Genomic DNA, 288,358 nt, shown 5'->3' on the forward strand with positions numbered 1-288,358 from the left:
TTGGGATTATCTGAATTGTGTTGTCTTTTTGGTCTGGGAGAGACACTGTGGCACTATCCATTATGTATCTATCTCATTGCTTTAGTTCCACCTGATTGGTGCCTCTCTCAAATGTTGGAGGGTGATGAGCTGCCCCCTAGCCCTCCCCCCAATTCTGGCGGCTATGGATATACTTATACCCTGAGTAATTTTTTTTTTTTTTTAAATGTATACAAACTTCATCAACCTCACCCCTCCCCCAAAACAGTTGCATCACAGCCAAGTCATTTCCCATCCATTTTTAAATCCCCAGTGTGGATGGCTGTCTGCGCAGGGGGTGAAATGACATGTGACATGCTTCAGGAGTGACATTGTATTTAGGGATCCTGCATATGAATAAATAATAATAATAAGATAAGAACTATTAGGTACATGCTAGAGATGTGAGCTGACCACCGTGTTTGCTTTTGATTTTGGATCTGGATTCATCTTCATATTTTGGTTTTGCAAAACCACCCAAGTGTTTTGGTTTTAGTTTTGGATAAAAATCAATTAAAAATCAATAAAAACAGATAAAATGTCCAAATCCAAACCTCTACTTCGGTTTTTAAATCCGAGTTCCGAACCGGCAACCAACTCGGTTTGAACTAGGGGCTCGATTCAGACCCGCTCACTAGATGCGTGTGCAAATTCGGAAAGGCAGGCGATCGCATGGCAAGGCATTAGCACACCCACTATGTCTTAGCATGCAATCGCATTGTGTATGCAGACGCCCACCAGCCTGTCTTAAGACGCCTACTTGCGCACATCATCTCCAGGAAGTGTATGCAACCATCGGTAACATCGAGTACCATCGGATGTGATCTCAGCACTTGTAGTTGACCATACCCTGCCGCAAGCACTGCGAGCTGCCTCGTAATTATGCACGCCTGAAACAGCGTTAAGTTGCTCAGGCACGCCTGCGTTCATACTCCACTCCCCCGTTTTTAGCAGCCAGCCCCTGTCACCACCCACAAGTGGCTTCTCCTGTCACTCAATCAGCCGGGCTGTCTATGCGCAGCGAGCGAACGCTTCCTGATCGCTCACACTGGTTCGCGCACGTGCACTGTGATGCATACGCATGCGCAGATTGCAAAAATTGTCTGGCTGCGTGCAAACGCAGCCTAGCGAGCGGGTCTGAATCGGGCCCTAGGTCACAAAAGTGAATCAGAACCTTGGAACCCCTAAATTCGGGTGTGTTCGGATTTCAGAAATCTGGACCGGCACATCTCTAGTACATACTGTACTAATAAACTGTGTGTTTAAAATACTAAATCATCCAGGTTGATTCCTTACTTATCAATAATACTGTCTCTTGTCTAATTACAGTGTATGTCAAATATCTAAATTCCACTTAAGGTAAACTTTTATTTCTTAGGCTACTTTATCCACTTACAATACATTGGGCCTGATTCAGAGATGTACGCTCACTTGAGGATAAATGCCCGTGTGCATTCCCCGTCTGGGGCCTGCTCCTTTCTCCCAGGCGGCTGGCGGCCGACTGACATGGCTAGTGTGTGCCCAAAGTCTACTGTGCATGCACAGATCGCCGGGGAAATGGCGCGGCCGCCATTATCCCGGCGAGTTCCTCACTACGCATGCGCAAAATACTGGAAATATGCCCGCAGCAGCCATTTTCCGGCATTTTGAGCAGCGCTGAGACACCCGACGTGGGACTTTGGAGAGGTAAGTTTTAGATAATATGGGTGCACTCATTATAGATACGCCCCTGCCCCTATGTGAGGCTATCATCACCACTATTCTGCAGCTCAATCTAAACGATTGTTTTTCTTGGTTAATATTCAGGCAGGACCAGACTGCCCATCTGGCACTTCTGACAAATGCCAGAAGAGCCGATGGCCAGATGGGCTGGGCCGGTTGCAAACCCTGGCCAAGCAACTCCACTTCCCGGTGCTCTGCTCGGTCGGGACACTGAAAGACGGGGCGTGCAGCAAGACTACTCCCCTGTGACTCATGACATGCCCAAGTGAGTCGCAGCCACACCCCCTTTGAGCTAGGCCACTCCCCTTTTGCAGGTGCGCGCATTATGGGGATTGCCAGAGCTGCTAAACAGCCCCAGTCCATCCCTGTATTCAGGTGATAAAACTGGAGAGAGAATATAAACCAAAGCTAGAGAGATCAATGGAGGGCCAAAAGAAAGTGTCCAATTCCTGATATTGTGGGAGCATGACCAAGCAAAGGCACATGCACATTATTCCCTATTTCTTAATTAGTTAGACTGTTTACATTGGTCCCTATTCCCTATTCATTTTACCTCTGCAGATTGATTTCTAAGAGTAAATGTAATAGAGTGCAGTTTCCAACAACAATAAAGTCTCTGGAACCTGCCTAGAATTTTCAGGGAGCTTCCTTTGAAAACCGCCAAATGTAATAGTTTGCAAGTTAGCTGCTAACTCAGCAGTTGTTCAGCAATGTGTGGCGGCTTAAAAGCTACACTTGCCTGCCTTTCAGTCTATTTTGCTGGAAACAAGCAGGTTTATTTATTTTATTTCTTTTTTTAAGTGTGGGCCCCCCTCTCTAAGCTAAACCAGCCCTAGCGCATGTGCCTAAGCAGTTCTCGGCAAATCGCCTGATTTTTCAAATACCAGCACTAGGCTTGACCAGCCAGGACTGGTACCATAACCATAGAGGGGAAACCCACGGTGTGGTGTTCCCCCCACCATCATTTCACTAGCCAAGCCAGTTGGCACCAGGGCAGCAGGGCTGGTTCTCCCAGTGGAGTGGGGCCCACTAAAAAAAAAGTGGGGGACCACCTCCTGAGTGTAACCAGCCTTAGTGCCAATAGCTATATAGCTCTTCTCCGCACTCCTGGTGGCAGTCAGCACGGATGTAATGATACTGTAAATGTGATAAATAATATTGTTTTTTACAGGTGGACTACAGTCTCCAGCAGGCAAGCCCAGCCATGATGAAACTTATTGAATCACAAATGCCAAAATGACCAGACATCAGTGGTCCACTGGCACTTATAGTCCACCTGTAAAATAAAATATTTAAACAAAAGACAGTACACACACACACCAACTATTGTAATATTTAAAGACACCCTGACACAACTCTCGTTTACCCATTCATTACTCATAAAATGAAGTGGGTCATGTCCTCTGCAGTCCCTGTAGCATCCAGAATCTTGGCATAACATTTTTTTTTCCCATGCTCTGACAAATCATTATAGTGTTTCTGATCTATTATTGAATTACTGAAAGTTTATACATTGTAGGAGATCCATGTCTGAAAATGCCTACAGTATGTTCTATACTAGCAGATTAGGAGTTATCTTTCTGGGTGTCCTGGACCATACATGCCTACTCTCCCGGAAGTCACGGGAGGCTCACAATTTTTTGATTAATCCCCCGCACCCCCAGTAGAGTAGACATTTCTCTCGCATACCTGCCCACTTCCTAGTGAAGTGGGCAGAATGAGGAGAATTTCCGCTGTGATCACGGGTCCCCGTATATTCAAATCTGCACAAATCGCGCCAATTTACAGCGAGGGGGCGAGGCTTAATAATGCGGGCTATCATGTCCCGCCCCCGTTGCCACCCAGCTGCTTCTCCTTCCCGGACTTCTCCAGGGGAGGAGAAAAAAATAGTCAGCAAGTATGACTGCGACGGAGACTGCGACGGAGCTGCCGTCGCAGTACGGGTCTTGCACATGCGCACTCCGGAGGCGCATGCAGTCGGAGACCATCGACCCGCTTGCGAGCACTGTGCACTGGCGAGCAGGTCTGAATCAGGCCCACAGTTTTGGTCAAAATATTCAGCTGCACTAAAAACACAATGCCAGCACATTCACAGACAGGCTACTTTCTGTTTCACTGGCTTCACTAAGATGCATACCAGTAAATGTGTTGGGTAAACTCGGAAATGTTATAGCAAAATGGCTTACTCCACTAAGACTCTGCTCAGAATTTGTTATTTCCAATAATTGTAACAGTAACATTGTACAAGCAGTATGACTGGGAGAATTATCGTGACCATCGGGCTTGTGAGGAGACCCTGTGGTAGGGTCTCAGCTCTAGCAAGCACGAGTGGACTTCCTGCTCTAATATAGCAGGAAGTCCACTACTGACATCACGAGTGAAGTCAGTAGGGCCACCCACAAACACCAGGCGTTCCTAAGGGAATGCCTGCGTGTGTGCAGCCACCCCCCTCCCCGTCTACAAAACGGGACGAGCTGTCAATCAACATCGACAGCCGCCCCGTCTTGTAGCGAGACTGCGACGGAGCTGCCGTCGCAGTACGGGTCTTGCACATGCGCACTCCGGAGGCGCATGCAGTCGGAGACCATCGACCCGCTTGCGAGCACTGTGCACTGGCGAGCAGGTCTGAATCAGGCCCACAGTTTTGGTCAAAATATTCAGCTGCACTAAAAACACAATGCCAGCACATTCACAGACAGGCTACTTTCTGTTTCACTGGCTTCACTAAGATGCATACCAGTAAATGTGTTGGGTAAACTCGGAAATGTTATAGCAAAATGGCTTACTCCACTAAGACTCTGCTCAGAATTTGTTATTTCCAATAATTGTAACAGTAACATTGTACAAGCAGTATGACTGGGAGAATTTGAACACATGACCAAGCCCTATAGGTGAAACGCGCGTCCCGACTTTCATGGCTTTGTAGTGGTGATAGATGGACAGATAACAGCGGGTGCGCACGCCGTGTTCCACTCCCTCCTAACTGGTCTACTAAGGGTAATTTGTATCCTCCCAGTGTGGGATCTCATAGATACTCTTAGATTATGTGTCAGCCTTAGGCTGAATGGTGCAATACTAGGCACCTTGACCTGGAATGAGTAATGATTAGGAGACCAGGATAACCTTATTGAGTTTTTTTAATGTACATAGTACTGCACTATATGGATTATCTCTTACATCTTTCTTAGCACTATTTAGTGCCAACATTAAGGGTATCTATATATTACAGTGCATGATACCATCTCCACTAACCTTTCTTAGCACTATTTAGTGCCAACATTAAGGGTATCTATATATCACAGTGCATGATACTGATATTACTATGGCTATACAAATATATATGTGTTGTCTATAATGAGCTGATGTTTTTGTGTAGCTGATATAGTATCTCCACTAACCTTGTATCTATAAGATTACTTATTGTAGATATATGTCTGTATAAAGGCAATATGTACTAAAACTCATTTATATACTCCAGGAGGTATACCCTGCATGAGAACCCCTTGTTCTCAATCTATTATGAACTAAGATTTTCGCCAATTTGTTTGTTTACACATGTTTCTGTGTTTTATGCAAGTTATATTCTGTATAATATTCATTATTAATCGTTCTCTTGAATGTGGCAATGAATCTTGTATGAAGTCCGAATGTATATATGAATAGATTTGTGCCACATCCTCTCTATATGTGGTTTTTGTATATGTCATTGTCTTATGTTTGTTTGTTTGTTTGTTTGTTAGGAGTCCAACTATTAATAGAACCTACCCCCTGGCGTACCTTTGAGGAACTTTTATTTTAAGGTTATCAATAAAAGTTACATTTTAATATAAATCTATACTATTGAGTTAGAAGAGTGCCCCAGAAAAAGAGCCTTCTTCTCCTCTTTCTTTTTGTTTGAATTTGAACACATATCAGGTGTTGCACACATAGTAAACTTAGTTATTCCGATTTTATTTAAAAATTACAGATGAGTACATGGTGGCTGTGACTGGTAAAATTTCTGGGCATTTTTGGCATTCAGAAACTACATGTAGAATATTGCAGTAACTACAAGAAATGTAAAATTTGCTATGCCACCACCTGAAGCAAGAGGTAGTAATTATGTGGAATTCCACACTTTACATGCTTCAGTGACTGAAGGAAAAGCAACACGTTATTCAAATGTACACATCAAGCCATAAGATAAGAAGAAAGGGGGCTTTTTACCTTAGTTCAGCACACTGGAGATTACTCTGTTTTATGCAAGCTACAGAATCCAATTGAATTTGGAATCTAAGAAGTGAGTTCAGACACTGCTAGCCAGTAAGGTCATACCCTTAATTAAACTACTGGAAAAGCAGCTAGAGAAACCGAAGGAGGAGATGAAACAAAGTGATTTCACTAAGTATGTGCGATAAGTACATCAAGCTTTTTTTTCACTTTGCAAGGACCAAAGGGTTTGCAACAACTTGCAATTGAATCAGTGCATTTTGGCAATCATGCTAGATCCTAGGTTTAAATCCTATATAACTTTTTTCTTTCCAACTGACACAGATCTTAGGAGATGGAAAGAGCTACTTGCGAGCAAGTAGTCAGCTCAGGTGGCACATGACATGGCAACATCTCTTACTTCAGTTTCTCCTGCAAATGCTGCTGGCAGGAAGAAAACTGACCTTTCCCAAGAGACCCACTGTTTGTGATGATAATGAGTCAATTCAGTGCACAAAAAATTCAGCGTCATAAAACATTATGACATTTGGTCTGGCTTAAAAGAATTGCCTACATATATTGACTACTCTCTGTGTCTCTATCTCTCTGGGTGACTCTCTCTGTCTCTCTCATTGTATTTATTTGCGCTTATTGTATACAGATCATAGCGTGTAACTGACTGTACTTTTACTTGAATAATACTTTGTGCTTCGGAACCACATGTTCTGAGTCTGGAGTCTCTATTTATTGTATGACTGCGTACGCAAATTAACGTCATCATTAGAGGTTTATAGGAAGGATTTTAGAAGGTACAGGCAGGGGTATATAGAGGTTCTTTTTAATATCAACATACAACAAACAGAGAGTTCTTCTGTAATGGTAGATTCCAGGGTGGATGACCTAATATTGTGTGATGATGATATTAACAACAGTGAGGAGGGTGATGATGATGATGGTGACACCTCCAAATGTGACGATGATTAACAGCACTGTTAGCCACCTTAAGTCCATTGGTGGCTTGGTTTAAACAAACTTGTAAGATTTTTCTGTGGGGCCCAAACAAACTAAACACTTCAGTAACAAAAGTGGCAGACCCTGAAGTGCCTGGGTTGCTAAACTGTGCACATCCGTTTTAATATATAACATAAGGGTGGGAGGCCCAAGGAGAATTCTATCGTGCACCACTTTTCATTATGGGCTTTTCAAGATTGTTTGTGTTTGACAAGCAGGGCATAATACTGTACTTTACTGGGGAATTGATGATGTTCTGTATTTTGTATGGCCATCCATCACCAGCTCATCCTCCTTTTATTGTGTGTTTGTGTGTGTATTTGTATAATTGTATATTACTGTGTTATACTGGGGCGTTGATGTTTTTCTGTATCTTGTAAGGCTGTCCATCACCAGGTTCTCTTCCAGGCATATAGGCCCCATTTCCAGCAGCTTCTCCAATCTAGTTTGTGCCTAAATTAACTTCTATCAACTTTGACTAATACGTGACTCTGCCTTGAATAAATATCTTGTATTGTTCTGACTCCTTAGGCCTATGATTTGCTGCATTGCGCAGTTTGTGGTTAAATTAATGTCTATAAGCTTTGACTAGGCTGTGACATTGGCTTGATTGAATCGCCTGTTTTGTCCTGACTCCTGTAATTTGCAGCTTGAATCAGTTCGTGATTAAATTAACCTCCATCAACTTCAACTAGGCTGAGCCTCTGCCTTGAATGTATCTCTTGTATTGTCCTGAAGCCTGTGATTTGCTTTTTGGAGACGTGTGTTCATAATATATTATGTTTTCTACTAGGTTTTATAGTTTATTAAACTACCGACCTGTCTGCCACTGATGAGCAACTAGGTTTCATAAATGCGTTATATCCTTTTAAGCTGCCATGTGTTTGTGCTGCTACTCTGTCCCTTATTTCAGCCTGTCAGCTTGTTGAAGCCTTTGGCCTATATTGGTGAAAATAATATTGAGAGCTGTGAGTGTTGAAATAGGGAGTGCACTACCTACATGAATAGGTATGTGTGCTGACCCACGTGTTTTGGTTTTGGATCTGTATCCCCTCCAAGGTTTTGTATCTGGATGTGGTTTTGCAAACCCACCCTCAAGTGTTTTTGGATTTCGATTTAAAAAAAAAATAGATAAAAAGTTTTAAAAACAGCTAAGATCATCTAATTTATGCAATCCAAAACCCGAAATTCAGATTTAAAATCCGAAATTCTGAACTGCAAAAAGTTTAGAACAGCGACCTGGATTTACCTGGATCTCTTTAGGAGATCAGAACCGCGACTCGGATTCACGAAATTCGGGTGGATTCGGATTTCTGAAGAACCTAACTGCACATTTCTATACTTGAATAATCCTTGTTTGAAGCATTCGACTTTGCCAAGATGGCATCTTGTCACTGTGCATGAGAACCACAATGGGATATGTACATGTTCCATTCAGCTCCATAGACCCTACCACATTATCCTGTATAAGGAAAGAAGAGGCTGATGACATGAAGAACATTCCTTAACAAAACGCCATTGGGAACTTGAAAGTGTTGAAACTTTCCCTGATATTACGCATGTGATAAACAGAATTAGTCAGTTTGCTACCAACCCTGAGAGGCACATTGGTAAATGGTCAAGAGACACCTAAGATATCTAAAAGCGACATCTATAGAGTTTACCAGGTCTGGAAACTACACACTAGAATAATTTTGTGATGGTGACTGGAGAGCAGATGAGGATGATTGCCATTCTTATACTGGATATTGTTTCTGCTGGCAGGCACAGTGATAAGCTTGTCGCGTAGCAAACAACCTACCGTGGCTTTGTCTACCACTGAGGCAGAGTACATTGGCATTTACAGAATCAGCCAAGGGAGCTCTTCATCTCAAAGAGACTTTGGGGTATATTTACTAAATTGTGAGTTTTTAGAAGTGGAGTTGTTGCCCATAGCAACCAATCAGTTTCTCAGTTTCTACTTATCATTTATCTAGCAGCTTCTAGAAAATAATAGCTAGAATCTGATTGGTTGCTACTTCAACTCCACTTCTAAAAACTCTTACTTTAGTAAATATACTCCTTTGAGTGAACCATCATAAATTAGGAAGACACCATCAACATTGAATGTGACAATAAAGGTACAGTTGATCTATTGTACAGCACTGAGTATTATAGAAGATTCAAGCACATTGAGATCAGGAATCACTTTATTCGTGGGCTGGTGGAAAAAGGACAGTGAGAAGAATCCTGCTGACATGATTACCAAGGGGATTATGTCACAGTCACATGTTTCTAGAGAAATGTGGACTAGGACTTACTTGACATGTTCATGTGTTCTTGCTTGCCTATCCCTAAATTTTTTTACAGGTTACTGCAACAAATGTATGAGAAATGTTTATGTAACATGGAGAAGCTTGCAGCGAGGGGGGGTGTTGAAATAGGGAGTACGCTACCTCCATGAAAACGCTTTATTTGAAGCATTCTACCTTACCAAGATGACACCGTTAGGTCTTCTGAGCATGTGCAGCACCATCTTGTCAATGTTTATGTAACCCACAGTAATGCCCCTTGCACATTATGCCCCTCCCTCTCCAGCAGCCTCTTACCCTCCCCATCTAGCAGCCTCTTACCATTCCCCTCTCCCCCTCCATGAGCCTCTTACCATGCCTGCATCAGCAGGTGTTTATTTGGAGCTGTACTGGAAGGCAACTGTCTGCAGCCCTAGAGAAACACAGCACCATTCTAATGTGGCGCCAGTCACGAGCCAATCAGCTGCTGATTGGCTGCCGGTCCATGAGTTCCAATTGGTTCATGACCACTGACACCTTAGAATGACTGCAGCGCTGTATCACCCTCTCCATGGCTGCTGTGGGTGGCTCCAAATCAACAACTGCAGCAACCCAGGCCCCCGTCTCCTTGAACCCCCCCTCCCTCAAGTCCGGTGCCACGTGCCCCCTAGTCCCCCCAGTTGGGACCCTAGTGTGACCAATGGCGGCATCTAAAGATGCGCCAATCGGTATTCCAGCGTCTACATGCGCTGACAGTGGGCATCTCAGTCATCGCACGTTCAGACACACAGCTGTACAGGAATGGGCTCTATAGCGCCATATGCAAAAAATTGCTGACAGGCTACCTCTATAAGATGCAGACATGAACGCGGCCGAGGACGACTCAGAACCAGCCCTAAAATCTTTCAACCTGCAGTATGGCATTGTAGGTAGGAGCTGTGCATTAGACAGGCAGATGAATATAATGAGGTCAAAACAGTACTGAAGGGTTATTACAGTAATAAAATACAGTAAGAAGATATCTATAGGAAAATATGACTAATAGCTGAATCCAAAAAACAGACTGTTTCAGGTTGTCTCAGGAGATCAGTATTTATGCACAGATTTACATTGCTTATTGAGGCTTTCTGAGTCTGAATCCTAACAAGCACGATCAGAGTTTTGTAAGGATTTAGGGCTAAGGATAGGGTTTATAGCTGGATTAGTGATTGGGGTAATGTTAGGTCCAAGGTTAAAGGTTGGAGAAAATACAGATTAATGACTTTTGTTAATGCTGAAGCTACTGTATGTAAGGCCTAAGTTTTAGATTATTCAGTAGAGGTTTGTATACTTTTATACTTGTTTCATTTGTCCCAGAAGCCACTTTATAGTTAACAAAAAATAAGTTGTTTGAAGCAGACTGTCACCTGGCCAGAACAAATGGACTTATCACTTCCTAACACACTAGGGTGCAAAGAGAGAAGAACAATATTTAAGGGACAATGAAATTGCAGCTGCAAGGTATATATATGGGATTCAATGAGGAGGGTGAGAGAGAATAGATAAGAAATCTGGAAGGAATTATGACAATAATGTGAATGGAATTTTATAAACAGCAAACGGTTACACAATATAATTTCATGTGATGTTATGCTTAAAAAGGAGGATAATCCTCTAAAATAAAATGGACTTTTATCCTATGAACGTAATTATGTATTTCCATTTAAGGTCTATATGAGTAAATACATTACTGTACATCAGTTACTGGGGCCTCATATATTTTAAAAGCAAAACTCCATGCAAACTTTTCTTTTTGCAACAAACCACCTTCCCCGCAAATAGCTGAACATTGTACGTTCCATCTATTCCCAAGAAAAGAAACTGACCCCGTGATTTTTCAGCACTTACAGTCTAGAAGTTTAATATAATCTGACCAGCAGAGATTCTCAATGTCCTCTCCAGTCAGCGGCATTAACAAACTGCACATGTAGAGGATTCACAACATTAGGGGAGTTAATCTGTTCATTCTTTTTTAATAAGGCTTTATTAATAAAATGCAGTAGGTCTCTGCTGATAGCTATGGACAGCTTGGCTACAACTTCATATGACCCCTGTATTCGGGTAACAGTGGGGTTACTGTGAGTGCAATCTGAATGTAAGGGAGGGGTTACATTAAATAGTGTCACTTACCAGTCTCTGAGTCATTTTTATTAAAGTGTTTTTGTGGGAAATCCCCCGAAAAAAGCATCCCCAGGATATATGCAGGGGGTTCCACAGCAGATATTAGAAATATCTAATGCAGTCCCCCATTTTCAATTGCAAAAGCAGCCCCCATAGGTTTCTATAGGAATACTAAATTGTTGCAATCTGGAGCTTGGCCTTGGCAGCCAACACCATCTTTAGTGTTAGCTCATATGGGCAACTGCATCACCAGCCTGTACTGACACATACGCAGTCAGATGGCTACTGTGACTGGATGACCTTGCCTCGCCAAGCCATTTCATATTGCTTTTGATCCCATTGGATCTTGGTGTATAAGGGGATTCCCTCTTACCTTCAATAACTGCCTGCTACTACTGCCTGTTACTGACTCTGCCCACTGCGTCATGGATGGGTAACTTGCTGCCACCACCAGGCTCCTCCAATCGCCACCTGGAACTGCCTACGTATGCATATACAAGCTGTGGCAACACCTCCTGATTGGTGCCTATTAGTTCCCACTAGTCCCTCAACACAGACCAGGCCCTGCACGGTAGCTGACAGAGGGCTTGAGCTTGGAGCCACTGAGCTCAATTCCAGAACAGCTGGAGAACAGAATAGTGTTTGGCACAGTTATGCTGTCGCAGGATACAGATGCAGTTGTCTTAAAAGCAAGATGTTTATTGCTCAAAAAGACTGTTCCCCTTGGGTGTATCACAGTATACAGATGTTCAGTAGCAGTACAATTCTTCTTGATGTCACAGATGATACACATTTTCAGAGCATGCAGGCTCATCTTTTATCTTACTGCAATACATAATACCACAGGGGGTAAGTCCGCCCAGTGGTTTTTACCCAATCAAGTTAAGTGCATCTGCCTGGCATGCACAAGGCATGCTCACTTTTAACATTGTCCCTAATAGACAGTAGGGAGTGGTTACTCCTCTGTGCCTGAGCCCACCTGCAGTGATTGTCACCGCCCAGGTGCCAGCATGTCTGGGATGGGGAAAAAGTTCCCTCCAAAATGTACTTCCAGGGATCTGCTAAGGGGACTTAGCTGCCTTCTGTACCTGAATCTGGGCTCCAGGACAAGGCAGACAAGATCCCCAGCCAGCAGTCTCCTTGACACCGAGGGGAAGTTCTTTGGAGCTTCCTGAAACTAATTAGCTGGCTGCATTGGTCAGCTCCCAATACACTTCCTCATACAACTTTCAGGCATGAGGCTGCATGAGAGGACAGTCCTTTAACCTGAAAGGGGGTTGGAGAATCCAGCAGCCCATAGAGAGCTCTGGATCCCCTGGACTTCAGGGAAAAAAGGTAAGTACATTTTACTTTAAATACATACATTTAAACCTTACATTGTACACATATATATTTGCTGTGCCTGGTGCGCTGCAGCATAAGGCTTTTAAATACCAAGGCACTGCAGCTCATCTGCAGTGCTATACAGAAAAATATGGTAAAACACATTTCATTATACATACACATTTGCAATACTAGTCCCAGAGCCCAGTTCTGGGACTTTAACCAGCTTACTGCTGGTGGTATAGAGAACTATTCTCCCAGACCCCAGCGCACACAGTGCCCATCACTCAGCGGGCTCCCCAGACCCCAGTGCACACAGTGCCCAGCACTCAGCACTGTGCTCCCCTAAACCTGCAGTCTGGGACTGCTGGAACTCTCAACCGGTGCAGCGCACGAGAGCTTACCAGCCTAAATCGCTGCAGCTGCCGGACCCGGGTGCAATGCTCAGCTGCAGTCCTCTCTCAGCACTGGGAGGTACCAGGAGCTGGTTTTCCTGATCCCCCAGTGCTACGGGCTACTACTGCATAGATTCAGCCTCTGGACATGGTCCAAGCTGCGGCTCACCTGGCCCCTCTTGCCACTCTGGGACCAGGTCCCCAGCAGTCAGCGCACATTCCACTCGGAGCAGCGCATTGACTCTACTACTTCGCTGCACTGGGAGCCCGATTTCTCGGTTTACCAGCGGTGGCCACTCAGCCCTGCAGACCAGGACACGTGTACAGGATACCTGTTCCGGCTGCAGCAACTACTTTCCGCCCTGTGTACTGGGACACCAGGAGCTGAGCTCCCAGACCCCAGTGGTGGGCGCACAGCCTTGCAGCCCTGGGACTTCGTCCTGGCTGCAGCGGATGTTTGTACATTATCCCACGGGGGTTAAAAGCAGCATCGCCGTGGCCAGGTGGGTCCGGGACAGCGAAACATCAACACATTAAACATTAAAAATGCATAATTCTACACTACCAAACCCTACCACCAGCATTACATTAAAAATTGGCGCTTAGCGCTGATAAGGGCATTCAAAGATGGTGCCACAACACAAGGATTAACCCCTTCAGTGCCACGGTGTACATTTTTCCCACGTGGGTCGGGGTCTCCGGCCACAGCTACATATGTGCATCGGCCAAACCCGGAAGCAAGGTGATAGTAGTACTCAGGGCCGGTTCTAGACATTGTGGAGCTCAGGGCGAAAGGTCACAGTTGCGCCCCCCCCCCCCCCAAAAAAAAAAGAAAAAAACAACTTTTTGTAGATGACGTTCCTCTGCGCGTGCTGAAAGCACACTCGCTTCCCGAAAGGGGCGTGTCCTTGCGGAACACCCCCAATTCATCACACTGTGGGTCTTCCCCCAAGCTCTCCCCTCGTGGCGAATAATTGCCATGTGCAGTAATGCGCCTTACACAGTAATGCCCTTTATAAACACATTATGCCACATGCAGTAATGCCCTGTATAACACATTATGCCACACGCAGTAATGGCCTTTATAACACATTATGCCACACGCAGTAATGCCCTGTATAACACATTATGCCACATGCAGTAATGGTCTTTATAGCACATTATGCCACATGCAATAATGCCCTGTATAACACATTATGCCACATGCAGTAATGCCCTGTATAACACATTATGCCACATGCAGTAATGGTTTTTATAACAGATTATGCCACATGCACTAATGGCTTTTATAACACATTACGCCACATGCAGTAATGGCTTTTATAACACATTATGCCACATGCAGTAATGCCCTGTATAACACATTATGCCACATGCAGTAATGCCCTGTATAACACATTATGCCATACGTAGTAATGCCCTGTATATTACATTGTGCCACACACAGTAATTCCCTGTATAATACAGTATCCCCAATTCAAATTACGCCACACATTAGTCCCTTATTCATGTTATGAGACACAGTGGTGCCCCTTTTACACAATGCCCAAATTAGTGCCCCTTATACGCAAGGCCCACAGTACTGAGTAGTAGTGCCCACAGTAGTAGTGCCCCCTATAGTAGTGCCCACATTAATAGTGCCCCAGTAATAATGCTCCCTATATTAGTGCCCACAGTTAGGAATGCCCCTTATAGTAGTGCCCAAAATTGTAATGCCCCCATTAGTGCCCCGTATAGTAGTGCCCCCAGTAGTAATGCCCCCTTATAGACATGTACCCAGTAGTAATGCACCCTTATAGACATGCCCCCAGTAGTAATGCCCCCTTATAAACATGCCCCCAGTAAGAATGACCCCTTATAGACATGCTCCCAGTAGTAATGCCCCCATGCCTCCCTTCTGAAAAATAAAAAATACAAACACAATACTTACCTTAGGCCCCGCTCCTGCGTCTGCTGCCGTCCGGTCCGACCACGGCTCCAGCACGGATCTATGGGAGAGACGTCATGACATCCCTCCCATAGTGCTCTATGCGGGAGTCAGAGCTCTGGAGTGAGCTTTGGCTGCCGCTGCAGGAAGGAAGCCAGGTGCCCGCTGATTACCAATATCAGCAGGCACCCGGCCACGCGGGGGGATCCAGCGCTGGGTTTTTTTTAAATTGTGGGATTATTTTTTTTTTACCTTCTGGGGACTCAGTGGCGCCCTCTAGGGGCCGGCGCCCTGGGCGACGGCCCTGTTAGCCCACCCCTAGAACCACCACTGGTAGTACTGTAGCTATAACTTTACTTCCTACTCTTCACCTGGACAGGTTGTTATCGGAGCCTGTGTCCCTGCAAGAGAAATTTCGTAAATCTGAGCCAAAATATTCATTTTTTATTTTGAATGCAGTTGTTAACACATCAGAAATGCATTAAAAATGCAGGATGTGAAAAATATGTCCTCTGTCTGTCTAGTTTTCATTATTTTCCATATCACGGATTATTTTGCTGCTCATATATTTCCTTGTTTTCCTAGATCCTGGACTCGCTTGGTATCTACATGCTCTGATCTTGGCCTATTTACGAGAATGCTATATTGCTGCCTGTCCATTACCAGAGACTATCCACATCCTCACACAGATATTTACAAACTGACCTGACAATTTTTACATTATTACAAATCAGCTTTAGGTCCTATTACATAAATTATCAAAACAATCACATTTTTAAAATTGCTCATATTAAGAATAAACAGGTGTATCACATACAGACTTGATGTTCCACTATTACTGATCATATTATATATTTACAGACATCTACATATGATCATAATAAATCTAGAGATGTACGCCGGACCATTTTTGCTGGTTTTGGTTCTAATTCATTGGACAGTTTTGGTTTTGCAAAACCCCTGTGACTGTTTTTGATTTTGTATTTTTTCCAAAAATTGGCAAATAAAGCTAAAATCACATAATTTGAACCTTGTTTTGTTCCTAGAGTATTATTAACCTCAAAAACATTAATGTCCACTCATTGCTAGCCAATTTTGACCATCTCACAATATTGTTTTCATCCAGGTTAGGCCAAAGGATTGCAACGAGTTAGCTGTCTGACTAAGCTAAGCAACAGCAGTGGGTGGCACAAACATGTGGCAATTCAACTTCAAACGGCTTATATAGGCACGTGAAGAAAGAGCACTAGGGTAAAGCGCAGCAAGCCGTACAAACAATATAACTTAACTATATATTTTATTTTTATTTTTTGAGGTAGCAGCTCAATTCAAACTGCATGGAGTCACAGGGCTTATATCTGCACGTGAACGTCTTTAAATGGACACAGCACAGCTAATTTACAGCAGCGTACAGCACAGCACAGAGCAGCATCCCCTTCCCCCTATACACATTGACTAAGAGCAGCACAGCCACTTGTTATGAGTCTGGACACAGCACAGCCTATACAGCAGAGTACAGCGCAGCATACAGCAGCCTGCCCCTTAGACACATTGACTAAGAGCAGCACAGCCTCTTGTGAGTGTTGACACAGCATAGCCTATACAGCAGAGTACAGTGCAGCATACAGCAGCATGCCTGACAGGGAAATGGCGCCGATTCCTGGCCATGGTGCCTTATATAGAATCCAAAACCCGCGAGAATCTGATGCCATGAGGATGACGTTTTGCCTCGAAGTGGAATCTGAGTCAGGTGGAAAGACCCGAGCAGCAAATATGTGTTTAGATTCCCCCACCTGAAACATTCTGCCATTATTATATTTGTTTTCAAATACAAACACACTGACCTTGCAAATAAGGTGTCCGATACACTTACATCAATAATTATTATTATTACATTTTATTTATAGGGCGCCACAAGTGGTCTGCAGCGCCGTACATACAGTACAGTCCAGAGTGCACAGAAAATGACATTACAATACAGTAACCAAAATATAAACAGAGCACAAGTAATAATTAGCAACACAATTCTCCATACACAATACAGCTGGGAAAGTGAAGGCTGTCATTGAAGTGTTTGAGAAGAGGGCTGTGAGACAGTAGGGAGGAGGACCTTTCTCCTAGGAGCTTACAATCTAGGGGAGAGGGGAGACAGACAGATGACATGAGGCATGAGTGTGTAGATGAGACCTGAGTGCAGGAAGTAGGCAAGGTAGAAATGGCTGAGGCAGGAGGGGCAGCGACTTGGTGACACAGTTATGTGGTGGAAGGGTATGTTGATGAACAGGTGGGTTTTTAGTGCATGCTTGAAGCTCAGCAAGGTCGGGAATAGCGTGATCGAGTGAGGGAGCTAATTCCAGTGAAGGGGGGCTGCACGGGCAAAATCTTGAATACGAGCATGAGATGAAGTAAAGAGGGTGAAGGAGAGGTAACAGTCATTGGCAGACCAGAGTGGGTGGGAGGGAGTATGTATGGAGATGAGGTTGGAGATGTAGGGAGCAGTAGAGTTAGAGAGGGCCTTGTATGTGAAGGTGAGGAGTTAGAAGAGGTTTCTGTATGGGAATGGGAACCAGTGCAGGTTTTGGCAGAGGGGAGCAGCAGAAGTGGAACGGCGGGAGAGGAAGATAAGTCTAGCTGCAGCATTGAGAACAGATTGGAAGGGAGCAAGATGGCAACGTTGGAGGCCAGTGAGGAGAAGGTTGCAATAGTCGAGCTGAGAAATGATTAGTGAATGAATAAACAGTTTGGTAGCATTCTGGGAGAGGAAAGGCCTAATGCGAGTGATGTTGCATAGCTGGAACTGACAGGAGTGAGCCAGAGATTTAATGTGGGGGTCAAAGGAAAGGGTAGAGTCAAGGGTGACACCCAAGCAGCGAAGTTGGGGGACAGGGGAGATGATGGTGTTGTCAACAGTTATAGCGAGAATGGTTGGAGTGGAGTTCGGTTTTGTCCATGTTGAGCTTCAGAGAGCGCTCGGACATCCAGGAAAAGATGGCAGAGAGGGAGATGGATACCTGAGAGAGGACAGAAGGGGAGAGTTCAAGAGAGGAGAGGTATAGTTGCGTGTCATCGGCATAGAGGTGGTAGTGGAAGCTGAAGGAGCTGATGAGTTCTCCTAGTGTAGAGATGTACAAGGAGAAGAGCAGGGGGCTCAGGACAGAACCCTGTAGGACACCGATGGGAAGGGTGAAATGGGTGGAGGTGGAGCCAGAGGCAGACACAGAAAAGGAGCGGTTGGTGAGGTAAGAGGTGAATCAGGCATGGACGGTGTTAGAGATGCCAAAGGTCTAAAGGGTGCAGAGGAGGAGAGGATGATCCACGGTGTCGAGATCCACGATGTCAAATGCTGCAGAGAGGTCCAGGAGGATAAGCAGAGAAAAGTGTCCCCTGGATTTGCCTGCAAGCAGGTCATTGGTAACTTTGGCCAGTTTCAGTGGAGTGATGTGGGCAAAAGCCAGTTTGGCCACGGCATTAACATAAAAACAGAGCTTTGGCAGCACCACGTCAGCCCGAATATCTCTTTGTCATGAACCTATAAAGACATGACTGCCCATTATGCTCATAATACATTAAACAGAAGTGCATGTGAGTTGAAAAGGTGCCAGATACGGTAACTTTAAGACTAATTAAAATCTTCTTAAGTTCTTCTGTAAAAATTGTTCAACTAATTGTTACCACTTAGTGGAAACAATACAGTGCCAGCCAGCTGAGCTACTTGGGAGGTAGAGGGGATTATTTAAAAGAAGGCAGAATATGCTGGCAGCACCTGCACATAGGGGTCTGGGAACTCGGTGATAGTCCCAGCATGGATTCCCCTGTGTACATTAGCTGACCCAATAGTTGTGCAATGTCTGCAATTTTAAAGATCTACTAAGTAATAGTAATAAAATCTGTAGACCCTGCCTTCCCAGGTGAAGTGACATCATCATCACACATCACCCCTGGTCAAAGTGCTTCAGTTATCTCATGCTATTGTATTGTACTACTCAATCTTCTATTTTAGGAATTGGCTCCCTACAGTAACCTATAAAAGACTTTAGTTCAGGAAGGATGTTGTTATACTAAGAACAGATAATGATAACAGAGTAAATAAGATATGATATCTGAAATTGCACACAAGAGCTGCCAACACAAATGAATCTCTAAGTGTTCACCCAACACTGACAACAATGGGTAAAATAGGAAATATGAGAAAATTCATATAGGCGTTCAATAACTAAAAACATACATTCCTTAGAATAGGACCAGACACATCCTCAGTCTTTGATCATCAGCCTTCTGATGATATACCTCCACTAATCATTAAAATATCACTGATGTATGAACCATTTCTTATGGATATATTCCCAGAATCTCTCTAAACACCTTCAACTCTCTTCCTTAAGCAGTATCTCTCCCAACATGCAACTTTCAAAATAGAAGAGAGCGGTATATAGTATAATACGTTTAAATAAACAGATATCTAGTATAAAATCATAAATGATACAGTTAAAATAGACTCCTACAAAACAGATATGAGTCCAGAGCCTCAAATAAAGTGGTGAAATAGATGTTCAACCTGGGCACTCAGCCCAGTCCAGTAGCGCACGCAGGGGGTGTTTCTGAGTACCCAGAAACCCCCCTGATAGATGAGACAAGCGAGCACCACATTGTTAAGCCCCACCTCCCTCGCGGCAAAATGCCGTGATTCGCGGGTCAATCGGGAGGAGGCGGAGCCAATAAGATGAAATTCCATTAGAATCGCTTCATTTGGCCCCGCCCCCTCCCAATCGACCCACAAATCGCAGCATTTTGCCGCTAGGGGCCTAATGACAGTGCCAGGTCCCGCCCCCATCTCTGCAACCCGCAGCAGCTGCCAGGTAAGTGTATGTGTAATGTGTGTGTGTGTAATTTGTGTGACATATGTGTGTGCATATCTATATGCATGTGTATATATAATATATATATGTTTGTGTGTATACTGTGTATATATATATATATATATATATGTGTGTGTGTATATATGTACAGTATATAGAAACCCCCCTTAAAAACCCTGCGTTTGCCCCTGCAATCCTGATTATCAGCCTTTCTCTCACATATGGTAGCTAATGAAACAGCTCCTCCGCCAACATGTTTCAACCAAAAATGGTCTTTTTCAAGGTGAGGAGGAGTCTGAACATACACCGGTATTTAAACCTGGTTCAACCAATCATTGCATAGCGGATCTCTGATGCCAAGACATCTATGCTAGTATTAGATGTGCGTCCAATATCCACCAATAATGCAGTGGGTATTAGACAGTTAATTGAGGTTCTGTGTCCCCGCTACCAAATCCCATCAAGATTCCACTTCACTAGAAAATCAATTCCCAACCTGTACAGAGACATTTTTATACACTGGGCACCCTTGGATGGACACAGCAGACCCTGGATGGAAACACAACACCTGCCCTTGATGGACACAGCAGCCTCTGCCCTGGATGGACACATCAACTCCTGGATGGACACAGAAGCCCCTGGATGGACACAGCAGCCACTGCCCCTTAATGGACACAACAACCCCTGGATTGACACAGCAGCCCCTGCCCTGGACAGATACAGCAGCCCAAAAATCAAATAAAATACACCCAGGTTCCGGAGATGGGGATCAATCAATGGTCAATCCTAATTATTTATAAAGTGAAATAATACATTATTGTTCTAAATGACCCTAGCTATCAATCAAAGAAATCAGAGTAAAGTCAGGGATGTGAAGAACCTCAATACATTAAGTTCTGCTACTTCCCATCTTGCCAATGGTATCTGATGGGTAAATAGTAGGAATCTCCATGACTCCCTGAAAAGTCTAGCAATCTCCCTGATTGCACCTTACCCCCATTATATAGCTGTTATATACTTGAAAAAAAAAAAAGAAATCAGAGAAGTATACAATCAAAAGGGATCATCAGTGATTCTATTTCCCTTCCCGCATTGGTTATAAGGCACAATGGGGTAGATGTACGAAGCCCAGAAGTGGTATCAGCGCACGTTATGTGCGCTGATACCGCTTCTCCCCGATGTATGATCGGGGGTCTGGGCAGTAAGATAGCAGCGCTGATAGCCTGGGCTATGTACGAACGGTCAGATCGTCTGACCGTTCGGCCGGCTGTAGCTGTCGTTATCGACAGCTACAGCCTGGCGCTAGCCTATCCCCACAGCAGGGACAGCGCTGTCCCTGCTGCAGCGGCTACCTGCTCCAGGGCTCCACGTGGGGATCTCGTGATACTTGCGAGATCCCGCGCATGCTCAGTGGAGCCGGCCCGGGAAGAGACACAGCGCATCAGCACTAGGCTGATGCGCTGCTGTCTCTAGCGGGTAGCACCGGAGGGGGGAGTTAACGCTCCCCCTCTCCGGCCGATGAGATGTTTATACATCTCATCGGTAGTGCTTCCTGCTTCGCCTCGGTAAAGAGGCGTAGCGGGAAGAGTTATAGCGGCACATTAAGTGCCGCTATAATACATCTACCCCAATGATCCCTAAGGCTACATGCAAATTCATATTAGGTTTCTCTAATATGGAATCACTTGTAAAACACAATACGTGAGCAAGCCCTGAAAGTATCAGTGTTATTTCATCATCAAATAGATACTAACTGATTTGGAGCTCGTTTACATATGGATGTAAATCAATTTTTTTATTAATTTTATGGCACGCCACTCAGTACACGGCCACTTTATTGCAGCGCTTAGAGGAGTTGCTTTCACAATCTCCCTGAAATGCTTTTTTTAAAGTGTATGATCTAGATATCTATCTCTCTACCTAGAGGCAGCTGGAGTAACCCACAGACAGAACATTGCGGCTCAACTGCAGAAGTCACATCTCAGTCACTACATTCCGGCACCTATGAACCTACTCTTACGATTTTTTTTTTAAGTATTAAAGAAATTAAATCAGTACTTACAAAAACCTAGCATTTGGAAGCAGACGTAATAATGTGGAGAATGCCAAAGTTGTTTCATCACAAAGAGTTTTAGTCTAGATGGATGTAAGGTAGCAATATAATTATGTTTATTATTATACTCGTCTATAATTTATTTTCTGGATCTGCCACTACTTGCATTTGTACTTTCTCATTTATTTCTTTATATTTAAATGCTCTGAGTGTTACAGATGACATCTGAAATAAACCAATGCCTTAATTGGTAAAACAGGAACAGCTATTGCTAGTGGAACAGAATGCCAAAGAGAATGTGGAAACTGTCTAAATGATAAAATTGTAAATTGTAGCAGGGTTTTGGTGCCAAGTTTAAAGTAACTGAAGTAAGAATGAACACAAAGGTTTGTTTAATTTAATAAACATTTTATATTATTCAGCTAGAAAATAAAAAATATATATATATTTGTGGTGGTGAGGTCATTTTAGGACTAGGGGCCTGATTCAGATCCACACGCAGATGCCTATGTTTACGCAGAATGGGCGGCTGTTAGCCATTGCACATGTGTGAAACTCACACTGAGCACGCACAGTTATTGAATTGGGATTACGCTCACACAGTGGATTCACTTGCAAACTGAGTGACAGGTAGTGGGGGAGGTACCGGGGGAGGTTAGAAAAACGCAGGCATGTCTGACTGTTTAAACAATGTTTTCTGGGCGTTCATAAATTAGCCATTGCGTTCTTGTTCGCAGCAGGAGAGCCCTCTGTGTGTCTGGAGACCCGCTATGTCTGCAACAGTTTAGACTTACAGAGAAGGATAATGGCTGCTTGATCTCCTTAAGATGTTTCCGTTTTTTGTGCATGAGAACCGTATGTGAGATGCTTTGAGTGGGTGTCTCGAAGCACCGGACAGCGAGTGACTCATTAGCAAATCTTCGCAATTGCAATACATGAGAGTTTGCAGCTGCAATGGCATTTGCATATTGATCTGGAACAAAATAGTATATAAAACGTTTTCACTAATCACAGACAGTAAATTGGTAATGTAAATATTTTCATTTGTAAAAAAAATAATACCAGAGCATCAATAAAATAACATCAGGCATAAAATGGAATAAACCAAAAAATAAAGCATAAAATCAATCGATTCACTTTTATGATGCAAAGTGCTGATTTGCCAATAGGTCACCTGACGTGTTTCGCTGCTCCTACTGGCAGCTTTCTACAGTACCTTGTCAGCAGCACTTTGCATCATAAAGACTTTTTCAACCGGACCTACCTCGTTATCTGGAATCACCAATACCAATATACCATGTACAAAGAGGAACCATTCACTGTGCGTTGATATTCATTGTCATTACAGGACCCCAACACCATTTTCACAGAACTGGACACCCACGGGATGAAGGAGGAGGGGATTAGACATCCGTGGGGAGGAGGGGGGCTGGTTCGTAAACCCGTGGTGGCTGTTTGGGTTGTGGCCAGATGGAACACTGGAGGACGTGGGGGGAGGAGGTGAGACACAGCGGGGGAGGAAGGGGTGGAGAGAGACATGCAGCAGTGAGGAAATCCTTATGGATACCATAGTTACATTGGGAAAAGTATCACTTGTCTGAAGAGAAGCTTTTTGGAAGCTTTTGTTAGACAGGGATGATGAATGCCTCCAAAACATTTTTTAAACTTGCAGCGAGTTTAATTCATAATTATCACTAGTGATAAAATTAAGTCATGATGAATAGGCCCCTTTATCTGCTGAATTTATCAATTTCTAAGGCCTCACAAATGTATGCTACTATCCAACTATTTGTTTTATAGCTATTTTAAAAATACTTATTGTCTTTTAATAAATGTTTATCTTATATCTCATCTGCTTTAGCAATTGATTAATGTTTATAGGCCTTGAGGCCACTGATGTGCTGTTTACCTTTGCTTTTATTATTGTTTACCTATCGTGGAATCTAACTGACTCTCTCCCTTATGCAGTTGCTTTGGAAGAAACACCCATAGTAGTGACTGATTGGTTTTATATCTTGATATAATTAATTACCCATCCTACTCACAAACTTTAGCTTGCTTTATGGAACATCTTTTATTCTATCAGTATTACCTCAGTGCTTCTGTGTCAGACATCCATAATCTATGATACAGCAACTACTGTAAATTACTGGCAAACAAAATTACTCTAATATATCAACTAAATAAATTAAGGCTAAAATATAAAACTAGAATTTACTGTATACAGAGGCTGTGGAGGAACAATCAACAACACAATGATAATGAACTACATATAAATACATTATAAGCCACTTTAAAGGCATAACAATATAAATTCAACTTTTGACTGCTTACATTAGGATTTTTTATTTGTAACTTTCAAAAACTCATCAAGCACAAAATAGGCATCAGTAAATTGATGATAGTAACTGGTTTCTTATAATTTTTTGGGTCCAATTCACATATACGAGTCAGCTAAATGACCCAGATATCAAATATCGATATAATGTATTTTCTATAAATTAATCATGCTATATAAATAACTGTTAATAAATACATTAAAACATAGTTAATATAATTTATTATTAACAGTTTCTTTTATAGTGCAGAATATTCTGTTGAACTTCAGAATTGGAAACAACAGTAATAGAACACACATGGGTAATAACAGACAAACATAGAGGTAAGAGGGCCTTGCTTGCACTCTTACAATCTATTGGGAAATAATCAGAGTTATGGTAGACTTACCTAGATAACTCCTTTCTTCGAGGTCCATAGAGTCCACAGAGATACCATGGGTATATTATGGTTGCAGAGACCAGGCACCAAACAGTTAAAGCTTCAGCTCCCAGGATTCATCGGGACCTCCTCCATATATACCTCGCCCCTAGCCATAGGACTTCAGTTTAGTTAAGCCTCAAGGCAGGAGAAGGAAAGAGGAGAAGGAAGAGCAATCGTACACCAGAAACACTCTTACACAAGATGAGGGAATCTGTGACTGAAAGAAAAAATGTACCAATGCAGCCAGGTGCGTCAGGGTGGGTGCCCTGTGGACCCTATGGAGCTTGAAGAAAAGGAGTTATCTAGGTAAGTCAACCATAACTCTGATTTTCTTCTTCGGGGTCCATAGGGATCCACAGGAATACCATGGGGATGTCCTAAAGCAGTTCCCCTAGGGTGGGGGATGCTCCTGAGCAGAAAGGAGAACTAGTCGCCCAAAGGAAGAATCCTGAGAGGCAAAAGTATGAAAGGAATAGAACCTAAGAAAAGTGTGGACATAAGACCACGTAACTGCCGCCACCACGACTAAATGCCCACGATGGCCCTACAGACCAAGTAGAATGTGCTGTCACCGTGCTTGGACCAGGGAGATCAGCCTGAGAATACACCTGAGAGATAGTCATGCGTAGCCATCTCGCCAAAGTCTGCGTATTAGCTGGCCATCCTCGTATGTGAAAAAAATATAATACAAAAAGAGTATCTGATTTTCTAACAGAGTTTGTATGCTCCACAAAGATGCAGAGAGCATGAACTACTGTACATCCAGGGAGGCTTCACCTACAGAAAGATCTGGAGCCTGAAAAGCTGGAACAACAATTTCTTCATCCACATGAAAACGGGACAGTACCTTAGGAAGGAAACCCTCCCTGGTATGAAGAACAGCTTTATCCTGGTGAAAAATCAAAAATGGGGAGCGACAAGAAAGTGCTGCCAAATCAAAGATTCTGTATGTTTGTGAACCAATGACCAATGTCTGGGCCAAGCCGGAGCCACCAGTATTACTGTTCCGCCTTCCTGCTTGAATTTCCTGAGAACTCTTGGGATGATTCATATAGGAAATGGACCTCAGACTGCACACCTAGAACATATATATACATTATTGGAGGTGCTACCTGTGGAGACAATTGATATATGCACAAAAAGATTGTATATAAATAAATAAATTTTTGCAATGATTAGAGGTTTTTGGCATAATCTTGGCCAAGGTTATGGGCCTACCCACCACATCCGAGTAACCTCTATTGGGTAGGTCCTTAACATACTAGGGTTCAAATCCAGAGCACAGGACACCTCCAAACTGGCCCAGCTTTTTGTGCACAACTCTTGGGAGGAGGGAGATCGGAGAAAAGAGATACGCCAGCTTGAAGTCCCATCTTACTGCCAGTGCATTCCACGAAGGCTGCTGATGGGTCTCTGGACCTGAACCCGTACCTGGGGACCTTGTGGTTGTGACGTGACGCCATGAGATCTATCTCTGCTAGATTCCATTTGTTTACCAGGAGCTGAAGCACTCCCGGATGGAGAGACCACTCTCTGACGTGTATGTCCTGGCGACTTAGGAAGTCTGCTTCCCAATTGAATACTCCCGGTATGAATATTGCCGAGATGGCCGGAAGATGATGTTCTGCCCAAATCAGAACCCTTGTCACTTTTTTCATGGCTGCATAACTTCTTGTCCCTCCCTGATGATTGAGGTAGGCCACTGTTGCCGCATTGACGGACTGAATCTGGACCGGCTTGCCCTGGAGCAGGTCCTGTGCAATGACAAGTGCTTTGTTTCCTGTGTGCAGTTCCAGAATGTTTATTGGCAGACGGCTTTCCTGATTTGTCCATCTTCCCTGAAAGGTGTGATGACCTGTCACTGCTACCCATCCACGAAGACTGGCGTCTGTTGTGAGAAGCAGCCAATTTGGAATCCAGAATGGGTGCCCTTTGTTCAGATGATCCTTTCTCAGCCATGAACCTCTGGAGTAAGAAGGATCCTCTGGGACCATATTAGATGATACTGTCCGTTCCACTTGGAGAGAATCAATCTTTGCAGAGGCCTGGGGGTAAATTTACTAAGGTGAGAGTTTTTAGAAGTGGAGATGTTGCCTATAGCAACCAATCAGATTCTACTTAACATTTAACTAGCACCTTCTAGAAGATAATAGCTAGAATCTGATTGGTTGCTACGGAAAACGTCTCCACTTCTAAAAACTCTCACCTTAGTAAATTTACCCCGTGGAATAGAACTGAGCATACCCCACCATGTTGAAGGTGGATACCATTGAACCCAGTATCTGCATTGATAACAGTATGGATACCCTTCGCTTGTATAGTAGCTTGCTTATTCGCAACAATAGGGCCACAATCTTGTCCTCTGGCAAAAACACCGTCTGTGCCCGAGAATCCAGAAATGCTCCCAGATGTTGTGTTGGAGAAAGTGATGATTTCTTCCAATTGATGATTCAGCCGTGCTTTTGTAAGCAGGCTATGGTCAGTTGAAGATGGTTTTGTAAACAACCGGAGTCTGTGCCAATATCAGAAGGTTATCCAGATATGGCAGAATTCTGATTCCCCGATGCCTGAGATAGGCCGTCATGACTGTCATTATTTTGGTAAATAACCAGGGAGCCATAGATAGGCCAAAAGGTAGAGCCTGAAATTGGTAATGTTGCTGAAGGACAGCAAATCGGAAAAATTGTTGGTAGGATGGTATAATATAAACATGCAGATATGCATCCTGAATGTCCAGGCAAACCATGTAATCCCCCAGTTCTATTGCCAAAATAATTTATCGGAGAATTTCCATATGAAACTTGGGTACATGGATAAACCTGTAGAGGGTTTTTAGATTTAGTATAAGACGATAACCCCATGCAGTTTCTGAACCAGAAATAGATTGGAATAATAACCCCTTCCCTGTTGCGATACAGGTGCCGGGATTATTACCGCCGCCTGCAGCGGGAGTGAATGGCCTCCTGAAAGACCAAAGCCTTGACCGCATCTGTGCAAAAAACTTCTGGGGAGGATGCCTCCTGAAAGTGAGGGCATTCCACTGAGAGACCGCTTCTCGGACCCAGGCATCTGTTGTTGTTTGACGCCAACAATCTGCAAACTGTCGGCCTCCCACCCTGGGATTCCTCAGGAGGAGGCCCGCCCCTTAAGGCAGAGGTTTTGTCGCCTTGATATTTTGCGAAAACTAGACATCTTTGAGAAAGGCTATTCCCTTGCTCGCCCCTAAGAATGGAAGGACCGAAAAGAAACCTTTATAGTCGCCGTAGATAGCCGACCTGCTGACTTTGAAGCCACCAGAGTAGCTATTATTTTATCTAACTCTGCTCCAAAAAGTACTTTTCCACAGAAAGGTAAAACTTCCAGCGCCTTCTTTGATCCTGTATCAGCTTCCCAGGATCTTAAACAAAGGGGCCTGCTTGCCACTATTGAAGCTGCTGATGCGTTAGAAGCTAAAATTCCAGCATCTACAGCAGCTCCTCCCAAATAGGAAGCCGGCTCTCGTATATGGGAGATATACATCATCTGTTCTCTGGTAGCATTTTGTAGAGAATCTTCCAATGCTCCCATCCATTCTTCAAGAGCTTTGGCTACCCAGGCTCCAGCAATAGCTGGACGAGTAACAGCTCTAGATGATGAAAATATTGTTTTAAGACATGCTTCAATCTTTTCTTCCGTGGAATCCTTCAGGGAAGATGCTGACGGAATAGGCAATGTAGCATTTCTGATTAAATGCGTCACATGACCATCCACAGGAGGTACCTCCCGCTTAGTACATACAGAAGCCGGGAAAGGATACAACAATGTTATTCTCTTATTCACATAAAAATGTTTGTCAGGGTTACCTCATGCCTCATCCATAAGCTCAGTGAGCTGTTCAGATACAGTAAACTCTTTTTTGACCACCTTCCGGTGGTAATTAACACTGGAGCCTACTTACTATGAGCTGGTTCATCATCCTGAATATCTAGGATTGATTTAACCGCCTTCACCAAAGAAGCAACATCCACTGTGGATGGATGGTCCTCCTCCCCCGAGCTAGACCCTGGATAGGAACCTTGTGCATCATCTGATTCCTCTGATGATGCATCTGAATCCATATGTTGGGCAGACTGATTAGTAACTACCAGTCTGCTATAAACATTAGATGGTGCCATACTCTGACTAGAATGAGCATAAACATCCTTCCAGGAAGGATGCATAGGAGGTGCAAACATAGCATGCTGTGGACACCCCATCCAAGGAGGCATAGTGGGAGCAGCCATACGAACCACAAACTGCTTCATTACCTGGGACAAAGAGGCTACCCAATAAGGCTCTTGTCCAGGGACAGGTAAACTGGACTGGTTAGGTGGCTGTTCATGACAACACACATACCATCCTTAATGTCCTGAGGGGACAAATAGTCCATACATGATTTACATGAAACCAGCACAGAGGGCTCCCCCTCCTGTATCCCTTTATCTTTTGACATGTTCAAAAAAGGCAATAATTGCAATATTATGTGACAGCCTTCAGAAAATCTTTATGAATGTGAAGTACTCAGAGAAAAACCTCCACCCTAAGAGGATGGAGAGAAAAAGCAGTGATAGTTATAAGTGGCAGACAGAAATAAAAGAAAGTGCCTATACAGCAGCTAGCAAACAGTCACATACAATGCATATGTAATAATATTACAATCTACTCTAAATCAACTACACAAAGCAATGGTAGGATATAGAGCACTATATACCTTAACGAAGGGCGAGGTATGCAGGGAGACTGACCCAAACCCTCCTGAGTGCTACAGGGAGCACTGAGCGTGGACCGTGTAGCACCTCCTCCTCAGTGCTACAGGGAGCACTGAGCGTGGACCGTGAGCGTCTCTTACACACATGGAGGGTAGGCGGAGCAACCCAGACACGTGAAACACTTCATAGGGACTGCGTCTGGGTAGGAGCTGCTGGGGGAGCGCCTACCTCCCCTAAGATGCATTAACCAGCTGGGTACGCTGGCCTCATGGCAGCAGAAGCGTCTGCTGCCGATCCCCGGCCTCGGACGAAAAGGCCCCGGTGGTGTAGTGAGGACGCGGATGATCCTGGGCCCTGACTGCAGTGGCTTCTGGTGCGTCTCTGACACCAGAAGCGAGAAATACCGCGCACGATTCCCCGTAAGCAAGGAATCTCCTTACCTGACATCTCCGTGCGTACGGGTCTCAGCATTGCTGCTAGCAAGCTCAGCCATGACTTGCCGAAATCATCAGCCCAGTTACTGGTGGTGTGGCCTGACGGAGGTAGATGGGAGTCACAGTACATGCATCTTACAGTAATTCAGACGCTTAGCACTGCCTGAGCAGTCCCGTTACAAAGGTGCATCTTGATCCTGCCGCACCAAATGAACAACTGAAGTCCTATGGCTAGGGGAGTGGTATATATGGAGGAGGACCCGAGGCATCCTGGGAGCTGAAGCTTTAACTGTTTGGTGCCTGGTCTCTCCAACCATACTATCCCCATGGTATCCCTGTGGATCCCTATGGACCCCGAAGAAGGAAGGCATTGATACCCAAGGATAGGTGCTACCTATAGCATAATGTTACAGACAAATTGCAAAGGTTCTTAATGTGCTGTATGATATAGTCACACAGGAATATTGGCCAAGGTTCAGGAGGAAGTGAAAGTGAAGAAAGAGAAAACATGTGAGGTTATGTGTGGACTGTAAGTGGGGATGTAATTAGTTAGGGAAGCTTATGATTCATAAGTTATAAAGCTTATGTGGGCGGTTCTGGAGTTAAACACGTAGGGTCCTAAATCTGGGTTGCACACAGCTTTCTCTGTGACTTTTTGCTTACTGTGCATGCATCCCATGCTGCATACTGTATCTGTACGAATGTATGCACATATCATTGCTTTGTGGATGATAAATAGGCATTTCTGGGTGGCACCAATGCACACAAGAGAACTCTTTGTGGGTGTAGCCTGGTATATCGTAGGTGTGTAGTCATAGTTACTCACTATTCTGAGTTGTGTGTATGCATTCTGGACACCAAACTCAGATGGGTCTCCTGCACCTAGCATGGGGTAGGTGTAAGTACAGATGATAATGATGATGGATGTTGTCATACACTGACAAAAGTGGGGTGGTGCGTATAGATGGGTATGTTTTAGAATGTGCATATAGTTCATTAATATTCCGTCTGCAATCCATTTACGTTCAGTAGGTGGACACATTTGCACTTGTCTGTGACTCAGAATCAGATCCTTAATGACCAGCCCATCTTTAACCCTCCAGACTGTTATATATTATTTTTTTATTATTATTTTTGAGCTGTATCGCATTCGCTAGGAAGAACTTTTTCAGTTCTTGTCTCTGTCAAAACAAACATGATACACTGTATATTATTTGAAGACTGCTTTCTTTTGACAACATACTGCAAAACATATAGGAGCAGTTTCAAAGTTGGGAGCAAAGACAAAAGAGCAAGTAATGTTGCACCTGGTCAAAACCATGTTGCACTGCAGATGGGGCAGATATACCATTTGCAGAGAGATATAGGACCAGAATCAATTAGCCCTGTTAAGTTAACAAGGGTGAAAATTTAATTAATGCTAGGGGTTATTCAATTTGAGTCCCTTTTTCACTTGAGCAGCTTGTTAAGGCCCGTTATAGCAACGTGTTTAAGGGAGTTAACATGTGTTAAGTTAACGAGCATTTACACATAGAATCCGTGATAAGTTCACGTATCTATGCGTTAAGTTCCTCGTTTCATCTGGTAACTGGCTAGTTACTTAGGATTTCTTTTCGGGTCTAATCAGGCCTCACAAAAATTCCCAGTTAAGTGCAGCCTGCTGGCTGCCTTCAGGGGGTAATTGAATAGACCCGGGGATCAATTAGGACGTGATAAATTACTGCGGCTAATTGCGTTCCCCCATTAATTTGAGAGGGTTGTGTCCAAACTCAAATCTAAACCGCAGTGTAAAAAGCTATCCGACATTTGTTAACTACATCTAAAAGCAGACGATATTTCCCCTGCGAAAAAAATAAATAAATTGCACCACTTGCTTTGCAACATCATTTGTCCAGGTGCAAAGTCACTGTACTTGATTACAATTATTTTTATTTCTTTGCTCCCAAATCAGAATAGTCTAATTTTTTTTCATTTTCTAGACAAAGGAAAAAGGTTTGCGCTCCTTGCAAAGTTAATCCAGGGACTCCTCCTTATTCTCCTTGTTTTATGTGACTTCCAAAGCTGGTTCTGAAAAATAGTAATACATACAGTACAAAGAAGGGAATGTTGGGCTGCCATTGAGTTATTTAAATTAAATTATCAGGTAAGAATATTGTTTATTTATTTATCAGACACCATGACAGCCCTAATTTATATGATGCACCCAAACAATTAAATATGTGGGGCATATGTAAATCAAGTTAAGTAACATCCAATTCTTGTACAATAAAATATTTATTGATCAACTGCCTAAAGACTTTTTTTTTCCAAATTGAGTATTCCTGAATTACTGACATCAAGAAGGTATGAATCAAAGGCCATGGTGCTGTGTTTTTAGAGATCTTCCTCTTATACATGTGCTTTGTGAGCCCAGGATGCTGTCATTGCTCTCCTAGAACATCTCTAAGGCTCATTTTATAAGCCTTAGAGGTGACTTCCCAGATCAACCCAGCAAGCTTATTTTTGGGAAAGAACATGACCTTGAGTGGACCTTTAAGAAGTACAGACAGATTATCTGTTTGCCTGACATATGTAGTTCTGGGGATATAGATTAAAAATTGCTCTAACTACATCAAGAGTATGCAATTTGTCATTCACTTTATTCTGTGGTTTTGAACACAAAGCTCCAGGAATAATTTCCTGATTGACATGAAACGTGGAAAACACTTTAGGTAAAATAAATCTGGATTACTTCTCAACCTTTTTATCTGCATAAATGTTTCTAATTTCTTCTTTGTACCACAAACCTTGCTGTTATTCTACTCTCTTGGTAGATGTAATTGCAATCAAGTATATTACTTTGAGTGTAAGCCATCTCTAAGATGCTTTATGTAGTGATTTAACCAGTTCTTCTGTTAGCACCTCTAACGTTAGATTGATGCTAAAAAGGCTTTATCTATGGACAAATTCTTTTAGCGCCTTGAAATAATCTCTGCATCTGCAAATAATCCAGCATCCAAAAATACACTTAATGCCAACATTATTACTTGCAATGTAATAAGGGCAAGTATTTTTTGTAGACCCTTTTGAAGATAGTCTAATACTTGAAGAACATTGGTATTAGTTGCTTTTATCAGTTTTGACTAAAGTAACTTTCTTATACAATCTTAATTACCTTGAATAAAATACCTTCAAGGTTCAATCCCCATGCAATTAGAGAGTTTCTCTAGATTTGGCTGATGTAGAAGATCCAGCGATGAAGTAGAGGCCACTGCTATTCTAGAAGTATTCGTTTTGCTACTGGGAAGCATGATCTGTGAGGTCAAAATGGAACATTGGCTGTACCTGTGCTGCTTTCTTTTGTGTCTTTTTTTAAGTTCCTCTAATCAGGCAAAAACACATATCCAAATTTGTATATACACAGAGAATTGTCACATCATCTATTCCTTCTGCTTGCAAATAGAACATTTTGCAGCTTGTTGAGGAATTTCTGAACTATTTCTCCTGAATGGATTTGGTAATGACTAAAGCTGGCCACAGACATAGCGATGTGCTCACAACCCAACATCGTGCACGATTTCCCTTGAAAACTCTCCTCGGCAACTCTGCACACGATTTGGAGTTTGTGGTGTCCAATCTTCAAACGATCTATCGTGCAGCCAGACATTTCTCCAGTGCATTTGTATCCCAGATTGGCAGATCTGCCCTACAGCATGGCAGATATGAAGATGCAATGTACGACCAGCGGGGACGCGCATCGCATCGTGAGTGGGGACTCACGATTTGGCCATATTGTACATGATCTGTCGTTCCAATGTGTCGGAATCGGCCAAATCGGGTAAAATATCGCCATGTGTGTGGCCAGCATGTTAATCTTTCGACATGTTTTTGTCCCTCTACATGTGAAGTATTTCTAATTGTTCTCTACCTGCAACAGTATACTATAGTTAAGATTTCTGTCATTATTCTTCTGCTTTTGGGGATTCCCTGTTTGTTTACACTTTCCTGTTGTCTCAAAATTGTTCAGGTGTTTCTGTTCCATCTGGGGTGCAAATTGCGCGCCAAACAGCTCTTGCTTTAATAATGTTCTCATGTAATCTGCTTTCACTGGGAGGCTACATAGCTTTTTTTACCTAGTTGTTTAGATGAGCTCCCCAACTGTTGGAGCTTGAGTCCTATATTAAGACTATCCATTCTGGATCTGAGAAGGTACTCCTTCTAGTTGCAAAATCGGGTCTTACACCAACTGAGAGACCTTTCACTATTCTGTGTTAACTTTATTCAGTGATTCAATTTTTGGGGATTATGATTCTACTATTTAAGCATTTCAATTTATAGATCTCTCATAGATCAGCTTGCCCATGGTAGGGTACCAAATGTATAGGAAAAACTCTCTAAGAGCCTTAGAGCTCTATTTATCAACATTATTTTTACTAAAATAATGTGAAAAAGGGTGTTTTCACACCCTTTTCACATTATTTTAGTATCACCTATAGTTATTACAGGGTAATTGGAGTAGAATTCGTAAAATTCTACTCCAACCCCTAAGTATCACTTATTTTTAGTAAAGCAGACCGCATTTCCCATAACTGTAATGGGAAATGTGATCCGACCAGAGTTACTAAAAATAAATGTGAAAAAAATATTGGGGAAAGCCCTGTGATAGCGTTATCCAGGGTTTCTCCAGGTTACCAGCCTCCTGGCCTACTCTAACGGGATGAGCAGAGCCTGGAGTCGGTCCCTGTAATCAGCTGTGTGGTCGAAACAGACCGCAAGCTGATTACTGTAAAAAAAAAAAAAAAATTGTAAAAAAAAATAATTACTTACCTGACTCCAGGGACCGGTGATCGGGCCTCCGGTGATGACTCCCCTCCGGTCAGCTGGTCTCCCATAGTGCCCTGCTGCCCGGTCATCAGGTGATCGGGCCCCAGTGCAGTATGGGAGATCACATGACCGGAGGAATGGAGAACATTACCGGAGGCCCGGAGCATGCAGGTAAGTGTAATTAAGGGAGGGGTGGTCACGGGGGGTCCTCGATCGCAGGGGGCGGGGCTTAGCGCCGAGGGGGTAGCAGCGGCGGTCGGCACAAGCGTGGGCACTTAATCACGGTATTTTTTGCGAAAATACCGTGATAAGGCTCCGGAGGGGATTCGCAGGGACAGAGCTTTTTCGCAAGCTCTGTCCCTGCAAGGGATTTGTAGTAAATCCCTGTGATATTGCCTGAATTCGCAATGCGAATTCAGTCGGTAATATCACACTACAATCTGCATTACAAATGCGGATTGTAGTAAATAGAGCCCTTAGACATACTGTACCTTTACTGATGATTTCTGCCAAGATTGTATCTGATGAGACAGCTTCTGAATCTTTAGAATCCTTTCTTGTAACGATGAGGCATTGTCTCTGGCCATGTCTATGCGGATTCCCTGCAACTACAGTTGGTGTGAAGGTATCAGGTGACTATTGTTGTGATTGATAATACAACTGTTGTTCTGTAGGAAAAGCAACTACCTCTTGAATATTCGTCAACACAATTTAAACATTTTGCTCAGTCATCTCTGTTGTGAAGGTATATCAGAACTACACATGGATGCAAAGCATTTGTGTGCCCCAATTGGTCTGAGTGGGAGTCGGTGCAGATTAAAGTAGGATAGTGGGTAGATGAAAAAAAATTGGCAATTTTTTCTATAGATTTATATATTCACATACTTTTGTATAAGTGAGGGTGTAAATATTTTCTATGGAAAAGATCTCATATTTTCATTAAGACACACAGCAAGCCCTGCAATTCAATGCATATATCTATTTATTTATGTAGGGTAGTATAGTTTGCAGCACTTTACACATGGTAATAAACACAGAAATAAAACAATAAGGTTAATAATCAGAAATTGAGGTTAATATACAAAGCAGGTCTTATAAGTATTTTAGAATAAATTATTTCATGTTTTCACCAAGTTCGTTTGGAATATAGCGAACCATGCACCCCAAGATGAATTTATTTTGTCAGGAATATTATTGCAGCTGTAAACTGAATGGGTAAAATCTAAGAATTAGGACCTCTTAAAGCAATAATCCCCTGTCTACACCTAAAACGCATTATAATCCACTACTGATCAAACCAATTATTTAAATGATTGTGACATGCACAACTGGAATTAGAAAAATAAAGACATTTAAAATAAGAAACACAATCAGTACTGTTATTGTTAACAATATATTAATTTATTGCTGGTGAAACCTCCTTTCTACATATCTGAACAGCCAATGGAAAGACTCCAAAGATATACTGGTAGGTTAATTGGCTTCCAACAAAAATGAACCCTAGTGTGTGTGTGAGCATGTGGTAGGGAATATAGATTGTAAGCTCCACTGGGGCAGGGACTGATGTGAATGGCCAAATAGTCTCTCTGTAAAGCGCTGCGGAATATGTGTGTGCTATATAAATAACCGGTAATAATAATATCAGTGCAAGAATCATAGACTTATGTATACCAAGCAATAGCTTAGATGAAGTGATTTATGAGGCATTCACCCTTTATGCTATGCATGTACAATTAATCATAGGACACCAATATATTGCATTACACCTTTGTTTGCTTTGTCGGCATCTTTCAAGCCAATGTAATATATTGTAAAATGATTTGAATGCAATGGCAATTAGGAGATTCAGACACTAGGAAATGATAAAATACATGACTTGCTTTCTCATACATGCATAGGCTTGCCATATCATAACTTTAATTCGGGACACATGTGAATTACAGAGGTTCTGTGGATAATTAAAATCAGGTGAAATGGTGACTTGAAGTCAGCCAGCCACAGTAGTACCTGTATCATTCATATGAATTAAACAGATAAGCCTATACATGCACACACACTGGTGTTCCAAGTGGAAACTACTCAATCTTAATTTTTATTTAAACAGTCGTTTTTATTTCCGCTCTTCTGAACAAAGGATACTAGCAAATACTAGCAAATGTTCAATTTAACAAGTCCTTAATGAGTAGGAATATTTTACACCTGTATCTTAAATAATCTTGGTGGGTGGCGTATCTATGATGGGTGCAGGGTGTGAATTGCAGATAGGCCACTGGAAGTAAGGGGGTTCACACTGCACCCATTGCACACATTCATAATACTTACCCCTCCGTTGGGGCCACAGACAGCACCAGGAACATGACACAAACGCAAGAGACATGTTTCTGGAGATCTGCACATGAGCACTATAGGAATCACATGCACAGCAACTACAGAGGGTGTGCTGGCAGGAGGGGCTGCATGGAGACTGCACTTGGGCCCTCCCTTCTCTTGATCCAATCCTGGTGGGTGAATACAGGCAGGTTGGAACCATATTAACCATAATTGTGCTATTCACTTATGTTGAAACAGACATCTATTTTTGCATCCTACAAAGACTGGAGATATATATTGCATCATGAACCTTTTAGTTAGAAACGTCTAAAGAAGTACAAAATAAATTGAGGATGTCTTCATGCCAAAAGACAAATACATAGGGTGTGGTGTGAGTCAGAGCTGCTATAAGACAAGAATCTTGGCTCTGCTAGACACTGCTACAATGTCTTTGCCAGAGAGGATAGAATTACCATGGAGGTGGATTTCCATTAAACTTCAAATAATGTATTATCCGTAAATATGATATTGTTTCAAAGTCCTTCATAAAACCCAGAAATCTATGTAGAGTAAAAATGCCTAAACATAACATTTAACTGCAGGAAAATGTATCCTGATCCAAAACCTTTCCTGCCAGGGGAGCACCTTCCCCATTTCTCAGACACCATAACCTTAAAGCAATCTTAGGGAACAATTTCAACACAAACACACAAATTATACAGATTAATATCTGCAAAAACAATGTACAGAGTACCAAGTACACAACAAAGCACTAGTACCAATGAACAGCAAGTATAACATAACTAAACTATGGGGCCTATGCACTAAGCCTTGGAGACAGATAAAAAGGACTGAGATAAAGTACCAACCAATCAGCTCCTGTCAATTTTCAAACATAGCCTGTAAAGTGATTGGTTGGTATTGTATCTCCATCCAATTTATCTCTCTCCAGGCTTAGTATATAGGGGGTCATTCAGACCCGCTCGTGAGCGGCAATACGCTCGCAAGCAGGTCGATGTCCCCCACTGCGCATGATGGAGGGAGCTCCGTCGTGCGCATGCGCGAGACCCGGAGAGCGATGGGGCTCTCCATCGCTCCGGGTCTCGCACCAAAGGGGGCGTGCTGTCGATGTTGATTGACAGCACGCCCCCTTTGGTGGGAGTGCCGGGGGCGTGCCTGCCAGACGGAGGCGTTCCCATGGGAACGCCTACCGTCTTAAGCCGGCCCCACTGACATCGCTAGTGATGTCAGTGGGAGTGATTTTGGCTCTGATAGAGCCAAAATCACTCCAGGGCTTGCGGCAGCGAGACCCTAACGCAGGGTCTCCGTCGCAAGCCCGATGGTCGCGATGGTCTTGACCATCGCAACCATCATCATGGACGATCGCATAAGCTGTGGGTGGTAACCCATAGCTATGCGAGCGTCCATGAGGACGCTCCTAAAACAGGTAGGAGGGCCCTGATTCAGAGCGAGCGCTCTGGTCAGAGCGTTCAGCTCTGAATCAGGCCCATAGCCCCTATTTTTGTTACATATCTACTGATGAACATTAAAAAGGCTATAAAAATCCATGCATAACCAACCTTTCATTTATCCTCACAAATTCAGACCTCAAAAAACGAACACAACTTAGAAACAATGGAAGAGCCTAGGGTCCAGTAGTATAGATTTGGATCGTGGGTAGAGTGGAGAATAATATTAGCATATTGGATGTAGTTGGATAGTTCTAGTGAAAACTTATTTTAAGATGCCCTGTCCCCCAAAATGTATTTCTTGCAGACCTTGGCAAAATTGGGTGGGGTGTGGCTAGGAGTGTATAGACTAATCCAAAAAAATGCAATTAAGAGATTATAGCTTGCTCATACGGCCCCTCCCCATTTAATGTTGGCTAACAAACACATGAGTTAGAGACAACTGGCTGTTACAGTATACTCAGTAGGGTCTCTGGCTAAAGAGGGAAGGGGTACAGTGCAGCTTTAGGTTAGGATTACTATAATATCCCCTTAATGATAATCAGGAACACATACAAATTGCACAGGTTCTGTGGCTGGCTGACTTCAAGTGAGCATTTTACCTTTTACTCCACAGAATCAGTGTAATCCTTGTGTTTCTGAATAAAATGATATTATAGAAACCCTACTTTAGGTAAAATGCAAAAAATGTTTGGTATCTTTAGGACAATAGAATGTCACAGGATAAAATAAGGAGTATATTTTATAGACTGAATGAATTTAGGGAGACCGTCACTAAAATGTATTTCCTCTCAACTGCACCATCTATAGGAAAATATTTAATTTTATGGAACTTGTGGAAAAGTAGATCACATCGAGGTTTGCAAATCTAGGGTCCTAGCTGGAAATGCGCATTGATGGAGAGAGAAAAAACACCACTGTGAGGTCCTGCATATTACTCCCTTTATAGGCACTGGCTCTGTTTCATTTTATTATTTTCAAAAAAATTCTGCTGGCTCCAGCCTCATTTACATTATGTGTTAAGTTAGAAAGTTGGGCAAACTTGGGGAACACCTTTTTGTTATTGCATGTATCACTATTCAAGGTGGTGCAAAGCCACCTTGAATCTCATTTTATAACATTCATTTTAGTGCCTGGTTGTAGAAGAAACTACAACTGTAGAAGAAACTGCTGGCACATCCAGGAGGAAATAGCACGGAGACAGGAGATACGAGTAAGGAGAGAGAGGGAATGGTCAGAGGAGGAGAGGTAGATCTGAGTGTCATCAGCATAGAGATGATATTGGAGGCCAAAAGAGCTGATGAGCTCACCTAAAGAGGTTGTATAAAGGGAGAATACAAGAGGTCCCAGAACAGAACATTCTGGAAAAAACCTACTGATAGTGAAAGTAGGGCAGACGTGGAATCATGAGAGGAGACAGAGAAAGAATGGTCATAAAGGTAGGAGGACAGCCAGGAGAGAACACAATCACTCAGACTGAGGGAATGAATGTTTTCCAGGAGGAGAGTGTGGTCCTGTGTCAAAAGCAGCAGAGAGTTCAAGGAGAATGAGCAGAGAGTAGTGACCATTGGATTTGTCAGCAAGAAGGTTATTACTGACTTTGGTAATTGCAGTTTCAGTGGAGTGGATGAAAGCCAGACTAAAATGGGTCAAGCAGGGAGTTGGAAGAAAGGTGGTGAGTCGATTGTAGACAATCCGCTCAAGGAGTTTGGAGGCAAATGGGATGAGATTGGGTGGTAGTTAGAAAGAGTGTAAGGATGGGGGAGACAAGGGCATGCTTAAATGCAGATGGGACAGTGCCTGATGAGAGGGAAAGATTGAAGAGACGGGCAAGATGGAACAGGCAATGAGAAAGAGGGAGTGAAGGAGGCGAGAGGGGATAGGATCAAGGAAGGGGACCTGGATACTGAGGAGAAGGGTCAGAGTAGGTAAAATGGATGGGGAAGATGGGAACGCCTCCGTCTGGCAGCCACGCCCCCCGGCACGCCCACCAAAGGGGGCGTGCTGTCACTCACCATCGGCAGCACGCCCCCTTTGGTGCGAGACCCTGAGCGACGTATTCGTCGCTCGTCGGGTCCCGCGCATGCGCACGACAGAGCTCCCTCCGTCATGCGCATGCGCACAACATCGACCCGCTTGCGAGCGTCCTTTGCTCGCGAGCGGGTCTGAATGACCCCCTTAATTCCCCATCCTGGCTTCTAGAGACTCAGGGGCATCCTCGTTTGAAAGACGGGAGTCCCCTTTGTAATTATTGTCTGGTGTTGAGAGAATACACTACATAAATTAAGGCCCTCATTCAGAGCCGTACGCTCTGAGCAGAGCGCACGCTCTGAATGAGGGCCGGGCTCCATTTTCATGGAGCGTCCTCCTGGACGCTCGTATAGCTGTGGGTCACCACCCACAGGCTATACGAGCGTGCATTGTGATGGCCGCGATGGTCGAGACCATCGCGACCATCGAATTTGCGAGCCGGAGCCTGCGGTTGAGGTTTTCAACCGCAAGCTCCGGAGTGATTTTGGCTCTATCAGAGCCAAAATCACTCCCACTGACATCACTAGTGATGTCAGTGGGCCGGCTTCTGACGGGAGGCGTTCCCGTGGGAACGCCCCCATCAGGGAGGCACACCCCCGGCACGCCCACCAAAGGGGGCATGCTGTCAATCAACATTGACAGCACGCCCCCTTTGATCGGACACAACGAGCGAAGGACTTTCCTTCGCTCGTCGCGTCTGGCGCATGCGCACGACGGAGCTCCCTCCGTCGTGCGCATGCTCAGTCCATAACATCGACCCACTTGCGAGCGGACAGCCGCTCGCGAGTGGGTCTGAATCAGGCCCTAAGTCCAGAGATGGGATCGAATCTCCCCATCCTAGCTTCAATAAACTCAGGGACACCTTCATTTGAAAGATGAACTTGATGTTGCCCATTAGTGGTTACTGGGCCTGATTCAGAGATGTACGCTAATGCAAACGAAATTCATAGTCTCTCAGATCACAATTGCTAACATATGCTGATGGCTTCCAAATCACAGCCAAGCATACGGACGCCCACTACTGCCTTCTCATATCCGTACGATGACGTGAAACAGTGTAAACATCGGTAACATTGATGCACAGCTGGCAGTCACGCAAGGCATGTCTGACCAGCCGCAAACACTGTAACTCTCCTGACACGCATAGAGCTCTCATGCTGCGCAGGGGAACGCAATAAATAATTTTTGAACACCCACAAAATGGCGTTTAAATGGTCAAACACCCCTGCGTTTTTCTAACCATCCCGCTCGTTATGTTACCACCCTCAAACGCTGACTAACTGTCACTCACAGTTAGCGACGTTCGCGCCTGCGCATTAGCAAACACTTGCTCCATCTGCATAAAAATCCATCTCTGAATCAGGCCCAATAAACACAGCAATACTGTTTGCATGAAATTCTGTCTATTACGGAACCCAGTGTTTATAGCTCTACAGCTTTTGTTTAAGTATTCAGTTTTTATGGATGTTTTGTTGGATTTTAAAACCAGTGAACAAAGCCTGTCATACATTTCCTGCAGATCACAAAAATATATACATACATATACTCACAACACACTGCAATGTATAAAAGCCTGCAGACATGATCAAGAGGTTGTTACTGTTCAAGCAAACACCCACCAGAACAGGAAAGAAATGTGAGTTAAGGACCTGGTTCTGAGATTTAAGCTAATGCAATTACAACTGCATACGCTCACAGGGCCTGATTCAGCAAGGAACGCACGGATGCAGACGCACCACCCGTCCGCTGTGAGATTATTCTAATCAATGCATACGCACGGAGACCGCAGCACAAGATGCAGACGCCCAGCCCCATACTATGTCACCTATCTCCATTTTCTCACAGCCTGGTCAGCACTCAAGATAGCATAAATATCGGTAACATGGAGAACCATCGGATCCATTAGTATAATAGTGGTTGACCTGACCTGCCGCAGGATTTTGTCCACTTCCTGTGTACAGCTTACGGTATGGCTGCATATGCTGCAGCACTGCCTTAATTAGGTACAACCCTATAACGGCGTTATAACGCCTGCGTTCGCCTGACCACACCCCGTCACCACCCACAAACGGCACTACCTGTCAATTAATATCGGAGGTGTCTGCGTGCACACTGCATGTTGTCTGCGTACCCTAACCCGATCGAACTGACTAGTTTGTGCATGCACACATCGGCCGAGTGCGTGCGTTCTCTCCTGTGCATTCCTTGCTAAAATCAGGCCCACTGATCACTATTGCTAAAATATGCTAATGATTTCCAAAGCACAACCGAGTATAGGGACGCCCACTGCTGCCTTCTTATATCCGCCCTACAAAGTGCAATAGCATAAACATCGGTAACATTGATGTACATCAGGCAGCCATGCTGCATAAGGTCATGTCTGACCAGCTGTAAACAATGCATGTCTCATGACACGCAGAGAGCTCTCAACCTGTACAGGAGATCATAATGTCTAATTTATGCACGCCCATGAAACGGCCAGACATGCCTGCGTTTGCCTAGCAACGCCCCTCTACCTCTCTTGTCCTTCCTGTCACTCACTTTGCAAATGGACCCTCTGTGCCGGTGTAATCGCAAAACAATCGCTGCCTATACGCAATAGCAAATGATCGCTCAATCTGCATAAAAATCTGCATTGCATCCATCTCTGAATCAGGCCCACTGTCTGTTGATCACCAGACAATAATACCCTGCCCTGCATACATTGTAGGACAGTCAAAGGATGGGAATGACACAAAAAGTACCTGATCTCCCCATTTTGGCACACACCTACTCAGGGACACCCTCATTTCATTGTAAAGGAATGCTTATAAACAATATATGATTAAAATGTAACCTTTAATGTATATAAATTCAGTTTAAAAACATGAACTAAAAATGGCTTCATAAATGGACACAAAGGTCCTTGAATAAGGAACAGGCACCTCTCACATGTGAATAAATAGACAGACATCAAAATAATGTGAGGGTGGTGTACATGGCGTAATCTAATAAACTCTTATATGATAAGAGAATGGCACAAGGCTGTGATGGTGTATATGGTAAACAGTCTAGGAAAATTCTAAAGAATATCTAAAGTATACTGTATACCCTCTTACATAGTCATAAGTAAACGTCATTTTACACCTCTAACTAAATAACAAACATTGGGACTGATTCAGCAAAGATTGCAATTACAACCGTGTATGTAGATTGTCCGATTGTTGCATATTGCGCACCGCACTGTGATTGCACTGACAGGAATCCATAGCAGAGTGAGTGACAGGCCGTGAGCATTGGGGGGTGGTGATGGGGAGTGGTTGTAGAAACGCAGGCGTGCCAGTCCGTTTGAACGCCACTGCATGGGTGTACATAAATTAGCCACTGTGATGGTATATGTAGCTTGTGTACTCAGGGCCTGATTCAGAGCCGGACACTCTGACCAGAGTGCTCGCTCTGAATCAGGGCCCTCCTACCCAAAATTGGAGCGGCCTCCTGACCGCTCGCATAGCTGTGGGTACTCGCATAGCCAAAAGTACTCCCACTGACATCACTAGTGATGCCAGTGGGGCCGTACCCAGACGGTAGGCGTTCCCATGGGAACGCCTCCGTCTGGGCAGCAACGCCCCCGGCACTCCCACCAAAGGGGGCGTGCTGTCACTCACCATCGACAGCACGCCCCCTTTGGTGCGAGACCCATAGCGACGGCTGGCCGTCACTATGCGGGTCTCGTGCATGCGCACGACGGAGCTCCCTCCGTCGTGCGCATGCGAACTAGGGCACCATCGACGCTCAGTGCATGCGACGAGACTTGCAAATTCTGAGACAGGTCAGAGCTGCTGTAATTGTGCGTGACGGGCCGATGTTTTCCGATTGTACCGATGTATACGCAGGACTGTGAGGTATTACAGATGTATTACAGATGTGAGAAAGCAGTAGCGAGTGTCTCTATGCTGGCTGAGCAGTGGCAGACATTAGCATATTTTCGCAGCTTCATTGCGTGCAAATACGCAGCTGCAATCATAATTGTGATCCGTGCTGAATCAGGACCATTATCAGGAGTAAAGTTCCTTTGAATAGGATTTGTGACTAGCAATTCACCTCTCCACTTGAGTGTTAAGTCACAATATGTAATTCACTTCTCCTGTTATATGTTGTCACAATAGTTACATATCACATACAGCATATTTAAAATGTACATTAATGTCTTCTATGCATGTTGTGAACAACCTTTAAACATCATTTACACAATACATCTCATATAACAAACCATGGTACATAGACAGCGCATATAAAATATAAGCAGGTGTGTTGTGATTGCAGGGCCCGATTCAGACCCGGACGCTATTTTGCGGATGGTGGTTCCAAAAAAGGGGCCGACTATTTAAATTGAGCGCTCACTCATTGCGGTTTGTCTGAGCGAGTGAACGAAAAATGCGCTCGCTATTTTGTAATGATGCCCCTTTGCTGTTCGCATCACATGTCATCTCCGGTATTTATTTGATTAATCGGGTACATCGAAAGGCATCTGAACTGCTCGCAGTACTTGTGGTAGGTTTATCCTACCGCTATCACTGCGAGCAGTTCAGGCTAAAAGACAACCAAGTGACATGGTCGATGACGCTCCTTTACTAATTATGCACTCCCATTAAACGTCCATTTGACCGTTTGGCACGCCAGCGTTCGGATCTCCACTCCCCTGTTTTCAAGCACCTTCCCCTGTTACCACCCACAAACGGTACATTCTGTCAATCAAATTAGCAGGCCCTCGCTGTTTTGCGAGCGCTCGATTTCCGACCACAATGACTGGTTTGCGCATGCGCATTACGACCCATACGCATGCGCAGTTGAAAACCAACAATGTATAGAAATCTAGATACAATGCTTTAGTATAACCTTTATGTTGGTGGCACTCCCCAATGTCAGTAAATGTGAAGGGGCTTGTCTTGCTAGAGGGCAAAAGAAAAGAACAAACATCTTTGTGGTTGCATACTTATAAATAATAGACTATTAAAATGTAACTTTGAATTGAAATACAGTAAAAAAATTGCGGGCCTGATTCAGAGCCGCTCGTAAGCGGCCGCTCGTTCGCATAGCTCGTTATCGGACAAGCAGGAACGCGCATTGTTCATCGTTGCAGGCTCACGTCACATTTTCTTTCAGATATGAACGATTTTTAAAATCGTTATCGTTCAGATCTGACAGAAAATCTGACCGTGTGTATGCACCATTAATCTTCTTAACTGATTAAACAATAAGGGCGGGATGTACTACGCAACGCATCCGCGATGTGGTACATCCAGCCCCTTATCAGCTACATAACGCAGTTAATTACCACGGTATGTATTAGATATGCAATTTACCCATCAAAGGACAGCTCTCCCGATAAGAGCTGTCCTTTGTGATGCACCCGGATAAAGGGATTTCCGTGTTTAACACCCAGACGTCCCTCTGGCGACCTACTGTGCATGCGCAGGACGCACGCCGCAGGGGGAGATGGGAAGGATCTGATTAGATCCCTCTCAGGGGAGGCGTCCCGATAAAAAGCCCATAGGCTTCTACTGGGTAATGCCATCTAAAGATGGCGTCACCCACTGGGATGAAGTACATCTGAGAAATGCGGTAAAGCACCCGAAAACTACATTTGTCACTTAGTACAACCCGTCCCAACTGAGACAAGAGTCTTGTGCAGGAATCTCTACTCCCCCTTTGCTTACACCTTTAGTTCCAAATCATGTCCAGACTATCCCCCCCCCCCCCCGCCATTATCATGTCAATAAACTCGGGGGTGCCCTCTTTAGATGCAGGAGGTTGTCTAGTGCCGTGTTGGGCGGGATGCATCAAGCAACACATTTTGGGTGCGATACATCCTGCCACTGATCATATGCACAGCATCATTTAGTAACGCCATTCACATGTACACTTAAGCAAAGGACAGTTCTTCCAATAAGAGCTGTTCTTTGTGGTGTGGGGACTTCCGGGTTTAGAGCCCTTCTGTGCATACGCGGCCGTTGGCCAGTGCAAGCGGAGCAACAGGGGATTCTGAAAGGGATGGATCCCTCTCGGGGAAGTCTGCGATAAGCAGCCCATAGGCTTCTATTAGGTAAAGTCAACTATAGGTGACGTTGCCTAACAGGTCCAAGCTTTGGAAAGTGAAGCTTGGTGCATACGGTGATTGCAAACTTCCAAAAATGACATTTTCAGAGGGTGACCACATTTTTCAATACAGTGCATCCCGCCTGTTATGTGTTTCTCTAAAATTGCATTAAAAAAAAACATTCATATTTTGCTGGGCAGATTTTATTATGAAAACTTATGTGTACAAGTTTTGCTGTTTTGGAAAGGTGGATTAATGATGATGCAAGAACCAAAAAGAATTTCTGGTTTGTGGTTAGAAATGTTTTTAAATAAATACACACATTTGCTTTTAATTCACTTTTTAGAAATTTCAATAAAATATATATTTTTGACCATTTTTTTTGCTGTGTGAGGAGTTATAAACAAACTAATGATATTGTTTGAGAATTGAAGTCTGGATAAAACCTGTAGCTACCTACACTCGGTCACTGAGCATGCGTAGTGCTAAAAATGACAAAATCCGTCTGCATGACGGACTTGTGTGTAACTTTGCATCAGCCCCATAATCTGAAGCAGCGATTTTCAACCGCTGTGCTGCGGCGAGCGGTTCCCAGGTGTGATGCGATGATCCGATCCCAAGTGTGCTGCTGCAATCATTATTACTGCGATATCGGACTTGAACAGCGCTTGGATTTACCAGGCGCCCAGACACTACGCGACCCACAACCTATGACTCATAGGTCACGCATGTCACGTCGCCTTACCACCCGCCCAGTGCTGCTCCTCGTCTGCCTTCCCACCCACCCAGGCCAGCGCTGCTCCTGCTCCAATACTCCGTAACATAGAAAGACGGGCACTCTGACACTCACTCTGCATAAAATACTGCCGCTGAAGGAGGGAGAGGAAAACAGAGCTCCTTCAAAGTAGGGGCCAGTGCAATTTATTTATTTTATTACTGTGGGGGACAATGTGCATGTAATTGCTATGGGGGCCAAAGTGTTTGTTTTATTACTGTGGGGGCCAAAGTGTTTGTTTTATTACTATGGGGAACAACGTGTGTAATGTCTGTACTGTGGGGGCCAATGTGTGTGTACTTACTGTACTGTGGGGGCCAATGTGTGTGATTACACTGTACTGTGGAGGCCAATGTGTGTGATTACTGTACTGTGGGGGCCAACGTGAGTGTAATTACTGTGGGGGCCAATTTTGTTATTACAATGGGAGCCAATGTGTGTAATTACTGTGGGGGCCAATTTTGTTATTACAATGGGAGCCAATGTGTGTAATTACTGTGGGGGCCAATTTTGTTATTACAATGGGGGCCAATGTGAGTGTAATTACTATGGGGGACAATTACAATAGGGGACAATTCTCTATTACTGCAGGGGTAATTTTTTGCTGTAGGGGCAGCAATGTGTGTTTGTTTTTCTGTGGGGGCCAAAGTCTGTGCTTTTTTTCTGAGGGGCCAATATGTGGATATTTTTTTCCCGTCGGGGCCAATGTGTGTCTTTTTTTCCCCAGGGAGGACTGATGGTGTGCCCCAGCAATTTTATAATCTTGTTCGGTGTGCCGCGAGTTAAAAAAGGTTGAAATTCACTGACCTGAGGGAACAAAAAAGCCTAACTGGCCTAGAGCCTAATCATTGCCTAATATTTTTGCAGATTATAGGATGGCCATTGAAACCATGGTTGACATCCATTGATGTTGCAGCACTGATTGAAATGCTTTTGGCATTTGATGCCACCTTCGCATGCTTCTTTCCTATGGCTAGTGACTTCACTTCTGCTGTTTATACCGGGAAGGATAAACTCAGTATCCATAGAAGCTACAGAAGCACATGAGCAACACTAGCATACCATCAATGACTAAACCATCAAATGTTTAGTTTAAGAGGCGATAGTTGCTTTACTTCCAATGGCCATCCCTAATGTTGATGTAAAAAAGGCACAGCTAAAGGCCCCCATACATCAGAGATTGCAAATTGCATGATTGCTGCAATCGATTGTGTATAAAAATCTTTCCCTTTTTCAATCGATTGTGGCAATTCTGCAATCGATTGAAAAAAGGGAAAGATTTTTATACACAATCGATTGCAAATTGCACGATTGCTGCAATCAATCTCTGATGTATGGGGGCCTTAAGACAAAGGGAACTAATGAGGCTCCAAGATGCAGCCGGGACATTTGTGAGGGTGCATTAGCATATGTACTAATGAAATAGGCGATGCTATCAGTTTGCATTTAGATGATAAAGCATTAAAATTTTACTGTGAACTGGGGACTTACAGATAGGTTAATATATTAAACTCAAAGCAGAAAAAATTAGCAATTACCATTAAAAAAGTGGACTGGTTAAGTGGTAGGATTATTCCTTGCTAGATTAGAAAACCAATAAAACACAACCCATATGTTGGTCACTTGTTAATCTAATCTTAATTCACCCTAAAAAGACATGTAATTTTTGGGGTGAAAATTTAAAAAGTGTTTGAAAATGGGTATTAAGTATTAGGATCGGGTATTTTGGGGTGCTGTATGAATGGGACAGGTGTTTTTAGAATTGCAGGGGGCTGCAGCTGCTGTTTTTTTTCCTAAAGTTTTTTAAAATGCACTTTATTAACGCCAAAATATACTAGTACCCATTTAAATATACCCCCAAATTTAGCTACAGAAATTATTTTTCTCCAAAGAAATAGCTTTATATAATTTGTTCACACTAATGTGCATATAACAGCCATTTGACTCAATTTAGGAACCCAAACATTTTATTACAGCTATTAATGCACTTCTATATTGATCACTAGGGTCACTCAAGCTTTTTTGTGGTACAGACTGATTTCCCCCAAAAAAGAAGTCCTTTTTGCTAGTTTCACCATTCACACGTCCGCGTTTTCGCCTGTTTTGCAATGGGATAGAGCGAAAAGCGAGAGCACGCAATGTGAAAGTACACGATCACTTCGCCTCAAGACAGGCGAATGAGGCGATAACATTGTGCCGCTAATTGAATCCGCCCCTACGCATCCTATCAAACCAAGTTGTACGCATGCAAAATTCTGCATATATTTTAATATAAAGCATTGTTGTAAACTATTGCGCCTTCCATTTTCTGGAAATGTATTACTATAAATACTTCTCTTTCTTACCATCCTATTACTAAGGTGATTACAAAGGCATATGATGACCAGACACAACGTTTGCAGCATAGGCCATAGTATACATACTGTATATACTGATTGAGATATATATCTATATATATATCTATATATATCTAGATATATATATATAGATATATATACACACACACACACACACGTAGTGAGGCTGCAGCTGTCCTGTGTGAGCAGTAGGACAGATGTGCCGCCTCTCAGGTACCCAGGCTGAGCGGGTTAAGCCGCTATGGAGCCAATCTGGGCAGAGTGATGGGTGTTGCTGTAACGCATGCGCCTCCCGTCCCAACGACACAACCGGCTGTACGGAGTCGGGAGCCCGGCTGCTGCTGCTGCTGTGTGGTGACTGGTGAGCGCCGTCACCGCAGCCTTCTCTGCCTCCTCCCCCTCCCCGGCATCACTCCGGAACACGCACTCTCTTCACTGAGAGGGGACCCGGCGGCTAAGCAGGTAAGCAGGCCGGCGGCACAGGGTGGGGTGCTGGGCGGCAGCGAGGAGGTGAGTGGTGTCTGTCTGTGGCAGCCACACATCCAGTCTATCGGGTCTACCCAGGTAGCAGACATGTGTTGTGTAGGAGCCGGTAGTAGGTAGCACACACATGGCATCAGCATCTGCCGGCGGGTTGGGGGCGGTGGTCACCCCGGGGGGAGGGGGTATTGCAGCATTTGTGTACATGGGGGCGGTAATCCTATCATCATCAGTCTCTCCACATAACTTCCATAGCATGCAGCGGGGAGGAGGAAGTTACATGCGGTATGTGTGATATATGGCAAATCCCTGACACACATGGGACATCCATGAGCAGCAGCTTGTCTGCTAGTGGCTGGATGTCCATCTATAGCGCCAGCAACAGACAGCACTGCTTGCTGCTGGGTCACCCATGGATCATCTATTATAGGAGGGAGATAATGCACATCCCAAGGTCACTGGTGCCTGCTAGTGATGCGATAGGAGGCTGTAGGTAGCAATGCTGGTGATGCCAGTCACGTGTAGTAACAGGATGTAATGGTGCATGCTCTGCTGCTGGCTGGGATGTACATACAGAGCTGCTGCTCACACTCAGCTTATACTTGTCCCTTCATGGAAATAAGAGGCGTCTTTCCCCGCCTCCTCTCCTCCCATATCCTCTGCACAATAGTCACATTCATCATTCCTTAGCACTGGAGGAGAGCTGGGTGTGTGCATACATTTCATTAGGTGTATTTTATATTATGAGGAGGAGGAACATCTGTGACAAAACCTAGCAGTCTCTTCTGAGCTGTGCTAATGCAGACACCTTCACTGAGCACAAAGTAGGCTGGATGCTTTTCTCCCACTTTTATCTCATACACATATTTTCTTTTGCAGATTTTATATTGTGTCACCAACATCCTCATCATCACTAAGCTACAAATAAGCAGTTTATGAAAGACAAGAGCAAGTTAGCCTCAGCCCAGTCTGAGCAAAGAAAATCCTCAACCTCTCCTCATCACTCCCAGATGTCTCGTTCTTCTCCTCCTCCTCCTCCATCAGTTACAGATGCAGAAGATCTGCAACTTGATGTTGGGCAGGAGGACAGGCCTCTGGGTCCCACTCCAAGCCAAAGCCGCTTTCAGGTGGATCCGGTCACTGAAGTAGCCCGGGAAGCAGCTGCAGGTGGACAAGAAGCTCCTGCTGATGGCATAACTCATAGGGGTAGGGGTGGTTCCGGTGGAGAGGAAGCTAAAGGGCGATTTAGAGTAAATTTTGTGGACCCAGCAGACCCTGATGGAAGCTCACCTGAGATGCCAAGTGGTGAGGGAGGAGGTGGAGTGAGCTTTCAGAATGGTGACACAGTGCTAAGTGAAGGTAGTCTACATTCTGGTGGAACTGGCCATCACTACCACTATGACACTCATACCAATACTTATTATCTACGGACCTTTGGGCACAACACCATTGACGCTGTGCCCAGGATTGATCATTATCGGCACACAGCTGCAGACCTTGGTGAGAAGTTGCTACGACCCAGCTTGGCAGAACTGCATGATGAAATTGACAAGGTAAACATTTTCTGTCTTGTTCTATTAGTGAGTAATGCTACATCAGTATAATCAGTGCAGTTGGTATGTTTTATTGGTAAAGTTGCATTTTTTTATGCAATGTAACATAACGATTTGATTTTTAATGGAAAACTAAATTCCTAAACTCGTTATTCATGTAGGGTGCAAATATCCTGTTATACCACAAATTGCATCCGCTTCTAGTGATATTTGGATGTTACACCTAAAGGTTGGGTTGTCTTTATTGCCATATATAACATGCTCAGGAACCCATGTTTGATAGTGTTACTGTTTATATTGAAAAATAAACCTAAAACATTAATATTATTACCATTTATGATGATAAACTATGTTCAGCTATACATATCCTTTTGAAATCCTTAAAGATTGTTATCCCTTCAGTAGGTTCATTATACATATGCAAAAGTCATGTGTCACCATTTATATCCTTGGAGTCATGACTACTTAGCTTCTGGGATTTGTCTCTTGCTAACTGCTAATGAATTCCCACTTGGCCATGCTGTTCTTAGGAAAACACGTGACTGATCCTTTCTTTGGTGTTTATATAATTACTTTTACACTTCTTATGTACCTACTGAGTTGGCTTTAATTTCTGTGTTGTCCAAGCCAGCAGATGAACAACAGTTGTTAGGACCTTAATATTAAAGGTGCATACACACACGATTTTTTGAATGATTATCGTTAAACGATATCGTTTAACGATAATCGTTTGCAAAAATCGTTCACTTCCTGAGTCAAACGATGAACGATTATCGTTCATGCGCGTTCACGTTTGTAGTTTGTCGCTTGTAGTTTAGTCAGACTTGTCAACTCAACGATTTTCATTAAGGGAATATGCAAAAATCGTTTGTAGTTCATAAAAATCGTTCATGACATTTAGTAAATGAACAACTTTAGTAAACGATTTTAGTTAATTTTTTCAAGGGAAAAAATCGTTTACTAAAATCGTTCATTAAAAAAATCGTTGTGTGTGTGTATGCAGCTTAAGAGGTTATCTGTAGTGGTAGAATGTTGGCTAACAAAAAAAAAACAACAAATATTTGTATATTACCCACTACACCACAGTTCCAGTAAGCTAACATCTGTTCTTGGTGTAGTAATTAAGCCAGCTTTGTAGTGCAGAGTGGCTGCAGCAGCTTGGGTTATTTACACACATACTGTAGGTGGCATTGTATAATTATCTCCAGCCCAGCACAACCATCAGCCTCTGTACAAGCGAGGATTATTAGGCCTATTACTACTTCCCAGATAAAATTATATCAGGCCACTAAAACCTGCATGAGTGTCATTACTGAATAAAGCTGGAGCTTATTAATACAGGTGGAGTCTCCCATATCCAAATATTCCAAAATATACGGAATATTCCGAAATACAGAATTATTTTGGCATGACTGAGATAATGAAATGTTTGATTTTTGATGGGTTAATGTACACAAACTTTGCTTGAGCCACAAAATTATTGAAAATACTGTATAAAATGACCTGCAGGCTGTGTATATAAGGTGTATATAACACATAAATGTTTTCTGTGTGTATATTGGGGTCCCATTCCCAAGATATTTCATTATGATATGCAAATATTGCAAAATACGGAATATTCCGTTATCTAAAATACCTCTGGTCCCAAGCATTTTGGATATGGGAGACTCAACCTGTATTAACATATGTATTTCATGAAATATCTGTAATATGTTTTTTCTAGGACATTATTTATAGGAATGTATTGTGACCATTTATATTTAATTTCCGGTTAATGCATATCCTCAGGGTACACATCCATTGCTTTTCCCACTTTTAAACTTCAAATAACTATTAAAGGTAATTTTGGAAATGTTTTTACCACTTAATAGTTTAATGTTTTATCAAAAATAAATGTAGTTCAATGTGAATAAAACTCTGTAATACAATAAATGCACCATTTTGTTAGTATAATAGCGTCCCATTAATTTACTGTAGATGGAGAAATGTGGGCACTGTTGTAGGCCAATCAAAATTCAGCACTGTCTGTCTTGAAGTTTCATTTACAACTTGACTCTCAACTTTTCACATTACTATATTTTTCTAACTTTCCCAGTCTCCCAAACTGGTTATCTCATATGATGTCACTAGTGCCAATATATTGTGGTTTGTCTCCAAACACTGCAGGCTGGTTAGCCCCTACACTTTCCTAGCTGTATTTTAAATGTAAATTATCTCATTTTCTCCATTCATCCCTTATGTTGTGTTAAAATTAGCATTTATACATCTGAATGGAAGCTTCCATATTGGTTACGTCATCCAAGCACAAGTCAGTTCACCACAATTCTAGCGATTTTCCCTTAAGATTTTTTTGGACTGTGAGTATAACTTGAGTCTTCCTGGTTTCCTAAATAAACAGATTAATACATTGTTATTTTTTCGTGAACAGTCACTGTCACCATTTTGCTCTACTTAGAATTTGTGTGTTGTGTTTATCAGTATTTTTATCTTCCAAATGATAGTGTGCAATGCTACTGAATGTATAGCTCTGTATTATGTCTTATTTATGAAGAGACAGGTTTTTTCTATTTGCCTTGGGAAACTATATCCTCTGAAGGAATCTTATCATTGCAAACTTTTGTATACTAATACACCAGTTGTCCTTGAACTACCCAACATGCCTCCGGATTCTCAGATTCAGTGGGATTCATTGGTTGTCTTATGTGGGTCGAATTTGGGTCTCTAGTAACTGATCCTAAAACGGTAATGGAATGTACACAATCTCAATTTAGTTCTATGTAAGATCCAATGCAAGTACAGTAGATTCAGTGGTGAGCTGTGTTTATCAGCAGAATGTCATCGAGACCTTTTAATTAAGTAAATCATTCATTCTGTATCAGCCACGAACAAAATGTTAAGCGGTATTAGCAACAAAGGAAACACTAATTAATCCCTATTTAATGTTGTTTAGGGTCACGATGACCCACACTTTTCTTTACAAAAATGATTTAAAGGGGAACTAAACCCCCACAATTAAACTTCCATACATGAAGCAAAATGGTGAAATGCAGTATTCACCTTAACTTGACTCTCCATTATAGATCTGTTAATGTAAAGCAGGGTATTGCAAATTCCTCATCATTCAAAAGAAACGTGCATCATACCAGATCTTTATGTCACTGTCTGGATATCATGGAACACAAAAATAGATAGAGAAACACCACCCTCCTAAGCAATAACCACATCTTACTCTAAACTATACAGGAGACAGAATTCTGCACAGATTTAGTGAAGTATAAACAGATTTAGCTGAGTAATTTACAAGCTTTCACACATAACAATGTGAAAAAATGGCATTAATTCTGTTTAAATTTCTAAGTTTTGCATGTTTGATTTAAAGGTAATTTAAGGGTAACTGGGTTATCACAAGATAATTATGATAGATTTGTATACAATTTTTCAACCTAAACAGAAATCTAGGACATATCTTCCAAATCTCCTTTTGATCTGGAAGTATTCCCTTTTAATGCTCTTAAAATAAAAAGAATTGGGTATTTATTGTTTTTTTGTCTCTACATAAACAGCCTTGAAGCCTGGACATTCCATAAAGGTTACAATATACCTCACAGAATTAATTTGCCACAACTGATCTTGTATATGTAGAACAATGCAAATTGTTACTCTTCATTGCAGCTTGGTAGTGCGGACTGATGATGGCAGAGGGCCTTATTCCGTACGGCTCACATTTGCCATTGCAGCTGCGATTCCGTATGGAACACAGCAGCAAAAATATGTTAATGCTTGCCAATCTCAGCCGCCATAAAGGCGCTTACTTCTGCTTTCTCACATCCGTCCAATGTTGCTTTTAGGCGTAAACATCGGTACCATCGACGCAAATCAACCACTTACGCAGAATTTACAGCAGGTCTGACCTGCCGCAGACACTGCAAGTCTCCTCATACGTAGAAGGCTCTCATGCTGCGTATGCAATCGCAGTGACTAATTTATGCACCCTCAGGAAACTGTGTTCAAACGGACAGGCACGCCTGCGGTTTTCCAACCACTTCCCCAGTCACCACCCCCAAACGCTGACATCATGTCACTCATTCTGTAATGGGTTCCTCTGTGCATCCGTAATTGCAGTGCGATCGCTGCACACGTACAGTGCGGCTTATACACATGCGTGATGGAAAACAATCGCTCGATCTGCGTCCATAGTTGCAATTGCGATCAGTACTGAATCAGGCCCAGAGTACAAAATAATATTCTTCCACCTCCTCATGGCAGGCCAATTATAGTCATTTGCAAAGCAACATAACTATGCGTTCCCTAAAGTACTTGGCCTGAAATAAAAAATAAAAAATTCTGCTGGTACAAATGACATTTAAATGTGCCCCCGGAGATGTCTGTCTCCACCTCCCCTACCCTCTCCTCCAATAAATGCGCCTACCCCCCCCCCCCCTTGTCCTCCAATAAGATCCCTGAGCCGCCTTTTATTCCAGACAGAATCTACTTTGTGAGCGGAAAATACCACAGAGGCATTGCACTTTAACAGTACCTAGAATCTCACGGAATTCGTCTGGGGGTCGAGCTTTCAGTTTTGTGGCTCCAACCTTTTGGAACTCTCTTCCCCGCACAGTTCGAGAGGCCTCCACTCTAGAATCCTTCAAAAATAGACTCAAGACTCACCTATTCACCCAAGCATTTCACTAATGTCCCTTGTTTAAGCTTATTTTGTATTTTGTACTGTAAATGTAAAGCACTTTGAGTCCTTTAGGAGAAAGCGCTATATAAATAAAATTATTATTAATATTATTATTATTATTATTATTACTTGTGTAGCACTAACACATTTTGCTTTGCTTATAGTGAATAGTAAATATTTTACATCTTCCTTCAGTGGATGTTACAGTTTAAATTCCCAGTTATTTTTGGAGTAAAACCTAAGCATTAAGATAGAAGATGATGGTCTTTAAAGGATGATAAAACCAATAAAATACTATATTGTGTTACCATCTTCTTATATGTGGTAGAATATTCTACTTAAGCAGAAAACTGTTCAGTATATGGTCAATGCATAATGTCTTACACTTAAGTCTCACTTGCTGTATTTCCAGGATAGTCTCCTTTTATTTCTGCTAGCAATCTTTAGCTCGGTGTCGCATGTCCCATAATACATACTCATGTAGCAGCAGAGCAATACCGGAGCTGGACACAGGTTCCTACAACTGTTTTAACCTTTTTATAACACAAAATGATTTGTGGACTTTATAGTCTGACCAGGCTTCAGCTCTCACTGGTGTCCTAATTTTTCATTTTATAAGTGGCTGGCCCTGTACAAACTGAAATAGTCTATCCAAAATCCCAAGTCACTGACTTTGACCATTACATCCTTTTACTTAGTATTATATAATTATTTATTATAGAAAAAGGCAACCACAACTGAGTATAGAATTACCATAGCTGCAAAAACAGTTTTTGGGATGCCAAACAATGGGAATGTTGCTGACTTTCCTAGGTAGGGTCCTTGCTGTGCTGACTTGTATTACTTATAAAGAATGTTCTATATTTAAATTAAAAAAAAGTGTAAATGCACAGCTCAGTCTTACCTGGACTTTGCAATGGCAGTTTAATAAAGAAGTAAATGTGATGATCTTCTTTCCCTCCAACACGTACAGGGCTGATTCAGAGGCGTTTGCAATGCCAGCGTCGGATGTGACTAAATCGCACTGTACAGGCTTCCGATTGTGTCTGTGCAGAGCCGCAGTTCTAATATCAGGCGCATGCGGGGATTGAAAATATAGTGGGTGTTCCTTGGCATTGGTAGCAATGTGTCTTAGCATACGCACAGACATGGGCCATCTCACGGGCGTGTTATGGGAGTGTCGTGACGTGTCATTGAAAGTGGTTACATACACAGATGCCCAACTGCTCACATAGAAGGCCATACACGGATGGAGAAACTGTACCTGCCATGTGGCAGGTGTAAGTTTCGATGGTGGCATCTATGGATGCAGCATATATGGATGGTGAAAATGGGCGTCTCAGTTATTGCCAGTTCGGATGTACCCAAAGGAAGAACTTTGTAGCAGCACATGTATAACGTGGCAGATGAGCAACAGACACAGCTGCGGGGGCTTCTTCTCCCACCTCTAAATCATACCCACAGTGCTCCAGCCACTCCAGAGAGAAGCTACTTTTTCTCAATGTCTGCTTTCCTCACTGGGTCACACAGAAGCTATTTAACTACTTCCACATCTGTTATTTCAAGTGTATTAATATATCTATATGTCCATTAATTTATTTATTTATTATTTATTACCAGTTATTTATATAGCGCACACATATTCCACAGCGCTTTTACAGAGAGTATTTGCCCATTCACATCAGTCCCTGCCCCAGTGGAGCTTACAATCTATGTAATGACTTGACTTGCCATCTACTTGTGTTATCTGAAAGAAATTAACACAAAGCTGTATTTTGCAGTCTGATGGGCAAGAGCAAGGGGACAGAGTGCACACCGGGGGGGGGGGAATCGGCGAGAGAGGGGACAGAGCGCACACTGGGGAAAGGAATGGGTTAGAGATGGGACAGAGCGCACACCGGGGAGAAGATGCTGGGGTGGGACACAGCAACAGGGGTGGGAGGAAAGATGATACAGAGGGCAGCGGGGTGGGAGGAGGCACAGACGTCTGCAGCTGCAGGATGGGGGCTGCAACTTTGGGAGGTGGGGTGCACAGACCCCAGCGGCTGAGGGTAAATCCATAGGGACATGGCAGGTGTAGGGGGAAAAGTATCAGTTTTCCGAAAGAGCAGCTACTTCTATTTCGGAGGTGATACTTTTGTTACTGAGGCATGATGAAGTAATGAAGTCTTCTATTTGCGTTTTAATAGTCTATTGTGTGCAGTTTACAATAACTTGCTGAGTTGTGCAATAGTACTATGGAAGGTATATTCTGCATATCAGGTTATCCACAGAATTATACCTCCAAATGTTTGTCATTAGTCTTTCAGATTTCCTTGAGATTAGAAGAGGAATTGTGTGAATGAAAAGCTGGTTTCAGTTAAACTGAGTCACCCTGGTCAAAAGTATTTGTGATTAACCATTAGTGTGCTAGGGTAGAAAGTTCTTTGCTTTGCTACCTGAGGGCAGAATTCAATTCAGTGCGATGCTGAATAGCCCTGGGAGGCAGCTCCCGGAGCTATTCAATTCAGCGCGCTGTTAAGTCAGAGAATGATGGTTCTTGCGACTTAACCTGTGTGTTTAGTCGCGAGAACCGGCATTCTCTGACTAAAGTGCCAGCCGTGATGCTGTTAGCGCCGCGCTAAGCCGGTAAACAGCCGCGCGGCCGCCACTTTTGCAGGATTTCCCCTCACATCCCCAGGGGGGTGCGAGAAGAAATTCTTTAGCCCGACCAAGCATAGAGTTGAATTGAATAGCTCCAGGAGCTCCCTCTCGGGGCCGCCGTTCATTATCGCTTTGAATTGAATTCCCCCTTGTAAATGTTAAAGGTTTTTCAAATAGGTTCGTGTAATTGGTCTAGATATTAAATATGAACTGTAATAAATACTAATTTGGAAGCACTTGTTTATATAATATGTAAAATAATTTTACATTAATAATTTTTGTTTACCAGATTTTTTTATTTTTTTTTCTCTTTATTAGATTTTATTAAATTTAAAATACATATAATATAAATTTTGTTCATATACAAATTTTTAAATTTCTTCACAAATTTCACAGATTCAAGTTAACTTTGCATCAGGTATAATAATCACACTTTTTTTTAATATATATATTACACAATTTTGTAACATCTAAATTAACAAACTATTTCTTTTATTAGCTTTAAATAGTTCAAGGTGTAGTTTATCTCTGTTTTTATTATATTACTCATATATCATCTTAATTTTTATTTTCCATTATTTCATCAGGACTGTAGGTGGATCTCCCATGATAATCCTTGTTACCAGATTTTTTAACAGGACACAGCTAGCCTATATTGTTTTGTTTTTATTTTATTTTTTTATAAAAAAAAATATATACACAAAAGACCAGACCAAAGAAGTTAGTCTATTGTAATATGTCAAAGTACAGCCAAAGTACACTATACCAGAGAGTCCTCAAGGCACCCCAACAGTTCAGGATTTAGAGAGATCCATGGTTAAGTACAGGTGGTTAAATTAAAATGTGCCTTGAGGACCATGTTTGGGAACCTCTGCACTACACAATGAAACATAAATCAATCATACTTTATAGCAGATGTTCTCTGCCATTACAGTACAGGTCTTAAGGATATCCATGCTTGAGCCCAGATGGTTAAATCAACACAACACTAGACATATTAGGCATCTTACACGGAATGGCATTGAAATGCCGGCGGCTGTTTAGCCACCGGTTCAAAACCCAACGGCGGCTGCCCAACAAGATGAAAATCAAGACAGAGGCAGGTAAGTATGCTAATCTCCCCTGACCCCTCCCCTAACCCTAACCCTTCCTTAGTGGTGCCTAACCCTAACCTCCCCTCCCTAGTGCCTAACTCTAACCTCCCTTCGGGGGTGCCTAACCCTAACCCCCCCCCTTACTGCTCCCTAAACCTAACCTCTCCCTGGGGGTGCCTAACCCTAACCCCCCCAAAACCTAAACGCTAACCCCGCTAACTGCCCTAAACCTAAATTATTAAACCAGAAACATTTGAGGAAAATGGAAGGAGGAGAGGGGTATAGTCTGTTAGCAGGCTGTGGACAGTCTTGGACAGACATCTTCTCCCTTTCCAGAACAAAATGATTCCTGGAAAACCCAAAAAGTGTCCATAACACCGTTCATAAGGTGCCAGGCCTCCTGGAGTGCCCCATAAGTATGGGTGCCAGGAAATAGTCCATACAGTACAGAGTGGTATGAGCGGCTGTTCCTGGGCACATTGTCCTTATCCCATGGCATCCAACGATGCCTGTACAAAGGGACAGTCCCAAAAGTGGTGCTTATGTTTCCTTTATAGTTTTATGTTGCTCTACACTAGAACAAGCTTATTTTCAAATAATTTAAAAATCACCCCCTTGCAAGGATAACAGTTATCATGCATAGTAAATATGAAATACAAATACATGGCGCCTGTCTTGAATAATGTTTATTACAGGATATGAGTGATTTAAAATAAGACCATCATTTATTATACAGCTATTAGAGTTTGGGTTTCTCAGGTTCAATGTGATGGTAATCATAGGATTGTTTTGCTAAGTGACAGATTCCTAGTTTCCCTTGCTTGCAGTACAAGGTTTTCTCTCTTTCTGTTTCTCTGTATATTGAATGTTGACATCGATTTCCTGACCTGCAGACTCCTGCATTTCTTCCTGTATTTGAGAGGAAGTATTTCATCTTCTTGACACATTTTGTAAACACTGATCAATTGGAAAGTAGGTTTACTATACTTTGACAAAGGAAAGCAATACGTATCTTTATTTGATCCTTAAATGTGTAGATTTAATAAAACATATTGTCAAGCTCTAATGAACACCTAGACTCACAAAAGTAAAAATAAATAAAATTAATTGAAATGGCAATTTCTATTCTCAAACCTCTTAATGTTTGTAGTGTAGAAAATTGATTACAAAAAGCTCAAATGATAAAGTGCAACATGTCAGTTATTCTATTTTTGTTTGTATGAATCCACAAATCTGCAGCCTGTACAGAATGTATGATTCTTATAACAATCTGTACCTTATTAACTGCTGTAGAGTAGTGCAGATATGCTAACTTTATCTGAAGGTTAAAACACATTTTGAAAAAAATTAGTGACATCTAATTAGTATTCCAGGATAATGATTGTTTGCAAAAAGTGTTATTTTGGTTTTTCTGCTTTCTTCTGCTTCATAAACAAACACTGTTTGTTTGATTGTTTCAGGGTCTATAAATATTGTTTTAACAAAATAAAGGAAAATAAAAAGACAGCACTTTATGCAATATTCATTGGCGTTTATTTGTTAAGGAATCTGTATGTAATGCCGGCGGACTATATACCGCCGCTGGAATACTGAACCGCCAGGATCTCGACTGGGGCTGGTAAGTACCCTAACCCTCCCCTCTCTCCCCCCCCTTCCCTCAACCATAACCCTCCCCACGGTGGTGCCTAACCCTAACCTACCCCCGGTGATGCTTAAACCTAACCCCCCACCTCCATGCACCCTAAACCTATGCCACTCGGGGTGGTGCCTAACCCTTATCTCCCCCCCCCCCCCCAGTGATGCCTAACCCTAAGTCCCCCAGGGAGTTCCCTAACCCCCCCCCCCCTGCCGCTAAGCGCAAACACCGTTCGGCTTACCTTCGTTTGGAAAGCCGTCTGTCTAGATTCTGGCATCGGGATCTAGACAGGCATTGGGGTTCGACGCCTATCTTTAGTCCTGCAACGGATTTTAGTCAGTTTGGCTATATATGTTTGAAGTAGAGATGATCGGTTCAGTACTAGATCGGTTCTAGTTTCGGCTCTGCAATGATGATGTTTTAGCCTAGGAAGATGACGATCGAACCTGGCGGGAAAAAAAATTGAACTAGAACCAAACCGCTCATCTCTAGTTGGAAGTGGTAGAATAAGTTTAGCAATGTATTTCAGTGGTTCTCCTAAATGGACAGCCATGGTTTTGACCTTTTATTTGTGAATCATTCACATTTTTGCCTTTACTATCCAAAGTCAATTAAAGGATATTTCTCCCAATAATAAAATAAAATATGATCTAAAAAAAAAAAAAGCAACATTCTCTTGGTTAGACTATGAAATTAGTAATTTTGGCACGAGCAATCCATATATAGTGTTCATTCTAGCACCCTGCACCTGTCACAACCAGTGCAGCTCCTCTTACCTGCTCTCTGCTCTGATGCATCTAGCACACTCTCTTCTGTATCTTTGTTGCATCAGCTGAGTGTGCTAGAAGCACCAGAGCAGAGAACAACACCCCAGGCAGGAAAGAGGAACTGCACAGGTTGTGATAGGTGCAGGGTGCTAGAATAAAGACTAATATATATAATTTTTTTTTCTAAATAAGGTATACCATTTTAGATTTTTAACTGATGTGCAAATTCATATGTTTGCAGAAAAACATATCCTGTTCCAAAAAAATCTTCCCATATCATCTATCTATGCAAATAGCACAAGCCACAATTGATGCAAAGTACCTATACAGAATATGCAAAGAGTTTCTTTTTTTGAACATAAACACATTTTCTATATTACACTGCAGTTTTGCTATTCTGGTGCACTAGGACATTGAACTCCAACACTTTAGTTGCGATATACCTGCCAACACCAGTGACAGTGGATTCACTGTATGTATGTTGCTGTATCTATTTATTAGAGTGCTTTGTGTCACATCTGGTATCATAGTATTAATAAGGTTTTAAGCTAATTATATTTATTCATACTACGTTACAAAAAGTGAGAGTGGACTCCTGAGAATAATTCATATAGTGATTCCCAAGAGCGCTGTTGCATACACCCTCTAACAAACATCTGGTATTATGATGGTCAAATGAGCCTTGCCACACTAAATCAATGTGTTAGGATTACCTCATAAATTGCTTTGAAACTTGCGACTCTTGGCTTTTTCATTAAAAAAAAGTCTGAGCCATGCTTGGAGTATACTCAATACTTATTAGTATATTTACTAAAGTGCGAGTTCATAGAATTGGAGTTGTTGCCCATAGCAACCAAACAGATTCTAGCTATTATTTTCTGGAAGGTGATAGTTAAATGATGAGTAGAAACTGATTGGTTGCTATGAGCAACACCTCCATTTCTATAAATCCGCACTTTAGTAAATATACCCCTTTAAGGTTATTTGTTTTTTAGTTTTTATTGCATCAAAACTTACAGAATGCACCACCAAGAGAAGTCCTACAAAAGAAAGACCTACACCCAGTCATTTAGCGTCATCAGTACTTTAGCCTTCGGAATGGAATGAAGTCTGCTCTCCTGCTAAACGTTTTCTGAGACACTGTTATTTTGTCAGATTTACAGCCAAAGAACTTTACCCATTAGTACCTTAAAAAGGTAATAATGGCAGGCAGGCTGTGGGTAGCACTCCCATATCCAGTATGCCTGGATCCATTAATACCAGTACCTAGCATTTATCCCTTGCAGACATATAGCATTCAGCATGATTCACCACTATTATAATTTCTGCACCTGTTGGTGCCAGCCAAAAACTCCATTGATCTCATAACTGAGCCCCTTCCTATGGAGTGACTGTGGCCACTGCAGGAGCGATGGCGGTGAACGTTTTATCTTTAAGCACAAATGTATGAAGACAATTTTAGTAATTCTTGTTGGGTGCATTGGCAGTAGAGAAGTATGGATTGGGGATATCTGATTGTAGAATTTTTTCGAGGGGGGGATGTCACAAGCTGGGGTATACCTTTTCTGGGAGCTACAGGTGATGCAGTTGCCTGTCATTGTAGTACAGAACTTAACCCCTAAAACTTCTATGTGGGTCAAACAGTTTTTTTTTTCCCCAAAATATTTTTATTGTGGCTCAGTTCAGTACAATGGAAATATAAACATTAATTGAGGATGTTTGGAATGAAATCAGTCATTAGATTGGTGACAATTAGATGACATGAGTCCTGAAAAAAGTGTGAGGCAGCCCATAGTTTTTCCTATATAACATTGTTGCATAATAAACACTGTGCCATAGGAATCTTTTAAGTCTTACAAGGAGAGAGAGAAATTGAAAATGCTTTAAAGCACCTGCAGAAAATGTAGCCACTGTCTAAGATTAGATTTAAAATACAAGTAATAGCAACATGCAGCAACAATTAGTGCTCATCCATGAGGTCGAACCATTTTTATATGCAAAATTGCTGGCTCCTAACATCAGTGCAAGAAATCCACAAATGCATTTACAGTCTTGGGGGTATTCTCAATATATTGTGTTAAGTTTCATATTATTTCCACAACCTTCACTTTTATTTCAAGCCTGACTTTTCATTATAGTGTGAACTTGATGTTTGCCTTTTTAGTGCGCTTTCAGTCAGCAGGTTGATAATATTAAAAAGCTTAACCTTTACATGAGACTATCAGGTTCATTTCATTGTTCAAGGCCATTAGATGACTCTGGTTTACCTACATTGGAGCTTAGTTTTTCATCATCCTTGAGTTTCACCTCTTGCACATTCTGCAGTGATAACATTTAAATCATAGCATTTACTGTGAATACAGCTATAGTTACTTTTGTATCACTAAACTCAGAAGCTGAACGTACAAACAGTTTAATAAACATTTGCTCATAATTTTAGAAGTGATTAAATGAATAATGGTGATTTATACGTTTTTCTCTGGGGGAGATGTACTAAGCTCTGGATAGTTTTAAATTGGAGAGTGAGAAACTACCAGCCACTCAGCTCCTAACTGTCATGTTACAGGCTGTTTGAATTATGACAGGAGCTGTTTGGTTGGCAGTTTAATCACTCCAATTTATCACTTTTCAGAGCTTAGTACATCTGCCCCTTTCAATGCTCTTTAACTGAATATATATAAAGGGAAAAGACAATTCCAGAACAAACCAATCCATATAAATGGGTGTCTTGTCGTGTCAAAGTTTATTTATGAAAAGTTTCCTATAGGATGCATGTCCCTTGTTGCCTGATCAACAAGATGTTATCAGTCATGCTATGTTGGCCACACCATATGGTGATTTTGATTTAGACTAAATATACGTGTATATTTAGTCTAAATCAAATATATATTTAGAATTTAGACTAAATATACTTGTATGTTTCCACATTTGCTGAGAGACTAATTGGATAGGGATTTAGGTTTTTTCGTTGTGCATTGAAAATCCTCACCCTCTGATGGCAATCCATGCTTGTGTGCAGCTTTTATGTCCCATGTTATTTTGCCCATATAGCACCTACTGTATAAGACTGTTTTGTTTAAAATGACTTTATGAAGGTTGAATTGAGCTGTAATTAATGATTAATCCCAGGGTCATAGTCATCTTTTGAGTGAGTCACTTAGCTTTGTCTCTCAAGGTGGATATCCACTACTCGATTGAACGATAACGACAAAGTTATCGTTCAATCGCTTGTTAGTTGGGCACAAATCGGGCAGCTTAATGTGAAAAACGACCAGCGATGCGTGCTCCTACTGGACGTTTTTGACATCTGTCATCGCCCGAAAATGCTGGTCAATCTGCCGATAACGACAGATTGACCATGTTCGGGGATGCGGGAGGGTACCTACACCGAACGACTGATCATTCAGTGTAGGCACAGCACAGACTGTGAAATGACTGTACGATTACAATGTTGTAATCGTGCAGTCGTTTACCAGTCTGCTAGTGGATGTGCCCTCTCAGACTCAATGGTTGGTTTACAAAGCGTTCTTTTGGGAAGACAGCGCTAGGTTACTTGTTTAGTACATTTTAGTACAGTCTTGAATTATAAAATATGAGGCATATTTGGAGTTGTGTGCCTTTTGTGTGTTTATTTTTTATTTTTTCAATGAAACAATACTAAAATCTGGCACACGGTGCTCAGCATGATTTTCTAGACCTGAATTGACTTATTAGTAAATATAGATGTATGAAACTGAGCATAACGATTTGATGTTTACTTGAGTGAGCACCTTCCATTGCCTTTAGGATAAACATTTGTTTAGAAACCTTTTTGTTCTGAAGTTTTAAATCTAATGTTTAGCCAAGAGATCAGTATAGTTGTTGTGCAAACAAGAGTGTCTGCTAGGATCGTGATGTAACTCTGTATACCTTTAATATATCATATGGAGTCTGCCTAGCACCTGTAATCCTCCTGAATAACTTCTGCTATTAACTATCAACAACTTCTTTAGACATGAGGTACAATTCTATCTTTTTATAACCATAAACCTAAGGCAGTGGTTCCCAAACGTTTTTGAATCGTGGCGACCTAGTGCATCAGAATTGTTTTCACGGCACCCCTAAGCCAAAAGTTTGTTGTTGAGAAATTCAGGAAAAAAAGGTTTGCACTTCTATTTGTCCACATACTTACATTACATTGACCATAAATAATTAGATTTGGTACTGGACCACCAATCTGAGGCACCCCTGCAAGTGTAGGCCACGGCGCACAATTTGGGAACCACTGACCTAAGGGGAATAAATTGCCCCTATTAAACCATTGTCTTCCAACCAGTGTTGTCAGTAAGATTGTAAACAAACCGTTACTTTTTACAAATCGTCCTTTATATTCCTTCCTTTACTGTTTCTTTAAATATGGCAGTAGCATGAGAATTTGATCTGGAAGAGCCCTAAAACAACATGTTATCAAGGTGACATTACTACTGAACCAGAAGAAAATGGAAGACATCACGTGTCTGATATCTTTGTTTCTGAATAGATCAACAAGCACTTTGTACTTTTTTTCATGACAAAGAACTAAGCTATTGCTTTTATCTGTTTGTTTAGTGATTTCAGTGTTATTACTACACACAAAAGAAAAATAGAAACTAACTGTTTGGATCTTTTAAAGCAACCGGTAAATTAAAAAAAAAAAATGAAATGCTAAATACATGCTGATCCTAACTATACAATGTTCTGAAGTTGTAGTGTGCAAAACCAGGCAGAAGACAAAAATGTTTCGATGTCTTTATAGATATATTGTTGCGGTTATCTTCCTGTGCATTGATAAAGGAAGCAAATTGCTATAATTAGCCAATAAAGGAAAGCTAAGAACAGCAGCTGTATTAAGGAAAACTGCCACAGCAGGTTATTAAATGGGATTTAACAAATGCATTCGGATGTTTAGACATAATACGGCTTTAATTGCTCTCTGTATTTTGGATTGCTTAAATGACTTGTCAAGTATAGTTTTACTTGTTGATACTCAAAACTGTTTATGTGTAAACATGAACTATGTTTTACTAACTTAATAATGTATAATGCAAAAATTTGAATATTAAACTTCCTTCTTGCAGCCAATAAACACACTTGAAGTAGAACCTAAAGAGAACTAGTCCACAAGGCCAAGACAAATGCACGTCAAGCTCTGTGGGGATGACCACAGATTCCCGAGTGTCTGAGTGTGCAGAGTGGGTCCTGCGTAGTCGCACGCAGCCCCTTCTGTGCCTCTGCCTGATTGACAGGCAAAGGCATTTAATGGACGGTGCAGGGGTGGGATTGGCCGGCGTTCCCTAAATAAGTGGCATGTCATTCCCGTTTTCCAGGAGTGGCAAGCCCAGGGACTGCGTTGACCGACGCAGTGTCCTGGTCTTACAAGCTGGCCAGCCTGAGTAAGCTAAGGCTTACTCAGCTGGCTGGCAGCCCGGTGCCGTCCACCATCGCGACCATCGAAACCACGGTCACAAATGCAGCAGGGGGTGTCATACACCTGCTGTATTTGCATAATAGCAATGACGAAATTGCAAAGCTGTCTTCGTGCAGCTTTGCAATTATGATCCTTGCTGAATCACACCCTGTATTCCAACAAGCTCACGTTGTACTTGTGGTGCATAAATTGACTGTTATAGGAGTTAGGTTACAGAATGGCGTTTTTTTTTTCAATTCCAATTTTTGCTATTATATTTTGTACTTGTTAACTTTTCTAATATCAGAACAACTAGGCAGATGTGTATTGGAGCCTCTAGCACACTTTTTCTTTTTTCATGCAGATGAGAATGAGCCCTCAATAGGGAACAAGATTCCCCAAAATCAGGCAGCTTTATTCCTATTGTCCAGTACACATGGCATCCAGTACAAATGGACGACAGATTGAAGTTTTTTTGGATCTTTTATCTACCCCTATTTTCTTCACTGAATTTACCTGTTAAAATGTGTTCTCCTTAGGGTCAATGCATTTAAAGTGGATCCATCCCTTGCACACAGTGAAATTAGCCCACTCATAAATTATGAGCATTCAATTAATTCATTTACTAGTAACTAGTTACTAAATTGAGACACGGTATTTAGTGAAGTCCATATTTCCTATTAAAATGGTCTGCAAAATATTGTTTCAGTCCAGAAATAGCTGTCTCCACTGTATTTACATGATAGCTACACTCTTAGGGTCTATTCATTATCACAGACCTGGTGGCCTAATATAATTAAACATCCAACTCACTTCAAGTTGCAGCAGTGAATACTTTACTACCGGGGCAAGTCAGCATTTCTCTGCTCCAGGGACAGCTGCTCCAAAAGCAGCTTTCCCCGCAATCCATAACACCTGCAGTTATGCAGCTAATTAGTAGTGGTGCAGCTGTACACTGCCTGGTCTGAGTTCACACATGCACCCTCTGCAGCCCCACAAAAATGGTGCAGATTCCTGCAGGCAAACTCTGAAAACCTTCTGTTTGTAAAGTTTGCTGAATATTAAGCGACCCCATTTGGCCCATTACTATAAGCATGCGGAAAGTAGTGTTTCCACATGTGTACCCAACCTATTAGTTATAATACATAGACCCGTTAGAATAACAGAGAAGTCAAAATAATATAAGTAACTATCAGGTGAGTAGGAAGTTCCTGCATTACTTACTGTTATTTTCGTGTACTATGATTTGGAGGAAAGGGGTCATGGAAGACTGTTGTGACCTGATTCTGCACCACAAATAATGTTTCACTCTATGATTATAAAGTAAATTGAATTGAAGTTTTATTAGTCTCCCTCTCACCTGGTGATTTTGTCTATGTGCTGCTTTCCATGTGCATTCCTGCACCTCTCCAGCCACTTACCTTTAGCAACAGTTCTGTCATCAAAGCTACATTTCAGTTAATTCTTTGCCAGCTTACGGTATAGAGTGTTCTAGAAGGTAAACATGATGTTTTTGTGTAAAAAGACTGTTGTTTGCAGATGGACATAAGGAGCCTAACCAGGGTCCATTTTGATGTGGACTTATTTGCCACACTAGCTCCCTATCAATATAGGTGTCTAAAGATTGTCATGTAAATCCTATATGTGTTTATAGTCCATCATTCCCTAGTATGGCCCTATGCTAACAAGTGTGCAGTTCATGCATGCTTCATCTTACAGAATTGTGAAATCTAAAAAATGATTAGATATATTGCGCTAATACTACATAACGGCGCAAATGTCAGCTCAAAGAGCTCTGTATTTTTGAGGACCTTTTAACACTGTCTGTCCATGGTCTGATCCAGATTGCTGAATGAGCAAACCAAAGTCTGATACAGATTACCACTTGTGGTAAATGCATACAGGGCTTATTCCGTGCGATTAGCTGAGGCCCCTACATACATGAGAAAGCTAGTATACCTGTGATCACCATTTGCAAGCTGTCTGCTTGGCTGTTATGACCCCACATGTAGACTTATGGGGTAATTTAGACAAAATTACTAAACTACCTGGTGTTGGTTGCTCCTTTTGTGAATATCGTCAGCAATTGTTCACATCATGCTCCAAACTTTTTGTTTAGCATTTGACATAGGGCCTGATTCAGCAAGGATAGCGATTGCGATCGCAGCTGCTATTATGCACGCAGTCCAGCTGCGAAAGTATGCTAAATCAGTGCGATCAATCTGACGCTGCAGCACTACATAAGGACACCCAGTTTCAAGGTCAGACCTTACTCAGTAATTGCTAACTTCATAGCACGCTATCAGGCCTCAGACTGTGTAGGGCATCGCAGTGGATAATTTATGCTTGCCCATGCAACGGCGTTCAAATGCCCTGGCACATCTGAGTTTCACCACCCACCCCCCTGTCACCACCCACAAACGGCACTTCCTGTCAATCACTCTGTGATGGGTCTGCATAGTCACTGGCTGGCACGCGCACTGCGATGCATGTGCAGAACGCAACAGTCGCCCGATTGCGTGCGTATTGCCAGCTGCGATCCTAGCTGAATCATGCCCAGAGACTGAGTATAAACTATGTTTAACAGTGATATATGCTACAGCAGTTCTATTACTTTTCTTGTTTTCATATGATTGTTTTAAAAACTTGCAGAACCAAATGAAATGGTTTTCAGTATGTTGTTAGAATTCTCTCTGCTCTTGACATACACACCACAAATAAAGGTCTGTTTAGGAGAGGGGGATCTTCACAGAGTTGTAAGGTTATAGTCAAGGCATTCAGCGTTCATCCACCCGCAACATTTTCCACAGATCATTGATCCAGGCATGGAATTTATGGGCTCAGAGGAGCTTTGGCAGTTCGTTTTTATCACTAGCGTAGGGTACATTGTTTTGCATCTCACCGTACAAGTCCTACTTTTAGTTATATACTTTGGCCCATTTGATATTGGTTCATAGTCTATTACAGTGGTTCTCAAACTCGGTCCTCAGGACCCCACACGGTTCACGTTTTGCAGGTCCCCTAGCAGCTGCACAGGTGTATTCATTACTCGCTGACACATTTTAAAAGGTCCACAGGTGTAGCTAATTATTTAACTTGATTCAGTGTGGAGACATGGAAAACATGCACTGTTTTTTGGTCCTGAGGACCGAGTTTGAGAACCTGTGGTCTATTAAACTTAGTTAAGTTCTCCAGACAGTGCGCGCAGCATGTCTCATAATAGATATCAGATCACTTTGAGCAATATGTCTTCTTGTATGCCTTACACCATACATCTGTTACTTTAATTGAATTTAGATGAATTAAGTGGGACCAGAACACTCTTTCCCAGGTAGAATAGAGCATATGGCCGATACACTATTAATGTCTGATACTGCAAATGAAACATTTTAGTTTCATGATCTGATACTCACAGGCACATGTAGCTCTCTTAGGTGTACAGATTCTGATGGCTTTAAGAAATGCATATATTCAGCAGAATTAGTGTATGTTGTATTGTAAATTGGGAAATCCACAACATTTAAAAAAAAATTAATAATTGTTCCACACACACTACTACTAAAAAAAAAAAAGCTTACAGTGGCAAACTTCCTTAACTCCATTTTAATTCGTAAGGAGAATAATTCTGTTCATTATTTCATGGTGTAATTGCACTGGGTGTTTCGTTATGTCATCCAGAGAGGCGTGTGAGTAAGAACATGATACGCCAGGTGTACAATGCTGAATGATCCTCTCTTCACTGTGATCAGCCGTTGTGACTGGTTACATTGTAAACCACAAGGGCCGTCCATCCCATTTTATTTGTAGCTCTGGTGAATTGAGCTTTGCATTAATGCTGTTGTTATTAATAGAGCATTGTTAACAAGAGGCAGATCAGATTCCTGTAAAACAATACGGAATTTTAAAAGCTTAGCCTGATGCTGAAGGCCTGTAAAGAATACAGTGGCTTTCTATATCACAGATAGGAACCATGTGGGGCAGTTCTTGATATAAATGATCATCCTATTTTTTATATTTTTTTCAGGCCCTGCTCTAATCTGTATTGGACTATTGTCAACTATGGAGTAAAAATTTAGTTGTAAACAACTGAACAGAGCAGCTCACCGATTGTTTCTGGTCATAATGAACTGTGAATACACTTTATTACTTTATAATAAAATTTGAATACATGTACAGACTACTTAATATAATGTAGAAAACATAATACGTACACTGTTTCTCTTAACTTCAAAGCACTGATGGGCCATTCGCATATTTTCTTTTGTTTTTCCGCTCAGTAGCATTTTTTTCCTCTGACCAATACTGCTGTTAATGAGAATACATGTAAACTATGTTCCACCTCGGTGCTTCCAAACCACTCTACAGATGGACGGTGTATGAATATTGTTAGAATCTGATGAATATTGTTAGCCATAAAGGAAAGGAATGATTGGTATCTGTGCTCTGCATATTGTTGGGATCTTCTAGTAGGTAATATTGAGATAATGAAATAAGTTTTATTTTGTCTCTCCACATGTACTTTGGGGTATATTCTATAAAAGTATCGGAATCTAGTATTATTGCACGGTTTTCAGCAAAATTTTAGTAGTGGATTTATGTTCTCTAGGCAGGGTAATTCCCTACTTTGCATTGTATAATGTGTGTTCTCATTAAAAAAGCAAGCTACTTTTTATTTTTGTGTTTGTACATGACACCAAATTTATGGCCATGTGCTACCATTGTGGTGGTGGTATTACTGGTTAGATATGGGGGGGAGGGGGTAGTGGAGAATCGTTCTTAGGCTTTACTTACTGCAGAGTGGTAATTGTCTACATATAAATCTCCAGGTTTCTTGAGAGATGGGTAGTTTTTATGCTTATATTTTCCAAAAACTTGTAAAACTAATCACTTGCCTGATGTGGTCGCATCTGATGCGACCGTGTCAGAAAAGTCAAATCTTCTGGCTGCAGCTAGGCTCAGCCCACCTGGCTGTCCTCTTGGTTGCCAGTCTGCAACCGTGCTTCCCCTGCTCCCAGAGAGGACAGCAGCAGCAGAGAAGGATCGCCCACCCCTGCTGGTGACCACTCTTCTTGCAGGACTATGAAGTCTTGCAAGAAGTAGCTTTGTAACAGTTTAAAAGAAAAACATTTATTGCCAACGTTTTAGTCTCACACCAGAGATTTTTCTCAAGGCTGGGCAGAGCCTTGAGAAAAATCTCAAGTGTAGGATTGAAACGTTGGCAATAAATTACCTAAAGGTCATCTTTCTTTGTAATTTTTTAAGTCCTGTGAGTGCCGACCGTCTGCTGCAGTATTGTTTGGGAAACTCTCCTCCCGGGGAAGGCAACAAGGCAAGAATTTGTGAGGTATTGGGGAGTGCCTGTCTTTTGGGAAATTGTGTGTGTGTGTGTGTATATGTGTGTGTGTGTATATGTATGTATGTATGTATGTATGTATATATATATATATTACACAGGGTTTTGTTTGTTTTTTAAAAACTAAATTACATTTTTTTTCCATAAAAATGTCCTCAAAATGGTCTGTTTTCTTTACTATAATATTATTAATATATACTGAATCATGTTTAATTAGCTATTATTTACATAATTTGATAATTTTTTTTTAAAAAATCAACAATTTTGGGATTATTTTTAGAACACATATTAGTCAGTGAAGTGGTTAAAGAACTTCAGGAAACCTCAGTCTACATGTAATTGGTCCGTTGGAAATTACGATACTCTATAATCGATTTACCCATGCTTTTTCTTTTTTTGAAAAACCAAAATGCATGATATCCAATTTTAATTCCCATACACCAATAGGAAATGGAATGTTATCAGAGCGTGACACTGCACTTTCCTATTAGTTGACCCTTGTTGTCAGCATCCTTTAAAATAGTTGGCATCTGGCTTATTCCTATGTTAAGATACAAATTTTCAGTTAAACAAAAAGCTAAAAATAAAGCAGAATGTCTCTTCATACAAGAAACAGTTTTCTTGTAATGTTCTCCAGCGTAGATTGGTGATTGGCATAATATTTTAATTTTTTCAACTGTCCAGCTCTGTATTGTCCTGTTTTTTGTGTCATAATAAACTGTGTACATTTCAGACTGACAAGAACAGAGGCCCTGATTCAGAGATGGACGGAATTGCAAAGCCGCACACAAGCGGCTGTGCAATTCCGTCCGTTTAAAATGCAAATGCAGAAGGAGGATGTCAGATACCTTCTTGCTGCATCTGCGTGATCCCAGCACTGCGACTGAGGTTGCAGCCTGGGATCATCATGGACACAACATTGGTCACGTTTGTTGTCCCTTCCACCAGGCTGCGGCAGCTGAAGCTTACTGCAGCCTGAATGGGACCTGGCAGCTTCTGAGGCTGCCCAGGAACACCTTCGCTCTACCTCCCAAACGCTGCAGCCTGTCAGTCAAGCTGCAGCTGGGAGGCACTGCGAGCAAACTCGAAGTTTTTCCAAGATTTTCTCTTTTGGCTCTTTATATGATTATTTCTGTGTGTTTTTATTTGTTTAATAATAAAACTGTTCCTTGTTGGAACAAAGTCTTAAGGTGCGTATCCACTTACAGACATGGAAACGACTACACGATTACGACATTGTAATCGTGCAGTCGTTTCACGGTCTGTGAGGTGCCTACACAGAACGTTCAGTGTAGGCACATCCACCATCCCCATAATGCTGAACCTGACGTGATCATCAGGTTGACCAGCATGTTCGGGCGATGATAGATGTCAAAAACGACCAGCGGGCACACGCTTTGCTGGTCGCTTTTAACTTTAAAATGCCCAATTTGCGAACGATTAACAAACAATTGAACGATAACGATGCAGTCGGTCTGTTTAATCGCCTAGTGTATACGCGCCTTTACACCTTGGTATATAAGTGCTAACTGTGCCAAAATCAAAGTTAATTGAAGTCCTAACTTCTGATGCCTCTGAGTGGAGGCAGCTTTATCATATATGATAGTTTGACCTGACGCAACCTTAGGTTTTCTATATATTGTTTGGGTACAATGGCCTTCTTATGATTTTTGATCTTTTCTATCTTGTCACAGCTCCATAATTGATTCACATTTTCAATATTATACCTTTTTAAGATTGGTATAATGTTTTTCCAATGTTATGCTCATTTTGATAGCTGTTGGGTATGATTTTTTTTAAAAACCAAATGATTGATCTTGTGTTCCTAATTATCTGTTGTAGTTTCACGAACTGCATCTGTAAACATTGCTATTGCTACACATGTGCAGTTAAAGTTGACTTAGATGCGTTTCTATTAGCAATAGATCATGCTTGTTTTTGGAGTAACAGGTTTACAGTGCATCCGGAAAGTATTTACAGCGCTTCACTTTTTCCACATTTTGTTATGTTACAGCCTTCTTCCATAATGGAATACATTCATTTTTGTCCTCAAAATTCTACACACAATACCCCATAAGGACAACGTGTAAAATGTTTGAGATTTATGCAAATTTAATAAAAAACAAAAAAAAACAAAACCTAAGAAATCACATGTACATAAGTATTCACAACCTTTGCTCAATACTTTGTTGATGTACCTTCTGGCAGCAATTACAGCCTCAAGTCTATTTGAATATGATGCCACAGGCTTGGCACATCTATCTTTGGGCAGTTTTGCCCATTCCTCTTTGCAGCACCTCTCCAGCTCCATCAGGTTGGATGAGAAACATCGGTGCACAGCCATTTTCAGATCCCTCCAGAGATGTTCAATTCGATTCAAGTCTGGGCTCTGGCTGGGCCACTCAAGGACATTCACAGAGTTGTCCTGAAGCCACTCCTTTGATATCTTGGCTGTGTGTTTAGGGTCGTTGTCCTGCTGAAAGATGAACCGCCGCCCCAGTCTGAGGTAAAGAGTGCTCTGGAGCAGGTTTAAATCCAGGATGTTTCTGTACATTGCTGCATTCATCTTTCCCTCTATCCTGGCTAGTCTCCCAGCTCCTGCCACTGAAAAACATCCCCACAGCATGATGCTGCCACCACCATGCTTCACTGTAGGGATGGTATTGACCTGGTGATGAGCGGTGCCTTGTTTCCTCCAAACATAACGCCTGGCATTCACGCCAAAGAATTAAATCTTTGTCTCATCAGACCAGAGAATTTTGTTTCACATGATCTGAGAGTTCTTCAGGTGCATTTTGGCAAACTCCAGGCGGGCTGCCATGTGCTTTTTACTAAGGAGTGGCTTTCGTCTGGCCACTCTACCATACAGGCCTGATTGGTGGATTGCTGCAGTGATGGTTGTCCTTCTGGAAGGTTCTCATCTCTCCACAGAGGAATGCTGTACCTCTGACAGAGTGATCATTGGGTTCTTGGTCACCTCTCTGACTAGGGGCCCTTCTCCCCTGATCGCTCAGTTTAGACGGCCGGCCAACTCTAGGAAGAGTCCTGGTGGTTCCGAACTTCTTCCATTTACGGATGATGGATGCCACTGTGCTCATTGGGACCTTCAAAGCAGCAGATATTTTTCTGTACCCTTCCCCAGATTTGTGCCTCGAGACAATCCTGTCTCGGAGGTCTACAGACAATTCCTTGGACTTCATGCTTGGTTTGTGCTCTGACATGCACTGTCAAGTGTGGGACCTTATATTGACAGGTGTATGTCTTTCAAAATCATGTCCAGTAAACTGAATTTACCACCGGTAGACTCCAATTAAGCTGTAGGAACATCTCACGGATGATCAGTGGAAATAGGATGCACCTGAGCTCAAGTTTGAGCTTCATGGCAAAGGCTGTGAATACTTATGTACATGTGATTTCTTAGTTTTTTTTTTTTTTACATTTGCAAAAATATAAAAAAAAACTTTTTACACATTGTCATTATGGGGTATTGTGTGTAGAATTTTAGGGACAAAAATGAATTTATTCCATTTTGGAATAAGGCTGTAACATAACAAAACGTGGAAAAAGTGAAGTGCTGTGAATACTTTCTGGATGCATTGTATATCATTATACATTTTTCATGTTCATGTTTGTATTCTGAGCGCTGTTTATTTCTTGTTATATTTATATCACGAGTGTGATCCATTCTGAAAGAAAGACTGAGTTTGAGGACACTGTAATAACCCATCTTATATTTTATGACTGTTACATTATCACCTACAGATTCTGTTAATGTTATGTGTAAGGTTTTTTGTTATTATTATTTTTTTATGCACGCTAAAACAAATGGTCTGTGTTGAATAACATGCCCTGAATTGTAGCTTATATTATTTTGTTAAATGTTGCAGGCACCAGTACACCCAAACTAGTTAGTCTGCTGATATTTTTAAATAAACCAGTTTCAAAGTGTAATTTTTCTTCTAACATAATTCCTTATCGGTCACTGCTTATGAATGTCCAGTAGTAAGTTATCACCATTGTGTCAGAGCACAATACAAGGCAGCTACAACTGTATATCAAAGTTGCTGAACTCAGCATTTCTCCATCCCATGTTTCTCTAATACTAATATTTATCTCCCCTGTGATCTATTGTGTTTACATTATTCTAAGGATAATATAAAGTTTATAGTTGATATATGACTTTAATACCTTAGAGCAAATAAGTGATTTTACAACTTTTTAAAAAAAGATTTATTAAATGAGGTTTAAATGTAGAATTTGTTTACTGATATAAACACTTTACACAGCGCATAAGAATTAAAGTTAAGTTAAGGTGTAAACTGGATTTCCCAGATAGATGTATTAGATGGCAGGTACGTGATTTAAACCTCCACATTTTTGCTTTTTTTTTTTCTCATAGCATAATAGTTTGAGTTATTAGCCACTTTCATGGACATATATACCATTAACGAAAAACTCTGCCCAAATGTATTTTTACTTTTACATTTTTTTTTAGCCAATCATTTTCCACTGGTATAATATTAGGGTTACCATGTCAGGAACCCCTGACTTTTCCTGTCTTCATGGGCAGTGGCGTAACTAGGGTATTTGGAGCCCAGGGCAAATTTGAAAAGGGAGCCCCCCCCCCCCCGATGTGCGCGCGCCGAAGGCGCGTATGGCAAAAGGGCGTGGTCACTTAAAAATGGGGTGTGTATTTTCACACTGAACATTCCTATCCATATGAACCTTAACCCCAGTAGTACCCCTTATACAGTACCCCCAGTATGCAGTTGTGGTCCCTCTTATGCAGGCCCATAGTAGTGCCCCTTATACAGTATCCCCTGAAGTGGTCCCCCTTATACAGCCCCCGATTAGTTCCCCTTACTCAGTACCCCCAGTAGTGCCCCCCCCAAATGCAGTGCCCCATGTAGTGTTCCCCCTTATGCAGTGCCCCCAGTAGCAGTCCCCACAATGCAGTGCGCCCAGTAGCGGTATCCCCTTATACAGTGCCCTTTATATGGTGCCCCCAGTAGTAGTCCCCCCCCCCTATGCAGTGCCCTTTATATAGTGTCCCCAGCAGTAGTCCCCCCCCATGCAGTTTTCCCAGTAGTGGTCCCCTTGTGCAGGCACCCAGTAGTGATCCCTCCCTAACCAGTGCCCCCTGTAGTGGCCCTTCCTATTATTGCCCCCAGTAGTGGTCCCCCGAGTGCAGTGCCTCTAGTAGTAGGCCCCTTTAATAATGCCCCCAGTGGTAGTTCCCCCCCAAGTAGTAGTCCCCAGTAGAGGTTCCCCCTCCCGATTAAATGCCCCCAGTAGTAGCCCCCCCCCCAGTAGAGGTCCTCCCAACAATGGTGCCCCCAGTAGTAGCCACCCCTCCCCCGTTGTGCCCCCACCCCCAGTAGAGGTCCCCCCAGTAGTAGCCACCCCCCTCCCCCGTTGTGCCCCCAGTAGTGCAGATAGGTTAAAAAAAAAAAATATATAAAAATATACTTACCTGAATCCACGCTGCTGCTGCTCCGGTCCGCGACGCTGCTGCCCGCCAGTCCTCCCAGGCTGGCGCGCTCAGCATTATGGGTCAGACGTCATGTCGTCATGATGTCTGTCCCATTACCCACTGCAGGAGCCGGACGGAAGTCCGGCTCTTGCAGTGGGTGCTGCAGCAGTCAATGAGAGTCTATCTGACTCTCATTGGCTGCTGTTTAACACACGCATCGCTGCCAGCGCTGGCGGCGATGCGTGTGTTATGCACAGCCTGAGCCCGCCTCCTAGCGCTATTGGGCAAGCGCTCAGGGGGAGGGAGCGGGCTTAGGTGTGCAGCACAGGACCGGCGCTGGAAGCCTAGCGCCGGTCTTGTGTAAATGTGTAGTGCTGACCGCACTCATTGCGGTCGGCACTACACTGGCTAACTAGGGCAGGCGGGCCGGTACCGGTGCCGCCGGTCCAACGGCGCCCAGGGCACGCACCCCGCTCGCCCTGCCCTTGTTACGCCACTGTTCATGGGTAAGGAGTGGTTCTCCTTGTGTTGAAGAAAATATCCCCCACCTCACTTGTCACTACATAATTCATAGTGAAATCGGTACATAGGTAGAGGAATATACACGCGACTTTACTGACAAATCACACACCTAGATATGGAGTTCACATTGACACCTGTGTACTTGATTGGGTCAACATGCAAAGTAACATCATGAGATTTTAACATTCTATTGCAAAGTTATAGGTTTTATCACCTTGTATACATTCTCAGAAGATAGCAGTATTCTTTTCCTCGTGAATTTGTGTACTCACTGTGACAAATAACCCTGCCTGTGACGTCCGTTTTTGTGTTATTGTCACTTCACTTTTTCTTTATTTTCCCCCATCCAGTACAATTTTTAGGCATAAAGTACAGGTCTAGTGTTCATAATTCTCTAAATTGTATAATGTTTATAGTCATTTTGGTGATCACCAACATATGAAATAATTTCACAGGTGCTTTTCTCTCTCTGTAGTAAAAAAACAATGAAGAGCACTAGGCAGTAGTAAATAATTTATTATTCAAAAATCACTATTAAGCAACATATAATAAAATCTTAATATCATATAATGACATGTGCACAGAATAAAATAATGGCCAGACTAGATGATATTAATATAGCACCTTAAATGATATTAAAACATAATTAAGCAACATAGTAGCATGCAATGAAAGGTTAATGGAAATGCATATGATTAGCTGCAAAGCGTTTCATACATCCAGCTCAGCCAGCGTTAATAAAGCAAAGAGATATTAGTAATGATTCTGTAATCTGTATTCCAAATGGATGTTAGTTGTTAGTGTAGCACAAACAGCTTGTAGAAATAACAGGCAGTGGTGGAGAATGACGCCTGTATGGAAATGGAGCTGTAAGCCGGCGTCCCGGCAAACACAGCTATGTGACAACTTGCCTGCCTCTTGAGAGATCCAAATGATGGGCGGTGGCTTGGCCGCGTGGAAATGCGGTGAGCCACCCCGCTAACACCAGAGTCAAGCAAGTGGTGGCTGTAGAGAGGATGGATGTCGGCGTCTGTGCCTGCAAAAGTCCCGGCAAAGGGCTGTTCGGAGTGGAATGAGCGGTGGCGCTGTCTCACTCGGGCTCGGTGGGAGGGTAGCCCGAGAGCGGAAGTACAGAGAGTACGGGAGTCCGGACAGGCTGGGTTGCTGGTGTGCTGGAACGCAGATGGGCTGGCAGCGGCTGATGTACCTGTAGGGTGCTCTCTGAGTCTGGGAAGCACAGGAAATCACCTGACGCGTTTCTCGGGCAATGAGAAAGGCCGTTTCATCAGAGGTAACTGGTGTGCTAAAACACTCTATTTATACTAACAATGATTAATTAAACATTAGCACATGAGATAATTAAGAACCATTTCAATTAACCATTTGTGTTTCTGATGGGACAGATAGAAAAATATAATAATTTAAAAAATCCCTACATATCTATGATAGAGAGTTATTCATATGTACACAGTGATAGATCTATAATGTACTAGATAGATAACTATATCTATATATGAGTATATGAACTGGACATACATATATAGACAGGATTTAAGCATACATATTATTCAGTCGATATGATTATCAGTCGTCGCACGACTGTAAATATATATGCACACGGCTGTATATATATATATATATATATATATATATATATACTTACACACATATACAAATACATACGTATATATATTTAAAATATAATATGAAATATAGGTGCACACAATTAACCATCCTCCTAACATAATGAAGGATGAATAAATGAATAATCTGAGCTTGGGTAATGATAAAAATAAATATATCTAAGGATAAAACTAAAAATGATAATAATAATAATACCAAGAATGTTTGTCAGAGGAAAACATCAAACATGGTTTCTTGAAGTGTTCAGTATGGTTTCGTTAGCAAAACTCACAATTGGATATTTAGGGATAAACTTACAAAAGGTTGATGATCGATTTTAATTGATTAAAAATCAGTCATCGATGTTGTGTTTCCACTACCCGATTAAACAGAGCGATTGGGTAACTATGGGTAACATCTCTTCTAAAACTCACTTCTAAAAACTCTCACTTTAATAAATTTACCCCTTGGTGTTTAACCTTTTATCAGATCCCTTTTGGAAAATTTCCTAAATTGGAGGAAGTTACTCCAGTTGTATGTTATGGAATGGCTTTACTTTGTGGATGCAGCTACATGAAATCAGTGTCAGACTGGGCCATGAAAAGTTCACAGGGGAAATGCATTGGTAGTGGCCCCCTGAAGGGTGAGGCCAGCCACCAGAAGGAAAGAATAACTGCCTGGGTCACCTCATCTGAGTGACACTTCTTTCCACAATAAAAGGGGCCTGGGTAGAACCAATGTGAGGCAGCTCTCTGGCTCCCTACCATTCGCTTTGAAATAAATGAACCGCCACTGCCATTACACAGGAGGATAACTATTCCATCACAAATATGACATAAAATAACATTAAAAAGAAAACCGTATCCAGAAAAAAAAAAAAATCAATAAATAGACAGGAGGGAGGAGAGATGGGGACGAGAGAACAAGATGGGGAAGAGAGAGAGAGATGAGCAAAAGAGAGAGAGCAAGAAAGATGAGAGAGCGGTGAGGACAAGAGAGAGGGAGAAAGAGACATGAGGACAAGAGAGAAAAGGTGGCATGAGGACAAGAGAGAGAGAGATGAGAACGAGAGAATTGAGGATGAGAGAGATGAGGAGAAAGACAGACAGAAAAATTAGCACAAGTGACAGAGACAAATGAGGACGAACGACAAAAAGAGAGAGAAAGTTGGGGGCGAGAGAGAGAGGTGGGGACGAGAAAGAGGGAGATGAGGACAGAGAGAGAGAGAGGCAACCAGGGCAACTACTAGTACAGCTCACCCCATTAGTGTCCTGTACTGTCCCTGAGGACAAGAGAAAGAGGTGAGGACAAGAGAAAAAGAGAGAAGGGTGTGGACAAGAGAGAGAGGTTAGGACAAGAGAGAGAAATGAGAACAAGAGAAAGAGAGATGTGGAAAAGAAAGAGAGAGACAGGTGGGGACAAAAGAGAGAGAAAGGTGAGGATGAGAGTGTGTGTCAGCCAGGGCAACTACTAGTACAGCTCACCCCAGTAGTTCCCGCACTGACCCTGATGACAAGAGAGAGAGGGGTGGGTACAAGAGAGAAAGGTGATGACGAAGGAGAGGTGGGGACAAGATAGAGTTAGTTGAGGGTAAGAAAGAGAGGTGAAGGCAGAGTGAAAGAGAGAGACGTGAGTACAATAGAGAGGTGAGGATAAGAGAGAGAATGAGGCGAGGACAAGTCAACCAGGGCAACTACCAGTGCTAGTATCCCGCACTATCCCTGCGCTGTTCCCTGTGGTAAAGACATTGAGCTGCAGGGGGTAAGGTGGGGGGCTAGATGGGATCAGCCGCAGATGCAGTATACTGTACACTTGGACTCCCGCACTCACCCCAGCAGGGATGCTGGCACACAGATCTCCATTCCCCGGCTGATAGTAGGCTCTTCCAGGCTGCTCCTGTCTCCGTGCAATAACAGTGCTGATGCTGCAGCTGCTGCTGTCTCTCAATTTAGAAATCTCCCGCACTCGGTCAGGGCCTGCCCCCACCTCTCTGTGACATCCTGTCTAATCAAGCACTGCAGCCAACAAGAATAGTCAGAGATAGAAGTGCACGATGGCCCCTCCAACCGAGTGCTGCAGAGTGTGAGTCTCAGGGTTTAGAGTCATTGGGGCCCACCGGGGAATACCCCGACTCCCCGGAAGGCCAGTCCGAGCTTGCATGCAACCTTATTGATTAAATGGAATGGACATGATTACATTATCATTCAGCCCACAATATTCCTTTGTTGTACTTCGGCTACAGTTACTGATATGTTTTATGCCTTCTTTATGTGACTGTGTAGGGATGAAACTGAAATCACTTGGCTTTGTACATGTCAATAATTCTTGGGCTTTGTTGTCTCTTTAATCTTTTTTATTTTTTTATTATTATTTATAAAAGGAAACCACAACAATAGATGACATCAGAGAAGCAAATACAGGGTGAGTCTCCGATATCCAAAATGCTTGGGATCAGGGGTACTTTGGATAACGGAATATTCCGTATTTTGGAATATTTGCATATCGTAATGAGATATCTTGGGTATGGGACCCCATTATACACACAGAAGGCCTGATTCAGACCCGGTCGCAAGCGCTGATCACTCGCAACCGGGTCGATGGTGGCCCAGAGCGCATGCGCATGACGATGCCGGCTTCATTGTGCGCATGCGCGAGAGCCGTCGCACCAAAGGGGGCATGCTGTCGATGTTGAGTGACAGCACACCCCCTTTGGTGGGTGAGTTGGGGGGTGGCTGCCCAGACAGAGGCGTTCCCATGAGAACGCCTACCTTTTGGGGGTGGCCCCACTGACATCACAAGTGATGTCAGTGGGAGAGCTTTCGGCTCTGTTTGAGCCGAAAGCTCTCTGGGGCTTGCGGCAACGAGACCCTACCACAAGGGTCTCGTCGCAAGCACGATGGTGGCGATGGTTTTGACCATCGCGACCATCTTCATGGCCGCTCGCTATAGCTGTGGGTGGTTAGCCACAGCTATGCGAGCGGCCAGGAGGCCGTTCTAAAAAAAAAGACTGGCCCTGATTCAGAGCGAGCGCTCTGTCAGAGCGTCCGGCTCTGAATCAGGGCCAGAATGTATTTATGTGTTATATACACCTTATACACACAGCCTGCAGGTAATTTTATACAATATTTTCAATAATTTTGTGGCTCAAACAAAGTTTGTGTACATACATAAAATTCAGTTATATTTCATATACACACAGCCTGAAGGTAATTGTATACAATATTTTTAATAATTTGTGCCTTAGACAAAGTTTGTGTACATTGAACCACCAAAAATCAAAAGTTTAATTATCTCAGTCAAGCCCCCAAAAAAATCTGTATTCTGGAATATTTGGATATGGGAGATTCAACCTGTACCATCATTGCCTTTGTTTTCTGTTACTTAAAAAAACATAAGGATGAAGACAGGAAAGGGGAGAAGGAGGGAAGGGGGGTGGCGGACAGGTACTGAGAGCGGTGGTCCCTTTAATCTTTATTCCTGTTCAGATATCATTTTTGGTGGGTTTCATGTGAGAGCCAGACATTTTGATTTCCCCATTATTTCCCTTTATTTTAGTTATGGTGATAATTGAGAATTAGTGTAATCCATTGATTTATTTGCACCTCAGAGTTCCTGGAATGGAATGCGTACTTCGGGGCAATTCAATTAGAAGCGAAAACGTCAAGTTTTCGCATGCAAACACTTTGTGCACTGTTCGCCTGAATGTGTCCCTTTCGCGTCTATTGTCTTCCCGCAATCCCGTTGCAAAAGACGCTAAGCGACATTTGCCCGAAAACTTTTCAATGTATTATATGCGAAAAGTACAGGTAAAAATAGGGAAATCAGCCTGTACCACAAAAAAAGTAAAACTAAGATAGGGTAATTAGTGTAGAAGTGTATTAGTGACCATAATCAAAAGAAATGGAGTTCTTAAATTGTATCAAATGGTTGTTATATGCATTTTTCTCTAACCTGTCAAAAAAATCATCATAGAAAGCGTTTTTGGCCAAAATAAATGCTGTAGTTAAATATGCGGTACATTAAATTTGTGTGTCAAATGTTTTTTTGTTAGTAAATTTTTTTTTTTTTACCTAATTAGTCATTAAGGCGGGTGTCCAAGGGCTTCTGAAATTTTTACCTTTAAAATCGGGATTTTGCACAACTTATCACCTGCTCTGAGATGTTGAAAATTTTTGCTGCTTTTACCTATGGAGATTTCGCGCCTCCGAAAAGCCATGGCTAATTGAATTGAACGATACACGCGATAAGTCCATAGTTTATACATTTAAATTCATTACCAAGGTGTAGAGAGATAAAGTAATTTAGGATTGTTTTGGCTAACTGACTCTTGGTATTTGCTCAAGCCTGAATTATAGAATACTATAAAGCAGGGCTCGACAAATCCCGGGGGCCAGGTCGCCATGGCTACCAGATTGTGCTGCCTAGCTACTAGATTTTGCAATGAGGGAGGAAGCAGATCCTCATCAGCTCCAGCGGAGATTCGTGCCTATAGTATTGCGGTGTTCATATCATGCACAAGAGTACATGTGCTGAGTGTCGCCTGCGGTGACTGCTGTGCCTCTGTCCGTCCCGGCCTGCACTGACGACTCCTTTCCATCCTGGCCTGCTCTGATCCCTGCCGTCTGTCCCAGTCTACGCTGATCCTCCTGTACGTCCCAGCTGTCTGTCTCCTATCTCCAGCAGCGTAGAGTTCTCCGGTAGTAGGGTCTATGGGCCTGATTCAGAGCCACTCGTAAGCGGCCGCTCGTTCGTTCTGACCGATGTTCGCACATCTGCGCATGCGTACGGATTTTAATACGCATGCACGAACCAGTCAGTGCGGCCGAAAATCGTTTGTTCGCTATATAGCGAATGCCTGCTATTTTGAGTGACAGAAGGAGGCGTATGTGGGTGGTAACAGGGGAAGGTGCTTGAAAACGGGGGTGTGGAATTAGATCGCAGGCGTGCTTAAAGGTTAAAACGGGCGTTTTAAGGGAGTGCATAATTAATACAGCAGCGTCATTGACCACGTCACTTGTTTTTTTTTTACTCCGAACTGCTCGCAAAATAGCGGTTGAAAAAACCAGCCACAAGAATAGCGAGCAGTTCATACGCTGTTCGATGTGCTCGATTAATCTAATAAATAGCGGACATGACGTAGGATGCGAGCGGCCAGGGGGCGTATTTTTCAAAATTACAACCGCAAGTTTTGCTCGCTCGTTCAGACTTAGAGGCGTGAACAGACCGCAATTAGCGAACGGTTCATTTGAATAGCAACCCTTGTTTTAGAACGAACGACCGCAAATAGCGAGCGGCTCTGAATCAGGCCCTATGTGTGGCCAGGGATTGCGAAGTGGCTTCAGAGGGATAGTGGTGTGACCACGAGGGGAGGGAGGTTTTGTTGTACTTTCTGGCACCATTATTTTATGTGAAATGTGGTCCGTTATTACTGGAGGGTGCGGGGGGTGGAGCACAAGGGAGCTGTGCAGAGCTGTAAGGGGGCCTCCATTTTACTGTATCCTTTCAACTGTGACCATGTTGTGGACTAGTATAGTGTATATAACAATTAAATAACACACAGAGCTGTGCTCTTCAGTCACTCCTGTAATTCTTTTTGGGGGGGACAGTGGTCTGTCTCTTACCTTTCATCTTGGTTCCTAGATTTTGTCAAGCCCTGCTATAAAGGGAAAATAAAAAAGTAGTGTTTCTTTATTTTGAGGTCTGAAACCTCGCAGATCCATTTCATAACTTCTGCTATTCTGTAAAACTTTGAGATAAGCTGCATGCAGAAAACATGTATGCATTGGGCTGTATATTTCTTAACACACAAACAGATAAAAATGAAGTTATGAGGCAATATGTGGTTATAGAGAAGTTACTGTCCTTGACTACAAGGTCACCACTTAGTCCATTAGTTATTTTACGCATTACATTGCTGATTGGACTGTATATTTTTCTCCAAATATAACTTTTACAGGATGTAGTTGGAAACCGGCAGACGGCATGCCGCCGATCTGAATCCCGATAATGGAAGTCCGACACAGGACTGAAGATAGGCGTCTAAATCCCAAAGCCAATCTTAAGCCCGAACCAGGAAAGTTCAGGGCATCTTAGCTGTTAGCCGCACGGGGGAGAGGGGGTTAGCGTTAGGTTTGGGGGGGGTTGGGTTAGGCAATAAGGGGGGAGGGTTAGGTTTAGGCATGAAGCGGGGAGACTTAGGTTTAGACACTAATTTAAAGGGTTAGTGTACGCGGTGAGGAGGGGAGGCTTAGGGTTAGGTTACAAGAAGGGTGGGTTGGGGGAGAAGGGGGAAGGGTAAGTATACTTACCCGACCCCTGTCGGCATACCAACCATCGGGATGCCGCTGTCTGTATTTTGCAGGAGGCATCCCGACAGCCACTGTTACAAGTCTTATGTAAAGAACTCATCATTGATCTATATTAATTAAGATGCTCCCTCTGTGCAACAGTGATCACCCACACAATCTCCTTCAGTCCCTAAGGGGTGTGGTATATTTTGTTATCATTCATCATGATAAAAGAATGTAATATGGTCGTAATGTCAAAATGCTTGGCATGTCGAAATTGACCACGTCAACATTCATCACGTCGTCACTAATGAAATTCCAACATGATTAAAATGTCTACAAAATGTCCCTAATGGTCTAGTGGTGAGTTTCCGGATGTGGCTGGTCCGGCGGCCCCAGCAGTGTCTTCCAGGTTTGGTGAAGACGACTTGATGGTTTCTGACGGATACTGTGTGACGTCTGGAGGTAAGTATGACTGACTAATCCTAACCCTCCCCTTCTGCAGTCTAATCCTAACCTGCCGGTACCGGTCCGTGCAGTATTTCGTCATTTCAACAATATTTACATCTTAACTTCCAAAATTGTGATGTCAACATTCTAAATGTTGACATTCTGACTACATCCCATCCCTAAGACAGAAGACTTATCTGCGGACCTATCTTCATCTAAACCAACTACATTTATATTGTGGTCCTTTTTGATCACACCTAACAAGAGAAACTGAGGGCCTGATTCAGACCCACTCGCGAGCGCTGAGTGCTCGCAAGCGGGTCGATGGTGCCCTAGTGCGCATGTGCACGACGGAGGGAGTTCCGTTGTGCGCATGCGCGAGACCCAGGGAGCGACGGGGAAGCCGTCGCTCCAGGTCTCGCACCAAAGGGGGCGTGCTGTCAATGTTGATTGACAGCACGCCCCCTTTGGTGGGCGTGCCGGGGGCGTGACTGCCAGACAGAGGCGTTCCCATGGGAACGCCTACCGTCTGGGTCCGGCCCCACTGACATCACTGTCAGTGGGAGTGATTTTGGCTCTGATAGAGCCAAAATGACTCCAGGGCTTGCGGTCACCTAGACCCTACCGCAGGGTCTCGTCGCAAGCCCGATGGTCGCGATGGTCATGACCATCGCGACCATCATCATGGACGCTCGCATAAGCTGTGGGTGGTAACCCACAGCTATGTGAGCTTCCAAGAGGCCGCTCCAAGTTTAGGTAGGAGGGCCCTGATTCAGAGCGAGCGCTCTGGTCAGAGCGTCCGGCTCTGAATCAGGCCCTGTCAATGGACTTAACGTAGATTTACTTCCTAAAGCTGGCCACACACCTTAAAATTATGGGGGAAATCCAAATAGGCGTGGGGTTTGCTACGCGTCGAAAAGCTCATCGTTTCACTCCTGGAGCTATTAAAAAAAAATGCGTAATCAATGGGTTTCCCCGTGCTTTAAACCTGCCTTTTATTGTAGACTTTTTCTTGCTGCTCCTGAAGCTGCAAGGAAAAGTCCACCTCTGGGTCTTAACACATGGGGTAAAACCCGCTAATTGAATTGGCCAGCACGGGTTAAGGCCCCCATACATCAGAGACGGATCACCGCGATACGGTGGTCCAGAGATGGCAGATCAGTGAAAACTAACATGTAGAATACCACCGATCCTGCAACGGTTCGCGGAACATCAATGTCCGCCGGTCGGCATTTCCAACCAGCGGATCAGCGTTTCCGATCCGATCGCAGCGATCTATATCTGATGTATAGGGGCCTTTACCCAAGGCTGATTGAATCTCCTCCCACAGTATCTGTCCAATCATCCAAGTAGTTGGCTCATTGGAACAAAAATCTGGTAATGTACAGTATGGGAGCAAATAACAATTGAACAATGTTATAATAACAATGCCAAACACTGAAAAATGGACATAAGCAGTCGTTCAGACAAATTGGTTAAATTGTTATGAGTCATATTTGATTGTGTTATGACTTTTATGCTACTTTATTTGTTTTGGCGGTTTTTTGCCAGTAATTTTGTTTCCATAAAGCACAGTGGAAAGTATGTGAGTGGTCCTTGAGAATTATGATCTGGCTGTGATAATTATATAACAGTTAACAAATGTGTATCCTAAATCTTAGTGTAGTTATTTTCCCTTCCTGCTGAAAACAGCTGTTTTTCTCAGTAATTTGATTGTCAATCTCCAGACATTTAAAACAAACAAAACTGGTTCTGCTGGTGGATGTGCAGTTTATTTTAGTTCATATTCCGGTTACAAGTCACATGTGTTATAGTGAATTATATCTTGAAATGCTAGTATGTACATAATATTAAAGTAGGATCTATAGTCCTCTGGTGTGCAAAAAAGCCCCAAACAAATAAACAAAATGCTTTTTTTTTTTAATGTTTACAATCTATCTCAAATATAGAACAACTGTTTATACTACGCTTCCTGTGAACTTGCACTGCCACAGGGGATGGCTTTAATATTTATTTCGTCACAAAGCTGTTGTGTGAGAGAAACTAATATTGTTCCCATGAGAAAAGTACCAGAAGCATCTTCTGGAAGTTTTCATTAGAATTACTTTTACGCTTTAACACATTATTGTCAAAATGATAGTACAGTGTCTGTTACTTACACAGGGACAATTCTTCCTAAAGTCATTTGTACAGTTCTAGACTCTCCCAAATCCCAGGACACCGCACCTGTGCATCCTCTGGATAGGCAAGTGTTCTTAATCTCCACCATTAAATGCTTCTGAAAGGCAATGGAGAAGGGTTACTGATGGGCCACACTCTCATATTGTGCTTCTTCGCTCTGTTTCGCCATGCCTCCCTCCCCGCTTATCTTATTTTACTGGACACATTTCGTGGGCTTTGGGTAGTTTTTGGATGTCTTTGTAAATGCATAATTGTTTTTATTGTAAGGCCCTCCCCAAAAAACGCCACAGTACTGGACATTCAGAGTGACAAATCATCCAAAATGCAATCGTTCATAAAATCAGTACAGTTGATGTTGGGAAAGGAGGAGCAGACTTGAGACCAAGGGTACAAATGGCCGAGCACATGACAGCTGGCAGTCTAGAGAGACAATTGGAGCAGGAGGGACCCAGATTCGTCATGTAGCTTGAGTCAAGGATGACACCAAGTCAGCGGGCATGGGGAACAGGGGAAACTAGATGAGGATTTGTTAGTGATTGGTAATGTCGAGCATTCTACCATTTACACAACAGTTTGGCCGGGTACACATTAGAACGACAGCCAATTGTGCAGATGGTCGGGGCGATTTTTATTCGCCCCGGACCATTACAGATTGACCGTACACACTACACGATTTAATGAACTGCTGAACGATACCTTGTCCCATCCTACATTAAAATGTACAGCCACACACACACAATAATGACCATGCAACATGGTCAATAAAACTATCTCGTATGTTGCATGCGCACAGCATCTGTTCACCTGCAGGGAGAGCTTGAGGGCAGCCCAGCATCTCTGTGAATGTTGGGCACCCCCCCACAGTGATGTAAAGGGGGGGCATCTCAAGGACACATCCCCTTTTCAAATGACACCCCCTTCGTCGCTTGAAACTGGCCTTTTCCGAGCCATGGTGCCCTGCCCCCATACCCATCTAGAATTAACTCTAGGTTTATTAGTTCAAACCATAAGTTGAGATCTATTATTTCATCTTTAACCCACACAAAGTCAGGGGGTCCTGTTAAAATTATATTTACAATGTGGATTTTCACTGCAGCCACCGTATGCCTCAGTGCTGTAACTAGTTCCTGGTGAATTGATATTTGATATCAGCAGGTGTACTATGACATCCCGGGGGGCTGATTCAGAGGGAATGGGTATGATATACCGCCGGCCGCATGGCGGGGGGTTCGATTCCCGTCAGCGGCAGCCTGACAGGAGCAGAGTGCAAAGCAGCGGAAGCCCGACAGCGCTGGAAATCCCGATCGTGGATAGGTAAGTATGTACTAACCTAACCCCCCTAACCCTAACCCTCCTTAGGGGTGCCTAACCCTAACTTCCTCCCCAAGTGCCTAACCCTAATCCCCCCTTCCCCGCTGCCTAAACCTAAGTCCCCCGGGGGGGTGCCTAACCCTACGTCCCCCCGGGGGTGCCTAACCCTAACCCTCCCTCCCCCTAGCCTAACCCTCCCGGGGGGGTGCCTAACCCTAAGTCCCCCCCAGGGGCCCTAATCCTAACCCTCCCCCCCCCGCGGCTGTCCGCTTGCGGCTCCCGGTATCACTACGATCGTGATGCCGGGCGCCGGTCAAATGCGGGCGTCTACATCTAGATGCCCGGCATTTCACCCACGCCGGGATAAGACAGTTGGGAAGCCGGCTGCCGGTATTTAGGCAGTCTGCTTCCCGATTGCTTCCCATTCAGGAGATGTATGCAAACCCAATAGTTTTCGATGCCCAAGATATGTACTGCACATGTGCAGATCTTGTACTGAGCGATTGCTTGCTTAACCCGCAGCATGATTGAGATGCGGCGGTCATTTGGGGACGGCAACGGGTACCGTTTCCCAAAACTGAGGCGTGTCACCTCCGTTTTGTGGGAGTGTTGAGTCCAGTGCAGTCATTTTCCAGCTCAGATTTACTGGCCTCAGCTACGGAGATGAGGGGCCAAATGTAATAGGGTAAGAGTTTAGCAGTAACCTCTCACACTATTAAGGAGCATACACACGGTCAGATTTGTCAGATGAACGATTGAACGGTCTGAACGATTTGACAAACGATTTGAACGATTTCAACCATGAACGATTTTTCACTGCAGTAAAATCAATGGAAATTGTCCAAAACTGACTGCAAACACATCAGATGTCAGATATCGTTATCTGGCAAACAGAGGAACGCGCATCGTTCATTTGACAAACATGTCAGATATGTCAGATTTTTCTTCAGATATGAACGATTGAACGATTTTTAAAATCGTTATCGTTCAGATCTGAAGAAAAATCTGACAATGTGTATGCACCATTACATTGGTCGAATTGTATCTTGAAAATGGAAAAACATCTGAATGAGAGTTTAAATCGTGAGTTTTTTGAGTCTGAAAAACATGTGAATTTGTATGGTCTAGGACTCTAGTACATTGGCTGAGTTTAAAGAGTGTGAGATGTTACTCTCACATTTTCTAAACTCCCACCCTATTACATTTGGCCCGAGATGTCAATTCTAAATAGCCTTAGGCTTACTCAGATGGCCGATGCCACAATGCAAGTAGCGTCTGTTTTTGAATCAGGCTAATGGTTCTGTTAATTACTTTGATCTTCTCTGTTTCTGACTACCCCTTTGCCAGATGCACTGGGTGAGACGGATCCGCTCGTTGAGGGAATAAAGAAGACCGGGATACGTAATTTTTCTTTGTTCCCCTTAAAGTGTATGTATTTATATTTTTGGAGTGAACACATGATCACAACAACATGTAAGACATATACACATTACTATGTGTATGTATGTATATATATATATATATATATATATATATATATATATACTGTGTATATTGTTTGTTCACAGAATACTTAATTTTTTTTTAACTGGCTGGTTTTTGTTGGTGGTGATTTCCCTTTTTGCAGAGAGACCTTTACCATACTAACTTATGCTGACTGTGCACAATAACACAAGTCACTTCTCATCTACTCCTTTCCATCAGAGTGCTTTTGTCCCTTAAGCTGCTCCCTGCCACTAATTTGATGGGTTTTGTAAGTTCACTGTAGGGGAAAGATAATGGTCGCAAAACCTGTTTCTGTCAGTAAGCCCAGATACAAACTGCTTTGCAGTTAAGGGAGCAATCAATATAAACAACACCAATATACAACAGCTTGTTCCCAGGACTCCTGATGGGATGCATGAATGTATTGAGTCTTCATGTCCTCTACAGAACAATTGATTTAAAAGGTTACAAATATTTAATAAAAGGTTTTATTTAGAAAAAATGGCTAAAACTCCCGCCTACCCCATCTGTGTCAGTCCTGTTCAGTGTTCTCCCCAGGCTGTTTTTGGCGGGTGCACCACCCGGCAAGAAACCGCCTACCACCCGGCACTCTGGGAGCCTGCAAGTGGGGACAGTATCTGGGAGCTGTATAAAACGGGCCAGATCCTACAGACTTTGCAGCTTTTTCATAATCAGACGACTGGGCCCCTAACAAGAAGAGGAGAATTAATATATAAAATGTTATTTTAAGTTTAAATCATAATGTCAGGATTTAAAACATTTTTTTATTGCGAAGGCCCCACCCGGCTACTTCTTGATGCCACCCGGCTGGAAAAAAATTCTGGGAAGAGCACTCCTGATTGTCTGTCTGTCCCTCCATTTTAGAATGTAAGCTCTTTTGAGCAGGACCCTCTGCCCTCTTGTGCTTCTCCCTACTGTATTTTCACTTATCTCTTACTCCCCACTAGGGCAACTAACACTTGGCTGCTTATGTTGGTGTAAAGGTCGCTAATATAGCTATGTTTATTATCCTTGTCCGTGTATTGTGTTGTATTGTAAGTCACTGGTTACTTATTTGTTTATGTACTTTGTAAGGCGCTGCGGAACACTTGTGGTGCCATATAAATAAATGATGATGATAATAATAATAGTACAGTATCCTATCATAATATAGGGTGTTTGATATTTTATATTTTCTTCATATTATTTACCTTTTTTTACAGATTGACTTTGTATATTGAATGAACCATATTTTGTTGTACTTACTAAATAGGTAACATTACTTTGTTTTCTGTCACATTGCAATTTACATTGTATAAAAGACACTTCCATGAAATACATATACAGCTTAGATAGTAACATGAGTGCTGGAGTTAGTGGAAGTTGCTGCTTCTTGTGCACCCTACATGCGGTTTATGCCCATTGGTTACCTAAAGGCAATTTATGGCTAAAGTGACCTCTGAGGATCTGTTTACGAAACAATAAACCTTTAATCCATTGTCAACTAGCGGAATGCCTCTGGATCTGTCTCTACTCTCATTCAAGTTGATTTAAAGGAAGTGTTATTGTTGTACTATGTAACTACTGTTGTGGTAATCAGATGGAAATAGCACAATGTGTTGGTTATGGCGATAGGCAGTCACACTTCATGGATTATGCAGATTTTGAGGAGATATTTACTAATGTCAGCTATGCATTATTCATAGTTCAATGCTCACTATGGTCCTGATTCTGAGACAGACGTAAACGCGCCCATATATTTTGCCACGGTTGCGTCTGTATCTTTATGCTAATGCTGCCTCAGATTTTTAAAGAACTGAGATGCCCATTGCAATGTCTTAAGACGCCACCATCAGTTGCACCCTGGAAACTTGCACCAGCCCTATGGCAGGTGCAGGTTCTCTTTCTGACGCCCCCCTTACCCATTGTTACCTCATAGGTATGCACACTTAAAGTACTTAGACCCTGCGTCCGATTCTGTGCTCTTTCTCTGTGTGCAGACAATCGGGATACAGGAGTGGTGTGACTCATGCACTGTACAAAAACCTTTGGACAACTGCGCACATATCAGGACTGTGTCCATCCCTGAATCAGCCCTATGTGTGTAGAATTGTGCATACTCTAATGGTGCATACACACGGAGCGATCAGACAGCGATAACAATATCGCTGTCTGATCGTCCTGCACCCTCCTGGTGTGCTGGATGATCGATATCGATCATCCGGCGCACCACTAACTCACCAATGACTATAGCAACCTGGACGATATCGACCAGGTTGGCCTGCATGCATGGGCGATGGACGATATCGCTATCATCAATACGTGCGCGCATCGCAGGTCGTTGGCCACCAAAAAATGCACGATATGAACGATAACGATATGATTGATATCGTTATCGTTCATATCGTGCATTTAAATCACTGTGTGTGTACATGCCATAAGCATGTTGTAGGAATGTTTCAAACAGCGGTTGGTGCTATTTGTGGGGTTAGGTTAGGATTTTCATAGGATTTTTTTTTTCTTTTCAGTCCTTTCTGAAGGACTAAAATCAAAAAGTGCATTTCTGAAACCATTATTCTGTCTATTCTCATGCCAACCAACCAATATAATAATTTGCAGTATGGATTACTACAAGGCAATGCTTAGTTATGTGGGTTATAAAACTGACTTGGCTGAATTGGTCATGTACAATCATTTACTCTTGTCTGTGTTAGAGATGTCATGTATAATGCACATAAAAATGTCAATACATTTTTATTGGCCCCCTACAAGTGTTTATCTATAAAATCACTTTTCATACTGTTAAATGCTGATAAAAATGTGTATCATATAATTTACCATTTGAACAACAGGTGAAGTTCTTTAATACATGGCCTGTGATTTAGGTCATTTTCAAGCTATTGTAATGGAAAAATGCAGGAACACTTGCTGATAACAGGCTTGAATAGTTTTCTTTCATTGTGCGTTACCTCAACACCCAAGTTCGTGCTGGAATAATTACCTGCGATTAGGGAGCCTCGATATCTTTAAAATTACTTTTGCCTCTACATTCTCTTGGTAGTTTTCGGTTTGTTCTATGGATGTTCCCATTCCTATTCTTATACACTATACATTACTTTATTTTGCATGGTTACATGCACAAAGTTGATTTAAAAGGTCAAAGAGACTGATTGGATGACTTAGGAATTGTAATAATGATAATAAATTAATTTTTATAGTGATTTTCTCCAGAAGGACTAAAGACGCTTTACAGAAATCATGAAGATAATACAGAGGTATAGCTTGTAGGAAATACAGAAACCAATGAACATAATATAGGTTTGATGCCGCCATTTTGGAAATTTAAATTCCGAAGATTATTTATCCTACCCAGAAGAGCACCAGACGAGGCAGCCATCTTGGGTGCACTACATAGGTTACATTGTGATCTTTTGATCATGTTTCTATGATTGAGCAATCTTTATCCATATATATAAAAGCGAGCATCAGATAGCTGCCCTAGAGCCCTTGGTGTTAGATGCTAATATATGGTCTGTAAGCCACAGGGTTCATATGACCCTCGTTGTGATGTGGGAAGGCCACTAATTCTGTGTTTATGTAGATAAAATCACAGATTTCCCATTGACTGTATAAGCCTTCAGCAGGGATTGCTCCACTTGACCTTTTCTTGCAGAGTTTTAAGACCCCTTCCCCCAGTCCTAATTCCTAAACTAAAGTGAACTAAACAATGAGTAGAATGATTTATAGTTTGAGAGAGCATATAAATAAAGCTAAAAACATTAGTGTCACTGTTAAAAACTCTAATTTAAACAATTAGGAGTTCTGGGACTCCCTCTCTATATTTGTATTGAGAGCCCTGAAGTGAGCCTAAATCTGATGACAAAGAACAGTATGTTACTCTGGCTGGTCTGCTATACAATGCTATGTTGCCAGGAAAGAGCGTCCTTCTGAAGCTTCTGTAGTGGCGCCACAGTGTGTGCAAAATAGAAGTCATTTAGAGGTAGACTGATTTTAAAAGTCCTCTCTTACATCCACCTCGGGCACCAGAATATGAAATGTAATTTAAACCGTTTATAAAGATTTTCGTATGAGAATTGAACAATTGGGTTCAGATGGCATAATGTGGTGATGGTTTTCTTATTTTTATATTTATTTCTATTAACAATTTTTATTTTTTTTTTACCTTTTAGGAACCATTTGAAGATGGTTTCGCCAATGGAGAAGAAGGTACACCAACAGGCGATGCTATGACCAATCATGTTGCAGATGGTAAAGGAGTGGTGAAATTTGGCTGGATTAAAGGTGTACTGGTGAGTAAACTTTATTTTCTGGTTTCAATAAAGTGCTTAGATTTTCCAGATGTTACTTTTTTTTTTTTTTTCTATGAAAACAAAAATTGATCCCTAACATTAGGTCTCGCCACTCTTCCAGTATCTTCCAGTGTCCTTGACCCTATATGAATACTGTATGAATTTATATAGTGCTCATTGTTAATAACAATGGGAATAAAATGATCACAACCAACACCTGTTCCATTGATATGGGCAGAACCTTATTTCTGTGTTACACTAGTCTCACAAGTCTGCTTTTTTTTCAATTTTTAGGGCTAAACTGTTACATTTGTCTGTGTTTCTTTTCCCAAATTCTGACCATTTCCATTATCTATGGCTATCAGATGGCATTATTACTACAGAAGATGAGCAGTGATCACAGCTTAATAGTTTAATTATATTGCATTACTTTGCATATCTTTACAATTTAAATATAATTGATTGCTTTTTTATTATACAATGAATAATTTAAGTTCTATTTACTGCTACGATTGTTCAGCATCACACAGTAGTGATTGCCTTACTACATGTTTTTCCCTATTTCAATTGTTTTTTTTCTTTGACACGGACACAACCCTTTTTTTAACTCATCCATTGTAACCATTTATCTATTTTTTTCTATAAAGAGTTCTAACTTTAGGCCAATTAATATTTTGTTTTGTACTGAGCTTCTTAAACTCTTCATAATCGGAGGTAGGTTGCACCATAATAAACATCTCTTTGCATTATCATATTCTCATTCTGCATTGGCTTTTCCCAGGAATTACTTTTTGTCAATAGGAGTGAGTTTTCTATTGACTTTTATTATTATTATTATTATTATTACATTTTATTTATAGCGCGCCACAAGTGGTCCGCAGTGCCGTACATACAGAACATTACTATACAGTAACCAAAATATAAACAGAGAACAAGTAACAATTATCAACACATTTCTCCATACACAATACAGCTGGGAAGCTGAAGGCTATCATTGAAGTGCTAGAGAAGAGGACTGTGAGACAGTAGGGAGGAGAACCCTGCTCCTAGGAGCTTACAATCTAGGGGAGACCGATGACATGAGGCATGAGTGTGTAGATCGGGACCTGAGCGCAGGAAGTAGGCAAGGTAGAGATGGCTGAGGCAGGAGGGAGAGCGATCTGGGGACACGGTTATGTGGTGGAAGGGTATGCTTTGATGAACAGGTGGGCTTTCAATGCACGTTTGAAGCTCTGCATGGTTGGAGAGAGCCTTATCGAGCGAGGGAGCTCATTCCAGTGAAGGGGGGCTGCACGGGCAAAATCTTGGATACGAGCATGAGATGAAGTAACCAGGGGAGAGGACAGGCAACAGTCATTGGCAGACCGGAGGGGCGGGAGGGCAAATGTAAGGAGATGAGTTTGGAGATGTAGGGAGCAGTAGAGAGGCCTTGTATGTGAAGGTGAGGAGTTTGAAGGGGATTCTGTAGGGGAATGGGAGCCAGTGCAGGTTTTGGCAGAGGAGAGCTGTGAAAGTGGAATGGCGGGAGAGGAAGATAAGTCTAGCTACAGCATTGAGAACAGATTGGAGGGGAGCAAGATGGCAACGTGGGAGGCCAGTGAGGAGAAGGTTGCAGTAGTCGAGCTGAGAAATGATTACTGAATGAATAATCAGTTTGGTAGCATTCTGGGAGAGGAAAGGCCTAATGTGAGCGTTGTTGCGTAGCTGGAACTGATAAGGATTGAGCCTGATTTAATGTGGGGGGGCGAAGGAGAGGGTGTAGTCATGGGTGACACTCAAGCAGCGAGATTGGTTGGAGTGGAGACTCTACTAGGGGGAAAGATGATGAGTTTGGTTTTGTCCGTGTTGAGCCTCAACATAGCTTTTCTTATCATTTTACTTTAAAGGGGAGTTGGGCTTTTATATGGATACGTATTGAATTTAATATCCTACATTAGACAGGGTAAAACAATGATAATCGCCAAAATATTACAGTTTCTGAATTTTATCTACAGTATATGTCCTTTTTTGTGTCTAAATCAAACAAACTAACAACTAAACAATTCATTAAATACTAACTAAGTGAGGTACAATGGTTATTTTGGACACAGGGTAACTTTAGTAAAATAAATTGTATATTTTTTAGTTATGTATTCCAGAAATGGTCATGTGCCTTTTTCTAGCTGCTATAATCTCTGTAAAGGAATGAGGGGCGGACACGTGTACTTTGAGATAGCTGTGATTTAGTGACACCTGAGAATGTCAGACTGTTTGAGCCTTGCTGCCACCTATCTGCTGCAACTGGAATCCCAGCGGAATTGTTTGCGCTGTACATCTAAGGGCTCTTGAGAACGAATTGATTAAATTAATACAGAAGTTGACTAATCATTGTGATAATGGTAGACCTATGCACTTTTCCATTTCAGTACAATACTTTGCAGTATCATCCACAAGAAATTGGGAAACCTGAAGCCATAATAGAGACATGGTTTATGAAATTTTTATGTGTTTTTGAGAAATACAGTAAGCCGCCTTCTGTTTAAGAACTGATTCATTTTTTTTTTATTTTTTTCAAACCTAGGTGCGATGCATGCTAAATATATGGGGTGTGATGCTCTTCATCCGGCTGTCATGGATTGTCGGGCAGGCTGGAATCGGTAGGTCTTTCCATTTATCTGTAAGGGAGAGGTTCTTGGTTTATATGGAATAATTATTTCAATAATAAGAAACCATAACTTGTCACAGCATGTGCGTCTATTAGCTGCATGAGCTAAAGTTACCACATCAGATATGCAGCCTAACATGTAACCTACTTCTGACATTCCAGACAAGCCCAAGTAATGTAAAAGTCATTTTCACAGAAGTGCTAAAGTAGTGGCTTTGATGTATTTCCTGGAGCTAGGAAAACAGCTTAGTTAGTAATATGACAGATATTTGGTTTAGATAACATGAACTGCCTGATACCTGGTCCTGCTTGTTTAATCATTATCAATTAACATGTGTACAGTTTAATATAGGGATATGTCTGTATTTTCCCTTTCCTCATGTGGTTCCTCAAACCTCCCTCTCTTCTTCTTCTTGTCCATTTTCAATTCCCATTTTCATGTATGTTCCCCTACTCAAATTCATTCCTTTCCCCTGCCTACTCCACTTTCCTCCGCTAAACTCCCCCCTCAGCCTGCGAGGCTGTTACTGGCTTAATGGAAGCTTTCTCAGCTTGTCACCTATCAAATGTTTTAAAAATTTTTAGAAAGCAAACATATTAGGGCAAAGAAATACATTGCCACACAATTAGAATACAGTAATGTAAGGGATATAAGCAGAAAGATTATTTCTAGTACTTTGGCTAAATTTTCATCTAATACTATGCTGAATGTAGGGGGCACCAAGAGAGGGGTGTGTGGCTTGGGGTCTCGGCCAGCATTGGAGTAGGAACACCCCACACGGGCACTCTCCCTGCCGCTCTGCGGTGACACACGCTATCTTCATATTGAATCTTTTATCCCAACGTTCCTGTACTTGCATATGACTTTGTTTTACCTTCTTTTTTTTTCAAGTTTATTTACAAATATGTGTTTTATCTTTTGACAGGTTTAGCTATTGTTGTCATTGCAATGGCCACTGTAGTGACGACTATCACTGGATTGTCTACATCAGCCATTGCTACTAACGGGTTTGTTAGAGGAGGTAATTATGATTATCATGAACTTTAAAATATTCGTATTCTAATTCTGAGATTATTGGGTGTCCCTTTCAGATCAGTGATTAGTAGCTGTAATAGTCCTTCTTGTCCTTTGTTTATCACTCGATCACTTGATGCCAACATAGAATATTATCCTGTACTAAGATGTTAAAATCCAAATGAAGTGTTTTAATATTAGATATTACCTGTGTGTGAGTGACTTAGATGGCTAGATATATTTTAATCCAATCTGTTCGGTCCTGTGACAAGGCAACCGCTATGTAATTATCACAAGCTTGCGCAACTGTACCTGCAAAATGGAGCTAATAGCCCCATGCAGTTTATTTTCATAAACTCTCAAGTTCCCGGAAAGTAAATAATGAATTTGTATATTTCATCCACATGCAGAATAGTCTTTAGTTTATCTTTTTCTCTTAACGGTCAGTGAAACAGTTGTGGTAAGGAATGAGACAGCCTGCATATATGTAATATTAGTACAATAACATCCGTAGTCCTGATTGGTTTGTGACTAAATGATCATTATACATTTTAAATTATTTGTGTTCCTTAACCAAGCTATAACTAATGCACATTGTTTTGCCTCTGACATGGAAATACACTTATTTTATTTGGCAAAAAGTACTGTATGACTGCAGAACACAATGTTGGACAATACATGTTTAATTTTTACATTTGCTGACATTGCATAAATATGTACTTAAAAAAACTTAATTTCTTAAAGATTCCTGTCTGGTGTAAGTGTATCTAGAATATCACTAGATGTTATTAAATTAAGGTGATCCTTTCCAAATTCTATTCATTTAAAATATTTTATAATAGAGGATTTTGTTAATTGTACTTTTGTTTATTATCATAAACTTCTGCAGCACATGGCGAATCTCGATATACCACCATATAACGCACACATATCCGCTAAGAAGCACAGAATAACTATGCCGTTTTAAAGGCAAAGGGTGGTCACACCAATTATTGATTTGATTTAGGTTTATCTTCTGTTCATTCACTTTGCATTTTGTAATTGATAAAAATAAACCATGAACACTTCTATTTTTGAAAGCATTCAGACTTTGCAGCATTTTTTCCACACCTGCCTAAAACCTTTGCACAGTGCTGTGTATATATGTGTGCGTATGTAAGTATATATATATATATATATATATATATATATAATAAATTACTTTATGAAAATGGAGGATTGGGTTTCAGGCCACAATTTTGTATATTTTCCGTTCTGACACAGCGTCTTTCTTAATGCTATCACATGTTTTGCAGCACTCTGGGCTCATACATTATATATTTCTGTCTTGTGTAGTTGTCCTCTGCAGCATTTTAAACTTCCTGCTTTTTCAAAAGCACTCAGCCTTAAAAAAATAAATAAATAAAGGCATTATAGCATTAGTATCACATCCCTACTACTTTTTATGGCGAAATTGTGCATATGTGTACAAGAAAAACATTTACTTGACTTTTTACCATTCAATGATTTTGTATTCACTTTTACAATTAAAAATTGTAGGTGAATAGCTGGTTGTCCGAGGAATTCATAAAATGTGACCTGTAAATTACAAAAAAGCCATTGAAGTACTCCAAAAATGATTTCCTTTATGAAACAAGCAGAGAAAGGAGGGAGGTTGTGCAACAACATTTAATACTTTATACTGTAACTTTGGGGGGAATTCAATTCAGCGCGATGTTGAATAGCGACGGGAGGGAGCCCTGGCAGCTATTCAAATCAACGCGCTGTTTGGGCAGGCAAAGAATTTCTTCTCGCACCCATCTGGGGATGCGAGGAGAAATCCAACCAAAGTGCCGGGCACACAGCTGTTTTTCTGCATAACGTGGCGCTAACAGCCGTTTGCCCGGCACTTTGGTCAGAGAATGCCGGTTACCGCGCCTTAACACCCTTGTTAAGGTGCGATAACCGGCATTCTCCGGCCACACAGCGCACTGAATTGAATAGCTCCAGGAGCTCGCTCCCAGTGCTATTCAATTCGCGTTGAATTGAATTCCCCCCTATGTTTGTTCACCAGCATTAGGAAAAGTCTTCCCTTCCAGGAAAAATTGTCATTTAAGAGTCAACCCTTAGACACATACTTGTGTTGTTTGTAATTCTCCTAAATAAAATGCCATTATTTTTCTTAGGAAAAAATCTATAGCCTTTCAGTATTCTAGTTGTACCCTGGCTGATGCTGTCTGTGTCTATTTCATATATTTGGTTATAGAAATACAGTGAGTGATGGGTATGGACGGGGATAGTAGTAGAAGGTGGGGCAGCAATTGGTAAGCTACATACATGCCTACTGGTCTGTGAGTGCTCAGTGCTGTAGGGAAGCCCATGAGTGTGAATAAGATATACAGTAATGTATATTCACTAAGATCCTATAAACACACATGCATTTAGTTTCTGCACCTTTATTGTGTTGTTGTAACTGCAGGTGTGTGCCGTATACTTGCATATTAATCTCCACAATGCCCCATCAGAAGTGCGACTGACTGTTTTTGATGAAGTAGCTGGGGCTGGAAGATAAGTGGAGAATAATGGGACCTTTTTTAGTGAATAATGTTTGGGGTGGCTTGGGGAACTGCAAAATACTTAAAAATTTCTGAGGACAGTACATGACATGGACAGGTTATAAAGGGTAGTGGGAGGAGAGGAAGCATAATGTGTAAGCTAGTGTATAGTGAAGTGGTGTAGTGGAGTTCAAGATTGGGTGTAGCATTTGCATATAGTGTGTAGGGAGAACTTTTTATAGGCAGATCTTCTATTCATAACACTTGGGGTAAATTTACTAAGTTGTAGGGTTACAAAAGTGGACTTGTTACACATAGCAACTAATCAAATCATAGCTATCATTTTTCTAGTATGCACCAGATAAATGATCGCCACAATCTGATTTGGTTGCTATGGGCAATACCACCACTTTTGTAAACCTACATTGTTCCCTTGGTGTTTGTTTTGTGGGAGATGTTCAGCCAAATCTTGTTGCTAGGTTCAATTCCCATAGCCATCTACTTGATGCATTAACCATTGTGACAAACACATGGGGTAATGCATGTTTATTGGAAAAATGCTTTATGAATATAAATCCGTTTATTATTTCATCGTGTTCTCAGTGATTGTGACATTAATCAGTGTGCTATTTATGGGAACCGAGGACTTGACTTGACAACCACTATTTCCAGCAGTGAGCTTTTCACAGGTGTTTATGTTCTAGTGAGAAAAATAATGAATCATAAAATTCAATTGAACATAGTCCTAAAGAGAAGCTTGGCTGACTTATATTAAAATGTGATATATTTTATGTATCATTGTTAACTTTTACTCATTGTATAAACGTAAACAGCCTATAAATAATTGGTTGCGTTTATATTTCTTTGGTATTGCCTTTCCATAGTAATATATTTTGCTGAGTAATATGTGCCATTAACATAGTTGCTGACTCTTACTGAAAATGATTCTACATAAGAGTTTCCTCCTTACTTTGTGATTCACCAGCTATAAGTGCCAGTGTATTTCTTCTGAATTTGATCTATAATTAATAATAGAATATGAGCATAATATTTGGGTTATAAATAGTACACAGGAAAAGTGAATGTCATTGAAACAATGGCAGCCAGAGATATCCCTATAACATTTCATCTTGTATAATAGTGCAGCTTTGATAATTAAAAATACATGTTAAAGGCCTGTTCATAATCGTAATAGTAAAAACTTCACAATATTTAGTTTGACTCCATAAACAGGAGTGCTTCTGAATGTTCGTGTAGAAATCAATCCAGCATTGCTTAAGTTGAAAAGAATATATTTTGCAATCAAAAAGGCTAAAAATGTACATTACAAAATAACACTATAACAAAATATACATTTTATTGAATTTATTGATTAGTTTAAAAGACCATTCTTAAAGTAGAGCGTTTCATTTGGAGTTTCTTACCCTATGCCACATGGAATCTAGAACAAATGAATAGTCACCTTGGTTGCATTGTACCCCAAAACTATTTCTCTAGTACATATGACCTCTTCATTGCCAATGTGCTTTTCCATCATTTGATGGCGGGAGGACCCAAATCTATGCATTGCTGCTTTACCTTCTAACATTGCTGCTCTGATCCTGTACCATCTTGCTGAATTGGTCTGACGTGTCTTCATTCACCGAGTTGTAATGTCAGAATGTTTTGATTGGATAACATGTTTCACCTCCATTCAGAGAAATGTTCCAATCTTTAAATCAAATATTAAAAAGCTGTCTTCAAGTATCCATATTTAGTTATCCTGGGAAGACTACATAGAACAAGAAAGTTAAACAAAAAGGAATATACAATACTGCCCCCAGCTGCAATACAGCATCCAATGTCCGGCTCCTACCTCAGAGTGGCTTCTTGATGTGCAAGGTGGAAGTAACATACAGATGTGTCCTCATGCAGCTAGTGTCAATACGCCATACAGAGCGAGACTCCCGGCAAGGTGTAGCACACCATCTTTTTTGCATCTTATTTGCAGACACAGGGAAACACTCCTCAAAGTGTACTACAGACGCTGGGCTGCGACTTTAACCACACAGGAATTATTTTTAAAAACGTATAAAGTCACAGGTGAAGCACAACTGAACTGAGAAAAAGCTGTGGCCGCTATTTCGTAGTACTTCATATACAGATTGAGACTCATTCGCACACAGTTGTACAAATGTTGCACGTTAAATTGATCAATACAATCTAGCAGAGTAGTTTTGTCGCTTCCAGTTTTATTTGTGCGAATAAGTCGCACATTTTGAGCAAAGAAGATGTTCGGCACCGCTGAGTTGCCCCGGAACCTGGCGCGTCAAGAGGGGCTGTTTTTCGCAACTGAAGCCACAGTGTATGAGTACCTATCTGTAGGAGCCATCTAATGATGTTACCATTATGTAATGTATATTATTCATGATATTGTAGTGTCATATCCGCTAGGTACTACAACCAGGCTGTTACATTTTACTTTTCAATATTAAAGGGGAGTCCCACTTCTAGAAACACCTCTTTAATTTAACATGCCCCCCTTTATAGCAGATAGTGGGTACCCCCTTTCCCTGTTACTTAATGAACCAGCTCACACTGAATTGTGCTAATTTTACACGATGTTGCAGGTAAACTGTACTACAAAATCATCCATAGCTCTTCTACAGATCTCTACTTAGATTCTTAATAAGCTCTGAGGCCTTTTTAAGGGAAGTATGTGTGTTTTATATAGAACTGGACTAAATGAAGCAATTTCTGTTTTTTTCCCCCTTTACTACATTGTTTAGGTTATTTGTTTATCTTGGTAAAAGTAGAAAAAAAAGATGTACTTGGAGGAAAAAAAACACGTTGACGCAAATAACAGATTAAAGTTCATTTATTTGTTTATATGACGTTTACGTGAAACTTGCTTAGTCTGTTTCCTTCGCTGACTGTTCTTTCACGATGACAGTCAGTTTAGGACCACTAGTGTTGTTAATTGTGTTCCTTACAAAGGGCATAGTGCTTGTTTATTGTGTACGAACAGAACCATGCTGAACATTCTGCTACTTTCAGTGACAGCCAGCGTTCTGCACACTGCTTAGAAACATTCCACAGTGACAGTGCTGGTAACCATAGGGTAGTCCAGAAATATATGTTGACTTTTCGCTTTTCTAAGTTTTATTTTGTTTTACTACTCCGAACTCTTCTTAAATAAAGCATTAGTTTGAAAGCCATGTGTTATAATATTTTATTTTTTGCAGCCAGGTGTAACAAAAAGTTTAAGGAATTTTTAAACTAAAACAAAACAATTAGTTTTCAGTGGAGTTAGGGAAGAAAAATGAAAGTAAAGCTGGGTACACACTTTACAACCGTGCGACCCAGCAGCGAGCGATCTACCGAAGCATTGTGCAGGCCGTAGTACACTGCTCGATTCACCATACGGCGCAATGTATTGTTACATGCTGCATGTAACTACACCGCATAGTTCAGTGAATAATCCCCCCCCGAGCCCCCCCGATCCGAGTCCGATCCGAGTCAGGCTCGACTTTTCCCGCCTGACTCGGATCTGAAATCGAGGCAAAACGTCATCATCCCGCCTTCCGAGTCTCGCGGGTTTTGGATCCTATATAAGGTACCCGCGTCGGCGCCATTTTCTCACTCGGCTGTGGACAGTGAAGAGGGAGGGTGGGAGTTAGGGCTGTGTAGTGTAGTGTAGTGTAGTGCTGCTGTTGTCCACTACTTCAAAGTCCATAGGGGCTGGCTGGACTGTGTTGTGCAGTCAGTTCTCCATAGGGGCTGTGTCCACTCCAAAGTCCTGTGCAGTGTCCCAGTCCTAAAGGGGTGCTGTAGTGTTGTCCAGGGGGTGCTCTGTCCATCAGGGGTGCTCCCCCCAAGTGCTAAAAAAATAATATATTTTCTGTGTTTGTGAATTGTGTGCGCAGTAGCCGCACGTGCATCAACAAAGTAGTGCCAAGCGTGCGCCTGTGTCATAAGTAAAGGGCCGGCTGGCTTGACCGTTAAAGGGTGCTGTAACCCCCAAAGTACACTCCAGTCCAAACTAAAAAAAAAATTATTTTCTGTGTTTGTGAATTGTGTGCGCAGTAGCCGCACGTGCATCAACAAAGTAGTGCCAAGCGTGCGCCTGTGTCATAAGTAAAGGGCCGGCTGGCTTGACCGTTAAGGGTGCTGTAACCCCCGAAAGTACACTCCAGTCCAAACCAAAAAAAAATTATTTTCTGTGTTTGTGAATTGTGTGCGCAGTAGCCGCACGTGCATCAACAAAGTAGTGCCAAGCGTGCGCCTGTGTCATAAGTAAAGGGCCGGCTGGCTTGACCGTTAAAGGGTGCTGTAATCCCCAAAGTACACTCCAGTCCAAACCAAAAAAAAAATATTTTCTGTGTTTGTGAATTGTGTGCGCAGTAGCCGCACGTGCATCAACAAAGTAGTGCCAAGCGTGCGCCTGTGTCATAAGTAAAGGGCCGGCTGGCTTGACCGTTAAGGGTGCTGTAACCCCCGAAAGTACACTCCAGTCCAAACCAAAAAAAAATTATTTTCTGTGTTTGTGAATTGTGTGCGCAGTAGCCGCACGTGCATCAACAAAGTAGTGCCAAGCGTGCGCCTGTGTCATAAGTAAAGGGCCGGCTGGCTTGACCGTTAAAGGGTGCTGTAATCCCCAAAGTACACTCCAAACCAAAAAAATATATATTTTCTGTGTTTGTGAATTGTGTGCGCAGTAGCCGCACGTGCATCAACAAAGTAGTGCCAAGCGTCCGCCTGTGTCATAAGTAAAGGGCCGGCTGGCTTGACCGTTAAAGGGTGCTGTAACCCCCAAAGTACACTCCAGTCCAAACCAAAAAAATATATATTTTCTGTGTTTGTGACTTGTGTGCACTGTGGCTGCACGTGCATCAACAAAGGAGCAGCGCGAAGCGTGCGCCTGTGTCCCATAAGTAAAGAGCCGGCTGGCTCATTTCTTAAAGGGTGGTGTAACCCACAAAGTGCACTACTCTCCAGCAAAAATAAAAAAATATTTTCTGTGTTTGTGTGCGCTTTAGCCGCACGTATATATCAATAAAACATAAATGGAGGACCAAACTTTCTCCGATAAAAATAAAATAGGGAAAGATCAAGAACCACTTCCTCCTAGTGCTGTTGCTGCTGCTGGGAGTTGTTCATCATCCCAGAGAGGAAGTAGGAACATCACTACTTTTACTAAACAATTGACCCTCCAACAGTCCCTAGCGATGAGGATGAAGTACGACAGCAGTCATCCTGAAGCAAAACGTATAACTGAGGCCTTGACTGCTATGTTGGTGTTAGACTTGCGTCCGGTATCCGCCATTAGTGCAGTGGGATTTAGACAATTGATGGAGGTAGTGTGTCCCCGGTTCCAAATCCCGTCTAGATTCCACCTGCATCCTCAAAGCAGCAGCGACAAGCGTGCGTCTGTCTGTTAAAGGGTGGTGACACCCTCAAAGTGTGCTACACAAACAATAAAAATATTGTTCTTTTTTTTCTGTCTTTGTGAATTGTGTGGGCTGTAGCCGCACTTGCATCCTCAAAGCAGCAGCGACAAGCGTGCGTCTGTCTGTTAAAGGGTGGTGACACCCTCAAAGTGTGCTACACAAACAATAAAAATATTCTTCTTCTTTTTTCTGTCTTTGTGAATTGTGTGGGCTGTAGCCGCACTTGCATCCTCAAAGCAGCAGCGACAAGCGTGCGTCTGTCTGTTAAAGGGTGGTGACACCCTCAAAGTGTGCTACACAAACAATAAAAATATTCTTTTTTTTATTTCTGTCTTTGTGATTGTGTGGGCTGTAGCCGCACTTGCATCCTCAAAGCAGCAGCGACAAGCGTGCGTCTGTCTGTTAAAGGATTACATCGGTGACAGCATCCAAGTAGGCATGTCAGACAGTCCGTACCTGTACTGGCAGGAAAAAGAAGCAATTTGGAGGTCCCTGTACAAACTGGCTCTATTTTACCTGAGTTGCCCCCCCTCCAGTGTGTACTCCGAAAGAGTGTTTAGTGCAGCCGGGAACCTTGTCAGCGAAAGGCGTAGGAGGTTGCTTCCACAAAATGTGGAGAAGATGATGTTCATAAAATGAATTATCAACTCTTCCAGGGAGACCAGCCTCCAGAACGTACAGAGGGACCTGTGGTTCCAGCGGGGACGAATTAATACTCTGTGAGGATGAGGATGTACACACTGAACAGGGTGAGGAATCGGTGGATGAGGAGGATGAGGATGACATCTTGCCTCCGTAGAGCCAGTTTGTGCAGGGACAGATTAATTGCCAGCTTGTTTTGTGGGGGCCCAAACGAACCAATAATTTCAGCCACAGTTGTGTGGCATACCCTGGCGCTGAAAAGATTGGTTTGTTAAAGTGTCCTGTTTATACAACTTAAGGGTGGGTGGGAGGGCCCAAGGACAATTCCATCTTGCACCTCTTTTTTTTCTTTGCATTATGTACAGTTTGGGGCCTAGTGTTTCAAACTGCCATTCTGTCTGCCACTGCAGTTTCACGCCTAGATGGGTCACGTGTTTGTGCCGCCCACTCGTGTCGCTTAGCATAGTCATCCAGCTACCTCGGTGCAACCTTTTGGACATAAAAACACTATTGTGAGGTGTGAGGTGTTCAGAATAGACTGGAAATGAGTGGAAATTAAGGTTATTGAGGTTAATAATAGCATAGGAGCAGAAAAACCTACAAATTCTGTGATTTTAGCTGTTTTTATGCTTTTTTTAAAAACAATACAGATCCAAAACACAAAACCCAGAACCCAAAACACGGAAGGGTGGTTTTGGCAAAACCAATCCAGATCCAAAACACGAAGAAAGATCCAGATCCAAAACCAAAACACAAAACACGAAAAGTGGCCGGTGCACACCCCTAATTTATATATATTTATCTTTTTATATATATGTATATAATATATATATATATATATATATATTAAATAACAAACATGGTACTTACAAGGTTTTTTAAAAAATAGAAAAAGGGAGTATATTTTCAAAACCTGTCCATTAAACGTCCAAGCTTGGTACGGCGTGATTAGTTTCCTAAGCAACATCTCAGCTATGTTTAACTATTTTTGTGTGCTCATTTGTTTATGTACTTTGTAAGGCGCTGCGGAACCCTTGTAGCGCCATATAAATAAAGGATAATAATAATAGTACAGAGGCCAACGTTTCAAGACAGCATAGCGTCCTTTAATCAAGGCCTTAAGTGAGCAGCTAAACAATCAACAGATCTTACCTTACACCATCAAAGACCCGGACCCCTCAGCGTGTGTCAGGAATTATATACACTGAACCCAGAGACTAACATTTTCTTATCTTTTGCATATTATGATATTTTACTATTTAGTATTTGTATATTTTATGATTATTCCTACAACTACTGATGTGTCCTCATAAGGTGCATCCACTAGAAGACAGGCGAAAGTCTGCACGATTATGACATTGTAAACGTGCAGTCGTTTGTCAGTCTGTGATGTGCATACACTGAGCCAGCAGTCGTTCAGTGTAGGCTAATCAATCATCTGCAAACATGCTGGACCTGACGTCAATGTTAGGTTGCCCAGCATGTTTGCTCGATGATAAATGTCTAAAATGACCGCGCGCATTGCTGGTCATTTTAGACATTTTTTTAACTATTATTGAACGTTATCGTTCAATTGCTCAATTTAATCGCCTAGTGGATGATCACCTATAGACTATTGTCGCAATTGCGCCAAACAGCCCTTCTCTGCTTCCCTGTCCTGTGTGACTCTGCTTGCGCTGAGCATATGTTTCGTGTCTTTTTCGCTAGAATGTGTGTTAGTTCGCTATCCGATGCACCAAAACCGCTTAATGAGACTGCATTGATTACTTTGATATACTTGTACATCTGTGTGTGAATGAGTGTGAATTTGTATACGATGTGCTACAATGCATTTGCTGCGTCTCTTTTTCACACCTTGTTCCATTGTGCATCATCTATGAGTTTGTGCATATTTAAAACTAATTCCTGTGCAGTTAGTCTCATTTGCGCCGGGCATCTTACGTCACATGGCTTTGTGTGTATGAGCACCATTCGTTTGCTCACAGATGTACAAGTGTCACAAATCAAATTAATCAGTGCTGTCTCGTTACATAGTTTTGTCGCATTCTAGAGAATAATATGCAAAAAGTCACTTGCAGGAAGCCAAGTTTCACGAGACATGTCGCTCAGAGAAGGGATATTTGACGAGACTGCGGCAATCGTGTATGAGGACATGTGTAAGAGCAATATCCATTTTAACAACTCGGATGACAGATACAGTTTTGAAATTCAACTTACTATACGCATATTGCTTGTTAATTAATTGTATTATTGTTTTATTTATTTTTATGTGTATTTAGGAGGTGCATACTACTTAATTTCTCGCAGTTTGGGACCAGAGTTTGGAGGGGCAATTGGGCTCATCTTTGCATTTGCCAATGCTGTGGCAGTTGCTATGTATGTGGTGGGCTTCGCAGAGACTGTTGTAGAATTACTACGGGTAAGTACAAAATCGTGCAATATTTAATTCTATATTTTGCTTCAGCATACAGTACATTAATGTATGGAAGTATTTTGGGTTTATGGCATATTGGAATACGGAACGGCTAAATATATATTTTCACATGTGCCTCCCCTGTCACTACCTCAAAGCAGTCCCTTTAGTTTATATGATGACATTGCCTCAAGATTTGCCGTGTATCATTTATTCATTAATGTTTATAGTTACAGCTACTAAATAACATGCATTTCTCTCATTTGTACTATATGCTGCAAGTAATCAAAGTTCTTGGCCCATAGGAATGAGTAACGTGTTAAATTTCCGACCTTTTGGTATTGTGCCAGTTGTGTTTTCTCTGATTATATGTATATGGATATGTATGGCTTGCTTTTGTAGTAGCAGCATATACATGTCACTGTAATGGTTTGTTTAGGCCCTGCAGCATCATTTGTCCTATGTAGCTTTATGTGATAGCTGCAGGCGTCAGAGCATGGGAACCCACATGTCTGTCTTCCTGTGTAGGACACTCCTAAAGCCTTTTGCTTCAGTTATTCGGTCTTCATATTTCAGATAATTTGTATGATCATTATTTGCGGCTTTGTTTAAGTTAGTATCTTGAGGTTTCTTGTGTTGACATTTTTCATTAGGTAGGCAACCTCAAAGAACCAAATATCATTAGGGAAGTGAAGACCCCCAGTAATGTTTTGGCGGCTGCATGTGACGTGGCAGATCAAGCTTATTTTATTGGTGTAAAACTGTAGCAATGTTTTCTGTCTCCCATGCTCATCAGCTAGGTAGCTGGCTTGTAATACTGGGAGTTTTAGTATAGAAACACTCTTGTATGTAGGAGCTCCGAGTGCCCTGATTATCAGCTATGCCATTGTATTTAGGAAGCTGATTAAAAATAAAAATCACAACTTGGCTTTATTTTGCTCAAAGAACACGGATTGGTTGTGGGTGTTTTCATCTTGCATACTATCCAGTCATTTTTCCAGTACCCTCCGTAACAAATTAGTCAAGTTTTCCTGCACATTTCTCTTTGGAGTGACTACAAGTGTCAGGCAGAAAGGAAGTCTGCTGCATACAGATTCTGATGTCATCAGCTCCATGTGCTGGCTGAGCTCCAGGAATGTGCCTAAATAGGGCTGTTTTACAAATGCCTGCTCAGTGCTCAGTGTCTGGTTATTGGTGCTGAATGCACACAGAAACTTTTCTGTGTCCTTTCTCATTCTCACTTTATGAACTGGATGAACCATACAGGAATGAATGTAGTCTTATAATGTTGTTCTATGAAAAATAATATACATATGTTTAGTGATTACTTCAGTATGTGCACTAAAGCTCTCCTTAATCTTTTACATAGGAAAACAATGCCCTAATGGTGGATCAAGTTAATGATATCCGAATCATAGGTGCGATAACAATTGTTCTGCTACTGGGTATCTCTGTAGCTGGAATGGAGTGGGAAGCAAAAGTAAGTGAATGGCTATAATGGAAATAAATATTCATAGTCACTTCATGATGAACCAGACTGTGCTGTGTTAGCATCTGGAAGTCCATGAGCAGTGCAGGAATGGGCCTAGCCATGCTGCAGTCTGAGGTGGCAAAGCATATGACGAAAAACATTGCACGATACCAGTATGTGTGGTTTACATGGCCTGTAATCACTCTGCACATGCCCATGAAATGGGTACATGCAAATGCGTTGTCACCTAGAGCTGTGGAGAGGGAAAGGGCGCTCTAACATAGGCCGCGTACGGTAACGGTGTTTTTGCATGATATACTGTATGTGACACGTGTATGCCTGAGAAAGCCGTGTTATTAGCAGGTGGTCAAGGACAGGCGTTTTTGATTGGTTGATTACAAACTAGCTTGGTGAAGCTGTGTATTTTGGGCTTATATTATACTTTTAGCTTCCCCCCCCCCCCCATATATGAGAAGCAAAATAAATATTTGAAAACATGGGCGTAAGTGTATGTGACGTATACCTGGCAGAAGTTGGGCACATAATGGGGAGCCATACAGCTGAGCATATGGGGGTATAAACGCTATATGTCCAGGGATTTGTTTTTCTATTAATAGTGTATATTACGCCAATTGTGCAACCATCAGCTCCTGTGTGTTTTACACTGTTGTGCATTAAATATCACTGTGAGACTTTAGCATGATATGTACACAGATAAAAGACTTTGGCAGCACAGAAACTAGAGTTCATTATTACAGAAAGTGGCATACAGATTATTATTATTGCAATACTTCTTACTTATGTATTGCTGAGCACAGAATGAGGATAGGTAATGTTCTTTGCACAACATATTTGTTTTCATTTTAGTTAAATGGAAATTTGTATTTCCGATTCAGCACAGTTCTTATGTGACAGGATTCACAGTTGTGCACTCTTTTACCAACATTCACTGTGGTGACCATACGTATATCCTGTACTCCTAAGTACATGTGTCTCACATTGTTGACTCTGTAGGAACCCATAGGTGTTGGAATCACTACAGCCAAATAAGTGGTATCAGAACAAAATGTATATGGACATTTAATGGCCACTGGCAAGATGAAGTGGCAGAAATGTACACTACTTATATGGCTAATAATCTGTTTAAAATACAGTTACAGAAGCCCTAGCCTTGTTTTATATTTATTATACATCTTTTACTGAGTTTGTCCTTCCCAACTCATAGCCTCCCTTTACGTTTAAGAGGAATGTAGAGAAGACCATGCAAGATCATAATAATATTATAAGTTTGTACAAACTATTCTTGTAATTAGATCTAGAAAATGGAAACTGGTAAAAGTTGTGTGAGGGAGGTAATCTCACATTTCTGCTGCAAAATTGTATGTTTGAAATGAATTTCCATTGAATCAGTGACTTTATTCTGACTAGATTGTTTTTAATGTATTTCCTTAATGTACCTCATTGTGAGTTCACTGCATAAAATATGACAGTATATGGATTAAGTAACCAATGCCGTACTGAAGGCGCCACCACTGAATGCCAGCCTACTGGAACAACCGCCCTAGCTGCATTATTTATAAGCTCAAGGAGGGATTTTTTATATTGGGATATTGGTGTATGTGTATATGAAAGGAGCCAAAAGCTGGTCCCGTCGGAACCTGGCAACCAAGAATTTTCAAAGATATTGCCAGAATTTTGGATCAGAAGGGAGACATTAGGGGACAGTCCCACCGTATGTGTATCAGAGTGCAGCAAAGAGGAAAAATAGATGGGAAAAACATATGCAACGTAAACGGACATCTGTACCATCTCGTTAAGAGCTTATATTGAGTTTCAAGTACTTTTAAGCTAGAAGAGCATACAGAGGTAGTTTGAAGGGCCTTCTTCCAATTTATATGTATACCACGATTTATAAGGTCACCATCTCATGCGTCACAAAATGATGGGTTAACGGGAAAGTGGCCAGACAAAATAATTTGATATACAGGTTGAGTCTCCCATATCCAAAATGCTTGGGACCAGGGGTATTTTGGATAATGGATTATTCCGTATTTTGGAATATTTTGCATATCATAATGAGATATCTTGGGAATGGGACCCCAATTTACACACAGAATGCATTTATGTGTTATATACACCTTATACACACAGCCTGCAGGTAATTTTATACAATATTTTCAATAATTTTGTGGCTCAAAAAAAGTGTGTGTGCATACATGAATTTCATTTATGTTTCATATACACCATATACACAGAGACTGAAGGTTATTTTATACAATATTAATAATAATTTGTGCCTTAGACAAAGTTTGTGTACATTGAACCATCAAAAATCAAAGGTTTCATTATCTCAGTCATGCCAAAATTATTCCGTATTTCGGAATATTCCGTATTTCGGAATATTCCGTATTTCGGAATATTTGGATATGGGAGACTCAACCTGTATTACTGAAATAACATGGGAGGGGTCTGAAGGGTGAGAGTATATGGTCTCAAATTCTGTCAAATCTCTGCTGAGTTGAGAAATTCCCCCTGAGAGGAGGCAAAGTGTCGAACCTGGAGAAGGACTTAAACACTTTGTCAGAAACCAGATATTTCAGTCTAGTAATACCTGCCTGCCTCCACAGGTCCGACCTAAGGACCCAGGAGGAAAGAGAGGATTATCAAAGATAGGTGTCAGTGGGGATATTACTGAGGAAATTCCTGGCTTAAGGCGCCTAAAAATATATTTATGTAATAAACGATACATCTGAAACATGTCTTTTTATTTTTGGCGCCCATTTAGTTTTGTATGTTGTGTTTTTTTACAGGCCCAAATTATGCTGCTGGTAATTTTATTATTGGCAATAGTTGACTTCTTTATAGGAACCGTTATACCATTAGAGGACAAGAAGGCCAAGGGGTTCTTTGGATATAAAGGTACTTATACAGTGTAGAGTTGGGTGCATTCACTTATTTTGTTGTTGTAGTTTTTATTTTTAGATCATTTTATCATTTGTATGGAAAAATTAAGTAATGCATTTAAAACTATGCTATCATGATAAAGGCTTATGGTGTTACTACAAAACCTTGCACACAACAATATCTCATTAGTTACTGGGACAGCACTATTTTCTTGGTAGTTTTGTAAAGCAACTGTGAGTTTAAAAGCGATTTACATTTGTATCTTTAACATACTGTATATTTACTGTATATAAAACAGCAACAATATAAGATTTTAACATAAACTGTACAAAAATATGTATTGCATGGCTTATGATAAAGGAACAAATGCACACTGCAGAAGTTGTGATACAAATAGTTTTGGTTTCTTTTTTTTTTTTTTTCCAACATCGGGCCTGATTCTGATCCTGGTGCAGAAGAGCAGACAGCAGCGTCTATTGGCGGCTGCCTGTCTGCGACTTCATGCAAATGCTGCTACAAACTCCTTTCCTTGTGTACATCCGTGCGGCCGAATGTGCAAGGACTGAGACGCCCAATTTCAGCATCCGGAGACAAAGTAATACCATCGGTTGCACCAGCTCTATGGCAGGTGCTGTTTCTCCGTCTGGACGTCTGTGTGCGCAGATGTTTTTATTGACATGCCCGCGAACACACCCACTGAACGGCCCATTTTTTGCATGCACTTCCAGCGACCACCCAATCACTGCTCAGGAACGCCCATCATTTTTCAAAGACATTTCTAATACTATACATCTAGATTGCAACAACGCCTTTGTGCGTACACTCATAACACATGCGCCGTAGTACTGTAGCTTTTTGGAATTGTGGCACATGCGCAATTGCAAAAAATTCACTCAACTACATAAACGTTGGCATTTGCGTGTGCCTCTGATTCAATCCCAATGTCTCTATATTTACATTTGTACGAGTAGAATAAGTATTTATTTAGAAAATAAATAGTTCTTGTTAGGAGGGCATTACCAAAGTGACAACCTCTATTGTTTTTATCTGTCTGTCCAAACATATCATCTTCAAAGCTATTATTTTCATTGTATTTTACAATGATAGCTGCAGAGCAGGGGTAGCCAACCTCGGTCCTCGAGAGCTAACAACAGTTCACGTTTTCCAGATCACCTAGCTGGTGCACAGGTGTATTCATTACTCACTAACACTTTTGAAAAGATCCACAGGTGAAGCTAATTATTTCACTTGTGGTTCTGTGAGGAGACCTGGAAAATATGCACTGTTGGTAGCTCACGAGGACCAGGGTTGGCTGCCCCTGCTGTAGAGTTTAGTGATTACAAAACCATCCACAGAAGGGTGTAGACCAGTGATTCCCAACCTCAGTCCTCAAGGCGCACTAAAGCTGGCCACACACTAGACTAACTTACATCCAACCATCCAACTAGTTGATTGGTTGGAATGAAAATCTGGTTAGCTATGAAAGCAAATGACAATCAGCAATTTGCTCCAGAACTCCGGAAAATGGACAAAAAACTGTTGTTTGAACAAATTGTTTAGATCAAACATTTAACAAACTTGTCTGAACGTCCATTTTCATCTGTTTTCTGGCATTTAGGAGCAAATAGCTGATTGTCATTTGCTTTCATACCTTACCAGATTTTCATTCCAACCAATCAACTAGTTGGCTGGTTGGATGAAAGTTGGTCTAGTGTGTGACCAGCTTAACAGTCCTGGTTTTAGTGATATCCATGATTGAGCACAGATGGTTAAATCAAAATAACTGAGGTACTAATTAAGTCACTTGTGCTCAAGTATGGCTATCTCTAAAACCTGGACTGTTAAGCTGGCCACACATTAGACCAACTTACATCCAACCATCCAACTAGTTGATTGGTTGGAATGAAAATCTGGTAAGGAATGAAAGCAAATGACAATCAGCAATTTGCTCCCAAACGCTGGAAAATGGACTAAAAACTGTTGTTTCAACAAATTGTTTTAATCAAACATTTAACAAACTTGTCTGACGACCATTTTCATCTGTTTTCTGGCATTTAGGAGCAAATTGCTGATCATCATTTACTCCCATACCTTACCTGATCTTCACTCCAACCAATCAACTAGTTAGCTGGTTGGATGAAAGTTGGTCTAGTGTGTGGCCAGCTTTAGTGTGCCTTAAGGACCGTGGTTGGGAACCCCTGGTGTAGACCATACTCTATAGGCAACTCACTGTCTTATCCTCTACTGCAGCTGAAATATTCAGTGAGAACTTTGGACCAGCCTTCAGAGATGATGAAACCTTCTTTTCCGTCTTTGCCATATTCTTTCCTGCTGCAACTGGCATCTTAGCCGGAGCAAATATCTCAGGTGACCTTGCGGTGAGTATTGTGTATAAGGTAGGTGTAAAATATTCAGTTTACATTGCTGTTTTTAATCCATGTGTATATATGTTCTGTTCTCCAGGACCCTCAACTAGCCATACCCAAAGGAACCATGCTGGCCATTCTTATAACAACTATAGTTTACATGGGGGTTGCAGTGTCTGTGGGTAAGGAGTGAGAATAATGGTTTATCTTTGTTATCTTTAATTCTGAGAAATGCATAGTTGAATACATGTGCATTATGTCCATTTATTAAATATAAACCTATTTGTTGACTGTTGTACTGGCAACCTAAATGCATAAAAAAACATATATATATATATATATATATATTATTGCGATTATTACTCTTGCATACGCTGTTTCCCTGCCAATTTTACCCCAGTTTTTTCTCCAGTTGTAGTAATCAATTATTTATCTTTTGCAACAGGTTCATGTGTTGTCCGAGATGCATCCGGAAACGTTAATGACACCCTCTCCGCAGCAGTGACAAACTGCACAGACGCAGCTTGTAGACTGGATTATGACTTTTCTGCCTGTGTGCCAAACTGTAAATTTGGACTTATGAAAAATTTCCAGGTACGGGAACGATAGCATCCCACCGACCTATATGTAAAAAATTTAAGTTTATAGCACTGTGGGCAGGGTTAGAGGCTGCCATGTCCTGCCTATTGTCCTGTTTTATTATACAAGGTTTTTGTGAGAAAGTGGTGTTCATAATATCTAAGCCTGTATCTGCTTATATACTGCTACTAGAAACATTTATCAAACCGTTATATAGGGGGCTGATTCCATTAAGTACGGGTGCACCCTTTGGAGGTGAGAGTAAAAAGGACCAATGCTCATTATGACACTAATATTTGAATTGGTCTCTGCACAGTAATCGCTTAATTGAGTGGGGCAGATCTAGCGTAGGCATTTAAAACCGATGTCTTCATGGTTGTTGAACAGTGTGCCACACCTGTCTTAATAGCAAAGAATAGCCTCAGGAGAGGCATGCCTACATATTGATATTCATTTTTCACTTACATTTTTATAAGAACCTGCAACCATCTCCTTTACTTTCACATGAACTATATTAAAGTGAAACAAATAAATAAAAAAATGCTGTATTCATCCACAAGGACATGTTATGAGGTATACGACAAATTTTGACCTGCATGTAAGAAAATTGTTAATATAGTACTTCTTACCTGAATAAAACTCGTACAAGGGGTAAGGTATTTTTTCTTAGTTAAAAAGTGAGTAAGTTGTACTATGGGCCCAATTCACACCGCCTCCACCCCGCAATTTGTGGCTCAGTGGGCACTGTTCTACACATGCAAAATGGGTCCTGCGCAGGTGCCCCACCATCGGAGATGTATGCAAACCATCAGGTTTACTTTAGACACTATAGGGTGTTTTTCCCCCAGGATGTATTACACTACATTTTTTTTTTTTTTCGTTCTGTATGTACAACCTTAACATAAGAGTGAATGATCAAGTAATCGAAGAGGAAAAATATTGCATCTACACAGCGCCAAAAGTAATACATATTATATATATATATATATATATATATATTATGTTTACTTGAGCCAACTGCAAAGGAGTCTTGACTATGGGCCTGATTCCGAGCCGGACGCTCTGACCAGAGCGCTCGCTCTGAATCAGGGCCCTCCTCCATGAAAATGGAGCGTCCTCCTGGACGCTCGTATAGCTGTGGGTCACCACCCACAGCATATACGAGCGTCCAAAAAGATGGTCGCGATGGTCTTGACCATCGCGACCATCGGACTTGCGACGGAGACCCTGCGGTAGTGTCTCCCTGCCACAAGCCCTGGAGTGATTTTGGCTCTATCAGAGCCAAAATCACTCCCATTGACATCACTAGTGATGTCAGTGGGGCCGGCTTCAGATGGTAGGCGTTCCCATGGGAACGCCTCCGTCTGGCAGGCACGCCCCAGGCACGCCCAACAAAGGGGGCGCGCTGTCAATCAACATCGACAGCACGCCCCCTTTGGTGCGAGACCCGGAGCGATGGGAAGCCCGTCGCTCCCCGGGTCTCGCGCATGCGCACGACGGAGCTCCCTCCGTCGTGCGCATGCGCAGTGGGGAACATCGACCCACTTGCGAGCGTACTGCCGCTCGCGAGTGGGTCTGAATGACCCCCCATATGTCTTTGAAGGGTAAGGCTGGACCAATTCTCAGGCACCCTTTGTAGAAACTGGAGATTATGGACCATATTCAATTAGGCAGCGAAAAGTCGGAATCGGCGATAAATTATCGCCGATGACGTCATTTTCGCATTTTTCAATTATCCCTATATTCAATTTGAAAGACTTTTAGCCGGTTCGAAAAGTCTTTGTAAAAAAATGGGGATAAGTTTTCACCATGTTTTCACCAAAAAAGTGCAGAATTGGGGTTTAGGGGTGCAGGCTTAAAAGAAATAACCTGCAACCCTGGGAATGGCCCTTAAAAATTAACTGTATCAAAAAAAAGTTGAAAAAATATTAGGGACACCCCAAAAAAATTATTTAAAATTTTGGGTAAAAAAAAAAAATGGGGAACAGTGTTTAAAAATAGCGAAATAGGTTCAGGGGTATTCTGTAGGTATGCGGCAGGTGTTTTCTAGAATAGGCTATTAGCAGCAGGTGCATTTTTGCAGCATTTTTTCAAAATTAGTTTAGGGACTTAAAAATATGCTAGTACCCATTTTCATATACCACAAATTTGAAAGTTAAGTGCTTTTATGCATCACTTCTTCAATTTCGTGGGAAAGAAACACCTGCCGTGGCTATTTAAAAATGCAGAACACATTCTGCAGGGCTAAACGGGGGTACCCACAGTGATCCCCTATGTCTGGACATCATTAGGGGGGTCCCAGGATGAATTCCCGAAAATTCCCCTATTTTTCCCAATACTTACCTTTTTTCGCCGGCTCCAAATTGAATACGGGGATAAACCGTGCACGTGCCCGATACTTGATCCCCAGAAAAGCTCCGATGTGGAGCAAAAAGTCCAGCGTCCAAACATGACAATGCTTCACCAAATGTGGTAAATCATTGTCCTGTGTGTATCTATGCTGCTGTCCTGATGACAGTTCCTGAGAGAACCGAAACGTCGACTACTATAACGATTTTTTAGTGAGTTTTCAATAAAGATTTGATTTTATCTTTCAACTACCTGGTGAGAGTTCTCTTTTCTATGTTTTTTATTTATATATATATATATATATATATATTTATTTGGAGAGAGAATATATGGGACATCTGGCGTACAGTAATACCATCAGTAAACAAAGACAATTTTAATAAAAAAACACACTTACAAACATATTAAAATGGGCATACCCATAAGAATTTCTATAAATATCCTCAGAATCCAATGTTATGCAGAACACATATAGGGGGAATTCAATTTGCCTCGGTAATTTACTGCAGGCTAATTGGTCCCACAGGACTATTCAATTAGCCCCGAAGGCGGCCCAAAGGCTGTAGTAAACGGGGATTTTTTTTTTTTGGAGCTCGAAAAGAAATCCTTGATAAATGGCCTATTTTCGGGTGCCGCAACCATGTTAACACATAGGTTCGAGACCTTAATTCGGATTCTATGTGTTAAGGCCTGTTTAACAGTTAACCGGGCGAGAAAAAGGGTCTATTATTAAATAGCCCCGGGTGTTACAACCAGAGACTACCACCCTTTTCACACCAGAATAAATTATCGGGGCTGATTAATTCCCCCCATAGTCTAGAATTCTACCAGAGTAGAACTGTATAAAACCTCTGAGAATAACAGATCCAGTCCTGGAAATTTAGGCATCGTTCTTGGATGAAATAGATAACGATCTGCTTACAGATGATCCAGAGGTAAGCCAGAGAAAGTCCTTCCTACTCACCCCAAGTTCCTAGGACTGTATGTGTTGTTCTAATCTGATCTGGAAACACTTTATGACTTATTAGACACTAGGGTGTTTTTTCAGTTATTTATTAAACTGTATTTGGTTTTCTTCTTCTAAATGCAAACTTAATATAACAGTTGATGATCAAGTAATCTAAGAAGAAGAATATTACATCTACACAGGGCCAAAAGTAAATTACACATTTTATTGTTAAGGAAGAAAGTTAAGATTGTGCAATTCACCATATCCCATTTGTGGAATCCTCTATGTAAAAGTTGTGAATAGTTTTTGTATGCAAATATGAAAATATAAGGTTCTCTAACATTGCAGGTCATGAGCATGGTATCTGGATTTGCGCCACTTATTACTGCAGGAATCTTCTCCGCTACCCTTTCTTCAGCTCTTGCCTCCTTAGTGAGTGCTCCAAAGGTTTTCCAGGTAAGAATACTATTCTGGCCTAGGTATCACATCAGGTGTATACACTGACATTGCTTTCTCAAACTGTGCCCTTGTAAACCATGGCCCTTATAGTTGCAGACCCGAGTGCATTTTTCATCAAGTTAGCCCACAGATTTAAAGCGCTAATAATTTCAAAGGTTATTGCCTTTTAAATTATTGGTGCCTTAAATATATGAGATAACTCGACAAAAATGCACCATGCCTGCAACTTGCAGGCTATTTTATATATATATATATATATATATATATATGTGCTTATTCTCTTGTGTTTGTAGCATTGGCTGAAATTCTGAAACTTACCTTATTATTCTTGGAAATACCGCTCTCCTTATGCACTTTAATATACAGTTAAGACCCACATTTATTTTCTCAATAGTAAGGTGTGCATAAATCAAACAGTACATACCATTTACTGCATGGTTCACAGTAGCACAGTGCTTTACCAGCAGTTCTTACATACTTACTAGTGGTTTGTGCTTTGGAAAACACTGTGTAATTGACCTTTTTTATTTATGCTGTGTTTTATTAGAACCACATTTCAAATTGAATGTTTTGCTTTGTACATGCAGAACATATATCGTCCTAAATGAGAGGTCTCCTTTCCCCCCAGGCCTTGTGCAAGGACAACATTTATCCAGGTTTTCAGATGTTTGCTAAGGGATACGGCAACAACAACGAGCCACTCCGTGGCTATCTCCTCACATTTCTGATCGCATTGGGATTCATATTAATTGGTTGGTGTGTTTTTGTTTTTAGTTTTTTTGTATCCTTTTCTTTTCCTATTTTTTATTTTTATTTTTCACATTTGCACCAAATAAACGAGCACAAGTAGTTTTTCCAAGTACCATATGAATGCATTTATTCATAGGAAAGCTATAATCATTTAGTTACAATTATACTCAAATTGTTGCATTTCAGACAAACGGCACATGAGCTAAGAATAAGCATAACTAGGTGGGAAGAAGAGGATGCTCATGCCATATGTGATGCATGCAATACAGACTATTATTACTGTAGTAGTTATGAAGCACGTAACTACAGTATGTCTGTAGTGGGTAGATGGAGTTTAGTTTGCCTGAAGAATGGATTTGGTGGTAGATGAAGTTCAGTATGGCTATAGACTGAGTTTAGGGGTTGATGCAGATCAGCATGGCTGTACACTGTGTTTAGGGGGTAGATGGAGTTCAGTATGGCTGAAGACTGGCTTTGGGGGCAGATAGAGTTCAGTGTGACCATAGCCGGAGTTTGGGGGTAGATGCAGATCAATATGGCAGTAGATAGAGTCCAGGGTGTCTTTAGACTGGGTTTGGAATATATGGAGTCCAGTTTGGCTGTAGACTTGGTTTGTGGGTATAAGGAGTCCAATTTGGCTGTAACTGGGTTTGGGGTGTATGGATTTCAGTATGTCTGTAGACTTGGTTGGGGGTAGATGCAATTCAATGTGGTTGTGGTTTGCGTTTAGTGGGGATTAGATGTGTAATTTAACACCACAGGTATAATTTTTAAATGTAAATTGAAATGCTCTCTTATATTTCCTTCTTTAGCTGAACTAAATGTGATTGCTCCCATCATTTCAAACTTCTTCCTGGCATCTTATGCCTTAATAAACTTCTCTGTGTTCCACGCTTCTCTTGCCAAGTCTCCAGGTAAGACTTAAGTGTACTGTGTGTTTTTTATTTGTCCCCTATGAGCAGTTTTGTCAGTTTATTGAGGGAGGCAGAAATACAGATTGTGACGGCTGTGTGAGACCATGTATTTGTTTACTAAGAACCTTACTTGGATGTTTGTGCTTAGTTTCTTCGCAAATTACATCAGCTGGTATGTTTTACGTTAGTTTACATGTGGTGACATTTTTACTTGTCTGTCACTGTTATACAAATCTTACAAATTGTGTTAGCAAAGGAAGAATCCAGATATGTGCATAATTAGGAAAACAAGTTGCTTTGTTTTTCAAACACAACAGTTGAGGGTTAATTTCCACTCTAAAAAGTACCAGATTTTATGCCAGCACTATAACTACTCCAATTTATTTTCCATGATACTGACAACAGAGAAGGGTTTCCAATGGAGCCAAGGGTCTTTTAATATGAGTGAGCATTGAAGCAACTGTGTTATTATTGATGATCCTTTTTGTTTTTTCTTGTCAGGTTGGCGTCCAGCCTTCAAATACTACAACATGTGGGTGTCTCTCATCGGGGCCCTCCTTTGCTGCGGTGTCATGTTTGTTATAAACTGGTGGGCGGCCCTTTTAACATACATCATAGTCATTGGATTGTATATATACGTCACATACAAGAAGCCTGGTAAGTTTATAGTGCCTGGTTTATACCTTTTGCAGTTTTCTTATTTATTTATTAACAGTTATTTTTTAGTGTTATGGGATGTAGGCAGCATACTGACAGAATGCCGACGGTCACAATACTGACAGCGGCATCCCACCTGTTAGAATACTGACAGATTGCGGAGATAAGTAATAGGGTAAGAGGGAGGGTTCGGGAGAGGGTTAGGGATAGGCACTAGGGGCAGGGTTGGGATTAGGCTGTGGTAGGGTTAGGGTAAGGCTGCAGCACCGGTTGGTTAGGGTTAGGCTATGGGAGGTGACGGTTAGGGTTATAATACGTACTTACAGAAATCTGTCGGAATGCCTCTGTCGATAACGTCGGCATCCTGACTGTCTGGATCCCATACCCAACCCGTGCATACATATCCCGCAGTACTTTGCAGAGAATATTTGACTATTCATGTCCGTCACTTTCCCAGTGGTGTTTACAATCTATACTCCCTGCCACATGCTTATACACATACACACTATGGTTAATTTTTGTTGGGAGCCAGTTAACCTACCAGTATATTTTTGTTTTGTGGGAGGAAACCGGAGCACCTGGAGGAAACCAAAGAAAGGATGGGGAGCATATACAAAGTCCACACAGTTAGGGCTTAAAACCGGTCATTAAAACTAGTACATAAATAATACTGAAAAGGACATTTTATACATAAATCCAGGTACATAAGTACAGTACATAGAGTACATAAATAAGTACAGGTGTAACGCTGCAATTGTATATGCCACCAGTGAATTTTCTGTTAACCTAATTATGTTTAGTTTTAATTGAGTAATTATTTAAATATATTCCTTTAGCACAACCTCATTTATATCCTCTAACACTATGAAATACTAAAGGTGGGTACACACCTGACAGATATATCTGCATATGAAGGTCGTTCATACACATTGAACACCCATCATCTGCTGCTGCAGCGGGCCGAGCCGGACTGGGGGCGGGTGGGGGCGTGGCTTAATTGCGGTAGGCATGTGGCCACGCCCCCTTCGGGGCACACACACACACATTTCCGACGCGGCGCTGCGCTTTGGGGAGGGGGGCGCTGTGTGCTCGGGCTGTCTCCCAGTGCAGCCCAGCACACAGCAGCGTGTGCTGGACTGCTGTGGATGGGGAGCTGTGCGGACCCGGGTAAGTAGTACCCGCTCGGTAAGTAGTAACCGCTCACGGCTCCCCTTCCCCCTTTGCACCCCTGTGTACGGGCGATCGGCTGATTGCCCGTACACACTTGCCGATGGACAGATAGGTTTGCAGACATATCTGTTCATTGGCTGTGCAGCATAGCCAATGAGATATGTCTGTGAACGACGTTGTTCACAGACATATCGTCTGTACACACTGGCCTGGCCGACGGGGGCACGATATATTGGCCAATATATCGGCCAGTGTGTACCCAGCATATGTGAAGCATAGGCCAATCCAAGTGCCAGTGATTCCATGTCTCATCATCCCAGTGGATAAAGCAGAGCAATATATTGGTGTTGGCACTGCATTACACACATGCATATACCATTGATTGATACATGTTTCATATGCATATATTTCATGTAATTTATTATCATTTTCAATTAGATAGAAGAAAATGTACAAGTCTTCTAACTAGTTTCTCTGAACAGTGGTTGCAGCATATAGCACCGAACATTTTGGGGAGGAGCTTGTCTGTGTGAAGATTAATTAAAATACCATTTATAATGGACTAAAGAATGTAGTGGGTTTAACTCCGGGGTCGCAGTGGTCCATGGCAAGCTTTAAAGCTATTTGTAGAAAATCATATCCATCTGCTGTTTTCAGTCATTCAGAAATTATTTATATCAATGGAAACTATTTCACAATATAACAAGAGTTAGATTGGTCGATTGCAGATGGCTTAACACCAACGTAATGGAAAGGAAAAAAAAATCATTTGCTTTTCAGTCTCCATAAACCTCAATATCCAACACTTTTTTTTTTATTCTTTAACTAAATTTTGTGATAACGCAGACTCTGATTTGGACATGACAGCGTGAGGTAAATGTGCAGATGGAACATATTACTTTCATCAGCATAACAGTGCTGCAGGTGCCTGGTAACAGCTGTCATTGTAACATCAGGCAGCCACATTTGCTAATACTTGTGAGGTCAGGATCCTTTCAGCACTGCAGGATGTCAAGGTTGTGTATAGTTTACAAGACGTTCCATTAGTTCCTGTTCTTTTCCTGCCTGTATCATTTTACTAATCATTTATAATAATATAACTATACATTTCCATTTCAAAACACAATACAACCGCAATCCAAAACCCAGTACACAATGCAAAAATGATTGCCACACTAAACATTCCATTGCCCAATTTGGCAAACAGTTGTAGTTTGTGTGTGCGAGGGTGCCTAATTGATCACTGTATCATAAAATATTGATTGGATGGGGTCATATGTTAAACCCCAGCCATCCAGCCCTCAAATCGTAGCAGGGTTTTTGGTCATCATCCAATTCTGTATTTTTTTTATGCCCAACCAACATCAACATTATCTGTTACATAAATGCTCAACAGTTTTTTTTTTTGTTTTGTATTTTTTTGCATTGCTCTCTTCCAGATGTAAATTGGGGCTCTTCAACACAAGCCCTGACCTACCTGAATGCACTGCAGCACACCATCCGGCTGGCAGGCGTAGAAGATCATGTGAAAAATTTCAGGTAATTTAACAAAAGAATTAAAAAAAAAAAGTTACAGCTCGTTTACTGCAATGTATGTGGGTATATTTTATTACTCTATTATGGAGTTACAGAAATCTATAAAGCTTTCTGCCACCACTGCCTGCAACACCTTTAAAAAACCATGCACACTGCAATTGTATATTTCTGTAATCTTATAACTGTCACACATTCTCCCGGGAATACATACGTGAGACTGGCTGTCTGAGATGCAGACGGTCAAATAACTGACAGCAGCATCCCGATGCTCAGAATCCAGACAGGGGCTCTGTAAGTATACTAACCCTACCTCATAACCCTAACCCTCCCTTCTTTGCATCCTAACCCACCCCGTTAGTGCCTAAACCTAACCCTCCCCCCTTGGTGCCTAACCCCTACCCCCCCAGTGGTGCCTAAACCTCCCCCCTCTCCCCGCAGCCTCACCCCCCCACAGCTTAACCCTAACCCCCCCGGTGGTGCCTAAATCTAATCCTCTCCATCCCACACCCCCCTCCCCACACGTTGTAAACCTAACCAGCCCCGCTATACTTACGTTCGGGATGCTGCTGTCGGAATTATGGCATCGGCATCTCATGATGTCGGTATTCTGGCCGCGGGTCGGGATTCTGACGCCAGGATTTCGATTGTCAGCATCTTAACTATATCCCATTCTCCCAGCCATTTCGGTGGCTGCATTACTATGTACCCATGATTAGTGAGGAGCCTACCTTATCTAGATCGGGTATATTTCTCATAACAGATAACGGTTTAGATGCTTTCGTATTCTCCACTTCTCTGAGTTAAACTGCCCTACAACAGTACACCACATCACTCTGGATATAGATTACAATGGTCTATGCTAATTCACTGAACTGTAAGACTCTAGATCATTTAATTTAGGACTCCTGCATTTTATGATCTGATGCTTGACTGTATCAGTAAATTCATTGTACGCATTACACTATTCTTACATTATTTATTTTCCTGGTTCATTGATTGATGTACTTATGATTGGTTGCCAAAACAATGGGTGTTGTATGGTACTGAGTGTATTTCAGATGCATTTCTTCAAATTGATTTTCAAGAAAATCCTATTTTAAGATTGTTATCCTGTGATTTCTTTTCACAACAGGCCTCAATGTCTTGTTTTAATTGGCGCGCCAAATTCACGCCCAGCTCTCCTCCACCTAGTACACGCCTTTACAAAAAATGTTGGTTTGATGATCTGTGGACATGTGCACATGGTAAGACGGGCTCTAATTTTTCTGTCCCCTCCCTCCGCCATGAAAATTTGCAGATGCTCATTCACATTATTCACAGTGTTGCTGCTGTAATCTTTTGCTATATGTGAGTGTGTATGTATATGTGAGTGTGTATGTATATGTGTGTGTGTATATATGTGTATATATATATATATATATATATATATATATACATACATACATTTTCTCCTATTTGTTTTTGTATAGGGTCCACGAAGACAAGCTATGAAAGAACTGCTTACAGACCAGGCTAGATATCAGAGGTGGCTTATTAAAAACAAGACCAAAGCTTTCTATTCACCGGTTCATGCAGAAGACTTACGGGATGGAGCCCAGTATCTCATGCAGGTAAGAGCTCTGGATTTGATCAGTAGTCCTGCAGGCAAAACCTGTCATGTAATAGAGTTGCTTCACTGTATTAGAAAGCGTCACACGCCAGCCGTCTTCCTGTTATTTTAGGCACGTCAGATATTTCCTTTTGTTGAAGTTACATTATGTTTATCACCTTTCTGCAAATTGTATTTTGTATTTCTCTTGCAGCAAAGCTGGGGAACACTGGGCGTCATTCACAATTGTTACATCTCGTACCTAGGAGGTTCGCCACCACGGCATTGGTCCGTGTTCTCATTGTGCTCCTCTCGGTTACTTTATTGCCTCACTTCGTGGGCTAGTCGGGAGACTGGGGTTGTCACTGCATCTGGCCCCTTGTTCGGATGTTGTAGACTCATTCTGGCCGATCTTGATTCTTGGTGCCTTGAGCACCAGGCAGTGGGTGTTTAGTTTGTGATCCACAGCATGGAGGCCAACAATGGTTTGTCCTCATTAGACATCAGGGATGCGTATCTTCAATCAGGGATGCGTATCTTCACGTTCTGCTTTGGGCAGGTCATCCTTCCCTCCTCCGTCATCCTTTCCTCCTCCTGCAGTCAGATCTGTTTTTTATCTTTTCCAGGCCATGCTATACAGTAGAGCCCCGGCTCCGTGTGTTTGCCCAAACATGAGGTCGGTGACAGCGAGCTTCTTGCGCATAGAAGGTATCACAGTCATGCCTTCTTTTGGTGTTCTGCTGGTATAAGATTATTCAGCTTCCCAGTTACTCAACATCCTAGATCGCATGTTTCAGGTCTGTCCAATCTCAGCGGGAACTTGGTCGACAGATCTCACCGATTTCCTGGCAGGGTCTTTCGTTCAGGAGGTGGTCTTCGACACCTCTATCCAACAGGTCTTCTTGAAGAGTGCAAAGTAGGGACCCTAGAGAACTTGGTCACCCCTGTACAGTCAGTGCGTCGGCCGTCGATCTTGTAGATCATTAAGTTGTTGGGTATGGTGGTCTGCACCTTAGAGACCATTCTGTGGGCCATGTTACACTCGCAGGAGTTCCAGCCGGTAATTCTCCAAGTTTGAAAGGGTTGTGCGGCAGCCCTCTAATCTCAGTTTCTCATTCTGTCCAACAGCACTCGTCATTTTCCATTGGGGATGGTTCACATCTCTCTCCTCCAGGTGTGATCCTTAGTCACTCTGGATCGGCTCATTGGACCCACTGATGGCAAGTCTCCTGGGCTGTTGTGCCGTACAATTACACTTTCGGCTGCAGGGTTTTTGGTCACTGTTAAAGACAACTCTGCTGATCCATGTGCTCAAGATCCGAGTCACTGTTCTGGCTCATTTTGGGGGACCAGTCTATCCTGAGCGGCTTGCCAGTTCGCATGCAGTTGGATGACGAAACAGCAGTGGCATAGGTAGATCATCCAGGAGGCACTGCCGCGATGGCAGGGGCAGCCCGAGTCCTTCCTGGGCGGAGACCTTTGTTCTGACTGTCGGTTTATGCCGGTAGGGGGAAATTGAACAGCGGACTTCCTCAGCAGAACCACGGTCTCTCCATCCAGTGGCTTTACTACCTTTTGTTCGGACGTGAGGCCTTCCACAAGGGGATCTCATGGCCTCTCTGCACCGAAGCTCCAGAGTTTTGTGTGTGATACTGGTATCGTCTGGCTTCCTCTGTGGGTGCCTTGACTATTCTGTGGGATTTTTCATCTAGAGCATCTGTTCCCGCTGCTCACCAAAGTTGGAGAAACCTCATGTCTCCAGACACGTCGAGGCTTCTCGAGTGAGTAATCCTAGGGGCTCCAGGCTGGCTATGATGTTGGCGGTACACGGCCATTCTCCTAAGGTCATTAGGTCCAGGTTGGGATCTATGAGGGGACCTTCCACTGTTGGTTTTCACAACCTGACTTGTGTATCCGAGCGGGATAAACTTGCAGGATTTTCTCTCTGTGGTCCGTACTAGGCTGCGAGCTCTGACACCGTTTCCATCTCGTGCTTACCTCCGAGTTTGGGAACCCTACCTCTTGTTGTGTAACCATTACAAGTTTTTGCCTCTCATGTTTCTTGGCCTTCCTTATGGAGGGTTTGGGGGCCGGTTGACGACTTAATTTTGTGACTATACAGGTTCTGGCCCTGTGAATTCGGCTTTTGGCTTTCTCCCGAGGGTCAAAACCATTTTTACAGGGTGTGTGCAGCGTATTCAGCCACTGTTTCGTCCGCCGGTGGTGCAGTGGACTCTAATCTTAATCTAGCCTTCTTGACTCTCACACTGGCTCCATGAGAGTCGTTGTGTTCAGTGACTCGTCAGTTAGTTGCTTGGAAGATGATCTTCCTTCTGGCTATTGCCTTCCCTCTGCATGGTTCCGTGTTTAGAGTTTGCAAGCCGTCTTTTCTTGGCTTCCATTACGGTTGTGCGGTTCTCCGGACAGGTTTTACGTTCCAGCCGACACTTGTTAAGGCCTTGTACTTACACCAGGGTATTGTCTTTCCGGTTCTTCCTCCTTCTGCAAATTCCCGGGATTGGTATGATCTGGCTCTGCTAGTTGTGCGTAGCTCTGCAGTGTTTCTTGTACATGTCTTCTTTGGTACACCGCACTGTTCGCTGCGGGGTCTTTATGACGCGCATGCCCATGGTTGGCCAGCATCTCCACAGACCATTCTGCGTTGGATCCACCGGTGCGGAGGCAACTGCCAACAGATTGAGTGTCAGCGCCTTCCACGAGGATGGCAGCGATCTTAAGGGCAGCAGGACTTCAGCAACACAGGTCCAGGGGGCCGCTATCTGGTCCCCTGTCCGCACGTTTGCTCATTTTTACGTTTCAGGCTTTTGCCTCTGACGGCACCCACTTTGGGCGTACAGTTCTTTGGTCAGGCAGCGGAGAGTTCCCTACCATAAGGGCAGCTTTTGAACGTCCCATTGTCCAGTGTTCCCCAGCCTTGCTGCAAGAGAAAATAGGATTTTTAGTCAACTTACCATTGTATCCTTTTAAGCAGGCTGGGGAACACTGTGATCCCTCCCTCACGCTCAGTTGTGCGAGATGTTTGGTTCTTGACCCGTCTTTTGCCTTCTGGTTTGTTTGGTTGTCCTACCAGTTTCATTGGCTTCCTGCTACTCCTCTCTGGACTCTTTTAAAGAAGTACTGGAATTGTGGGATTGCAGGGGAGAGGAGCTTCAGTTTTATCAAGTGCCAGCTCCAGCCCCAACCTACAATCCCATTGTACAGTGTTCCCCAGCCTGCTTAAGAGAAAATGATTCAACGGTAGATTGACCAAAAATCTTTTATTTTAGTTTTCTATAATATGTATAACCCTTTTCTCTAATCAGCGCATTAACTGCTAAGGTGCCACTTATTCCAGCCATGGGGAAAATTAAGGAACAAATGGGGAAAAAAGACTTGTGGTTATTATAGTCTTGGGTCATAATATCTGGTTTCTAATTAAAAATATTCTCCTTTTCATAAGACCTATACTAAAGGTCAACGAGTTAATTTAAAAATTGTGCCTTTAAAGTAGACCAGTCATATACACACAACTGCACAGTAAACCGATGTCTGATCAGACAACATATCGCTAAACACACCTCTACATCTATATTTACTGTATAGTTTTTACTAGTCTACCAATTTCCCATGTCTATATGACGCTTTCAGATATAAATATCTATCAGTAATGAGGCTATGAGTATCCCATGTACTAACGCGAGTATAATCCCTCTTTTGTCATTCGTCATAAAACTCCAATAATGCTTAATGCAGGACTCATCAAACACAAATGAATGGGTTTAGTTTTAAAGACTTTATTTATTTATTTATTTATTTTGAGATCAAGAATGATGTGTACAATTATGATTTCCTTTTGCAATTAGGCTTTAACTGCACTTTTCTATTTTGTTTTTGGTATTTTAGGCTGCTGGTTTGGGACGAATGAGACCAAATACCCTTGTTGTTGGCTTCAAAAATAATTGGATTCAGTCTGATATGAAAGAAGTGGAAACCTACATTAATTTATTTCAGTAAGTACAAATTTTCAGTCACCTGTTGGTAATGTACCTGTATAGCAAATGCAAATGATAATATAAAAAATACTACTTTGACCATTGGTCACGTGGAGTGTGGAATTTGATCACTTTGTCGAATCTGTGCAGTTGTTTTGTGTCCATTTTGTAAATTACTCTGTAACTGCTCTTAGCAGTTTTTTTCCTTTCTTGGTGTTTTTGTATCTTGTTACTCTGAAGTACTTTGTGCCAGTTCTGAGCATATTTCTGTCAATGAAAGCCACATCTGATGGAAAATTGGGCTTTGATTTATGTTGACAACCCCTCTGATTTCACTGAATTACAAAAAAAAATGTATGTGAGTTATAGATGGATCCGGCAGTAGAGGCCAGCTACAAACATATATGTCATTCAGCTAGATGGTTACAGGCAATTGCATCCTAAAGATATTCTCAAGTAGTCTGAAAAACATTTTTCCTGGATTGCTGTAGGTTTTCTCAGCTGGAGCAGTGTGCTCTTGAAGCCTTTATTTACAGTGTATTATATATTTTGGAGCTGAATACAAGATAACCTCATGAATTTAAAACATTATATTTGAATTTTTTTGGTGGTTGGAATAAAGAAACATGCATTTGCGATAGTTTTTTCTTCCAGATATAGCACTGAATTTAGACCCAACAAATAACTTAAATGACCGCTGCAAGCTGACTGTAAAGTTGTCATTGGGACTAAAGTTTTGTGGCACAGCTTTGAATTATTTACATCTTTTTGTGAATATAAAGGCAAATACAGGATTTCTGCAATGGGTTTCCAAATGCTTGAATTCAGATTGAAGCAAAAGAAACAAAAAAAACCCCCAAAACAATCACTTGCTACAATAACAATTGAATTAGAAAATACACTGTATATAATGGTAATAAATATGATAATAACAAAGAGAGCGGTAGATTAACAGAATATATTAATCTCTACCATTTTACCAAATTAATGTCATACATTGTTAAGGAATACAACTCTGCAAAATGAATATGAATCTTCCCTCATATACAGTTAAATATACAATTAGTGTTAGTTATGTACCCAGTGTTTCACATCTCTTACATCAGCCAAAACAGTGCAGAATAGCAGGAGCAACTCACTATACGCATTTTCTTTTTTCCCTTTGGTCAGAGATGCACTGGAGCCAAAAACAAGTAAAAACCCCATACGCTGTAGCCAAAAATAAATGAATGGGTCTTTAGACTGCAAAGTGTTATTACAGGTACTAGCTGGGAGTTTCTTAGCATTTGTTTCAAACCTTCTAAACCACAGTGCTGTGGTAAGGTGGAAGGTGTTTCTGAGGGGTTGGGCATGGGGGAATGCAGTCGGGAAGCCGGCGGACGTAATCCCGACAGTCGGCTTCCCGACTGCTTTATCCCGCGAGGGTTAAATGACAGGCATCTATATCTAGACGCCTGTCATTTTACCGGTGCCCGGCATCCCGATCGAAGTGATGCCGGGCGCTGAGCGTGGACAGCCACGGGGAGGAGGGTTAGGTTTACGGCTCCCGGGGGGGACTTAGGGTTAGGCCCCCCCAGGAGGTTAGGGTTAGGCTAGGAGGAGGGAGGGTTAGGGTTAGGCACCCACGGGAGGAGGGTAGGGTTAGGCACCCCACCGGGGGACTTGGGTTTAGGAGACGGGGAAGGGGGGGATAGGTTTAGGCACTTAGAGGGGGGATTAGGGTTAGGCACCCCTAAGGAGGGTTAGGGTTAGGGGGGGAGGTTAGGATATTCAATACTTACTTGGGGACAAGCGGGATTTTCACCCATTGTCGGGCAGCCGCTGTCGGGATTCCAACCGCCGGACAAGCGTCTGGCGGTAAATCATACAGATTCCGGTGTGGAATACCGGCAGTCAGTATAATGGCTGTCAAAAGACCGACAGCGGCATCCTGATGCTCGGTATCCCGACAGGGGTTAGGTGAATATCCTAACTGTCTCCCCTAAATAACTCTCCCCTGTATACATATATACAGTATTTAGAAAAGAAGGCACTCAAAAGGGACTTTAAAATAAAACTTATCTTATGGAAGATACATTTTGGCCCAGGACATTGTGATAGTTAATGAGAGGTTCAGGAACTGAGTTCCTGCTGAAAAATAGTACTTGTTGTGGTATTAGCTATATCTTGGACTTGGTTATCCTTTATCTATTTTTCTAAATTGTACTTGCGTACTTATCTGCTTCTGGGAGATGCAAAAGGTATGTGTAAAATGGGAGGTCGGCATGACTTTGTAGAACCATCACATACGATGAAGCCATTTTGGTGTGCATCGGTGTGGGAGCGTGCCTTGGTGTTGCAGTGATGTATGGCTGCCTGCTTTCTTCCCCTAAATCGTCAATCGCTATGGTTCAAATAGGTCCATTAAGCCTGTTTGTATTTTTACGCCTTTGTATTACACAGTAGTTTTACACACTTGTCTCTCGGCTGTTTTTTCATATTTTACCATGTTACCTGACAACTTTAATATTTTGTAAATGATAAGAAAGCTTTGTTGCTAGGTTTTGAAGCTTTGAGCAGCAGACTTTACAGAAGAGACAATTACCTGATAAACATTTCTACTGATCTGTGTAAATCATTCTAACCCTGTGTCTGCCTACAAATGACAAACTACAATGAGGACTATGCGGCCTAATTTATTATGACATATTTGCAGCATAATTCCTGCAAATATTATGTACCATGTATCTACTGCAGCAGATATCTCCGATATATGCTGCGATTCCTCCATTTCCGACTGCAGACGCAACCCCTCAGTATTTCTGTGGGGGTTGTGATGCTGTCAAATTTACCAAGCTCACATTTAGGGTTTGGACCCTGCTGCTAACGCCATCTGAAGATGGCGTTATCCGCTATAGCCTAAGGGCTACACTTTGCAAAATTTACCAGGAGAGGGTTCCTCTCTGCAGCACATGCGTGGTCAGCTGCTGTGTTCACTTCACTCCGATCACATTGCAGGGATTGGCTCCTTTTGGAGCTCCTGTCCCTGCATTTGCTATTTGATACATTCCGGCAGTATATTCGCATACTGTAATGTGATTTTGGGCGCTAATATCGCACCCAGATCACATTGAGTATGTAAGTGATTATTGATAAACGGGCTCCTATAAATGTTATTCAGGACAATATCACAAGAACAGGTACACCCCTCCCTCTGTGGAGTATACTGGTTATATCTTCCCTGGGAATGAAATGGATTAATCATTGTATAATCGTTTAGTTCTGTGCCCCCAAATGTAAAGACATACATTGCATTTACATGCTTTTATAATTGTTTACATACATAAACTAAAATAAATATGTGCCACCGGGTTATTGATGGTATTATGGGGATTCTAAACACTTGTTTGTTTTTTTGTTTGTCCAGTGATGCTTTTGATTACCAGTATGGTGTTGTTGTCATCCGCCTGAGAGAAGGACTAGATATTTCACATCTCCAAGGACAAGGTAATAAACCTCATATATAGCATAAATAGGATATAATATTACTTGTTTCAGTGCAACTTCTCCCAATCCCAGAATGTACCATAGATTGCTGTTTTCTGTTCTTTTTACATAGCTTCTGAAACATCCTCTGATATGTAATCTCTGTGCCTGTGCGCTGCATATAATCCTATTTAACCTCCTTGCCAAATGTTGGTGATCTCCAAATCTGCAACAAATAAACTAGGCCATTTCAGACATTGTGCCCTACTAATTTGGTTTGTAAATAGTTAAACGTAAAATGTAAAAAAAAAAATGTAATAGCGCATATGTACATCTAAGCAATTTAATGTCAAGGTACAGCACGAAATACCTAGATGTGTTCTAGACACTAAGGTGCCATGAGAAGAGTAGTGTACAGTATATTTCTTTACAGTTTGCGTATTATACACATCGCAGAACTAGTGAAAAGCTGCACACAGTCTACTAGAGATGCAAGGCTGTGACTTTAACCGCACAGTTATTGGTAGCACACAAGTACACAGATTAGGCACAACGGAGCTTGGCATGAGGAAAACTGCGGCTATTGATATTGGAGCCCTTTTTGCAAAGATTCAGTCTCTGTCACACACAGATGTACAAATGTCGCAAATCACAGTGATCTGCATGCGCTAGAACATTTTTGATGCTTCCAATAGTTTTATTTGTACGTATAAGATGTAAATTTTGAGCAAAAACCTGCTTGGCGCGGCCGAGTGGCCCAGACCTGCCATGCTGAAGGAGCTATTTGGCACGACTTGAACAACAGTGTACATCTGTAGGTCATAGAGATCAAGGCAGGGATAAAACTTATTAATTTAAAAAATATATATATATAAAATTGTCATGACGTTGATTTTTATTTCCTTTTAATAGATTATTTTTTTTAACAGAGCCAGACTGCAAATTTAATTCTGCCTGATTTATTTTTCTCCTGTCTTTCTACCTATGTGTAATATATTCCTGACTTGGAAAGTTGATGGAAAGTATTTAATAAACTAATAACGACAAATGAAACTTTCCAGTGGCTATACTGAATTACAGAGCCAAAAATATCATGAAGGACATGAATAGGATGCCATTGGGAGTTGTGACAGGACAAGCTATTATTAAAGGGTATTCTCCCCACCCTTAGGCAAATGACTTTGTAGTAGCCATTGAATGAGAGGAAGCCGAGAGCAGAAAAGCTGAGGACCTAATTACATGGGCAGGGTGAAGTTGGTTGAAAATCATTTTGCTGACTGATCTGACACATTGTAAAACGTTACCTCCTCTCTTCCCCTGAGCAGTGTGGATTTGCAGACAATGGATGGAATGTGACATTGCACATATATCTAACAACCCTTTCACTACCTCATGTGCGTGCTTGTTCTGAGTGCTGCTCTTTTTGACTCTTAGGGGGTGATCCAGTAGTGGATGGAATTACAAAGCTGCACGCAAGCAGCTTTGCAATTCTGTCCTTGCAAATGCAGCAAGAAGGTGTCTGACACCCCCTGCTGCATTAGACCAAGGTCACTCCGCTGCCGGCCAGCTGAGTAAGCCTCAGTTTACACAGGCTGGTCGGCTTGTGAGGCCAGGATACTGCATCCGTGGACACAGCCCCTGGCCCTGCCAATCCCGGAAAACAGGCCCGACACGCCTCCGTTTTCGGGAATGTCGGCCACCCCCGTACCGCCCCTTAAATGCCTCTGCCTGTCAATCAGGCAGAGGCATAGCAGGGGCTGAGTACGATCATGCAGGATCAGCATGCGTGCAATGCTGAATTAGCCCCTTAGTACACCCTTCTTCTGTTGATGGAGCTGCATTTGTTTATTAATTAAATACATGTTAAATGAGTAGTCATTAATTTGGGTATGGTATCACATTAAAAGTAGATTGTATTAATGACTGCCAAATGGTTTACTTGTAAGAGATGAAAATATTCCTTTCTAAAGAAAGCAATCACCATCTTACCTCCATCTCTTAAAAGGCCTTTAAACAAAAAAATAGAAGTGGTTTTATGTCTACTTTATTGCAGCTTTTTGCCTTGATATCACACCTTCTCCAGAACAGGGGTTATGGTCTATTGTAGGCCATATATTTATTTACTTACTCCTCCAAATTACACACTACTTTCCAATGTATAATAATTTAATCACATCTGTCCCTACCACTCAAACACACCTGAGGAAACCCACACAAAAGAGAGGAGAACATTCAGGCGCCACACACAAAATTAATCCATCTAAATTAACCCATGCCTCCAGTGTAGTAAGGCATCGGTGCCAACCCCTGTGATACATTGTGAAAGTCTCTGATATGCAAAATAGGGCTGTGACACACAGTTGTTTAAAAATGTAACCTTGAATGACGTTTTTGCTTGATCAGAGTGTTAGATGCGCATTCATTAATATGTTGCTGCTTCGCTGCCACATAGTACTCTAGGGGAGATGTACTAAGCCAGGGGTTTACAACCTTTAAGACAGTGTGGGCCACATTAACAAATTCAACAAAGCCCGAGGGCCACTACGATATACTGCAGTATTTAGACTCTTCCCCCTCCTCACACAATTATGTCCCATAACTGCCCCTCCTACAATTTTAATTTGGTCCCAGAACGGCCCCCCTCTTCCCACAATTATAATTATGCCCCAGAACTGTCCCTCCTCCTACATTAATTATGTCAGATAGTTGCCCCATCCTCAAACAATTATGTCCCACAACTGCAACCCCTCTGCAGTGCCACCAGTAGTGCCCCTTATACAGTGCCCCCAGTAAGTGGTCCCCCCTATGTAGTGCCCCCAGTAGTGTTCCCCATTATGTAGTGCCCCCAGTAGTGGTCTTCCCATTATGTAGTGCCCCCATTAGTGGTCTCCCCATTATGCAGTGGTCCCCATTATGTAGTGCCCCCAGTAGTGGTCCCCATTATGTAGTGTCCCTTACATATACACAGACAATAACAACAACAAAAAACAATACTTACCTGAATCCCCACTCCTGCACCCGCCACCATCCGCTCCTCTGTTCTCTGGCCCACTGCGGAGCCGTAAGGTCATGAGTGAGCTCCAACCCGGCCGTGGGTGCAGCAGCCAATGAGAGTCTGTCTAACTCTCATTGGCTGCTAAAACAAACACACTGCTGCCGGGTAGTACGAGTGCACTACCCGGTGGCGGTGTGTTTTACTGTGTAGTGCGGACCGCACTCAGGGCCTGATTCAGAGCCGGACGCTATTTGCGCTCGCTCGTTCAGAAAAAGGGGCCGGCTATTTAAATTGAGTGCTCGCTCTTTGCGGTCTGTTGACGCCTCTATGTCTGAGCGAGCGAACGAAACATGCGCTCGCTATTTTGTAAAGACGCCCCCTGGCCGCTCACATCATACGTCATCTCCGCTATTTATTTGATTAATCGAGTACATCGAAAGGCGTCTGAACTGCTCGTAGTGCTTGTGGTTGGATTTTCCTACCACAATCATGCGAACAGTTCAGGCTAAGAAACAACCAAGTGACGTGGTCGATGATGCTGCTTTGTTAATTATGCACACCCTTAAAACGCCCGTTTTGACCATTTGGCACGCCAGCATTCGGATCTCCATTCATGTTTACATTATGTTTTTATATATAAAATATAATCTGCACTCCCTGTGTTGCTAATGAAACAGATAGTGCTGCTGATAGTTTCTATGAGTAGAATACTATGAATGGTGTCTATGATTAAATTGATAAAAGCAGTTGGCTAAGTTCTTGGTAAAACATTTATGTTTATAGCTTTTTCTTTTTTGGATCGCGGCTGTTTTCTCTAAGACAAAGTTATATCAGACAATCTCGGGAATGAACAGTTTATATTTACATCCCTACATGGAAATGTCCCATTGGTGTGTGGGTAAAGGTGCTGGTGTTGAGGCTTGCTCTGGTTGAATGTCCCTCTTGTAGACTCGTTCCTTCTGTGAAACGCGTAACTAACTGAGCTCCATGGATTCCGGCTAAAGTCATTATATAAATATGCTGCTTTCTCTAACTCATGTTATCTTCATCAGACTTCGTCAAGAATCCTGCATTTGTGGAGCTCACGTTTGCATTCCATCTTTTCTTCTTTATGTACTACAGAAGAGCTTAGCATCAAGCTGGTTTTTGTAATTTTTTTGTTTTTAGTTTTTTTACACACTCTTTCTTATTTTGCTGCATAGGGAAAAACCATTATCACTGAAGGTTAGAACATACTGGTGGTTTTACTCTGCCCATACTGTGACAGATGAGAAATACAATACTAGTGTACTATAAGAAATATACGGTAATTCTGAGCAAAAATGGATAGACGCACTCACAAAGAAAAGGTCGTTTACCCTCATGTCCATATTCATCCTGCCTTATGTGAAGATGACATGTGCATAGGTGGGGCTTTTCCTCTCATATGTTCAGTGGTCCTAAGAGCATCTATGTTTTTTATTTTATATTTCAAAATAATACCGGGACGTGACACGGATATGTTAAAATGGAACTTTTGCAACAAGGTTTAGTATTGCTAAAAAGTATTTGCTGATCTTTACAAACTTTGCTTTCTCTTGGTTACAGGGATTAGGCCCCTTTAAGACTCTTTTTTTTTTTTTTTTTTTCTATTCCATTGTCCTTTTCATTCCATGCATATAGTTCCCATTTGGGACCTCTGTACAAGCAGCTGCATCACTGACTTTTTTTTAGCTTTTTCTTTTGTAGATAATGAAATAACACAGGAAAGGCTTGTTTCCGGCACGTTTAGCTATTGTACATTTCTTTGAACGAATGACACTGTTTTATGGGTGTAATATGAATGTAGAAAGCACGTAAGGTATTCCATAATATCTTAGCCTATGATGGAGAACGCCTTTTACAGAGAAATATACTATCAGTGGTTTATTTATCCTAATGGGACCTGGTATTGGTTTTTAAATGAGGACCAACACTATCATGGACAGCTTGATATATCTAAGTATTTACACCCGTCAGCCATAACATTAAAACATCTGACAGGTGAAGTGAATAACATTGATTATCTGGATACAATGGCACCTGTCAAGGGTTGGGATATATTAGGCAGTAAGTGAAGGGGCACAAGAGGCAGATAGTTTTAATGTTGCGGCTGATGGGTATATAACTACAATATATATTGTCTTTGGGATTAAAAATGGATTACTAAACCTTAAGGTCCAGAAAGTCCCTGACTCCAGTTTGTTGCCCATGTTTTCACATTACACTACCTTATTTGTATTCTCCCCAAACCCACACTATCATGTGTTCTGTATCATCAGTGTACATTTGCCGCTATGTCATACACCAGAAATAAGTGATAGTTATGTTTTGCTAATTCCGGCATGCTGCTGCCCTACCCCTTTACAGAAAGCAGCATGTGCTGTGCTGATGCTTTGTCTTGCAGCAGTGTATACCTGGGGCATATTACACTGACTGGCAAGTCACCAACATATAATAAGTGCTTCAGGTTAGTTGATTCATATGCAGGAACACCGGGTGTCTGTAAGGCGACGGAGTTTTCTCACATCCTGCACTCATGGGCTTATGTTCATCTGTTATTGTAAGTGCAGACTTATTCCATACATGTTCTAGTAGATCAATACGTTATTTGGTATAGTTGCTTAATTACTCTTTCTAGTGTTGTTGGGGTTAGACCTGTTTTATTGTAAATCTGGGACACATTTGAAAGTAATACTCTAATGAAGCAGTACAGTGATTGGCAGCTCCCAAATGGTTTATTTATTCAGGCTATAGTACCTGGAACTCTTACCGCGTGATGCTGTGGAATACATTCCATGGGAAAGTTTAGGTACAGTACATTTCTTATTAATCACGCCTAATTTATGGTCCAGACAAAACAATTTTCCTGATGGTTAATGTCTGTCTAAACTCTAGAGTGTGTCTGCTTGGCAGTGTAGTGCTATCACTCTATAAACTAGGCAGGAAACCATTCACTATTGTATACCGAGAAAGAGGAAGTTGTAAATGGCCCTGTTTTCCCATGCACTGCATACTGCACAAACTTTTCTGATTCCTGAATATGATGTATAGAGGCTAAACCACTTGTCAGGTCACCTCTGTATACTGTATCGTTACTGTTTTGCATGATATGGTCACAGAACTAATTTTTTACTTTACTGATATCCTTTTAATTTAAAGCAGGGGGTACATTTATTTATACATATATTACATATATTTATTTATAGCATTAATATTATTTTACTTTTAAAACTTACTTTTGTTCTATAGCTTCTCTGTTTTTGTCCTGGAAGCACTTTGTAATTGAAGTCTTAATTGCTACAGTTCTCTTTAGCTTGCCTGAGTGGAAATTAAAGGATCAATAACATCCAGTCGATAGTTGCACAAGTCTGTGGAGGTCAGAGTGACTTCAGAACCCCAATGACCCAGATTTGTATTCTAAATTAGTAGCGTACACTTATCTTATTGTAGCACTTGTAATATCCATGTGTAAATGTGGTGTATTGAAATGTATTTGTAAATAATGTTGCAAAAAACATCTATAGGGTTCTATTGTGGGATATCTGTGAGTTTCTAATAGTGGTAAGCTCCCCTGCTACTGATATAAGGGCACACGTTTATACAGGATGTTACATGTTTAAGCCAGTCGCCTCTGATGTTATTTTATACAAGAGTAAATGTCCTAGATAGAAGCATTGTCACTGGCATCAAATGGAAGCACTCAGTCAGATATGTGGAAGCCCTTTACAAACCGTTGTGTTTACTTATTATTCATCATATACATACAGTATATGGGATATAAAAGCAGTATACAGTATATTCCCATACAGCTGGCGAGTGAATGGTGAATAATTAGTTATTACTGTTGTCTGTATAATGGCACATACTACAGCATGTCCAGGAAAGAATCTGAATATCTTTTTCTTTTTTAGAGGAATTGCTGTCTTCACAAGAGAAGTCTCCAGGCACCAAAGATGTGGTGGTGAATGTAGACTATAGTAAGAAGGCTGAGGCAGAGTCTTCGAAACCTTACTCCAGTGACACCAGTTCCATGACGAGAAAAGGTAACTGTGTAATATAAAATGATCTGTTACACAAAATAGTCTTAATCACTCCAATAGAAATGATTAGTGGAAGATATAATAGAATGAATACTGTCCAACAATGTAAGCGATGACATTGGGGCTCTCATTTAGTTTGTAGGTATAGAGGTGGCTGCTGTAAGAAGGTCTGTTCTGATCCCAAGAAATAGGCATTGATGGCTTCTAAAAATGTGCTACAGGCTCTTCTGACTTTTTGGCATTTAGTCGCCTTATAAGTGTTTTTTGTCTTCTTTTAACAAAATATAATTAATTGCAGGCACAAGTAGTACAGAGTTTTAGAATTGGGGTTTTCCTCTTAAACTTACACTAATATATTCACACACCTGTGTGTTATGCAATCTTCTTATTCCAAGATATAACAGTAAAACGCTATGGACCTGATTTAGTATAGGACGTAAGCCCATTTGTACTACTTGCTGCACTGTTTGCGCCCACGTCCTACATCTGTACTTTGAGTTTAGACTATTTTAGGGAAGTTGATGTGTAAAGAGATACACCAGGATTTTCCAAATTTGGTTCTCAAGGCATCCTAACCGTCCAAGGATATCATTGCTTGAGGTTACATCAAACTGACTGAGATACTACTTAAATCACCTGTGCTTAACCATGGGCACCTACAACAATCACTGCACTTGCCCACGACTTGTAAGCTTAAAAAAAAGTTACAATTTGGGGTCATTTGCAAATATCCAACTGGGAAATAGCTACTTTTTGGATATTATGCATCCTGGAAAAATCTGGTTATGTGGTGGTTGAATTAGCCAGGTGCTTCCAATATTTTTTGTCTGGTTTTATCCATGTGTGTCTCCATGTTCACGGTGTAATTTGGTAGCTTTTTGAAAATCAGGCTGTGTTTAATTTCATAATTTTCTATTATGTTTTCATTGCAATATATTATTTGCGAATGCATTTTTTTGCACATTATTTTATTAATTTATCTTTTATTTATCACCTGTTTCATTGGCTATTAACACAATTAACATTGATTTCCAATTTTCTTTCTAAATAAAATCCAGAAGAGGAAGATGATGGAAAGACTCCCACACAACCCCTGTTGAAAAAAGGCAGGCATTATCATTTTATTTTAGTTCCGTCCCTTTTTTGTCTTTCATTCTTTCACCTTCCTGTGGTTTTTTTGTATGTTTCTTTTCTTTACTATGTGTTTGCTTTGGTTCACTATTCATAACTCACATTTCACTGTAAAGGATAAGCATGTTCTGAGCAGATGTAAAAAGATGTATTACTTGGGTATTGGAAAATTTATATATCTATTGTCAGTGACAATAACTGAAGCACTGAGGACTGTTCAACCCTACTTTTCAAGATATTATCTTCAGCTATTCCCATGCTCTCTGTTGTTTGTTACTTATCCTGCAGACACACTAAGTTGATCTATAAGATATGCATCACCTTCATAACTTGTTGAGACTGGAATACAAATTCTTTGCATGTAGGTTGTCTAAAAATTATTATTGTTTACATCTTAATTCTTAGGTGTTATGTTGATATACTCGGGAACTAATCGTACTGACACTATCCAGGAAAACATTGTATACCAGCCTGTGTGTATAATACCGAATGCACCATATTATTTTCTCTTTCTCTTATTTATATTTGTTTTTCTTACATTTATTTAGTGTGATTTCAGTCAAACAGAGTTTGACCCATCCTATAGCTTTCAAAATATTTTTTGTTTTATTTTTGTTAAAGAAAACCTTAGTTCTTTGTATTTATTATTATTACTGACCCTGCAGTTAAGGGCATGCAAGATCCTGCCATGCTGCACCTGGTGCTTCTCTCGCGGCCCAATAGATGAAAGTGATCTGTCCATGTTGTACGGCTATCTGATCAGCTGCAACAACATCATCTGCATCATTGGCTGGGGTGATTGTGTCCAGAACTGTGGGGTTTCTTGAGCAAGGGGCCTCCACTGTACAGTTATTTCGGTGGTGGGAGGAGGGTTTGGAAGAAAAATATGTCATTCTCCTAATGCCATGGCTAATATTTTGGTAAAACAATGACTGGTGGTCATGGTACAAGTGTGTGTTCCTGCATTGCTTGTCTCCATTAAGTGACCAACATTGTAAAGTAGGCTGTACTGATATAAGGCCGTCTTACTGTACGTCATATTAGTGACAAGACACTCACTAGAGAGTAGTACAGAGAGGACAGGTACAAAAGGATAGAGGAACAAACTAGAGTTGCTGTTAGGAAAACAGAAAATACTAACATTCCTTCTCCTTTCTATTTGCTTATAATGTGGTAAACAAAGACTAATAATAACATTGAGTCTTGTCCTTACATTATGTTCCCCCCCTGGTTTGCAGAATCTAAAGGTCAAGGAATAACACTGACCTCTGCGGAGCAGAGACTTCTGGATGCCAGCTTACAGTTCCAAAGAAAGCAAGGAAAAAGCACAGTGGATGTGTGGTGGCTGTTTGATGATGGAGGTAGGACCATCTAAGACAGATTAATCTATGTCTAGCATAAAGTATTGTTTGGTTGGCCTTTTGGTGGATAAGGAGCGGTTCAGAAGTACAGGTCTTGTATACTTTAGGGTTTAGTTTGCAAATTATTCTACACAGAGGGTTTTTCCCCTTTTGGCTTAAAGGGGTGTCCGTTTATTATTATTATTAGGTTTTTTATTTATTTATTTTGTGTGTCACCCATATATCCCTTCCCTATTGGAATAACTTGTTTACACCAAATCATGAGGGGTCATACTTCTAATTGCAGACCACATTCAGCTATATTGCACAACTGCATCCTGGCTGTATGATGATATATGTACAGAATATGACATAATTCTTGTCTTCCTGGTTCCCTGTCCTGTCGTGTTTATGTGCGATGGTATGATTCAATGATATGATATGCTATATTAAATTCAGCATGGTGGTGGTACAGGTTGTGTCTCCCATATCCAAAATGCTTGGGACCAGGGGTATTTTGGATAACGGAATATTCCATATTTTGGAATATTTGCATATCATAATTAAATATCTTAGGAATGGGACCCAAATATATACACAGAGTGCATTTATGTTTCATATACACCTTATACACACAGCCTGAAGGTAATTTTATACAATATTTTTAATAATGTTGTGCCTTAAACAAAGTTTGTATGCATTGAACCATCAGAAAGCAAAGGTGTCACTATCTCAGTCAGGCTAAAAATATTCTGTATTTCGGAATATTTGGATATGGGAGACTTATCCTGTACTGTCAATTACTGGTGACCCCTACTGGCCAGCTTCTGTAATTACCTCTGCATGCTGAAAGTAGAGGAGATATAGCATAGGGTTAGTAATGACCTGGCAGGTTTGCAGCAATCTAGATTCTCTTATAGATTATTCACTAAGGGATGATTACAGTGGCTGGCCACCAGATGACTGCAGTAATTGTATGTGCTAAATGAGCACAGAACAAGGTGTCTGCATGACTGTTGTGTGAGAGAGATAGTTGAAGTTATAGAAAAACTAGTGTAATTTCAATAAAATGTGTTGAATTGATGTTTTTCACCTGAAATTGTGGGAGGGGAACTGTTTCTGTGGCATTGAGTGCATGACATTGGGTCTTTAAGTGTATACATATGATTTTATTTATAATGTAGGGGCTGATTCAGCATGGAAAGCAGATGGCGATTCTCACACAGACTCCCGATTATCGGGAATGTGTGCATGCGCAGGATCCAGAGCCGTAATTAGACTTATTGGTGCCCTGTGCCAGAAAAAAACATTGGTGCCCCCCCCCATTTTTCAAATAGGGACATAAGATACTGCACCCGAAAACAGGGCCATGCCTCATGGGGAAGGGCCAGGGAAGAGATAGAGAAGGCCAGGAGATGAGGGGGATAAAAGAAGAGGAAACTACAAGCAAGAATTATAATAAACAGAAAAATTGACAGGCCAAAACAGCGCCCCCCCTGTGGTGCCCTGTGGCCATGGCACAGGTCGCACCACCCTAGTTACGGCCCTGACAGGACCCGTTCTGCACATGTGCAGAACGGGTCGTGGGAGATCACATACAGGTACCGCTATACCTCTACCTCATTGACAGACACAGGCGTTTGCGTGTGGGGACACCCCCATTTTCCAGGAGTGCCAATTCCAGGGTCTGCTTATGTGCAGCTTTGCAATTCTGTCCATTGCTGAATTAGCCCCTTAGTCTCTAATTCAAAATAACTGTTACTTAATATAACATGCAGATTACTTATGAGTATCTGCATGTGCACACAGAATGGTTTGAGGTAGATGTACCCAGACTAGAGGGTTTTTTGACAGAATTTACATACAACATAGTAGGGGAGTATTAAGAGTGGATGGGGCCTGTCTGCATTCCCTGTCCGGGGAACCCTCCTCCCTCCCCGGCAGCCACCAGCGAACTGACAGCAGCAGTAGGCCACGGGCACTAGTCCGCGGCAGCCATTTTCCAGGTGTTTTGTGTAGTGCTTCTCCAGCCGACGTGGGACTTCAGTGAGGTAAGTATAAAAAAGTATGGATGCAGGGTGTACTGTGTGGGTCGCCCCTGGATTTGGTATAACCAGATACACTTTTAAAGGTTCTTTAGTAAACTATTACCATAAAAGTAAAAATAACAAAATATAATACTCATGCTATTTTCAGGGTATCGTTCTGTCACCACTGTATATTTACTAAACTATGATTTAGGCTATAATGCAGAGGCATTCAACATGCGGCCTTCCAACGGATGTGGAACCAGACATCCCAGCATGCCCTGCCACAGTTTTGCTATTAGGATATGCTAAAACTGCGGCAGTGCATGCTGGGAAGTGTAGTTCCACAGCAGCTGGAGGGTTGCATGTTGACTTCCACTGCTATGGTGTTTTTAGAGTTAATATGGTGGACACCCCTTGGGCTGATGGCTCTATCTGGGGCTCACAATGTAACTATTTCTGACACTTCTGCCATTATAAACAGTACACAAGCAGTTGGGGGGCTTGGTCCACACTCCCGGCAACAATACACAGCAGGATTTGTAGTGTTTGGCCTGAGAACAAATGCTCAGAGACCATCCAGCTGAGTAAGCTATCTGCTGTTGCTCAATGTCTGATTGATTCATATACAGTTTCAGCTGCTGCAGTTTTGACCTTCTTAACATTGTTACTCCCTGTGGAAAAATTCAGCCGCGTTTACCGATCGATTGAAACTGAAATCTTTCTGTGCTTCATAGCATAGGCAATCAAGCCTTTGCTTCATATTGATTATAGGAGTCTGTTTTGGTCAGTGCTGGGAAGTAATATGCAGTGGATAGAGGGGTATCGTGTCAAACCTTTTTTTTTGGTGGGGACTGGGGGGCTATTGACTGCAGTACACCATTTATTGATGAGATCATATTTGCATGTCTTCTGTCACTTTCTTCAAGGTCATCATTACTGTTACTAACATGTGACTTATCGTTTTTGCTCAGGTCTGACATTGTTAATCCCATACTTGCTGACTACAAAAAAGAAATGGAAAGACTGCAAGATCAGAGTCTTTATTGGTGGAAAAATTAACAGGATAGACCATGACCGCAGGGCGTATGTATATTTCTTTTTGGTTCTGCATGTGTATATATACTTAACTTCTGGTGGTTTTACAACTTTACTGCAATTTTCTAACATCTATTCTATTGAGCAAATAGGTTTTTTTTTTAGTTTGTTTTTATCTAATGTATTAATAAATAAGCTGTGGTGGGATGTTTTGTACATCCAAGTCACATGTACAGCAGGGTGATGAGATAAATGACTTGCTGTCATTATGATTGGGAGATGAAATCTGATTTCCAGATCAGATATAAACTTGCACAGCAGCTTGAGATAAAAGACAGACTAATGTAATCTAATGGGTCCCTCACCATCGTTATTATTTATGCGATTATGAGCTATTAAATTGTAATTCTTACTTGAGAATGTGGGAAACGCTGCTGTTCAAAGTGGTGTCCCACTACCAGATTAAAGCACATTTAAATCCATTTATCTCCGGATAATCTCCTGATGAAAGGGAAAGATGACTGAAACGCTGTGTAATAACCCTGAGTCTCCAAAATAATTTGTACCATGAAATTGATGAATAAAAGGAGCAGACATTTATTTATAGCTCCGTATTGCAAAAATAATTTTTTTTTCCCCTCATGAGAACTCTAGAAATGATGGCCATGACCTTACGGTATATTCTGGGACACCAAATACTGATGCAAAAATAAATAAATCTTTATGAATTTGTCCTTCCGTTTAATAACTTTGTTGTAGGTTGTAATGTTTGTGCTAATGAGCTATAAACTGGCATCACCAGAGGCATCTAATAAGGGGAAGGGGGGCTACAACAAATAACATTCCACTTCGGAATCAGATGTGCAGCTGTCCTTAGTGAAACGCAGTATTTACCTATGTCATTTATACACAGTGCACCCACTCGTTCTACACCAGGGTGCTCCCGGAATCAAAGCCTGAACAACCTACTGATGTGTGCGAATACATCTATCCTCTGTGCGCTACAAGTCGATTTACACAACGCTTGAGCACCAAGTGTCTTTTTGTGCGATTGTTTCCTTTAAAATGCGTCTTATTTGCATATTGATGTGAATAGGACGCACAAGCAGCTTCTGCTGATTAAAATTATATGCGGCATGCCTGTATTCTATGTGCGACTGCGGCTGTATCTGAATGTGAAATACTACGTTACAGTATCACAGCCGCTGACACTATAATGTAGCATTTTGCATGCAGATACAGCCGCATATTATTTTAATCAGCAGAAGCTGTTTGTACATCCTATTCACATGAAAATAAGATGCATTTTAAGGGAGAAATTTGCACAAAAAGACACTTGGAGCTCAAGCGGTGTGTAACGCAACTTGTAGCGCACAGAGAATAGATGTATGTGGACACATCTGTATTACTACTTACTGCAGTTTTCTCCAAGATTGTATGGTAAATATGACACATTTGTATTGCTTACAATTGTAATGGTGTCTTTTCAGGATGGCAACATTACTTAGCAAGTTTAGAATCGACTTCTCTGACATCATGGTCCTTGGTGATATCAACACAAAGCCAAAGAAAGAAAAGTATGATGTGTTTTTCATTTGTGATATATTTGTATTTATATTGCTAACTATACTATTGATCACTTATGTGCGTGTTTTATTTATTTATAATGTCCTCTTCCTCTTTCCCTCTGCTTGATGATTTATTGTAACATAAAAGATGAAGTGGGCTGGGTTAGCCTTCCTTGCATCAGCCCATCCATTCTGTGTCCTGCTTGTTGAAAATGATACAGAATTGCGCACAGCTTGAGCATAGTCAGCAGGTTACTATGATTTGTCTTTATTACGAAGAAAAGCAGCATAGTTTTAATTTCATTTTATTCTTCATTCTTTTAGATTCAGTAATATATCTGTATTTTTGGCATTAAAAGGTTTCATTAAAACAATAAATACTATGATGCTTTATTGCAAGTTCATTGTAGTAAACCAATTTTTGGATAACTGCTTGTTATGCACTTGGAATGAATTTGTCATCCCTATAATAACGGGATAATCTGCTTTTTGACTAGTCTCTTGGTGTCATGGGGCCATAAACTCCCACCATATCTTAATTCTAGCCAAGTAACAGGAGCATTTGGCTGTTATATTGATGGCACAGTCTAAACATCTATTTCAGACCTACCCAGCCTTGAGGTGTTTAATGAGTGCCGTATCTGATAGGGCAGAAGCCTAGGCCATGCCAAGTTTATTATTTCCTAATGGTCCTCCGGCATTGGTGATATTAAATGTAATTTTACTAATGTATGTGAGTTAAGCAGATAACAGGGTGTCGGTGGTGTAACCATGGCATGGTATTTATATTTTAACAGTAAATCACTTTGTTACCATCTGTTCAGGATTGTACTCTGATATTGGATGATGTCATTTATGTTGTAGAATGATGTCATTAGACATATGTTTCAAATGGGTGTAGAGTGGCCGCTGGGACAGATGGCACTAAGTGCTTTACCAATTACCCGGAATACATACAGACGAATCTATAGGGGACATCACTGAAAAAGCCACATGTTCAATTAAGTTTGTCTGCTATCGACTATATATTTAATTCAGTGCTTTTTATGGCCAACAATATATGATAAATAAGCTGTTAGTAACACCTTTTATGTATTATATCTAAGGAGCAGGGAGCTTGCCAAGTACATGGATTGCTTGGAGTTGTGTTTATTGTGTCTTATGTGGCTTTGTCAAAATCATTTGTAGCAAATCCAGGATTTGGTTCTCTCTTTAGTCTGTCACACCCCATAAGTATGATTCTCCAACTTCTGTCATTTTGTAAGCATCAATTGCATTTGTAGTTTTGTAGGAAAGATCTGTATGGGAACTATCCGATTCCCATGGATGCCAATAGCCTAATTAAGTTCTTTGTCTATTTATATTATATTGCGGAAAAATGATTGGAGCTTAGTTTTTACGAGCAGATTAGCAATGACTGTATTAAACCAGTACATTTTGGACAGCTCTTTAATCCTAAATCTCCCACAAAACTTAAAATGATGGTGACTATGCTTTAATTATTCTAGGCAAAGTAAAATACAAATATTGTGCCGTTTCCAGTTTGTATTTTTATCTGTCTTTCCTTGTGACTTTCAGTGTGGCAGCTTTTGAGGAGATGATTGAACCATTTAGATTGCATGAAGATGAAAAAGATCAAGATGTAGCTGACAAAATGAAAGAAGAAGAACCATGGAGAATAACCGATAATGAGCTAGAACTGTATAAAACAAAGGTATATATGTGTAATGTGTGTATATAATATCTGCAATTATCATCACAATCTTAAGGAACCCCAACTATACTTTTCCTTAAGGCTGTATGTGTCACATGTACTGAGCCTCCGCCATCCAGGTGATGTCCGCCCTGTTGCTCTAGCCTTGCGCTTCCGATAGTGTATGCAGTGTTCTAATCATTTATATACTATTAGTCAAAGTTCAGTCTTGTTCTTGCTGTATGCTAGTGATCCAGTCAGGAGTTTTTGATGTGAATCTAACTTTTTCTCACATGTGCCAAATTTTCACCAGATTAATTGTAGTGTTACATGTAAAGGGGTTTTAGGTAGAAATTATTTTAGATGCGGTAGTTATCCTAATAAATATAAAAAATAATTTATTCCAAACAGTGAAAATCTATGTGCAATAATTGGAAAAAAAGAAACCTGCCATTGTCTTTTGAAGTATCTATTAATAATAATAATAATAATAATAAGGTTAAAAACCTAATAACCGCGTCCAGTTAGAATCGTATGTGCTATTCTTGGGAGTTTGGCTATAGATAAACCTGTGCCACTAACTTTTTATAACATTTCACTCTAAAATACCTTAAGCATTATGTAATCAAGCTTTTGTGTTAGGCTGTTCTTTGTGCCAAAGATTGTGTGACTGTAGTCTCATGTGATCACACTAAGCCAATGTGCTGCAGGCTGGCACACTGACTGTAATTTGCTGTCTCAAACAACCCCTGAGGAGTGCAGTGAGCATCCTGGTAGTACTTTGCATGTTCATTTTCTCAGTAATACACATGGATATTTGCAGATAGAGATAGGGTGGCATAATTTTATATTTAGAATGTATACTGTATTAGCACAGTAAATGTGACACCTGTTCAGTTGTGTTGTCTGTTCAGCTATGTGTAATTATGTACAAGTGACAGCGACTCTTTAATATGTAACCGTCTGTCAAAGTAACTTCCTTCATCCGTCCTCCTGTACTTACCTGTTGTTTCTCATTCTCTGCTTTGTACTAGACTCACCGTCAGATCCGGTTAAATGAGTTGTTGAAAGAGCACTCAAGCACAGCCAATGTCATTGTCATGTAAGTTTACATCAGTATGTTATATGTTAGCTAAAAATAGTATAAAAAGTATATTATCTGCTTTGTGAGGTTACTATATTGATGACCCCCTGCTGGATTTCCATTGATAGTGCTTTAAACAGTGATGTAACAAGAGTGGGACAAGAAGGGCACATGCATTGGGCAACAGTAAATAGGAAGCGCGGGCATGGGTTGTCTGCCATTTCTACTTCAGGGTCCATAGGGGGTCCACAGGGTTGACCTTGGGGTATAGGTTGGGAACCAAATCCGGGCACCACGCAGTTAAAGCTTTTAGCTCCCAGGATGCACTTGGGTCCACTCTCCCTATAACCCCACCCCCAAGCCAGAGGCACCTCAGTTTAAGTTGGTGCCCGGCCGGAATCGGGTCACCGTTTAGTGCAGTGGGGAGCTGATTAGCAGCCCCTAAGCTTTATTTTTTCTAAAGGACAGAGTTTTTTATTTTTCCTTTGGATTCTTCAGAGCGGCAGCGTCAGACTGTCCATAGGACGTCTAAGCTGCCGCTCCGTCACCCCGCTGGCGCTGAGACGCCAGTACAGATCTGGGGATCTCAGCGGGACCCCAGAGTCTGTACTAGCCGGATTCTGCGGGCGCCCAGGACTGCTGCCGGATCCACGGGGAGCAGGTAAGGCGCGGGTCACCGCTTGCGGTGATCCGCGCATTTGAAATGCAGTCCTGTGCCTCCGGTCTCTGGGGACAGACCGGAGGCGCCGGCAGTGGCGGCGGGCCCCCCATACCCCGTGTGTCCACTAGACCACCAGGGACTTAGTGTTCGGTGCAGGGAGCCGGCGTCCCGGGGGTTAATAGCCGGCCAGGGGAGACAGCCTTCCCTGTTACAGAGGCTCCTCCCCTCAGCTCAGCGCGCCTTTCAGTATCTATAGTCTGGCGTCGCTGAGCTGCTTCCTCCGCGGGCCACGCTTCTTCTGAGGTCTCCAGCGGCCATTTTCTCTGTGGTGCAGCAGAGATCTCTGGAGATGGCAGTTGGCCCAGTCCCCCTGCGTACCTCACCATCAGGTCAGTGTACACAGCGCTGTAGCCTTCCCAGACACTGAATCTGGGTAAGTTGCATGCAGTGTAATAGTGCAGTATATTATGACATGTTTATGTATATATGTATATATCTGCATTGTATGTGACTTATGCTAGTGCTGACTGTACTTTATTCTCTCACCTGTCAGTGTATATCTATCCCTTTCCTTATCTGCCCTAATACAGCTGTACTTGGGGTGGTTCTGAGACCTCACATTTATATACTTGTTAATATTTGTGAGGTTTGTCACATACTGTTGCGTGCTGCACGTTGCCATATTTTGAGTGGAACTGTGTGTTGCATACGCTGAAAATGGGTCCCTGCAGCTAATTTTTAGTTTCAGTCAGGACCAGTATAGCGCTGCTTGATCACAAGGCTTGGTCAGATATGTCTGACCAGGAGATAGAGCGTTATACTGCACCCATTTTTACTATCCTGCAAGCCATGTGCTGCAGGTGTTAGTGCGGAGGATTTAACTCTTAAAGGGTTCTGTATGTGGCGTCATCGGGTGCCGGCCCCTTTCACGACCCCCTTGGGCGGTTTGTTTTCTCGGGATCCTCTTAATTGCGGATCGCCGGGCGGGCCCCATTGTTGTACCTCACTTGGGGTTACTTCACCATACTGCCCTTTTTCATCTCAGGGTATCTCGCAGTTTCTTGCACTCTTCGCCTGTGACACAGACTACCGCTCCCTACAGGGGTTTTTCGAGTATATGAATTCCCCCTGGTGCCACAATAGTCTGTCATGCCCCTTGCAGGGATTACCACAACAGCCACCCTGGGTGGATGTCGTTTTTCTATGAAACGCAAATTGGCGTGGTTGACGCCCTGTGCTTACTTCCCACTTGGCTCTACCGTGAACTGGATACTGTTTTGGGCTCTTTCCCTCTTACACGGGGGTAAGCCTATCTCAAGTATTATTATCCCTGTTTTAGGGCTGGTAGCAGGTCCATTCTGCACCTGTATCATACACCCTCAGTATTACGTGCCTTTTGGGTCCCTGTTGCTGACTAGCGGGTGGATCGCATGGCGGGACTCTGGCTGTTGCCAGATATGAGGTATTACAACAGTGTTTGGTCTCCTGTCCCAAATTCCCTGAGGGTCATCATGAGCCCCTCCTGGGGTGGATGGGCGTGTTACTCGTCGGATTACAGACGTTACTACGCCTCCCATTCCTGCGTGGTCGGATTCTTCTGATCCGTAGGTGGTAACTCTGCCTGAAATCAGTATACTCGCTTTCAGGGGTTGTTACCCATCCTACCATGGCGATAGCATGGTTGGTTAATACTATTGCATACTGAGCTGATGCATTTGTAATGTTTTTTCCCCTCCAACACGTCTGGGGTTCAAATGTATTTGGTTGCTCACGTAATATATGCAGTTGTCATAGGTGGACATGCCTATATTGGATACCAGCTCCTAATTTTCAGAGTTCCGGCTGCGACGGTATCCTCCGTAATACCCTATGGCTGCGCTCTGGGAATGCAGAGGTGCAGATACCATCTATAGGGTATATCTTGTTGGGTCCTGACCTTGACAGTGGCAGTACAAATTTCCCGCCGTCAGCTATGCTCACTACGGGGCCTCAGACTATTAAGTCTTTTTGTCCTCTGGGTCAGCCTAAAGGTCTGTTTCTTCATAGACTGTCGGCCTTTACAAGGGCCGACATATCCAGTTCCGAGCAGACCTGGACTGCCAGCCGATCCTGCTTCTGAACCTACGGATATATCGTCAGCCTGACGAGACAGGCCTACCACTGGGAGATGGCGATTTCTCAGTTTGCCCGGTACTAGTGTCTAGTTGCCGCGGCTACGTGGGTAGGAGGGTACGCACTCTCTTTGCTCAGGCGGCCTATTTCCATGTGATGGTACGCAGGCCCTTATTCGGAACAGGGCCTTACAAATCCAGAAAGCTATACAGTTGTTGCGGTAAGCGGAGCTAATTGGGCCATCCCCACTTTCTCAGCGAGGGACTGGTTGTTCTGCTTTCTTTCTGGTGCGGTGGCTGAATGGTCCTCTTTGGCCTATTCTCTGTCTCAATTCCCCGAACCAGTTCCTAAAGCTACCTGGGCTCAGGAAGCAATCCCTATGCTCCATCATACTATGTTTGGAACCTGGGGACTTTATGGTATCACTGGATATACAGGACGCGTGCCTACGGGTACTTACAGAGACCTTACCTCAGCATGGACTGAGGTTTGCTGTATCACAGCACTTACGATTTTTCGGGCTCTGCCTGTTGGGACTGCTCTCAGCCCCACAGGGGTTTACCAGCGTTTTGGATTTTCTGACAGTTCTTCTGTTCAGTATATCCCAATGCTCCTGTACCTGGATGGCCTCCTGCTCTTAGCAGGATCACCGGGGTACTTTACAGCCGGGTCTGACTGACTGACAGGGGGGTTGACTGCAGACGTTTAATCAATGGGGAAAAAGTCCTCCCTGCATCCCTCTCTGGGTATTCTTCACCTAGGAGCCCTGCTGGATTCTCAGAATCTGAGAATTCTTCTGGCATAAGACGGCATCTCCACTCTTCCATTAGGAGTACATGGATGTCTGCGCAGTCGACATATGTCTTTACACTCTGGGATGCATGGTCCACTATTCAGTGTCTGCCTTTGGAAGGGTGGAATGGGCTTAGTTCCATTCCAGGCCTTTCCATAATTGGCTTATCTCCAGATGGAACAAGTTATTTCTGTCTGATCACTGTTCAAACGATGATGCTCTCCCCGGAGGCAAGTCGGTCCCTTTTCGGGTGACTATGGCCATCTCGTCCAGGGTATTCTTTGCTAAGGACAGTGTCTGGTTCGCATCCATTTCAGTGCAGTTGGATGTCTGTCGATTCCACCCTGTCAATTAACTGGTTGGAACTTTAGCCTGTCTTGGGCCTTCACTCTGGCATAACCCTTGCTTCCCGGTGAACCTGAAAAAGTTCAGTCCGACAGGGTCAGAACAGTGGCTTCCTTTTTAGCAATACTGTTCGTTGGGTGGCAATGTCAGGTATGTCATACATTCGGACATTGTCTGAGGGTCTCCTCCCGACCATCTCGACAGTGTTCATTTCAGGTGCTCTCCATTGGTAAGCGGGAGTCCTCAGCCGTCACGACGTGCATCCAGGGGACTAGTCTCTTCCCCAAGAGAGGTTTCATCTCCGGGTGAGCAGGGGGGGGGGTCCTCCTGAGGTGACCCTCATGGCCTTCTGACTCTATCACACTATGGTGTTACAGTCCAACTCTGGGGATTCTGAAGCAACCTTCAGTGACTCTTTGTCGGTGAAGTAGTTCTTCCAATTTGCGTACCTGTGTTCTCCGGTCTCCATTCTTCCTCGAGGGAAGTGTTTCAATCGAGACGGAGATGCTTTCCTGCTGGTGGCTCCTGATTGCCCCAGATGTCAGGGGTACTTGGTTTTTCGGAGTCTCTCCATCGATACTCCATTCCTGATGCTTCACTGCCCAGACCTGTTGTCTCAGGGTCCTGGGGTTTGTCTTGGACCTGGGTCGTTTGTCTTTGACTGCGTCCCTACAGTGGTCTTACGGCTTCCCTGGCTTTGTCATCGTTGGAATGATTAGAGCACATGGATCAGTTTTTGCTGGGACCTACCACAAACTGTGGCAGCCATAATTCTTATGGTATTATACCTGTCGATATGATCCTCTGGTGTCCAGGATTTCCAGATATTCTGGCATTCCTTCCGGCTGGCTTGGGTTTCACCCTCGGCCTGGCCTTCCTGACAGTGCGGATCTCTACACTGTCAGTATGATTAAGATATGGAATTGCTCCGCTCTGGTATCCAGTTCATCCTTTGGAGTGTTTTCTGGATTATGCCTCCATTTGTCCTCCCTAGGGACTCCTTGGGAGTTAGTAGTGTTCTTCGTTGACTCCGGGGAAAGTTAATGGAACCGCTGGTTGTGATTGCCATTACATGGTCTATTGCTTTGGCTTTCTCTCAGGGAGTTTATATCACCCAGGTGAGTGTCGGAATTGGGAGCGTTCTCATGTGGCTCCCTCTTCTGGAGGGCATCTTGTCAGGGTGTGAGTTGCTCTCACCCTGTGTTTCTTCTTAGTGATTTTTAGGTTCCATATTATTCTGGAACTTATGGTGAGGCCATTCAGTCCCCGGTCTTATCGGCTCGTGTGGCCTCATTGACTGTGGTCCGGCCTCTGTGGATTTATGTGATCCATTCAAGTTCCTGACGGAAATCGGACTCCTTATTGGTGGTCTGAGATTTCTGGTTTTAACAGGAAAGGATGGCCGGCCTATGGCCAAATGTTGGCTGGACGGCCTCGTATGTCTTCTTCAGGGGCCTACCCATGGGTAGGCCTTTCTGTTGTTGATGCTTGTTTTTTCTCGGGCCATGTAACCCTCGTGGGTGGCTCGCTGTGGCGCCTTGGCTGTTTTGCCTTGCTAGATGGCCACGTGGTCTTCTGCCCACACCTTTTTAAGGTTCTAGGCATTGGTTTCCTTTGCCTCTCCGGATGCTTCCTTTTTGGCGGCGGATTCTCCTCTCAGCACAGGAGCGTCCCCTCCCTTGGTTGAACTGCTTTGGGACATCCCCAAGGTCAACCCTGTGGACCCCCTATGGACCCTGAAGTAGAAAACAAGAGATATGGTAAGAACTTACCTTTGTTATCTCTGTTTCTACGAAGTCCATAGGGTCCACAGGGCGCCCGCCCTGACGCACCTGGCTTCAAATGGGCTGTGTGGCTGGTCACCGGTTTTCCGTCTCCCATTTCTGTGAGTATGGTTATCGAGTGTTCCAGTTTTCTCTCTCTTTTTTTCTCCTCCTCTGGCCTTTGGCTACTTACAAACTGAGGTGCCTCTGGCTTGGGGGTGGGGTTATAGGGAGAGTGGACCCAAGTGCATCCTGGGAGCTAAAAGCTTTAACTGCGTGGTGCCCGGATTTGGTTCCCAACCTATACCCCAAGGTCAACCCTGTGGACCCTATGGACTTCGTAGAAACAGAGATAACAAAGGTAAGTTCTTACCATATCTCTTGTTTTTGAGTGTATGGACAGCACATCTGCTTTCTCTCCCACTCATTGGCGAATACACACAGACTCTCTCCGTGGTCACACTTGCTCCCTCCTCCTCCTCTCCCCTGTACATTTCCTAACTGATTTCTGTAACTTGCCTTCGCATCTGCCATTGCCCAGCTACCCCCTCATGTGTGCCACCGGTAGGACATGTATGCTGGGGAGGAGGGCATTCATAACCTGGACAATAGAATTGATAAAAGTCTGCTGTTGTAATACAAGCTCACGGGGCAATCCGCTCCTGTCTTCAGGTAATGAGAACCATTAAACTATAGGGCGAAAAAGAGGGTGTTAGGTGTGACATATACAACCCATTTCTAAAAAACGTTTAAGATATTTAAAAAAAACGGCATCATAACCTGCACATGGGGTTACCCCTAGTGACCTCCAGACAATTCCAGGAATACATTGCATCGTAGATTTGTGTTCTTTATAACTAAAGTTGTAAGATCTAGATTTACATTTACATATATCAGATTTCGTATGTGCGAGCAACATAAACCTATGGAAACACAGCTGTGTATACAGCCATGGCCAAAAGTTTTGAGAATGACACAAGTATTGGTTTTCACAAAGTTTGCAACTTCAGTATTTTTAGACCTTTTTGTCAGATGTTACTATGGTATACTGAAGTAAAATTACAAGCATTACAATAAAGCATCCTGAGGCCATTCATGTGTGGGGTTGCCTTTGAGCCAAGGGAGTGGGCTCACTCACAATTTTGCCTAAGAACACAGCCATGAATAAAGAATGGTACCAAAACATCCTCCAAGAGCAACTTCTCCCAACCATCCAAGAACAGTTTGGTGATGAACAATGCCCTTTCCAGCATGATGGAGCACCTTGCCATAAGGCAAAAGTGATAACTAAGTGGCTCTGGGAACAAAACATAAAAATTTTGGGTCCATGGCCAGGAAACTCCCCAGACCTTAATCCCATTGTGAATTTGTGGTCAATCCTCAAGAGGCGCTTGGACAAACAAAAACCCACAAATTCTGACAAACTCCAAGCATTGATTAGGCAAGAATGGGCGGCCACTCAGTAAGTATGTGGCCCAGAAGTTAATTGACAGCATGCCAGGGCGAATTGCAGAGGCCTTGAAAAAGAAGGGTCAACACTGCATAAACTCTTTGCATAAACTTTATTGTAATTGTCAATAAAAGCCTTTGACACTTGTGAAATGCTTGTATTTTACTTCAGTATACCATAGTAACATCTGACAAAAAGGTCTAAAAACGCTGAAGCAGCAAACTTTGTGAATACCAACACTTGTGTCATTCTCAAAACTTTTGGCCATGGCTGTACAGGTGACGATAACAAGAAATAATACATTTGCATTTTTGTACTGGCATATTTAACCCATTCACTGAGGTAAAATGCCAGCTGTGCATTATGTAGGTGTTTCTGAATTATGAAAGACATGAGATAAAATCCTTTCTATCCCAGTTGAATTATGTTTGTTGGCAGGAGAATTAAAAAATGCATCTAAAATTAACTTCACATTAACAAAATTTCTAAAGTTTTTGGGAGCAGAGGCAGCCCCCAGGCCTCTGGCCATTCATTTCACATTTCCATTTTGCTAGTTATGTCTGTCACACTGAGGCTTGGCCTTGCTCTCACACTTCACTAATTAGTGTTACCAATGTGTGTTTATTTGAGTACAAATATAAGAATTTTGAAGAACAAATTTCAGGGGGCGGGGAAGGAGTAATTTTCTCTGGACACCATTAACCCTAGTTACACCTGCAGCTTTGAGACAGATTGTTGGTGCAGACATGGTCTTTAGGGAATGCTAATCCTCTCTTCATATTTATAGGCGCATGATACAGTAAATGAAACGTGCAAACATCCAGTCACACTATGATTCTCCTCAAATATTCTTCTACACCTTAGTAGATCCTATTACTGAATATTTTACTGAATTCATTTTACTATATGCATGTTTCATAATATCTGTTATTACAAGAAACTGCAGCTCCTGTGTCCTGGAGATCACTCAGTCACCTAGATCTTCCTGTCAGAACCACTAATCATAAAATATGGCAAAAGCTACTGAAAACAATATACTCAGTGCATTGCAGAAGCTTTCGGACAATTGTTTAAATGTTGGAGTGTTTTTTATAGTGCGAAAACATGTTAAAAAGGTAAAAAATGGGAATCTGCTGCCTTCCAAGTATTGGATCCCCACACTTACTTGTAGAACCACCTTTTTCTGGAATGTCCGTGTTGGATTTGTTCAGTAACATGAGAGAATTGGCCAAGTGTCTGAATACTTTTGCAATGTGCTGTCAAAGTTTCCATACCTGATTAGGATGTGATATGTCTGAGATTCTATGTACATTTGCTGTGCTGTGGAATGCCAGCTGTTCTAGATCAGCCATTTTCCTGAAAGCTAAGAAAGCATCTTATTTCATTATTCTTCAGAGAGATTACTGACAAGTCTGGGGTGGGTTGCATAATATCTGACCCTACAATCAGATCTATGTCTAATATCTCCTTTTCTGAAACGCTGCTGAAATTTTTGTATTTTTGAGTAGCTTTTATGCAACAAGCATAAGGTTGGCTACATAAGAATTGCAGTGTCTGCATGCTGGCGTTCGCTTTAATTTTTTAAACCTACATGCAATAACTAGATTTCACTGTGTTATGATGAGATATATTAAAATAAGATGCAGAGGGTGGAAAGGGTATATTTACTTGGTTTGCAGGCAGAGAAGCAGCCTTTTTCTGCACAAAACCCACTGTATGGTGCCATGATCTGCAGCATTGTGCCGCAGGGGAGTGGAACATCGATGACTTAATTCAGTGGGAATTGTGTAAATAAAGCCATGGACAACCCTCTTCACTGGGGAAGTGGGTGTAGTCTACTCTCCCGGAGAGCTCCCCAAATTTGTGAGTGTTCCGTACATTCCAAGTGAATAGACAAGTATGTTCTCATGATTTAAAAAATAAATGAGGCTAAATAATGGGGCGATTCAATTCAGCGGGAGTTGAATAGTGCCGGAAAGTTGGTCCCGCAGCTATTTCAGTCAGCGCGCTGTTAAGTCCGACACTTACAAGTTAACTCGGAGAACCAGAATTCTCCGACTAAAGTGCCGGCCGCGAGGCATTTAGCGCCGCGCTAAGCCAGAAAACAGCTCTGTGGCCGGCACTTTGGTCGGATTTCATTTAGTCGCCCTAACAGCGTGCTGAAATGAATAGCTCTGGGACCTACTTCCCGGCGCTATTCGAATCCCTCTGAATTGAATCACCCCATAGTTATTGACTTTTGGAGCAATGTTAAAATGGTGGTGATCACGCAATAGTAGTAAGGTTTTGAATCTACACTTTTATGTATTGCACACCCATGTTTTTTACAGTTTATAAATGACCCATTATGTTTTTTTTAAAAGAATATCTTTACATGTGTTTCTTCTTTGTTAATGATAGGAGCCTTCCAGTTGCAAGAAAAGGCGCAGTGTCCAGTGCACTTTACATGGCATGGATAGAGGCTCTTTCTAAGGATCTCCCACCCATACTACTTGTACGTGGAAATCACCAGAGTGTCCTCACATTCTACTCCTAAGTGCCGCCAGCCACAATGCCCTGAGAAAATGGTACTCCAGCAGCTGGAGCGCACGTATTGTCGCACTCTCTCCACCCCAGAACTTCTTTCATGATTCCACAGACTCGAAAGCACACAGAGAAAAGTAACTGTGTTTCCACGCTTGAGAAAATATTGCAGTCGTACTGCTTCTGTTACATTACCAGTGGATTTTGGCTTCATAAGGGAGATTCCTATGTATGGGACTGAAATACATGGAAGTTTATTTATATGCTACTTGAAAAGCAGCAATAAAAGTGTGTTTGTTTTTATTTTGACCAGTGAAAGGATTCTAGATTTGTAAAAGCCTTTAGCCTTGAGGTGCCTTTTTGAAAATTAACCAAACTTCATCTATACCCCCCTTTTTTATAAACTTGTATAGAATGTACAATCTGCCTTTCAGCTAGGACTTCAGTTCAAAACCTTTAGCTTCTAGTTTCTTCCACATTGACGATAACTTATGCTGCTTTTCCCGTCTTCCATCAAGCATATACATTGTTGTTTTGTATTATATTTGTTAAGTGTCTGCTAGAAAAATGCACAGGGTTTGAACAAGACAGCTATTACAATAAAACCAAGTGACCACATTGGTGTATTTGAACAAATGAAACGGTTATTTTTTTTTTTTTACTTCTTCTGTTTCAACCCCAATATGCATGTCCAGTGGATATGTAGGGTTGAGCATTTTATTATTTTACCCAGACATTTGTAAAATACCACCTTCGTACAACACACAATCGCCACCAATTTCTATTGTGTAATTTAATTAATGAGGGATACAGTTCTTTCACTGCTAAGCACAAGTTATTTCACCCCACAGGCTACAAATTAGGTGTATAGTATCTTCTTTCTAGCACTGCATTCAAAATAAGTTGTTGGTTGTTAAAGTAAATTAGCTAAAAGGACCAGCCATTACAGTTTGGAGTCTGCTACATGGAGGAACAGAATAGCTTACGTTATGGATATTAATATAATAACTCAGGTTTGCTCAATTTGCGCATTCATTTGAAAACTACATTTGTTATTACAGTGGATCCATCATGTACACACATTGGTGGCAGCCATTTTGTTAGGAATTAATGATGTCGCTAGTTCCTAGTGACCTTAGTTTGTCCCACAAAATGGCTGTCTCCACATGTAAATGATGGGTTTGTGACTAAGTGTTGATTTTGTTTTTTATTCCTTATTAGAAATACAAGTTTATCATTTTCTATTTGCAGTTTGTTAGTCAGCATAGAGTAATTCTTGTAGTAAACAGTTGACAGAGGCCATTTCTAGCGTAGCGTTGTCCATGTATTTCACTCAGATGTTCGTTGTTAAAGCCAGAATCTCTAATATGATTCATTACCTTAAAAATGCAGTGACCTTATTTGAAAGACAAATAAAACACGTGGATTTTCCTGGTGAAAAACGAATTTATTACAGTATTTGATGTCATGCAATAAGATATTGTGGCCCATAAGTGACTACTACTGGCACCTGCATCAATAACAACAGGAGAAAAAAAAAAGATTCTCAAAAAAAAAATGTACGCACTATGGGCCTGCTGCTTCATTACCGATTGCAACTGCGTTTACGCACGCAGACAGCCAACTGTAGCTTTATGTGCATGCATCACAGTGCGCGTGTGTGAATGCTCCACTGCGATTACAGTGATTACGCACACCCATCGCAGAGTGATTGACAGGAACTGACCGTTTGGGGGTTGTGACAAGGGGCGGTGGAGAAACACAGGCGTGCCAGTGCATTTGAATGTCGTTTCAGGGGCGTGCATAAATTATACACTGCGATGGCATACACAGCTTGCGTTTTCACTGCCTGCAATCAGGTTATCAAATTCTGAGTAAGGTCAGACCTGTAGCAATTGCGTGAGGCTCCGATGTTACTTGTTGGTACACATGTTTTTGCATACTTGCTAAGTATTACGGATGTGAGTAAGGGGAAGTAGGCGTCCTCATGTGAGGCTGCGACGGCATTGCGATTGCAAACATTAGCATATTTTCGCAGTGGATCTGCGAGCGTAATCTCAGCTGCGATCGCAATAGCAGTCCGTAATGAATCAGGCCCCATGTTTGACCATACTGCTCAGCGTCTAATACAACATATTAAAACATATTTTGATAAACTAAATTTTATTAAACATTGCAATCTATCTAGTTAGCGAAAAAACAAAACAAAACATTTTCAGAATATTTGTTTAGCTGTATTGTTTGTTCTTTTAGGATATTAATATTCTACATGTTATATTACATTTTTGTATGGCCTGCAGTTATTGTTGTTACTATAGTTGATGAAGAGGTTTAGACCATGATTATAAGCACTCTGAAGACGACAACATACTGGGGAGAGGGAGCATAATAAACAGGACATTTATTAGTACATTTAGAGCTGTGCATTCTATCTAAATAAAAAGTGCAGCTATTTTTTTTTATTTTGTTTTTAAATGGATAGTGATATGAAATACATAAATATAAAAACAATGTTAACCCTAGTGTCGGGTTCTCAAACCTAAATAAGTTGTTCCAATGAGATAGCAGATCTCTTCCAAATTCATCAGATGATTTGTTTTAGAACCTAAATGTAAAAGCTGCTATTTTTTTACATTTCAGTTGTGGGCTGATAAGAAATGTGTTTAGTTTTCCCTGCAAAGTGTTACAGTGGTTTCTCGTTCGAGGCGGGCTGAGTCTGATTCTAATTGCCTTCATCAGAGATTTACCCTCACAAAATGATTGGACTTCATTGGCAGAAAGTCTGTACTGGACTCTTATGATGGTTGTAGCGTTGGTGTTGCTGGTTCAATGTATGTTTTTTTTTTTTTTTCAAAAGGTATAATAACATCTGCTATGTTGTCTCTGGACGATACACAATTTTTCGTGTGTAACCGATACAGTGAAATGTACAGAGTAATAATAGTGTTTTGTAGAAGCAGCATGTATGGGTCTCTATGCTCTGATCCATTGTATTGCTGCTTAGTTGTGAATGCACCGCAGCTATATTTGTAACACTAATGTATATGAGATGCTATTGGTGAATCACTAGAACATATTTTGCAGTGTGTTGGAATGGAAGTAGGTGAAAATATCGCTCTTTATAATTATAAGAATTGTTTGAGCTGAAGAATATTAGTCATTTTTTTTTACACTGTTGCGCATTTACACATTAGCTGTGAAATTAGTTGCTGAAGTTTCAGGATAAAAATGTCAACCAATAAAAAATAAATCACTGATGTAATAGAATTCGAATAGCATAATACTCTAAATGACAGGTAAACATAAAATAGAGGTTAGGTATAGTAATAGGCTAAAGTTATGTTTATGAAATGCTTTTTGTAGAATTTTGCCATTATATGTGCTAAATAAAACCTTAAGTCTGTAATTCACATACAACCATTTAAAAACAAAAGAAGTCCAAATAGGTGGACCTTTCCTTTTAACAAGTTTATAGAGTATAGACAGAATGCATTGAACTTTCTATGGCAACTGTGTTCAACAGATATTTCTACAATATACAGCACCATGTAACACTATCTATGTTTGTTTATACAAGGAGTAACAGATTCTGTTACTCCAGACATTTCATAGATAACTTATACCCCTTTTACACCGACCTAAAGATCCTGGGTTGATGCCCTTCAACCCGGGATTTTTGTCTGTTGTAAATGGTTCCACCCGGGGATCAAACTAGAGTATTTTGCAGGGTTGGCCATGGGTCGTTCCCGTGGCACCCTGCAGTGTATCATGCAGGATCACGATGACCCGAATTGTGCCGCATGCCGCCCGATTGACCGGCTTCAGTGGCGCTTGGTGGTGACTGCAATGCCGGAAGAGCCGGGTCACTGCAGACCCGGCTCCGGTGTGAATATCCTGGGTCGGTGCCGCAGTATGAAGTCCTGGGTCTGATCCGGATTAGAACCCTGTCAGACCCAGAACTTTGGTATAAGAGTGGTATTCTAGTACATGAATGCAATAAATATCCCATGTACCCAGTGGACTTATATAAATAAATCCATCTACCCACATACTTGAACATACATTCTCTTGTGATACAGCACATTGGCATTCACTGTGCATATGAACTTATCTTTAATGTTGTCTCATCATTTAAATCTTCTCCGTATATAAATATAACCCATTGCTAATAATTTTAGAATGTACAAAGTCTTCATTGATGGGAGGTTAGTCCACTTCTTAAGTACATGCCGAGATGGATCTGAGTCCAAGAGCTCTGCCTTTAGCAAATAACACCTAAAATAATTTATTGTTGCCAAATCTGTAGTGTTTTAAAATGACTTTGCCACTGCTTATTATTGTAAATGTGATCAGCGGAACGCCATGTTAACATATGAAGCGTACAAATTTAAATTACTGACCCATACCACCCAACTAGTCCTGATTTAAGGAGCTCAAAAGGGCCAGATCTTACTCAAAACATGGAGGCTATTCAATATTCAAATCCGTATATACAGCCATGATCATGGCAGGAATGAATAGGAGGTCATGTATCATTAATAAGTGTGTGCAACCGATTAACCCCAATAAGTTCACCTCTGCCATGCTGCTTCTTTGACGCCCTTTACAGTGCAATATATTGTGGTTTTCAAGAGTTTGTAAACTGTAATATATAATGTACAGTACTGATGAGAACACTGGGGATTTGCATTGCAAAAGAGCAATGTTAATATAGGGGGTGATTCAGTTGTGGACGGAATTGCAAAGCTACATGCAAGCAGCTTTGTAATTCCGTCCTTGCAGATATGTAAATGCCGTAGGAGGTGTATGACATCCACTGCAGGCGAGAGGTAACTGGGATCGCAGGCTGGCCGGCTTGCGAGGCCAGGAAACTGCATCCGTGGACGCAGACCCTGGCCTTGCCACTCCCAGAAAACGGGGCCGACATGCCCCCATTTCCGGGAATGCCGGCCCTCCCCGCACCGCCCCTTAAATGCCTCTGCCTGTTAATCTCACTGATGCATAGCAGGGGCTGCGTGCGATTACACAGGACCTGTTCTGCACATGAGCAGAACGGGTCCTGCACACGCACAGATTCCATCTGCATTCAGTATTGCATTAGCGTGCACTGCTGAATTGGTGCCTACCGAATTTTTGTCTATGCACAAGCCCTCTCCCCGAAGCTAGCTTAAGCTAATTTAACAGTCAGTTCTTGCGATGCAAGTGTATTCAGAAAGCTGACTGACCAAAAATATATATAACAAAAATATATATAACAAAAATAAATTCAGATTTCAGTCTTTGATTGTGGACTTCTACGACTGATGTTCATCAATTATACAACACATATGATGGTGACATAGTAAATTCCTTCCCTTACTTTAGGTAATTAAAAGGGTAATCAATTCCTAAGATTCTCACCTACTTTCATTACAGTATACCCATCACTGCAATAGTCGGTCTGTTCTAGGTAGTCCCTAGAGTCAGTCATCTTACCATTACAGATTGAATGAACTGCTGAGTTATTGTTTTAGTGCTGCTACTTTGTGACCAGGTACTCTTGGCGTGTATTTATCAAACTGTATTTCTGAATGGTTGCTAACAGTGCGGCATATTTTAGCACCTTTATTTGACACCGTGGTGTCACTGACATCTATCTCCTCACTGACCCTTTCAGGAATATAGTCATGTGACACACTGCATTGCAGTGCCCTATATAACTGTTTGTGTATGTATTCAGGAAATCTGTTGGTCATTATTTAAAGAAGAAACCAAATTAAGTTGAGTGTACATAATACATGATAATGAGATGATTCTTATATATATGAACAATTGTCTAGAGATGCAAACTTTGGAGCTTGGGTCGGTTAAATATATGCTTATAATTACTCAGTGCACTTTCACTAAGTACATTTCCAGAATTTTTGGACACCTTGATGTTAGTACACCTATCTGGTAAAATTCAGTAGTGTTAGCATATGTTCCATAATGTACTTGTGTGTTAACATAATTCAATTAACACTTCATCTTTATAGTACAAAGATTGTTATATATGCATTTCGCCTAATTTAATGAAACTTAAATATACTAGTAAGTGTAACAAATAGCATCTTATTTATGATTTATATTTAAACGATGTGCTCTTTTATGTTTCAGATTTGTAGAACTTTCCTTCATTGCGTTTTTAAAACTTATTTTTATATGCAATCTGGACATTGGACAGTAATAAAAACAATGTTTAAATAATGAAGTTGTCTTTTTGTTATGATTTCCAGTTATAGATGTGCTGGTTAATGTATGAGAATTGTTCTATCAAATGTCCACACTATATGATATATCGTACGATATATCGTTCTGAAGGGGGTCGCAACATGCAAATATCAAATGCGAATTGTATAGTGTGTACGCCTGATTGCGCATGCACTGCAGTCATTCATCGCATTATCCTATCTGCTGTGCTGCGCAGTGGATGGGACGATGAAATGAACGACGTCGTGCTGCTACATGCAGCATGGAACGATATATCGCGCAGTCGTACACTGGATCATGTATTGTGTACGACGAGTACAATATATTGTTCCATCGCGCCGTTCTGTTGGCTGTGTATACATCGTATAGTGTGTACCCAATTTTAGTCATTGCAACTTGTAACTCTTGTGGGCAAGTTGTATTGCAGGTGAACACATTATATTAGTAAGGATTCATGGGGAAAGAAGAATGGAAAGACCAAAACCCATCTAGAAGACACACAGGCTGAAACGGACTTCCTTCCAACTAAAGTTGTTTTGGTGTGATACCTTTTTTGTAGACATTAGAAATGATTTAATTTTATTTTTCAGGGAAAAATGCTTGTTTCTACTTCAGGGTCCATAGGGGGTCCACAGGGTTGACCTTGGGGTATAGGTTGGGAACCAAATCCGGGCACCACGCAGTTAAAGCTTTTAGCTCCCAGGATGCACTTGGGTCCACTCTCCCTATAACCCCACCCCCCAGCCAGAGGCACCTCAGTTTAAGTTGGTGCCCGGCCGGAGTTGGGTCACCGTTACTGCAGGGGGGCTGCTTAGCAGCCCCTAAGCTTAAAAGAGTTTTATTTTATTATTTTTTTACTACTCTTCAGAGCGGCAGCATCAGACTATCAAATGGACGTCTGAGCTGCCGCTCCTACACCCCGCCGGCGCTGCGACGCCAGTACAGATCTGGGGATCGCAGCGGGACCCCAGAGTCTGTACTAGCCGGGCTCTGGAGGAATCCCTCGGCTGCTGCCGGATCGACGGGGACAGGTAAGTTGCGTGGTCACCGCTTGCGGTGATCCACGTGTGAATATGCAGCCTTATGTCTCCGGTCTCTGGGGACAGACCGGAGGCGCTAGCGGTGGCGGCGGGCTCCCCCTCCATGGAGGCATACCCCGCGTGTCCACAGCCCACCAGGGATTATAGCGGCAGCGGGAGCCGGCATCCCGGGGGGTTAATTGCTAGCCAGGGGAGGAAGCCTTCCCTGTCTAGCGGCTCCTCCCCTCAGCTCAGCGCGCCTTTCAATAATACAGTCTGGCGTCGCTGAGCTGCTTCCTCCGCGGGCCGCGCTTCTTCTGAGGTCTCCAGTGGCCATTTTCTCTCTGTGGTGCTTCAGAACTCTTAGGATGTCAGTGAGCCCAGTCCCCCTGCGTACCTGGCCATTTTGGGTGAGTGTACACAGCGCTATAGCCTTCCCAGACACTGAATCTGGGCAGTTGAATGTAGCGACATTGTGCAGTATATTATATGTCATGCTTATGTATGTATATATATTTTTCTGCATTGTATGTGACTTATGCTAGTGCTGACTGTCTGCTTTTTCTCTCACCTGTCAGTGTATATCTATCCCTTTTCTTTATCTGCCCTAATACAGGTGTACCTGGGGTGGTTCTGAGACCTCACATATATATATTTGTTAATATCTGTGAGGTTTGTCACATACTGTTGCGTGCTGCACGTTGCCATATTTTAGATGGAACTGTGAGTTGCATACGCTGATAATGGGTCCCTGCAGCTAATCTTAGCGTCAGTCAGGACCGGTATGGCACTGCTTAATATTTCCGTCAAGATAGTCAGATATATCTGACCAGGAGATTGCACACGATACTGCACCCATTATTGCTATCCTGCAAGTCATAGCCTGCAGGAATTAGTGCGGAGGATTTTAACTCAGAAAGGTTTATGTATGCGACACCATCTGGTGCGGGGCCCCTTGCACGACCCCCTTAAAGGGCGGTTTATTTCTCAGGATCCTCTCCTTTGAGGATCGCCGGGCGGGCCCCATTGTCGTCACCTGCTTGGAGTTACTTCACCATACTGCCCTTTTGAACTCGGGGTATCTCGCAATTTCTTGCAATTTACCCCTGTGCAACAGACTGTCGCTCCCCGCCGGGGTTTTTCACAGTACATGAATTACCTCCGATACCACATCGGTCTGTCATTCCCCTTGCAGGGATTACCACAACGGCCACCCTGGTGGATGTCGTTTTATACGAAATACTAATTGGCGTGATATACGCCCTGTGGTTACTGACCAGTGGCTCTGCCGTGAACTGGATGGTATATTCGGCTCTTTCCCTCTCACATGGGGGGAGCCGATTTCAAGTATTATTATCCCTGCTTTGGGGCTGGTAGCCAGGTTCATTCTGGATATAGAGAATGTCGATCCTGCACCTGTATCATACATCTCCCGTTTTCTGCCCAGCGGGTGGATCTCATAGCGGGAGTCTGGCTGTCGCCAGATACGAGGAGTCACAAAGGCCTCCTGTGTCCCATTCCCTGAGGGTCCTCACAAGTAATGGAAATCCCCTTCTGGGATGGATTTGTATGTTAATCATTGGGTTACAGGCATTAATACGCCTCCCATCCCGGCCTGGAAGGATCCGTAGGTGGTAACTTTGCCTGAAATCAATGTACTCGTTTTCAGGGCCTGTTGCCCGTCCTACCATGGCCATCGCATGGTGATGCTTTTGTGACGTTTTTCCCCTCCAACACGTCTGAGGTTCAAATATCTTTTGCCGCTCACATAAAAGATGCAGTGGTCATATGTGGGATTACCTCATGGGATGCCGGTCTTCTAACTTTCAGGGTTTCGGCGGCGTCTGTATCCGCCGCAGTACCCTATGGCTGCGTTATGGGAAAGCAGAGGTGCACACTCCTTCCATGGGGAAGATCTTGTTTGGTCCTGACCTTGACAAGATCGTTGCATCATTGGCAGTATCACTAATGGGGAGATACCGTCTTTAGCTACTCCCACTACATTCGGACTAACTCTGTTAAGTCTTTTTGTCCTCGGGGTCAGCCTAAAGGCCTGTTTTTTCCTAGGCTGTCGGCCTCCATGGGGGCCACCATATCCAGTACCGAGCAGTCCTGGACTTCCGGACGACCCTGTTTCTACACCTGAGGATATACCCTCAGCCTGACAGGACAGGTCTACATCTGGGGAATTTCCAGAGTGAGGTACTGATTCTCAACGGCCTCTCATTGCTCAGGCAGCCTCCTCACAGGCATTGTTACACGGGCCCTTCTTCAGACCTGATCAGGGCCTTACAATCCCAGAAAGCTATACAGTCTTTGTGGTAAGCAGAGCTATTTCGGCCAACCTCACTATCTCAGTGAGGGACTGGTTGTTCTACTTTCTTTCTGGGGCGGTGACCGACTGGTCCTCATTTGCCTATACTCTGTCTCAAATCCCTGAATCAGATTCCAACGGTGCCTGGACTCAGGTGGAATCGTCCATGCTCCATCATCCGACGTTTGGAACCTGGGGATTTTAGGGTATATCTGAGTATTCAGGATACGTACCTACGGGTACGTACAGAGCCCTCTCATCAGCATGGGTTCAGGTTTGCTGTGCCACAGCAACACTTGTAAGTTTCGGGCTCTGCCTTTTGGGACTGTCCTCAACTCCACCGGGGTTTACCAGCCTTATGGATTTTCTGACAGTTCACCTGTTCAGGGTATCCGAATGCTCCTTTCTCTGGACGGTCTCCTGCTTTTAGCAGGATCACCAAGGTACTTTACCGCCAGGTCAGGATAACCGTGGCTTCTTCTCGGCACAGATAATTAGTCAACGGAAAAAAAGTCCTCCCTACATCCCTCACAGGGTTTTCTTCATCTGGGAGCACTGCTGGATTCTCAGACTCTGAGAATTTTTCTGGCGTAAGACAAGATCTCCACTCTTCAACTTGGAGTGTGCGGATATCTACGCATTCGACATATGTCATTACTCTTTGTGATGCGCGGTCTACCAGAGTGTCTACCTTTAGGTAGGGTGGAATGTGCTCAGTTCCATTCCAGGCCTTGCCATAATTGACTCCCCTCCAGATGGATTGAGTTTTTCCCATCGGATCGCTGTTTGAACGATGATACTTTCTCCGGAGACGAGTTGGTCTCTGTCCGGGTGGCTATGGCCATCTCGTCCAGGGTGTTCTTTGCTACAGACAGTGTCTGGTCCGCATTCGTTTCGGGGCAGTTGAACGTCTGTCGTTTCTGCCCTGCCACTTAACTTGTTGATACTTCAGGCTGTCTTGGACCTTCACTCTGGCCTAACCCATATGTCACGGTAAACCTGAATAGGTTCAGTCCGACAGTGTCACAACAGTGACTTCCATCTAGGCAACACTGGTAGTTGGGTGGCAATGTCAGGTATGTCATCCATTCTGACATAGTCCAAGTGTCTTCTCCTGGCCAACTCTGCAGTGTTTATTCCCGGAGCTCTCCATTGGGAAGCGGTCTTCCTCAGCCGTCGCGACGTGTATCCCGGGGACTAGTCTCTTCTCCAAGAGAGGTTTCAACTCCTGGTGAGCAGAGGGGGCCTCCCTGAGGGGATTGATCCTCATGGCCTTCTGACTTGATCACACATTACCGGTGTTACAGTCCAGCTCCAGGAGTACTGAAGCTACCTTCAGTGACTCTTTGTCAGTGAAGTGGTCCTTCCACTTTGTGTACCTGTGTCCTCCGGTCTCCCTTCTTCCTCGAGGTCGTCGGAAGTTTAATTCGAGACGGAGGGGCTTTCCTTCTGGGGGCTCCAGTTCATCCCAGACATCACTGGTACTAAGATTTTCGGAGTCTCCTCATCGATACTCCGTTCCTACTGCTTCACTATCTGGACCTGTTGTCTCAGGGTCCTTGTTTTTCCCTGGACCTGGATCGTTTGTCTTTGACTGCGCCCCTACTGTGGTCCTAGGGCTTCCCTGGCTCTGTCTTCATTGAGATGTTTAGAGCAGATAGGCCAGACTTTGCTGGGATCTGCCACGGACTGTGGCATACATAATTCTTATGGTATCGTACCTGTCGATACGATCCTCCGGTGTCCAGGATTTTCAGATATTCTGGCATTCCTTCCGGCTGGCTTGGGTTTCACCCTTGGCCTGGCCTTCCTGACAGTGCGGATCTCTACACTGTCGGTATTGTTAAGATATGGAATTGCTCCGCTCTGGTATCCAGTTCATCCTTTGGAGTGTTTTCTGGATTATGCCTCCACTTGTCCTCCCTAGGGACTCCTGGGGAGTTAGTAGTGGTTCTTTGTTCCCTTCGGGGACAGTCAATGGAACCGCTGGTTGTGATAGCCATTACATGGTCTATTGTTTAAGCTCTCTCTCAGGGTGTTTAAATCAACCAGGAGAGTGTCTGAATTGGGAGCGTTCTCATGTGGCTCCCTCTTCTGGAGGGCATCATGTCAGGGTGTGAGTTGCTCTCGCCCTGTATTTCTTCTTAGAGTGGTTTTTAGGTTCCATATTATTCTGGAACTTATGGTACGGCCATTCAGTCCCCAGTCTTCTCGGCTGGTGTGGCCTCATAGACTGTGGTCCGGCCTCTTTGGCTTTATATGATCCGTTCAAGTTCCTTATGGTAATCGGACTCCTTATTGGTGGTCTGCGGTTTCTGGTTTTCACAGGAAACGATGGCCGGCCTATAATGAAATGTTGGCTGGATGGCCTCGTATGTCTTCCTCAGGGGCCTACCCATGGGTAGGCATTTCTGTCGTTGAGGCTTGTTTTTTCTCGGGCCATGTAACCCTCGTGGGCGGCTCGTTGTGGCGCCTCGGCTGTTTTGCCTTACTAGGTGTCCACGTGGTCTTCTGTCCATACCTTTTTAAGGTTCTAGGCATTGGTTTCCTTTGCCTCTCAGGATGCTTCCTTTTTGGCGACGGATTCTCCTCTCAGCACAGGAGCGTCCCCACCCTTGGTTGAACTGCTTTGGGACATCCCCATGGTCAACCCTGTGGACCCCCTATGGACCCTGAAGTAGAAAACAAGAGATATGGTAAGAACTTACCTTTGTTATCTCTGTTTCTACGAAGTCCATAGGGTCCACAGGGCGCCCACCCTGACGCACCTGGCTTCATATGGGCTGTGTTACTGGTCACCGGTTTCCCGTCTCCTTTTCTGTGAGTATGGTTCTAGAGTGTTCCAGTTTTCTCTCTCTTTTGCTCTCCTCCTCCGGCCTTTGGCTACTTACAAACTGAGGTGCCTCTGGCTGGGGGGTGGGGTTATAGGGAGAGTGGACCCAAGTGCATCCTGGGAGCTAAAAGCTTTAACTGCGTGGTGCCCGGATTTGGTTCCCAACCTATACCCCAAGGTCAACCCTGTGGACCCTATGGACTTCGTAGAAACAGAGATAACAAAGGTAAGTTCTTACCATATCTCTTGTTATCATCTGTAACATGAGGATGTAAGAGGACAACCATCATTCCTTAAACGGCATGAGAATAAAGCCATAGTACTGTTCAGCTCCTGCAATTAGGTGCTAGAAGTCCTATAGTTGCCCATTACAGCACCTGTATATCTCCGTGACACAATAGCTTGTACAATTGAGGCAGTCCTATCTGCTAACTTTTTAAAAAAAAATTTGTTTCCAATCTGATTAGGAAGTTGCTGAAGTCCCCTTTGATTTCCTGGCACGAGATCTCTTATTGGTACGCTGACTTCCTTGCAGTGCTTAAAAAGCAGCCTTAATAGATTTTTTTTTTTCATAAACTATTTGCTTTTACCACCCATCTGTTTTCTATGGTGATGAGAAAATCGTAGCGTCCCATATTAGTCTTTCTAAAAATAAAACTCTTGGGAAGGTTGCTCGTCTTTTAAAAGTGAATATGTCTTCCCATAAATTGCCTGTAACGCATACATCTATAGGAAACCAACATTGTGAGTTTAACGATGAATGTCATGAACATTTAGCTGTCGGCTGTATTTGAATTACCATCACATATACGAGGGTTGTTGAAAAAGTAATGCCTAAATGCTCATAACTCTGAAATAATATGCAATATTTATTTGAAACTTTGTCAGTTTGTAGTCTAATATGTCTGCTAGCTATATATGTATTTTTGTTTAGGTAGTCCAAGAAATACCATGGAATCCAAGATGAAACAAAGAGCCGTCATTGAATTTCTGGAAAAAGAAGGCTGCAGTGCTACAGAAATCCACAGAAGACTGAAAAAAGTGTATGGTGAGCGTACAATTAACTATAGCAATGTCAGAAGGTGGATGAAGCATTTTCAATTGGGAGAATCGTCCGTGTGCGACAAAACTTGTGGTGGCAGGCCATCAACTGCAGTGACAGCAGAGAACCAACACAAAGTCGATGACATGATTCAGACAGACCGTCGTATGACCATCAGAGATGTCAGTGATGAACTTGAATGTAGCCATGGCACTGTAAAAACACTAATCAATGATTTGGGATATCGTAAAGTGTGTGCTAAATGGGTTCCAAAGCAATGAACCAGGGATCATAAGGCCCAGAGGGTGGTAGTGTGCAATGACCTTTTGACCAACTTTGAAGCCAACCCTGAAAAGTTATTGGAAAATATCATTACAGGGGATGAGACCTGGGTATTCCTTTATGACCCAGAAACAAAGGCCCAATCAAAGCAATGGAAACACCCACGTTCACCTAGGCCAAAAAAGCTTAAATCACAGCAATCTGTAAACAAAGTAATGGCCACATTCTTCCGTGATTGCTGAGGTTTTATTCTCATCGATTACTTGGAACCAAACCAATCAATCAACAGTGATCGATACATCATTACACTTAAGAAGCTGAAAGAAGCCATCCGCAAAAAAAAGGTCAACAATTCCACTGTCAAATCTCATCTTACACCATGACAATGCCAGACATCACACTTCTATGGCAACATCTGCGGCCATTGCCAAAATGGGGTGGGCAATAATGCCACATCCACCATACAGTCCTGATTTGGTCCCATCTGTTTGGCCCTCTCAAATACTGTCTCCGGGGTCAACATTTTGAAGACATAGAGGTTGTTAAAAACACCATACGTTCCTGGGTCAGACACCAACCACTGGTATTTTTCCAAAGTGGATTCACAGCTTGGCTTGAGAGGTGGAGAAAATGTTTGAGGGCAGATGGTGAATTTTTTGAGTAGAGTCATTCTGTTAGTAAGACTTCAAAGTATTTTACTGCAAATTTTCAAATCTGTATCTATAATAAAATTTGAGTTGAGAGCATTTAGGCATTATTTTTTGAACAACCCTCGTCTAATAATTCTAGATGATGTGTTAGCATATTTTGGATCTACAGCTATTCCAGTCCCCTACACCCCCAAAGCTTAGGTTTTGAGGATTTGTATCTTTGGAAACAGGAACCAGCTAAGTAGACTGTGACCTGTACATGATTAAAAAGATCCTGAAATCATGAGCATCTTGGGAAGAGTGTTGTAGGGGGTGAAGACTACATTTGGGATAACACTGATCTAAAGCATCACAGGAGTCAGGCGTCCAAAAGGGGTGGAAATAAAGTAGGGGTAAACTGAGGCTAAGCTTTGGGGCAAGCAAAATTTTGAACACATTTTTAACAGCACATGGGATAAAAAAAAAAATACTAATGAAAATTGCATCCAGTTACCAAAACAAGGTGCAAAGTATTGGCCATATGGAACATTTCCATGGGCAAATGTTCAAAAACACAGGGTTTGGATGTGCATCTGTCAAGATTGATTCTTCTATAGTTACTGTATATAAATCAAATGAAATGACTCATATTTACTGCAAAATCAGTTACCATTGTATATATACTCATAATTTTGTTTGAACAATTGTGCTTATCCTGTTTCATGCTGGCACCTAAAGGGCCATTTCATTTAATTTGGGCCCCCTAAGAGCCAGCCACTGGCAGAATGGGTCCCCCCATTATCACAAAACAAAGATCTAGAGTAGGGTCCTGACCCATAGATTTAATTATATTCTCACATATACTGTTTGAAGGGGTAAGGTGGTTTATAGCCGACAAGTGAAAGCCGTAAATTGATGACTGCAATTACAGGCTGAGCTCAGTCAGTAAGCAAACCTAGATCAGCGTGCCTGTTGAACAAAGGATCCTCAGACATACTGAATGCCTTAATTAACAGTCTATGGCCCTCATTCAGAGCCGTACGCTCTGAGCAGAGCGCACGCTCTGAATGAGGGCCGGGCTCCATTTTCATGGAGCGTCCTCCTGGACGCTCGTATAGCTGTGGGTCACCACCCACAGGCAAGCTCCGGAGTGATTTTGGCTCTATCAGAGCCAAAATCACTCCCACTGACATCACTAGTGATGTCAGTGGGCCGGCTTTTGACGGGAGGCGTTCCCGTGGGAACGCCCCCGTCAGGGAGGCACGCCCCCGGCACGCCCACCAAAGGGGGCGTGCTGTCAATCAACATTGACAGCACGCCCCCTTTGATCGGACACAACGAGCGAAGGACTTTCCTTCGCTCGTCGCGTCTGGCGCATGCGCACGACGGAGCTCCCTCCGTCGTGCGCATGCTCAGTGCCTAACATCGACCCACTTGCGAGCGGACAGCCGCTCGCGAGTGGGTCTGAATCAGGCCCTATGTCACCTAGGAGTATGCTTAACTTGATGACAAATCACCAGAAGGCACAGCAGCAATTTTATTTGTAGACAGGAGGGGTAACATACTCTGCTGTGACCTTTTCCTATTGATTATAGCTGACACAGCAACAGAAAGAACATATCTGTAGATCTGTTATAAAGATCACTACTCCACAAATATAAGGGCCATCATTTATATATCTTTCAGAAGGTGATATACACACCCACTAATTTGCTGTCATTTTATTTTGGCCAGAGTGACACCAGACACATTCCTGCCATATAGCTAGTTTCGAGTGAAAGTGCTCTCAAGAGAACTGCATGCATGTTACTAGCAGACCTCTAATGGTGCATACACACGGTCAGATTTTTCCTTCAGATATGAACGATAACGATTTAAAAATCGTTCAGTCGTTCATATCTGAAGGAAAATCTGACATATCTGACATACCTGAACGATGGACGATCAACGATGCGCGTTCCCGATGGTCAGATAACGATTTCTGACATCTGATGTGTTTGCAGTCAGACTTGGACGATTCCATTAATTTTAATGCAGTCAAAAATCGTTGAATCGTTCAAATCGTTCAAAACTTTGGTAAAATCGTTCAAATCGTTCAAATCGTTTAATTGTTCAATCGTTCATCTGACAAGTCTGACAAATCTGACCGTGTGTATGCTCCATAACATACAGTAAATGAATCACTGGGTCTGACTTCTGTCTGTGGTCATGAATAAGGGGAGTATTTATCAAAGCTTCCAATTTACATTTTATAGGCTATGTTTAAAAATTATATTTAGGAGCTGTTTGGTTGGTAATTTATTTGTTACAATTTTATCTCTATCCCAGCTTTGATAAATAACCCCCTAAGTATCAAGAAGTATTTCCCTGAGAGTATCGATCATGTATGAAAAGTGTAAAATCCTCAAGTGTTCTAAACATTATTTGCTCTAACAGAAGGGTATCTAAGCACCCAATGAGAATATTATACACATGAAATCAGCCTATTTCTACACTGCCTTAAAACAGCAGTGTGATCAGGGGCTGGCTGGCAAGTTTAGCCTGGGGGGCATGCTAATGGCACCGGCCCATGAGTGGCAGCCCTAATTTTTAACTATCAAGGTGGTACTCCCTGTAATACCATCCACAGGTATGTCATCAGAATTAAAAACAAAATGCTTGATTCTTGGAATAAAGCATTTGTTTAATGCAACACTATGGGGGTCAATACTATAATTTGCGTAGGGTGCAAGTTGCTGTTGCAACGGCGTTAAAACACCAGCAATGGACCGGTACCTCGCACCCTTAGCAGCCTACTCCGAACCCAAATTCCCTGAATTTTGCTCGGAGCCCTATGGAGCTGCGAGCAAAATTCAGCGAATCTGGGCTGTCGTAAAGTGCGGCCATTGCCGGGATGACTTGCACCGGCGAGATCATTGCGCCTAATAGCATTGACCCCTATACCTCCCAATATGATTAACCCTACTATTTACTAAATGTAACTCGCAGAGACATCGATAGTGATAACCGTTGTCCCAGAGAGTTACTTCCCCGGCATATCGGAGGAGTCTTTCGCATTTTGCTGCAAGGGGATGAGCCTAATGACACCCAGTCCCACCCTCATCTACAACCTGCAGCTCCTGTATAGTAAGTGTGTGCGTGTAATGTGTATTATATACATGCGTGTTATAATATACTGTACAGCAGTGGTGGATTTTGCCTAGGGGCTGCGAGGCTGCAGCCCCCCCAGTAAAATTTGTCACCTCAGTGTAGTCAGCGCAGTCCGTGACTGCACTGACTACACTGTGACTGACAGTGGCTTTCTAATGGAAGCGCCACTTGCTAGTCACATATACAACAGGCAGTCTCAGGGGGAAGTGTCTCCTTGACTCTGCTATTAGCAGAGAGCGGCTTCCAGTAGGAAGCCGCTCTCTGCTTTTCTGCCAGCCCTACCTGGCTCCTTGGGGCAGCAGATGATGCAGCCCTTTGGAAGCTGGTGACATGCGCATGGAGCGGTGCGCTAGGTCCCGGCGCCTGTCAGATTGATTACACAGCAGGAGTCGGGACTGCCACCAGGCCGGGGTGAGTGATTCTCGGCGGCGGCAGCCCCCCTCATCTAAGACGTAAGAGTCGCCATTGCTGTACAGTATATATATATAGATATACCCACACAGTATATACATATATACTGTATCTGTGTGTGAGTGTAGACTGTATAGCTTTTTTCTCTTACCTTGTGAACTGGATGGGGGTCGGTAGTGCTCTGACTGCAGTTCCTTATGGCTCCTCTTCTTCTTGATGTGTAGGAAGCGAGTCGTGGACATAGGAGGACTAGTAGGCTGGGACAGGAGGAGGAGTGCTGGGTAATAGGCATAAGATGATAGCCAGGGACAGGAGGAGGAGGGGGTGCTGGGTAGTAAAGGAAAGCCAGGGACAGGAGTAGTAGGCAAGCACAGGAGGAGTAGGGGGGTGCCGGGTAGTAAAGGAGAGCCAGGGACAGGAATAGTAGGCAGGCACAGGAGGAGGGGGGTGCTGGGTAGTAAAGGAGAGCCAGGGACAGGAATAGTAGGCAGGCACAGGAGGAGGGGGGTGCTGGGTAGTAAAGGAGAGCCAGGGACAGGAATAGTAGGCAGGCACAGGAGGAGGGGGGTGCTGGGTAGTAAAGGCGAGCCAGGGACAGGAATAGTAGGCAGGCACAGGAGGAGGGGGGTACTGGGTAGTAAAGGAGAGCCAGGGACAGGAATAGTAGGCAGGCACAGGAGGAGGAGGGGGGTGCTGGGTAGTAAAGGAGAGCCAGGGACAGGAGTGGTAGGCAGGCACAGGAGGAGGAGGGGTGTGCTGGGTATTAGAGGAGATTCAGGGTCATGAGGAGCCAGGGACAGGAGGGAAAGAGCTGTACCTGGGACAGGAGTAGCAAACTGGGACAGGGCACAGGAAGTCAGGTACCACCACCGTTTAATCAAGCGTCCGTAGAAAGCTGAAGGAGGCGTGGCCACGCCCCCTGGGGGGAAATAACTTTTTTGCACTGCACAAATCGAGGAGTGGTTGGGGTGGGCGCGCGATCATTGTGATCACTACCCTCCACCCCATCACAGACAGAGGAGACTGCTCCTGCTTAGTAGCAGTGAGCAGTCTCCCAGTACATGCAGATAGGTACTAGGTAGGAGAGGGGGGCGGTGTCAGCCCCCCTCTCGGTGACCCTGTGGCTGAGCATTAGAGACACTGACTCAGTGAGGGGACTGCTGGAGCCAGGCGTGCTGTATGACATTGCCGCTTGCCTTCAGACAGCAGGCAGGGGAGGAGAGACTCAGACTAGAGCCGGCGCATAAAGTGGGTCGGTGCACTATTCCTAAGCATTGCCAAGCGCAGCCCATTCTGCAAGGACCAGCGGCCAGCCCACAGTGCTAAAAATGGGACCGGCCCGGGGGGCATCTGTCACCATGCCCCCCCGGCACCGCCCGCCTCTGAGTGTGATAATCTATTGCAGGCTTGGCCAACCTGTGGCTCTCCAGCTGTTGTGAAAATACAAGTCCCAGCATGCCTTGCCAGAGTTTTAGCATTCCCTAATAGCAAAACTGTGGCAAGGCATGCTGGGACTTGTAGTTTCACAACAGCTGGAAAGCCACAGGTTGGTGAGGCCTGATCTATTGGTTCAAACACAAATTGTGTTAAAGTGTGTGCCAGATTTGTAGCTGGTTTCTATAACACAATTTCTTGAAAACACTAGTGAATTACACAGGGACTACTGGTTATTGTAGAAGGACACTGCAGGCAGATACACACTATTACTACCTACACAGAGAGAGGGCTGAATAAGTCAATTGATTTGAAGTGGTCCTAGAGAAGTGGTGGACCCCCCCCCCCCCTCCCTTGGTGCTTTTTTGAAAAAAAAAAGGGACCAATCAAATTACACCACACAGTAGCACAATCTTGATTCGCCCGATACACTATACACAACATAGTAGTGTCCTTTATTCATGTATGACACACAGCAATGCCCCTTTTACACAATGCCCACATTTGTGTCCCTTATACACAATGCCCACAGTAGTAGTGCCCCTTATACAATGCCCACAGCAGTAGTGCCCCTTACATATAATGACCACAGCAGTAGTGCCCCTTATGCAAATGCAATGCCCTTTGTAGTGGTGCCTCTGATGCAGTGCCCCAGTAGTGGTGACCCTTATGCAGTGACCCCATAAGTTATGCCCCCTATAGTGCTGCTTACACAAACAAAATAAAAATACTTACCTTAAGCCCCGCTCCTGCATGCCTATGGTCCGCCTGGCTGCTCCGAGTCCTCTGGACTATGAGAGAGACTTCATGACGTCTCTTCCATAGTGCCAGTGGGCAGTGCCAGATTAAAGTCCTCATGGGCCTGGAGCTGAATTTTGTGAAGGGCCTATTGTGTGCCGCCGCAGGGGGTGTGACAACTGAAATGAGGGTGTGGCTAATGATATGAGGATGTGACCAGTAGTGTGGAGGTGTGGTCTGTGCTGTGGGCTGTGCTAATATGAAGCATAGATCATCTGTTACATTATTGACCACATGCGCAAGTAGCAAAACATCGCTCAAATACGTCATCATTGGCATTCTGTGCAGCACAGAAATCAGGCCCATGGTGCACTATATTCTCATGTATCATGCACAAATATCAGCCAATTTTAATCATACTTTGGATAAGAAATGGCTCACGTATCAGTGACCATTACCAGACATCCATTAATGCCAGAAAACTACCTTGACAGAAATAGGAAATTGTATTTTAATGGGTACTATAGAGTACCCAGAGGAAACAAAGACAAGTATAGGGAGAATATACACACTCCACACGGTAGGGGCCATGGTGGGAATCAAACCCTGGACCTCAATGCTGGGAGGCAGTAATACTGCCCCATAGATATAGATATACTGTATATAATTGCCATTATACACAGCATTGCACCCACAGATGTAATATTCAGAGTATTACACCCAGGGCTGTAGCAAGGGTAGTGCGGCCGGTGCCATCGCACAGGGCACCACAGGTCAGGGGTTATGATCAGCTGCTGACCTCACCTCATGCTGTTTCGGTCAGCCTTCACACAGCTGCCAGTGAGGCTGCTTCCTGTGCTGCTTCAGGTAAGCACCGTGAAGGCGCTGTCAATATGAGTATTCCACAGCGCTGACCCACGCAGGAAGGAAGCCCTCCACTGCACTGACATTCTGTGTAACTGCCACTATGTGCGCCGCGCTTGACCCACCAGTGACACGGCTGGGGGGAGGGTGGGGTTGCAGCTCGTAGCCGGGGGCGAGGCTTTGGACGGCCACTGGCAGGCTGCTGTAACAGGAAAATACAATCCTGTCTACAGCAGCAGGTTAGTCACTAACGCTGTGGGCAGGGCCGGCGCTAGGCTTTGCTGCGCTCAGCGCCGTCCTGTGTTACCGCCCCTTCTCTCCTCCGCTCCCTCCCCCTGAAGCTACATAATGACTATAGCGGCGGGAGGGTGGGAGGGCGTTTCCAGCGCCCGCCGGTTACAATGGCGCTCCGGGCGACGGCCCGGTTTGCCCGGGCCTAGAGCCGCTACTGGCTGTGGGCCTATTTTGATTGGGGGCCTGGAGCTATAGCTCCATCCGCCCCATTGGTAATCCGGCCCTGGGTTGAGTGGAGCTGGAAGCCGGAGCTCAAGAGTGAGCTCCGGCTGACGCTGGTGCTGCAAGGAGGGAGCCGGGCGCCCGCTGGTAACAAAATCTCAGTGGGCACCCGGCAAATGGAGCCTCCCTGTGGCGCATGGCTAAGGTTAGTCGGAGGAGGTGGAACCGGTTCCGTCTCCAAATATAAGTGATGGAACGCAGTTCCGGCCCACTTTAACCCCTGGATTTGACCTTTTGTGGTTAACAGAGATGACTCACTGCTTGACTGCTGAGATCAGCAGACTGAATGGCAATGGAGTTTGATTCCAGCTGCACAGAGAGCAGCAGCTCTGTAACAGAATAAATTGTTACAATGTATAGCTGCATGACAGTTTCATTCTAGTAACCAGCAGGATTAAAGGTGCCCACACACATAGCGAAATTTTACACGATCTGGCCGATTCCGACGAATCGTGACGACAGATCGTGTAAAATGTGAGGAAATCGTGAGTCCTAACTCATGATCACGATGCGATGCGCGTCCCCGCTGGTCGCACATCGCATCGTCAGATCTGCCGTGCAGTAGGGCAGATCTGACAATCTGGGACAAAATGCACTGGGGAAAAAAAAAAAAAAGTTAAGCAGCACGATAGATCTTATGCTTTTTACTCCAAATCGTGTGTAGGAGCTGCCGGGGAGCTGCCGGGGAGCTGCCGGGGAGCTGCCGGGGAGCTGCCGGGGGAGAGTTCAGGGGAAATCGCACACATCGTGGGATCGTGTGCAGATCGGTATGTGTGTGGGCACCTTAAGAATATATAAGAGCCACTAGCAGACAGTAGTGCATTTTCAGGTATAGAGGGCTTGGAGAGGTAACCACCAATAAATTGGATAATACACCCCCATTACCAAAAGCTGCATTCAAGCCCAGGGCCCACACTCTAAGGACTGGGGTAAATACCCTATATATGAGGTGTCTGTTTGTTTTTTTAACTGACAATATGAACTACATACATGTTATATATCACTTCATATTCTGTTTTTAGAATTCCTTTTTAATTAATGTAATAAAGGTTAAATATTAGGAGATACTGCTTATTTCAGTGCCCCACATTAGAGTACTACCCCCTTTTTTCTTGCATGATCCCAGAATCTGGCTAATGTAACCATGAAATGAAATTTCCAGGACAGTAAACCTATTTAATAATGCAAGAGATCTTGTCTGCATAAGCAAGCCTACCTGTCAGGCTGATGGCTGAGTCAGTATTTTGCTGAATGCATAGAGAGAACTGTAATGAAAAAAACCTTTGGTCCAAAAATAAGTTGTCCTTAATCAGTCACCATATCCTATACACAAGGTAATAAAAGCAAGTTTTCTAGCTTCATAATGCAATTGAAGTGTTTTAATTTTAATACACATTTACAGGTGTATTCAATATGAAAGGTTAACTTCCCTGGCGAAGTAAACGTTTCATATCGGAGTTTTTTTTCTGCGTAAAGGTATGGTGCGCGCTCCCGCTTATCCCGTATTCAATATCAAATTAACGAAAACGGGAAACTCCGAAGTTGGATTTGCGTAAAGTTACAAATTTTTCCTTCAAATAATTGTAAGACCCCCCTAAAGTTGTAAAAACATGGGGGAACACTATGGGTACCCCCGTTTTAGCCTTTAATTGAAAGTCGGGGATTTAAATAGCCGCAGCAGGTGTTTTTATTCCGACATTGAAGAAGTGATGCAGAAGAGCACTTAGGTTATTTTTTCCGTTTTTTTAAGTGGTCCCATCAAATTTGGGGTACATGAAAATGGGTGCTAGCATATTTTTAAGTCCCTAAAGTCAGTTTTTAAAAAATCTGCATTTGTGCACCTGCCGCTATAATTCTATTCTAGAAAACATCTGCCGCATACTTGCAGAATAGCCCTGAACCTATTTCCCTATTGTTTAACAATTTTTTCCCATTTTTTTTTTGCACCTCAATTTTTAAATTAATTTTTTCGGGTGTCCCTATTTTTTTTGAAAACTTTTTTTGACACAGTTCTTTTTTAAATGTCAATCTCAGGGGTGCAGGCTATTTTTTTTAAGCCTGCACCCCTAAACCCCAATTCTGCACTTTTTTTCGACACCTATTCAATGGTGAAAAGTTATCACCGTTTTTTATCAAAGACTTTTCAAAACTGCGAATAGTCTTTGAAATTGAATACGTTGTAAAACTAAAACCAGTGATATTAACGCAAAAAAGTTAAAAAGTGCGATATTAACGCAAAAAACGATGTTATCGCACCCATATTGAATACCCCTGTTAGTGTGAGAGCATATACAGTGAGTGTGTGTGTATATATATATATATATATATATATATATATATATATATATATAGCGTGTAAAATAAGTATTGAACACATCAACATTTTTCTCAGTAAATATGTTTGTAATGGGGCTATTGTAATGAAATTTTCACCAAATGTCAGCAACAACCCGTGCAATCCGCACATGCAAAGAAATCAAACCATAGATGTCCATAAATTAAGTTATGTGTAATAATGTGAAATGACAGGGAAAAAGTATTGAACACATGAAGAAAGGGAGGTACAAAAAGACATGGAAAGCCAAGACACCAGCTGAAATCTATCAGTAATTAGAAAGCAATCCTGCCCCTTGTTAGTGCAAATTAATATAAGCTGGTTCAGTCCCAACTAATGGCCTAAAAAAAGGTGCTTCGTTACCAATGTGTCACACAAGAAACATTTCATGATGGGTAAAAGCAAAGAGCTCTCTCAAGACCTTCGCAACCTTATTGTTGCAAAACATACTGATGGCATTGGTTACAGAAGGATTTCTAGAATTCTGAATGTGCCAGTGAGCACTGTTGGGACCATAATCCGGAAGTTGAAAGAACATCATTTCACCATGAATCGGCCACGACCAGGTGCTCCTCGCAAGATTTCTGACAGAGGAGTGAAAATAATTATGAGACACATTGTAAATAGAAATATTTGCCCAGGTGCCCTCAGATGGTGTCAAATACCCATAGATAGAACAAAATAAACTGCGGCACTCACTGGACTTTTTGAAGAAGACTCCAGACAACCAAGGTCATAAGTTCGACATTTCAGTCTCACAGATTTTTATCAAGAACATATACATATATATATAACAAAACAAGAAGGCACTGATAGTGTAGTATTTTCAAAACCTGTTTGGCTATTATAGTAAGTATTGTGAATACATTAAAATAAGAATATTTAAGCTTATCTCAGATATATATATATATATATATATATATATATATATATATATACACATTCATACATAAGTGCGCACATATATATATATACTAGAGACAGTTGGCACTCAGCAGACTTCCAACATTACAGGGCATTGCACCGTCTTTCCCAAAACGTTGGAATAAAGGACTTTGTACAAATCTGCCGAGTGCCTGTCTCCAGTATGCACCCTAGGAGGGCACGCCGCAGCAATAAACTAAATGCCATTTAGGAGTATCAGGCTTTGTCTGTTTGTTTGTGTATATATGTATGTATGTATGGATATACAATATATATATATATATATATATATATATATATATAGCAACGCCCACCTCATCCCTCACAGACAAAGTGTACGACCAGCACTCACTGTTTCACTAGATAATGAGCCCCTGTGGAAAACTGACAGAGATCAGTTGAAATGGCTGCTGGGCATCTGCCCCCTGTCATACTAAATAAAGCTTGCCATTATCTACTCAAACTGTGAGTGCTGGTCATACACTTTGTCTGTGAGGGATCAAGTGAGTGTTGCTGTACTTTTGCTTATAGACCGTGCACTATCACACTGCTGTGAGTGCTTTCTCAGACTTTATATATATATATATATATATATATATATATATATATATATATATATAATGTACAGGTTGAGTCTCCCATATCCAAATATTCCGAAATACGGAATATTTTTAGCTTGACTGAGATAGTGAAACCTTTGATTTTTGATGGTTCAATGTACACAAACTTTGTTTAACACACACAATTATTAATAATAAAGTATAAAATAACCTATAGGCTGTGTGTATAAGGTGTATATGAAACATAAATAAATTTCATGTATGTACACAAACTTAGTTTGAACAACAAAATTATTGAAAATATTGTATAAAATTACCTTCAGGCTTTGTGTATAAGGTGTATATGAACTAGGGGTGTGCACCGGCCACTTTTCGTGTTTTGTGTTTTGGTTTTGGATCTGGATCTTTCTTCGTGTTTTGGATCTGGATTGGTTTTGCCAAAACCACCCTTCCGTGTTTTGGGTTCTGGGTTTTGTGTTTTGGATCTGTATTTTTTTGAAAAAAAGCATAAAAACAGCTAAAATCACAGAATTTGTAGGTTTTTCTGCTGCTATGCTATTATTAACCTCAATAACCTTAATTTCCACTCATTTCCAGTCTATTCTGAATACCTCAAACCTCACAATAGTGTTTTTATGTCCAAAAGGTTGCACCGAGGTAGCTGGATGACTATGCTAAGCGACACGAGTGGGCGGCACAAACACGTGACCCATCTAGGCGTGAAACTGCAGTGGCAGACAGGATGGCATTGAAAAACTAGGCCCCAAACTGTACATAATGCAAAGAAAAAAAAGAGGTGCAAGATGGAATTGTCCTTGGGCCCTCCCACCCACCCTTATGTTGTATAAACAGGACATGCACACTTTAACAAACCAATCATTTCAGCGCCAGGGTCTGCCACACAACTGTGGCTGAAATGATTGGTTCGTTTGGGCCCCCACAAAACAAGCTGGCAATTTATCTGTCCCTGCACAAACTGGCTCTACGGAGGCAAGATGTCATCCTCATCCTCCTCATCCACCGATTCCTCACCCTCTTCAGTGTGTACATCCTCATCCTCACAGAGTATTAATTCGTCCCTGCTGGAACCACAGGTCCCTCTGTACGTTCTGGAGGCTGGTCTCCCTGGAAGAGTTGATAATTCATTTTATGAACATCATCTTCTCCACATTTTGTGGAAGCAACCTCCTACGCCTTTCGCTGACAAGGTTCCCGGCTGCACTAAACACTCTTTCGGAGTACACACTGGAGGGGGGGCAACTCAGGTAAAATAGAGCCAGTTTGTACAGGGACCTCCAAATTGCTTCTTTTTCCTGCCAGTACAGGTACGGACTGTCTGACATGCCTACTTGGATGCTGTCACCGATGTAATCCTTTAACAGACAGACGCACGCTTGTCGCTGCTGCTTTGAGGATTCAAGTGCGGCTACAGCCCACACAATTCACAAAGACAGAAAAAAAAAAAGAATATTTTTATTGTTTGTGGAGCACACTTTGAGGGTTACACCACCCTTTAACAGACAGACGCACGCTTGTCGCGCTGCTTTGAGGATGCAAGTGCGGCTACAGCCCACACAATTCACAAAGACAGAAAAAAGAAGAAGAATATTTTTATTGTTTGTGTAGCACACTTTGAGGGTGTCACCACCCTTTAACAGACAGACGCACGCTTGTCGCTGCTGCTTTAAGGATGCAGGTGCGGCTACAGCCCACACATTTCACAAACACCGAAAAAAAAGAACAATATTTTAATTGTTTGTGTAGCACACTTTGAGGGTGTCACCACCCTTTAACAGACAGACGCACGCTTGTCGCTGCTGCTTTAAGGATGCAGGTGCGGCTACAGCCCACACAATTCACAAAGACAAAAAAGAAGAATATTTTTATTGTTTGTGTAGCACACTTTGAGGGTGTCACCACCCTTTAACAGACAAACGCAAGCTTGTCGCTGCTGCTTTGAGGATGCAAGTGCGGCTACATCGCACACAAGTCACAAACACATTAAAAAAATAGTTTTTTATTTTTTGGAGCACTTTGAGAGTTACACCACCCTTTAACAGACAGACGCATGCTTGTCACTGCTGCTTTAAGGATGCAGGTGCGGCTACAGCCCACACATTTCACAAAGACCGAAAAAAAAGAACAATATTTTAATTGTTTGTGTAGAACACTTTGAGGTGTCACCACCCTTTAACAGACAGACAGACGCACGCTTGTTGCTGCTGCTTTAAGGATGCAGGTGCGGCTACAGCCCACACAATTCACATAGACAGAAAAAAGAAGAAGAATATTTTTATTGTTTGTGTAGCACACTTTGAGGGTGTCACCACCCTTTAACAGACAGACGCACGCTTGTCGCTGCTGCTTTAAGGATGCAGGTGCGGCTACAGCCCACACAATTCACATAGACAGAAAAAAGAAGAAGAATATTTTTATTGTTTGTGTAGCACACTTTGAGGGTGTCACCACCCTTTAACAGACAGACGCACGCTTGTCGCTGCTGCTTTAAGGATGCAGGTGCGGCTACAGCCCACACAATTCACATAGACAGAAAAAAGAAGAAGAATATTTTTATTGTTTGTGTAGCACACTTTGAGGGTGTCACCACCCTTTAACAGACAGACGCACGCTTGTCGCTGCTGCTTTAAGGATGCAGGTGCGGCTACAGCCCACACATTTCACAAAGACCAAAAAAAAAAGAACAATATTTTAATTGTTTGTGTAGCACACTTTGAGGGTGTCACCTCCCTTTAACAGACAGACGCACGCTTGTCGCTGCTGCTTTAAGGATGCAGGTGCGGCTACAGCCCACACATTTCACAAAGACCGAAAAAAAAAGAACAATATTTTAATTGTTTGTGTAGCACACTTTGAGGGTGTCACCACCCTTTAACAGACAGACGCACGCTTGTCGCTGCTGCTTTGAGGATGCAGGTGGAATCTAGACGGGATTTGGAACCGAGGACACACTACCTCCATCAATTGTCTAAATCCCACTGCACTAATGTCGGATACCGGACGCACGTCTAACACCAACATAGCAGTCAAGGCCTCAGTTATACGTTTTGCTTCAGGATGACTGCTGTCGTACTTCATCCTCATCGCTAGGGACTGTTGGAGGGTCAATTGTTTAGTAAAAGTAGTGATGTTCCTACTTCCTCTCTGGGATGATGAACAACTCCCAGCAGCAGCAACAGCACTAGGAGGAAGTGGTTCTTGATCTTTCCCTATTTTATTTTTATCGGAGAAAGTTTGGTCCTCCATTTATGTTATATTGATATATATACGTGCGGCTAAAGCGCACACAAACACAGAAAATATTTTTTTATTTTTGCTGGAGAGTAGTGCACTTTGTGGGTTACACCACCCTTTAAGAAATGAGCCAGCCAGCACTTTACTTATGGGACACAGGCGCACGCTTGGCGCTGCTCCTTTGTTGATGCACGTGCAGCCACAGTGCACACAAGTCACAAACACAGAAAATATATATTTTTTTGGATTGGAGTGTACTTTGTGGGTTACAGAACCCTTTAACGGTCAAGCCTGCCGGCCCTTTACTTATGACACAGGCGCACGCTTGGCACTACTTTGTTGATGCACGTGCGGCTACTGCGCACACAATTCACAAACACAGAAAATAATTTTTTTTTTGGTTTGGACTGGAGAGTACTTTCGGGGGTTACAGCACCCTTTAACGGTCTAGCCAGCTGGCCCTTTACTTATGACACAGGCGCACGCTTGGCACTACTTTGTTGATGCACGTGCGGCTACTGCGCACACAATTCACAAACACAGAAAATATTTTTTTTTTTGGTTTGGACTGGAGTGTACTTTGGGGGTTACAGCACCCTTTAATGGTCAAGCCAGCCGGCCCTTTACTTATGACACAGGCGCACGCTTGGCACTACTTTGTTGATGCACATGCGGCTACTGCGCACACAATTCACAAACACAGAAAATAATTTTTTTTTTGGTTTGGACTGGAGTGTACTTTGGGGGTTACAGCACCCTTTAACGGTCAAGCCAGCCGGCCCTTTACTTATGACACAGGCGCACGCTTGGCACTACTTTGTTGATGCACGTGCGGCTACTGCGCACACAATTCACAAACACAGAAAATAATTTTTTTTTTGGTTTGGACTGGAGTGTACTTTCGGGGGTTACAGCACCCTTAACGGTCAAGCCAGCCGGCCCTTTACTTATGACACAGGCGCACGCTTGGCACTACTTTGTTGATGCACGTGCGGCTACTGCGCACACAATTCACAAACACAGAAAATAATTTTTTTTTTGGTTTGGACTGGAGTGTACTTTCGGGGGTTACAGCACCCTTAACGGTCAAGCCAGTCGGCCCTTTACTTATGACACAGGCGCACGCTTGGCACTACTTTGTTGATGCACGTGCGGCTACTGCGCACACAATTCACAAACACAGAAAATTATTATTTTTTTGGTTTGGACTGGAGTGTACTTTGGGGGTTACAGCACCCTTTAACGGTCAAGCCAGCCGGCCCTTTACTTATGACACAGGCGCACGCTTGGCATTACTTTGTTGATGCACGTGCGGCTACTGCGCACACAATTCACAAACACAGAAAATAATTTTTTTTTTGGTTTGGACTGGAGTGTACTTTCGGGGGTTACAGCACCCTTAACGGTCAAGCCAGTCGGCCCTTTACTTATGACACAGGCGCACGCTTGGCACTACTTTGTTGATGCACGTGCGGCTACTGCGCACACAATTCACAAACACAGACAATTATTATTTTTTTGGTTTGGACTGGAGTGTACTTTGGGGGTTACAGCACCCTTTAACGGTCAAGCCAGCCGGCCCTTTACTTATGACACAGGCGCACGCTTGGCACTACTTTGTTGATGCACATGCGGCTACTGCGCACACAATTCACAAACACAGAAAATAATTTTTTTTTTGGTTTGGACTGGAGTGTACTTTCGGGGGTTACAGCACCCTTAACGGTCAAGCCAGCCGGCCCTTTACTTATGACACAGGCGCACGCTTGGCACTACTTTGTTGATGCACGTGCGGCTACTGCGCACACAATTCACAAACACAGAAAATAATTTTTTTTTTGGTTTGGACTGGAGTGTACTTTCGGGGGTTACAGCACCCTTAACGGTCAAGCCAGCCGGCCCTTTACTTATGACACAGGCGCACGCTTGGCACTACTTTGTTGATGCACGTGCGGCTACTGCGCACACAATTCACAAACACAGAAAATAATTTTTTTTTTGGTTTGGTCTGGAGTGTACTTTCGGGGGTTACAGCACCCTTTAACGGTCAAGCCAGCCGGCCCTTTACTTATGACACAGGCGCACGCTTGGCACTACTTTGTTGATGCACGTGCGGCTACTGCGCACACAATTCACAAACACAGAAAATATATTATTTTTTTAGCACTTGGGGGGAGCACCCCTGATGGACAGAGCACCCCCTGGACAACACTACAGCACTCCTTTAGGACTGGGACACTGCACAGGACTTTGGAGTGGACACAGCCCCTATGGAGAACTGACTGCACAACACAGTCCAGCCAGCCCCTATGGACTTTGAAGTAGTGGACACAGCCCCTATTAACAACAGCAGCACAGCACAACACAGCCAGCCCCTATGGACTTTGAAGTAGTGGACAACAGCAGCACTACACTACACTACACTACACAGCCCTAACTCCCACCCTCCCTCTTCACTGTCCACAGCCGAGTGAGAAAATGGCGCCGACGCGGGTACCTTATATAGGATCCAAAACCCGCGAGACTCGGAAGGCGGGATGATGACGTTTTGCCTCGATTTCAGATCCGAGTCAGGCGGGAAAAGTCGAGCCTGACTCGGATCGGACTCGGATCGGGGGGGCTCGGGGGGGTTCGGATTTCAGAAATCCGAACCCGCTCACCCCTAATATGAACCATAAATGCACCCTGTGTTTAGATTTGGGTCCTATTCCTAACACATTTAAATATTGTATGCAAATATTCCAAACAATGGAATATTCCGATATCCAAAATACCACTGGTCCCAAGCATTTTGGATATGGAAGACTCAACCTGTATATATGTATATATAGTCTGTTTCAAAACCAGGGCACTCACCAATCCACACAAAATATAGTAGCATCTCAATATGCCATGAAAAATAGTGGGCTTTTGTTATCCTATCCATACCTCTGTGTACATCATCATCACCGCCACCACATACAGTAGGCTTTTATATCAGTATGTGTGTTAAATATAGCCGCTGTCAATTTTCCATTTACAAAGTACTTTGCAGTTTGGCAGGTGACTGTTTTAGCCATTTGCTCATAAAGAGTGTAATCCAGGGGTGAAGCTAAGCTTTCTGTCACCTGAGGTGAAAATCTGCACTTCCCGCCCCCCCCGGGAATGAGATAGAAGAAAATAGATTACAATCAGACAAGTATTATGTCATAGATGAGGTTAATTGAAGCGTAACCCCCTGGAAGCAATAGTCCCATGTGTATAAATTTTATCATTGGAAGAGCTTTCTATGACCACATCTTTCAAGGAGTCAACTGTGTAATGATGATCTCATTTAAATCAGATGCCTAATGTTTGGAATCAGAAAATACATTACTATGTAACTTCATAGCCTTATTATCTGCCATTTTCTTCTAATTATTAGCACTTTACATAATGTAAAGCCAAGATATCAGGGTCAGTTTTGTCAATGACGAATTAGAAGCTGTCAGCATAACTTTTACTTTATATCTGGTGACATAACCACTGAAAGAGAAGCCTTTCAATTCTCTTGCAATTACATAGGAATGGATAGAGGATAAGGTAGAGAAGTTAGGGGCTGATGGTGAATATATTACTAGATTACTATTAGTGCTGTCTATGGCTATTACAGTAGTGATCAGGTGTGATCCTAGACTTTTTGTTACCCAGGGCAAAGACAGCTCCCCCCCTCTTCCCATTACATTAAGGTGTCAGTGCTTGCTGCATTTATTATGTGGTTGTGGGTGCCTTTTTGTTTAAACAGAGCATTCATGATCCACAGTGTCAAGACTCAAAGGTAGGTATCAGTGTAATACATTACCTCACCCACCACAGGGAATTGCAATTACCGCCATATAATAGAGAGAGCATAAGTGACCGCCATGCAATACAGAAAGTATCAGTGATCGTCATACAATACAGAGAACATCAGTGTCTGCAATTCAATACAGAGTATCAGTGACTGCCATACAATACAGAGAGTATCAGTAACTGCCATATATTAGAGTATCAGTGTTTTCCATACAATACAGTGACCTCCATACACTGTGGAGAGCATTCATGATTGACATAAAATAGAGGGAGTAGTTTTTGGTGACTTTTATACAGTAGAGAAAGTAGTTGTTACCACCATGTAATACATAGAATTTCAGTGACTTTCATAAAATACAAAAAGCATAATTGGCTGCCATACAATACAGAGAGCATCACTGATGGCCCCAGAATACATGGAGCATCTGTGACCATCATACAATACAGAGAGCATCAATGACTGCCATACCATACAGAGAGTAGTTGTTGGTTACTTACATACAGTAGCGAGTAGTTGTTACCACTATATAAAACAGAAAGTATCAGTTACGGTAACATGATACAGACAGCATCAGTGACTGCCATACAGATATTCCGTCATACACTGAGTGTCTTTATGCCATATTGTATGAGACGTCCATTGTGACTGAGATGCACCAATAGGAGTAGCATATCATATTTTTCTATAAATTTTGCATCGTAGTCAAAATGCAGAGGCAGCAAACCACTCACATTGTACCAGAGATGCTAGGCTGCAACTTTAACCGCACATTGGTTTTACACTCATACTGTACAAAGTCACATACTGTATGAAGCACAATGGAACTAGGTGTGAGGAAAAGCCTTGGCTGCACTCATCAGAGCTCTTTACCACATTCAAACTCAGTCGCACATAGATATACAAATATCACAAACCACAGTGGCAAGTGTATGCTAGCAATGCAGTTTTGTCACTTCTAGTTGTTTTAATTATGCAAATAAGATAAACATTTTCTGCAAGAAAGACTGTTTGTGTGGCTGAGGATGTATGATGCACCGAGAGGGGCTGTTTGGCACAATTGAAGCCAAAGTATAAAAGGACACATTTGTACAATACAGAAGCTATCAGTAACCACATACAATACAGAGAGCATCATTGACCGGCATACAATACAGAGAGTAGTTATTGTCATATAATATGGAGAGTATTTTTTATATACTTTGTCATTCAATCATCAATAATTAACACCTCCTCATAAACCATTAACTATGTCAACATAATTGTAACAACTCCATTCATTACAATTGATATAATTAGCCCCTTTACAATCATTACCTTCATAAGCAATTAACCTACAAGTGCAACACATTTGTGGGAACTTTTTTAATGCAATATTTTTTTTATTAAACAATGACAAAATACAGGTTACATGTAACAAGTACAGTAACAGCAAGTGGGTCAAATAATACAAGAGTCTCAGGAATCAGGAACTTGGAAACAAAGGTAGCATCTTGGAAACTGAGGGCCTGATTCAGACCCGGTCGCTATGCTGCACTCTCTTGCAACAAAAAAAGAGGCCGGGTATGCAAATATGCGATCGCACTGTCTGGCTGAAGGATGCCCTCTGTCTTACAGTGCGACGGCAGAGCGAACACACGCTGTAGTATAAAGCCGCCCACCTCTCACTAGTAGCAAACATCATCTCCAGGAAGTGAGTGATTAATCGTGTACATCGAATGGCTTTACTGCTGCACGCAGCTCTTGTGGTAGACCTTACCCCACCGCAACAGTGCGATCAATTCAGCCTGAAATACACCCAAGTCACGTGTACAATGATGCTACTTTGCTAATTATGCACTCCCATTACACTCCGTTTTGATGTTCGCAGTACCACTTCTCCGTTCACAAGCACCTTCCCCTGTTACCACCCACAGATGGCACATTCTGTCACTCAGAGTAGCGACCTGCCTGTGGGCTAGGAACGATCGCTTCCCCATCGCAGTGACTGGTTCGCGCATGCACACTGCAATGCATACGCATGTGCAGACGTGCGGCCATTGCTCAAAGCGAGTGAGCGCAACTTAGCGACCGGGTCTGAATCAGGCCCTGAGAACTCATAAAACTAAATGCAAGTAAACTAATATGGAGTAGCAGAGAATTGAAAATTGAGATGAGAGAGTAGTGGAAGAGGGGAGAGTAGAAAAAGGAAGTAATGACAGAAGAGAATGGGAAGAGGAGAATTCCATAGGTGAAATGTAGAACCATCAAAACGTGTTAAAAAGGATTGAAAGGAATAGTATCCAGTCAGATGGTTGACAGTAACCATTGTGACATGGTTCAACATGCTCAGAGTGTCAACATAGGAAATGTCACCATGTGAAATTTTGATATTCTGATGATGCTGATTGTTAGGCTTAGGTTTAGGGGGATGGATTAGGGTAACGGATAGGGGAATAATACCAGGACGTCAGAACTGCTCTGCATGTGACTGCCGAACTCAGAAGAAGATGCTGGAACTGTCGTTGCCGCTGGGAGAAGGTGAGACACCTGATGAATGTTGACATGATTACTGTAGACCATTCATGCCACACCCCAAGGAATAATGCAAGGGATGGGAATATAGAGTGCAATGTATTAGCATGAGGGATTATGCAATTTGGGGAACATCCCCAGAGGATGATTTTACATGTAATATATAGGCAGGAGATTCCGTAAATATCAGCCAAATACACTAAACAGCGATGAATTTGGAGGGTTTGTTTAAGGTTAAAGATGTGAGGTCCTCCATATCCATATAGAGGTTGATCCATAGAAACCACAGAGAGAAGGGAGGAGGAGTGGACGATGTCCATAGATATGGGATTACAGCTCTGTCATGAGATTAAATGAAATTTAAAAGACAAAAGATGGGCTTAAAAGGAAGGGGAAAGCCAGTTATCTCCTCAGAGAACTCATGAACTTTATGCCAAAACCCTGACAAAGATTGAGAGCGCCATCAAATATGAACTGGAGAGCCCAAATTCGCATTTCATCTCCTATACAAGTTAGAGAGGCAAGGGGACATTTTATTGAGAAGGGCCAGACAACAATACCACCTGGAGATAATTTTATATTGTGTTTCTATAATTTGTAGAGCTGGCATAGGTAAATTGAAATTGAAATATGCAATGACAGTGCTCTTTATTAATGTCAGCATTAAGTTATTTGCGGCAAGCTAAACCAAAGCCAGGTAGGGGGTGAAGGATGGCTAATTACACAATTGGTAGAGTTGCAAAACCAAGCATCGGGGAGAAGGGGGATTTCTTGCCAACAAAGGGACTCAAAAGGAATGGGAGTCCTATTAGACTCAGAGTTATTAGAGAGTGAATGACTGCAGAGTCATAATTAAATAAAGCCAAAACTACCTACATATTATAGGTGTGTGTAATAACATAGACATACTGCATTTTGAACATATCTAATTCTAAAAAAGCTGTGCATTGGAGGTGGAGAAACAAATTATAGTTCTGCTCAGTGAGAACTTTTATTTGGAGCGACATTACATTACTCTGGACTGTATCAATATTCTCCAAGATAGGAGTAGCGCTCCCAGTGACTCTTATAGGAACTGCCAGCAGTTGGAAAGTAAGAGACTTGGGGGCCTATTTACTAAGCCTTGGATGGAGATAAAGTGAACGGAGATAAAGTATCAACTGACTAGCTCCTAACTGTCATTTTTCAAACACAGCCTGTGACATGTCAGTTAGGAGCTGATTGGCTCCATCCAAGGCTTGGTAAATAGACCCCTAACTGGTATACTGCATATTAATACAGTTTATATGGATTTGGCTAGGAAGAGCCTTGTTGTTTTGCACCAGAGAAAAATTTGTCTTCTGAACAGGTTTTCTGCTTATTAACTCTATCAGTACATGTGGAGATTATTTGAGAAGAGCACTGCTTTTTTGCATCAGATAAAATCTGCTTACTAACGCTAGATTAACCTACTAGCTGCTGTTGAATGGAATAAATGTTGTTATTGGATTGTTACACGCACCATAACAAATGAAACCTTAACACAAGGGTTCCCAACCACGGTCCTCAAGGCAAACTAACAGCATGGGCGTATTTATAATGGGTGCAGGGTGTGCGGGGCACATGGGTCCCTGAGTCCAGGGGGAGCCCGCACCAAACACCCTGCACCCATAAAACTTACCTCTCGGAGTCCCATGTTGGCTCCAATGTCTCCGCCTTTAAAAACAGCTGGAAAATGGCAGCGGCCGGCCATTTTCTCATTGTTTGAGCATGCGCAGTTCAGGGAAAATGGCCACCGCGGCCATTTTCCCTGTGACCTCTGCATGCGCTATAGACTCTGGGCACACTCTAGTGCCCAGAGTCTATAAGTGCGGCGCTGGCCGTGCACCGCTCAGTGCGCAGCCGGCCACCGGACGGAGAAGAGGGGGCCCATGTCAGAGAGCTTTTGAGGGGATAAGGGAAATATAGGAAAAAGAAGGAAAATAATGGAACTGCACTGTGTTAAGAGCTTCCAGCAGATTTATGAACACCATCATCTAAACTAGGTAAAGACCAGAAGTAGTAAATATTATATTTGTACAGCCACCCCTTGATATTGGTATGTAGTCAGGAAGCCGGCGGTTGAAATGCCGACCGGCGGCTTCCCGACTATGAAATTCCCGGCATGGGACTAATGACAGGCGTCGAAATACCGACGCCTTTCATGATCCAGACGCCAAATCCGGATGCCCGGCATGCCGAACGAAGGTAACCTCTTAGCCACAGGAGAGGGGGTTAGGTTTAGGGACCCCGGGAGGGCTTAGGGTTAGGCACCCCTCGGGGAGGGTTAGGGTTAGGCTAGGGGAAGGGGGGTTGGGGTCTAGGGTTAGGCACCCCTGGGGGGAGGTTAGTGTTAGGCACCTTCCCCGGGTTAGGTTTAGGGTGCGGGGAGGGGGTTTAGGTTTAGGCACCCTTGAGGGGAGGGTTAGGCACTAGGGGGGAGGTTAGGTTTAGGCACCCCTAAGGGAGGGTTAGGGGGGAAGAGGAAAGGGTTATAGTTAGAACTTACCTTAGTCAGGATTTTCAGCTTTCTGCTTAAGTCCGGCGGTATGTCATACCGATTCCCTTGATATTTATATGAGACAAATACCACAGGAAAGTACAAAATGAGGATTAGAATGCAGAAGGAGTTAATAAACTAGTTAGCCATGAAGTCCTAGAAAATAGTGTATAGTCTCCATTTGTCCAGGGTAGCATTCTGTCAGAAAAGCAAATATCTCCACAGAATGGGCTGAACACTTTTGCGCTCCAGGCCAGAATTGCATTGGGCAGCTCTGTATAATTGATGTGTGTGATTTTATTGCTAAATTGCAGCAATATTATATTTAAAAAAAACCCACATATGATAGACAAAATGTATATGTATTTCTGCATTCTGATAAATATACCCCTACATTTCTACTGCCATGGAGTGAATTAACTGTAATTTTCCTGATATCCGCTCAGATACCCTCTGCAAGCAAGTAAGATGCCTTTAACAAATTCTATCCAAAGGAGCTAAGAATGGTCAAGTTCATAGTACTTGCTTAACAGCTCATGCTCAATGCTTTCCATAGCCAGCTTTCTTTCCATAGTTCTCCAGGCAAGCTATTAATTGCTGTTGGGTGCACCTTTAGGTGCTGTATAAATTGTAATCTGCTGTTTATTTGAGCTGCACATTTTCTGGCTATTTGTGAAGTATAACAGGAGTGGCCAAGAAACCGATCACATTCTACCAGTCAATTGTGGAAACATTTTTGTAGTCATCCAATGCTGTAGGGCCCAAGTGTTTGGTCATCATTGATTGCGTCCATAAGTATATATACTACAGCTAAGCCTATACTCCATAATTTGAGAACAAATCTACAAAACGGGTTGGGTAAGGGATGCCGTTGGTCAGAATCCCAAAGCTGGCATTCTGACAGGGTTAGGATACCGACACCTGTTGGTCGGTATCCTAACCCTCCCCCTCTCCCTAACCCTCCCTCCCTGGTGCCTAATCCTAACCTCCTTCTCCCCGCACCCTAAACCTAAACCTCCCCCTCCCCGCACCCTAAACCTAACCTTCCCCTGTAGTGCCTAACCCTAATGCTTACCCTCCCTCTAACCCCGCTACTTACCTTTGAGATTTCGGTGGTCAGGATGCGGACGCCGGGATTCTGACAGGTGTTGGGATTCCGGCACTGGCATTCTGATTAGTATTATGATCACATACCTACAAAATGTGTGCATTGCACTGGATGCAGTAGCTGGTTTGTTTAGGCAGGGTTGGACTGGCCCACAGGGGTTCAAGGGAAATCCTTGGTGGGCCCAACTGCCTATGGGCCCCATCCCTTCCTCTAATGTCAGGATCCAGACCGTCCAACTTGAATTATACATTGTTATTAGGGGGTAAATTACCTGGTAGAAGAGGAACATGGATGAACATGGGTGCTTGTTTAATTTGTATAGAAATGCCCTCCTGCCAATCAAAATTAGCAGTTGCGTTAACATATCTAATGTTTCCTTGTGTGAGAGTAATATTTAAAATACAGTACAGTATATTGCAAAATGTAATTGTAAAACAAAATGAAAATGTAACCAACACTTAAGTCATCCCAGTGGTAAAAACTTAATTGAACCTTTTTACAATGGCATGTATTTGGCCATTACTAGACCTAATGCAGTCTCATTGAGTTTTAGACTTTGGCTAGTGAGTACTAGGGTATACTATTACAACATGTACAGTGCATTAATGTAGTATATATATATATATATATATATATATATATAATATATATATATATATATATATACACACACACACAGGATCACCATCATGTGTTATATTATTTATTACGTATACATTATACTTCATTCATAGTACTACAGTGCATAATCTCGTAGATTATACTGCATGATTATCAGTATTATCTCTATATTTATAGAGATGCCCAGACCATCTGCTTTAATGGTTGGTCAAGGTTCTGTGATTGCTGGCCATACTCCTTATGCATGGGCCTCCACCACTGCATTCCCCGGTGGGCCCTTAATGCCCTAGTGCCACACTGTGTTTAGGTAATCTGCCAACACTAAGTGGAAGACCACAAGTGAGGACTGAATGGGACCAAAACAATCTCACGCAAACCACTGCTGTAATGGTGGGCACACACTATACCAGAGGTTCCCAAACTCGGACCTCAAGGCACCCTACGGTCCAGGTTTTAAGGATAACCATGCTTGGGCATAGGTGACTTAATTAGTACCTCAGTCTTTTAATTTAACCATCTCTGCTCAACCATGGATATCCTTAAAACTTGGACCATTATGGTGCCTTGAGGACTGAGTTTAGGAACCTCCGCACTATACGATATATCAGGCAATCTTGGAAGTTTTGCCCAATCTGCATGACCAGCGTATAGTGTGTACACAAAATCTGTTGTTTACACACGCCATTCACTGCATCATCCCATCTGATGTACTGCACATCAGATAGGACGAACCAATGTTCGATGTGGTGCACATTGTGTAGTGTGTACACACAACCGCACATAGGGTCTGATCAGAGAAGTACACAATACTGATGGTCACCCAGGTTGAGCAGTTATTGGTAATCTGTGCATGCATCAAGTTTCATTTTTGTTGTCGCTCACAGTGAGGATTTATTTGTAAAGTAACAGGCAGAGATCATTTCAGGCGGCTACGGGGAGGTGGTAACTCAAATACAAGCATGTCGCACCTATTTCGGGGCATTTCTCTGTCTGTGACTGTGCTCTGGCATCTTTGTATGCAGTCGCTTGGATTTACAAAGCTGTTGGTATGGCAGCATTAGTGTAAATCTCTGAATTGGGCTCATAGTGTACAGGAGAAACTATTAATTGAATACAATCCCCCGACACAATATATCGTGACATCGTTCTAAAGACTTCATAGTGCGCACGCTCTAAATTGTGTGTTCTGGGATCCTATGATTGTAACAGGGCCAGATGTACTAAGCTCTGAAAAGTGATCAACTGGAGAGTGATAAACCTCCAGCCAATCAGCTACCAACTGTCATGTTTCAAACACAGCTTTTAACATGATAGTTGGGAGCTGAGTGGCTGGTTTTTTATCACTCTCCAGTTGATCACTTTTCAGAGCTTAGTACATCTCCTCCAAGTGAAATTGTATCGCCCATTGCATTGTTTGTTACATAGTTCAGGTGTGCGCCTAGCATAACAAAGAGAGGGTGATTCAGATGTGGTTGCAATTGCCATTGCAGCTGCAATCTCTCACGGTTAATGTCTCAGGGCCTGATTCAGCAAGGAACGCAATGCTGCGTTCGCAAGCAGCCGGCCGCTGTGTATATGCTAATCAGTGCATACGCGTGGCAACTGCAGCACAAGATGCAGACACCCAGCAATACATAATGCTGCCCACCTCCCTTTACTGAGTAGTCCACAAGATAGTGAAAACATCGGTAACATCGCAAACCATCAGACCCATACGCACAATTAGTGGTTGACCTGACCCTCCCGCAGACTTGGCTACATCTCCTGCACGCAGTGAGAGCTAAGGTTGCGTAGGGTCTTGCAATGCCTAATTTATGCACGCCTCTGCAACGGCGTTGAAACACACTGACACGCCTGCATTCGCACGACCATACCCCGTCACCACCCACAAACGGTACTTCCTGTCAATCACTGGGTGGTAGGTGTACATGCTGCCTGCAATCGCATTCCCCTTTGCAGCGCCTAGTTCGCACACGCGTACTGCATCTTATACATATGCGCAGATTGCAAACATCGGCCGACTGCGTGTGAATGCAGCATTGTGTTCCTTGCTGAATCAGGCCCTCCCTTGCCACACAGTAGAGACACCCACTGAAAGCATCTCACATCTACAGCTCACACACAAAACCAGAAACATTGGTAAGTAAGTCGTCAGAGATGTAGCGGGTCTCCAGACACGCAGAGGGCTCTCCTGCTGCAAGTTAGAATGCAGTGACTAATTTATGGACTCCCAGAAAACAGTATTTAAATGGTTTGACACATTTTTCTAACCGCCCCCCCATTATCTCCTTAAACTCTGACTACCTGCTCCCCCCAACATAAAATCGTTCCAACGTCCCTGGTGATATAAATGGTAGAGAAAATACTCCATCACACTTTACTTTGAAAAGTGTGAATTAGACAAATGAAACCAGCAGATCTTGGCAGAGCCAGCTCTCAAAGTTTGGGGCCAACAGTAAAGTATTTTGCAAAGTTTATTTAGGAGGTGTGTCTGGCATTCTCTATGCCACATCCGGACTCCACTATGTATTCAAAATTCTTCACATACGGCCAGCTTTACTGTATGTTGCAGAATATGCTTCTTTGTTCAAGAATTAAACATGCAGGGAAAGACTGTTGGATAAACCTTACTGTGACTAGTACATATAAATTTAATTACATGGAGTATTCACAAAAAGATTCAAGAATAGAATATACAATCACAAACAAAGAGATACTAGCTGGGGCAGTTTAACAGAGGAGGTTGCCCCCATACATTGGCCTGCCCTTCTCTGCCGGTGTATTCCCGAGTGGACTCATGCACTGTGTCAAAATCTAATGTATACCTCCCAACATTTTTTTAGTGGGGAGAGGGACATTCTGAGTGCACCAAAGGTGCGCCCCTGTAAGGGTGTTTAACTGTTGTATGGGGGAATGGCTTTGCAGTACAGAGCATACTTGCCTACTTTTGAAAAAGCATTTCAGGGAAATTGTGAAAGCAGCACCTATGAGCGTGGCAGTAAAGTGGGCGTGTACTGCTACATCTGAGAGGTGTGTCATAAAATTGATTTACATCCACATGTAACTGAGCCCCAAAGCAGTTAGTAAGATCTACATGGTGGTGAAAATGCACTGATACTTCTCAGAAAACACATGTAGCCATAGGGATCATTGGGCCTGATTCAGAGCCGTTCGCTATTTGTGGTCGTTCGTTCAAAAACAAGGGGTGGCTATTCAAATGATCCGTTCGCAAATTGCAGTCTGTTCCCACCTCTAAGTCTGAACGAGCGAGCAAAACATACGCTCGTTTTTTTGATAAAAACGCCCCCTGGCCGCACGCACCATACGTCATGTCCGCTATTTATTAGATTAATCGAGTACATCGTACAGCGTATGAACTGCTCGCTATTCTTGTGGTTGGTTTTTGCTACCACAATCTTGCGAGCAGTTCTGGCTTTAAAATAACCCAGTGACGTGGTCAATGACGCTGCTGTATTAATTATGCACACCCATAAAACGCCCGTTTTGACCTTTAAGCACGCCTGCGTTCGGATCTCCACTCCCCATTTTCAAGCACCTTCCCCTGTTACCACCCACATACGCCTCATTCTGTCACTCAAAATAGCAGGCATTCGCTATATTGCGAGCACATGAATTTCGGCCGCACTGACTGGTTCGCGCATGCGTATAACGATCCGTACGCATGCGCTGATGTGCGAACATCGCTCGGAACGAGCGTACTGCCGCTAGCGAGTGGCTCTGAATGAGGGCCTTTGTGCCTTATAACCAATGCAGGGAAATTATACTAATGATCCCATTTGAATGTATCTCTGTTTTTTCTTTTATATAACAGTGTCATAATGGGGGTAAGGTGAAATGAGGGAGATTGGCAGACTCTTCAGGGAGTCAGGGAGATTGCTGCTACTTCAGGGAGTCTCCCTGACAATGAGGGAGAGTTGGCAAGTATGGTACAGAGGCATGTCAACAAGGCACAACCCTGTATTTTGTCACAATAGGTTCATACCCAGCACTTACCGAGCTGCTGTGCTGCCCCCAGTCCCTCTCTCTGGTGTTTAGATGGTGCGCATACAGTATGTTATACAGAGCAGCATGTGAGATGGAACCATACCATCTTTGCCCCCCACTGTGGATCACTAAGGGGCCACGAATGATGTGGTGGGCAGTGCCCGAAAAGCAACACTGTCCTGCCAAAATCAAGTTCTGCATCACTAACAGAGAGGCACGTATCGCAAATTGGTGAAGGGTGTGCGGTGTACCTGCACCCATTATAGATAAGCACATGGATGGGATGGGGAATGCCATGACAGCATGTCAGTTTCCTGGTCACAGACCCCTTTCTGTGACATTTTCTTGTTCATGGGCGGGGAAAGCCCAAGGGGCATCAGTGCCCTGCTTTGGCATACTTATGATAGTATGGTGAGTGGAGGGAGTGTATTTTTACTGTAAGGCATTGGCAGATTCCATTAGTCCCTGGCAGTTTGTCCCTTTTAAGTTAGGTAGGGACGCAATCGGGTTTCAAAGCACAATCCAAAATGCTGATTAATAAATCTGATGGTTTTGATGTAAAAACTGCTGTCAATGTGCAGTAATGTGTGGATATTTGAAACAGCTGCAAAAACAGATGCTTAGTAAATTTAGCCTGTATGTAGTCTGTATGTTCTGTGAGCCCTTTAGCAAAATTTTGAAGGGGCCATAAATGCTTCTTACAAGAAACCTCCACAGCGCTCAACCTGAGCTTTTTATAGTATTGACCACTGGATAAACTAACCTCTTTCCATTTTGTATTCCTCTGGGGATGACACTTTATTCCCCTACCAAGATGGTCCCTGGATCCTACTACTGCACATGTGCGGTACCATCTTGCCATTGTGTATCAGTGATATATTGGGAGATGGACTTCTCCACCTTAGCTCCTGAGACCTATTACCTGCAATACCACTGTTTCAACACCCGCACTGCTACTGCATCCAAGAGACAGTCACCGGCTGGTGTTCTGTCTTAACCCCACTCTGCTACAAGCTGTACTTCATGCTCTTCAACCAGTGTAACAGTGAGTACAGCTGTGCTATAATTTGCTCAATAAACCACACTGCCTAGTTAACCTACATTGGACCTATTTTTGGCTCAAACACACATTCCACTGGTGTGTACATTAACTCTTCCAAATTAATATGTGTACACACATTTCCAACAAGTTATGGGCCCAGGCACACAAGTGTGAGAAAGTACCCAGAAAAACAAGTGCTTGAAAATACCCAGACACGTAAGTACATAGGACCCAAAGCACACAAGATATATACAAAAGTGCCCCAGGCACATTGTGAAGTTTTTTACTAATGCCAGAGCAGCAAAGAGGCTTTATCTTGACCACATATAAGGACACAGACAGCTACAGCAGCACAGAGTGAAGCTAGCAAAGTGTGTTTAAGCTAAACTCATGTTAAAGCACATAAACTGCAGAATAATGGCTATAAAGAGCTCACATAAAAGAATTACACCTATAATGGAGTTCATTAAATTAAAAGGTGAAGAAAGCTCCACTACATAGAAGCTTGCTATGGAAGTGCAACTTAAGTGGGAAACACGGTGGAAAGTAACAGTAGATCCTGGTGACAGTTCAAGCCCAGATGATGTAGAGAGAGCCAAGGGTACCATAGGCTTGAGTGTGAAGCAATATGTATGCACCATAATTCATGAGAATACATCAGCTAAAGACATGTGGACAGCACTGCAATAGACATATCAGGATGGAGGTCTCATGAGGAGAATACATTTAAGAGGTGCATTGTATTATACAAATTTACATGAATGCAGAAGTATGAGTGATTACATAAACAGGATGACATCTGTCTCTCAGCAGTTAATGTCTCTTGGTGTATAAATAGATGAAGAAGAAATAGCAACAGTCATGCTTCAAAATCTAACATCAGAGATTGACTTCTAAGTTGTGGTGATTGCGGCAAACACTGCAAAGTTAACAACAGACACACTAAGAGTAAAGCTATTATAGTTTCAGGAATGTGTACCCTGTGAATCAAGTGCTGAGATAACTGCATTACAAGCAAAGAGTGAGCAGTTCAGAAAATGTAAGTTCAAGTGTTATATTAGTCACAAGATAGGTCACAAAGCAATTAACAGCAAGCAGAGAAAAGTGAATTATAAATCATGGCAATTGGCAATCAAATGTTGACAGACACAAAAGTTGGGACAATTAGAGCTCGCTTGAGAATTGGATCAAGAACAAAAGTAATAGAAATCCAAAATGTATTTTGTGTACCAGAGACAGGAACAAATCTTATTGCCATCAGTGTCCTAGAACAAAGAGGACACAGAGTTCAATTTACCAAAGCAAAGTGCATTGTGAGAAACAGAAATTTATAGCTACAGGCACAAGATGCCAGCGATTATATGTTCTTGTTACACAGTACTGCTACGCAATGATGACAAGTGAGTCATAGTGATTGGAACTCTGGTATAGAAGATTTGGTCACCAGTGTTCAGAATCTAGAGAACAGGAAGGTCACAGGAATGTCAGTGACTAACACAGAGAAAAGTGTGTGTGAAAGCTGCATATTTGGGAAACAGTCATTAGCTGTTTCCAAAGTCAACAAGTAGAGCTAGAGCACCACTTTAGATAGTACACTCAGATGTGTGTGGTCCAATGACAGTAAAGTTTGTTTCTGGATACAGATACTTTGTGACATTTATAGATGACTTCACGAGAATGACACGTGTACTTCATAGAAGGGAAATTGATGTGACAAAGAAAATTACAGACTACAAAATACTTCAAACAGGCTGCAGACTCAAAGTACTGAGATCTAATAGTGGTAAAGATTATCTTAACAGAGGGTTGGAATAATTCTTGAGATAATATAGACTAGAGTATCAGTTGACATTTGCCTATCCCTAAGAGCAATAAGGTCTTAGTGAACAAGCAAACCATATACTAGTGGAGAAAGCAAGATGTATAGTGTAGGATGCAGGCCTAGAGAAACAATTTTGGGTGGAAGCCATGTCCACAGCATATTACCTGAAAAATTGTTCTCCAACAGTTGTCCAAAAAGACATAACACCTATTGAAGCCTTGTCAACAGAAATCCAAGGGTAAAACATCTAAGAACATTTGAAAGTATTGTTTATGTCAATATAATAGAAGAAATAAGATGCTAATTGGATTCAAAGTCAATAAAGTGTATCATGCTTGGCTATTGCCATGAAAGTAAAGGCTACAGATTGTGGAATCCAATTGCAAGAAAACATATTAAGTCAAGAGATGTTGTATGCAAAGAGACAACACAAGTTACATAAAATCAGGAATTTGACATGCAGAACAAGTATGTGTCACTGGGCATGCTAGTAACTGAAGATACATCTGAACCAGATATTACCAGTGTGGAAGTTCAACCACAGAAGAGATCATCTGCTAGAAAATTCACCTCCAGCAGCAGCAGCCCTATCACATAAGGTTTCTTCTTTGGAATCATGGATTGCATTAGAGAAGTCAGTTTTCCTTTGCATGTTGGTCTTTTGCCCAGACATGACAATGCACTCTTTATCACTGGCATGAAGTGCTGCCACTGGTGGCTGAACTTCTTCTACACAAATATCATCATCCTTCTGAATTTTATTAACTTGTTCTTGTCCAACACATTCATCATCCTCAGTGTCAGGTACACAATGATTCTCTTCATCCCATTGTTACAACTTCCAAAGTAGCATGTTAAATTACTACTACTCATTCTCACATTTGCAGAGGGTTCAGAAATGGTGGAAGGAGAATTTTCTAGGATTACATATGCTGTAAAGTCCTCGGCCTAAACAAGAAGGAAATGGGCTAGAGCCATGCAACTTACAGACTATTCCACATATTCAGCCCGAAGTTCAACAAACTTGGCACAGCATTTCTAGAGTTTCTTTAACCATTCAAAAAAATTCTGAAGTTTGATCACTCAAATACTGCTCTGCTGCTGATATTGTCGAAGCTGGATTATAGGCTGAGACAAGATCAGTTTAAAATTGAATCGCAGCAACACCATCTTGTGACTGGCCGCAAGATGCCATCTTGGAAATGAGATCGCAAGACGCCATTTTGCGAATAGCCGCCTAAGCACCATTTTAGATAAACTCACACTTTAGTACATGTGGCGATATTACTATTAGCATCATGCGATTGCATCTGTGACCATCGCCATAAGTTACGGCAATTCATCAAAAGCCCATTTCATGAGTTTACGTAGTTTGGGTGCTCTGGATAAAGTGTATATTATTATAATTCCCCTAAAGGATATATTTCATGTACTGTACAGTATGTGGCTGTACAATATGTCAAAATTGGATTGCATTAGCTAAACAGAGCAAATGGCCACGTGACAACTAGCTTGTGTAGACAAGCTTCCTGGACATAACGTCTGCTCTCACTCCAGGTGGCCCTGCTCGAATGTAGCAAGAGGGTCATTTGTAGCACCTTACATTAGCAGGCTTGCTTCAATAAAATACCTTCAAAGCCAAGAGTGTTATCTGAGGTTTGGGTCTTGTAGCTGTGCTAATTTGCATTTACACAAGAACCTGGGAGAACAAAGGACTGTACTTTTGAGTCTGGGAAGGGTGGGGGCTGCTGAGAGAGGGGGGCATGTGGAACTATAAGGCTCAGCATTCCACACTGTTAGGTGTTCACTTAGTTTAAGTGAGATTTAAGTGTACCATTTCTCATACACACATTAATACGCACAATTTCGCTGGTAACTAATCGCATATTAGCGAATGCATAAGATCCTGTATGAAAACGCTGTTTATTACATGCGCACGCATCTGCCCCAAGTTAACTAGCGTCTTTACATCACACCCCGCATACTTACACATTACATATTCACATAAAAGGTTTAATAAGCTTTAAAGTATAAGATTTAAGTTTGTTCATTTAGCATAAATGCTGTGAAATAAAGATTATTTGGTAACTAAGGTTTTATACATGATAAGTAAGCCGTGATTGGTATTGTACTGATGCATACTCTTTCAACAGTATTCTGGTACCATCGGTGTGGAGATAGCATCATGCATTCTCAACTTATGGACCGCAGAGACTTCAAGCAACAAAATGTACATTATATGAACAACTGTTAGGATGTTGTATGGGGCAGGAAACCAGAGACCCCCAGAGGCTGGGTTGTGTCTATTTTAATCAACCTGTTAAATGCCTTGTAACATATGCCCTTTCCGTTAGGACCAATGGTATTAGCAACAAACTTCTCTATTGTGTTGTTTATTTCTGGGGGGTATAAATATGCTCTGACCCTGGGTTCCTAGTCTTTGTGCTGAATGCTGATTGACGAGGGGTTTCTTGCTGATGCCTAACATCTGGACCAGAGAGCGCTGCGTATGTATAATTGTACTTGGGTCTGTATAATGTCTTTGCGCTAAGATTATATGAGGATCATAGCGTGTAACTGCTGTACTTTTACTTGAATAATACTTTGTGCTTTGGAACCACATGTTCTAGGTCTGGAGTTTTTATTTACTGGATGACTGCGTACGCAAATTAGCGTCATCCTTAGAGGTTTATAGGAAGGATATTAGAAGGTATAGGCAGGGGTATATAGAGGTTCAAAGGCAGTATCCTTAGTTAGGGGCTCATCGTGAAGTCACTTACCTACTCACACGGCACATACGGTTATCGATATCTCAGCAAAGGGTGGAGTGGCCACATGCAGGGTTTACCTGCAACCGCATTGTGCTGAAAGATTGCTATCCATTTTCATGTGAGCCAAGGAAGCTGACTAGAATCCAGGGACAAGAGAGGAAAAAGTTTGTTTTCCTTTGTTGATAGAACCTAACGTTTCAAGGGGTGCCGCAGTATTGAGCACGCGGCTGAGTCGCAGTTTTGCACACAGTAAAGACGCACTTTTGCGTACGCAGCTAAAAAGTTGTCATACGGTTGTGTAGTAGTCGCATTATTGTGTATGTGACTGGTCGCACAATAGCGTATACGTACTTCCGGATGTGCTGCCACGTGTTTAAATAAAGCCGTTGAGGTTTACATTTTTCAATTGTTATCAATATCTGGGTTAACATGTATTTTTCTGCGAAGGAAAAAGTGTGTAACAGTGAGTATTTGTTGGTAGGGGTAACTTGTTCCCTACAGTTAGAGGTACCGTATGACCTTTAAGGGCTAAATGTTAGTCGCTCGGTAAGCAGCTTACCGTTCTATACACAGTAGCAGGTGTACATGTTGTCTTTGTTGTAGAGAGGTGCGTGGAAGTAGCCTACTTAAACTTCCATAGGTGTGGAAGTTGCCTTACTAAATCTTATCCGGGTGTGGAAGTTGCCTTTTTCAAATCTTATCCAGGTGTGTGGGCGCTGCCGTTTAAATCGTCCACAGGTAAGTGAAAGTATCTTGATTGTCTTTCACCAGTTTAAATCTTTATTGAAAAGCATAGGAGTTGCCTCAGAATGGGGGCCATGCAAACAATAGAGATGTTAGACAATGATGTTCTGCTAATGGAAGCGCCATTTGGATCGGCCCGTCGTATTATGCATACTAAGTATGGTACTTATGCGATAAGGTATTGCGATGTATGGTTTAAAATGACGATGAAGAGTGTTAGACTGTTTCCCAGAATTGGTAGTTTTGCTAAAAATGTACTAGATAATGTCCGTGATCACATCAGTCTGATGCGCTCCCAAGAGAAAAAGGTCAAATATTATGAATGTTTAAAGTTGTGGCAGCATGAAGGGGATGCGTGGCTTAAAAATGTGAAATCAACGCAAAATAGCGTTGCGAGCGCATTGCCAGAGAATTCACCTGTGACGCTGAATTGCAATACGGGCGAGACAGAAAAATGGCGCACACGTGCAGCAAGGTAGCATTGTGGAGAGTATTGCCAGCAGTTCACGCTCACCACCCCCACCTTATGTGGATGGAGGTGCAAGTACAGTTACCAAAAATACCCATAAAAATGTAACAAGCAATTTGTACCCTCTCCTAAGCAACTATAAAGAAAATGTTCATGATGTGGATGATGAGCCTATTGTAATGTCTGCCATTTCCCATGCTGTACAGATGATAGATGCTGCATCACAACAATCACAAGTGGTGCCGTCATCTCCATCAGTAACAGTAAGAAGAATGCTAACACCCTCTGCACCCATAGAGGAAGTTATTAATACCATACGTAGCAGCAGCAGATTAAACCCCCAGCCAGGTAACAAGGTCAAAGGTAGCAGCGCTGCCGGTCTGCATCCCATTCGGACAATAACCGTTCCAAATGGAAATGCAGATGCGAACGGTGTAGTGCCCACGAGGGAAGTAGTAATGCATTGTCCCTGGACAAGAGCAGAACTAAATTCCATCATAAATGATTTCCCCGATCCCAAAAAGGAACTAGCCAAATGTCAAAGATATTTGAGAAATTTGGGTAGTTCTCATGAGCCAACTAATAAAGATTGGCGTGTGGTGTTAAGGGCCTGTCTACCACGCAATACAGACGTGACAAAATTTATCACGGATTGTGTATTGGATGGTGACGTTCCCTTAACAGACCAAGTAACATTTCCCGCATTGTAACTCAATTGGGTATATATTTTCCGGTAGTAGTTAACTGGATCAAAATTTTCACCATTAAGCAAAAGGAGAGTGAATATGCAGAAGATTATTGCGACCGGGCTCTGCTGGCTATCACCCAGTACACTGGGTTAGAAGATATTAAAGATAGCACTCACCACAGGGGAATGATACTCACGGTACTCATGGACGGTCTGAAAGGGAATTTAAAGACTCGGGTTCAGACCTCACAACTTGGCTGGAGGGGAGTCACAATAGATACCCTCATAGAATCTGCCGTAGAACATGATAAAAACATCTCAAAGAAGAGAAAGACCCAGAGCGAAAAACTAATGGCTGTCAGTATACAAGCTCTGGAGGGAATGACGGTAACATCACAGCCAACAGATACACTGGCATCTGCACACACACTCACAACTGAACAGTTATATGCCCTCACTAACCCCACGTAACAACAAACACAGCTCTATTCCACAAACCCTATACAACCACAGGTCCCATACTACTCACAAACCTCAAATCCCCCACAATACCCTTACCCTCCCTATCCTTACCCATATCCACCACCTTTACCCTCTGCTCAAACCTCAAAACCTCACAACAACACGTGTCTTCACCCGATCCATGAACAAATGTTTTAATTGTAAAAAAACAGGACACTTATTTAGAAACTGTACAGTAAAAAGAGTAGGAACCCCAAATAAGAGAAGACCTGGACATCCCCATAAGTGATATGCACAGAGACCAGCAAATGTCCAGCAGGCACCAGCTCCAATTGTGGCCGTAAATGCTTTATTGGAGAATGGTAGCCAACGCTAGGGGTCAGGTCATACCTGTAGTCTACAGATAGTCAGGTTAACGGGAAGTACTAGGGAAGAACCGGTCATGATGGTTGATGTAGCTGGTACTGAATATCCTTTTCTTGTAGACACAGGGGCGACCAGGTCAGTGATAAAATCTCCCGTTAATTTACAGGTGACCAATGAGACATTACCAACAATGGGCGTAACAGGTAAAGTGGAACATTATCCTTTAACAAAGTCCACAGAGGTTATTATTGGGCCGTTGAATACCAGGCATTCTTTCCTTCTGGCTGCTGTGACTCCTACTAACCTGCTGGGTAGAGACTTGTTATATAAGATGGGATGTGTTATATATTCCACCCCTGATGGTGTATTTTTAGATATCACAGAGAGAGTTGCACACGAGGTGGGGGATATGTTGGACACTCCCCAAAGGATAATGTATCACTCTACAAGTTTAAATGAAAATCCATCTCAGGTAGATGAAATGTTGTCCCAAATTCCAGGTTCCCTTTGGACTAAGGATAGACAGGACACTGGACTAATGGCAAACGTAAGCCCTGTAATGGTAAATTTAAAAAGCAGTAGGCAAGCTCCAAAAATTCCCCAGTACCCACTAAAACAGGAGGTAGAATTAGGGTTTTTTCCAATAATTGAGCGATTATTGCAACAGGGAATATTAGTTCGTACAGCTAGTGTAGCCAACAGTCCCATCTTCCCGGTGAAGAAGAGTGGTGGGAGGGGTTATAGGCTGGTCCAAGACCTTAGAGGTGTTAATAAGGTAGTAGAGAGCCAATTCCCTGTAGTGCCAAATCCAACTGTCATCCTGATGCAGATCGCACCAAATGCAACCCATTTCACTGTCATTGACCTCTGTTCTGCTTTCTTCTCTGTGCTTCTCCACCCTGACTGTCAATATCTATTCGCATTTACATACAGAGGTGTACAATACATATGGACACGGTTACCCCAAGGTTTCATAGACAGCCCCAGTATCTTCTCCCAGGCATTGCACGACTGTTTACAATCTTTTCAACCTGCCAATGGATCTGTTCTAATTCAATATGTGGACGATTTGTTCTGACTCGTTTATGTCATGTTTGAATGATACTAAACTTTTGTTGCTTCATCTCTCGCATACAGGACACAAGGTGGCTAAGGACAAACTACAGCTGTGCCAATCCAGAGTAAAATATTTGGGACACTGCCTAACCCAGAGGTTACGACATCTTACAAATGATAGAATCCAGGCCACACAGAACATGACACTGCCGCAGAATCAACAGCAAATTCGTACCTTCTTGGGAATGTGTGGAAACTGTAGAATGTGGATCCCAGGTTTTTCTATTTTGGCCTTGTCTTTACAGGAATTAGTCTCTTCCTCAAAGCCCGATCGTGTCATACACACAGAGGAAACAGAGCAGGCTTTTCTTAATCTTAAGGATAGTCTGACAAAAGCTCCTGCATTGGGAATACCTGATTATGAAAAACCTTTTGATTAGTATTGTACGGAAGCCGATGGTTGTGCTGCAGGTGTCCTTACACAAAAACATGGTGATGCCAGTAGGCCCGTAGCATACTACAGTGCCCAATTGGACACTGTGGCAAGATCACTCCCCACCTGTTTGAGAAGTGTAGCAGCTACCGCTTTATTGGTGAGTAAAAGTGAGGATGTAGTATTGGGTCATGATATGATTGTCTACACTCCCCATGCTGTATCTGCTCTGTTGAACTCAGCTCAAACCAGACACGTCTCTTCGGCTAGGTTTACCAAATGGGAACTAGCTCTAATCACACCCGCAAACATCACTGTTAAATGTTGCAGCACGCTGAATCCAGCAACGTATTTACCATATGTACAACATGATGTACAAAGGGTGGAAGGAGGCGAGTTGCTGGCGGGAGGTGAGTCCAGTGGACATAATGATACACGCGATTGTATGGAATATCTGAATCAGACCTTTACTGCTAGACCCGACATACACGACACACCTTTAGAGAATGTGGATGTGACTTTTTATACGGATGGGAGTTGTCATAGACAAACAGACACAGGTGAATTATGTACAGGTTATGCTGTTGTAAATGACACAGACATCATAGAAGCTAAACCTCTTGGTCCTCCTCACTCAGCCCAGGTGGCAGAGTTAGTAGCACAAACTAGAGCATGTGAACTGGCAGCAGGCATATCTGCTAACATTTACACTGACTCGAGGTACGCGTTCGGGGTGGTGCACGATTTTGGGCTCTATGGCGTCTGAGAAATTTTATGACAGCAGCAGGCACACCAGTTGCACATTCCCGACAAATAAAACATCTTTTAGAAGCAATCCAACTGCCTAAAGTGGTGGCAGTAATTAAATGCAAAGCCCATACATATGAGGATGATCCAGTGTCACTGGGCAACAACAGAGCCGATGAAGCTGCAAAATGGGCAGCAGGGTTAAAAATGTTTTCTCCCACTGAAAAAATTATGTCTTTCCAAACAATTGATATGCTGAAATTAATTGAGATGCAAAATTTGTGTTCAATTCAGGAAAAGTCCATTTGGAAGGCCAAGGGATATGGGCAAGAGTCCTCCGGGCTCTGGAGAGACGGACAAGGTAAACCAGTAGCCCCCAAGGCATATTACCCCAGCCTGGCTGAGGCAGCACACGGTCTGACTCATCTGGGAAAACAAGGTATGTGCAAGTTGGTGAGAGCATACTGGTGCGCACCAGGTTTTTCTTCACAAGCAGAAAAGATAGCAATGTCCTGTCTGACCTGCTTGAGGAAGAACATAGGGAAAGCGATCCCTACCGAACCATCCCACATTTCACCGACTGATGGACCTTTCCAGGTGATACAAATTGATTTAATCCAATTACCACCCTGCAGGAATCTTAAGTATGTATTAGTGTGCACTGATGTATTTTCTAATTGGGTTGAGGCCTACCCAGCGGCCACTAATACTGCTGCGTTTACTGCCAAGAAAATAGTTCAGGAATTTGTATGCAGGTACGGTATCCCTAAAATCATTGAGAGTGACAGGGGTACTCATTTCACAGGTGATATTTTTCAAAATATGTGTAAGCTGATGGGTATTAATAGCCGACTTCACACCCCCTACCGACCGCAAGCCAGTGCCAAGGTAGAGAGGATGAACGGGACTATTAAAAATAAATTAAGTAAAATCATGGCAGAGACTGGACTAGGATGGCCAGAAGCGTTACCTTTGGTCCTACATAGCATAAGGACCACTCCTAGACCCCCTCTAAATCTGTCCCCTTTTGAAATACTGTTCGGTAGACAACCTCATTTGATTATAAGTCCACAGGAAGACTTGAAGGGTACCAACGAGGTAACTGTAAATATCTTATATCAATGAGTAAGCAAGTATAGCAACAGCAGCAGAAACTGAAATTGTTGTCCCATGATATGCCTGAAACTAACTGTCGTGATGTTGAACCAGGAGAATATGTTATGATCAGAAATTTCTTGTGTTCAGGTTGTTTGACTGATCGGTGGGAAGGTCCATACCAGGTGCTGCTGACAAGTACCACATCTTTGAAGGTGGCTGAGAGAGATACCTGGGTCCATTCCACTCACTGCAAAAAGGTCAATCAACGGGTGGAGAAACAAGTCGGAGAGAAGGCTGATAGCGTGGACCTGTCGCACGCGAGCTTGTTCCGGGAGGATTGAAAAGGTCGTAGTGAGATACCTGAACTAAGAAAAATTTGCAGGTCTTGTTGTGACAATGGACGGGCCTGCTGTGTTCATTTTCATATTCTCTTTTAGAGTGTTCACCATCCTGGTCGGTTCGGGAATATCCAGTTTCTGTGATGGGAGACCGATTGAGGAAATGGGAGCTGATGGCAGTGCTGATGGAGTGGAGTCAGGAGGAGTGCAGTGCCAATCAGGGGAGTGTCTGACCAATCTTAGTACTGTTATTGTTAAGAGAGCTGTCATCCCGGATACTCAGGGACAGTGTGGAGGTTTATCGTCTGAAGATTCCTGTATTTGTGAGCTTTGTGGGTCCCTACTTGATGAGAACTGTATCCAACGGTGCCAACCTAAATATAACCCGTACTGGGGTGGATATCCTTTAGAGGATTATCATAGCATGGTAGGCAAAGTGTTAAATCAAACTGATTGCTGGGTGTGTTCACATGTGCCACAGGGACAGCATAATGTAGGGTTGGTGCCATTTCCGCTGACTATCACGGAAATTTTAGAATTACAAAAAGGGAAAACATTGGATGGAAAATTTCTCTCATCCAAGCCACCTCATTTCAAACTATATCAATTCCAAGTAGATAGATCACTTTTGTGTTTAAACATAACCAACTCCAATAAACCCAGGAGTTGGGAAGTGACGGGGAATAATCATCCGATGACCTTCTCACAAAGAGCTGATAATGAGTCCATAAACCATGATCTGTTACGCTCAATTAAATCTAGTGGGAAACATTTTAGGTATTGGTATACATTGAGTTCCACCAAAGAAATTATTGGTAAGGTGCCAGATGGTTATTGTGCTAAAATAATACAGCCAGAAACTTGCAGGTACCAGATGGAAGACCCAGAAATAGGATTGTTTGCAAGGGAAATGAGCTTAATGATAATGATGCATACCATTCCTTATGTTCTCCCTGATAATGTATATTTTATATGTGGAAGAAAAGTGTATAAGTGGCTCTCCCCGAGTTCCGAAGGTTTGTATTACCTGGAAAGAGTAGTTCCAGAAGCTATGACCCTCACACATGTTGAAGTGCTTGGTATACATAAAAACACACCGTCACCATATCTTCACACACAATATGAACACAGAAGCAAACGAAATATGATACCTGGTGACGTGCACAAAGCCACTCAGTTAATTAGTAAGACAACTGGCTTTCAAGTTTTAGTCGCATTAGATCCCACCAGGATCGCTCGGGGTACATTAAACTTTAGATATATTCAGGGACTTGCTAAATTGATAGATAACATCACCGAGATGTATGATGACACATTCAGGTATACAGGGAGAGAATTGCAAGCGTACAAGAAAGAACTGGTGCAACACAGGCTTGTGTTAAATTATTTAACTGCTGTTACTGGAGGGTATTGCGTAACGTTGGCCACCCAAAATGTTGCACCTATGTCAGCAATGATACCAGCGACCCCAAGGAGGTGATAGACCGGAAGATGGATGAAATTCTGCAGCTAAAATGGGAGTTTCGTAAGAACCATAACGCTTCAGTGGCTGAAGTAAGGGAGAAGATAGAAGGATGGGTTTCATGGCTGAACCCAGTATAGGCAAATTATTTATCCTTATACTGATTGTCATCATAATAATTGGCATATGTGTCCGGTGTGTTCCTATTGTGTTGAAGTGTGGAAAATGTAAAAATATAGTAAAACGAAAGAACGAAATTATGATGGTGGTCAGTATGAATACCGAGGTAAATACAGAACTGCATTACAACCCTGAACTAGGAAATACCATCATTTAATGTATTATATTTAGACATGCATAGAATGTATTATTGAAATGTTATTTTTAAAAACACCTCAGATAATGTAATGTCTCAATTCCCCTTCAAGACTGCCTTTATAGGACAGGTGTATCCCCACACCTTTCACATGATCTTCCAAGATCCGCAGTGTGCGTATAATAGTAGTTTTATGTCCCCACTCAGAGACACATTATTGATGGATTAGGAACCACCTTGTGCCATCCCATAATAACACTAAATAGTATATAAATTATATTTTAAAATCAGATTGTGATAGCATGTTGTTTGCTTTCAAAGGGTGGACTGTCAAAGCTGGATTATAGGCTGAGACAAGATCAGTTTAAAATTGAATCGCAGCGACACCATCTTGCGACTGGCCGCAAGACGCCATCTTGGAAATGAGATCGCAAGACGCCATTTTGCGAATGGCCGCCTAAGCGCCATTTTAGATAAACTAACACTTTAGTACATGTGGCGATATTACTATTAGCATCATGCGATTGCATCTGTGACCATCGCCATAAGTTACGGCGATTCATCAAAAGCCCATTTCATGACTTTACGTAGTTTGGGTGCTCTGGATAAAGTGTATATTATTATAATTCCCCTAAAGGATATATTTCATGTACTGTACAGTATGTGGCTGTACAATATGTCAAAATTGGATTGCATTAGCCAAACAGAGCAAATGGCCACGTGACAACTAGCTTGTGTAGACAAGCTTCCTGGACATAACGTCTGCTCACTCCAGGTGGCCCTGCTCGAATGTAGCAAGAGGGTCATTTGTAGCACCTTACATTAGCAGGCTTCCTTCAATAAAATACCTTCAAAGCCAAGAGTGTTATCTGAGGTTTGAGTCTTGTAGCTGTGCTAACTTGCATTTACACAAGAACCTGGGAGAACAAAGGACTGTACTTTTGAGTCTGGGAAGGGTGGGGGCTGCTGAGAGAGGGGGGCGTGTGGAGCTATAAGACTCAGCATTCCACAATGCTAGGTGTTCACTTAGTTTAAGTGAGATTTAAGTGCACCATTTCTCGTACACACATTAATACGCACAATTGCGCTGGTAACTAATCGCATATTAGCGATCCTGTATGAAAACACGGTTTATTAGCTTCATGTGCACGCATCTGCCCCAAGTTAACTAGCGTCTTTACATCACACCCCGCATACTTACATGCATACTTACACATTACATATTCACACAAAAGGTTTAATAAGCTTTAAAGTATAAGATTTAAGTTTGTTCATTTAGCATAAACACTGTGAAATAAAGATTATTTGGTAACTAAGGTTTTATACATGATAAGTAAGCCGTGATTGGTATTGTACTGATGCGTACTCTTTCAACAGTATCCGGTACCATCAGTGTAGAGATCGCATCATGCATTCTCAACTTATGGACTGCAGAGACTTCAAGCAACAAAATGTACATTATATGAACAACTGTTAGGATGTTGTATGGGGCAGGAAACCAGAGACCCCCAGTTGTTAGAGGCAGGGTTGTGTCTATTTGAATCAACCTGTTAAATGCCTTGTAACATATGCCCTCTCCGTTAGGACCAATGCTATTAGCAACAAACTTCTCTATTTTGTTGTTTATTTCTGGGGGGTATAAATATGCTCTGACCCTGGGTTCCTAGTCTTTGTGCTGAATGCTGATTGACGAGGGGTTTCTTGCTGATGCCTAACATCTGGACCAGAGAGCGCTGCCTATGTATAATTGTACTTGGGTCTGTATAATCTCTTTGCGCTAAGATTATATGAGGATCATAGCGTGTAACTGCTGTACTTTTACTTGAATAATACTTTGTGCTTTGGAACCACATGTTCTAGGTCTGGAGTCTTTAGTTACTGGATGACTGAGTACGCAAATTAGCATCATCCTTAGAGGTTTATAGGAACGATATTAGAAGGTATACTCAGGGGTATATAGAGGTTCAAAGGCAGTATCTTTAATATCACCTCCTAATCATTACAAAAATGCTTCCCTTTCAAAAATTTTTTTTAAGGTTTGGGAACAGGAAATAGTCCGATGGAGCAAAATCTGGTGAGTAGGGTGGATGGTCTATGCACTCAAGCCCCAAATCCTTCAAAATATCCATTGTATTGCCAGCCTTGTGAGCAGGCGCATTGTCCTGCAAAAAGAGCACCTTTCCTCAGTTTCCCTCACCTTTTTTCCTTCAAAGCATGCTTTAATCTGCATAGCAAGTTAGAATAATATTCAGCATTTATTGTTTGGCCCATTGGGAGATAGTCAGACAGTAAAATGCCTTTCAAGTCCTAAAAAATCATTACCATCACCTTTCCTGCAGACCTTTGGCTGTGGAGAACTCAAGAGCTGCCACTGCATGGACTGTTGTTTTGGCTCTGGATTGTAGTGATGTAACAATATTTTAACAACAGTGGCAAGTCGTTGCAAAAATTTTTCACCAGATTGCTCAAAATCAACTTGAAGTATCCACTCATTTTCGTTTCTCATCAGCATTCAAACATTTGGGCACCCACTTGGCTGAGATCTACTGCATATCCAAGGTCTCATGAATTATGAACCCTGGATATCTCCAGTGTCTCAGCTATTGTTTTAGCTGAGATTCGCCGATCTGTCAAAATCAAGTCATGAACACGACCAACAATTTCGAGTATGGTCACTGTTGAAGGTCTCCCAGATCTTGCTACATCTTCAGTCTCGAAATCTCTAAGCTGAAAGTTGGCACACCATTTCTTCGCAGTGGAATAAGAAGGGCACTTGTCAATTAATGTACACTCATGGATTTTCTTGACATAGCACTTGTGAACACCCTTAGACTATCCTCAGGAATCTGTGAAGTTTGTGAACACACAAATTGTTCTTCAGCCTTAGTATTCTCTTTGTGCATTGATTTCTCTGTTTTAGAGCGACAGTGGGGTGCATGCAAGATTACAGAAGACGCCTGACTGTGTTTGGTCCTGGCTTTTGCAATAGGCATTCTAGAGCAAGAGCAGTAGCAGGACCACCACTCACAAAAAAAGATCATGATCTGAGCCCCTTTCCTTGCCACTGTGTCTGATGAATGGCACATTAGAAATTTTTAATTTTTCAGCAGTAACTTTTCTTTTTTATAGTTAGAAATCATGTTGTCTTAAAGATTGTCAAACATTGTATAGATTTGGACTGTATTATGATTGCCGCCACTAGTACTGGGATGCTCATGTTCTTCTATAGACTGATTGATGACTGATTTACACTAGAACAGGAGTAAAGCTTCAGTACTTGAATGTGTAACTTGCACCACACCAAGTGAATGTACAATGAGAGAGGGAAATGAGGAATTGCTACCTATACCATTCATACTTGAGAAGTTTTGTAAACCAGAAACAATGTCTTCTTTCAGCTTTTATTATTGTGGGGTGCAGCTGACAGGGCCAAGATACCCAGTAAGTACTGTACAGTAATATACATTGCCCCTCAAGCACATACCAGCTTCCCTTGAGATATTTATTACAAAGTTTAATTAAGAGACTTGAGAATTATTTTTAAAACAGGAAAAAAATTCTTCTTTCAGCTCTTATTATTTTGAGTTATGGCTGATGAAGCCACAACACCCAGTAAGAACAGTATTTGACCCTTTCCTGGCGGATATACCCTGCTCCTCAAACACACACAATCTTCCCTGGAAATATATATTATAAGGTTTAATCTACGTACACATTCATAACAGCGGCAGCAGTGGCGTACAATTCTGAATTAGGCCCATAGATCATAAATAATTAATATATTTTTTAAAAATCCAGAATAAAAACTGCTAGGACTTCAGCTAAAGGTAAGACTGTGCTAACGACTAATGACTGTGATTAGGATTATCAAGCATTCATTTTCTCATTACTCTTATAAACACAGCTTCTCTAGTTTTCCTAAGATACTAACAGGGGTATTCAATATGGGAGCGAAAACATTGTTTTTGTGTTAATATCGGAGGTATGACGTCATTATCGCAGGTTTTACTTTTACACCGTATTCAATTTCAAAGACTTATCGCAGTTTTGAAAAGTCTTTGATAAAGAACGGGGATAACTTTTCACCATTGAATAGGTGTCGAAAAAAAGTGCAGAATTGGGGTTTAGGGGTGCAGGCTTAAAAAAAATAGCCTGCACCCCTGGGAATGACATTTAAAAAAGAACTGTGTCTAAAAAAATTTAAAAAAAAAATAGGGACACCCCAAAAAATTAATTTAAAAATTGGGGTGAAAAAAAAAAATTGGGAAAAAATTGTATAACAATAGGGAAATAGGTTCAGGGCTATTCTGCAAGTATGCGGCAGATGTTTTGAAGAATAGAATTATAGCGGCAGGTGCACAAATGCAGAATTTTAAAAAATTTACTTTAGAGACTTAAAAATATGCTAGTACCCATTTTCATGTACCCCAAATTTGATGGGACCACTTAAAAAAATGAAAAAAATAGTGCTCCTCTGCATCACTTCTTCAATGTCGGGAAAAAAACACCTGCTGCGGCTATTTAAATCCCCGACTTTCATTTAAAGGCTAAAACGGGGGTACCCATAGTGTTCCCCCATGTTTTTACAACTTTAGGGGGGTCTTACAATTTTTTAAAGGAAAAATTCGTAACTTTATGCAAATCCAACTTCGGAGTTTCCCGTTTTCGTTAATTTTATATTGAATACGGGGATAAGCGGGAGCGCGTCCGATACTTTAACGCAGGTAAAAACTCTGATATGAAACGTTAACTTCGACAGTGAAGTTATCGTTTCATATTGAATACCCCTCTAAAAAGTGAAGGTCATGCAGCTCAGATACTAGCAAGTTTAATAATGTGTCCCAGACACCTTTGTATATTCAGTAAACTGCTATGATCACTGGCAATATCGTTTCATTTTGATTGTTTGTGACTGTTTGAAAATCTTGCCAGTGCTGTAGAACATCTGAATAATTATTGGTGTAGAGCTGTAGATGTATAGATAAAATAGAATTTATTTGCCAGTTTTATATTGTGTTGCATGTGTTCCTGGAAGTATTTTCATTTATTTGCAATGATTGTCCTGTAGTGAGTGAAATAAGGTCTTTAAACAAGTTCTTTCATTAGATCTGTACCTGTAACTAGCAGCATTTCCCAGCGCTATTCATACTTTGCTGGAAATCATTGCTGGCACTATACTATGTAATGTTTGCTTGTCACATGTTATACAAGTAATAGGGATCTGGGTTCCTCAAGCCCTACACTTGCTCCGCTATACTTATCCTGTGCCGTCACTTCTCAGTCGCTGAGCCACTGAACATGACGAATATGGGACAGGTCACCATTGGTTATTATATAGAAGCCCTCTTTGGGCTTTTAGCAACCTATCAGCTGTACTACAGAGATAATATAACTGCAATATAAAATGTACAATTTCTCAGTTCAATATTTATGTTTACCTTATTAAGTAGCTAATAGAAGGATAAATTAAGTATTGTAGCCTTCAGAAAACTAGTCAGTACATTGGTAAAAAAAAACAAAAAAAAATAGAACTTTGTAAAAATAGAATAGTAATTAGTTGAATTTATTAACTTTCCATGAGGTTTTAGTAAGCTATTTTTGTAGATGAAATTTCTATTAGACCTTGAGATCACTTTCCATGTGAAACTTGACTGTGTAGGAAAAGAAGGTTTTCCAGTTATATAGTGAGCTTCTTGTGCTTTCATCAAGTCATAATAATGAGGGAGGAAAGTCACTGAGGTGGAACATTAGACTTACCTTGATATGCCTCATTTGGAGATGGTGAAATGTGTGATAAGCAGTCTCTTCTTACAACAGACAAGCTTTGGTCGTAGCCTGCAAATTAATGCCAATCACTAGAATCACAATGGTAGACTTGGATGTCTTGTAAGTATCCAGCCAAATAATCATACATGTACAGTAGAAGTGCACTTTTCAAATTAATTTGTTTTATATATTTTTAATACAATAATGCATTAAAAAAAAGCTTTAAAATCTTCTACTCCTCTCTTGATTGGATGGGCCTTGTGAGGGATATTCCTGCATTGTGCAGTGGAGGTCATGTGAAAGTCACGGCGTAGCAGTATGTAAAGGTAATGGTAGATGGCGTCAATGTACTGTGACATCTTGGAAATGCCCAGACCTACATCAGTTGTAATCTGACATCTCAAGAGTCAGTTTGCTCATGGCAAGGCACATTAATTATTGGCGTTCAAATGGGGCATGATAGTGGGTGCACGGCAAATGAAATTTCTGAAATAGCACGGACATTCAACATTCCTCTATCTACGGCAGTGGCAATCGCAGGATTTCTATAGGGGGGTTTCCAAATGCTGGAGTTTAGAGCGAGTGTGGCCAGTCCATGAAGAGGGTAGAATGAGCACTTAACCAGCTGTAATATGCGTCATACAAAGTATACTGTGTCATAATTCCAGCATATACAGGACCAGCAATCAAAGTAAGCCATTAAATGCGGCAGTAAGGTCATCCTGCCTGAGCTGAATGTTTTTATTTTAGATGTGAGCACCGTTCCAGAGTATTACAGCAAGTCCGGAAGTCTGGGGGAGCAGCAGAAGAACCTAGCACTGCCCTGAACATATATGTACATATTGGGCTCTATAGCAGCACATCCCTAACATTGAATGTTTTCCAGATCTTCTAGTTGGTGCACAGGTTATTTATTATTGACTGATACATGTTAAAAGATCCACAGGTGGTGCTAATTATTTCATTTGTGATACTGTGGAGAACATGCAGCACTAGTAAAATTCTATTACATTACTATTTCTTTTGTGGTCATGGTGTGGGCTGGGGAGGGGGGTTTCCAGGCAGACGGAACCCCCCCCTGCGTTTGCCTATGTACGGTGTCACGTGTGTACCGGGAATACAACATAGAAGGCATAACCACCCACTGTAGACAGCGCAGAGGCCGACTGCAGGTGCTTAATTATTGTGACCAGCGGCATCTGACCAGAATTATCTGTGGTTACAGACAAGCGACAATGGCTCAAATCACATCCACATGCAATGCATGAGGTAGCACAGACGCATATCCAGCAGGTCAGTACAGCGTTCTTTAGCCTTCGTGGGTTATGAGAGCATAAGACCCACCAGAGTGCCCCTGTTAACTGTATGAAACTGGACACAGCACCTTACCTGGGCTTGTGATGTCGCTAATTGGACCCTGGAGGACCGGAAACATGTGACATGGTCCGATGAGTCACAGTTCCAATTGTTCTGGGCTGATGGTGAAGTTCGGGTGTGAGGCAGATCCCATGAGCAGGCTGGTGGTGGTTCCATAATGGTGTGTTAACAGGATAGACGTTCAACATGAGCAGCAATCCGGCCGGCCAAGCACGTCCACCCAAGATGACAATTTGTGCCACATTGAAGTTCTGATTCAGCAGGACAGACGCATTTGAGATAGTGATATTGCTGACGAACTGAACATCTCAGTGGGCACTGTGCACAACAGTGTTCATGAGCAACTGGGGTACAGGAAAAAGTGTTGAGCTGGGCAGGGGCGTATCTACATTGGGTGCAGGGTGTGCGGGGAACACGGGCCCCTGGGTCCAGGTGGGCCCCACACCGCACACCCTGCACCCATAATATTACTTACCTCTCCGGAGTCCCACATCGGCGCGGGGTTCCGGTGCAGTAAAACGACTGGAAAATGGCCGCGGCGGCCATTTTCCTGTAATTTGTGAAAACGCAGTACAGGGAAATGGCCGCCGCGGCAATTTTCCCGGTTCCCTGTGCATACACTATAGACTCTGGGCACACTCTAGTGCCCAGAGTTTATAACTCCGGTGCTGGCCGCGCACAGCTCAGTGCGCTGTCGGCCGCCGGGCAGAGAGGAGAGGGCCCATGTCGGAGACTGCACATGGGCCACCTCCTCTCTAGAAACGCCCCTGGAGCAACTCACAGGAGTTAAAAAAACCAATAGAATTCGAATGGCTCTCATGCACTAGACATTCCAGGAGGAGGGAGTACAGTTCCTGCAGTATATTGTTACAGGTGATGAAATGTGGGTGCATCATGTGACACTGGAAACAAGCAGCCATGACATGGAAACACGCATCATACCCACCTTCACAGTAATTCAAAACAACTTCATCAACAAAGAAGGTCTTGGCAACTGTGTTTTGGAACCACAAGAGCATGCCAATTGCGGAGGGCAATTCATTGAAATGACCTGGGTTGCTGCAAACAGGCATTGTATTGCTACACAATAATGCCAGGCCAGTGGTGTAACTTGGGCCTTTGGTACCCAGGACAAGCAAAAAAATAGTGCTCCCCCAACTGTGTGTATGCGTGCCAAAAATGGGGTCGTGGTCACTGAAAATGGGGGCGTCTCAATATAACACTCCACTGTTTCTCGTCACTCTGGCAACATTCCTTTCCATTTGATATATACACTAAATGCCCCCAGTAGTAGTGCCCCTTATGCAATGCCCCTAGTAGTAGTGCCCCTTATGCAATGACCGTAGTAGCAGTGCAATTTATGCAATGCCCACTGTGGTAGTGCCCCTTATGCAGTGTCCCCAGTAGTACTTTCCTTTATGCAGTGCCCCCATTAGTAGTGCCCCTTATGCAATGCCCCCAGTAGTAGTGTCCATTATGCAGTGCCCCCAGTACTGCCCCTTATTCAGTGCCCCATAGAGCCCTTTATACAATGCCCCCAGTAGTGCCCCTTATGCAGTGCCTCCAGAAGTGCCCCTTATGCAGTGCCCTCAGTAGTGCACCTTATACAGTGCCCCAGTAGTGCCCCTTATACAGTGCCCCCAATAGTGCCCCTTATGCAGTGCCACCAGTAGTGCCCCTTATGCAGTGTCCCCAGTAGTAATGCCCCTTACACACAGACACACACACAGCGCTATTGTTACCTGAATTCCCATTCCTGCGACCGCCGCCGTCATACTGCTCTTCCCGCTCGGCACTATGGGAGAGACGTCATGACGTCTTTCCCTTCTTCCACAGTGGAAACCGGAAGGCGGAGCTCAGGTGTGAGCGCCAGCCTCCAGCTGCTGCTGCAGGGAAGGAGCTGTGGGTGCCTGCTGGTAACAAAATCTCAGCGGGTGCCTGGACAATGGAATAGGCAGCAGCGATTCCTCTCCAGCCCGGCACCGGCCTTGGGATGGGTACAGCAGCTAAAAAGTATCTCCCTGACTCTTGTTTGCTGCTGCTGGCTGCTGTGAGCAGGACGGCAGCCCCACCCATCCCACTGGGTCAGGCACAGCAAACAGGGCACATGTCCCCTCGACCTCCCCTGGTTGCGCCACTGCACCAGGCAACACTGAGCCATCCACACACGTGAGTTGTTACAGAGCTACAATTGGGAGGTACTGGATCGTCATCCCTCTAGCCCTAACCTTGCACCAAGTGATTTCTTTGGACCATTGAAGAGCACCTGGATGGACGGTGATTCACAATCGAATACATTTTTGCAATGGAAGGTCTTCTTACCTTATTTATTGAACCACCCTAGTAATTACATCTGGCATATGCAAGTCATTATTGCTAATAATTTTGTTACAGGTGTATCTTTAGATACGTGCAGCTGAAAAAAAAACAACTAAATGCTTTTTTTTGGGCACACATCTTATGCCTGTGCTCCGAATGCAAAGTGCCCAACTGTAGATAAACCTCTAAATGTGAAAGAGACAGTGCTCAAAATAATAATGATATTGTGGTGACATCTAGTGGCAGACAGAGATTAATTGTAGTTCATGTAACTAAAGTAGATTATTTCCTATTTTAGCACTGAATTCTAATAATAATAATTATTATTATATAAAGAGAAAGAGAGAGAACAAAAAAATAAATGTTCACACACGTGTATATATATATATATATATATATATATATATATATATATATATATATATATTAGGGGTGTGCACCGGCCACTTTTCGTGTTTTGTGTTTTGGTTTTGGATCTGGATCTTTCTTCGTGTTTTGGATCTGGATTGGTTTTGCCAAAACCACCCTTCCGTGTTTTGGGTTCTGGGTTTTGTGTTTTGGATCTGTATTTTTTTTAAAAAAAGCATAAAAACAGCTAAAATCACAGAATTTGTTGGTTTCTCTGCTCCTATGCTATTATTAACCTCAATAACCTTAATTTCCACTCATTTCCAGTCTATTCTGAACACCTCACACCTCACAATAGTGTTTTCATGTCCAAAAGGTTGCACCGAGGTAGCTGGATGACTATGCTAAGCGACACGAGTGGGCGGCACAAACACGTGACCCATCCAGGAGTGACACTGCAGTGGCAGACAGGATGGCAGTTAGAAAAACTAGGCCCCAAACTGTACATAATGCAAAGAAAAAAAAGAAGTGCAAGATGGAATTGTCCTTGGGCCCTCCCACCCACCCTTATGTTGTATAAACAGGACATGCACACTTTAACAAATCAATCATTTCAGCGCCAGGGTCTGCCACACAACTGTGGCTGAAATGATTGGTTCGTTTGGGCCCCCACAAAACAAGCTGGCAATTAATGTGTCCCTGCACAAACTGGCTCTACGGAGGCAAGATGTCATCCTCATCCTCCTCATCCACCGATTCCTCACCCTCTTCAGTGTGTACATCCTCATCCTCACAGAGTATTAATTCGTCCCTGCTGGAACCACAGGTCCCTCTGTACGTTCTGGAGGCTGGTCTCCCTGGAAGAGTTGATAATTCATTTTATGAACATCATCTTCTCCACATTTTGTGGAAGCAACCTCCTACGCCTTTCGCTGACAAGGTTCCCGGCTGCACTAAACACTCTTTCGGAGTACACACTGGAGGGGGGGCAACTCAGGTAAAATAGAGCCAGTTTGTACAGGGACCTCCAAATTGCTTCTTTTTCCTGCCAGTACAGGTACGGACTGTCTGACATGCCTACTTGGATGCTGTCACCGATGTAATCCTTTAACAGACAGACGCACGCTTGTCGCTGCTGCTTTGAGGATTCAAGTGCGGGTACAGCCCACACAATTCACAAAGACAGAAAAAAAAAAAGAATATTTTTATTGTTTGTGGAGCACACTTTGAGGGTTACACCACCCTTTAACAGACAGACGCACGCTTGTTGCTGCTGCTTTAAGGATGCAGGTGCGGCTACAGCCCACACATTTCACAAAGACCGAAAAAAAAAGAACAATATTTTAATTGTTTGTGTAGAACACTTTGAGGGTGTCACCACCCTTTAACAGACAGACGCACGCTTGTCGCTGCTGCTTTAAGGATGCAGGTGCGGCTACAGCCCACACATTTCACAAAGACCAAAAAAAAAGAACAATATTTTAATTGTTTGTGTAGCACACTTTGAGGGTGTCACCACCCTTTAACAGACAGACGCACGCTTGTCGCTGCTGCTTTAAGGATGCAGGTGCGGCTACAGCCCACACAATTCACAAAGACAGAAAAAAGAACAATATTTTTATTGTTTGTGTAGCACACTTTGAGGGTGTCACCACCCTTTAACAGACAGACGCACGCTTGTCGCTGCTGCTTTAAGGATGCAGGTGCGGCTACAGCCCACACAATTCACAAAGACAGAAAAAAGAACAATATTTTAATTGTTTGTGTAGCACACTTTGAGGGTGTCACCACCCTTTAACAGACAGACGCACGCTTGTCGCTGCTGCTTTAAGGATGCAGGTGTGGCTACAGCCCACACATTTCACAAAGACCAAAAAAAAAAGAACAATATTTTAATTGTTTGTGTAGCACACTTTGAGGGTGTCACCACCCTTTAACAGACAGACGCACGCTTGTCGCTGCTGCTTTGAGGATGCAAGTGTGGCTACATCGCACACAAGTCACAAACACATTAAAAAAATAGTTTTTTATTTTTTGGAACACTTTGAGAGTTACACCACCCTTTAACAGACAGACGCACGCTTGTCGCTGCTGCTTTAAGGATGCAGGTGAGGCTACAGCCCACACATTTCACAAAGACCGAAAAAAAAAGAACAATATTTTAATTGTTTGTGTAGAACACTTTGAGGGTGTCACCACCCTTTAACAGACAGACGCACGCTTGTCGCTGTTGCTTTGAGGATGCAGGTGGAATCTAGACAGGATTTGGAACCGAGGACACACTACCTCCATCAATTGTCTAAATCCCACTGCACTAATGTCGGATACCGGACGCACGTCTAACACCAACATAGCAGTCAAGGCCTCAGTTATACGTTTTGCTTCAGGATGACTGCTGTCGTACTTCATCCTCATCGCTAGGGACTGTTGGAGGGTCAATTGTTTAGTAAAAGTAGTGATGTTCCTACTTCCTCTCTGGGATGATGAACAACTCCCAGCAGCAGCAACAGCACTAGGAGGAAGAGGTTCTTGATCTTTCCCTATTTTATTTTTATCGGAGAAAGTTTGGTCCTCCATTTATGTTATATTGATATATATACGTGCGGCTAAAGCGCACACAAACACAGAAAATATTATTTTATTTTTGCTGGAGAGTAGTGCACTTTGTGGGTTACACCACCCTTTAAGAAATGAGCCAGCCGGCTCTTTACTTATGGGACACAGGCGCACGCTTGGCGCTGCTCCTTTGTTGATGCACGTGCAGCCACAGTGCACACAATTCACAAACACAGAAAATAATTTTTTTTTTGGTTTGGACTGGAGTGTACTTTCGGGGGTTACAGCACCCTTAACGGTCAAGCCAGCCGGCCCTTTACTTATGACACAGGCGCACGCTTGGCACTACTTTGTTGATGCACGTGCGGCTACTGCGCACACAATTCACAAACACAGAAAATAATTTTTTTTGGTTTGGACTGGAGTGTACTTTCGGGGGTTACAGCACCCTTTAACGGTCAAGCCAGCCGGCCCTTTACTTATGACACAGGCGCACGCTTGGCACTACTTTGTTGATGCACGTGCGGCTACTGCGCACACAATTCACAAACACAGAAAATAATTTTTTTTGGGTTTGGACTGGAGTGTACTTTCGGGGGTTACAGCACCCTTTAACGGTCAAGCCAGCCGGCCCTTTACTTATGACACAGGCGCACGCTTGGCACTACTTTGTTGATGCACGTGCGGCTACTGCGCACACAATTCACAAACACAGAAAATAATTTTTTTTTAGGTTTGGACTGGAGTGTACTTTCGGGGGTTACAGCACCCTTAACGGTCAAGCCAGCCGGCCCTTTACTTATGACACAGGCGCACGCTTGGCACTACTTTGTTGATGCACGTGCGGCTACTGCGCACACAATTCACAAACAGAAAATAATTTTTTTTTGGTTTGGACTGGAGTGTACTTTCGGGGGTTACAGCACCCTTTAACGGTCAAGCCAGCCGGCCCTTTACTTATGACACAGGCGCACGCTTGGCACTACTTTGTTGATGCACGTGCGGCTACTGCGCACACAATTCACAAACACAGAAAATAATTTTTTTTTGGTTTGGACTGGAGTGTACTTTCGGGGGTTACAGCACCCTTTAACGGTCAAGCCAGCCGGCCCTTTACTTATGACACAGGCGCACGCTTGGCACTACTTTGTTGATGCACGTGCGGCTACTGCGCACACAATTCACAAACACAGAAAATAATTTTTTTTTAGGTTTGGACTGGAGTGTACTTTCGGGGGTTACAGCACCCTTAACGGTCAATCCAGCCGGCCCTTTACTTATGACACAGGCGCACGCTTGGCACTACTTTGTTGATGCACTTGCGGCTACTGCGCACACAATTCACAAACACAGAAAATAATTTTTTTTTGGTTTGGACTGGAGTGTACTTTCGGGGGTTACAGCACCCTTTAACGGTCAAGCCAGCCGGCCCTTTACTTATGACACAGGCGCACGCTTGGCACTACTTTGTTGATGCACGTGCGGCTACTGCGCACACAATTCACAAACACAGAAAATAATTTTTTTTTGGTTTGGACTGGAGTGTACTTTCGGGGGTTACAGCACCCTTTAACGGTCAAGCCAGCCGGCCCTTTACTTATGACACAGGCGCACGCTTGGCACTACTTTGTTGATGCACGTGCGGCTACTGCGCACACAATTCACAAACACAGAAAATAATTTTTTTTTAGGTTTGGACTGGAGTGTACTTTCGGGGGTTACAGCACCCTTAACGGTCAAGCCAGCCGGCCCTTTACTTATGACACAGGCGCACGCTTGGCACTACTTTGTTGATGCACGTGCGGCTACTGCGCACACAATTCACAAACACAGAAAATAATTTTTTTTTTGGTTTGGACTGGAGTGTACTTTCGGGGGTTACAGCACCCTTAACGGTCAAGCCAGCCGGCCCTTTACTTATGACACAGGCGCACGCTTGGCACTACTTTGTTGATGCACGTGCGGCTACTGCGCACACAATTCACAAACACAGAAAATAATTTTTTTTTGGTTTGGACTGGAGTGTACTTTCGGGGGTTACAGCACCCTTTAACGGTCAAGCCAGCCGGCCCTTTACTTATGACACAGGCGCACGCTTGGCACTACTTTGTTGATGCACGTGCGGCTACTGCGCACACAATTCACAAACACAGAAAATAATTTTTTTTTGGTTTGGACTGGAGTGTACTTTCGGGGGTTACAGCACCCTTTAACGGTCAAGCCAGCCGGCCCTTTACTTATGACACAGGCGCACGCTTGGCACTACTTTGTTGATGCACGTGCGGCTACTGCGCACACAATTCACAAACACAGAAAATAATTTTTTTTTAGGTTTGGACTGGAGTGTACTTTCGGGGGTTACAGCACCCTTAACGGTCAAGCCAGCCGGCCCTTTACTTATGACACAGGCGCACGCTTGGCACTACTTTGTTGATGCACGTGCGGGTACTGCGCACACAATTCACAAACACAGAAAATAATTTTTTTTTTGGTTTGGACTGGAGTGTACTTTCGGGGGTTACAGCACCCTTAACGGTCAAGCCAGCCGGCCCTTTACTTATGACACAGGCGCACGCTTGGCACTACTTTGTTGATGCACGTGCGGCTACTGCGCACACAATTCACAAACACAGAAAATAATTTTTTTTTTGGTTTGGACTGGAGTGTACTTTCGGGGGTTACAGCACCCTTAACGGTCAAGCCAGCCGGCCCTTTACTTATGACACAGGCGCACGCTTGGCACTACTTTGTTGATGCACGTGCGGCTACTGCGCACACAATTCACAAACACAGAAAATAATTTTTTTTTTGGTTTGGACTGGAGTGTACTTTCGGGGGTTACAGCACCCTTAACGGTCAAGCCAGCCAGCCCTTTACTTATGACACAGGCGCACGCTTGGCACTACTTTGTTGATGCACGTGCGGCTACTGCGCACACAATTCACAAACACAGAAAATAATTTTTTTTTTGGTTTGGACTGGAGTGTACTTTCGGGGGTTACAGCACCCTTAACGGTCAAGCCAGCCGGCCCTTTACTTATGACACAGGCGCACGCTTGGCACTACTTTGTTGATGCACGTGCGGCTACTGCGCACACAATTCACAAACACAGAAAATATATTATTTTTTTAACACTTGGGGGGAGCACCCCTGATGGACAGAGCACCCCCTGGACAACACTACAGCACTCCTTTAGGACTGGGACACTGCACAGGACTTTGGAGTGGACACAGCCCCTATGGAGAACTGACTGCACAACACAGTCCAGCCAGCCCCTATGGACTTTGAAGTAGTGGACACAGCCCCTATTAACAACAGCAGCACAGCACAACACAGCCAGCCCCTATGGACTTTGAAGTAGTGGACAACAGCAGCACTACACTACACTACACTACACAGCCCTAACTCCCACCCTCCCTCTTCACTGTCCACAGCCGAGTGAGAAAATGGCGCCGACGTGGGTACCTTATATAGGATCCAAAACCCGCGAGACTCGGAAGGCGGGAAGATGACGTTTTGCCTCGATTTCAGATCCGAGTCAGGCGGGAAAAGTCGAGCCTGACTCGGATCGGACTCGGATCGGGGGGGCTCGGGGGGGTTCGGATTTCAGAAATCCGAACCCGCTCACCCCTAATATATATACACACACACAAATATATATATATATATTTATATACACATAAACATATATATATATATATATATATCTACATACATAAATAAATATATGCATATATATACACTACCGTCTAACAGTTTGGTGTCACTTAGAAATGTCCTTATTTTTGAAAGGAAAGCACTGTTTTTTTCAATGAAGATAACATTAAATTAATCAGAAATACACTCTATACATTGTTAATGTGGTAAATAACTATACTAGCTGCAAACATCTGGTTTTTAAAGGAATATCTACATAGGTATATAGAGGCGAATTTCTAGCAACCATCACTCCAGTGTTCTAATGGTACATTGTGTTTGCTAAGAACGTTAGAAGACTAATGGATGATTAGAAAACCCTTGAAAACCCTTGTGGAATTATGTTAGCACAGCTGAAAATGGGTTTGCTCATTAGAGAAGCTATAAAACTGGCCTTCCTTTGAGCTAGTTGAGTATCTGGAGCATCACATTTGTGGGTTCGATTATACTCTCCAAATGCCAGAAAAAGAGAACTTTCATGTGAAACTCGACAGACTATTCTTGTTCTTAGAAATGAAGTCTACTCCATGCGAGAAATTGCCAAGAAACTGAACATTTTCTACAACGGTGTGTACTACTCCCTTCAGAGAACAGCACAAAAGGCTCTAACCAGAGTAGAAAGAGAAGTGGGAGGCCTCGAGGCACAACTGTGCAAGAAGACAAGTACATTAGAGTCTCTAGTTTGAGAAATAGACACCTCACAAGTCCTCAACTGGCAGCTTCATTAAATGGTACCCGAAAAAACGCATGTCAACGTCTACAGTGTCAACGTCTACAGTGAAGAGGCGACTCCGGGATGCTGGCCTTCTAGGCAGAGTGATAAAGAAAAAGCCATATCTGATGGTGCATACACACGGTCAGATTTTTCCTCAGATCTGAACGAAACGATTAAAAAAATTGTTCAATCATTTCTTATCTGAAGGAAAATCTGACATATCTGACATGGCTGAACGATGGACGATGAATGATGCGCGTTCCCGATGGTCAGATACCGATATCTGACATCTGAAGTAATTGCAGTCAGACTTGGACGATTCCATTCATTTTAATGCTGTCAAAAATCGTTCAAATCGTTCAAGTCTTTGGTAAAATCGTTCAAATCGTTAATCTGACAGATCTGACAAATCTGACCGTGTGTATGCACCATGAGACTGGCCAATAAAAGGAAAAGATTTATATGGCAAAAGAACACAGACATTGGACAGAGGATAATTGGAAAAAAGTGTTATGGGCAGATTAATCGAAGTTTGAGGTGTTTGGATCACACAGAAGAACATTTGTGAGATGCACAACAAGTGGAAAGATGCTGGAAGAGTGCCTGACGCCATCTGTCAACCATGGTGGAGGTAATGTGATGGTCTGGGGCTGCTTTGGTGCTGGTAAAGTGCAACATTTGTACAAAGTAAAAGGGATTTTGAATAAGGAAGGCTTTCACTCCATCTTGCAACGCCATGCCATACCCTGTGGACAGCGCTTGATTGGAGCCAATTTCCTCCTCCAACAGGACAATGACCCAAAGCACACCTCCAAATTATGCAAGAGCTATTTAGGGAAGAAGCAGGCTGCTGGTATTCTGTCTGTAATGGAGAGGCCAGCGCAGTCACCAGATCTCAACCCCATTGAGCTGTTGTGAGAGCAGCTTGACCATATGCTACGCAAGAAGTGTATCAAGCCAATCCAACTTGTGGGAGGTGCTTCAGGAATTGTGGGGTGAAATTTCTTTAGGCAGGGTGCCATATGCCCCTCGGGCCGGTACACTTCAGTGAGGGCTGCTGTCACACACTGCACATGCAGTACTGAAGGCCGGGTGTCAGACAGAAAGTTCTCTGCAGTCGCTCCGACAATAGAATCATCAGAGCGGCTGGACAGCATTCTCTGCCTGTTACCCGGCTGTCTGTCACATCCATGCAGCTTGTACTCCTTCCAAGTCCGCTCCGCAGAAGGGGCTGTGCAGCGTGCACTGGGACACTACATTCTTCCTGTTTAATACGAGTCTGTGTCAGTCCCTCCCTGCTTGAGACTCCTGAGTCTCCACCCCCCTGCTATCCCCTGTCTGTCACTACTCTGACCACTCTACTCCCTCCAGTGTCCCAGGCAAGACCCCACCCCCTCCTCTACCCTCTCTGTTTTAAACTCGTTCCTGTCCCCGACTAAGGTTCCGCCCCCTCACCAGGGGCCCCGCCCCCTCTCCTGCCCTGTGTGACTATTTTAATTCACCTCCTCCTGTCCTTGCCCATTGCCAAAGACCCTGCCGCCTCACCCTGAGTCCCCGCCCCCTCTCAAGTCTATCTTGTCTCTATTATCTCTTACTGTACCTGGAGCTCTGCAGGGACCAGACTGATCCTTCCAGACAGGTAAGTGACTGTCAGCGGAGATGTCAAATGTTTAAATAATATTTATGGGGGAGGAGGTGGAATACTTATGCAATGGGGAGAGGTGTAGTTGCTTTTTTCTTGTTTTCTGTGGGGGAGGGGAGATGTTTTAATACAGTCTGTGCTGGGAGTGGTGTAATAATGAGTGTTTATAGGGTGTATTATTATTGTGTGTTAGGGGATATTCATAATATCTGTGTTATACATGGGTCTCTGTTGGTCTCTGCATTATCTGGCAATTATTGCAATGCTTTGCATAATCTGGCAGCCACTGCGATGCTCCCTGATCTGACGGTCACTGCAAACTCTCTGCATTATGTGGCACATCCCTGCACGCTTCCTGATCTGGCAGTTACGGCAAACCTCTCTGCATTATGTGGCAGCTACTGTGATGCTCCTTGATCTAACGGTCACTGCAAACCTCTCGTAATTATGTGGCAGGTACTGTGATGCTCCTTGATCACTGCTAACCTCTCTGCAGTATGTGGCACATCCCTGCATGCTTCCTGATCTGGTGGTCACTGCGAGCCTCTCTGCATTATGTGGCAGGTAGTGCGATGCTCCCTGATCTGACGGGCACTGCGTACCCCTCTGCATTATGTGGCAGGTATATCGATGCTCCCTGACCTGGTGGTCACTGCATACCCCTCTGCATTATGTGGCAGGTACTGTGATGCTCCCTGATCTGGCGATCACTGCGAACCTCTCTGCATTAAATGGCACATCATTGCGACACTCCCTGATCTGGCAGTCACTGCAAACCTCTCTGCATTATCTGGCAGAGTGACAATGGAGATGTGAAATGTTTAAATTATATTTGAGGGGGGGGGGGAATATTTATGCAATGGGGAGAGGTGTAGTTGCTTTTTTTCTTGTTTTCTGTGGGGGTGGGAGGTGTTTTATTACAGTCTGTGCTGGGGGTGGTGTAATAATGAGTGTTTACAGGGTGTATTATTATTGTGTGTTAGGGGATATTCATAATATCTGTGTTATACTTGGGTCTCTGCATTATCTAGCGATTTCTGCGTTATCTGGCTATAGCATTATATGGCACAACACTGCTATGCTCCCTGATCTGACGGTCACTGCAAACCTCTCTGCATTATATGGCACATCACTGCGACGCTCCCTGATTTCGTGGTCACTGCAAACCTCTCTGCATCATATGGCACATCACTGCACTGCTCCCTGATCTGGCTGCCACTGAAAACCCCTCTGCATTATATTGTAATCACTGCAATGCTCCCTGATCTGGCAGTCACTGTGAACCTCTCTGCATTATATGGCACATCACTGCACTGCTCCCTGATCTGACTGTCACTGAAAACCCCTCTGCATTATATTGTAGTCACTGCAATGCTCCCTGATCTGGCAGTCACTGTGAACCTCTCTGCATTATTCAGCAGTCATTGCAATGTTCTATTCATTTTATGTTGGTCACTGTAAACCTCTGCATTATACGGCAGTCACTGCGATGCTATCTGATCTGGCGATCACTGTGAACCTCTCTGCATTATTTGGCAGTCACTGCAAACCTCTCTATATTATCCGGCAGTCACTGTGATGTTCCCTGCATAATATGGTGGTCACTGCGGTGTTCACTGTATTATATGTTGATCACTGAGATGCTCTTCGTATTACATGGCACCAACTGTGATGCTTTTTGTATTATATGGCATTGCAATACTCTCTGTATTATATGTTTGTCACTGAGATGTTCTCTGCATTATATGCTGGTCACTATGACGTTCTCTGCATTATATGGTGGTCACTGTAATGCTCTCTGCATTAGATGGCGGTCACTGTAATGCTGTCTGTATTATCTTGTGGCTATTGTTATGATCTCTGCATTATATGGTGGTCACCGTAATATTATCTGCATTATATAGCTGTCACTGTTATGTTCTCTGCATTATATGGTGGTCACTGTACATTTCTCTACATTACATGTCTGTCACTATGATGTTCCTTGCTTTATATGGCGGCCGCCGTAATTTTCTCTTCATTACAATAGAGGTCACTGCAACGCTCACTGTATATTATATACCAGTTACTGGCCACTGTTTGAATCACCTAAAGTCTCTCCTGCCTTATGCTAGAAAAATAAATATGTTAGGTGAAATTAAAGAAGAATTCTCAAGGACAGGGTTCCCAGGGTGCAAAAATGTCTAGGTACAGCTATGTGTGTGACAGTGCGACAAGACAAAGCACATAGCTCTGTTAAAGAGCCAGACCCAATTCCAGGATCATAGGGAGCCATACTTACATTTATTTGCTAAACTATTTTCTAACTGGTCAGTGAATGAGTAAAACATGTATTTCACACTGCTGCTGCCATTGATAGATGTGCTGAACTCTTGCTTGACTGTGGCCTATAAATTCCCATATGAGGTTTTTAATAAATAGATATTTGCCGTTCCATCGCCTTAAATGGTCTCTGCATTCTATACCAGTCACTAGACTGTCCCCTATATTGCATATCAGTGACTAGAATGGTCCCTGCATTCTATATTGGTCACTAGAATTGTCCCTACATTGTATATTGGTCACTAGAAAGCTCCCTTTATTATATATCTGTCACGAGAATTGTACCTGTATTGTATACTGGTCATGAGAATAATCCCTGAATTGTATAATGGTCACAGGAATGGTCCCTGTATTGTATATTGGCAGGGGCATAGAGAGCCACGCGGGGCCCTGGTAAAGAGGGGGCGTGGCCTAATTGCAGCAGGCGTGGCCACGCCCCCTTGAAAAAAATTTTAGTTTTGCAGCGCCGCTGTGGGCCCATCAGCCCGGCGCAAAGCCAGTGGGGGGCGCGATCAGTGTGATCGCTCCACCTCTTCAGGCATAGGAAACTGCTGTGGCTGCAAGCAATCTCCCACTGCAGCCCAGCGCTGCTGCATAGGGAAGGAGGGAGGAAGTGAGGGGGGGCGGCGCCAGACCTGGGCCCCCGCCGGGCCCCTCTGATAGCCTGGGCCCGGGTAAACTGTACCCGCTGCCCCCCCCTCTCGGCGCCCCTGTATATTGGTAAGTAGAATGGGTCCTGCATTGTATATCCGTCACTAGAGTGCTGTGAGCATTGGTAGGGGTCAACTGAATGGTTTCTGGTTTGGGACGGGGCTCTTTGACACAACAATTTTTTCATATATTTCATTGGTTATTTAAAGGAATGGGATCGAAATGGGAAGCCGGCAGACGCAATGCCGACCGCTGGCTTCCCGACTGCTTAATCCCGGCAAGGGTTAAATGACAGGTGTCGAAATCCTGATGCCTGTCATTTTACCTATGACGGGAGACCGGCATCCCGATCGAAGGGATGCCAGGCGCCGCCGCGGACAGCCGCATGGGGGGAGGGTTAGGGCTCCCGGTGGGGGACTTAGGGACAGGCACCCCCCCGGGAGGTTAGGGTTAGGATAGGGGAAGGGGGGGTTAGGGGTAGGCATCCCCGGGGGGAGGTTAGGGTTAGGCACCCCCCCGGGGGACTTAGGTTTAGGCGGCGGGGAAGGGGGGGTTAGGTTTAGGCACTTAGAGGAGGGATTAAGGTTAGGCACTGGAGGGGAGGTTAGGGTTAGGCACCCTAAAGGAGGGTCAGGGTTTAGGGTGGGAATTAGATTAGTTATACTTACCTCTCTAGACGATTGGGATTTCCTCCTGTGTCGGGCAGCCGCTGTCGGCCGGCGGTAAATCATACTGATTCCGATTGAAATGCAGCCTAGGGGTGCCTAATACTAACCTCCCCCACCAAAACCTAATACTAAACCCGCTAACAGCCCTAAACCTAACCCACCCATCTCCACGGCTAAAAGGACGGACGGCCCGTACTTAACTTGCTTGGGCATGCGTTCTCCTGGATTCTGGCGTTGGGATTATGATAGGCGTTGGTATTTTGACGCCTATCATGAATCCATTGCCGGCATTCAGCAGTCGGTATTGTGACCGGCGGCAGCAACTACATCCCATTTAAAGTACGCCCACATTAGACAAGCCTTACCTACAGAGGCTATTATCATGTGTCTTTCCCCATTTCAATGCGCTGGTGGAAAAACCACTTACTTGTGCCTGCCCCCCAGGCTAAAAGTTGCCAGCCAGCCCCTGTGTATATATATATATATATATATATATATATATATATATTAGGGGTGAGCGGGTTCGGTTTCTGAAATCCGAACCCCCCCCGAGCCCCCCCGATCGAAGTCAGATCCGAGTCAGGCTCGACTTTTCCCGCCTGACTCGGATCTGAAATCGAGGCAAAACGTCATCATCCCACCTTCCGGGTCTCGCGGGTTTTGGATCCTATATAAGGTACCCGCGTCGGCGCCATTTTCTCACTCGGCTGTGGACAGTGAAGAGGGAGGGTGGGAGTTAGGGCTGGCTAGGCTGTGTAGTGTAGTGTAGTGTAGTGCAGAGTAGTGTTGTGCTGTGCTGTGCTGCGCTGTGCTGCTGTTGTCCACTACTTCAAAGTCCATAGGGGCTGGCTGTGTTGTGCTGTGCTGCTGTTGCTAATAGGGGCTGTGTCCACTACTTCAAGGTCCATAGGGGCTGGCTGGACTGTGTTGTGCAGTCAGTTCTCCATAGGGGCTGTGTCCACTCCAAAGTCCTGTGCAGTGTCCCAGTCCTAAAGGGGTGCTGTAGTGTTGTCCAGGGGGTGCTCTGTCCATCAGGGGTGCTCCCCCCAAGTGCTAAAAAAATAATATTTTTTCTGTGTTTGTGTATTGTGTGCGCAGTAGCCGCACGTGCATCAACAAAGTAGTGCCAAGCGTGCGCCTGTGTCATAAGTAAAGGGCCGGTTGGCTTGACCGTCAAAGGGTGCTGTAACCCCCAAAGTACACTCCAAACCAAATAACAAAATATTTTTTCTGTGTTTGTGAATTGTGTGCGCAGTAGCCGCACGTGCATCAACAAAGTAGTGCCAAGCGTGCGCCTGTGTCATAAGTAAAGGGCCGGCTGGCTTGACCGTCAAAGGGTGCTGTAACCCCCAAAGTACACTCCAAACCAAATAACAAAATATTTTTTCTGTGTTTGTGAATTGTGTGCGCAGTAGCCGCACGTGCATCAACAAAGTAGTGCCAAGTGTGCGCCTGTGTCATAAGTAAAGGGCCGGCTGGCTTGACCGTCAAAGGGTGCTGTAACCCCCAAAGTACACTCCAAACCAAATAACAAAATATTTTTTCTGTGTTTGTGAATTGTGTGCGCAGTAGCCGCACGTGCATCAACAAAGTAGTGCCAAGCGTGCGCCTGTGTCATAAGTAAAGGGCCGGCTGGCTTGACCGTTAAAGGGTGCTGTAACCCCCAAAGTACACTCCAGTCCAAACCAAAAAAAAAAATATTTTCTGTGTTTGTGAATTGTGTGCGCAGTAGCCGCACGTGCATCAACAAAGTAGTGCCAAGCGTGCGCCTGTGTCATAAGTAAAGGGCCGGCTGGCTTGACCGTTAAAGGGTGCTGTAACCCCCAAAGTACACCCCAGTCCAAACCAAAAAAAATAATATTTTCTGTGTTTGTGAATTGTGTGCGCAGTAGCCGCACGTGCATCAACAAAGTAGTGCCAAGCGTGCGCCTGTGTCATAAGTAAAGGGCCGGCTGGCTTGACCGTTAAAGGGTGCTGTAACCCCCAAAGTACACTCCAGTCCAAACCAAAAAATATATATTTTCTGTGTTTGTGAATTGTGTGCGCAGTAGCCGCACGTGCATCAACAAAGTAGTGCCAAGCGTGCGCCTGTGTCATAAGTAAAGGGCCGGCTGGCATGACCGTTAAAGGGTGCTGTAACCTCCAAAGTACACTCCAAACCAAATAACAAAATATTTTTTCTGTGTTTGTGAATTGTGTGCGCAGTAGCCGCACGTGCATCAACAAAGGAGCAGCGCCAAGCGTGCGCCTGTGTCCCATAAGTAAAGAGCCGGCTGGCTCCTTTCTTAAAGGGTGGTGTAACCCACAAAGTGCACTACTCTCCAGCAAAAATAAAAAAATATTTTCTGTGTTTAGCCGCACGTATATATCAAATCGATATAACATAAATGGAGGACCAAACTTTCTCCGATAAAAATAAAATAGAGAAAGATCAAGAACCACTTCCTCCTAGTGCTGAAGCTGCTGCCACTAGTCATGACATAGACAATAACATGCCATCAACGTCGTCTGCCAAGGCCGATGCCCAATGTCATAGTAGAGGGCACATACAATCCCAAATGACAAAGTTCAGGAAAATGACCTTGAAAAAAACATTTAAATCATCTGAAGAGAAACGTAAACTTGCCAATATGCCATTTACGTCACGGAGTGGTAAGGAACGGCTAAGGTCGATCCCTAGTATGTTCATGACTAGTGGTTCAACTTCACATGACGATGGAAGCCCTCCTCCCACTAAAAAAATCAAAAGAGTTAAGCTGGCAAAATCACAGCGAAGAACTGTGCTTTCTAAGAAGATATCACAAATCCCCAAGGAGAGTCCAAGTGTGGTGGTGGTTGCGATGCCTGACCTTCCCAGCACTGGACGGGAAGAGGTGGCTCTTTCCACCATTTGCACACCCCCTGCAAGTGCTGAAAGGAGCACCCACAGTCCACTTGCTGATATGCAAATTGAAGATGTCACTGTTGAAGTACAACAGGATGAGGATACTGGTGTAGCTGGCGCTGAGGAGGAAGTTGGCGAGGAGGATTCTGATGGTGATGTGGTTTGTTTAAATCAGGCTCCGGGGGATACAGTTGTTGTCCGTGGGATGAAAAAGCCCATCACGGTCATGCCTGGGCAGAAGACCAAACATTCCACCTCTTTGGTCTGGCAATATTTCTATCCAAATCCGGACAACAACTGTCTTGCCATATGTACCATATGTAAAGGTGGAATAAGTAGGGTTAGGGATGTTAACCACATAGGAACATCCTCCCTTATACGGCACCTGCAGCGTGTTCATAATAAGTTACTGTCAAGTTCAGAAACTTTGGCTAAGACCGTAAGCAGTCCAGGGACACCTAAATCCCGTTGTCCTGTTGTATCCAAGCGCCTGCAAACCACACCGTCAACTCCCTCCTCGTCAATTTCCTCCTTAGTCAGGATCGGAAGTAGTCCTGCAGGCCATGTCACTGGCATGACTGACTCTCCTATCTGGGATTCCTCCGGAGGATCCTGCATTGCTACGCCTCCTGCTGCCGCTGCTGCTGTTGCTGCTGCTGGGAGTCGTTCATCATCCCAGAGAGGAAGTAGGAACACCACTACTTTTACTAAACAATTGACCCTCCAACAGTCCTTAGCGAGGAGGATGAAGTACGACAGCAGTCATTCTGAAGCAAAACGTATAACTGAGGCCTTGACTGCTATGTTGGTGTTAGACGTGCGTCCGGTATCCACCATTAGTGCAGTGGGATATAGACAATTGATGGAGGTAGTGTGTCCCCGGTTCCAAATCCCATCTAGATTCCACTTCACTAGGCAGGTGATACAGAGACTGTACAGAAACGTCAGAAAAAGTGTCCTCAGTGTCCTGAAAAATGCCGTTGTACCCAATGTCCACTTAACCACGGACATGTGGACAAGTGGAACAGGGCAGACTAAGGACTATATGACTGTGACAGCCCACTGGGTAGATGTATCACCTTACGCAGCAACAGTAGCAGCGTCACCAGTAGCAGCATCTCAGAAACGCCAGCTCGTTCCAAGGCAGGCTACGCTGTGTATCACCGGTTTCAGTAAGAGGCACACCGCCGACAACCTCTTAGAGAAACTGAGGGAAATCATCGCCCAGTGGCTTACCCCACTTAGACGCTCCTGGGGATTTGTGATATCTGACAACGCCACCAATATTGTGCGGGCATTACATCTGGGCAAATTCCAGCACGTCCCATGTTTTGCTCACACAATAAACTTGGTGGTGCAGAATTTTCTGAAAAGCGACAAGGGCGTGCAGGAGACGCTTTGGGTGGCCCGAAAAATTTCTGGCCACTTTCGCCATTCAGCGACTGCGTGCCGAAAACTGGAACACCAGCAAACACTCTTGAACCTGCCCCGCCATCACCTGAAGCAAGAGGTTGTGACGCGGTGGAACTCAACCCTCTATATGCTTCAGAGGATGGAGGAGCAGCAAAAGGCCATACAAGCCTATACATCCACCTATGACATAGGCAAAGGAGGGGGTATGCACCTGACTCAAGCGCAGTGGAGAATGATTTCCGTGTTGTGCAAGGTTCTCCAGCCCTTCGAACTTGCCACACGTGAAGTCAGTTCAGACACTGCCAGCTTGAGTCAGGTCATTCCCCTCATCAGGCTTTTGCAGAAGCAGCTGGATAAAGTGAAGGAGGAGCTAAGACGGAGCGATTCCAGGGTGGTCAATCTGTTGAAATCAGACAACTACATTTTGGCCACCGTGCTCGATCCTAGGTTTAAAGCCTATGTGGTGTCTCTCTTTCCGGCCGACACAAGCCTGCAGAGGTGCAAAGACCTGCTGGTGAACACACTGTCAGCTGAAGCGGAACGTGACACGTCAACAGCTCCTTCTTCATTTTCTCCCGCAACTGGGGCTGCCAGGAAAAAACTTAGCTATCCTAAGCAACCCACTGGCGGTGATGCAGGGCAGGCAGGACCAAGTTTGGACATCTGGTCCGGACTGAAGGACCTGGCAACAATTTCTGACATGTCTACTGTCACTGCATATGATACTGTCACCATTGACAGAATGGTGGAGGATTACATCGGTGACAGCATCCAAGTAGGCATGTCAGACAGTCCATACCTGTACTGGCAGGAAAAAGAGGCAATTTGGAGGCCCCTGTACAAACTGGCTCTATTTTACCTGAGTTGTCCCCCCTCCAGTGTGTACTCCGAAAGAGTGTTTAGTGCAGCCGGGAACCTTGTCAGCGAAAGGCGTAGGAGGTTGCTTCCACAAAATGTGGAGAAGATGATGTTCATCAAAATGAATTATCAGCTCTTCCAGGGAGACCAGCCTCCAGAACGTACAGAGGGACCTGTGGTGGTGGATTCCAGTGGGGACGAGTTAATACTCTGTGAGGATGAGGATGTACACACTGAAGAGGGTGAGGAATCGGTGGATGAGGAGGATGAGGATGACATCATGCCTCCGTACAGCCAGTTTGTGCAGGGACAGATTAATTGCCAGCATGTTTTGTGGGGGCCCAAACGAACCAATCATTTCAGCCACAGTTGTGTGGCAGACCCTGGCGCTGAAATGATTGGTTTGTTAAAGTGTGCATGTCCTGTTTATACAACATAAGGGTGGGTGGGAGGGCCCAAGGACAATTCCATCTTGCACCTCTTTTTTTTCTTTGCATTATGTACAGTTTGGGGCCTAGTTTTTCAAACTGCCGTCCTGTCTGCCACTGCAGTATCACGCCTAGATGGGTCACGTGTTTGTGCCGCCCACTCGTGTCGCTTAGCATAGTCATCCAGCTACCTCGGTGCAACCTTTTGGACATAAAAACACTATTGTGAGGTGTGAGGTGTTCAGAATAGACTGGAAATGAGTGGAAATTAAGGTTATTGAGGTTAATAATAGCATAGGAGCAGAAAAACCTACAAATTCTGTGATTTTAGCTGTTTTTATGCTTTTTTTCAAAAAAATACAGATCCAAAACACAAAACCCAGAACCCAAAACACGGAAGGGTGGTTTTGGCAAAACCAATCCAGATCCAAAACACGAAGAAAGATCCAGATCCAAAACCAAAACACGAAAAGTGCCCGGTGCACACCCCTAATATATATGTACATACACAAATACCGTGTATATATATATATATATATATATATATACACACATACAGCATTCATATACATATATATATTATATATATATATATTATATTTCTATCACATATATAGACTTACTTCAATGTTGAGCAGTTTTGTGCTGGCGGCCGACAGCCTGGCACAGTGCTGTATCGCATCTGCTGCCTGTAGTGAAGTCTGTGAGGAGGCTGGAGACGGGCCGCAGAGGGGCTGGATGCTGAGCAAAGGCTCTGTCGGCCATTTTTTTAAAACTTTACTAAGCATCTGCGCTTTCACAGAAGCTATCCAGTGTCCACCTGCCTGATCTCGGGGATGGGAGGGGAGTCAGATAGTGAAGGGGCGGGCTATAGGGAACTGACTGGCAACCCAATCTACCCCCGGCAATAGCACAGGAGGGGTGCATACGCCGCATAGGGAAAATCAGCAGCACTCGAGCGGGAGGCAGAGTAGCAGAGTGGGCCGGCCAGTGACAGTGACGTCACCGGGGACGGACCCAGCTACCACAGCCTCTTCTCACTGTGTGTATGGGTTTTTTTTTTCTGCCTTCTCCGGGGGTTGGGGCTGGTGCAGATGGGCACCCGCCGCTTGGAATTCCCCCAGGTCTCTCAGCCTGCAGGAGTGGCTTCTGGGAGAGGGAATACCATGCCCTCTCTCCAAGGCAGCCACAGCGGGCTGCCCCTCAGGTTCCGGCACCATTAGGCAGCTGCCTAAAGCTGCCTAATGGAAGCGCCGGCCCTGCCTGTGTGTGCATTTCATTCACTACCTGCGGAGTACACACTCATAACCTGTGTGTATTCATTCATGGCCTGCAAAGCGCACATACTACAGAGTGCTCAATCTATACCTGTGTGTGAGTACAAACCATCACCAGCAGGGTATCCACTCTCACCAGTGTCCTCAGTCACTATCAGAGACTACACTTGATTGTAAGCTCCTCCAGCAAGTGCCTGCTTCCATTGCTTCATCCTGACAGTTCTTATAACTCCTGTGTTATTACTGTATGAGGATTTGGAAAGAGCATCATAGGATCTCCTAACTTCATTCACTCCAGTCCCAAACAGTCTTGCCCAGTGGCCCCAAATCCTAAACCAAACAAGATAGATCCTGACAAAAACCTTTCCTATACAGCCTTGGCCAAACTAATCCCTAATATGCAACTTTACAATTGGTATTCTAAAGGTATTCTCTTCTTAGCAAATATACTTTCCTCAGTCTAGATCATTCCCTTTGAACAGATACAAGAGCAATTTGGTGTACTACCCTCAGATGCGCACATGGTGCCACTCCTTTCTCTTCCATTGATTATGTAAATAAATTTAGTTTTTTTTATTGCTCCACTTTAACTTGACAGAACGAAATGAAACAAAGGCCCTGATTCAGAGCCGGTCGCTATTAGCGCTCGCTCGTTCAGAAAAAGGGGGTGGCTATTGAAATGAACCGTTCGCTCTTTGCGGTCTGTTGCCACCTCTATGTCTGAACGAGCGAACAAAACATGCGGACGTTTTTTTGATAAAAACCCCCCCTGGCCACTCGCATCATACGTCATGTCCGCTATTTATTAGATTAATCGAGTACATCGACAAGCGTATGAACTGCTCGCTATTCTTGTGGTTGGTTTTCCTACCACAATCATGCGAGCAGTTCTAACTATAAAACAACCAAGTGACGTGGGCAATGACGCTGCTTTGTTAATTATGCACACCCTTAAAACGCCCGTTTTGACCGTTTGGCACGCCTGCGTTCTGATCTCCACTCCCCGTTTTCAAGCACCTTCCCCTGTTACCACCCACAAACGCCTCATTCTGTCACTCAAAATAGCAGACATTCGCTATTTAGCGAGCACACGATTTTCTGCTGCACTGACTGGTTCGCGCATGCGTATTAAAATCCGTACGCATGCGCAGTTGTGCGAACATCGGTCGGAACGAACGAGTGGCCGCTTACGAGCGGCTCTGAATCAGGCCCTATGTTCTTATTTTATCAGTATATATGTATATACTGTGTCTAGCGCTTAGTGCTAGGTTTCACTGTTTACTGTGCTGCAGCACAGGATGCTTCAGTGTTTTAACATTTTATGTAAACATGCTTTTGAATTACTCTTGGACCTGCATCTAGTGGTAGGACTTAGAGCCCGATTCAGACCCACTCGTTAGATGCGTTCGCACGCAGACAGCATATGCAAATCCGGCAAACCCACAGCAAGGCAGGTGATCCCACAACAAGGCATTAGCATGCCCACTAAGTCTTGGCATGCGATCGCGGTGTGTATGCAGATGCCCAGCAGCCTGTCTTAAAACGCCCACTTATGCATGTCATCTCCAGGAAGTGTATGCAACCATCGATACCATCGATTACCATCGGAAGCGAATGCAGCACTTGTGGTTGACATTACCCTACCGCAAGCACTGCGAGCACTTCAGTGTAAAATTCAGCCAAGTTACGTGTACTATGATGCTGCGTCTTAATTATGCATGCCTCTGAAATGGCGTTAAGACGCTCGGGCACTCCTGCCACTCCCCCATTTCCAGCGACCAGCCCCTGTCACCACCCACAAACGGCTTGTCCTGTCACATTCATTCGGGCTGTCTATGCGCAGTGAGCGAACGCTTCCTGATTGCTCGGACTGTTCGCGTACTCGCACTGTGATGCTTATGCATGCGCACAATGCAGACATCAGCAGTCTGCGTGCGAACGCTTCCTAGTGAACGGGTCTGAATCATGCCCTTAATTCCATCAGTGCTGGGTGGGTGCCAAGAGACACTCTCGGTCCCCAGTGTATGGGCTCCCCCCTCCTGTAGCCTGGGCCTTACTTCTTAGCACTGCAGGGTAACCCTGATACCCCTACAGTTCCAAGTGCCCCAGCTGCTGGGCTTAGTCTAACATCTATAAATACATTTTAAACATCCCCTTGCATATACTCTCCTCTTGTATGCTGCTTCCCGATGCCTAGCTGCCTTCCTCCCAGCACCGAGACTTCAACCATTTTCACACCGCAGCCTCTGTCAGGGGCTGCGGCACAAATAAAAATTGTTATGGCATCTGGTGCCGGCAGTCTTTTGAAAATGGCGTAGCAACACCGGGATTAACCCCATCTGTGATGTGGGTGCCATATTGACCATGTGAGATGGGTCACTGCCCACAGTATTCTTGCCACAAGTACACAAGAGGGGGATGAGGTCCCTGCACCCCATCTTAGTGCTGATCTTTGAGCCCAAATATATCCTCCTTGTCTTGATAAGAAGTCTATATAGACACATTTTTCACTGCTCCGTTTCCTCACTTTGGGCTCTATTTACTACAATCCGCATTTGTAATACAGATTGTAGTGTGATATTATCAACTGAATTTGCATTGCGAATTCAGGCAATATCACAGGGATTTACTACAAATCCCTTGCAGGGACAGAGCTTACGAGAAAGCTCTGCCCTGCAAATCCCCTCCCCACTCTAGTCACGATATTTTCGCAAAAAAATACCATGACTAGTGCCCCGGTGATGTCTTCCATGCCTCTGGTCAGGTGATATCCCATACTGGCACAGAAACAGACAAATCTCAGATGCACAACTCCAAATTATTAGTAATATATATAGTCAGGTTGTGCAGTCCAAAAATCTTTCCCATATACTCCATTTAATGTGCTTTATTGCACTTCTGAGGGAAAGGAGATGCCCTATTTCTGGATTAGCACCCTACCTTATTGGTTTAAAAGCATGGAGTATGGTAATGTAGATGCACACTGTATTAGGCACAATTCTAGGTAAGTCCTACAAGTTATATACTGTAGTGCAACTTTGGTTCATTTTTGGTGTGTGGGTCCCCCTGGATTGCGTTGGTTGATCTGTCTCAGGGCACCGCATTATAACACATTTTCCTATATAACACATTTTAACCCTGCACTGTGTGTTTAATATATATGTACTTCAGTTTTTTATTTTCATTCTTTATATGCAGCTGCAGCTGCTCCTAACTATCTCTTTACACTGCACTTTTCTTACTATGGTGGTGCCCTGGGGCAGCTTGCCGGGGCCAGTTTTGGGGGGTCCTGCGCTCTGGACTTGAACCCTAGTATGTTAGTGACCTACCTGAGAGAGGTTACCTGGATATGGTCAGGGCCTGATTAACAATGGGGCGGATGGAGCTACAGCTCCAGGCCTCCACATAAAAATAGGCCCATTGTCATGACAACATGATGTTGACTAGCCATCTGCTGTCCACAAGGTCAGCCATAAATCATAAGTAGTAAAATTGTATTTCTATTTACCTCACAAAATTAAGCATTTTTTTCTTTTACATATTTAGGGAAACATTGGGTATAGGGGTGTACATACCCACATGGCACTGGTCACACCTATACAGCACTGGTCACATCTCCTCTGCTTCTCATAATAGGCCCTTGGTCATTTTCAGCTCCAGGCCCATGTGGCCCTCAATCCGGCCCTGGATATGGTGGGTAGGCCCATAACCTTGGCCATGAATTGCTAAAAACCTCTATTGATTGCAAATGTTATTGCATTTATATATATTACTAATAATTTGGAGTTGTGCACCTGAGATTTGTCTGTTTCTGTGCCTGCAATTAGTCTCATCAAGTAGCACCTCCCATCATATATATAGACAGGTTGTGCAGTCCAGAAATCTTTCCCAGATATCCCATACTGCACTGGGACCAGATCACCTGATGACCGGGCCGCAGTGCAGCATGGGAGACCAGCTGACCAGAGGGAAGTCATCACCGGAGCCCCGACCACTGGTCCCTGGAGTCAAGTAAGTGAATTTTTTTTTTAAGATTTTTTTTTTTTTGCAGTGTATCAGCTTGCAGTCTGTTTAGACCACACAGCTGATCACTGGGCCCGGGCCCCAGGCTCTGCCTTTTAGAGCAGAGTAGGAGTCCGGTAACCGGGGGAGACCCTGGATAACAGCACCTCCAGGTGGCGTTATTATCACAGGGCTTTCCCCGGTATTTTTTTTACAATTTATTTTTAGTAACTTTGGTCCGATCACATTTCCCATTACAATTATGGGAAATGTGATCTGCTTACTAAAAATAAGTGATACTTAGGGGTTGGAGTTGAATTTTTACGAATTCTACTCCAATTGCCCTGTAATAACTATAGGTGATACTAAAATAATGTCAAAGGGTGTGAAAACACCCTTTTTCACATTATTTTACTAAAAATAATATTAATAAATAGAGCCCTTTATCCTCATACAAAAGATTGAATGTGAATTATACTTCACATAGGGCTCTATTTATTAACATTATTCCCGGACTTTGGGCCTGATTCAGACGCGCTCGCGAGCGCTCGCAAGTGGGTCGATGTTGGTCCAGTGTGCATGCACGCAATGGAGGCGGCTCCGTCGTGCGCATGCGCGAGACCCGGATAGCGACGGGCAAGCCGTCGCTCCGGGTCTCACTACAAAGGGGGCGTGCTGTCGATGGTGAGTGACAGCACGCCCCCTTTGGTGGGCGTGCCAGGGGCGTGGCTGCCCAGACGGAGGCGTTCCCATGGGAATGCCTACCGTCTGGGGCCGGCCCCACTGACATCACAAGTGATGTCAGTGGGAGTGCTCTGGGCTCTGATAGAGCCGAAAGCACTCCAGGGCTTGCAGCAACGAGACCCTACCACAAGGGTCTCGTCGCAAGCCCGATGGTCGCAAAGGTTTTGACCATCGTGACCATCTTCCTGGCTGTGGTCACCCACAGCTATACGAGCGGCCAGGAGGCCGCTCTAAAAATTAAGAGGGACGGCCCTGAATCAGAGCGAGCACTCTGTCAGAGCGTCCGGCTCTGAATCAGGGCCACTGCTCTAAAAGGTAGAGCAGATCCAGGAGCCGGTCCCATTGATCAGCTGTGTGGTCTAAACAGACCGCAAGCTGATAACACTGCTAAAAAAAAAAAAATAGTCCAAAAAAAAATTCACTTACCTGTGCAGGGACAGATTAATTGCCAGCTTGTTTTGTGGGGGCCCAAACGAACCAATCATTTCAGCCACAGTCGTGTGGCAGACCCTGGCACTGAAATGATTGGTTTGGTAAAGTGTGCATGTTCTGTTTATACAACATAAGGGTGGGTGGGAGGGCCCAAGGACAATTCCATCTTGCACCTCTTTTTTTTCTTTGCATTATGTACTCTTTGGGGCCTAGTTTTTCAAACTGCCATCCTGTCTGCCACGGCAGTGTCACTCCTAGATAGGCCACGTGTTTGTGCCGCCCACTCGTGTCGCTTAGCATAGTCATCAAGGTACCTTGGTGCAACCTTTTGGCCTAAAAACAATATTGTGAGGTGTGAGGTGTTCAGAATAGACTGGAAATGAGTGGAAATTAATGTTATTGAGATTAATAATAGCATAGGAGCAGAAAAACCCACAAATTCTGTGATTTTAGCTGTTTTTATGCTTTTTTAAAAAAAAATACAGATCCAAAACACAAAACCCAGAACCCAAAACACGGAAGGGTGGTTTTGGCAAAACCAATCCAGATCCAAAACACGAAGGAAGATTCAGATCCAAAACCAAAACACAAAACACGAAAAGTGCCCGGTGCAAACCCCCAATCTTTAAGGTCAAATGCGCTGGAAGTTGGTGCAAACATTACATTATTTACAATCAGAATAGATAATAGGTAAAATTATTTGCTGTCTAAGTCTCTTGGTGATGATGGTGCTGGTGCCACTGGTGGTTCCGGTACATGCATATACCAAGCCTCCTTAAAAAATAAATAAAAAGCATTTGCTGTGCCGCAAAGCACACTCCACAGGGGGGGTACAGAGTGCCCCTTAGCCAGGGGCAAATTCCGGGAGGGAAGATGCCATTAATGTGACCACCCCCCTATCCAGCCAGAGGAGACTGCTGCTTCTGATCAGTGGCAGCCGCCTCCCTGATCCCACTGCAGCCCAACACACAGTATTATCTATATTTGTTTAATTTACTTTCTAATTTTTGAAATATTTTATGTGTGTTTGGAGGTCTGAGGGGCATGAGGCACACATTAGTACTGTTGGGATGCATTATAGCACTTGTTTGCTCTGGGCGTCACGGCAGGCTTGCCTACCCTCCCGATTTGGTCGGGAGCCTCCTGAATATTGGGTGCCGCTCCTGACCCCCCGGAAAGGTAGGCAAGCCTCCCGGCTGCCGCCTGACCCCCCCAACTTGTGCTGAATCGCGCCAATATTTTTGGCATTGTGAAGAGGGGGTGGAGCCATGATGACGCAATCACGTGGCTCCGCCCCTAAAACCGCGTCATCGCCCGGCCATGCCCCCCGCTGTGCACAGATATTCAGCTCCCCGTCAGGGCCCCAGGCTACATCTCTGCATCCCCTGGGTCTGTGGGGAAAGGCAGCCCTGCTGATGGCAGCCCTGCTATTATATACTGTACAGTGTATTGTTTTCTTCTATCTGATACTGGTGTGGTTATATGTAGGTGACCAATCTATGAAAATGTCTGACAACTTGTCATACAGCATATCCTGATCTCTCAGTAGACTGGAAACATCATCTGATAGGCGACTGGTATCCAATGATGTCATCAAGTTTTTTAAATAATAAAAATGTTTGTTCTTTTCTCAGGGGCCCTGAGGCTTATACAGCTTAGGCAGCCACCTAGAACTCCACAGATGTGGTATAAAAGATAGACAGTTAAAAGGTCCACAATGTCTAGATAGACACCAGATGTTAGACAGGCAATAGGTCGACAGGAACAAAAGGTCGACACACTAAAGGTCAACATGGAAGAAGATCAACAGATACAAATGGTCGATACGTTTTTTGTTTAATCCTAATCTTCACCCTAACCCTAAAGCTGGCCACACATCTAAAGATTATCTGTCCAACCAGCCAACTAGTTGATTGGCTGGAATGAAAATCTGGTAAGGTATGAAAGCAAATGACAATCAGCAATTTGCTCCCAAACGCTGGAAAATGGACCAAAACTGTTGTTTGAATAAAGAGTTTAGATCAAACATTTAACAAACTTGTCTGAACGACTATTTTCATCTGTTTTCTGGCATTTAGGAGCAAATTTCTGATCATCATTTACTCCCATACATTACCAGATTTTCATTCCAATCAATCAACAAGTTGGCTGGTTGGATGTAAGTTGGTCTAGTGCAGTGTTGGCTAACCTTGACACTCCAGCTGTTGTGGAACTATATATCCCAGCATGCCCTGCCACAGTTTTAGCATGCCCTAATAGCAAAACTGTAGCAGTGCATGCTGGGTTATGTAGTTCCATAACAGCTGGAGTGTCAAGGTTAGCCAACACTGGTCTAGTGTGTGGCCAGCTTTACTCTCTTCTTGGTGCCTAACCCTAAACGTTGGGGTAGGTGCCTAACCCTAATCCTCCGGTAAGTGCCTGACCCCAGCCCTAAAATAACAAACAAAAAAAACTATGTTCGACCATTTGTGTGTTGACCATTTTTGTGTCACCCTTTTGACTCTGTCGACCTTTTGTCCCCGTCGACCTACTGCCTATCTAGCATATGGTGTCTATCTAGACATTGTCAACCTTTTAACTGTCTATCTATAGTCCGGATACCGGGCCTCACACAGCATAGGACCTTGCCAGTGCCTGACCCAGAGTTTGCAACGCAGGCTTTATATGCCTAATGTAATGTTGTGAGATAGCAGCACTCCATGCTGCATGTTGTACGGCTGGGGGAAGGAGGTAGTGCAGTGTGACTGCCTTTGGATCTGGGCCCAGCGCTGTCTAATATGAGGCAGGGACTGGAGAGGCGCCTGTTCCCATCAGTGTCATAGATGTGATGTAATGAGGTCAATGTTGTGATGTTGCCTTCAGAGGAGAGGAGTCAGGAGGATAGAAGGTGAGTAAATTAGAGGAGCACAATAAAGAACATATAAATGGGGTTTGTTTAACGCAGTAAAGAACATTTTGGGGCAAATTTAAATGGCCGCATTAATTTTTCTTTCCCATGGAAAATTGCAGCCAACTGCAAGTATTTCCTATTCAATAACTGAATTTCAATTACCATGAGAATTTTAGCCGTGGTAATTTTAATGGAGTTAACCGCAGCTTTTTCTCACAGCTTCAGAGCAGGACTTGGTTCAGAAACCCTGGGACAACACCCCAGTAATTAATTAGGCAACTGGAAGTTTTTAATTAGCTTAATATTATATGTCTTTATTGGGGGGAAATTCTGCAAAGTACAAAATAATGGGATAAAAGATGTGGGACAGGTATATGGTGTTGTTGTATGGATGAGACAGCTGTTTTTATCATTGCAGGTGTGAGTTTCAGGTGTTTTTTAAACAATTTTTTTTTTAAGTTTCTTGAAATTACTAAGAAAATCAGCTTACATGCCTTTTATGTACCCTAAAATAACTAGAACATTTATATTTGGCCTTACATAGTTGTATGTGTTGGGTCTGCCTGTTTATGAACATATACAGTCAGGTGCATAAATATTGGGACATTGACAGAATTTTCATATTTTGGCCTCTATTCACCACCACAATGGCTTTGAAATGAAACAAACAATATGTGCTTTAACTGCAGACTTTCCAAATCAGGTGAACAGTGTAGGAATTACAATGGTTTCTATATGTGCCTCCCACTTTTTAAGAGGCCAAAAGTAATGGGACTATCAACTCAAAAGCTATTTCATGGACAGGTATGGGCTTTTCTCTCGTTATTTCACTATCATTTAAGCAGGTAAAAGGTCTGGAGTTGATTCTAGGTGTGACATCTGCATTTGGAATCAGTTGCTGTCGACTCTCAATTTGAGATCCAAAGAGCTGTCACTATCAGTGAAGCAAGCCATCATTAGGCTGAAATCTCAAAACAAACCCATCAGAGAGATAGCAAAAACATTAGGTGTGGCCAAATCAACTGTTTGGAACATTCTTAAAAAGAAAACACGCACCAGAGAGCTCAGCAACACCAAAAGACCCGGACGACCACGGAAAACAACTGTGGTGGATGACAGAAGAATTATTTCCCTGGTGAAGAAAAACCCCTTCACAACAGTTGGCCAATTCAAGAACACTCTCCAGGAGCTAGTTGTATATGTGTCAAAGTCAACAATCAAGAGAAGACTTCACAAGAGTGAGTATAGAGGGTTCACCACAATATGTAAACCATTGGTACGCCACAAAAACAGTAAGACCAGATTAGAGTTTGCCAAACAACATCTAAAAAAGCCATTACAGTTCTGGAACAACATCCTATGGACAGATGAGACAAAGATCAACTTGTACCAGAGTGATGGGAAGAGAAGAGTATGGAGAAGGAAAGGAACTGCTCATGATCCAAAACATACCACCTCATCAGTGAAGCATGGGGGTGGTAGTGTCATGGTGTGGGCATGTATGGCTGCCAATGGAACTGGTTCCCTTGTATTTATTGATGATGTGACTGCTGACAAAAGCAGCAGAACCAATTCTGAAGTATTTCGGGCAATATTATATGCTCATATTCAGTCAAATGCTTCTGAACTCATTGGACGGCGCTTCACAGTGCAGATGGACAATGACCCGAAGCATACTGCAAAAGCAACCAAAGAGTTTTTTAAGGCTAAAAAGTGGAATGTTATGCAATGGCCAAGTCAATCCCCTGACCTGAATCAAGAACAAGCAGGAACTGAAGACATTTGCAGTAGAGGCCTGGCAGAGCATCACCAAGGATGAAACCCAGCGTCTGGTGATGTCTATGCGTTCCAGACTTCAGGCTGTAATTGCCTGCAAAGGATTTGCAACAAAGTATTAAAAAGTGAAAGTTAGATTTAGGATTGTTTAGTTTGTCCCATTACTTTTGGCCCCTTAAAAAGTGGGAGGCACATATAGAAACTGGTGTAATTCCTACACCGTTCACCTGATTTGGATGTAATTACCCTCAAATTAAATCTGAAAGTCTGCAGTTTTTTATTTTGAAGGTTTTTAACATGCCATCAAGCCACCAACATTTCAATTCTATTGCAAATCTTTCTCGAAGCTGAGTTTTAGGCAGTATTAACAATGCACTTAATGGGGCATCTGGTCAGTGTAGCACATGTTTGCATTAAGTGAACGAAAGATTCGCAATAGAATCAAAATGTTAGTGGCTTGATGGCATGTTAAAAAACTTCAAAATAAAAAATTTCAAATACTTCAAACAATCTGGAGAGTGCCTTCTGTCTACAGGAGTAGAGTGCAACATATGTGTGGGACATCCCTTGGAGATCCCTGAAAAGCACCCCAGTAGCTGGGACAAAAAAAGCTGAGAGTGCAGGACACACCCACTACATTATAAGGGCACAGTCATGCCCTTATATTAAGGCTGCATCTAAAAACAACGGAGATTTCCATAGAGAATTCCGGAGGGGGGGGGGTGGCAGGGTGTTTAAGGGGCTATTCCTCAAAAGCTGTTGGAGGTACCAAGCTGAAATTTGGCAGAGCTGGGTAGAACTGTCGCTCGGTGCTGCATTTCAAATTTCAGGGCATAAACATAAAAAATGAGGATTTGGGAGCAATCTAAATCTCCAACTGTCACTTTTTTGTGACATTCTCAATTAGCACCACTTTTCTGCTGTTCTCTATGGGGGATTTTTGGGAAGGCATAACTCAGGGTAGGAGATGAATGTAGACTTGAGGTTTGTTTTATTAGGTAGCTATTGTGCCAGGGTAAGTGCTTTTGGGGTTCAGTTAAATAAGACAGTTACAGTTTTTAAACTATTACCTCAAGAATGCGCCATTGAATAGATAGGAAATTTCAACTTATTGTGCAGCCACAGTAGGAGCCTCCTCCACTCACTGTGGCTTCACTTGGGTGCACCAAGATGGCCGTCGTCTGCGGGCTTTAGCGGTGGTGGGCTCGGGGGAAAGAAGCGGCCATTAGCTGCAGCGGGAAAGGCACGTGGGGTAGCAGGCATTAGCTGCGGCCAGAACCCGGGGATGGTAGCGGGCCTTAGTGGCGGTGGTGTGGGCGGCAGTGTGGGTGGCAGTGGGGCAGACATTAGGACCTGGGGGAAGCAGCAGCACACAGAATGCAGGCTCAGATACCTGATTCTGTGTTTAGAAAAAAACAAAAACTTGGCGTGGCCCCACCCCCCAAAAAACAATCAGCACCGGGCTTTGGAGACCCAGTACTGGTTGTGCTAAATACAGGGGACAAATAACGTAGGGGTCCCCTGTATTAAGCACAACCAGCACCAGGCTTTTCAGAACCAGTCCAGCCCAGGCTGGGGATCCCTGGGGAGCTGGGAACCCACCAATAAAGGGGTCTCCCTCTCCTGGGGCTATCCCCGGCACCCCTGGAGCGGTGGGTGCTGGGTTGATTATGTAAAGTGATTATGTGGTTATCCAAGTACCAGCATGTGGGCCATTACGGGCCTGCTGGTACCTGTAGTTCCACAGCAAAAGCAATATTAAAAAAACACAGAACACACACCGTTGAAAAGTAAAATTGTATTAAAACATACATGCACACACACATGTACTCACACATGCACACACATGATCTCACATACTCACCCAGTGGCGTAACTAGGGCAGGGCAAGTGGGGCCCTGGGTGCCATAGGACAGGCCGCACAGGGGGGGCGCCGCCAGCCACGGTCCGGCAAAGCCCATCCTAGTTAGGTAGTGTAGCACCGACCGCAGTGTGTGCGGTCAGCGCTACACATTTACGCAGTACCGGCGCTAGGCTTCCCTGCGCTCAGTGTCGGACCTGTGCTGCACAGCCATGCTCCTTCCCTCTCCCTGAGCGCTTACCCAATAGCGCCAGGAGGAGGGTGGGAGGTGGGTTCTGGCTGTGCAGTTTAACACACACATCGCCGCCAGCACGGCAGCAAACTTGTGTGTCTGCACTACGGGCGGGGGGATGGTGGGGCTACTACTGAGGGCACCATTACTGGGAGGACCTCTACTGGGTATGGGGTACTACTGGGGACTACAACTGGGGGGGTTACTACTGGGGGAACTGCACCGGGAGGTGGAACCTCTACTGGGGACTACTACAGGGGGGGGGGAACTACTACTACTGGGGGCACTATGTAAGGGGCTTACTACTAGGGGACCACTACTGGGGGCACTAAATAGGGAGGACTACAGGAGGCACTGTATAAGGGCACTGGATAGAGTGTGCTGTTGAATCAGTAACATCAGGACATCCTTCCTCTGCATCAATCTGCCGAAAATGCAGGTTTAAGCCGATACAGTCACTGCTCTCCCCTGCTCTCTGGGCTAGCTGTCACATGGACTCAGGCTGTGCTGTCACTCTTCACACAGCCAGCCCTGACATTGGACAGCACAGCTCCCATCCCCTGCTGTTTCTTTCCCTCACTCCAAGTCAAGCATAGAGTAGCTCCGCCCACTAGAAGTAACAGACTGAGATGAGGAGCTGGCCTGTGCTGGGGTGAGATCTGCAGCTTCATACTGACACACTGGTGGTAAGTGCCATGTGTCTATGTCAGAAATGTAACCTAACACTTGTAATTTACATTTATTTGCTATGTTTTGGTAACACATCTGTGACACTCCTTCTCTGCTGCTGCTGGGGGCTATCTCTCTCTATCTATCTATCTCATAGTTGCAGACATTCAGCTCCCTCCTTCTGGGAGGGAGCTGAATGCCTGCATACAGAGGGGGGTGTGGCCGGGCACTGACTCCGCATGGGGACGGGGCCAGGGTGTGACCACGCGATCGGCCCCTCTTCACAATGACGAAAATAAAGGCATTGTGAAGCAGGGGCGGAGCCACGATGACACGATTTAGCGCAAATTGCTTTATTGGGCTCCCCGCTGCGGGGGCTTCTAGTTGTAGCCCGGGGGGGCAGGCGGCAGCTGGGAGGCTTGCCTGCCTTTCTCGGGGGTTAGGAGTGGCACCCGATATTCGGGAGGCTCCCACCAAACGGGAGAGTAGGCATGCCTGATCTACCTAACTATCTATCTATCTATCTATCTATCTATCTATCTATCTATCTCTCTCTATATCTATCATCTATCTCTCTGTCGCTCTCTCTATCTATCTATCTCATATCTATCTATCCATCTATCTATCTCATATCTATCTATTTATATCATATCTATCTATCTATCTATCTGTCTATCCATCCATCCATCCATCCATCTATCTATCTATCTATCTATCTATCGCATATCTATCTATCTATCTCATATCTATCTATCTATCTATCTATCTATCTATCTATCTATCTATCTATCTATCTATCTATCTATCTATCGCATATCTATCTATCTATCTATCCATTATCTATCTATCTATCTCATATCTATATCATATATATATTTCTCTCTCTCTGAATATCTATCTATCTATCTCATATCTATCTATCTTTGCAATTTGGCTACAATTTGTATTTTTGGAGTCTGCATACACATTTTTTACTCAGATGCAGTCATTACTCAGTCATTTTTTACTGACTTGCGATAGTGTACTATTAGGGAGCTGGAGTAAAGTTGTATGTGAGGGACCGGGTGGAGGGTTTGGGGAAAGCAGGGGCAGCATAGTGAACTTTTGCCTAGGGCGCCTTAAAACCTTGCACCGGCCCTGAGTACCTGTAATAAAAATTCCATACTCACCTCCTCCTTTGCGTGGATCTGTCCTCTTCAGGCAATCCAGGGTCTTGGCAAAAAAAAACCTGCAATTACACTGACCCTCGTACATTCGTAGTGTCCTGTAAGGACATTACTACCCGAATGACAGCTCCGCCCCAGATTTCAGTTCAGAAATCATTGACTGAGAGAGGATAGCCTTCCGCCTCTCAGCCAATGAGCTTGACTTGACTTGACTTCAAAGATGGCCGCCGTGAGCCAATCATGGCTCGCAACATCATCACCCCACCCCCTCAACTGGCTTATATACAGCCAGCGTGAGGCGCCATCCACTCACAGTCCGTTGGCCGGAAGGCAGCAGAGAAGAGCTGCCAAAGACAGAAGACGCACCGGAAGCCCTGGATAGGCGACGGCCATGAAAAAGAGCTTAAAGGCTGCCACCCCCCAGGTGAAGGTGCGGCATAATAAAATATTTTAACATTTTTTTTTTATTTTAATATATCTTTTGCAGGGGTACTATAGGTACCAGCAGGCCCTTAATGCCATGCCTGCTGGTACTTGTGGTTCTCCAAGTGCCAGTATGCAGGGATGCCTGCTGGGACCTGTAGTACTACTGCAAAAGACAATATTTATATTTTCATATGCACCACACAACACAATCAACCCAGCACCCACCGCCCAGGGGTGCTGGGGATAGCCCCAGGCTATCAGTCTGGGCCTGGGGTGCCCTGGAGAGGGGGACAGCTTTTTGGGGGGGTCCCCAGCTCCCCGGGGATCCCCAGCCTGGGCTGACTAGTGGTCAGGGGTGATGCTCCAGCTGGGGGGCCGGTGAAAGGGATCCCCTGGCTGTGACATCACCCCCCTACTAGAAAGGGTCTGGTGCTGGTTCTGGTAAATACGGGGGGACCCTACTCGTATTTTCCCTCTGTATTTCCAGAATCAGGGCCAGCTCAGAGCCCAGTGCTGGTTGCGCTGAATACGGGGGACCCCCTACATCATTTGTCCCCCATATTTTGGCAACCAGGGCTGGTTCTGACTAGCCCAGTGCTGTTTGTGCTTAAGTACAGGGGACAACTACATAATTTTTCCCCTGTATTTAAACACAACCAGAAGCTGGTTGTGTTTTTTTGGGGGGACACCTTTTTTAATTTACACATTACATTTTTATTTTTTTAAGTAATTTTTATTGTTTTTTTTCCAATACAGCATCCATAAAGTATACCTTTAATATTCAAATACAAATATAGTATCCAATATGCTATAAAGAGCAGAATAAGTGAAACACATAATCACAATAGAGATGAAAAAAATTAAAGGAAATAAGCAAGAAAATAAAGAAACTTCATAGACCTTTATCTTAACCAAAAATATATATTGACTTGGTCTACATCTCAGGTCAAACAATCAATAATATTATCTGAAATAGTATATGGAATAACTTTCAGTAAATATTATATAAGATAAGCGACAAAGAAAAAAGAGTGGGTAACACATAAGGAAAGAAGGGGGGGAGGGGGAAATATATCTTAGTAAATTGAACAGAGTTGGATTCATCAAATTGATTATTATTAGAGTCCATTAAAAGTCGGAGCAATGGAATGAAATGAGTAGGAAAGACAAACATCATGGTATTTCTACTATTGCATCTAAGATGAAGATAGATGTCTGAGGAAGATCCAATCTGTATTTTCAAATAATTTAATTATGTGATCCTGGGTAGATTTATCCAGTGTATTGATATAGGATTCCCATTTATCGGAAAATATGTTCACTCCCTTATTTACAGTATGTCAGGCATAGTTTTCCTTGTGTCATAATATAACAATTGTAGCATTTTATGTTTGACTTCCATTAAAGAGGGAGATGATCTATTGGTCCAATGCAATAAAATGACTTTCTTTGCTACCGTGACTATATTAATAATTAATGGAAGTTTTGACCTTTTATGTGTTCCTAAATCCCAGAGTTGAAATTTAGCACATAAACATGCTAATGGGTTAGGCGATAAATTAGGTGTAAATATGTTATTTAACATTTGAACCACTTTGTTCCAAAATTTCCGTATTTCTCCGCATTCCCACATGCAGTCAATAAAAGTAGCATCTACCATGTGACATTTAGAGCAAACACCAGTTTCTGACTCGTCCATGTATTTACTTTGTTCTGGGGAGATATATGCCCTCTGGATCGTCCGTAAATGTACTTCTTGCAAATATGATGATTGTAATTTTCTTAAAGTAGAATCCAGATACATAGTTGAATCAGAAAGGGAAGGAATTGTCATAATATCTTTCTTCCATGCATTATGTAAAGATACCTATTGAACAACAGAGAGATTATTAACCAAATGTGCATAAAACATATTAATTTTATACGGGACATTAATTAATAGCTTTAAAAGTGATCATAGAGAGAGATTCAGTGTCATAATGTGAAACTAAGGGAGTAGTAGATATATAGTGTCTTGTTTGCAAATACATTATAAATTGTTGTCTCGGTAATTGATATTTTTGCTGTAAATCAGCGAAAGATAATAGAGAGCCACCCGGATCAAAGACCTTTCTCTCTCCACCTAAGATAATTCAAAAAGGGGGGAAGGCTGGGCTACCCTATAAAGGAACATAAGGAGAATATGAATAACTACTTTGTAATTTTTTGTTGAAAGAAATCCACGAATAATAAGTAACTTTGAAAATAATATTTTGTAAAATAAGAGGAGGAATGTCTTTAATATTGGAATGTAGTAACGCACTAAGGGCTCTATTTATTAAAATTATTTTTACTAAAATAAATTGAAAAAGGGTGTTTTCAAACCCTTTTCACATTATTTTAGTATCACCTATAGTTATTACAGGGCAATTGGAGTAGAATTCGTAAAATTCTACTCCAACCCCTAAGTATCACTTATTTTTAGTAATCAGATCGCATTTCCCATAATTGTAATGTGAAATGTGATCCGACCAGAGTTACTAAAAATAAATTGTGAAAAAATATCGGAGAAAGTCCTGTGATAATAACGCCACCTGGAGGGGTCTCCCCTGGTTACCGGCCTCCTACTCTGCTCTAACGGGGAGAGCAGAGCCGGGAGTCGGTCCCAGTAATCAGCTGTGTGGTCTAAACAGACTGCAAGCTGATTACTGTAAAAAAAAAAAAAAAAAAATTGTTAAATTTTTTTTTTACTTACCTGACTCCAGGGACCGGTGATCGGGCCTCTGGTGATGTCTCTCCTCTGGTCAGCTGGTCTCCCATAGTGAACTGCGTCCCGGTCATCAGGTGATCGGGTCCCAGTGAAGTATGGGAGATCACCTGATCGGAGGCATGGAGAACATCACCGGAGGCCCGGAGCATGCAGGTAAGTGTAATATAATATCACACTACAATCTGCATTCAATATGCGGATTGTAGTAAATAGAGCCCTAGGGCAGTACGGTGAGAATAATGCCAAATCCAATCATTTATCTGTGTAATTATCCTTATCCAATATCCAATCATTAATATATCAAAAAAATATGGACAGAGAATAACTCTTTAGATCATGGAGACCAAAACCTCCTTTAGAGCGAGTATTTGTCATTCTAGCCTGTGCTATTCGTGGCCGTTTACCTTACCATATAAAGTACAAGAAATTCTTAATAAGAATTTTTAATATCTTTTAGGGATAGACCAATTGGTAAAATTTGCATCATATAAAAAATTTTGGGGAAAGTTATAGATTTTATTACTGCCAATCTACCTAATAATGAAAGGGGTAAGGATTTCTAATTGTCTAATAAAGATTTAGTTTTAGCTATTATCGGTGTATAATTGGCCACGTAAAGATGTGATACTTCTGAAGTAATATGAACACCTAAATATTTAAGAGTGTGTGAAACAACACGATATGATTGTATAAATGGTAGAGAGTCAAAGTAAGTCTTTGATCCACAAATAGGCATTACTTATTTATCCAAGTTAACTTTATACCCTGAAATAAGCCCAAAGGAAGATATGAGATTCATGACCACTGGAAACGAATCACGGGGGTTAGATATGAAGAGCAACATATCATCCGGAAAAAGCGCAATTTTCAAAGTGACATCACCAATTGAAATTCCCTACACTTGCGGAGATGTTCTTAATGCTATAGCCAATGGTTCAATCGCCACTGCAAATAATAGTGGGGAAAGGGGGCAGCATTGCCGAGTTCCTCTATATATCTCAAATTGTGAGGAGATATATCCATTGCAAGAGACCTGTGAGAGTGGGTTTGTATATAATGTTTTTAAAAAGTCAATATAAGACAAAGGGAAGCCAAATTTAATCAATGTTGAGTAAAGATGTTCCCTGATCACAAGGTCAAATGCCTTTTCGGCATCAAAGGAAACTATCATGTGGGGATTAGAACATTGAGAAAATCGAAGATGTTGTACTACAGCCAACAGTCTTCTAACATCTACTACAGAATGGCGCCCCATAATAAATCCAGATTGGTCTACACATCTAATTTTTTACTTAGATGCGTAGATGGATCTCACTGCTGCATTCGTGCATCTGTGACTTATTGATTTTATTTTCTCAGGTGCATGCGCGCTACCAGTGAGCCCTCTGTCACCCACCGATGCCCCCTTTGCACTGCACTGCTGCTACTGCTCTGCACCACCGCTGCTGCCGCTACCCCGCATTCCTACAGCCGTCTCGCACTCTGCACCTCCCAAACCACCTCCTGTGTGCTGTCCCCTCTTCCACCTGCACTAGTGTACCATTTTGTTGCCCTTCTCCCCTGCAGGTGGCCCGGTTTGCTCATCCAAACCCTGATAGTTAATACATTTTAAAAAAGCTATAAAATGCCATAGACAAAAAACCTTACGGTTTCGCATTTCTCATTAAGGTTGCTTAGACATGATCTGAAAATTCACAAAACCTAATGAATTTCTGCCACTCAAACTCCAAAAAGCAATGAAATTCTGATCATTAAGGCCGACGCCTTAATGGACGTGTTCCTTGCGTAATACAGAAATAGCATGCCATGACACCATGTGGTTAACTGCAGATTCAGTACTCTCACAGAGTGAGATTGCTGTTACTCACAAAGTGGTGGAGCTGCTAATTCACAGAATTGTGTGCTCATTGGAATACACACATGCAATGGACGGACCCCAAGGGACCAGGGCCAGCCCCAAGACTCTGTAGGCTGAAGACTTTGCAGCAAAGGAGTGCATGCAGTGAGGCGATGTGCCAAAGGACATGTCCTTCCTAACGTAAGTATTTCTAAGTGCATGTAAAGATGTCATGTGTTGGAAATAGTTATCATTTTTCTTTCCAGGCCCCTACTCCATACATGCTCCAGCAATGCTTGAAAGGCTATTCTCTTGTTCCTCTGTTTCTTTTACTTACAGGGAGGACACCCAGGACGTAGACAGACCCCAAGGGACCAGGGCCAGCACCAAGCCTCTGTATGCCAAAGACTTCGCAGCAATGGAGTGCATGCAGCGGGGCGATGTGCCAAAGGACATGTCCTTCCTAATGTAAGTATTTGCTAAATGCATTTAAAGATGTCATGTGTTGGAAATAGTCACTTTTTCCCTTTGCAGGGCCCTGACTCCATATATGCACCAGCAATGTCCAAAAGGGTAATCTCTTGTACGTCTGTTTCTTTTACTTACAGGGAGGACACCCAGGACGTGGACGGACCTCAAGGGAACAGGGCCAGCCCCAAGCCTCTGTAGGCCGAAGACTTTGCAGCAAAGGAGTGGATGCAACAGGGCGATGTGCCAAAGGACATGTCCTTCCTAATGTAAGTATTTTCTAAGTACATGTAAAGATTGTCACGGCCAGGGTATTTCAGCATGGTGCTAGGCGAGTGTTACCTGTGAGGTCGTTGTGGCGTGGACTGTCTGGTGGCGGAGCTGGTGTCTGGCGGGGGGCTTTGGCTGCGCGCGTTGTTGTGCGGGCCTGTTGTCACTCTGCGCTGGTAAGGCCTGGCGGCGTCTCCGTTCCGTTTGGCATGGGCGCCGCCATCTTGCCTTCTGGCCATGTGATGCGGCTGGCCAATCCTGGTGAGTCACATGTTCCCTCCGGCCAGTAACAGCACGGCATGGGGTATTTAGGAAGGGTCAGTGCCTTCCTTCTTTGCCAGTGCAACGTGTATCTCAGCCTAGCTGAGAGGGAGTCCTCTGTGCTTATCCTGTTCCTGTGTATTCGCTGTCTGCCAGTCTGCCTGTCAGCTCCTAGCTTCCGCTGGAGTACCCCGCTTCCTCCATCACCCTCGCCCATACCTGAGTGCCTGAGCAGGTTGACATCCTGCTCATTGCCTTAGTTCACTACCTGCATACCTGGCTATTATTTTCCTGCATCACTGCCTGCATACCTGGTTGATTATTTTTCAGTCTCACTACCTGCACACCTGGACAGCTCTAATTGTTTCTACTTGGACATTAACCCATTACTCCCACCACAGAACTCTTGTGCACATTTATATATTCCTGGACTTTTATTTACTTTTATTTATGTCTTCTCAAGCACTTATTAAAAAACCTAGTTTCTTATTCAAATCCGCTTCTGTGATCGCTCCTGCTACTACCCCGGGTCGACAAACAACCCAGAACATAACAGTTTGCACTGGCCCCATGGAGCCGGCCACGGATCAGGAGTCAGGAGTGGATTTGTTCCGGTGCATTTCTGGTAGTTTAGAAAATCTGGAAAACATGCAGCATCAGATGGCTCAATTTCTGCAAGAGATGTCCAAGCGACAGGATAGTTTGCAAACTTCTTTTTCTACCCCTGTAGTACCAGCATCTACATCCGCATCAGCGTCTGGGAATACAGGAGGCAGATCATCTCCCCGCTTACATCTCCCTTTACCCAGTAAATTTGACGGCAACCCTAAACTCTGCCGAGGATTCCTAAATCAGTGTGACATACATTTTACCCTGCAGCCTGACAACTTTCTAACTGTAAGAACTAAAGTGGCTTATATAGTCTCTCTGTTATCCGGCCAGGCCTTAGAATGGGCTTCCCCACTCTGGGAGTGCTCAGATCCGCTGCTGGATAATTACGCAGGCTTTGTGTCATCTTTCAGGAGGATTTTCGATGAACCTGGGCGTACTGTATCAGCATCATCAAACATCATGACACTAAGACAAGGGGTCCGTCCTGTCAGTCAATATGCCGTGCAATTTAAAATTTTAGCATCAGAACTCAAATGGAATGAGGAAGTCCTCCCCTCGGCCTTCTGGCATGGGTTGTCAGACCGACTAAAGGATGATCTAGTCACTCGAGAGCTTCCCACTAATCTGACATGATTTCGTTATGTATCAAAGTTGACCTACGCTTCAGGGAACATCAGGCTGAAAAACACAGAACTGACCGGCAAAGGTCATTTGCCCCCTCCATTTCTACCCATCCCATTCCTTCTCCTATTGAAGAGGAGCATATGCAGGTGAATCATACACACCTCTCCAAAGAAGAACGTCAGAGAAGAATGCAAATAAACATCTGTCTGTACTGCGGAGAGTCCGGTCACCTGCTGATCTCCTGCTCCCGTAAACCAGGAAATGCCAAATCCTAACTGACCCTGGAGACATCAAGTTAGGAGTTATGAGCCCGTCTCCAAAAATTAAAGATTTCACGATTACCCTAGCATTGGATCTCAAACCGAAACCTGTCTTTGCTACTGCTCTACTTGACTCGGGAGCAGCCGGAAATTTCATAACGTCTAGTTTCATAGATTTCAGATTCTCTGTTCGTCTCTCAACCATGCCATCTCTCTGACCTCTATAGACGGACGGCCTCTAACTAACGGGATAGTCACCAAGGAGACTCATCCAGTATTGGTCCGAATTGGGGCACTTCATTCTGAGTCCTTAAAATTTCTGATGATATCAGAGGCCTCTCAAGAAATTGTTCTTGGTCTACCCTGGTTGCGTCAACATAATCCCAGGATTGATTGGAGTTCTATGCAGATTCTGTCATGGGGTATGGACTGTCAGAAATCCTGTCTTCCAAAAATTCGACCTGTAAGAAAGACAGTTCCATTAGTTTCTTCTGCCATTCCCAAGGAATATCAGATGTTCGCTGACGTGTTCTCTGAGCAGCAAGCAAATACCTTACCTCCTCATAGGGAATGGGACTGTCCAATTGAATTGATACCTGATAAGACACCACCTCGTGGTCGTACCTATCCGCTGTCCTTGCCTGAGACTCAAGCCATGACCGAGTACATCCGGGACAACCTGGCAAAGGGGTTCATTCGCCCCTCTACTTCACCTGCCAGAGCTGGGTTTCTCTTCGTTGGCAAGAAGAACGGTGGTCTAAGACCATGTATTAATTATCGAGGCCTTAATGACATTACTGTAAAGAATCGATACCCTCTTCCCCTGATTACTGAGTTGTTTGATAGGGTCAAGGGCTCTGTCATTTTTTCTAAATTAGATCTGAGAGGGGCTTACAACCTCATTCGTATCCGAGCTGGCGATGAATGGAAGACAGCTTTTAATACCAGAGATGGACATTTCGAATATTTAGTAATGCCTTTTGGATTGTGCAACGCCCCTGCTGTCTTTCAGAGTTTCATTAATGAGATTTTCCGGGATCTGTTATATGTTTCGGTTGTTGTCTATCTGGATGACATACTTATTTTTTCACCCTCTGTGGCTAAACATCAAGAACATGTTAAAGAAGTTTTGACCCGTTTGAGAGAAAACCACCTTTACTGCAAACTGGAGAAGTGCGTCTTTGGTGTGCCCAGTGTACCTTTTCTCGGCTACGTTATTTCTGGCTCCAGTTTGGAAATGGACCCCAAGAAGGTACAAGCAATTCTGGATTGGACCCGACCTCAGACACTGAAAGCCATCCAGAGATTGTTGGGCTTCGCCAATTATTATAGATGCTTCATCAAGGGATTTTCTACATTGCTGGCCCGCATTACAGCCTTGACCAGCAAAGGTGCTAATCCTTCCCAATGGTCACCTGAGGCAGAGTCTGCCTTTCATCTTCTGAAACAGGCCTTTATCACAGCACCAGTTCTTCGACAACCAGACTGGACAGGCCTTTTTTGTTGGAAGTAGACGCATCATCTGAAGCTGTGGGAGCAGTCTTGTCTCAACGTTATGAGGACAACCGAGTCCATCCTTGTGGGTTCTTTTCTAAAAAATTCTCACCTGCCGAAAGGAACTACGCCATAGGTGAGCAAGAGCTACTAGCTGTTAAGCTGGCGATGAAGGAATGGAGATATTTACTAGAAGGTGCTAAGTTCCCATTTACTGTATTTACGGACCATAGAAATCTCCTATTTCTCAAAAACCTTCAATGTGTAAGTCCTCGTTTAGCCTGCTGGGCAATATTCTTTGCCAGGTTTCAGTTCACCCTGACCTTCCGGTCTGGAGCACTGAATCAGAAGGCTGATGCCCTATCGAGATCTCTCCTCTGTGATGATCAATCTGAAAATCAAAGCAATACCCCTGTCTTGGAATCCAGAGTCTTTGCCGCATTACAGCTTCAGCCCCCTATGGGAAAATCATTTGTGGCCCCGGAATTAAGGAAGTGGCTTCTCACTTGGGCACATTCCCCTCGCTTCGCAGGGCACTCAGGCACTCGGAAGACCTTGGAGTTCCTGAAAAGACACTATTGGTGGCCTTCTATGAAGGCAGATATAGTGGAGTTCATCTCTTCCTGCTCCTTCTGTGCCCAGTATAAATCATCACGACAAGCTCCAGCTGGGGAATTGCTTCCACTACCTACTCCATCACGTCCATGGATGCATCTCTCCATGGATTTTGACACAGACCTGCCAGTCTCTCAAGGCTTCAACACTATCTGGGTTGTAATAGACCGATTCTCTAAGATGGTCCACTATATACCGTTGAAGAAGTTACCTTCTGCCCCTGACCTGGCACAGTTGTATGTCCAACACATATTTCGTCTACATGGCCTTCCGCTGAAATTGTCTCTGACCGTGGTGTGCAGTTTACTGCAAAATTCTGGAGGGCTTTGTGTTCTATTCTTCAAGTAAAGTTAAACTTTTCCACGGCCTACCATCCGCAAAGCAACGGCTCCACCAAGAGAGTTAATCAAGATCTAGAGACTTTCTTAAGAATTTTTATGTCATCTTCCCAGGACAATTGGGCTGTCTTGCTGCCATGGGCCGAGTTTGCACACAATGCTTCCTACCACTCGTCAACTAACCAAACGCCATTTCAGGTTGTTTATGGCCTTCATCCTCGTGTTCCCGAATTCCGAAGCCTGCCTGTTTTTGATGTTCTGGCCGTGGAGGACATGGTGCGGAATTTTGCTGCCATCTGGACTCAAGTACGGTCTGATTTGTAGAAGGCATCCTCTCGCTATAAGACCCAGGCCGATAAGAAGCGTAGAATAGTTCCACGCATGCAAGTAGGAAACCAGGTCTGGTTGTCTACCCGGAACCTTCGTCTAAGAGTTCCTTCTATGAAATTTGCACCCCGCTTCAATGGTCCCTTCACCATAACAGAAGTCATTAATCCAGTGGCTTACCGTTTACAGTTACCCACATACCTAAAAATTCCTAATTCCTTCCATGTTTCCTTATTAAAGCCCCTGGTCCTGAATAAGTTCCATAATGCTCTACCTGCCTCTCCTTGAGTCCAGACGGAGAGAGGAGTTGAGTTTGAAGTCACCCAGGTCTTGGACTGTCGTCTGCGCAAAGGTCATCTACAAGATTTGCTGGACTATAAAGGTTACGGTCCAGAGGAACATTGCTGGACCGATGCTTGTGATGTCCACGCTCCCACGCTCATCAGGAGATTCCATTCTGCCCATCCGGAGAAGCCTGGTGAGTGTCCTGAGGCCACCCCAAAAGCGGGGGGTACTGTCACGGCCAGGATATTTCAGCATGGCGCTAGGCGGGTGTTACCTGTGAGGTCATTGTGACGCGGACTGTCTGGTGGCAGAGCTGGTGTCTGGCGGGGGGCTTTGGCTGCACGCGTTGTTGTGCGGGCCTGTTGTCACTCTGCGCTGGTAAGTCCTGGCGGCGTCTCCGTTCCATTTGGCATGGGCGCCGCCATCTTGCCTTCTGGCCATGTGATGCGGCTGGCCAATCCTGGTGAGTCACATGTTCCCTCCGGCCAGTAACAGCACAGCATGGGGTATTTAGGAAGGGTCAGTGCCTTCCTTCTTTGCCAGTGCAACGTGTATCTCAGCCTAGCTGAGAGGGAGTCCTCTGTGCTTATCCTATTCCTGTGTATTCGCTGTCTGCCAGTCTTCCTGTCAGCTCCTAGCTTCCGCTGGACTACCCCGCTTCCTCCATCACCCTCGCCCATACCTGAGTGCTTGAGCCTGTTGACATCCTGCTCATTGCCTTAGTTCACTACCTGCATAACTGGCTATTATTTTCCTGCATCACTACCTGCATACCTGGTTGATTATTTCTCAGTCTCACTACCTGCACACCTGGACAGCTCTAATTGTTTCTACTTGGACATTAACCCATTACTCCCACCACAGAACTCTTGTGCACATTTATATATTCCTGGACTTTTATTTACTGCCATATTTTATGTCTTCTCAAGCACTTATTAAAAAACCTAGTTTCTTATTCAAATCCGCTTCTGTGATCGCTCCTGCTACCACCCCGGGTCCACAAACAACCCAGAACATAACAAAGATGTCATGTGTTGGAAATAGTCACCTTTTTTCTTTCCAGGCCCCTACTCCATACATGCTCCATCAATGCTTGAAGTCTATTCTCTAGTTCCTCTGTTTATTTTACTTACAGGGAGGACACCGAGGACATAGACGGACCCCAAGGGACCAGGGCCAGCCCAAGCCTCTGTAGGCTGAAGACTTTGCAGCAAAGGAGTGCATGCAGCGGGGCGATGTGCCAAAGGACATGTCCTTCCTAATGTAAGTATTTTCTCAGAACATGTAAAGATGTCATGTGTTGGAAATAGTCACCTTTTTTCTTTCCAGGCCCCTACTCCATACCTGCTCCAGCATGCCTAAAAGGGTACTTTCTTGTTCCTCTGTTTCTTTTACTTACAGTGAAGACACCCAGGACATAGACGTACCCTAATGGACAAGGGCCAGCCCCAAACCTCAGTAGGCCGAAGATTTCGCAGCAATGAAGTGCATGCAGCGGGGCGATGTGCCAAAGGACATGTCCTTCCTAATGTAAGTATTTTCTAAGTGCATATAAAGATGTCATGTGTTGGAAATAGTCACCTATTTCCTTCGCAGGGCCCTGACTCCATACATGCTACAGCAATGCCTTAAAGGGTAATCTCTTGGTCCTTTTTTTCTTTTACTTACAGGGAGGAAAACAGGACGTTGACGGACCCCAAGGGACCAGGGCCAGCCCCAAGTCTCTGTAGGCCAAAGACTTCGCAGCAAAGGAGTGCATGCAGCGGGGCGATGTTCAAAAGGACATGTCCTTCCTAATGTAAGTATTTTCTAAGTGCATGTAAAGATGTCATGTGTTGGAAATAGTCTACTTTTTACTTTGCAGGCCCTTACTCCATACATGCTCCAGCAATGCCTGAAAGGGTAATCTCTTGTTCCTCTGTTTCTTTTAGTTACAGGGAGGACACCCAAGACGTACACGGACCCCAAGGGACCATGGTCAGCCCCAAGCCTCTGTAGGCTGAAGACTTTGCAGCAAAGGAGTGCATGAAGCGGGGCGATGTGCCAAAGGACATATCCTTCCTAATGTAAGTATTTTCTAAGTGCATATTAAGATGTCATGTGTTGGAAATAGTCACCTTTTCCCTTTGCAGGGCCCTGACTCCATACCATGCTCCAGCAATGTCTAAAAGGGTAATGTCTTCTACATCTGTCTCTTTTAGTTACAGGGAGGACACCCAGGACGTGGATGGACCCCAAGGGACCAGGGCCAGCCCCAAACCTCTGTAGTCCGAAGGCTTCACAGCAAAGGAGTGCATGCAGCGGGGCGATGTGCCAAAGGACATGTCCTTCCTAATGTAAGTATTTTCTAAGTACAAATAAAGATGTCATGTGTTTGGAAATAGTCACTTTTTTTTTTCCAGGCCCCTACTCCATACATGCTCCAGCAATGCCTAAAAGGGTAATCTCTTCTACCTCTGTTTCTGTTGCTTACAGGGAGGACACCCAGGACGTAGATATACCCCAAGGCACCAGGGCCAGCCCCAAGCCTCTGCAAAGGAGTGCATGCAGCGGGGCGATGTGCCAAAGCACATGTCCTTCCTAATGTAAGTATTTTCTAAGTGCATATAAAGACGTCATGTGTTTGGAAATAGTCACCTTTTTTCTTTCCAGGCCCCTACTCCATACATGCTACAGCAATGCCTGAAAGGGTAATCTCTTGTTCCTCTTTTTCTTTTGCTTACAGGGAGGACACCCAGGACGTGGACAGACCCCAAGGGACCAGGGCCAACCCCAAGCCTCTGTAGGCCGAAGACTTCGCAGCAATGGAGTGCATGCAACGAGGTGTCGAAGCTGGATAATTGGCAAGATCAGTTTAAAATTGAATCGCGGCGACGCCATCTTGCGACTGGCCGCAAGACGCCATCTTGGAAATGAAATCGCAAGACGCCATTTTGCGAATGGCCGCCCCAGCGCCATTTTAGGTAAACTCACAGTTAAGTACATGCGGCGAGATTCATATTAGCACCATGCAATTGCATCTTTCATCATTTCTCTTATACACAGTAATACGCACAATTGCGCTGTTAACTAGTCATATATTAGCGAATACATAAGATCCTATATGAAAACACCATTTAGTAGCTAAATGTGCACGCATCTGTCCCCAGTTAACTAGCGTCTTTATATCAAACCCTGCATACTCACACATTACATATTCACATACAAGTTTTAATAAGCTCTAAGGTATAAGATTTAAACTTGTTCATTAAGTATAAATGCTATGAAATAAAGATTGTTTGGTAACTAAAGTTTTATACATGATAAGTAAGCTGTGTTTGGTTTTGTACTGATGCGTACTCTTTCCACAGTATTCTGGTGGGGAGATCGCATCATGCATTCTCAACTTATGGACCGCAGAGACTTCAAGCAACAAAATGTATATGATATGAATAACTGTTAGGATGTTGCATGTGGCGGGAATCTAGGGACCCTCAGTTGTTGGAGGCTGGGTTGTGTCTATTTGAATCAGCCTGTTAAATGCTCTGTAACAGATGTATCCCCCTTGGGAACCAATAGCATCAGCAACAAACTTCTCTATTGTGTTGTCTATTCCTGGGGGGTATAAATATGTGTGCTCCAACACTGGGTCTTTAGTCTTCGTGCTGAATGCTGATAGACGAGGGGTTTCTTGCTGATGCCTAACATCTGGTCCGGAAGCGCTGTGTATGTATACTGTACTTGGGTCTGTATAATTCCTTTGCGCCGAATTGTGTCTGGATCAATAGCGTGTAACTGACTGTACTTTTACCTGAATAATACTTGTGCTTTGGAACCACAGATTCCAGGTCTTAAGTCTTTATTTACTGTATGACTGCATACGCAAATTAGCGTAATCCTTAGAAGGTATAGGCAGGATATTAGAAGGTATAGGAAGGAGTGCATTGAGGTTCTGATCCAGTATCGTTAGTTGGGGGCTCGTAGTGAAGTCACTTACCTACCATACGGCTATCGATATTTCAGCAAAGGGTGGAGTGGCCACATGCAGGGTTTACCTGCAACCGCTTTGTGCTGAAAGGTCGCTATCCGTTTCTGTGTGAATCAAGGAAGCTGACTAGAATCTGTTGATAGAACCTAACGTTTAAAGGGGTGCCGCAGGATTGAGTATGCGGCTGAGTCGCAGGTTTGCGCACAGCAAAGACGCACTTTTGTGTACGGAGCTAAAGGTTGTCATACAGTTGTGTGGTAGTCGCATTATTGTGTATGCGACTGGTCGCACAATAGCGTATACATACTTCCGGTTGTGCTGCCACGTGTTTAAATAAAGCCGTTGAGGTTTACATATTTTTTTTTCAAATTGTTATCAATATCTGTGTTAACGTGTATTTTTTTTTTCTGCGCAGGAAAAAGTGTGTAACAGTGAGTGTTTGTTGGTAGGGGTAACTTGTTCCCTACAGTTAGAGGTACCGTATGATCTTTAAGGGCTAAGTGCTAGTCGCTCGGTAAGCAGCTTTACTGTTCTATACACAGTAGCAGGTGCACATGTTGTCTTTGTTGTAGAGAGGTGCGTGGAAGTAGCCGACATACAAACTTCCATAGGTGTGGAAGTTGCCTTACTAAATCTTATCCGGGTGTGAAAGTTGCCTTTTTCAAATCTTATCCAGGTGTGTGGGCGCCGCCGACTTAAATCGTCCACAGGTAAGTGAAAGTATCTTGATTGTCTTTCACCCGTTTAAATCTTTATTGAAAAGCGTAGGATTTTTTCTCAGAATGGGAGCCGTGCAAACAGTAGAGATGTTAGACAATGATGTGCTGCTAATGGAGGCGCCGATCGGATCGGCTCGTCATATTATGCATACTAAGTACGGTACTTATGCGATAAGGTATTGTGATGTATGGTTTAAAATGACGATGATGAGTGTTAGACCGTATTCCCAGGATTGGTAGTTTTGATGAAAATGTATTAGATAATGTCCGGGATCACATCAGTCTGATGCGCTCCCGAGAGAAAAAGGTTAAATATTATGAATGTTTAAAACTGTGGCAGCATGAAGGGGATACGTGGCTTAAAAATGTGCAAGCGACGCAAACTTGCGTCGCGAGCACATTGCCAGAGAATACATCCGCGACGCTAAATTGCAACACAGGCGAGCTGCAAAATGGCGCGCACGTGCGGCAAGGTAGTGTTGTGGAGAGTATTGCCAGCAGTTCACGCTCACCTCCCCCACCTTATGTGGTTGGAGGTGCAAGTACAGTTACCAAAAATAATCATAAAAATTTAACAAGCAATTTGTACCCTCTATTTAGCAACCATAAAGACAATGTTTATGATGTGGATGAAGAGCCTATAGTATTGTCTGCCATTTCCCATGCTGTGCAAATGATAGATGCTGCATCACCACAATCACGAGTGGTGCCGCCATCTCCATCAGTAACAGCAAGGGAAGTGTTAACACCCTCTGCACCCGTAGAGGAAGTTGTTCATACCATACGTAGCAGCAGCAGATTAAATCCCCAGCCAGGTAACCAGGTCAAAGGTAGCAGCGCTACCGGTCTGCATCCCATTCGGACAATAACCGTTCCAAATGGAAATGCAGATGCAAACGGTGTAGTGCCCACGAGGGAAGTAGTAATGCTTTGTCCTTGGACAAGAGCAGAACTAAATTCCATCATAATTGATTTCCCCGATCCCAAAAAGGAACTAGCCAAATGTCAAAGAGTTTTGAGAAATTTGGATACTTCACATGAGCCCACTAATAAAGATTGGCGTGTGGTGTTAAGGGCCTGTCTACCACGCAATACCGATGTGACAAAATTTATCACGGATTGTGTATTGGATGGTGACGTTCCCTTAACAGACCAAGTAAACCAAGGTAACATTTCCCGCATTGTAACTCAATTGGGTATATATTTTCCAGTAGTAATTAACTGGAACAAAATTTTCACCATTAAGCAAAAGGAGAGTGAATCTGCAGAAGATTATTGCGACCGGGCACTGCAGGCTATCACCCAGTACACTGGGATAGAAGATATTAAAGATAGCACTCACCACAGGGGAATGATAGTCACGGTACTCGTGGACGGTTTCAAAGAGAGTTTAAAAACCCGGGTTCAGACCTCACAGCCTGGCTGGTGGGGACTCACAATAGATACCCTCATAGAAACCGCCATCGAACATGATAAAAACATCTCAAAGAAGAGAGCCCAGAGCGAAAAACTAATGGCTGTCAGTATCCAAGCTCTGGAGGGAATAACAGTAACATCACAGCCAACAGACACACTTGAACCTGCACACACACTTACATATGAACAAGTATATGCCCTCACTAACCCTATGCAACAACAATCACAGCTCTATCCCACTAACCCGATACAACCACAGGTCCCATACTACTCACAAACTTCATATCCCCCACAATACCCTTACCCTCCCTATCCTTACCCATATCCACCACCTTTACCCTCTGCTCAAACCTCACAACAACACATGTCTTCACCCGATCCACGAACATGTTTTAACTGTAAACAAACAGGACACTTAAATAGAAACTGTACAGTAAAAAGAGTAGGAACCCCAAGTCAGGGAAGACCTGGATATCCCCATAAGAGATATGCACAGAGACCAGCAAATGTCCAGCAGGCACCAGCTCCAATTGTGGCCGTAAATGCTTTATTGGAGAATGGTAGCCAACGCTTGGGGTCAGGTCATACCTGTAGTCTACAGATAGTCAGGTTAACGGGAAGTACTAGGGAAGAACCGGTCATGATGGTTGATGTAGCTGGAACTGAATATCCTTTTCTTGTAGACACAGGGGCGACCAGGTCAGTGATAAAATCTCCCGTTAATTTACAGGTGACCAACGAGACAGTACCAACAATGGGTGTAACAGGTAAAGTGGAACATTATCCTTTAACAAAGTCCACAGAGGTTACTATTGGGCCGTTGCATACCAGGCATTCTTTCCTTCTGGCTGCTGTGGCTCCTACTAACCTGCTGGGTAGAGACTTGTTATGTAAGATGGGATGTGTTATATACTGCACCCCTGATGGTGTATTTTTAGATATCCCAGAGAGAGTTGCACACGAGGTGCGGGATATATTGAACACTCCCCAAAGGATAATGTATCACTCTACAAATTTAAATGAAAATCCATCCCAGGTAGATGAAATGTTATCCCAAATTCCAGATCCCCTTTGGACTAAGGATGGACAGGACACTGGATTAATGGCAAACGTAAGCCCTGTAATGGTAAATTTAAAAGGCAGTAGGCTAGCTCCAAAAATTCCTCAGTAGCCACTAAAACAGGAGGTAGAATTAGGGGTTTTTCCAATAATTGAGCGATTATTGCAACAGCGAATTTTAGTTCGTACAGCCAGTATAGCCAACAGTCCCATCTTTCCAGTGAAAAAGAGTGGTGGGAGGGGTTATAGGCTGGTACAAGACCTTAGAGGTGTTAATAAGGTGGTAGAGAGCCAATTCCCCGTAGTGCCAAATCCAGCTGTCATTCTGATGCAGATCCCACCAAATGCAACCCATTTCACTGTCATTGACCTCTGTTCTGCCTTCTTCTCTCTGCCTCTCCACCCTGACTGTCAGTATCTATTCATATTTACATACAGAGGTTTACAATACACATGGACACGGTTACCCCAAGGTTTCATAGACAGCCCCAGTATCTTCTCCCAGGCATTGCACGACTGTTTACAATCTTTTCAACCTGCCAGTGGATCTGTTCTAATTCAATATGTGGACAATTTATTGCTATGTTCTGACTCATTTATGTCATGTTTAAATGATACTAAACTTTTGTTACTTCATCTCTCGCATACAGGACACAAAGTGGCTAAGGACAAACTACAGCCGTGCTAATCCAGAGTAAAATATTTGGGACACTGCCTAACCAGGGTTTACGACATCTTACAATGGATAGAATCCAGGCCATATAAAACATGACACTGCTGCAGAATCAACAGCAAATTCGTACCTTCTTGGGAATGTGTGGATACTGTAGAATGTGGATCCCAGGTTTTTCTATTTTGGCCTTACCTTTTCAGGAATTAGTCTCTTCCTCAAAGCCCGATCGTGTCATACACACAGAGGAATCAGAGCAGGCTTTCCTTAATCTTAGGAATAGTCTGACAAAAGCTCCTGTATTGGGAATACCTGATTATGAAAAACCTTTTGATTTGTATTGTACGGAAGCCGATGGTTGTGCTGCAGGTGTCCTTACACAAAAACATGGTGATGCCAGTAGGCCCGTAGCATACTACAGTGCCCAATTGGACACTGTGGCAAGGTCACTCCCCACCTGTTTGAGAAGTGTAGCAGCTACCACTCTATTGGTGAGTAAAAGTGAGGACATAGTATTGGGTCATGATATGATTGTCTACACTCCCCATGCTGTATCTGCTCTGTTGAACTCAGCTCAAACCAGACACGTCTCTTCGGCTAGGTTTACCAAATGGGAACTAGCACTAATCGCACCCGAAAACATTACTGTTAAACGTTGCAGCATGCTGAATCCAGCAACGTATTTACCATATGTACAACATGATGTACAAAGGGTGGAAGGAGAGGAGTTGCTGGCGGGAGGTGAGTTCAGCAGGTATAATGATACGCACGATTGTATGACATATCTGAATCAGACCTTTACTGCTAGACCTGACATACATGACACACCTTTAGAGAATGTGAATGTGACTTTTTATACGGATGGGAGTTGTCATAGACAAACAGACACAGGTGAATTATGTACAGGTTATGCTGTTTTAAGTCACACAGACATCATAGAAGCTAAGCCTCTTGGTCCTCCTCACTCAGCCCAGGTGGCAGAGTTAGTAGCACTAACTAGAGCGTGTGAACTGGCAGCAGGCAAATCTGCTAACATTTACACTGACTCGAGGTATGCGTTCCGGGTGGTGCACGATATTGGGGCTCTATGGCGTCTGAGAAATTTTATGACAGCAGCAGGCACACCAGTTGCACATTCCCGACACATAAAACATCTTTTAGAAGCAATCCAACTGCCCAAAGCGGTGGCAGTAATTAAATGTAAACCCCATACATGTGAGGATGATCCAGTGTCACTGGGCAACAACAGAGCCGATAAAGCTGCAAAATGGGCAGCAGGGTTAAAATTGTTTTCTCCAACTGAAGAAATTATGTCTTTCCAAACAATTGATATGCTGAAATTAATTGAGATGCAAAATTTGTGTTCATTTCAGGAAAGATAAATTTTTCAAGTCCAATGGATGTGGGCAAGAGTCCTCCGGGCTCTGGAGGGACGGACAAGGTAAGCCAGTAGCCCCCAAGGCATATTACCCCAGCCTGGCTGAGGCAGCACACAGTCTGACTCATCTGGGCAAACAAGGTATGTGCAAGTTGGTGAGAGCATACTGGTGTGCACCAGGTTTTGCTTCACAAGCAGAAAAGATAGCAATGTCCTGTCTCACCTGCTTGAGGAAGAACATAGGGAAAGCGATCCCTACCGAACCGTCCCACATTCCACCGACTGATGGACCTTTCCAGGTGATACAAATTGATTTCATCCAATTACCACCCTGCAGGAACCTTAAGTATGTATAAGTGTGCACTGACGTATTTTCTAACTGGGTTGAGGCCTACCCAGCGGCCACTAATACTGCTGCATTTACTGCCAAGAAAATAGTTCAGGAATTTGTATGCAGGTACGGTATTCCCTAAAATCATTGAGAGTGACAGGGGTACTCATTTCACAGGTGATGTTTTTCAAAATATGTGTAAGCTGATGGGTATTAATAGCCGACTTCATAGACCCTACCGACCGCAAGCCAGTGCCAAGGTAGAGAGGATGAACGGGAATATTAAAAATAAGTTAAGTAAAATCATGGCAGAGACTGGACTAGGATTGCCAGAATCGTTGCCTTTGGTCCTACATAGCATAAGGACCACTCCTAGACCCCCTCTAAATCTGTCCCCATTTGAAATACTGTTCGGTAGACAACCTCATTTGATTATAAGTCCACAGGAAGACCTGAAGGGTAACAACGAGGTAACTGTAAAGTATCTTATATCAATGAGTAAGCAGTTAAAGCAACAGCAGCAGAAACTGAAATTGTTGTCTAATGATATGCCTGAAACTAACTGTCATGATGTTGAACCAGGAGAATATGTTATGATTAGAAATTTCTTGCGTTCAGGTTGTTTGACTGATCGGTGGGAAGGTCCGTACCAGGTGCTGCTGACAAGTACTACATCTTTGAAGGTGGCTGAGAGAGATACCTGGGTCCATTCCACTCACTGAAAAAAGGTCAATCAACCGGTGGAGAAACAAGTCGGAGACAAGGCTGATAGTGTGGACCTGTCGGTCGCGAGCTTGTTCCGGGAGGATTGAAAAGGTTGTAGTGAGATACCTGAACTAAAATAAACTTGCAGGTTTTGTTGTGACAATGGACGGGCCTGCTGTGTTAATTTTCATATTCTCTTTTAGAGTGTTCACCATCTTGGTCAGTTCGGGAATATCCAGTTTCTGTGATGGGAGACCAATCGAGGAAATGGGAGCTGATGGCAGTGCTGATGGAGTGGAGTCAGGAGGAGTGCAATGCCAATCAGGGGAGTGTCTGACCAATCTTAGTACTGTTATTGTTAAGAGAGCTGTCATTCCGGATACTCGGGGACGGTGTGGAGGTTTATCGTCTGAAGATTCCTGTATTTGTGAGCTATGTGGGTCCCTAGTTGATGAGAACTGTATCCAACGGTTCCAACCTAAATATAACCTGTACTGGGGTGGGGATCCTTTAGAGGATTATCATAGCATGGTAGGCAAAGTGTTAAATCAAACTGATTGCTGGGTGTGTTCACATGTGCCACAGGGACAGCATAATGTAGGGTTGGTGCCATTTCCGCTGAATATCACGGAAATTTTAGAATTACAGAAAAGGAAAACATTGGATGGAAAGTTCCTCTCAACCAAACCACCTCATTTCTAACTCTATCAATTCCAAGTAGATAGATCACTTTTGTGTTTAAACATAACCAACCCCAATAAACCCGGGAGTTGGGAAGTGACGGGGAATAATCAGACGATGACCTTCTCACAAAGAGCTGATAATGAGCCCATAAACCATGATCTGTTACGCTCAATTAAATCTGGTGGGAAACATTTTAGGTATCGGTATACATTGAGTTCCACCAAAGAAATTATTGGTAAGGTGCCAAATGGTTATTGTGCTAAAATAATACAGCCAGAAACTTGCATGTACCAGATGGAAGACCCAGAAATTTGATTGTTTGCAAGGGAAATGTGCTTAATGATAATAATGCATACCATTCCTTATGTTCACCAAGATAATGTATATTTCATATGTGGAAGAAAAGTGTATAAATGGCTCTCCCCGAGTTCTGAAAGTTTGTGTTACCTGGGAAGAGTAGTCCCAGAAGTTATGACCCTCACACATGTTGAAATGCTTGGTATACATAAAAACACACCGTCACCATATCTTCACACACAATATGAACACAGAGGCAAAAGAAATATGATACCTGGTGACGTGCATAAAGCCACTCAGTTAATCAGTGAGACAACTGGCTTTCAAGTTTTATTCGCACTGGATCCCACCAGGATTGCTCGGGGTAAATTAAATTTTAGGTATATTCAGGAACTTGCTATATTGATAGATAATATCACTGAGATGTACGATGACACATTCAGGTATACAGGGAAAGAATTGCAAGCGTACAAGAAAGAACTGGTGCAATACAGGCTAGTGTTGAATTATTTAACTGCTGTTACAGGAGGGTATTGCGTAACGTTAGCCACCCAGTTTGGAGTAAAATGTTGCACCTATGTCACCAATGATACCAGTGACCCCAAGAAGGTTATAGACCGAAAGATGGATGAAATTCTGCAGCTAAAATGGGAGTTTCGTAAGAACCATAACGCTTCAGTGGCTGAAGTAGGGGAAAAGATAGAAGGATGGGTTTCATGGCTGAACCCAGTAAAATGGTTCTCAGTTCTAGGGGAATGGGTCCAGGAAGTGATCGCTAGCATAGGCAAATTCTTGATCCTTATACTAATTGTCATCATAATAATTGGCATATGCGTCCGGTGTGTTCCTATTGTGTTGAAGTGTGGAAAATGTAAAAATAGAGTAAATTGCAAGAACGAAACTATGATTGTGGTCAGTAATGACAATATGAATACCGAGGTAAATATAGAACTGCATTACACCCTGAACTAGGAAATACCATCATTTGATGTATTATATTTAGACATGCATAGAATGTATTATTGAAATTAAATTTTTAGAACACCTCAGATAATGTAAAGTCTCAATTCCCCTTCAAGACTGCTTTTATAAGACTGGTGCATTCCCACACTTTTCACATGATCTTTCAAGATTCGCGGTGTGCGTATAATAGTAGTTTTATGTCCCCACCCAGAGACACATTATTGATGGATTAAGAACCACCTTGTGCCATCCCACAATAGCACTAAATAATATGTAAATGTAAGCCTAAATTAAATTCAAAGAGTAGATTGTGATAGCATGTTGTTTGCTATCAAAGTGTGGACTGTCGAAGCTGGATAATTGGCTGAGACAAGATCAGTTTAAAATTGAATCGTGGCTACGCCATCTTGCGACTGGCTGCAAGACGCCATCTTGGAAATGAAATCGCAAGACGCCATTTTGCGAATGTCTGCCCCAGCGCCATTTTAGATAAACTCACAATTAAGTACATATGGCGAGATTACTATTAGCACCATGCGAGTGCATCTTTCATCATTTCTCTTATACACAGTAATACGCACAATTACGCTGTTAACTAGTCGTATATTAGCGAATGCATAAGATCCTATATGAAAACACCGTTTAGTAGCTAAATGCGCACAAATCTGTCCCCAGTTAACTAGCGTCTTTATATCAAACCCTGCATACTCACACATTAGATATTCACATACAAGGTTTCATAAGCTCTAAGGTATAATATTTAAACTTGTTCATTAAGTATAAATGCTATGAAATAAAGATTGTTTGGTAACTAAGGTTTTATACATGATAAGTAAGCCGTGTTTGGTTTTGTACTGATGCGTACTCTTTCCACAGTATTCCGGTATTATCGGTGGGGAGATCGCATCATGCATTCTCAACTTATGGACCGCAGAGACTTCAAGCAACAAAATGTATATGATATGAATAACTGTTAGGATGTTGCATGTGGCGGGAATCTAGGGACCCTCAGTTGTTGGAGGTTGGGTTGTGTCTATTTGAATCAGCCTGTTAAATGCTCTGTAACAGATGTATCCCCCTTGGGAACCAATAGCATCAGCAACAAACTTCTCTATTATGTTGCTATTCCTGGGGGGTATAAATATGTGTGCTCCAACACTGGGTCTTTAGTCTTTGTGCTGAATGCTGATAGATGAGGGGTTTCTTGCTGATGCCTAACATCTGGTCCGGAAGCACTGCGTATGTATACTGTACTGGGGTCTGTATAATTCCTTTGCGCCGAATTGTGTCTGGATCAATAGCGTGTAACTGACTGTACTTTTACCTGAATAATACTTGTGCTTTGGAACCACAGATTCCAGGTCTTAAGTCTTTATTTACTGTATGACTGCGTATGCAAATTAGCGTCATCCTTAGAAGGTATAGGCAGGATATTAGAAGGTATAGGAAGGAGTGTATAGAGGTTCTGAACCAGTATCGTTAGGGGTGATGTGCCAAAGGACATGTCCTTCCTAATGTAAGTAGTTTCTAAGTGCATGTAAAGATGTCATGTGTTGGAAATAGTCACCTGTTTCCTTTGCAGGTCCCAGACTCCAGCAATGCCTAAAAGGGTAATCTCTTGTTCCTCTGTTTCTTTTACTTACAGGGAAGACACCCAGGACGTGGACGGACCCCAAAGGACCAGGGCCAGCCCCAAGCCACTGTAGGCCTAAGACTTTGCAGCAAAGGGGTGCATGCAGCGGTGCGATGTGCCAGTGGACTGTCCTTCCTAATGTAAGTATTTTCTAAGTATATGTAAAGATGTCATGTGTTGGAAATAGCCACCTGTTTCCTTTGCAGGGCCCTGATTCCATACATGCTACAGCAATGCCTGAAAGGGTAATCTCTTGTTCCTCTGTTTCTTTTACTTACAGGGAGGACACCCAGAATGTGGATGGACCCCAAGGGACCAGGGCCATCCCCAAGCCTCTGTACGCAGCAAAGGAGTGACTGCAGCGGATGATGTGTCAAAGGACATGTCCTTACTTTTTTAAGTGCTGTGGCAGGTACACCAGAGGTGGCACTGGTGAGTAGCAGATTTTGTGTGGGGCAGGGGAGATCAGCCCACACTGACTAGAAAAGCATTTTGGGAAGATGCCTAATTGCTGCCTTGTGGATAGAGCTCAGGTGTGAGCTTATGAGAAGGCATACCAATCAGGCTGCTGTGAAAAACCATCTATGTGGGATTGTGGCAGCCAGAGAGCCCAGTGAAGCTGAGCGAGCCATTGGGGTCCAGGAGGCCAGTGTCTGGACCTTGCAGGAGGCAAGGGGGGACCACAAACTCTCGGACTGTGTGACATTGGAGCAGTAAAGCTACAGGCTGAGGAAGCCAGGGCCTTTATCTGTATTATACAGGGAAGGCCACCAGGACTGTTATTGGCAGACTAGCTGCACCATTGATAGAGAGGGTTAAAGAAGTGAGATAGTGCCCTAAGAGAGGGCTAGGTTGTTTTTTATTTTCTATTCTTGCTTCCTGGCTATCATGCTGAAGTAAAGCACCATTTCCTTTATTTTGCTGGAATGCCGTGTGTGGACCCTCATTAAGCACCTAAACACTGCACCAATCCACCCTCTGCCGAGGTAATTCACCCCAAGCCATC

At 43.1% G+C, this 288,358-nt stretch overlaps 1 protein-coding gene across 3 annotated transcripts; it reads left to right on the forward strand.

The window, feature by feature from the left end:
• The first annotated feature begins 49,966 nt into the window (after positions 1 to 49,966).
• On the forward strand, positions 49,967 to 169,577 carry SLC12A2 (solute carrier family 12 member 2). 3 transcript variants are annotated; one of them, XM_088475112.1, is made up of 28 exons: positions 49,967 to 50,127; positions 51,025 to 51,698; positions 96,823 to 96,942; positions 99,503 to 99,578; positions 100,513 to 100,608; positions 111,486 to 111,625; positions 112,989 to 113,099; positions 115,901 to 116,009; positions 118,245 to 118,372; positions 118,458 to 118,542; positions 118,806 to 118,954; positions 122,586 to 122,693; positions 123,325 to 123,448; positions 124,259 to 124,360; positions 124,862 to 125,017; positions 127,627 to 127,726; positions 128,856 to 128,967; positions 129,193 to 129,333; positions 133,215 to 133,321; positions 136,710 to 136,789; positions 143,696 to 143,827; positions 144,883 to 144,930; positions 146,194 to 146,316; positions 149,297 to 149,408; positions 150,851 to 150,937; positions 152,507 to 152,642; positions 153,656 to 153,723; positions 163,230 to 169,577. In XM_088475112.1, exons 2-28 carry the CDS (start codon positions 51,081 to 51,083, stop codon positions 163,363 to 163,365), a joined length of 3,504 nt encoding a protein of 1,167 aa, XP_088331238.1. In that variant the 5' UTR covers positions 49,967 to 50,127; positions 51,025 to 51,080; the 3' UTR covers positions 163,366 to 169,577. The 3 variants fall into 3 exon arrangements, with proteins under 3 accessions (XP_088331238.1, XP_088331241.1, XP_088331239.1); XM_088475115.1 differs by lacking the exon at positions 49,967 to 50,127 and adding an exon at positions 50,405 to 50,430; XM_088475113.1 differs by lacking the exon at positions 49,967 to 50,127 and having other exon boundaries at positions 50,864 to 51,698.
• The last annotated feature ends 118,781 nt before the right edge of the window (positions 169,578 to 288,358 follow it).

Source organism: Taudactylus pleione, unplaced genomic scaffold (assembly GCF_031769625.1).
Source record: "Taudactylus pleione unplaced genomic scaffold, aTauple2 ptg000162l, whole genome shotgun sequence".
Classification (NCBI taxonomy): domain Eukaryota; kingdom Metazoa; phylum Chordata; class Amphibia; order Anura; family Myobatrachidae; genus Taudactylus; species Taudactylus pleione.

What these genes read in the sequence shown, in the direction of transcription:
- SLC12A2 (XM_088475112.1), top strand. Translation starts at nt 51,081, where the DNA reads ATGAAAGACAAGAGCAAGTTAGCCTCAGCCCAGTCTGAGCAAAGAAAA. An exon ending in CTGTTGTAGAATTACTACGG is followed by an intron (nt 111,626 to 112,988) that starts GTAAGTACAAAA and finishes TCTTTTACATAG; the next exon opens with GAAAACAATGCCCTAATGGT. An exon ending in CAGTTCCATGACGAGAAAAG is followed by an intron (nt 143,828 to 144,882) that starts GTAACTGTGTAA and finishes AATAAAATCCAG; the next exon opens with AAGAGGAAGATGATGGAAAG.